This window comes from Balaenoptera ricei, chromosome 4 (assembly GCF_028023285.1).
Source record: "Balaenoptera ricei isolate mBalRic1 chromosome 4, mBalRic1.hap2, whole genome shotgun sequence".
Lineage (NCBI taxonomy): Eukaryota > Metazoa > Chordata > Mammalia > Artiodactyla > Balaenopteridae > Balaenoptera > Balaenoptera ricei.
The window spans coordinates 143,728,499-144,016,856 of NC_082642.1; the positions used below are offsets into that span (position 1 = coordinate 143,728,499).

Sequence of the window (288,358 nt, forward strand, 5' to 3'; positions counted from 1 at the left end):
CTGCCACCGCGCTTTCTTTCCCCCCGCCGTCTTCCCGGACTGCCGTCCCTTCCCGCCGCCCCTCTCTTGCGGGAGCGCAGTTCGCGCGTGGGGCTGCAGTTTCCAGAAGGGACGGTCAGGGTGGAGAGCGGAGTCCTTTCTCCAAGACTTCCCTGCCCGGGGGCTGTCCCTGCGCCGGCCCCCTCTCTCACCGCATCCCACCCCCGCCAGCCCCCGCCTCTTCAATCTGGGAGATGAGCCAGGGCCCCCCTTTCTAGAAAAATACCCCACTCCACCTCTCCATCTCCCTGGCCTGCCACAGGCCGGTTTGCTGCAACGTGCCCTCTCTTCGCCCCAGCTTTTCTCGGGAAAGCTTGATAGGGCCAGCGCGTCCCCTAGAAAGCGTGCCTGGGTGAGGAAGCCAGGAGACACTTTCCAGGCCATTGACTTTAAAATGGGTTTGCATTTTAAACCTTCGCCCTTCCCCCTTCCACCATCATCTCCCACCCCCACCCCGACCCCCTCCAGCCCCAGCCTTAGAGACTTCTCAGTGGGAACCCGGGTTCACACTTCCGGAATAGGTGATCTGGAACGCGCGGTTCAATTCCCCAGAGCCTAGGGAGGGAACTGCGCATTCTCTTCATTCGAGAAATAATCAACTCCCACCCAGTTTGCCTTCTTCCACCTACTAGCAGCTGCAGGACGTAGGCCAGGTTTGGCACAAACGTCAAGGAACCCCACTTTTCCACCCAGGGAGCGGCGGCATCGCTGGGGCTAGAAAGTGTACAGTGGAGAAATTAGGCAGTCGGTTTCCTTCCCCGACCCCTCCCTCCTCTTCCCCGAGGAAGGGAAAAGGCTGCCTCCGCGTTAGGAAAGCGAGAAAAGTTGAGCCTTTCCACCTAGATAGGTCTCTAAGCAAAAGCTGAGAAGCTCTTCCATCGAAAAAGAGGGAGGGGTTCAATGACACAGAGGAAGGAAATGTTTCATAACGTTTCCCCAGGCGGAAAACCACGGGGACAATAGTGAGAACGACCGCCCCAAACCCGGGGCGGACCCGTGTCCCTCACACTCGCGCACTCCCACTTCCTCGCCCGGCCCTGTCTCCTGCCTCGCCGCTCCCACCCCTCAGTTTTCACCAAGTTTGATCTCGTCCCTTTCGTTACTCCTCCCCAGATCTTCCCAACTTCATTCTGTTCTAGCCAAAAGCGTCCCCTGCAAGTCCTCCAACGCGTCCTTCTTACAGCTTTTGCTTTCAGGAAACCTTTCCAACTTCCTCTTTTCTCTCGGAGTTCTAGATCGCCTACTTGAAAAACAAAAACAAAATCTTTGCTTCCCACTCTTTAGGAAAGATCAAATCAGAAAGAATGGCACGGAGAAGCAAAGCGTTTTAAAACAACCGCTGGCCCCCATACACTTAGGCATGGATGCTTTCTTAAGCGTAATTGTCCTTTCCTAAGGTCATTGTCATAGATAAATGCTGAATGAGTAACCCAGAAATTACGTATATTTTAAAAGCAGGTTAAAGTAACTCAATGACCAGTTTTTTTCTTTGCTCCTCCATTCTCCCACCATCTAACTATTTGACCCTGTTTCTGCCCACCCCCTTTCACCCAGTCTCTCACCCCATTCCATTATTCCTTCAAATTTAATATTGACATACACATTAATGAGTGGCCCCATTCATTTCTATACTGTCTAGCCTAACTCATTCTGTTGTTCTTTGAACTAAGATTTATTCCTCTTTGCTTCACAGGTTTCATTTCCCAAATATCCCTACTCCTCAGTTTGATTTCCAGACCTTTTTTTCTTTTTTAAATACATTTTGCCCCTCTGTTACAGTATTTTTTTAATGTTTTTTTTTTTCATTTCATTTGTTCTTTCTCTCCAGCTAGATGAAAGATGAGATTCTTAGGGGAACATTTGAGGAAAAGTCACTTTACACTTACAAGATCTTGACTATGGAATCATGGAAACATGACGACAAAGCCATCAATAAATTTTCACATCTCTTGCTCAGAAGAGGGCTCTGGAAACAACACACGGTGACCTGCAGTTGGGGCCTCAGACTGGCTTTGAGATGGAGATTTCAAACACTTGAGGTGGCCCAGTGTCTGAGAGGCTTAACACATCCATAAGGGAAAATGTGATTCTCTTGAATTGGTACAGGATGGGAAATTCAAAAGACCAGCAGAAAATGTGTAGTTTTCTAAAAGCTCATGTAATGCATTCCAATCTGTCAACTTCCCTACATAAACTTTAGCTTTTAAAATGTTTTAATGCAAGTTTGGCCTTTAGTTCATTTCTGCCTCCAGTGCATTCTGATTGGAGTTTGTATAATTCAAGGCATACATTGCTAACCTTGAATGGCTTACTTCAAATCTATTATAATTTTTACGTATTTCTGTATGCTGTATATCCAAACAGAGCTGAAAAAAACAGAGAGCTAAAGGCAAAAGTGGCCAGGAACATGGCTTTTTTTTATTCATTGGGTTTCTCTCCAGATTTCTGTTCTTTTCTATAATGATTCCAATCTGTTGTGCACCTGTAGTTCTGGGAAATGATTCTTTTTTAATCGCTTCAACAGAGGCATGGATGTAGGAGTTGCCAATTACTAAGCTTGAAAAACTTCATCCATGCTCAGAAGAACATTTAATCTACTTACTGTTTGTTTTTTTTTTTTTTTAAAGATCGGCACTCTTTACGCATTTGTGGTAACACACAACTATATACACATAACATATACGTATATTTATAAAGAAAATAGGGAATTGAAAAAATAACTCGCTGTAGAAACAAGACCAACAGAGCAGAATTTGTGCATGGCACTAGTAAAAGTGACATGAAATACTGGGTCCTTGTAAATAAGTTTCACACTCTCACACTTATAAAATGATTTGCTCTTTGATTTAAACATGCATCCAAAAGATCTCATGCTGTTCTAAACTCTGCCGTATTTCTGATTTTCTAGACTACATGTAAGCTTATATAAATGTAAATCTTGATATGTTTTAATATACTGACCTTAACCAATTTTTATTATTTGTAGAGATGACCTAATAAAAGTTAAAATATTTGACATAAAAATATTCTTACAACAAACAGTTTGACCTTTTAAAAGCTTTCTTGTCCCCTGTTAACAGAGAAAAGGAGAAGTTTCACACATTTTAAAGACACAATACTGGACTGATAATTCTCGAGAATTCTATACCAAATTAAGTATTCAACAAGTAGCCATGAAATGAGAGAACCTGGTCATATACATGAGCTGTTAGCATTGTTTTAGTGTAAACATTGTGTACAGAAATGATTAATGTACCTATTTCATAAACAGGTAATGCTATTTATTCATATTTTCATGCCATAGGATTTACCAATTAGACATAGAAAAGCTGTTTAGCATTAGTGCTTCTTCTGGGGACATATGGCCTAAAATGATGGACAAATGGATATTTTATTTGATTATAAATGAGAAAATAGAAAACATCTCCTTTAAGCAGGTTATAAACCCAGAACTATAACAAATATTGAAAACAGAAAAATGAATGTATATTGCATTTGGACTTACAATTGCTATGATCCCAAAGTCCTGCATTTTCAAGAGTCTGTCCAATCCACTTCCTTTGCTTGGCAGATGTGGAATTGAACCTCAAAGTGGTTGTTATTGCCTAGGATTATATAGCCAAATTGGGGGCTAAGAAATGACTCTGACTCATATTTTTTAATCAAATTCCTTTTGGAATTTTAATTATCTAATTGTTTGGTCGGTTGTCAGACTTGTTATTGATGTTGTTTCCAATGATTGCACTTAATTTAAATTCCGAGTAGGAGTTTTCTAACAATAAAAAATTCCACCTTAAAAGATTCACAGCCTATAGTACTTCTTTCTCAATCCACGAGGTGGCGATGGTCTACAGCAAATGATGTAGAGCTCAGGTTTTGTTTTTCTGGTTCTTTTTTCTCCTAATACAGTATTTCTTCAGGAATTTCCAAAGGTTTTACACTTTTTCAATCATATTTCATAAATTTTTACCAAATCTTAACTTCTGTGTCATAGAAAATATCTTTTAAACATTGTAATTTAATGTATTTGCATTCTTAAAATAATAATAAAATACCTTAGCCGACTTTTTCCATTCATGTAGCTCTATTAGCTTAAACCAAAAATCAATTAAACTTTAAAAAAGAAAGAAAACTACCTCTAAGCTAATACTGTGGATCACTTTTATTCATCATATGAGAGCTTTATGTGAGTCAAATGAAAAAAATCAGACATTACAATTCACTAAAACAAATTAGAATTCATTCATTAAATATATTTATTAAGTGTTTACATGCTTAGTCTGCATCAATACTTGACTTCAATGCTAAAGTTAACTCATTTTCTTGGTTAAGAAATTTTCCTTACCACCAACAAAAGAAAACTTAAAGTGCAAAAAAAAAAAAGAGACGTGAGAAAATGTTCTACCACCAGGTGGTGACAAAAGATAAAATTTTAAATGGCTCTTAAGTGCGTGTACTTCTTGTAAATGTTTGGCTGCTCCCAATAAAAGTGACTTCCTAGAGTCATGTGAATTTAAAACCGTATTCCGGGGATAACTTAAAATGAATTAACACAATATCTTTAGTTTAATAAAGTCTAAAATTGGAAGTGGACACTTTTAGTCAGCAGGAGGCACATGAGACCACAGAAGAAGAAATTTGAGACAAAATTTCCCCCACTCAGCTCACAACATATTGATCAGCTGATTGAGAGAGGAACTGGTCCTCCCTCCGCCTCCCCTCCCTCCATAATGCAGCTGTTTGAACAGAGGTTGGAAGTCAATATTCCAGATATTTTGGAAGTGATTATTGCAAATGGTAAAGAGCAATATCTGATGATTTCTAAGCTTCCTCCCTACAAGAAGAATTTAAGACTTCATAAAGCTCCTTTGTATCTTATGGATAAGGAATGACTGAGTTACTATGTTTTGCAGTTCATTGGCAATCCACTAGGACAATTAGAATGGAGAGCTCAGAATCTCTGACATTCGCATATCTTCAGAATCCAGGGTCATGCTTCTCAATCTTTCTCACCCATAGAAAACTATACTTGCACGTCCTACCTGGGTCAACGGATAAGGATGCCTGCTGTCCAGAATACTGGCTCAGGGAAATTTCTCATCCCAGATGGCTCTCAGGCCATCCTGTGAGCTGAGGAGAGAGCTGTCTCAGCACACCTGTGACCTGTTGATGGTAGACTAGTATATTCACACAGTATCTGTTGTGAAGCTGTGACCTAGGCAGTTGCTCTAAGTAATAGGCTGTTGAGAACATGAGATTTGGAAATTGTTCTAGAGAAGCATGATGTCCAAGTGTGGGAAGCCTTCCTATCCCCTGCACTTAATACACGGATAGCTGGGAGGCAAGTCCACACTGAAAATCTGCATTCTCACGTGGCCACATACTTATCTTGTGGCTTCAGGGAATTGTTTTCCCTGAGCCTCAGCGTCCTGATGTGTATAAACAACACAGTGTTCATAGCAACACTATTGACAATAGCCAAGACATGGAAACAGCCCAGGTGCTCATCAAGAGACGATTGGCTTAAGAAGATGCAGTGTGTGTGTGTGTGTGTGTGTGTGTGTGTATACACACACTGGAATGTTACTCAGCCATAAAAAAGAATGAAATATTGCCATTTGCAGCAACATGGATGGACCTAGAGAATATTATACTTAGTGAAGTTGTCAGACAGTGAAAGCCAAATATCATATGATATCACTTATATGTGGAATCTAAAAAATAATACAAGTGAATCTGTATATGAAATAGAAACAGACTCATAAACATAGAAAACAAACTTATGGCTACCAAAAGGGAAAACGGTGGGGGGAGAGATAAATTAGTTTGGGATTAACAGATACAAATTACTATACGTAAAATAGATAAGCAACAAGGTTTTACTATATAGCACAGAGAACTATATTCAATATCTTGTAATAACCTATAATGGAAAAGAACCTGAAAAAAATATAATGGAATCACTTTGCTGTACACCTGAAACTAACACAACATTGTTAATCAACTATACTCCAATATAAAGTAAAAAGTTAAAAAATAAATAAATTTAAAAAAATTAAAAAAAATAAAAACAAAAAAAATCACAATTGAAATATAAGAATATAGCACATTCTTATATATTCATGAAACAGGCCATCTAATAAATTCTATTTCTGTTATCCTGAAAAAAATTAGATAAGCAGCAAGGTTTTACTGTATAGCAGCGGTCCCCAACATTTTTGGCACCAGGGACCGGTTTCGTGGAAGACATTTTTCCACAGATGGCGGGGGCGATGGTTTCGGGATGATTCAAGTGCATTACATTTATTGTGCACCTTATTTCTATTATTATTATGTTGTAATATATAATGAAGTAATTATACAACTCACCATACTGCTGACAGGAGGTGGAGCTCAGGCGGTAATGCGAGCGATGGGGAGTGGCTGTAAACACAGATGAAGCTTCACTCGCTCACCCAACGCTCACCTCCTGCTGTGCGGCCCAGTTCCTAACAGGCCACAGACCAGTACTCATCCGTGCCCCGGGGGTTGGGGACCCCTGCTGTAGAGCACAGGGAACTATATTCAATATCTTGTAATAACCTATAATGGAAAAGGAACTGAAAATAAAATATAATGGAATCACTTTGCTGTACACCTGAAACTGACACAATTTTGTAATACTTCAATTAAAAACAAAGAGATAACAACAATCCTTGACTTGAAACATTGTTGCAAGAATTAGAGACATGATTGGCATAGAATTATCAGTGGACAATGGGACTAATGATTATGGGAGACTTTGAAAGTGGTGGGGAAGGAATGTCAAAGAGATCAGCGAGACTGCAGGTACTGAACTCTGACCAAGAGTTTTATCTCATTGCCACGGAACACTCAATTCAGAGATGAGTAGGAGGTGGGCACACATTTTTAAATGAATGAAGCAGGTTAGTCTTCTCCATTTAGTAAGATCACCTTGATTGTTGAGTGGCACACCAACGCAGAGAAATGGCTGGTGAATGCAGTTTGAGGATGTTTGTGGTGGAATGATGTAGAACAATAAAGGGAAGTCAAAGATCATTGGGGATGTAGGAGAAAAAACAGGGTAAGAAGAACTCAGCCAAAGAGTTTCAAAAGTGCAGGCCAACAGATTAAAATAAGGATATGCAAGATGACTTTCCAGGGTTATCAGTTAATGATTTGTCTCAAAACTAAAGTTGCTGAGTTTTGTATAGATTTTGCCTTTTTTCCATTGTTTTTGCATCTGATCAGTGTATAAACCAACTTACTCCAATGGGTGGACAATTCTGAACACCTGTGTCAACACCTTGCTGCCCTTTTCACATTTACTCTGGCCATTGCTGTTCTAAACATTCTCAGGCAGGCATAACCTCATAGTAATTTCCTTCAGTCACACCCTGTATTTTGAATGCTTTCTCATCTGGGGCTCCTTGAAGCTGCAGAACACAATGCTTCAAATGTAACTGGGAAGCTCAGTAGAGCTGATTAACAGCCATGTGGCAGCCCTTGACCAGAATAGGAGTCAGTGATTAAATGGGTCCTTTTCTGTTCCTTGGGAAACAGTAGAGAGGACTGTGATATGTATCTGTTCCGAGAATGTTGATAGAATCAAGCCCCAATTTTCCCTAACAAGGACCAGCTTGAGAATGCACCCTGGCATTGGCTTCCCCTTTCTCTGTATTATTCTTGCCAGGCCCCCTCTCTTTTTTTTTAAATTTTTTTATTGGGGTATAGTTGTTTTACAATGTTGTGTTAGTTTCTACTGTACAGTGAAGTAGAGTTCCCTGTGCTATACAGCAGGTTCTTATTAGTTATCTATTTTATACATATTAGTGTACATATGTCAATCCCAATCTCCCAATTCATCCCCCCCACCCCGCTTTCCCACCTTGGTGTCCATACGTTTGTTCTCTACATCTGTGTCTCTATTTCTGCCTTGGAAACAGGTTCTTCTGTACCATTTTTCTAGATTCCACATATATGCGTTAATATACAATATTTGTTTTTCTCTTTCTGACTTACTTCACTCTGTATGACAGTCTCTAGGTCCATCCATGTCTCTACAAATGACCCAGTTTCATTCCTTTTTATGGCTGAGTAATATTCCATTGTATATATGTACCACAACTTCTTTATCCATTTGTCTGTCGATGGACATTTAGGTTGCTTCCATGACCTGGCTATTGTAAATAGTGTTGCAATGAACATTGGGGTGCATGTGTCTTTTTGAATTATGGTTTTCTCTGTGTATATGCCCAGGAGTGGGATTGCTGGGTCATATGGTAATTCTATTTTTAGTTTTTTAAGGAACCTCCATCAGACCCCCTCTCTTGTTCCTAAATTTACTTATCTACTCCTTCCACTGCCTAAAACCTCAAGGCTGTTTGCACACAAGTTTTTTTTTTTTCCTTCTTTTTTCTCAGGCTCTGCTTCTTGGGCTCAACTGAGTCTAAAACAATGAATATCAGAGCATCCTTTAGGTGGGACCACTCACTGATCACACAGCGATGAGGGTCCCTTTGCTAGTGGTCAGTAGGTGGAACAGCCCACAGCAGGCAGTGGCATTACAATTGTGAAGGCTCTTGCTATGGGATGAGGTGCAGGTTTACGTAGCAGCAGTGGCACTTAAACAGAATGAGGAAAAGAGCAATTTAAAAAGTGTGTAGTTGGATGGCTTTGATAGTTGCTTCAGAGCAGGGGTTGGTGAACTGCGGCCTGAGGGCTTGACCATCTGTTTTTGTGAATAAAGTTTTACTGGAACGTTTGTTTAAGTATTGAGTATCATTGTGCTAACAGGCAGAGTTGAGCACACAAGTCCAAATTATTTATTATCTGGCCCTTTACAAAAAAGTTTGTTGACCCTGGCTTTAGAAATCTTGAAAAAAAATTTAAAAGAGAAGCTATATATTTTTCTAACTCTTTATTTCAAGGCTTGTCATGAAAGTCACCTTTATCTTCTGCAGCCAGAGAGCAGACTGTGCTGAAAAATCTGAAAATGCATAATCTTTTTTTTTTTTTTTTTTTAACCAATCTAGACAGTTGGTGAAGATTAGTTTACCTCACTGCTACCTAGAAAAACATAAGATAGGGCTGTCTGCACTAAGACCTCTTAATGTATTTCAAATTTCTTTAGTAAATTAGCCTTCATTTTTAAAGAAAGCATTGGACTTGCATTCATTCAGTTAGAAATGTGTTACATGGGCAAACGCTGACCAGATTTTCCATTGACATCAATTATATTCAATCCAGGGTACATGTCTATTAACTAAGATCTCCCTTAAATAGTACTATAAGGATGTTACTAGAAAAATAAGTTCAGAGAGAGACCATCTTGAGGCAGATGGTTTCCTGCTTTACAGTCTTCAAAGAAAAAGAGAATTCTACCTTTAGGGCCCTCTATCCATTATAAATGTAGGGATAAAATTACTACTTTGTTTTAATTTGTGATTTTAAATATTATGTGTTTTGAGAGTGTGAAAGGTGAAGTGGGGAAATGAAAGATATCAAGCTATGAGTCCCCTTATTTCAGGGAGGATCACTACAGCTGTTACCACCCCTCCCTAGTCAGTGCCCAGCAAGGGTCCTTCTGCCCGGTGTCATTTGAGCCAATAGAACGAGACCGAGTTTGATTTAGAAGCAAAAGAAAGCTTTAGTCTTTGATCAGAGTTGAGAGGCGCAAACTGGCGCTTTAGAGTGCATGGTCCCCCAGCAGGGCTGTGGGCGGGGCTGCTTTATAAGGTTCTCAACCGCACGTGGGCGGCAGCGGCGTTCTCACAGATCTGGCGCAGCTGTGCTGCTCTCGCCTCTAGATCGCAGTCCCGGCGCGGCGTCTGCGCACAGCCCACCGCCGCCATCTTGAATAGTGGTGTTGTGCGCAGCGCTTCTGCGCACGGCTCGCCAAGCTGTGTCAGCGCCGCTTTTCCGCGCAAGGAGCTCAGGCCTGAAGGACCAGACCAAGGCCTCTGCGAAATTGTCAGAGATCTGATTGAGCTGCCTGGTGCTGTCACATTTCCCGGCTGCCCTGGCCAGGGAGGCAGATGTAGAAGGAACTGCACACACTGGGACTTTTATGTGTTGTCAAGTTGGTTGGTAAACATGCATTATCAGAGGAGATTTAGAGTGCATGATCTCCCCACAGGGCTGTGGGCGGGGCTGCATTATAAGTTTCTCATCAGCACGTGGGCGGCAGCGGCGTTCTCACTAATGTGGCGCAGCTGTGCTACTCTCGCCTCTAGCTCGCAGTCCCGGCGCGGCGTCTGCGCACAGCCCACCGCCGCCATCTTGAATAGTCTTACAGTTGCCGTATCCCAAATAAGGGTCCTCAGAGAAAGTGTGGAACCTGCGACACGAGATGGAGACATTTGGGTGGATGAGCCTGAGAATCTTGAACTCCCAGATTCTCCTGGACCCTCCAGATGTCCAAAGACAGATATCACCCCCTTGCTACAGCAAGACAGCTTCCTTTTGCCTGTAAAGTTCTCAGCGGAGTCAAGAGCTTCTCAAAAGTAATCTTGCCCTCCTCAATATCTACCCCATCTCCTTCATTCCCAGCCTCTTATGCAAAGTTCAAAATTGTTCTTGAAGAAATTTTTTGAAGAAAAACTGTCCATGCAAATTATGGTCCCCCAATATTTTCTAAATTAAAAAAAAAAACCAGCAACAATAGTATCCAAAAACATTTCACTGATAACAGTAATATTGTCAAATTATATCAATATTTGGTGAAGGCAGACTTAGGCAGTATAAAACAGTTTACTACACTGTTGTGAAAATGTTGCCATCACGAACAAAATCTCCACTGTGAAAATGCATAGTTGCATTATTTTAAGGTTAATAGTATGAAGTGTTGGAGTATCTGCAGCTAGCTAGCAGGAAATTCTGGTGGTCTGGAAGTGATAGCCAAAAGAGAACAGTTCCAGCCGCTGCCCTATATGAGGACTTGGTGGTGCTTGTGCATTACGAAGTAATATCAGTGGGGATGAGTCTTGTCAGCTTCTCAAGGAAGCAGTAATGATTCCAGGAAACTTTCTGTTTGTCCATCTGGCCTAAGGAGATTGGGCTGAGAGCATACTGAAGGTGTGTATGCGTGTGGGTGTGTGTGCGTGCACGCGTAGGCAGGTAACTCATGCTCTGTACCCCCAATTCCCTGTTTTCTGAGCAGTGGCTTCCTGCTGTCCCCTGCCAGACTGTACCTTCTCTTTCATGCTGCTTCTAAATTAAGAGCTTCGGTCCACTCCAGAGAACTAGGCAGAAGAAGACAGCCAATTGTGAATGAGGTTACATCTGAATTCATATTTTTCTAGGAAAAATTTAACATTTTTCTGTGACAATAATAATGTCCATTTATTGTGTGCTTACTATATGCCATACGCACTTTACATATATAAGCTAATTAATCCTTACATGTAGATTTATTGTGATTTATATCTCTATATCACAGATGAGGTAACTGAAGCACAGAGAAGTTAAGAGATTTGGCGAAGCCCACACAGCTTGATGGAGTCAGGTAACCTGATCTTTTAACCTTTAATGCAATATGTATATATAATTATATGTACACAAGCATATAGCAGAAAGGGGGGCTGGGTTAAGAGTCAGGGTAACTAATTTCAGATGTGCCACCGTCTGCTAGAGACCTTAATCACAGACTCTCTGGAACTGAGTTTCTAAATCTATAAAATGAGCAAGTTGGACAGCTCCAGTTCAAATTTTCTATCAGTTTTAAGGTGATTTTAGCACTTTAAATGAAAATAGATGTACAAATTGCTGTCTGTGTTAATGGTATATCTCTGCTGTGTAAACAATTTATTATATGCTGAGTAGTTGGTGAGGTAGTTATTCCTCAATGAAACTTTGCCTCAACTAGAAAATTGTTTATTAGAAAATCAGACACACTATTTTCTGTTTCTAGAAACCTACTGTGGCTAATGGTGTTATTGTCACCGGTGTCTAAAAACAATGAGGTAAAATATCAAATAAGGCTATTTTGTTTTATGTTATTCAGCCTATAAAAGAGCTGGAGAATATGACGGCGTAAAGGGGTTTCGTTTACAATAGGATTCAGTGCCACATTTTGTAGATTCTATGACTTAAAAAGTAATATATATATATATATATGAAGGAAAAATGGATTCCAAATTTCCATATTGTATCACTGAGGGAGGAAATATAAAATAAAGACTTCAGTTTTATGACTTTTTAACTCTTAAGTAAGTATACCTGACTCTGAGTAGGTATATATAATGTTTTCTGGAACTCATCAACACCATCCAAACCCTAATATTTATTGAACACTTATTATGTACAGACACTGACCTACGCATTTCCCATGTATTACAACTTTGCCAAAAAACCATTCCTAAACTTATAAGAGAAAGTTTTGGCTAACAAAGGATAAATATATGGCAAACTTTACATTAGAATAAATTGACTTTTCTACCTTAAAGAAGAATGTGATGCTTGTCAAACTTGCTGAGCAGCTGACATTCATTCGAACTCAAGGCAACTGCACAAGCTATATATATTTCTCATTAGAAATTAGAGATGAAATAAAAGGAGGCAAGAGAAACCAAAGGAACATTACAAGAGATCTGCAGAAACGCGCGTGTTAAACACAAGAGCTCTGCTCTGAACACCTGTGCAGCAACTGAAGCTTCTAGAGAACACATGGGGTATAAGGATGAGAAATACTATAGTGAGAGAGAAGCCTCAAGTAAAGCATTTAAAAAATTTTTTGTGTGCAAATTTAGGAACTAAAACAAAAGGAAATTAGTGACATTGTATGGAATAAGCTGAAAGTATAAAGCAAATCCATATAATAATCTTTCAAGAGAACAGAAAAGAATTTTAATGAATTAGCTTTCTAATTCAGATGTCATTTCTGAGTGGCTGGGATTTAGGATATGGCTTTTGAGAGAAAATTGAGACTGTGAGTCACCCATTCCCTGTCTTAAGCCCAGGTGCCATGGTGAAAAGTAACTCTTTAAGAACAGATTTGATGATTTTAAGGACAATGGAAAACTCATGTCATGAGAACCAAAAACACAGAAAAAAATTAGGGTTTTGCCCATCAGCTCTTGTTAAAACACACATCTCTGTTAACTTAATTTGAACATAGAAAATGAGTGCACATAAGAAAAACCTCCCTTAAGATGACAATATGATTCTTCAGCCATGTCTCTCTTAAAGTTTAGGATTTTCTTATGTGATTTTTTTCTTTCCTTTTTTCCATTTGACACTATTAGTTAAAACAAGTACAGCAATCTTGCTCTTTTGCAGGAATATTATTTACTGCAAATGGTTGTCGAAAGCTTCAAGTGATTCTCCCTAGGCATAAAATCTGTTTAAAGAAAATGAGAGGAGAAGAAACTTTGTTACCAATTGAAATGACTTTTAAAAAATTGTATCAAGTTTTTCCTCTGGGGCTTTTTGTACATCTTCTTCCTCCCTCCTTACTTCCTGTCTTTCATTCCTTTGTTCCTCCTTTTATATTTTTAATGTTTATTAAGTATGTATGGTGTCAGGTGCTATACTGGGCACTAATGGTATATACCGTGCACCTTGAAATTTCAGTCTTGGCAAAGATTGTTTAAATCCTGGCTCTTGAGCATCTTCTGCAGATGTATTTAAGTAGTTGCTCCTGGGTGTAGTTAGGGCTATACGTGGAATATGCCCAAGGAGGAGGGGATGGATAAAGACGGAGTGATTGACCTGTCCAACAGCAAGAGGTGTGGGGCAGTGGTGAAGGTTTCAAAAAAAGAGGAGTTATTTGATCTGATTTTCTTCTTTGCATTATTTTGAAAATTCATAGATTCACCTTGTATGTGATTAGTATTGCCATTTCTGTTCCTTTTCTAAGAAGGTAAGAATATGGAAAAATTCTCTTTTCTGAAAAGGGTCATATGCTTCAGAAAATATTGTTCAGTTTAATTTTTGTCATTTGGCTTATTCTGTACAGCTCATTTTGTACAGTCTACTAAGTTATCATTATTCTGTGTAGAAGCAACATAGGATCTATATGATAACTCACAGATATTCACAGATGAAAGGACTTAGTTACTGAGAAATACAGTTCAGATCCATTCAACAGTTTTAGGAAATGAGGAAAAAATATGCTAAACTCTAATATTACAAGTCTAATGAATAGCTTTTACTGTTTAATTCCTTCTGCATTTCTATGAAAACTTTCTTTAACATCATTTAAGAATTTTATCAATGTTTCTTTGTTTTTTGAAAAAAAGAAAAATTATGGATGCCTATAAAACTAAAGCACTAAAATGTTATTATTTAGTGTAAAGAATGACTCTGGGGCATTGTAAAACAAAACAGAACAAAAAACCTTAAGCTTGAAGTTTCAACTTAATATTAAAATACTTAATATTTTCTTTTTAATATATGATTAATTTTTTCTTTTTAAAGGAATGGCTATAAGTAATAGGAATAGGTTTTAGGGCTTCATACGTGTTTTCTTACTTTTTCTTGTTAATGGTGGTACAAAATAGTGAAGCTATAAGAAGAATCTTATCTTCCTAAGAAAAATAGATTCTTTTGCATTCTGCTCTCAAATTAGAGGAAAATGCTTATATTGAGAAGTAAAAATGACAGGTGAAAAAAATTTAATTTTTGTCCTATAATTTCTGGTAGGATATTATACACACATTAGAGAACTCAACATATGCCTTCAGTCATATTTTTAACAAATTGTGGTAATACTGCAATTTTGAGCATATTGTCTGAATTGGCACTTTGAGTAATATACTATGTTTTTAATGTGTAGTTCTTCTTTTGAAGTATTGAAAAAAGTCCCATTTAAATGAAACACTTATTCAACCTGACTTCTTTTCCCTCATTCACTCTCTGGTAGATGCTGAAGTAGACATCAATGTACAGGCCCCAAAAGGTACTGAAGTAGTCAAAAAGAATAGAAAAAATAATTATAGTCAAATGTAGGTTTTTCTGATGAATGAAAGAGTCAAAGACATAAATAACTCAAAATATTTGATAATCCAAGACAGACGTATATAAAATATTTTTTAAATACTTGAATAAAATTGATTTGGATACGTGATGATGATGATGGTGGTGGTGATGGTCATGACTCACATTTATTGACAGCATTTTGATTGCCAAGCACTACACTGAAGACTTACCATGTATTAGATTATTTATCCTCAAAGTAGCCCTGTGAAGTGTATCCTATTATTATCAGAAGCTTAGAAAAGTTAATTGACCTGTCCAAGGTCTCATAGTAAAGGGAGAGTTTATGTAGTGCTGTCAATCAAATACTGGGTTGACCAAAACATCTTACGGAAAAACCCAAATGAACTTTTTGGTCAACCCAATATTTCTGGTTCTCTTTCTAAGAACATATTAACATTGTACTTTCCTAACCGCTCAAAATTAGGTGTGTCTGTGTGACTTCCTTTAATACACTGTGTGCAGAGTGACTTGTTCTGGCCAATGACACGAGAGCAGAGTGTTACCTCCAGTTGGAAATTCTCAGAGCCTGTGTGATTTGCCATGTTCTCTTTCTTTTCCTCTGTAATGACAATGGTTATGTTGAATTAACTGGCTGCTCTATCAGCCTGGGTGGTAATGACAGTGGGGCAACCAAGTATAAGGGCATATAGTATAAGTAAGGAATAACCTTGTTTTCAGCCCCTGAAATTTGGCATTATACAGCCATATAACCTAAATCGTCTTGACAGGTAAAGTAGTAGAACCAAGGTGACCTTGGAATTAGTGACAACAATAAAACAGCAAATTATTACTCTGAGAAGCTGTATTTGAATTATTAACCACCTGTCTTTTATGATCCTTTTTTAATACAATGTACCACGCCAAGCTGATTCCTTACTTTATATCTTAAAATTTGGGAAAGATATTAAGGGAATAAGAGCTATCTTTATTCCAGGAGTGCAAGAATGGTTTATTATACAGATATCTATTAATACAATTAAACATATCAATAAATGAAAATTTAAAAAATCAAATAATCTTTATAGATGCTAAAAATGAATTTTAAAATATTTGATCATCTATTCTTGAATTTAAATAAAATTATATCTGCTTCTCATCTAGAAACAAACTAAAACTCTCTTAATATGATAAGGAATAACTAAATACACAGTATATATCAAATTCCTTTGAAAAGCACTAGAGTTATTCCCATCAAAATAAAGACAAAAATACTTATTAGCATTGTCATTCAACATTTTTCTGGAAATTCTAGCAAATGCCTTAAGAAGAGAATATTAGAAAGAAGAATGTGGAAGAGAGGAGGAGAAAAAGCTATAGTTTATTTATACATTCAGGAAAAAATTTCATATAAACTTAAGTCTGGGTTTTCCATGTACATAGTGTGTCTGGATCATTTACTCTGGAAAACAATCTTTAACTTCTCTAGCATCTCCGTAAGAATGTTCTGGGGCTTTTAACAGAAGTTGCAGGTGGTAGGCAGGCATACACATGACATAGCCAGAGTCTCTCTGACAGTTGAGAGGAGGCAGGAGGGTACATTTGGCATCCTAGCACCCATGGATTATGCTGATGAGAATGGTCAAAGGAGCTTCTCAAAGGACCTGTGCCAGACCGTGCTGGATCATCATCATCAGCTGCTGGCCACGTTATAGAGGTGTAAAGGCCAGTTAGGCTTGCCTGTCTGTGTGTAACAAATCATGAAGTTTCTTATGTTATAGTAAATTGTATCCTATGCCGGTAGTGTGCACAATTTTCTGTGAAATATATCCCTGTTCCACTGTGATAGTCACAATGTAATATGATGCCCTACTACTTGGAAAACCCAGGAGAACAAAATGAAAAATATTATGATCAGCAAGTAGTTTTATGAAGTTAGACTTAGGGTAACAAAATGATTACAAAACAGAATTTTTATATATCCCCCAAAACATAAAATATAATGGAAACATTTTATTCTCAATAGCAAAAACAATATAAACAATTTAAAATATATAAAAGCTGTGCTGGACTACATAAATAAAACCTACAAGCCTTTATTCAGGGACACAAAATAAAACTTTAATAATAGGTTAAAAAGCAATAATCTAGGATAGAATAATTTCATATTGTAATCTTAAAAATACTTTCCAAACTAGTTTACATTTTACATACAATTCCAATAAAATTCCAAAGGTGGCATATAACGTAATTCCTTCAACATATGGAAATGAAAAAGGGAAAGGGAATTTAAACCACTCTTGGGTCACAGAGAATATACAAAATAAAATTATAGGATATCTAGAAAATATTAATGAAGAAAAGACCATGTAGCAGAACTTATAAGAACAAGTAAAAGTCTGTTAGGAAGCCTACATTTGAATTAAAAAAAAAAGAACAAAATAACCCAAAACTCTGCAGAAGGAAGAATGCATTTATAACAGAGAATAATGGGAAAAAAGAAAACAATAGAACTAATAAGTAAACTCAAAATCTGGCTCATTTAAAAAAAATAATAAAATCAATATACCATTAACTAACTTAAGGAGAAAAAGCACACATGAAATAACAAATACTAAGAGTGGGAATAAAACCACAGGTACAAACAAAATTAGAAGATAATTAAGTTATATATTTTCCCAAGTTTATGCAAAAATATTTGAAAATATGAGTGAAATAGAAAATATACCATTTACCTAAAATGACCCGAGAAGAAATAGAAAAATCTAACATAAGTTACCACAAAAGAAACGAAGGAAAGAATGTGACTAAAGAGGAACCCTCCACCACAAAATACCAAACTCTTAAAAAACAGATAATCCCAACGTTAAGCTTTCCAAAGCCATTCAAACGAAAGAAAGGCACTAAATTCATTTTGCAAAAATAACATAAAGTTAATAATCTTCACAAAGTTGTTACAAAGAAAATAATATCTAGACCAGTTTTACTTAGTCTATGAACAAGATCATAACCAAGTATGTTTTAATCCAGAAAACCAAGGGCAATTCATTATTATGAGTTATTAGCATAGTTTATTATTAATAGATCTAAAGGAAAAAAAATATGTTCCAAATTGTTTAGACACAGATAAAGCATTTGATAAACCATAATGTCCATTAGTAATAAAGGTTCTTAATAAAACAGAAAAGACAGATACTTTAAAAATATTATGTAGCATTCCTACAAAATGTTATCTTTTAAAATGAGAAAATAATAGAGATAACAGTGCAGGAATTCCACTATCACTACTAATATTAATTAACACTTTTCTGTAAGTACTAACCAATGATATTAGGGATGAGTAATAAATCACAAAAAAAATTGAGAATGTAAAGTAATGCATTTCATAGTCAATAATTAATAGTTTTACTAAAACAAAGAAAATCAAGTAAAAACTATTATACACCATAAGATAATTTAGCATGGTCATAATAGTCACATATATAAAAAACAAGTTTAAAGATATAGTATAAAAAAAGCCCCTTTTATAAAAAATATTAAATCATAAAAAATATTAAAATCCTGGAAAGGCACATGAAAAAAATTCAGGCTTTGTTAAAAAATAATAAAGTTAAAACAACTTTTGAGGTGCACAAAATTATTTGATCACATGATGTCATGTCTTATCATTTGTCCATGGAAGCCTCAGAATCATAAAAATAACATTTCCCCACAACTTATACATTGAACATATCACAGTAAAAAACTGATAGATATTTTTTCCAAAGGGAACCTAGAAAAATTATTTTAAAATTTGTATAGAAAAACAGGCAAAACTAAATCAAAGGAGTGCTAAACTTTTTCTCAGGAGTTTGACTTTTGTTGAAAATGTATAAAGCTGCAAGAGAATATCACTCTCAGAAAAATCTGGCTAATCAACAAAATCATGACTTTTTTCGAACTGTTCAAAGAGCAGTAGTCACAAAAGACTAGGTAGAGAAGAGAGAAAAGACACAATTTATTTTTCACTATTGATAGAACACTGAGAAAAGAGCTACTGTAAAAGTGAATTAGGAGAAGCCAGATTAAATTTTTATAAATTCTTAAAGGAAAAGTGACGATCAGCATGTCAGGGGACCCAAGCACTAGGGGACTCTGTGCTCACTCACAGGCTAGTAGCCCCCTCCTTAGTGACTCACAGGGACAAAACCCCAGCCATCTCCTAGACTCATCTCTCATATGAAGCCAAAGGGACAGAAGAACTACTAATTCTGGGGTATGGAAATAAAGAAGGAAAGGAAATAAGACATCCCACCCCTGGTCCCAGGCAAAGGTAGATTGCCACTGAGGCTAGAGTAGAAGTAAAAAATGTGTAGGGAAAGAGTGGAAAACTGCCTCAAACCCAAGATTCTGCACTTAGACAATGAAAAAGTCTGCTACTTGTAGAAGAGGCGCAGGAAACTCTCTCCCAGCTACTACCCACACATGTGAGTCGGAATTGTGCTGCCATGGAAGGGAGGGATAAGAACCCTGAGGAAACACCATCTCCAAGACCCAGGCTAACAGGGATTGCTCAAGACCTAAAGGCTGAACCACGACAACAGAAACACACAACAGAATGCATATGGTGAATGTCAAGCAATATGGCAGAACACTGCTTGGGGAGGAATAGAGGACGGAGAGAGACACCGCTCTGTGGTGTAGGCATGCAGAGACTGCTGAACTTCAAAGATAGATCAGGGATCTGAGAAAACCCTTTGGCACTCCAGGTATCACACTGCGTACAAGGTGTGTGGTGCTCTGAAGGTAACAAAAGCTAACCCAGCTTGACTCAATCCCCCATAAAATGGAGTGGACGAGGAAGAGGTGTACCCATTTCTGAGAACAAATCCTAGTTACCACAGTTTCTACTCTTCTTCTCCACACAATTGCCATTGTTCCACAAAAAATTATAATGCCCCCCAAAGAGCCAAGGACAAAACATCCAGAAGTAAGGCAGTCTACAGAACCAAAACTTTGTTAATATCAATAAACAATGATATCCCTGTTGTACAAATCTGTTTTGTCCCTTTTCAGCTTAAACCAATGTTTCTGAGTCATCTAGAGATAGAATTCCACCTCCTTTCCTATGGCCCACGAAAATGTGTGCAGTCTCAAATCTCACAAGCCCATCTTGCCATTTAAATCCTCATGGTACCAGACTATTTGTTGTTTCCTGCACGCACAAAGCTGCTTTATATCTCTGTATCTTCACCTATTCTACTCTCCCCTTCCTGAATTCCAGAACATTCTTTACTTTCTTGTGTGCTTGAGGAACTGTTTACTTTCAGTACTCTGCTCCTATGACGACTCCATAGTGAAAAAATGCCAGACGATGCCAGCTCCTCCCCCACATACAAAGAGACAGGCTGAAGCAATAACAAGTGCCTTTCTTCTATTTTTGTTGCTGTATCCATAGTGCTTTTTATTACCTTTTGTATCTATCAAACAGCAGTAATTGTTTGGTTACTTATATAGTTTTCCCACTGGAGTGTAAACTTCTCTAGGGTAGGGATGGTCTTATCTCCACCTCCAACTTAAAAAATAAAATTCTAGAGAGCCAAATATTTACTTCAAATCAATTGAACTGAAAATTATTAAGACTAATGTGAGAATGATGCTTGCCCATGATGGGATTCAAATGAGAGTTTAATCCTTTAAATGAATTTTTTGTGATGAAGAAATTATTGGGAGGCAGATTTTTAAAAAAATGCTTTCCTTCATGGTCCAAAATTTAAAACAATTATTAAGTTATGATTTAATTTTTATAGATGAGAACTCTAATATAAGACTGATAACTGAGAGCTGGTATTTAATTTATAAAAAGGATTTAAAAATGAGTAGGCTCTTATTTCTGTTTCAGGCAGTACTATGAATAGATTGCCTTAAGACCCCTCCTGTTGAAAACAATTAAAAAAACTGGAGGAAATATTAAAAATAAAATTTTTATGAAAGCATCTATGAACAGACAAGAAAGTAAGGAATTGGAAGCCAAGGCATCAAGAGGGAAACACAACTCAAAAATCAGTTCCCCTTGAAGGAATTTCTGTGTGGAAAAGTTTGTTTTCAGAGACTGTCTGGAAGTGTGGAACCTAGAAAAACCTCAGGTCTATACAAGATGGGATGCTCGTGGAGAATCATCTCTCCACATCCCATACATTCACCTCTCAAGAAAGGACAAGAAAAATAGTTTCTCTTGAATTTGATACTGTATGGAGGGAATGAAAAGCTTTCTTTTAGACTTCATAACCACAAGCCATCTGATTTCAGTTTTACTGACTGAATTCATACTTCCTGGGTGGTCTCAATATTCAACATACAAGTATTCAGTGTAAAGTGGTCTTGGTTAGTAGTGCCCTTGGGACCTGGCAGGACCAGACAAAAGCCCTCTCTTATAAAAATCACCGCAGCTCAGGGCTCAATATCTGCAGTAATATGAGCTCACAGTAAAACAAAAACAAAGTAAAACAAAACAAAACAAAATAAGCAAGCCATGTTGAGTGAGAGCCAGCAGAAAAAAACAAACCCAGATTCAAACCTGCAAAAATATCAGATATTGGAATTAGACACAAAATCTAAAATAATGGCTTGAAAATAAATTTCAAAAGTGAGAGTCTATAAAAATAACCAAGCATAAAATCTGAATAAAATGGGTTTAATAGTAGATTAGACAAAGATGAAAAGCAAATTTGTGAACTGGAGAGAGATAGTGGAGAAATTTCCAAGAATGTAACAGAGTCCATTGGATGGAAAATAGAGAAAATAGGTTAAGAAAAATGAAAGATGGAGAAAGCTTAAAAATAAGAAATTCATACCTAAACATAATAGTAAAAATTCAGATGACCAAAGATAAATAGAAAATTTAAACCCCAGCAAGCAGTACAGATAGTTACATTTAGAGACATGACAATTATTCTGAGAGATTATTTCTCCACATTAACAATAAAAGCTTGAAGAAAGGGAAATGATATATTTAATATACATACTGAGAGAAAATACCTGTCAGTGAAGAATTGTATGCTAGAAAAATGACAGGAATGGGAGCAACAGAATGAGATTTTAAGATAAAGAAAACCTGGAATAATTCACCTACAATAGACACCAGTAAGGAAAACCTCAAATGTGTACTTTAGGAAGAAGAAACATCATCTGGGATGGAAGTTTTTTTCTGGGGAATCAGTTAATAATTTCAATATTAACATCAATGATTCCAGAGTATATAAAAAAGAAACAACATCCCAGTTGCTTATATGAGAATGGCATAAGTTTGATACCAAAATCTCCCAAAAAGAGTGAATGAGGAAGAAGATCTCAGGCCATCTTAGTCATGACACTGATGCAAAACTTTTTAGCCAAATACTAGTGAACCTAACTGAGCAATGTATAAAAAAGAAGATAAGTACCTCTTGGTCAGATGGTTTAACTCAGAAATGCAACAGAGGTTTAAATACAAAACAACCAATGAATATAATTTACTGCATTAATAATCTGAAGGAGAAAATTTGACAATTGTATCAAAGATATAGTAAAATAGTAAGTAAAATTTAACATCCATTCATTGTAAATATATTCTTAGGACACCAAGGATAGAAGAAACTTTTGTGACCTGATCAAAGGTTTTTATAAAAATTTTACAGCCAAGATTATACTTAATGGAGAAATGTTGGAAATATTACTATCTGAACTAATCAAGGTTACCTGACAGACATCACCATTTTTAATAAACATGATTTTTGGAGACTATGAAAAAATACAATTATATGCCAATTATATGATTATCATTATAGAAAATCTAAATTAATTTATAAATCTTTAGAATTAATAAGAAAGTATAAGTTTTTTGCACATAAAATTAATACACAAACTCATTTGCATTTCTATACTCTACTAATAAACATTCAGAAAATGAAATCAAATAAAATATGCCATTTAAAACTATATTGGAAGCAAAATGTTCATAGGAATAAAGCTCATAAGAGATACACATGAGTCTTCTATGGATATAAAACTTTAGTAAAACATGTTAAAGAAGATCTAAATAAATGGAGAGATATAATACATTCATAGACTTAAAGACATATTTAAAGAACGCAGTTAGTAATTGATCTATAAATGCAACTCAAATTAAAACTTCAACAGTTTATTAGTGGACTTGACAAATTGATTCTAAGATTTATATTGAAGAAGAGAGGGGTACATGATATGCTGGTAAAAGGAAAGCTTATCTGATAACAAAAATTTATATGGAGAACTTCTGATAGGATACAGAAGGTGGAAGCAGATCATTGCTTCCATCATACCAACTACAAAAACTGAATAAAAATAATATATTTTTGAAACACATTAGAGAGCTATAGTGCTAAATATAGGAACTACATTCCGGAGAGGGAAAAGTAATTCTTAGGTGGGCAGAGATTGGTAGGAATTTTCTTACATGAGGAATTTGCTAAGACTGGCCATGGGATAAGGAGCAGAGAGTTGCCGTAGGGAAAGAGATTCCCTTGGGTGAACGAGAAACAAGCAGCAGAGCTGCTGATAGCTGCTTGGGATACAGTAAATGATTGGAGTCTGGAAGAATTCTAAATATTTCCCTTCCAATTTCCTCTCATGGTACGATTCCTGAGTTCTGGAAGGCTGGAGTGGAAGTGCTTAGAAGCCAAAAACTTTCCAGAAGGAGGGCTTACAATAAACGTGTGAAAGGTCTTTCCTGAGCCAGACAGGAAAAGCCAGAGGTGAAATGAGTGTAAATAAAACTGCGACCCTGGGCTTCCCTGGTGGCGCAGTGGTTGAGAATCTGCCTGCCAATGCAGGTGACACGGGTTCGAGCCCTGGTCTGGGAAGATCCCACATGCCGCGGAGCAACTAGGCCCGTGAGCCACAATTACTGAGCCAGCGCGTCTGGAGCCTGTGCTCCGCAACAAGAGAGGCCGCGATAGTGAGAGGCCCGTGAACCGCGATGAAGAGTGGCCCCCCCTTGCCGCGACTAGAGAAAGCCCTCGCACAGAAACGAAGACCCAACACAGCCATAAATAAATAAATAAAAATTAAAAATCTTTAAAAAAGAAAAAAACAAAAACAAAAAAAACTGCAACCCTGCCCAGACTAAAATCAATTTTTGATTGGATTGACATAGTTAAGCCCTCTTTATATCTGCCTTACAGAGGAAGAGAAATAGCCTCATTGAGGGGAAGAATATTGACTTCAATATCTACCCTCTTTTATATACAATGTCTGGCTTACAAAAATATATGATACTATGTGTGAAGAAGTAAGAAATGACAAATTAACCAATAGAATCAGATCCACAGATAATCTACATGTTGGGATTACTAGGCAATGATTTAAAAATCACAATGATAATAAAAACGTTTAAGTAAACAGAATAAAATATATGAAAAAAGAATGAAAAAAATGAGAAATTTCTACAAGAGAAATAGAACCTATCAAAACAACCAAATGTTATTATAGAAGTGAAAAATAACGTATCTGAAATTAGAAACATATTAGATTAGCAGAATACTAAGCACAGAAGAGAGGGTTGGGAAATATAAACCAGGAGAGTATACATTATGCAATCTTAAACACTAAAAGAAGAAAGAATGAGAAAAAGAAAAACAAAACATAAGAACCATGTGATACACAGTAAAATAGTGTAACATATAGATAATTGAAGCCCAGAAAGAGAGAAAAAAGGGAATGAATGAAAAGTAACATTTGAAGAGATCATGGCTGAGAGTTTTCTAGTATGTAATGTAAGATAACCACCCAGATATTCATGAAAATTAGGAAACAAAACAAGATAAATACACTCCCCCTCACTTACGCACACATAAAAGAAAATAGTTAAAGAAAAAAAATCTTAAAATTCAGAGAGAAAAGATGCATTACTTTTAAGATTTGTGCATCTTTCTTTATGACTGCAATTGTATATAGGACAGATGAAAAATGAACAGCAAGATGGGACAAATAGAAATTAAAGTAAATAATTATGAGTAAGTACAAATGCAAGTGTACCAAATATTCCAGCTAAAAGACAAAGATTGTCAGATTAAAATAATAATAGAAAAGAACCACGTACATAATCTTTACATGAGACACCCCTTAATTAAGAAGCATAAAATATATATAGGTTGAAAATAAAGACTGGAAAAAGATATACAACAAAATCTTTAACCAAATAAATGTATTGTGAATCTCTCATCCCATCTGTGGCAAACTGTTTAAAATTCTAAATAGTGTCTTTAGAAAACCAGAAGTTTTTAATTTAATGAAGTATCATTTATCAATTTTTCTGTTATGTTTAGCGTTGTCTGAATCTTGTTTAAGGAATTTTGCCTAATCCTAGGTTGTAAAGATTTTCTCCAGTGTTTTTTTCTAGATGTTTTATAATTTTACCTTTTACATTTAGAGTCATAATCCATTTCTAATGAAAGTTTGGATATGTGAAGTGTATTAGGGACTACATTTTATTCTTTCCCATCATGATTATTTGGGTCAGGAATCCGGAAGGGTTTGGCAAGATGGTTCATTTCTGGTCTATGTTATCAGCGAGGGCCCCAGGGGCTGAAGGATCTACTTCCAAAATTGCTTCTTCACTCACGTGTCTGATGCTCAGATTCCTTAACCTCCCCTCTTCCCTGGTGTCTCACCTGGTATCTAACCTTCTGGGACTTCTCAATGTGGCTTAGGATTCTCATAGAATGGTGACCTCACAGTAGTTGGACATCTTACACAGCAGCTGCTCACGGTTTCAAGAGACCAAGGCGGAAGCTGCCAGAGCACTTATGGCTAGGTCTAGAAATTGTCATAATGTCACTTCCTTCATACTCTACTGGTGAAAGTGGTTACAGGAAAGCTCAGATTCAGGGGAAGGGATCACATCTTAATGGAAGGAGTGCCAATAAATTTGTGGCCATCTTTTATCCACCACAGAGTGATATTGTAAAGATCATTCTTTCCCCATTGAATTGCATTAGCACAGTTATGATAATTTAAGTGAACATTTGTGTGTGAATCTATTTCTGAAAGCACTATTCTCTTCTTATAAAGTTAAGTATATACTTACCATATGACCTAGCAATCCTATTCTTCAGTTTTTTCACAAGATAAATGGAAAACTGTACTAATATAAAAGTCTTTCCATGACTGTTTATAGCAACTTTATTCATAATTGTCCAAAACTAGAAACAACTCAGATGTCCGTTAACCAGTGAATGGATAAAGAGACTGTAGTACAGTCACACAATGAAAAATGTATTTAGCAATGTGAAGGAAAAAACTATTGATTTATACAATATAGATAAATATTAAATACGTTTTGCTAAAAAGAAGAAACCAAACTCAAAATACTACATATTGCTTGATCCCATTTATAAGGTGTTATTGAAAAACAAAATTATAGGGATGGAAAATAGATCTGTAGTCGCCAGGGTTAAGGAATGAGGGGAGATGTTGACAACAAAGGGGCAGCATGGGAGAATTTGGGGGGTGGCAAAGCTGTTTTGTATCACAGCTGTAATGGTGGCTTCATGACTGCGTTTTTCAAAAGCCTTTGAACTGTATACCACAAAGAGTGAGCAGATAATTAAAAGCCAAATACAAAAGAGCATTATACAGAATACTGCACTGTAATTAGTAAATTTGTTTCTCATAGAGGTATGGGTTAGTAATTCTGAAACTATTTTCTGTGTCTACTATGATTGAAAAATAAGTAAATATTTTGTATAAAATGAGAGCTGTTTCTTTCTCATTGAGAAAAAGGTTATGAAAAAGTGAACCCAGGCTTCCCTGGTGGTGCAGTGGTTAAGAATCCGCCAGCCAATGCAGGGGACACGGGTTCGAGCCCTGGTCCGGGAAGATCCCACACGCTGCGGAGCAACTAAGCCCATGCGCCACAACTACTGAGCCTGTGCTCTAGAGCCTGTGAGCCACAACTACTGAAGCCTGCGTGCCTAGAGTCCGTGCTCTGCAACAAGAGAAGCCACCGCAGTGAGCCGCCCACCCACCACAACAAAGAGTAGCCCCTGCTTGCCGTAACTAGAGAAAAGCCCACGTGCAGCAACGAAGACTCAACACAGCCAAAAATAAATAAAATAAATAAATTTATGAAAAAAAAAGTGAACCCTGTGGTATTGGATTGGAGTTGGAGATATCTGTATGAACTTGTGTGTATATATATATATATATATATATATATATATATATATATATATATCTCATTTTGTACAATATATTTACTTATGTTTTCTATATATATGCACACAGATAAATAGATACAGAAATAAATGTAATGTGTGTGTATGCATGGGTTAGTATACCTACACATATCTTCACAATACATACTACACTGAGAGGATCTAAAAGTAATGGCAATCCAGTAGCAATAAGTACACTTGGAGCCCAGATCTTGATTTCTAAATACCATTCTGCAATAAAAGGAACCAAGGCTCCTTGATGAAGTAGTTGATTGGGCAGGGAAAATTTGAGATGTGCTTAGAAAATTTGTGGTACCAGAAAATAAGATAGGTCTTTAAAAAAATACTAACATGGATTAATTATATAAATATAATTTTGAGCAAACAAAAGTATATTGCAGAATATATGCAATACCATTCTATTTATAAGAAGTTTAGAAACATTCAGAAGTGAACATATTGCTAAAGGATGCAAGTATATGTGGTGATTATCTAAAGAAAATCCAAGACATGATAAACATGCCATTTTGCATGCTAATTTAATTTGCTAAAAACAAAAACACCATTGAACTTTCAACTGCTTAATAGCTTCCATAATCAGGGAGACTTTCTTTATCTCATGTACATCTTTCCACTGTTACAATTAATTCCATCTGTTTGGGTTCAGTAGGTCTAGTGAGTACATCCTCTGAGTAGTAGCCAAGCTTAAAATTGAGTATTCATTTTAGCTTTCTTTCTCTAGAGTAAAAGATTAATAATTCCATGCCTTAAAGATCATGTTCTCTAATCATTTAACCATATTTGCATTATTTCTCTGGCCTTCTCTGAGTTTTCCTTATTTTTTGGCTTGAAAACCTTGTTCTGTAGAATGCTGTGAAATTGACTACTCGAGTATACGGGTATACGGAGCTGGTGAACTTTTAATGCCTGTGTGCTATACCCTCTATGATATCAGTTTGCAACCCATATATATTGGTTCCAAATTCAATATCCAAAAAAGTTTTTAATAAGGTAGCTCTCTATTCCACAACTGCTCAGATATACCCAAGCCTTGTACAGTTGAAATCTCTCACTCTCTCTCTCTCCATTTTCTCAAATATTTCAGAGTATCATCTCTATCTATGTAGACAGCCCTTTTTTTTCAATTCAGATAGTTTGTAGTCATGGAAACATCTTTCTATAAAATGTGCAATTAATACTATAATAAATATATAGAAATATAAATTCTACTTTTTCAGAGCATGTAAGAATTCATTATTTCAATATTTTCATGTAATTTTATGCTTATACAATAAACTAAATGTAAATTAATAGATACTGAGAGCAAGATGAAAATAATAATTACACTAGAGGTACTAAAGTTACTAAAATCAGAGACACATTTAAAATTTTTCTCTAAGTTTTATAAAATCTCCTGGCAAATAAGTGTATTAGATTTCTACTTATACTACATATTTTGATAATAATTCAAAGAATGTTTATTATATTGCTGATACTTATCTTCTTTATCCAAAATAAATGTAAACATGTTTTTATTCAAAATAATGTAATGAAAAAATTGGTATAGATGATCTTATTTACAAAGCAGAAATAGAGACACAGACGTAGAGAACAAACGTATGGATACCAAGGGGGAAAGGGTGGGGGTGGGATGAATTGGGAGATTGAGAATGACACATATATACTATTGATACTATGTATAAAATAGATAACTAATGAGAACCTACTGTATAACACAGGGAACTCTACTCAATGCTCTGTGGTGACCTAAATGGGAAGGAAATCTGAAAAAGAGGAGATATATGTATACATATAACTGATTCACTTTGCTGTACAGTAGAAACTAACACAACATTGTAAAGCAACTATACTCCAATAAAAATTTTTAAAAAATAATGTAATGAAAGGTAATGAGGCATCCTGAATTGGGTTCTGAGATAGAAAAAGATTATTGGAGAAACTAGTGAAATCTGAATGAAGTTTTTAGTTTAATAAATCAATGTCTCAATGTTAATTCATCAGTTTTAACAATTGAACCATGGTTGTGTAAGAGGTTAACATTAGGGAAATCTGAGTGAAGAGTATACGGGACCTCTCTGTACTTTCTTTGCAACTCTTCTGCAAATCTTCTATAAATCTGGAACTATTTCAAATGAAAAGTTTGTTTGAAAATAATGTTATGTTATTCTAGAATAAACACTTTATTCCATGTAATTGATATATATTAAATTTTAAGTTTTTTTATACTTAAAAGGAGAAATTGTGTATGTTTCTAGAAATTCAGTTTCTAGGTGAATTATTTAATATTGTAGCTTAATGGAAACCTTCATCTAGAGTTTTTTCTATTGTATAAACTTATCCTACATAGTGTAAGATAATGAGTAGGCATTTTTAGTTTTGAAATAATGTTTAAAAACTGTATTTCCTGAAAATTGGTTGACAGGTAATGTACTTTTGTAATTAGAAGTCATGTAATATAAATGTTTCTTATTTCGGCAATATAGAACATATAATTGACTATGGAAGACCTAAATCTACTTTTGATGGAAAACATTTTAGGTGAGTCGAGTTATATATTCAGGATAAAGTTCCCTAAGTATCAACTAGATCCTCTATTTGGGGCCAAATGAGTGGTACAGATAAATGTTGGTGTTCTTTAGGATTTTAACAAATAGATATGTAAAAATACAAAAACAGCATATAATTTTAGTGTGATTTCCTAAAGCTTAATAAGCAAGTCAGATTTAAATGAACTTGGGAAAAATCAAGTAATTTCTGAGCCTGCATTTCCCTATTTGTGAAAAAAGATCAACCAAATATATTGGAATTCTCTGATATGCTATGAAGACAAGTCCAAGAGGGTGTTTAATCACTGCATGAAGATTCTCTTTAAGTATAAACAATAAACTAACTGATTTGTAACATTTGCAAATAGAAAAGAGAACTAATATTTTATCACAGATGCTGTATTTTTATTCTACTATTGGTAGTAATAATAATACTAAAAAAATAAAGAGAGGGCAATTAGATTTGCATGGTTTAAATGTGTGTTTATTTTTAAAATTAATACTACACTGAATTTAAAGCAAATAGACTCTGAAACGTTGTGAAGTGAAGTTTTTCCTATGTTTATGGACATTTATGTTGATTCACAAACAGAGCTGTTTTCTACTCTAGGGCGTGAAATGTGTAGCACATCACTGATTGTCTTTAATTTTTGTCAATGTACAAATCCCAAAGTGAACAACCTACACTTCCAGAGGACAAAGCCTTTGAAATAAAATTGTGTTAATCACACCCTGTGGCACAAGTGAAATAATCCTAAAGGTGAGAGAAGCTCAGTGAACATGATGTTCTCTTGTATGGAATGTATTCCTTTATATAACTGATTAGAGATTTGTACTGTTCCTTTACTCTGGTTACTCCTTTCTCACACTGAAGCAGGGTTTCTCAGAATGGCTATCCAATCAGGAGGGAAGCACTGGGCCCTTTCTTAAATGCTACCTCCACCTCTGGTTGGCCAAGTCTGTAGTTCAGTGCAATGAACTCCTAAGTATGTGACCACTTCCAATAAGACACCCTGACTTCACCTTGGTAAACTCCTGATAACCCAGCTTTTCAGTCAGACCCAGGAAGCTTCATAAGCTTTCTCTTAAGAAACTTTAACTCTGGTCATATCTCATTGCAAGTCTGCCTGCCTATCATATCAGCATTTAAAAAATTTATTATTAATTTTTTATTGAACTATAGTTGATTTACAACATTGTGTTTGCTCCAGGTGTACAGCGAAGTGATTGTTATACATATATAATTCTTTTGCAAATTCCTTTCCATTATTGGTTATTATGAGATATTAAATATAGGTCCCTGTGCTAGACACTAAATCCTTGTTGTTTATCTGTTTTATATATAGTGGTACATATTTGCTAATTTCAAACTCTTAATTTATCATTCCCTCCCCCTCCTTTCTCCTTTGGTAACCATATGTTTGTTTTCTGTGTCTGTGAGTCTGTTTCTGTTTTGTAAATAAGTTCATTTATATCATTTCTTTTTAGGTTGCACATATAAGGGATATCATGAAATTTGTCTCTCTCTGACTCACCTCACTTAGTATGAAAATCTCTAGGTCCATCCATGTGGCTGCAAATGGCAATATTCCATTCTTTTTAGGCTGAGTAATATTCCACTGTACATGTGAACCACATCTTCTTTATCCATTCATCTGCTGATGGACACTTAGGTTGCTTCCATGTCTTAGCTATTGTGAATAGTATATAAGTATGTTTGATGCATATCTTTCCTCTACTTACTTGCATTTGCCATCCTTTGCTTTACCTCTCCTCTGGCAATGCTTATCAATAGCCTCAGCTAAGACCTGTGAAGTCTTAGAAGGCTCATGAGTAGTTGGCTCTTCCACGCTGCTCCTGTCTGGTACGAGGTCCAACAACCACAACCTCCTTGCTGGAATTCCTGAATTAACGCCTTACATTTTGGCGCTTGAACTTTATCCAATGAGATTTAAGACAATTTGTAAAAGAAAACATAACATAAGGAAGAACAAGTTGGAATAGGAACAGAACAGAGGTCAACAGCGAAGAGCAGAAAGAGTACATGTGACAAAGTCCCTGAGATGATCTGATTATTATAATTGGGCACAGAGATTAATTTGCCTGGAAGCAAAGAGATTTAAGCTAGTTTTGTTTTTATAGTTATAATAATTTAAATGATACAAATTCACTTGTGGCAGCTTTTTTCTTAGGAATCAAATGTAAAAGAGGTGCTTGTATAAGGAACATTAAATTTCAGTGGTGAACTACTATGGTTTTACAAAAATCTCTAAAACATGCTTAAAGAGTTGATGTTTTTACTGGCCTGAAGGCTGAAAATTATGTTAAAATTTTGTTAAATATTTCCTATGTCAACTAACTTAATATTTTTTAGGTCTCTTATTTTTCAATGATCTAATTAGTCAGAAATAGGACTTTGGGAATCTAGATGAATGGGTGGGTGACATGCTAAATAGACTCTTTAATGAATGACTTATATGAGTCAATGGCAGGTGCTGGGTCACAGTAAATGATGTTTTCCAGTTCTAACCTAAAGCAGAGAGATCCTTGATATCGGTCAAATTCAGAACTGTAATTTTAAAAGTAACAAGATGTGAGTGAGCAATTCTGTTATTTTGTTGTGAAATTTTGAGAGCGGATTTCTCATCTCACTGGAGTTCAATTCACTCTTGTCAAGATAGGAGTAGCAGAAGGTGTTTGTTAGAGCCAGTATTTTCTTTGAAGTGGGTAAATGTAATCCATAGAATTAGAATTATGAGACCTGGGTTTGATTTTAGTTCCACACTTGCAAACCATGAAGCATCAGAAAACCTGCTCTCTCTGGCTGTGTCAATGACTGGTACAGCTCCTATAAGCATCTTTCCTAAAAGGGAAAGAATAGACATAATTTAGATCAAACTTTATATGACTGTGAGTACTAGGATTTGTGTTGGGAGACAAGGATATAATGGATGGGATGGACAGGGGATGAATTTCATGATTCCATAAACTCTAATAAGGAAACATTACAACTCTTATTTTATTACAGAACATAAGTGAATAATGTTTCCATTCAATAAGCTGAACAGTTAGGGTGAAAAACTAAGGGCATACACTCAATATGTTAATGTGCTACAGATTAACACACACATACACACACACACAGAATTTCCAGAGTTTTTTGATTTTGATGTTATGTAATAACAAGACCACCCAAAAGGTGGCACTAAAAAGCAGATAGTCATTATGTGACCTTCAAGTAAACGTAATTTAATGAGAAAAAAGACAAAAGAGATGGTAGATAAACTTCAGTTTTGTGTTCTGTTTAAGTGCATGAGTTGTCTTCTTAGCAATTTATAGATAATAAACAGTAGAGGTGCTGAGGAATGGCTTCTATTTTCAGTCCAACATAAAATATTTAAAATTGATTTATATTGTAGCTGTATATGTTTAATTCAATATCTTTCAGCTTTTGCCTAGTTCTTTTTTTGGCATCAGAAGACATTGGCATTTGTAGGCTAATTTGATTTTCTTTGGAGTCATGCTTCTACTGTAAACTCCAAACGGACAGATGCTCTTATCTGAATCCCAATTTATACATTACTCCATGTCTATGAGTTATAGAAAATGCTAGTAGAAAATGTTATCTTCAAGCTGATTTTTATTTTTTGCTTTTTGTTGTTGTTTTTGCCTGTGTGCAAACAACCAAGTCATAGTACAAGAAGATTAAGAATATAATGCATGTATATTGACACACATTTCAAATTGCTAATAAACTTTTCTATGAAAAAATTGCAGTAGTTACCCATTCTAATAACTGACAAAAATATATTAGTATCACTGCATACGAAAGTAGTAGTTGTAGTACAATAACAGTAAAAAAAACCCTATTATAAATAATGATGACAAGTATATTTAAATAAATAACATAAAACAATATGCTACTTTTGAGGTTATTTGGGGGATGCAATAAATTGTACCGCACCTACCCACTCAGATTCTTTATCAGTTAAGAAATACAATAAAGGATTCAACATATGGAGAACAAAAAATCACTCTTATTACAACTAAAACTGAAATTAGAGAATGTGTTTTTTTTTTTTTTTTAAATTTATTTATTTATTTACTTATGGCTGTGTTGGGTCTTTGTTTCTGTGCGAGGGCTTTCTCTAGTTGTGGCAAGTGGGGGCCACTCTTCATCGCGGTGCGCGGGCCTCTCACTATAGTGGCCTCTCTTGTTGCAGAGCACAGGCTCCAGACGCGCAGGCTCAGTAATTATGGCTCACGGGCCCAGTTGCTCCGCAGCATGTGGGATCTTCCCAGACCAGGGCTCGAACCCATGTCCCCTGCATTGGCAGGCAGATTCTCAACCACTGCGCCACCAGGGAAGCCCGAGAATGTGTTTTGTGTGTGGGAGAATGTGGGCTTCCGAATACTGAGCCCCAAATGTATACAAAAGTACTTAACTTGTCTCAGGAGTGCTTGACGGGGCAGGTTCTCCATATGAGAACAGAGCTGGCTCACAGAGAAGTAAAACAGAACATGTGGGCAGATGTTTCTCAAGGGAAAAAGAGAAGGAAGATGCTGGTTCCACTTGCCAAGGTCCTCTTTCCAAACTTACCAGTTAGATGGGCTGTTCCCAGTTAGATAAGCTGTGTGGGAGTGAGTGAGAGGTGAGGGAAGCTGGGAGTATGATAAAGCTGAATCACTCTCCACCTAGAAGGAAGCACAGGGAGTTAAGAAGTATTTCCCATCCATCTACAAATGGTCTTTCTAATAAAGGGTCTTGTCCACTGTGAAATAGTCTTGGGTATTCCCTGATAATAAGGTCCTGGCGTAGAGGGGAAATTTATCTTGTGTAATGCCTGTTCTCATAGAATTCTCCCTAATTAAGGAGAACACATGGATACTTGAATCAATGAAATAGCAAAACAAGACAACTGCTAGCTCCCATTTTGTGTTCTTCTGGAGGCTCAAGGTAATTTGGCTGTAACACATCAGATACGTTCTAGGTCATCTTTATTGGTCAGCTTAGCTCTACATCAGTAAGGGGTAGCCTTTCATCCATGCTGAGTAGGGAGCTCCTAGTGGCCCTGGGCTCTTGGCCTTAAGATTTCAAGATCATGTTTCTATATTTGCTGTTTTCCATCTGGTCTCTGACAGCAGGAGATATAAGTGGGTCTACTCAGAGAGATAGTCATAGTTCTCAATTTTTTCCTATAGGTAGTAATGTTTCAATGTGAAACACTGCAATGCTTGGGTTGAGAATTTCTCTTTCTATACCAGTTAAGCTGAGATGATTATTACAAATTTATTGTGATAGAAACAGTAAAGCTCACTAAGTATTGTGCTTCTCCTCTACATTTTATGGCCCACTTGCAGTTAGGTTAAAACCATAGGAGCTGAAATGAATTGAGTCACTTATAATCAGAGGCAATGAAAATCCTCTGCACAATTTTCTAGTTTCTCTCTTTGCCTGCCATAGCAACTGAGGATAATGCAGTACCAAATATTAGGGCTCCTGTTTGCTGGGATAACTGAGAGTTTGTTCAGTAGAGCTGTCTGATGACCCACATGGGAGTGAGAAATAAACTTCTGTTAAGTCTCTGAAATTCAGGGATTGTTTATTAATACAGCTTGAATCAGCCAATTTTGATCAATAATTATCAAGAGCTTTTATATATAAAAACAATCCAAGTTAGTTTGTAAGTTTCACTGGAGGTACTATTATTTTATTTTATTTTTTAAAATTTATTTATTTATTTTTGGCTGCGTTGGGTCTTCATTGCCGTGCACGGGCTTTCTCTAGTTGTGGCGAGCGGGGGCTACTCTTCGTTGCAGTGCACGGGCTTCTCATTGCAGTGGCTTCTCTTGTTGAGGAGCATGGGCTCTAGGTGTGCAGGCTTCAGTAGCTGTGGCACGCAGGCTCAGTAGTTTTTTTTTTCTTTTTCCCAGAAAAGGATATTTTTTTATTCAAGTAACGGCAAATAGGAAACCAGAGTGGGGGCCCCAGGCTGGGACAAATAATGGCTACCTCCTCCCTGACAGAACAGGGGAAAAGGTGGCCCCTACACCGGACGGTCAACACAGGCCCCCCTCCTTACTCTGCTGCAGCGTCCTAGGGGCAGGGCTCCGCCTTCCCTGGGGCTGGGGTAGTCAGTAACCCAGCCTGCTTTGCCCCAGGCCCCTTCCCCTAAGAGCATCTTGGGGGATGCAATGAGGATGAACATTTGGCACTGGTAGCAGCAGAAATGACGGATGTCTAAGAATGAAACATTGAACAAAAAACAACACAACTGTCCAGAGGTAGTTTGTAAACAGAGGAAAGATGGAACCAGAACCTTGGGGGGTGGGGAGGAGCAGAAGGGTGGGAGTGGGCAAGGGTAGCTCCTTGTTATTAGTGCCCTGAGTGAGGGAAGGAAGGGGAAACCGAGGTCTAGAGTGGAAGCAGACAGGGCGCACGGGCTTAGTTGCTCCGCGGCATGTGGGATCTTCCCGGACCAGGGCTCGAACCCGTGTCCCCTGCATTGGCAGGCAGATTCTTAGGCACTGCGCCACCAGGGAAGCCCACTGGAGGTATTATTATTTTAACAGAAAGGATTCAATGGAATCCTTTCTTTAATGGTGAAATTGTGTAAATCTTCATAAATGTGAGATGATAGAAAGTTTTTAGAAGGCAGGTAGACTTTGGGATAAGTTGAGAAATTTGTGAAGTCATACTGAGCTGGGGACTCTGAGAAAAGGTGTGGTATGGCAAAACTGGCTTGGGTGTAACAAGAAGCTCCAGTTATATTTACACAAGATGAAGTTTTAGGTATGATGGATCTAGAGTGAGAAAACAATCTGAGAATCCACATGATGTCTTTGAGGAAGATGGGGAGTGGAAGAAGTGGAAAGTTGAAAGCAGTAGGCAATAGGTCAGGAAGATGATGTTGGCAGTGATACAACATCTCAATGAGATGATATTGCACCTAATTAGCTAGTATCAGAAAAAATTTTGTATTTTGATGGGTACTTTATAGCTACACTAATTGATTTCCTGGAACATTCAGTGATAGGAGAGAGGGAGAGAGAGAGAGAAGGACCAGATATAAAGTATTTAAAAAAGCTAATGACATGATATTGGAAGATCAGCATTCATCTCTACAGAAAGAGATGATGAAAAGAGGAACTAATATTAGGTTGAAGATGAGTGATTCAGTCTTGAATAAATTTTGTTTGAGATCATGGCAAGCACAGTGGACAGTAGTATATATTAAAAAAAAAACCTAAAATTTAATTAGAAGTGAGAACAGGAGTTACAGATTTGGGATTAATGCTGAGTGGTGGTAATTAATGCCCTAAGACTGTAATTATAGAAAGGGAGAATCATCTTACTGAGGGTCACTATGTAGAGACGAATAGGCAAAGGGTTGATGACTGAAGACTGTTCATGATAGAAGAAGGAGGACAAGTTCTTAAAGGATTGTATTGTGTCTTTTGTGACCAGCATATCTTGTGCTTTACCATATGCATGTTGCCTTTTTTCGTTACAGATACCTATGAAACCATGTGTAAGTGTTTGCAACTTTTATTCCATTTGACTCCATTCTAGGAGAATATCTGCCGTAATAGTCCTATCATCCTCCCATTTCTCGTACAACTTTCCATTATTTTTGTCTGAATTCATTTACTAAGAGAATGTTGTCAAAAATGTTTTATATTTCTTCTTTGACTCTCTTAATCTTCATCTTCTTCTTCTATAAAACCAATTCTATTGGACTGGCTTATACTCCAAGTGTGCTTGATGTATTAATATATGAAGTGTTGTCCCACAAAATCTAGAGCTATGTGGACATCTGTTGTTGTTTCATTGTTTCTATGAGACTTTACAAATCAATTGAACCAAGAGAAACTTTACATAAATCTAGAAAGTTTTATCTGTTTGTCATTGAAATACATTTGTTATAATTCAGGCCTGACATCTTTAGAGAGTCCTGAAACTCTACAACATCTTGGTAGAAAGAAGGTTCCTGTGTTTACAAATAGAATGCCTTAAAATATATTCCATCCAAATCTTCTCTGTTATTTGGGTCTGTGTAACAGATACTGTATGCATTATTTCTGAAAATATTTTATGTGTATTCAGTCAGTCAATAAAACATTTATTGAATGTTTTCATGTGCTTGGTGTTCTCCTAAGCACAGAGAAGACAAAGATGAATCAGATAGAGTTTCAATCTCAAGGAACATAACCTGCCTTCTAGAAGGGATGGCATACAGAGGAATAGAAAATGATATTATAGAGTGATTGATTTTGTGTAGGAGGGGTGCACAGAGTGACTACTGTGGTAATGTAAAATAGATCAGCTCCCCTTGGCAGGGAGGGTGGGAGTGTAGGAGTTTGTCAGGTAAAATGAGGGCAGGGAACAGGAGGGGCATTTCAGGCAGAGGAGCAGCTGATGCTGGGACCAAGAGATGAGATGATAGTGCTGGAAGGACCTGTAAGGAGCCCAATATGCTTGTAGCACAGGGTGGTGAGAGACGAATCTGGAGAGATAAGCAAAAGCCAGATCATGATAGGCCTTGCCTTTTCAATTGTTTGTTTAGTTACAGCTCACTTTTTTCCAGAAAAGTTTTCAAGTGCCTTGAAGGGCTGTGAATACCATGCTGAGACCTTTGGACCTCTCCCAAACATGATGGCAAGTTTCAGAAGGGGAGCAGTATGATCACATTTGCACTTTAGGAAATAATTGTCTTCTTAGGGGAGAATGAACCACAAAAACAAAGTCAGAGGCAGAGGGGCCGGTTAGTAAGTTGCTGCAGTGTGAGGGGCTGAATTAAGGGAGAGGCTTCGGCGATGGAAAGAAGAGATATAAAGTAAACACAATCAACATGGTGTGCTAGTAAATATTTTCTCAGTGAATGAAGTGTGACTAATTAGATGTGTGGGGGTGAGGAAGAGGGAGAAGTTGAGCATAAATTATAGGTTCAGGCTTGGGAAACTTGATGGGTGACAAGAAAAGTCATTGCTTGGATAGTGAATGCATTCCTTCTGAGTTCTTTATGTTCCTGGGAATTGTAATTGTTGCATGTGGATTAATCTTAACTATAGAATAAACAGAATAAGAGTAAGTCAGTGTCTTTCTTTTTTTTCTTATAATTTTCCAGCACCAACAACAGGATTGATCACACAATTATGATTGATCAGTTTCCTTCATTGAATTGATTACAATTTAATGAATCCAACATATGGTGCTGTTCATCAAAGAATGACTGACAGCTCTCAACTGACTATCAGTTGGGATTTTTGGTTGCATGCAATAGAAAGTGACTTTGACTAACATGAACCAAAGATGATTGTGGTGAATTACTGGAAGTTCTCAGCTTGACATAAAGTCTGGAGAAACAGGCTTGGAAATCAGCAGGTAGAAAAACAGATGCAGAGGACTGAACAAGAACCACGGGATAAACCACAAGTTTCAGTCCCTTTGTCTGCTTAATATTCCAATTCCAGAGAGCTCTGAATTATCAACAATCTTGAGTAACACCTCCACTGCTTAGCTAGGGGAAGGTTGGGCCCCTAATTACAGTCCCACAACAAGGGAAGGGGTAATTCCCCAAACATTTAGAAATCATGGTGTTCTTAGGAAGAAAAAAAGGCTGCTCACCAGACAAATAATTACAAATGTCCAAATCAAGCTGGTTCGAGCTTTTATTATTTTCTGTTTAGAAAAATTCTTAAAAACAAAAATGAAGCTTTGTGAAGTACGGGCATGAGAAATTCATTTTCTAGTTAAAAGGAACTCAGATCTTTTTCAATTTAGCTACTCTCTTTGACAAAGGATTTACTCTATTATTTAGCTTCTAGAAAGTAAAACAGATATTTTAAAAATAGTAGGACATAAGCACTAAACTAATGAGACACAATAGGAAATTCTAGAATTGGAGGGAAATTTTATATAGGTCTTGCAGGAGAAATCTGAATAGGTGGGGGTGCGGAATGGGAAAGAAAAACATGTGAGAAAAGGGAGGAACACACACAGAAAAAAAAATTCAGTCTTATTTGGATAAACTTATTTGGATAAACTTCAGAGCAACCGAATTTCTTCAAACCAAATCTCTAACTCTTTAGTGTCCGGAGGAAACACCCGCCACTAATTACAGGACTAAGGTATGGAAGAAGCCACTTCAGGCTGTGGAACCCAAATCAGTCATCCTGATGGTGGCTTTTAAGATGTGGCTGTGGTTGTTTGTTTGGTGGTAGAAGAGAGTTTAAATTTATTTCCACTGGCCTTAGTAGATGTTGATATTTCTTCCATCTCTCATCTTACTCCAGAGCTAGGGACATAACTATGCCAACTATGGCTTTGTTTGGTATGCCAGACAGTCCTGGTGCTGCAAAGTCAAATCGCCCTGAAGGATGTTTATGTAAATGTGCGAAGAAGTTTTGCTTAGAGGTCATTGTGATGATTCCCTACACTATCCTTTTTGAGAAAGTAAGTTAAAGGGGCTGGTTTTATGATTGATTCTGAAAACTCTGTAAGAATTTTAAGTTGATCTATATTTGAAATCACAATTTTGATGGTGTTTCTATTTTCTTTCATTTCGAATAATTTTTTTTTAAAGATGATAAGAATTTCTCTTTTTCTGCAAAGATAAGCTCAATTTTGAGACAGCCCATATTCCTTTGTAGGGTAAAATAAAGATGAAACATTAGACATGATGGGTAAAAAGTACTTTTTGAAAACCCGACTAGCATTTTCTGTGAGAAATGTGGTTATTATATTAGACATGTTATATCTGGCTTAATAAATCTGTACAGTTGATATTATAATTTTTCTCTAGAACTTTTCAGTTTTTGTTTTCTTTTTCCAAGCTAGCAAGATGTCCTAGAAGAAGTAATGAATTATAGTTCATTTATTTACTTTTATTATTTTACTTCTTGTGGGTGTGATTTTTTTTCAATCTCTTGGTAGAAAAGATGATTATGGAAGTGCAGATGAGAAGGAGTAATTCTTCAAAATTTGGAAATCATATAGCAGAGCTGCCTAAGGAGTAAATTAAAACTATTTTAATTTGTCACACAGAAAAAAGACCTGACATATTCCTCTGTTTCTGAAATGTTTTTCTATCCTTACTGCTAGGAGAATTAATAGACTGACAGGGGGGCTATTAAGCACATTAAACATCAATTTGTGAGTTGGACTAGACAATCTCTTAAACTCATTCCAAAAATGAATACAGTCGTTCCTAGGTGTCCGTGGGGGATTGGTTCCAGGATTCCCATGGATACAAATGTCCGAGGATGCGTGGATCCTTTTTATAAAATGGTGTACTACAGTCAGCTCACCATACCCATGGTTCTGAATCCGGGGATACTGACGGGCGACTGTATCTATGTTACTATTGTTGTCAAGGTTGTGGTCAAGGATGTGAGCCAGACTGCCTGGACTTGTTTGTTTTGGCTTGTTTGTTTGTTTTAAATTTTTTTTCTGTTTGTTTTACTTTGTTTTAAGTTTAAAAAAATTGTATTTTATATTGGCATATAGTTGATTAACAATGTTGTGTTAGCTTCAGGTGTACAACAAAGTGATTCTGTTATACATATACATGTATCTATTCTTTTTCAAATTCTTTTCCCATTTAGGTTATTACAGAGTATTGAATAGAGTGCTCTGTGCTATACAGTAGGTCCTTGTTGGTTATCTATTTTAAATATAGCCGTGTGTGCATGTCAATCCCAAACTCCCAAGACGGCCTGGATTTGAATATCAGCTCTCAACTCTAGAATCAGCTACCACCCACAAGTTGCAAACAAGTGGTTTTCTGTAGAGCTATAACCATATATACTAGTTGATGCAGAAAAATCTTGAAATTTCACTTTATCAGTTGGCTTTTCATTCGATGGTTCTGGAGAGAGTTAGAAGAGTTTGTGTATGTCTTGATACTACCAGGCTATCTAAGAGGAAAACTTCGGTTGATTTTTGTAATGCTGCTATTTCAATCCATTTCATGTGGAATACAGTTACGGCAGAAACCACTTTGTGCTAGCTTTTTTGTATAGCATAGTCCACTACTTTATAGTATGGATGAGATGAGCAGGTGGGTGGAGATCAAATGGAATCCAAGATAGACCCTCATTTGTCTTGTGAGTCCTTATTACAATCTGGGAAAGAGGGTGTGATTGAGGTGAATATTGAGATATTGCCCCATAAATGGCAATCAAGATCCCTTCTGATGTGGGACGTAGAATGTTATGCTGGTGATGAAAACTTGGTGATTCTTCTTGGTCAAATTTTCACAAGGATTTACTTTAGCATTTTCTTAGTCGTGTCTACCCTCCTTTCAGGCTGTCATTAATTGAAGGTGATGAAACACATGTGATAACTTGGACAAATTCCTTGAACTAAATTAATTCAGACTACCATTGGCAATAAAACTGTGACTCTTTGTGCATTGGGGGATTATTTCAGGAGAGGTTTGAAATGGAAGTTACTGGACCCGAAGCCATTTTGAGCTCTCTACCAAAATCAAAAGTTTTATTCCCTGAGAAAAGCCTACAAAATTTTACTCTACTCAGTTATATTTCCTGATAATTTTTCATGGATAGTAGGTGTCCTTGATCTTGTAATAGAAGAATAGATTCCCAACTACAAAAAATTTGTCAGACACAGTTTTATTCTAGTATGCAATAAGTGGACTTTGTATAATTCTCTCTCTCTTGTTCTTTTTTTTTCCCCCCAAGGGTAGTAGGAGGAGTGGAGAAGGAATTAAAATAAGTAAAATAAATCACCATAGGAAAGTTTTAAAATCTTGCCTTATTTTTAGAATTCACATTTCTTGTGTTACTGTATCTTGATTTGGGCTGGATAATACCAATGGCACTTTTTTGGAATCGGAGTAGTTTATACCGATTTTTCACTCTGAGATACATATCAAAACTACTTAGAACTCTCTAAATTTTTCTCATGGGTTCATCATCTATTCATGCAAAAGTGAAAACATAATTACTATAGGGCAACACATCTGGAAACTGAGTGGCAAGATCAGGTTGAAGTCATGGAACATACCAGAGAGGCCAAAATTCTAAATAAAAGCAGCTTAAACTCAGAATGCTCTTCAGTAAGGGATGATGGTTTTGGCTTCTGCAGTAGCCTCATTGATGATCTGCCATTAAGAAACTTTGAACAAGTAAATTTTAAAAAATTTGCCCTTTGGAAAGAGGATGAAGAATTTTATCAATGGTAAGCATTAGATATAGCTATTCATTTAATTCAGAGTGTTTTTCATATAGTCTCACATTGTCATTCTTTGCTTCTAGCACTACATTGTTCTATATAATCGTCATTAGCCACGTGTGACCATTGAACACCTGAAATGTAGCTACTGAGACAGAGAAACTGAATTTTCAATTTAATTTAATTTTAATTCCTTTAAATTTACAAATTGAACATTAAATATCTCATGAGTATTTTAATATTAATGATATGTTAAGATGGTAATATTTTGGATTTATTGGTTTAAATAAAGCGTATTATTAAAGATTTCACCTGTTGCTTTATACTTTTTTGTTGATGTGACTACCAAAATATTTAAAATTACATGTGTGGCTTGCATTATATTTCTATTGGACAGCCCAGTTCTACTTTGTACTTGTTAGTGGCTCAAAGATGTCTAAATTACCTAGATGCACAATCTCTCCTCATTTTCTCTCACATAAAATGATGATTATATATCTGTTTTTCATTAATTGGTTTATAGCTCATTCAAGAAGAAATGACTTTGATTCCTGCATGTAATTTCCCAGTTTCTTGGAGAATATCTTGTTTTTTGTTCTGAGAACAAGTTGACTATTATCAAATAGTCAGTCACCAAATGTTCCCCAGTTTCTTTCTTCCTTGGCTGTCTTTAATTCTCCAGGCTAACATATGCCAACAATTGTAAGCATGTTGTCAGAAATTTTTTTTTTTTGCTTATATTTTCAATTGAATAATGCCTCCAAGATCTCTTAATTTAATCTGCTTCCATCCAGCTAGTGTATTAGCTCCTCTAGATTTCTGAACTTGGCCTTAAACCTCTGCTCTCTCCTTGTCACATCCCAGATGGATTTGTTGATCCTGATTTAAATTACTTCCCATGGTTTCCTCAAAATACTGCTTCTTAAGCAATGTTTTCCCAATTTCACACCCGGATTCTTGGGATCCAGGATAGATCCGACTGGATGCAAAAGCACTGTTGCCATCTTACACGCTTCTAGGTACTGCACGAAGCACTGTAGAGGATGACAGGGCTTCTGATCTCATGTGACCGACAGGCTAGTGCGAGTGGCACAAAATAAACACTTGTGCTTTTTCCAGGATGCTGGAACCTTCCTTGCCTGCAAGCACAGAGAGGGGAAATGCCCGAGAATTTAGTTCTCCCTGAGAACAGCTCTTAGCCAGTGACTGATATGTGGGTGAATATAAGTACTCCATCCCTTAATCAGGACAACTCTTCCATGAGACTTCATGGAACACAAAGTGCCTTTGTGTTATTGAATTTAAGTTACACTCTGTGGAGCTTTTGTTGCTACCATGCCCTTTCTTCCCCTCCTTTTTCTGGCTCCACATCATCACTCCTTTACTTGTGTCCTAGAAATATGTCAAAAATGTTGCTTTCTGAAAATTCCTCATCTCCTTATTTGATTCTGGGGAATCCAACCCCATGTCAGTAATCTTAGGTACTAGAATTGGTTCTAGGAAGCTGACTCTCAGGATGAGATTCTGTAATTGGATCACTCAATGGCCAGATGGCAACAGACATCCTGTTGTTTGTGGTAAGTGAAGGGGTGATAACCTCTGGCCTGCTGTGGCATTACATTTGTTGATACTTTTACCTGCTGTGAATTGGGAAGGGATACAAGTGAAAGGGGATTCACTGGATTATACAATATCTAAAGAATTGGATAGCTATGATAATTATAAGAAAGATGGATGAATAAAAAATGATGTCCTACTGTATAGCACAGAGAACTATATTCAATATCCTATGATAAACCATAATGGAAAAGAATACTTTAAAAAGAATGTATATATATATATATATATATATATATATATATATGTACATGTATATGTATAACTGAATCACTTTGCTGTACAGCAGAAATTAACACAACATTGTAAATCAACTATACTTCAGTAAAAAAATATTAAAACAGAAACAAAGAAAGATGGAGCTGTTTAGTTGCTGCTAATTGATGTACTAGTGAGAGAAAATACTAAGCCTTGGTTGGCCAATTACCACTTTATGGGGGAGGAGGAGATCAAGAATTCTATTTTATAGGTGTTTAGTTTTATCCAAGGGAGATTTCAAGGAGAGGTTTATGTGACTATAGATGGGGTCAAAGCTAGAGATATATATTTTCAAATCATCGCTATACACATGGTTGATATAATTTATATTAATCAGAGTTCTTAGTAGCAAACAGCAAAAACTCGAAGAAACCATTTCAAGAAAAGAATATTGAATGGATGTTGGGTAACTCACAGAATTGCCAGAAAGACTGAGAATGAGGCTCAGGAAATTGTCATGAACAAAGGAATCCGGAAGCTAACCAGAACTGCACAGGCAACGATAAAGCCACAGATCCTGTCCAGAGAGGACACTGCTACCACCACCACTGTACAGTTTGGTTTCTCAGATTATACAGCCTCCAATTCTAGCTCTGATTCCTGGATGCCACTGTAGGCACCACTGCTACTGGCGCCCTGGAAAATGGATGTGGCTGCAGCTGGCATTGGAGCAGATTTCCTGTCGTCTCTGTTTCTGCATCTCACAAGCCCCAAAGTTGAAGAGTGGTGGATTCTTCTGATTGGACAAGCCTTGGTCATGTGCCCTTGGGTCATGCACCAGCCACCAGTACGGTATGTGCCTTCTGAATCTTAGGAGTATTTTGGACATTCAACCATGTTATTGCATGTATCATGCAGCTCCTTCCTTTCTATTGAATATTGAGTAGTATTCCATTGTGCTGGTATGAACAATTTGTTTATATTTTAAAATATTCTTGTCTTCATCAAGTTCTCAAAGATTATTTTTCCTATGTTTTCTTTTGGAAGCTTTATAGCATTAGCTTTTAGGTTTATGATCCATTTTGAGAAAATTGTCTATATGGTATGAAATAAGTGTGTTTTTTTCCTCCAATGAAAATTAATTAAAAAACCATCAAAAATATAATAAAATGTATTATTTATTTCTGATTAAATAAAACATGTTCATTGAAAAGAATTTGGAATACCGAGAAAGACAGAATCATGAAAACTAAAGTCATTCATTATCCAACTACCTAGAAATAAAACTGTTAACATTCTGGAAAAAAATAATAAAATAAGTGTTGAAGTTCATTTTTTTCCATATATATATTCAGTTTTTCCACCATCATTAGTTGAAAAGTTCCTTTCCACATTGTATTTCCTTAGCACATATTGAAAATCAAATGACTGTATACGTGTGGATATATTTTTAAGATTTCTATTATATTTCATTGAGCAACATGTTTATACACTTGAAAACACCACCCTGTCTGATTACCGAAGCTTTGTAATAAGTCTTGAACTCAGTACAATTTCTCCAGCTTTGTTCTTTTCAAATAATTTTTGTTGGCTATTATGATCCTTTGAAATTTCAACTAGATTTTGAATCAGCTTGTTAATTTTTATTTAAAAAAGATCCCTGTTGAAATTTTGATTGGAATTATCAATAGATTGATTTGGGAGAACTGATATTTTAATTCGTCTTCTAATCCATGAGCATGGTATATCTCTCCATTTATTTTTCTTAATTTCTTTCAGTAATGTTTTATAATTTTCACTATAGAAATCTTACATGCCTATATTTATACCCATACCTAAGTATTTTATGTTTTTATGCTACTGGAAATGGTACTTAAACATTTTATTATTCCATTGTTTATCACTAGTATATAGAATTATAGTTGATTTTATAATATTGGTTTTTAAATATTGATCTTTAATACTTACCCTGTCACCTTACATTATTGTAAACTTATCAGGATGTTCTGGGTAGATTTTTTTGGTAGATTGCTTTTTTTTAATGTGTGCTATCATATTGTCTTCAAGTAAAGACAGTTTCCTTTTATTCTGTTTGCTAAGAGCATTTATCATGAATAGGTGTTGAATATTGTCAAATGCTTTTTTTTGCTTGTTTATTGAGATAATATATTGTTTTCCCCCTTTTCCTGTTAGTATGGTGAATAACCTTGATCACTACTGAATTATTATTTTTTGGGGGGAAGGGGGTGCATATATCTTCTCATTTATGTTTTTTTCTTTGGATAAATACCCAGAAGTGGAATTGCTGGATCATATGGGAGTTCTATTTTAATTTTTTAAGGAATTGTTTCCGTAGTGGCTGCACCAATTTACATTCCCAGCACTAGTGCACAAGAGATCCCTTTTCTCCACATCCTTGCCAATGCTTTGTTTACCATAAAGTCTGCTTCGCCTGATATTGATATAGTTAGATCAGCATTCTTTTGGTTGATATAAAAGTTAGTGTATCTTTTTCTTTCCCTTTACTTTCTGTGCTTATATTTTAGGTATATCTCTTATATAGGTATGTATCTGGGTTTTGTTTTTTATTGAATCTGACAAACTGTCTTTCCACAGGGTAATTTAGTTCTCTTAAATTGAGGATGAAGATTGGTAATATCTCAATTATTTTTATTTTTAATTTTTTGAATTTTATTTATTTTTTTATACAGCAGGTTCTTATTAGTTATCCATTTTATACATATTAGTGTATAAATGTCAATCTCAATCTCTCAATTTATCACACCAGCACCTCCCTGAACCAGTTTCCCCCCTTGGTGTCCATACGTCTGTTCTCTACATCTGTGTCTACTGAATTATTAACCAAACTTGCATTCTTGTGATAAATCCCAATTGATCATTCTGTGTTAATTTTTAATTGTTTTATTAGATTTGCTAATCTTTGGCATGGATTTTTGTGTTTATATTTATAAAGAACATTAGTAGTTTTCTTATAATATCTCTGTTTTTGGAATCTGAGCAAAACTGGTGCCATAAATAAGTTGGGAATTCTCCTCTCCTCTTGTGATTTCTGGGTTTATGTAAGATTATTATTTTCTTCCTTCAACGTTCAGTAGAATTCACCAGTGAAGATGTTTGAGCCAAACAATTTTTTTTTTGAATGCTTCTCTTTTTCACTGGTTTTCAATAATGTGATTAAGACATGCCTTCTTTTGGTTTTCTTTGTCTTTATCCAGTGTTTTGAATTTCCTAGATCTGTGGATTTATAGAGGTAGTAGCCAAAGAGTGCAAAGTTTCAGTTACACAGTGTAAGTCCTAGAAATCTGCTGTACAGTATAGTGCCTGAAGTTAATAATACAGTATTGTATATTTAAAAATTTGTTAAGATGGTAAATCTTATTTTGTGTTCTTATCACAAAAATAATAAGAATAAATAAAAAGGAACCTTTTGGGGGTGATAGGTATGTTTACAACATAGATTGTGGTGACAATTTCATGGGTATATACTTATCTCCAAACTCATCAGGTTGTATACATTAAATATTTATTGTTTTTTGTTGGTCAATCTTACCTTTATAAAGTGGTTTTAAAGACATTTTGAAGAAATTTTGGCCATTCTTTTTTTTTCTTTTAACCTTCCTTTTCCTTCTCTTTTTCTGGAAGTCCAATTGTTCTGCAGGTACCTGAGGTTCTGTTTATTTAATTCTCAAACAATTTTTCCCCTCAGTACTTCAGTTTCCATTTCTATTGTTATGTCTTCAAGTTTATCAACCCTTTTTGCCTTGTCTCTAATCTGCTATTAAGTCCTTCCTGTTAAATTTTCCTCTCAGATATTATGTTTGTGAGCCCTATAAATTACATTTGTTTTTTTTTAAATCTGTCATTTCTCTTCTCATTAGGTTCTTGTTTTCATTTAAATCCTTAAGAATATTTATAACCTTGTTTTAATGTATTTGTCTGCTAGCTGCATCACCTCTGTCATTTCTCAGTTAATTAATAAGCAATAGTCCTCCTGACTATGAGCTACATTTCCCTGCTTCTTTTCATGTTCAGTAACTTTTTATATGATTATAGACATTGTAAATATTATGCTGACAAGTATACGGAATTTTCTGTCTTCATTTAAAGAATATTGAAGTATATTTTAGCAGGAAATTTAGTTGCTTATGGATTATTTTGAACTTACCTTTCAGCTTTTTTTAGAGTGACACAGAGTAGCCCTGCAATGAAGACTTCTTCTGGGGTCTCTATTGAATGCCTCAGGGGTTCAACAAGGTTTCTTCCATTTAGGTAGTTGATACAAAATAGTCCCTCAGCGCTGAGTAAGCTTTTGATTTATTCAGTTTACAGCTCCCTTGTAGTTTGTTATTTTTGCCCAGTTTCATAGGCATTTTACCCTATGCATTTCTTAGTTTTACCCTTCACGTATTGCTTAGTATTCAGCCAAAATCTCAAGAGGCCCATGCAGATTCCTGGAACTATTTCTTTGGGAGCTTTCTCATCTTTTGTACTTTGCCCTGCATATCCAGCTTTCTCAGCCTCTTCGAACTTTAGTCTCTGCCCCAACAATTCAGCAGGACTGCCATGCTTTGCTTGGACTCCTTTTCCCTGCTTTGAAATTTAGAAAATGCTTTCAGGAAGAAAGTTGCCGTGATCATATAGTTCACCTCAGTTTTTTCTTTTCTCTCAGGTAACACAGTCCTGGACTGCCAGTTGTCCAGTGCCTAAAAAGAGTAGTTTTGGATATTTTGTCAGTTTTTATCATTGTTTATAATGAGAAGGCAAGTCCGGTTCCTGTGACTGTGTAACAGGCAGAAGTGGCAGTCCTTTGTTCAAATTTTAATCTCTATTTTGAAATTTAAACCTGTGTTGAAACAATAATTTAGGGTAGTTTATTTCCAAAATCCACAGGCTCCTCATATATGCTGGTCTTAAGTGGAATTAGTAACGGAAGCTTTTATTTAGGGAATCATTAGATAGCTCTGACTGTCAGAATCACAGTATGGCCTCAATTTTGAGGATAAATAAAGGAGAATAAAACCTTTTAGCAAACAAATTTCCAAAAGCAGCCTCAAAACAGCTAAATGTGTTTTGTTTGTTTCAGTTTTTCATTTATAGTTTTAAAAGTAAAATTCATGTTCTCTAGAATGAGTTAGTACTGCTGGAAGTTGTTCATGCCTCTATCTTATTTTATATACTAGAATAATATTCTTGCATCGGATTCCAACACAAATAAAAAGGCAAGAAAAAATGAGAACACCAGCAAAATAATCCCGTATTGCATATACACTTCTTTCCTCTGTTCGTGAATATTTTGCCATGCAGGTAAATAACACAAAAGGAACAACTAAACATTAGTGCCTCCTGGCATATAATGTATAAAGATGAGTTTCCTGGCATATAATATGTAAAGATGAGTTTCAGTGTTACTCTTTGGAAGCTTTAAATAGTGTTCTGTCCCCAAACAAAACTTTAAAGAGTTCCCTTGTGGTTCAAAGTGATGTCTAATCAATGCTTCTAACATTTGTCACAGTCTCATTTTGATTTCTTTATCTGCTCTCACTCCTTATGTCCTATCTGTTCTTGTTCCAAATCAGACCAGCACATCACAAAGACAGCACAGGGCTTTGTGGTTGGGAAATTCCAGGTTTCTTAGTGAGGGCTCAAAGTCCTATGTACTTGGTGAGTCCCTGAAACTCAAAGCAGTGTTAATTTTGGTCAATGTCTGTGGTGGAGAGGAAGCCAATAACGAGGTTGGGCATGGCACCATGCTTGCCATGGAAGAGCATGCTGAAGTGACATGGAAATGTGAAGTGTTGTGAGGACATGAATAAGGACCTGATCCCTTTGAATCAATAGGTGAAAGGATGTTGTTAACAGCACTGGCAGGTCATTTTACTTCTAGTCATGAATTATTGATCTCTTCCTATAAAAATGCAACAGGGCAGGTGACCACAAATTTTCTAACTAGTTTTGACATCATCAGCTTCTGGTCACCTCTCTGTGTATGTGTTTTCTTCCACAGGTAAATAAGCTAACTCCAGCTGTTCTGGTGTGTCAACTCTTCCAACAAGCTTGGTCCTTAGCTCTGATTTGACTGCATGCAATCCAACCACTGTCTCCAACCTAATATTTAGTTTGACTTCTCATTTCCTAGGTCCATAGTACACATCATAGATTCTTGTGTGATTTCAATATATTTTTATTCAATTAAGCAAGCACTGAATCAACACTCATCTTGGGTCAGTAGGACAAAAGATGATGCAGTATTCGAAAGCATTTACAAAATATACACGGTACTATTTTATGTGTAAAGAATTATCATTTATCTAGTAACTTGCGGTTTTAGAAGTATCTTGAGGTACTTAGAACATGGTAGGCATTAGCATTATCTAGGATCAGGATGTAATATTCTGATCATCTTCTCAAGTCTTCTTACATCTTTGGTCAACATTCAGGGAAGTTAACAATAAATGATTATAGGTTGAGCCAAGATGTGAAATTGTGATTTAAAGGATGGAGATGTGACCATTTTCAAGACATTTTTACTTTGAAGTCATTATTTTTCTGTCTGGTTGCTTTTTTTCCTTCTAATTTTCCTATTGCTACTAAGTTACTTACCTTAATTCAGAGTAATACTGTCAACTGATAAAAAATGCACAACGTGAGAGTTGCGAGTTTAGTTTTATTTGGGGCAAAATGAGGACTCTAGCCCAGGAGACAGCATCTCAGAGAGCTCTGAGAAACTACTCCAAAGAGGTAGGGGGGAAGGTCAGTATATATGTGATTTTGGTGAAGGGGGAGTATATGTAATTGAGCACATTTTTTTGTGGAAGGTTTCTGCTAGTCTCGGGAAGGTTACTGCTAGTAACCTTCGCTACCACGAAGGATGTTAGTGCTTTTCTAAATATGAGGAGGTACAAGAATTGGGCTCATAAAATCTTCTCCTGAAAATATCTATCTGAAGACCTGTTCTGCCAGTTTTTCCCAGAGCACAGAGTACCTCCTTCCTGATCTCCACCTTGAACTCCTTTCAGGGGGTGTTGAAAGTCAGCAGCTGCAGCAGGACATGGTTTAATCCTTGTAGAAGTAGATGGCAAGTGCCAATTTGTAGGTGACAGTACTTTCATACTTTTTGAAAAGGTAATAAGAAAGATACAGAGACATTAAATTAAAAAAAAAAAAAAGAAAGGGCATGGTGTGGGAACAAAAACTAAAAAAGTGAGCATAATTGGGGCCTGGGGACTTTGTGGAAGAAAGGAAGTCTAGACCCCATTTTGTGTGATGTTTTGGGTAAAGCTTTATCATTGTGTACTTCTTAATTCGCTTGGATATGTCTAGTTAGTACTCGAATTCAGTTCATTGTAATCTCATGTTCATTTTGTGACTTTTAACACTTACATTAACAATAGATTTATCAATGTGTTGGTGTCATTTGAGGACACCAATTTTATGGAATGATTTACATGGACATAAATATGGCTTTAACTTCTAAAGTCTTTAATTCTCTCAGATACACACATATTCACATTCAATTTAGGGAAAACTATATTTTTAAAGTTTTTGTCACCGGAGGTCACAGGAATTAAGCAATCATTCTCTCTCCCAACTTTTCCTTCTCACATTCTTTCTGTTTTACTCAGTGTGTCTCTGTCTCTCTTTATTTTTACTCACGAGTTGATTTTGTTGGTATATTCAGTTTGCCATTCATGAAATGTGACTGGAAGTGAAGTTCCATTAGAAGTTTAGCACAAACATGACTGGTTTATTTCACTGTAAGCCCATCAACGAAAGGTGGAAAAAGTTCCAAAAAATTCTATTTGCTGGAAAATTTGCTAATAAGCTTTTCGTTACTCAAAGGCTTGCTCACAATGTGGGATTTGAGGGTGGGAGCCTGGGTGGAAAGAAGACAAAATATAATAAACACAACAGAAACTCACTGGCATCAAACTGATTGGAGTGCATTAGGAAAACAGCTTATGAGAGAACTATGAAAACAGGCTTTGTACTTTGTAAAGTGGAGCGTTTCAGAGATGCCGATTATAAAGATTGGAACTAATAGCAGTGCCCCAAAGCGAGGTTTCTGTTTCAGGCCTGTGTACGCACACTTTATTCTCCATTCATAAAGAAATCTTAGTTTGCAAACAGGATGTATACCAGACCCCTCAAGGATCTAAGAATTTCGTCTACATAGAGAATTAATGTAAACACATGCCTTTCTTTTAGAGTGAGAAAAAGTTAAGCTAAAATGAAACAAATGGCATTTAGCTTATCTGACATTTTACAATTAGAAGGAAAAAAATGTATGAATGGAGAATCAGATTTTTTATTAAAAACATATTTTAGAATGTTTTCTTTTGGGGGGCAGATTTATTTTCTTCCATTTGTTGACCCCACTGTGAATTTAAATAAGTTCTTGGTGTGTTCTTGGTTTATTTGACTTTTGATTTTAAAAGGCAAGGGATAAATTTCAGTCTCTAAATTTGGAAGAATGTCTTTGGAGTGAGGTCCTTCCAGTTTCCTGGAGGAAGTGGCAATTAACTTGGCCCTTAGGGAAAGGGCACAATTTCAATAACAAAAGGATGGGGTAGAGTCCTTTCAGACAGAGGGGTTGGGATCTTTGAATGCAAGGATGTGGGTAGAGGGCCAAATCATTTTAGATGAGTGAGGTGGCCTTATGGTGCAGGACAAAGGCAAAGGGGGAGAAAAAGTGTGAAAATTGGGCTTATACATGGTCTGGAATGCAAGGACAAAGTTTTATTTGGATAATTGGCACTTAGTAGACATGGACAGTTTTAAGTATATAGCTCCATGAAGAGAAAGTGAGTGGGTAAGCTAGAAAGGAGAAATGAAGAAAGACCAAAAGTTTACAAAGCTATTCCTCTGTGCTATATATTATATAGGAATGTCAAGTTTTCCATTATGCAAAAAAGGGAAACTAGGGTTCAGGGATGTTGGAAACTTGCTGAGATCTGTAGGTTGAGCGTTTGGATCCAGTTTTGTTGAAAGAACAGAGCCTAAGGTTCATCAGTGACAAGATGCAAGAGATGCTTCAGATCCTGTGATCTGGCATACGGCATAGAGAAGGGGGCAGGGATACGAGATGGGAGCCTCTAGCCTGCAACTAAGTAGATATCATAAATTAAATCTAATGGTACAGAACGGAAGGCAGACACCAGAATTCTAGTTTTATTCTATATTTTCTGATTATCAAAGTTAATAGGATTTCAGAGTTAGCCCTCTAGACATGCTTAATAATATGCCTCATCTTAACTTCCCATGAAAATGCCCATAATGATACCCAGAGTGGCAGTAGCACTATAAATTAAACACAAGAAGAGAACAGGGCAGAATTTTCTCTAATTGCATCTCTGGCGTGGTGGGTTTGAAAAGCTTGGTCTTAGGCTATGCATGCTAGGTTCCAATCTCTGAACTCGGACAAGAAAGAAGCCACCAGAGCAAGTAGGTGCATTAATTTCTGAGTTGTAAGTGTACTCAGATACAAACTAATTAAATCCAGAGCCCAGTTCTTTTCTCACTTCTTCTATACGCATCTGTTTCTCTCTTGACATTCATTCAGAGATTACTAGTCTCAGCACACAAAAGGCCAGGAAGTAGAGGAAGCTAGAGGAAGGCAGAGATGGTAAGTGGAGCACCCTGAAGATTGGAGAAGGGTTGTGAACTGCATCTGATTCTCACATTGTCATAGCAACCTACTCTTAGTGCTGAAGAAGATGCAAACTCACCAGGTGCCCACCAGATAAATCCCTGCCATGTGACACAAGATGAGCAAGGCATGTTGTTCCTTCTCTTGGCTTTTAGGTTCAGAGAGACAAACTCCTGAAATTCAAATCGTTTATGGAAAGGGCTGGTGCTGGTTGTCCTCCTCATTGCCAAAATCATGTATGGATAGACGTCAAACATGAGTATCTAAAAACAAAACTAACCAAAGCATGCAGCCTATGATAAGAAGATACAGAATTAGGACTGAGAACACTGCCACAAAGATGTGCAGAAATACTTTGTTTCCCTGAATGCATGATAAATCTCCTGAGGAGATTTCTTAAAACTACCAATACCTGGACCTCAGTCCAAGAGCTTCTGATTTAATTGGTGTGGAGCTAGGTCTGAGCATTGGTATTTTTAAAAAGTGCTTCCAGGTGGCTGTAGCAGCTGAGATTGAGAACCACCAAGTTAGAGCAAGAATGTCTCTCCACAAATAATTTCCTCTCACTTAGTCTTGGTCTCCTTATCTGGTAGAAGAGAAATCTTCAACAAGGCAATGAATCATTGTGTTTCTCCTTCCTTCTTGGAAATGCTGTTACTTTCCTGTAATGTTTATATTGTAAAATCCTCCAAGGAAATACATATCCTTGTGAGAGCCAAACAGCAAATGAGATAAACCAAAATTGCTTCTAATTGACGATTATTTCTTTGTGTCTTTTTTACTTTAGAATGTATTGCCATTCCAAGATTGGTTGAGTTCAGACTGATACAAAGCATTACTAATAAGGACAAGGACTTTGAACTGGGTCCAGTGTACAGGGAAGCCTACTGGACTTTGCTTATATCCACAGACCCCAACAGCTACCTGAGGACCTGGCATTACCACCAAAAAGAGAAGTGAGAGTGTAAGCCTGGACCATTTTCTCCTAAACTCCCTGGCCCTCAGGTGCTTTATCTATATGATGAAGAGGGTGGATGATATGATTTAAAGTTCCCTTAATTCTCTAAACTGTACATTATATTATTATTCCTATTATTTGATATCAGGATTTCATTAGCATTGAGGACAATAAATAAAACAAAAAACATATTTTACTAACTTTTCAGCAGTTATTTTAGATGTCATGGAGATTCCATCTCAGAACCAGGTCTCTGATGAGGTGAGTGAAGAATTTGCCAGCAACCCCAAACTTAAGGAGAGGGTGGGGTGTCCTAAAAGATTCGGTAATCAAGAAAAAGAATATCTAGTATTACGTTTAAAAAAATCAAAATGAATGCAAAAAACCCATGAGAACAAAGCATTGACAATCTATATAAAGATATTGCATTTAAAAATTTAGATTTAGTATTATAAATGAATGTCTATAGTGTTTTTCCAAACTAATATTCAAATATACGTTCATGCAATCATTCAGACAATAAGCTGGCAGTGACTGCATATATAAGGATTTGAAAACATGGGTTTTGCCTTCAAAATACTTATAATTCAATGTGGGGTCGTAAAATCAGTGAGGTAGGGAAAGAAGCAAAAATAGAAGAGTATAATAATATAGGGACCCATAATGTGGGCATTTAGAAGACATGGTAACTGATTTTGACTGGGAGTGTGTGTGTGTGTGTGTGTGTGTGTGTGTGTGTGTGTAGTAGATCTGTACAGTCTTCATGAAAAATACGACTTTTAACCGCAGAGGGTTTTGTTGGGAAGCATGATGGAAAAGCAACCAGGCTGAAAGAACAACGTGGAAAAAGGACAGAGACTTGGGCACACAAAGAAAATTCAAGAAAAAAGGCAGGTTTTGTGGCAGAATTATGAGTGTGTATGATCAGATATGATAGTTGGACGTGTGGCTGGAAAAGTTGGTTGGATTTGGAATGCTATGAGTAGCCATCATCTGCTGGATTCCAGAGTCAGGCCCTCTAGGGTGAAGAACTGAGCTGTAAATACTCTTCAAAGTGCGGAATCCCCACAAATGAGAACTCACTGTGTTACTAAATGCAACAGCGTTTTGGAGGTTTGTAGCTCTGACCTAGTAAATTTAGCCAAGAAGATTTAGTTAGACATCCAGGAAAACATGCTGCCTCCAGAATTTAGCTTTGAACTGACAGAAAGGAATTATTCACTCTCCGATCTCTGTCACGTGCACAGGGAGTCAGAAGCAAGGTAACACATTTTTAATTTTTTAATTTTTTAAATTTTTTTAAAATTAAATTTAATTAATTTATTTTTTATACAGCAGGTTCTTATTAATTATCTATTTTATACATATTAGTGTATATATGTCAATCCCAATCTCCCAGTTCATCCCACCCACCCCCCCCACTTCCCCCCTTGGTGTCCATACGTTTGTTCTCTACATCTGTGCCCCTTTTCTGCCTTGCAAACTGGTTCATCTGTACCATTTTTCTAGATTCCACATATATGCCTTAATATATGATATTTGTTTCTCTCTTTCTGACTTACTTCAGAGATGGTCCTCAGTTTTGATGGCTTGTGTGTGTTAACATACCAGTCATCGTGTATCAAGTTTTGCCTTGAGCCAAGACTGACTCTTATGATTGAAAAGAGAAAAACAAAGCACATCAAAGTGCAATCATTTTTCAAATTGTACACTTGCTTCTAAAGATGGAGTGTCTTTGGCCTTGACTTGAAAGCTGTGATGTTGAGTCTTTTAAGAGGTGGAAGGTAATGACTTGGAACAGCAGAAATAAACAAGAACCTCAGGAATCCTTCTGGTTTGGCAGGATGGGACCCAGTGGCAATTACACTGTATATATCTAAAAATGAATAATAACTTCATGAAAATGTAAGCAGAATTTCATAGTGTGTCCTCCCCTAATCTTACCTGCTCTTAACAACAATGCTTGTGAACCTCTCTCTCTCTCTCTCATTCTTCCTAATCTCTCAGATATTGTGCATTGTGGCTCCTTTTTGGTTTTGGCCATATTTCTAGCTATTGTGCTATTGGTGATTTCCTTTCTAAGTTAGGAAATTGTGGTTGAAAAAAAGAAATAAAATTTTTTAAAAGAACTTTTTTAAATTTAATTTTTATTTTATATTGGAGTATAGTTGATTTACAATATTGTGTTAGTTTAAGGTGTACAGCAAAGTGATTCAGTTATACATATACATATATCCATTTTTTCAGATTCTATTCCCATACAGGTTATTACAGAATATTGAGTAGAGTTCCCTGTGCTATACAGAAGGTCCTTGTTGATTATCTATTTTATATATAGTAGTGTGTATATGTTAATCCCAAACTCCTAATTGATCCCCCCCACCTCACCTATCCCCTTTGGTAACCATAAGTTTGTTTTTGAAGTCTGTGAGTCTGTTTCTGTTTTTAAATAAGTTGATCTGCATCTTTTTTTTAGATTCTACATATTAGTGGTATCATATGATATTTGTCTTTCTCTGTCCAACTTAGTTCACTTAGTATGATTTAAAAAAAAAAACTTTTTTTCCCTCTGTGTTCAATTAGAACATCATTTGGGCTATTTTGAATGGCCAAGTTTGAGAATGTGTATTTTGACATAAATCTTCATATATAAGCCTTTATCTAACTCTTATTCTTAAACAAAAAAACAATATCTATAGCTAGTGACTCATGGAAAACTGAATTCGGATTGTCTGTTGTACTACCATGTTTTTGCATTTCCTAGAGTTTTTGTATTTCTAAAATTCCCTAGAAACTAAAACATGCTCATTTACAGCAGTTACTATTTAAAATATATGTTATTTGCACCTAAAATAAAACATTGTTTAAAAATGCCCTTGAAGGAACAAAACTTTCATTCTTCTCAATTCTTTTCACTTGGCTATATGGGAAACATTCCACTTAGCTCATTCAGAAAATGTGCAAACCTGGCTTTGGGCACAATACTCATTTTCTAAAATGGATGGACCAGGGCTAGTTTCCTCACATTTCTTACAATCGGTTGCATGTGGCTGGAAGTCAGACTAAGGGTGATTTATAGTAATTGCCTGTCATCAGTCTATGCCACGCTTACCTGCATAATCCACCAATTGTCCCCCAAATGCCCAGGGCTCATAACCTACCTAAGGTTATTTGGTTCTTTTATGAAGAAACACACACAAAATGCCAATGTTCCAAAATGAAGCACTGGCCCCCAGCTCCTGCTGTTCCAACTTTCATAGCACTAGGGAGAAAAGAGTCACAGGCATGCTGACTCACATCTAGTTAGAAGGTAAGAAGTAGTTTCCTGAGAATATGTATCCCACAGGCAAAGCAGGGTGGGAGTCATCTACTACGGTGGTATCTCTCAACCTCAACACCATTGACATTTTGGATGGGATAATTCCTTGTTATGGGGGGGCTGGTCTGTGCACTGCAGCATCTCTGGATGCTACCCATTAGATGCCAGTAGCATCTTGGCCCCTGCGCTGTGACAATCAACAATATCCCCAAACATTGTCAAACATCCCCCTGGGGGAGGGGGGGATTTCCCCTGAATGAGAACTACTGTACTAGGGAAAAGTAAAACTAGGCTTTTATAATTGGCCAACATTGTGTCATGAAGTATACAGTAGTCTATAGGATGAAAGGGAATAATAAGATAATATTTATTGTACATACTTACAAGTAATATATATATATCTAATACATATACATATTCATATATCCCCAAAGCATACACTGACAGTTTTAGAAAAAGTCATTGGGGGAGGGAAATGGTAAAAATAAACCTCTACAGTTATGGCACTTCCAGAGCACCTGTGTTTGGAAGAAAAATTAGAGTGTGAGAATGGTAGAAACTTTTGCCTACATTGGTCTTTACTTTGACCAATTCATTGGTTTTAATTCTATCCTTCTTGTTATGTAAAATCATTATAATTTTTCTTCCCCATGATAGCCCATCAACTATTTGAAAACATATACTATTTTGTTCTAAAGTCCCTTTCCAACCTTTTTTTCTAACTATACAAAATAGGACATAGTTTTAAGGTCCTTCAGTTTTCCAACTTCTCTCCCCTAAAGGAGCTTCGGTCTGTTTATATTATTTTTAAATTAGGATTCCCAGGATTGAAATGGGAACTTGAGACAATGAGAAATGTTTCTGTCTCAACAAACAGAAAATTCAGTAAGGATTTAAACCTTCAAAAAAATGTTCTCACAAAACAATCATTCCAAAGATGGTTGATTGTTGGCTTTGGTTCAGCTTCTCAATGACCTAGTCTTGTCTGCCCTACAATTGTTAACATAGAGCAAGGAGGAAGGGTGGTATATGTTAACATTAACAGTGTCTGCAACATGCAGAATAGGAGGACAATCATTGTATGTAACTGTATTAACACACTTCAAGAGTCTTAATTGCTCTTCGGCAACTATATTACATGATCGACACTGTATTTGACTGTATCAGAGAAACTGTGACACTGCAATACAATTTCTTTGTCACCTATATGCACCTTGGCTTTAGGTCCTTGAGGAATTGTGAATTATTTACTATTGCACCCTGATATCATTACAAGCTATATTATTTAAGTGATCAGTAAATATTTTTTAAAATTTATCAATGTATACCAAATATGTTCTAATCTTAAGAGCAAAATTTTCACTTGCAAGAAGTTGTTTATTAGAACATTTCTATTTATGACATATTTATTTTTCTTTCTGTTACATTGGATTTCTTGTTTAGCTTCAAAGGTCCATGAATTCTCTAGAAATTTTACATAATATTTTGTGTGCACTTGCATTTATGAAGCAAACCATAATTTTAATCAGGGTCTTAAAGTGGTATTTGGCTCAAGAAATTTAAACTTCTTATACAATATAGATTAAAAAAAAAGATAAATGGAAGATCAAAAGAAAATTACTCTGAGAGAAGAATTATTTTCAGGAAAATAGAACAACCAGAAAGGGCCTATTTTGGAGAGATCTCTGTCTTCCTATGACCCCAAAGTAAAAAAAAAAAAAAAAAAAAAAAAAATGCATCTGCAATGGTAGTCATAGATTTCATGTCAAACTCTGTCTCTGGGCTCGCATACTGGAGTCTTGTCAATGTCAAAATTCAAAGAAGGTTTAGGACTCTATCTCTTCTGGATTATAAGAATAAAAATAGTGGGCTCCAGAAATATTCCACCAATATTGAAACAGTTTTGTTCTTTCATTAGGAGAAAGATGCAACATACAAGCTGTGCTTTCTATAAACTCCTGACCCATTTTCAGCAGTAGATGCCTTTTAAAGTCTGTGTTGATGGGTTCATATTGATTCATCCATAGTCTCTGACTAGCCTTCTGTAGGACCAATGGCAGAGGAACTGATAGGATTAGGAGTGAGGTCTATCACTTTAAAGGAACTAGAACTTGATGGTGGCTGCATTAAATAGAGCCAGATTAAGGTGTTATACACATTTCCTAAACAGCACATTTCCTAAGTCTTCGTCCTCCTAATTAGAAGGATTTTACTTCCTTATGAAATGACCTGCAGATGGTTGAACAATTTATTATTCTATTGTATATATCTGGCTTAATATATTTTAGAAACTAAAGATTTATTTATTACTTATTTAATTCCACATGTACAACTGATATCCAAAACTTTCTTTGCAGTATTAAATTTGAGGCCTCCTTAAGTCAGACACTAGTGGTCCACAGAATGACAACAACTTTTTAGACACATTGAAATGTTTTTTCAGGGAAAAGCAAGCAGAGTGGGAAAACAACAATAACAAAAACAAAGCAGAACAAAACAAAACAAAACAATAAAAATCAATTCATCTTCCCCAACCAACCAGAAAGATTCCCCAGTTAGGGCTGGTACACCAAGTTAATTACAAGACTGTGTGACTTATTGTCTGTAACTCGCTGATTTTGTACTCAAATGAATATAAAGGGTAAGGATTTCCACTTAATTGTTAACTAGTATGCCTTTGTAATTCTAAACATTGTTGTTTCTGAAATGAAAACTTCCATATATTTGTGTGTAGAAATGACATGGTTGCACAGAAAAATTAACGTTAAAAGATTGATAGCTACAAAGAACAGCATATCGTATAATCTTTCAACTTTGGATGAATCAAGGAAGGATCTATGAATGTCGCTGATTCACGCACTGTGAAATTTTTAATTAGTTGTGTTAAAAAAGAATGTTCTGGGGCTTCAAAGTCTTTACCTTAAGAAACCTTGTAGATTCCACTTGGTTCTCTGTAAACACCTACTCTTGGACCCCTGAGCCACCTTATAAGAAGACTGACCACAACCTGCTGAAAAGACCATGGGGAAAGACCTGAGACTACAAAGAAAGGAGGGTCCCAGCTGAGCCTGACCTTCTCATTGTCCTTGCCCAGATACCAGGCATGTGAGTGAACCTATCGTGGAACCTCCAGTCCAGTCCAGCTACCAGATGAATCTCATCACATGACCCCAGTTGATGTGTATCTCCCATCTGAGCCCTGAGTCACAAGATCATGAGGTTCAAAAAACTGTTGTCTTAAAGCACAACATTTGGGGATGGTTTGTTAATAGCAATACAAAATCAGAACATCCTTATTAAAATTTTAACTTATTTGATCAAAACCTTTATTTATTTATTGCCAACAAAAGATTTCTTAGCTGCATTTTGGAAAACATTTTTCCAGGCAGTAGATTTCTCTATTCCATGAACTCCTATCCCTTTTGCCCCTGTTTTTAACCTGTTTTTGCTTGTTCTTCTCACTGTGGCTACAGGTTCTCATTTCCCAACAAGCTTTTAGCTAATCCTGTCCTTGAGTCAGGGTGTATATATGGACCACTGTCCAGCAGCCCAAGTGACTCCATATCAAAGTTAGTGTAGATGAGGGTCTGACCTCAAGCCTTTGTGCCCGTTCTAGCAGGTTGGATTCTGTTTTTCCTGTGTTCCCCTTTCTCATAATGTAGTCCCAAGAACTGGTTCTTAACCTTGTTCATTCTGATTAAGGGTCTAAACTGGTAGACTTTCTAATACTCCACTCTAGATTGGGATCTTTCCTTGTTTTCATTTTCTATAAGTGCCATATCAAATTACCAGACATTTGGCAGCCTGAAATAACACTAATTTATAATCTCACAGTTCTCTAGATGTCTAGGCTCAGCATGGCTCTGTTGGGTCTCTGCTTTGGGTATAACCAGATTGGAATCAAGGTGTCAACAGAGCTGCATCCCTTTCTGGAGGCTCTGTGGATGACTCTGATTCCAAGCTCCTTCATATTGTAGCCAGAATCCAGTGTCTTGCCGTTGTAGAACTGAGGTCCCTGTTTCCTTGCTGGCTGTCAACCAGGGGTCATTCTCAGCTTCTAGACACTGTCTACATTCCTTGGCTTCTGGCTCCCTTTCTCCATCTTCAGAGTCAGCAATGGTGCATGGAATCCTTCTTGTGCTTGGAATTTCGCTGGCTTCCCCTTCTGCCTTTCTTTTCTCCTTTTAAGAGTGTGTGATTACTTGAAGACCCCCAGTTAACACAGGATAATCTTCCTATTTTAAGTTAGGGGGGTTAGTAACATTAGTTCCATCTGCAAAATAGTTTTAGAGCAGTACCTGGATTAGTGTTTGATAGAATAATCAAGGGATGGCAATTATGGAGGGAAATCTTTAGAATTCTGTCTTTTCAATATTCCATCCTAGGAACTAAAGATCTGCCTTGGAACCAAGGAGCTGAGTTCTTGCTACCACCCATCTACCCTGGCTCCCCTACTTCCCTGGCCTAACCCTGGCTTGCGTTTTGTCTAAAATGTCAGTGTTACCTGTTTAAAATATTTTCATTACCATGTTTTTTCCCCACTTGCTAAGAAAACTTTGACCATTTTCTGAACCCCCTTAATGATGATTATCTGCCTGGATTGCGATCCATTCCTTCCTTCCTTCCTTCATTCGACAAGTACTTATTGAATACTTATTATATGCCAGGTACCTTCTGAGAAGCTGGTGATATGGTAGTGGAAAAAACAAAGACTATGCCCTTAAAGTGTGTGCATTTGCATAGATAGATAGATAGATAATCAGACATATACGAATGAGTATATAATAAAATTTCAAGTGATGATAAGCGCCATGAGGAAAAGTGAAGGAGGGATGGTTCTCTTTGATTTAGGGTAGTCAGGGATGGCTTCTCTGAGAGACAACGTTTAAGTAGAGACTTGAGGGAAGATTAGAAGTAAGTGTATATAAGGGCAAAAATGTTCTATGCCAAGAGTTCTGGTCAGGGTTCCTGCTCAGTACTGAGCGAATCAGATGGGAGGTAAAGCAGCTGGACCAGGGTGAGGAAAATAGGAAAGGAAGTCAGAGGGGAGGCAGGAACCGGATTTTTGGGGGCTTTAAAGGCCATGGAAAGGACACTGGTTTTTACTTTGAGTAAGGTAGGAAGGTATTGGTGAATTTTCATCCAAGGAGTTAAATGATCTGACTTATGGTTTTGCATGATCAGTCTGGCTGCTGAAGGAAGCAGGAAGCGCCATCATGAAGCATTTGTTATCATTCAGGGTGGAAAATGCTGGTGGTTTGGACTTAGGTGGTCGCAGTGGCGGAGCTCAGAAGTGGCTATTAGCATCATCTCGAGGGAAGGGATATCTATTGCTTATTCCTGTGCACTAATATCCTGTCTGACATACCCACAGTGGTCACAGCTCTGGCCACTTCTTCAGGGTTCCACCTAATAGGCTCTTGTGTCTTTTGTATCTTCTGTCTGATAATATCCAGCTCTAAATGAGCTCCCATATTCAAACTGCCTAAAACAACACAACTAAGATCCAAGGAGCCCAGGACGGGCACAAAGGGTTGCGCCCCTCCCGTGCAGCTCCATTTTATGCGTGTTTCTTTCCGGGATACCCCTGACATTCCAGGCTTGCACATCTTGGTGGACCAGGAATCCCCCCTTGCTCCCCTATGGGATTACACTTCAGTGGCTCTCTTTGTTTAAAAGCTTCCGGGGGTGGTGCCGTTATTCTTTGGAATATTCTCAGTATTGTAAAAGTTCGTATCTGAGGGCACAGTTGATTTTTGGAAAGGGCCACAAGTAGGTCCAAGTCAAATCTGATGAAGAGGCTACATCAAGCTGCATGATCGTTTTTTAATCAAAGTAGAATGGATTGTGATTGGCGGGATTCCCAAACCTCATGGAAGCTGTGTGTTCTTGCAAATCCAGAGGTGCTGTACCAGCCACTGCTCCTAGATGTCCTCCCTGCCCTGCCCCTTCATGTGTCAAAGTCCTACCTACTTGCTGGCTTATAACAGTTAAATTTTTTAAAAATCTCCCCTTTCTAGGTTCTCATCAAATACACTACCAGCGTTCCCACAGGTACCCCAGTGAGTCTTTGAGACATTTTCTATCTGAATCAGGAAGAAAACCAAGGAATGGATGAAGCCCCTTGTCCCATTTCCAGTCTGTCCCCTCCCCCCAAATATAGGTGCAAAATACATGTAAGTTCCTCAGGGCCTCCCTCGTCCTTTCAGGGCTCTTGCAGGCCATTACTCTGATAAACCACTTTTGGTGAAAATGTGGGCTCCTTCATGTGTGCCCACCCCAGACTAGGCTGTGAGTTTTTTTTTTTAAACTTTGGTAAAAATAACATAAAATTACCATCTTAACCATTTTTAAGTGTGCAGTTCAGTAGCATTAAGTAGTTTCATTGTTGCGTAATCATCACCACCATTATCTTCATTGCAAAACTGAAACCGTACCCATTCAACAACTCCCCATTCCTCCCTCCCACCAGCCCCTGGTAACCACCATTAATTCAATTACTATCCCATATAAGTGGAATGATACGGTATTTGTCCTTCTGTAATGGCTTATTTTGCTTAACATAATGTCTTCAATGTTCATCTACATCTAGCATGTTTCAGAATTTCCTTTTAAAAGGCTGAATAATACTTTGTTGTATGTATGTATCATATTTTGTTTATCCATTTACCTGTCAGTGGGCTTTCGGGTTGCTTCCACCTTTTGGCTCTTATGAATAATGCTGCTATGAACATAGGTGTACCAAAAAAAAAAAAAAAAAAAAAAAAAAAAAAATCCAAGGAACAAGAAAAAACATCTTTGAATAGGAAAGAGATAGTAAAAAGGCTCAAGACTAAAGGAACACTCTGGATAAATTCTTTACCATGTCTAGTAGGTACCAGACTTATTTGGAAGATGAATAGGTTAGTGGTCCCCAACACTTTTGTAGATGAAAAATTCTTTACACCTAAAACTAGTTCAGTTACTGTTTTGGGGATGAGTCTACTACAAATGATGAAGAATATACTTTCCTGCTTTCCAAGATCTAGATGCTTTTAATAGTAAATAACAATAACAAAAGGTCTGAAACTCCAAGGCAAACTCAATGAAAGCAGAAATAAGGAGGCAAAGTGCTATGGGCATCTAGAAATAAAAACAGAAATCAATATTATGGCAAAGTTAATGAAATTCAAGTCAGAGTGAGGTTCTGGGACTGCTTACTGTCTTTCTCCATCCCTGGGAACTGCCCCAGTTGGTGAATCATTCTGGAATTCGAATCTCTTTAGCTATGAGATGGATATGGAGGAAAACTGGGAAAAACAGAGCTATGCTCCTTTGCTTGTGTCTACATTAAGACATATATATCTTTCATTCCGTGGGAAAACATAAGTTTAATTGAACAGATACAACAATAATAAATCAAGAAAAACCCCACAGAATCTAGGAATTAAAGATGGCTTGGACTTTTCAAACGTCTGTTGCTCCATTTTGAACCATCTTCTTTGTTCATTTTACTCCTAATCTAAAAACTACCCCCAGGACCATTTTTACGCCTTCGACCTTGCCTGAACCAGCTCATTATTAGCTGTGAAGGAGTTTGTAAGATTAAATACCAAAGTTTTTTTTTCCCCCTTCCAGCCATTTTACTAGTTTTCTACATAAAATTCTCTCTTCTTAAACAACAGTTCTTTGTACACTCTAAGCTCTTGTCTCTACTCTCACTGCTTGCCCGATTCTCCAGTTTCCATGCCATTTTAATTAGAATTTTAGGACCACTCTTGCTTTTACTCAAGGGCCCACACATTAGGGCATCTAAATACTTCCCCTCGTTTCCCCAGTCTCACACATTCTTCCATCCACCCTGCAATTCCTCCCTCAGACTCACGGTCCATATGGATTTAAGACTCCTAGTGCTTTGAAAAGCCAATAATTGATAATAAATATCTAAAGTGATTATAACAGTGCCTGGCAGTTGGTGACACCTAGATGACCATTGACAGTTATGATGATGTGAGAGCCATCTGCAATATTGGGATCTTAAGACCAATGCCATAGGGGTCATGGAGAGAAACACCTGGGAGAAAGTTTGTGAGGTGTTTACCCAGGGCCTGACCCAAAGAGATGTTCAACCAATCTTAACCAAATTATTATATACCATGCTTTTAAATGTTTAAGCATTCTAAATCATTTCTTTCAAAAGTATACATCCTACCAAGAATAAAATTTAATGTACAATTCTGAAATACTATTTGATAAGAGAGAGAAATTCAATGTTTGCAATATACACTAATAGTAATGATTTCAGGTTTAGAAGGAATTCATGTCCTTCGGAATCCTAATACTATAAATTTGACACCAAATATTAATAAATAGGCTTTTGCTAGTGGATATCAATTCTTTTTGAATTTCCATGCATGCATTATTATTTTGGCTCTTTAATTATATATCTAGAATATGTTCATTTTTTAAAAAGAAAGGATGAAGCAGGTAGATTATGTTGCTTGCTGCTTCTAATTTAACACCAGAAGTTTGACACAAGACAGACTTAGGGGATGGTAGTTGGTAAGAAGAACTTGAGGCAATATAGTTCATTGTACTTTAAGAGAGAGAAAGTATTAATTGTCTGTGCCAACGTGAATGAGAGATGGTAGAAATTATAGAGAACCTAGGGCTTCATTAAGACCTGGCTTGGTCCTATTGCTGTTATGAGAAAATTAAAAATAAATGGACAATAGTTTCCACCTCTAAAACATATTATATGCAGTACATACTTTAACCTAGTTTACAATTTACATTTATTATGCCCAGTGAAACCACAAAGCCAATGTTTAATTTTACAGTTTAAAGTCACACATAGGGGAAATGCTTTACAAAATAAGATATTGTTCCTTAATGAAAAATATTACAGTATAGGTCCCAAAAGTCTCAGTTCAAGTGGTTTACCTGAATAACAGAGCTGTTGTGGAATGCAGGCTACAAGACACAGTAATGCTTTCAATAGTCGTTTCAGGTTTGAAATTTGCCAAAGCTGAAGAGACATTTGAAACAAGACCCGTCTTAGTTTTCCAAGATTTTTTTTGGTTTTCCAACAGCATTATATTTACTGAAAAATGCCAACACTTCTGGAAAATTGAGTGTAAAAAGCAGCTTACATTTTACTGCTTGTATACAGCATGTAAATCTTCAATATTTTACTCTACCTTGAAAGCATCTTTCAAGATTTAAGAATCTCAGTTCTACCTATTTTTGTTTATTACCTGACTTGACTCACAGACTCAAATATAGAAATCAAATATTCGTGCCACTGCCTACATCAAATCGAACATATTCCCGCAATCTGTTTAGTTATCTGCAGTCTATTTACAAAGCACGTGCATGATTTCCTCTGATCAATGTGTCATACTAAAATGTAAGCAGTATTTGTCGACTCCTACATTTATGTCATGCCGGAGTGTGTGATGCAAAAATACCATCCAGAGACTTTCTTAATCCAAAGTCTAGTTTCACAAAGTCACACACAGTATGATATTCTATCCTAGATATACTCAGCATGGGGTGAGTGTTTTTAACGTGTTGTGAATTGTTACAGAAAAGATGGAGATATAGTAGCCAAGTGTATGTATGAACATAAAATATTGCAAAGCTTAAAGTCCAGCTAAATATACACAGAAGTTCCTTCGTGTATAAGAAACAAACAAGGGCTTCCCTGGTGGCGCAGTGGTTGAGAGTCTGCCTGCCAATGCAGGGGACACGGGTTCGAGCCCTGGTCTGGGAGGATCCCACATGCCGCGGAGCAACTAGGCCCGTGAGCCACAACTACTGAGCCTGCGCGTCTGGAGCCTGTGCCCCGCAACAAGAGAGGCCGCGATGGTGAGAGGCCCGCGCACCGCGATGAAGAGTGGCCCCTGCTCGCCGCAACTAGAGAAAGCCCTCGCACAGAAACGAAGATCCAACACAGCCAAAAATAAATAAATAAATAAAATTAAAAAAAAAAAAAAAAGAAACAAACAAGTTTGTTTGAAAGGAATGCTGATGGCTTAGTATGTGATGGAACATGATATCTAAAAGTGGGCTACACCAACCTGTTGCTCTTCCAAGTTTGGATGTCACATTAAGCATCCTCAATGTACATATAGCTTATGCCACTAAACACTGCCAATCTGAATGACCATTAAATACAATTTCCCAAACTTTGAGTATCAAGTTGTGCCCAGGCTTGACAAACTGCTTAGAGTTCTTTTTTGCAAATTGAAAAATCATGTAGAATAAAATAGTAACTCAGAAATACCACATTTGGCAGTTGGTCACTGAAAATGTTAGCACCTTGATAAAGATTACAATTGTTCATTGGATGTGCCAAAGGAAAAGTAAAAGAAAAAATGCCCTGTTTTACTTATAAATCACAGTTTTCCTCACAGTGTTAGACTTGGGTCATTCTGATGTGGCAGTGCCTTATAGGATGATGGGCCTTTATTTATTTTTTTTCATTTGACCTATGGCAGTACACATGGACCAGCCAGTGGAGCTATGAGATAAGGACCACAGACAGCAAACTTACTATTAGTGCTAGAATATTAAGAGGGTGCAACTAACAGGGTTAATGAATGTATATGTTTCAGTCCTACTCCATTTTAAAACCAACGTTTTCTAACAACACATTCCTTTATCTTTTCTACAAAATCTGCATTAAAAATTATGATATAATGGCACCAGAAAGATATTTGCCAGGTTGAATGCTTTTCTGATCTAAACACTACGTATATTCTCATTTTCTGGCTCACTAATGCATGGGTTGGTGTTTCAATATTTCTCATACATTAATTGAATAGAACACAAAATTATGTGGTACAGACTGATGTGTTTCATGGGTTATAACTTGAGCAGTCATTTCTGTAGTTCATGCTAACACAGAGCTATTAGAAAGACTGTATTTTTCAGTGGGCTATGGAGCTAAGTTGATCTACCTGTTTGACAACCTAAAGCTACATGTTGTTGACAAATGAGAAAAATAATAGAGAAAACATGTAAATTCCTTTTCTGTGTGTCTATATGATAGATCACCTTGACCCTGTACTTGGTTCTATTATAGCTTTGGATGGCCATTTCTGTCTTCAAGGTCATTCATTTACTTTGCACCTTTGAAATGTTAAAAAAAAATAAGGTGTTTTTATGGCTTCAGGTTTAACTACTAATAGATTAGTAATAGTCACCAATCATACCAATGAGATTTCATACTCAGCCATAAACTATTAGCAAAATCCAGCCGTTATTAAATTCAGTCTTATTTCACAAACAGTGAACTCTAAGTTATAGCACAAGTCCTGAACTTCTTTGACTCTGGCTGCTGTCCTCACCTAAACCATTACAATGACCTTGTCCAATGAGGAAGGAGTAAAGGGGAGAAACATCAGAACCAGAGATTGATCCAGTCAATTGTGTATCCGAAGGTGCTTTGCCTTACTGCTAGGACCAGACTGTGAAATCACAGTCAGGAACAAGCTGGTGTGTTCAGAGGTGTCCCTGCTTGTCCCAAGTCCTATTATCCCTCCAAGAGATTAATTTGTAGTAGTAAAAAGTCATATTGTATCAATGGAGATCCCACACTTGGCAAAACAGTTATGACTACAAACATTTGAATCATTTAAATCCACTTTGTTTACTCTCATCTATAGAATCTTAAAGATACTAGAGACTGAATGATATTAATTTTAAGGAGGGTTTCTAGAGCAGCAAAAGACATTATTTGGTTTTATTATCATTGCTATCACTTGGAGGCTGTGATATATCAACAGCCCCTTGTCCAAGTTCATCAGTGAAGCTCATGGACCTGATTTTGAATTGTGTCTTAGCTCCTATGGGAAGCTTCCAGGCTACCTATATATCCTAGTTTAAAACATAGACCGTAGTTGCTTGAATAAATGCTTTTCTTATCTGAAGCTTGGAAAAATTAGTATTAAATGGAATCCAAAAGACCTATTAACATAACTACAAGTGACGAACACTACTAGCCATGGAAGATTAAATTTAAAACTTACTTAGAAAGAAAAGGGATAGTATCAGAATAAGAATACATGAGGAATATATACATATACACCTGTTTCACACAGAAAGCTTTCCGTAAAAAAAAAATACAAAAGCAACCAGTGCTGTATATTATGTAAACTCACAAAGTGTACTTTATACACAAACATGAAGCATAAATTAAAAAGTAGGACAACAGCAAAACATCTTAAATATAGAAGAATTTGCACATATTTTTGTTAAATAAGAATAAATAATTTTATCACACAAATTCACATACCAGTTGCAAAAACAATAAATTACTTTTTTTTTCAGTGCTGCAACTTTTTTTGTTTGTGATTAATCCCTTCATTCTTAATGTGCTAAAACTGTTTCCACAGGAAGGCAGAGGAAGTTGAATTTGTTGAATAAATTAAAACAATATGTCCTTAAACCTCTGAACAACAAGGCAGGGCTTCGTTTGACTTTTTCTCTTCCAGAAGAAATAAATGCTATTTTCTTCTGGGCTCCCTTTGTATTTAATGAAACAACCTGGAGTATTTAGTTTTGTGAGTGAGATTAGATTCTTACCAACCTGAGCATTTTTAGACAAGCTCTTTTTTTTTTTTTTTTTCTTTTTAGGAAGTAGCCCCTAGCATCCTGAATCCTACACTCTTTATTCAAGATGTAACTATGGAAAGGTAAAAGGCATAACCCAATGTGAAACTGAACTAGATTATCTTCATTATAGAGGATTTTCCCTTTGCTCATCATTCTCTACGTCTACCAAACACTCCATTTCTCTGAATTTCAGTTTTCAGTCTATAAATTTTCTCAGGAGTTTAAACATACATTCCTTAGTCAGTCTATTGATACCCATACCAAACAAAACAAAACAAAACAAAAAACCCTAAAGGAAACTCCTTAAAAGCATGGAATAGTGGTTTATTTGTTCTAAACGCTCTAGGATTGCTCCCATGAGAAGTGTAAAACTTTAATATTTGGGGAAAAAAATGAATCATTGGTAAATCATATTTAAAAATCTATGAATACAGTATGGAGAAGCAGAGTAGGAGACAATCACATTTGCTCTTCAATTATTTTTTAATGTTGCTGTCAATATAACCACAAAAGATTAAAAAAAAATTTGTCATAGTTTAAGTACTTGATTCAAGTTATTCTGAATACTGGAAAAAGTAAAGTTGGTCCTTCTCTTAATTCTCTCTGCATAGTCAAATGGTCGGTGTGATTTTTATTTTTAATTTTTTTTTTTTCTGACTGATATGAATAGCTTTTCTCCCTGTCCCTGATATCTGGTACCTTCATCAAATGGAGGTTACCAGTCTTGTATAGGCCTCCTTTTTCTAACTGGTAATTTATTAAGAAAAAAGGACCACGTCTAAAGCAAAGTCAGTCTATGAAAATCCAAAGGATGATTAACGGTTTTGATTTCTTAATGATTTCTTAAGAAAATACTTAAAACAGTGAGACATCCATTCCCCTGGTCTATTGAAATGAATGTGCTATAGCAAGATCAATTACATAATCCTTTTATATTAAAAATATCTTATAATAAAAATAAACTCTCATGAGCTTAAGGAAACTCAAACAATAGTTCCCTAATATCCTTATATGCAAATCTTTAACAATAGGCACATTTGGTATGATTAGTATAAAATTTTATAAAAACAAGTAGCTTTGTGATATTTCACAAAGAAAAAGAAAAACCAAATGAAATGAAATATCTTAGATTTTCTGAGCTATAGGGTAGAGGGATGCAGTTTACTGTCTATGAGATTTTTATGCAGATGACTGTAAAAGTTTTCCATGTCTAACTATTCCAACTCACAACCTACCTAGACAGGCTATGGAGATAAGGGCAGACTTTGCAAAGACCATCACATTTCATCACTCAAACACTTACTGGTACAACCAAATGCTTTCTAATTGGGAAAAATCTTAAGTACAGTATAAGTATACTTGGATTAAGAAAAAAAAACAATGCAAGGAGTTATTGCCTATGGTGTGGAAACAGTATTATTAATATTAACCATTTTTTTTTTCACTAGCCACATTAATGATAACCACTTCTAGATATGGCTAACTACCAAGTCAACAAGAAGTACAAAACATTGTAGGTCCTACAGAACCCTTGAACAAAACAAACAAGTAAAAACAAAATGCATTTTAGAGGCTCGCTGGTAAGAGGTATACCAGTGTTGAAGGTGATAGAAAACCCTTTGCTGTGTGTTCTGAATGTATATTACACATTGTGAGATGTCAGATGGGAACCATAGAAAGAGAAAGCAGTTGTGAAAATATAACTTGAAAATATGGTGAAGCATGTATTTGTTTTCTTTTTAAATTCTAACAGGAGGAAACTAATTTTTGACTCAATAACATACACACACACACACAAACATTTCTTCTACCTCCTAATTATCCATTAGTTTGGCTGGCTGCCTGAAAAAATACAGGCAGTCAAAGGTTTAAATAAATGGACCCCTGTATGTATTTAAATGACTAGATACATTGAGCTCCTTTTTTCTTTTCAGAATTTCTCAGAAGATGCTTGCTGTCAAAATGGTTTTTGACGAAAATTTTATCTCTTGTAGTCTGAACGTATGCTAAATCTTTCTTAAAACAGCAGCAAGATCTTAATTTCCAGTAAAACATCCACAGCTCTTTCTAGAAACTGGAAGGAGTGGAAACAGCTGCAGACCTACTTTGGTCAAACACTTTTTTGTAGAAATATATATATATATATATATATATATATATATATGTATATATATATATTTTTTAATAGAACCAAGTGATATAAAGTGACATACCAAGGAAGAATGTATTTACAAACAGTAAAAATAAGCTACTGTGTAAATAATATGCATGAAAATGATTACGATGCCTTTGTAGACATTCTGTAAGAGGTAGGTGACAAGGGGGAGACTGCTCTGCCATCTTCAAAGGTCCCCTGATTCTACATTCATCAGTGTTTTTGTATTCTTGTAGGCCCAGGGGATGTTCAATAACTCCCAAGTTTTTCTATATTCCAAGGTCACCACTGTCACATGAAGCAGTGCACATCTTTATTTGGTCGCTGAGAGCAGATTCTGCCCATAATCGGACTCCTGTTGACAATGACACTGAAGTGTGACTTTCCGTGCTTTCGGTTGACCTCGTGTTCACCACGACTGTATCAGTGATGAATCATCCAGTTGTCTCTGCAGAAGATCATAACCACAGGCTAACATTTCTTTAGCAAACATTGCTTAAACGCAGAAGGCCTCTGAGAGAGAAGACATCCCTTCGCTAACTTCCGGTTTCCATCCTGGCACTGCACCGTCCTGGTGTGCCAGCCCGTGTCACAGGTTCTAGAACAGGCGAGCCAAGGGCCCGTCACCCACTGCAGCTGTGGAGTGGGTGATCCCACTTTATTGCTGCTGTCGCTAGTGACAGAGTTTACTTTTGGAGTGGACTTCTTGGGAACAAAAAAACTGTAACGGACATCCAAGGCTTTAGTTGGGTCTGTTGCAAGAATCTGCACGATTAGAATTTCCTTCGTGGCTGAGTAGCCCATCCCATGCAAGAAGTCATCCCTGTGGCTCCAACCACTGTAGTTCATGACTGTTCCATTGATGTCAATGATGGTTTCCGAAGTGGAGATCATGTACTTTCCATTGATAAGGTACTCACCATTTTTCTTCTTCAGGGCTAAGTAGGCAGTGAATCTAGTCTGGTCTTTGGCTTTGAACTGTCGGACTTTTATGTGAGTCGCGCCTTCGGGGATCCTTACAACATCAGTGTAACCCTTGCTGGAAGCAGGAATGTCCACAGGGGAGAGAGAGAAAAAAAAAGGGGAGGAAAGAAAAGTAAGTAAATGCTTAACAAATGGATAAGAAATGAATAGAAATGAATAGAAATTCTCTAAAAGTCTCACCTTATCTTAATATAAAGTTTTAATGTATTAAAAAGATTTGTTTAAAATTGCCTTCAAAAATTAATTTTCTTAGAACAAAATAAAGTTGCAGTCAGACTATCACATTGTATACATTTTTATTATGATGTTCAAAACTAGGATGATGTTAGCAACTTGCCTTGGTTTTAAAAATTTATACTACCTTTAGTTAAAGATTTACACAAAAATCACACATCCTTATCAAATCTTATCATCTTTACAAAGCTACTTTAGGTTTTTTCTGGCACAAAATGCACGTAAACACAAACCAACAAAAATCTACCCTCAATTAATCGCATAGAAGTCTTTCAATGAACGTTCCTCAAACTTGTTTGCATATTAAGATCATGTGAGGATCTTTTAAAAATTCCAAAGCCGACAAATTTAAATCCCCAGATGCCAGAGCAGTTAAATCCCCATCTTTCAGGATGGGTCATAGGCAGCAGTACTTTTAGAGTTCCCCACACTGTTCCAAGGTGCAGACTAGTTGGGAAACCACGGATTTAATTATTTGTTGGACTATAGACAGGTTAGAGGCTCTGACTCCATTTCTACTAAAACTCTGGATTTCCTGGGGCAGGACAGAAAATAGAACATAAAATTCTTTAACTGCGTAACCTTAGCTTACCAGAATCGTCAAAGGACAAAAAAAATCCTTAATGCCTTAGCAAATTTCCCTGAATGCTTAGGGTCTGCAAAGTGTTATGGTCAATTGAGCGAGGCTTTATGGTGAGTGACATATAAGATAGATCTCTAATGACCCATCATCTGCTCAGGAAAATGGGCAAAGGCATAAATATCTCTGACACCCATAAGGTTGCAGAAAACGCAAGGACAGAAAGGTTAATTAAGCACCAAGGGACTAACTATACCAGTGGGGAGGAGTCATCTTTTGCCCAAATCTTTGCCTCTCTAAGTAATTTCATATTAAGGTCCTCATATGCTTTACTTTCCTAGTTATTTAAATAGAAACAAATACTTTGCTTGTGCAGTTTGACTGATGTGTGTGAAATTTAATTATTTACTTCTGAATTCTTACTCAAGTTTAGAGGATACGGAATAACGGATTCATATATGTAAAATCCAAATGTGTTTCCCACTCAAGCATTTCCTCTGAATTGGAGAGGAGGCTTATCCCCAGGGAAGGCCCCTTTCTGTTGGGCATCTGACCTACCATGACGGCCAGACAGGTGTCAGAGCTTCCTACTGTGCTGAAGAGAGAAGATGCAATGCTGATGATGTTGTTTATCTATTCAATTTGATTCATTAGCTTTCTTTTTTTTTGGCCGCACCACTTAGCTTGCAGGATCTTAGTTTGCCGACCAGGGATTGAACCCGGGCCCTCAGCAGTGAAAGCCCGGAGTCCTAACCACTGGACTGCCAGGGAATTCCCTAATTTGATTCATTATCTTAATTTTTGTAATACATTTGGACTAGATTCTGTCACAGGATTTTTTTTTTTTTTTGAGGTATATAATATTAAGAGATGAGATGTTTCTACAGTGGCTTCAAACAAAGCCAGGAGAAAATGTTCCATCTTACCTAAAAAGTCTATAACGCGGAGATGCATTAAAGTATTTGCACAAGTTCGCTCCAGAGCTAAGGAGTGGCACTTCTAGGCCTCTCGACTCACGCTTTATGCTCCTTTTACCACGTCCCCATTGCATGAAACCCTTCCCTCCACCGACTGTACTTCATAACAGTTAAAATAAGCTCTGGTGATGCTGAGAGTTTAAATGATACCAAACAGAGTGTCAAGAAAGCGAAGAATATAGGGTAAGGGAATGACACAGGGGAGCCTTTTTTTTCATCCTTGTTCTTAGAGTCTGACTCATATTCACGAGAACCACTGGGAACTCTCAGCACTGCGCAGGTCTCAAGCTGAGCTTCCCGAGCCACTGGGAAGTATGAGGATTCATGCCCTGATTTCTTTTCTTTTCTTTTTTTTAAACATCTTTATTGGAGTATAATTGCTTTACAATGGTGTGTTAGTTTCTGCTGTATAACAAAGTGAATCAGCTATACGTATACATGTATCCCCATATCCCCTCCCTCTTGCATCTCCCTCCCACCCTCCCTATCCCACCCTTCTAGGTGGTCACAAACCGCAGAGCTGATCTCCCTGTGCTATGCGGCTGCTTCCCACTAGCTATCTATTTTACATTTGATAGTGTATATATATCCATGCCTCTCTCTCACTTCGTCCCAGCTTACCCTTCCCCCTCCCCGTGTCCTCAAGTCCATTCTTTATGTCTGCATCTGCGTCTTCATTACTGTCCTGACCCTAGGTTCTTCAGAACCATTTTTTTTTTAGATTCCATATATATGTGTTAGCATACGGTATTTGTTTTTCTCTTTCTGACTTACTTCACTCTGTATGACAGACTCTAGGTCCATCCACCTCACTACAAATAACTCAGTTTTGTTTCTTTTTATGGCTGAGTAATATTCCGTTGTATATATGTGCCACATCTTCTTTATCCATTCATGTGTCAATGGACACTTAGGTTGCTTCCATGTCCTGGCTATTGTAAATAGTCATGCCCTGATTTCTTGGTGTTTTAGTAAAATAGGTTTCCCTTTGTACTCCTTATTCATTTTCTTTGCCACCTTCTTGGTATCATTTACACTTTGGACATTAACCAGCTTCCTTGGCTACCATGAATGAATGCAGCTGTTTTCATATAACTATGAAGTATGAAGTGTGGCTGGCAAGGCAGGGGAATCTTCTTTTGTTCAGGGATATCTCCCCAGTACAAGAACAGCACCTGCCATGAAGGAATACATGCATTCTTACATACTAAGCATGCTGCCATGGAAGGGACATTCTAGTGGGCTGGGGCTTAGACCCCCAAACAAAATATGTGACGAAAGCTGTTGATTAAGAGCTGTGAAGAAACAGAATAAGAAGATAGAGGAACGACGAGGATGGGGGAGAGATCCTCCTGTTCACGTATGGAAGCCACCACCTTGTTGGGGGGCAGGTAGTGGTGACATTTAACAGACATCTGAAGGAATTCTAGAGGAAGCACTGCTTATTAATTGTTAAAAATTGTTCCAGGCAGAGGAAATAGTGCACATGCTGCCACTTGCCATTTTTGAGGAGTGTTGGGAAGTCCAGTATGTTAGCACAGAGCAAGGGAAGTGGCCAGTGTAGAAGGGACTCAGAGCAGGGCAGCGACCAAATGTGTTAGCATCTCACAGGTTATGAAGAGATCTCAGACACTGACTGTAAGTGAGAAGGTAGCCATTGGAGGGTTGAGCCCAGGAATGCCACCATCTGACTTAGGTGATAAAGTGATGGCTCTCTCTGCTTTGTGAAAAAGAGACTGTGAGGGGCCAGGGGCCAGGAGACCCGTGAGAAGACTGCTGGATTGGTCCAGGCAAGAGACAATGACTACCAGATAGCAGTGCTCCTGCTTGGGGCGGTAAGGGGCAACCAGATTCTGGACATATGTTGCAAGTAGGACTGAGAGGTTGTGCAGATGGATGGATGTGGGGTGTGAGAGGAAATGAGGTGTGAAAGATGACGCCAAAGTTTTGGTACTAGGCAGTAGAAGGATTGAGTTGCCCTTTACTGACACGAAGAAAATTGAGGGAGGAGTGAATTAAAATTAGGACCATATTTGTGAAGAGGTTCGAACTTAGTGCAATATTTTAATATGCATTATCTCATTTGGTCCTCACAGCGACATTCATTGGCAAGGTAATTACTATTATTTCCATTCTACTCTCAAGGATGCTAATTGTAAAGAAGTTGGGTGACTCTTCAAAGATCACATGGCTAGTGAATTACTGAGCCAGAGCGTGATTGCAAATATTCCAGCTCCAAGATCAATGTTCTCTTTTATCGATCACACTAGGCCAAAATAATTTATATAGGATACTCAAACAGGTCATTTGTACCACATACTATAATCTTGGTCACATCAATTTGCAAGCAGTTATGTTGTATCCTGCTTGCTGCTATCATGAATGTCCTCCTTCACCTTTTCAGGTGACATAAAATATGCGGATATTCGTTGTAAATACAAAAAGCTTAATGCTAAATTTAGTATTACAAAAAGAGGTTTATAAGTTGATGTAGGAAGGATACACAGCATACAGTACATAAGGTATTATTTTTTAAAAAATAATTTTATTTCTCACTTGGTTCCTGAATTTTTTCCCTTCCTTCTTTTTTTGTTTCTTTTTTACAACTGGCCTGTGCATCCTATTTTTATAACCTAAGCTATAGCCTCTACTTTGGCATTTATCAGCCAAGTAAAACTGGGTAAGTCTTAAACTTTCAGAGTCCCAATTCCCTCATTTGTAAAGCAAAACGTTAGACTGGATCATTTCTAAGGAGCCTTGCACCTTTGAAATATATTAAAATGCAGGATATAATTGGACTTGCAGGGTTTTTGACCTAGATGGCCCAACACAATTAGATAAACAATTATTATATCACTAGCAAATAGGATTAGTAGTGCATATTTTAATACAGAATAAATTCTCCAGCCATACATTTTTTTTATCATATCAAAGGTCTTTTCTAGTTTTTTACATTACCATGGCATGCGATTGTTTTAAGAAATTCTTATTGTTGACTTGGTTTGTATATTCCTCTCCAGTTAAAGACAACACAGCACATATATCAGGAATACAGGTGAACCTGACCAATACCACTCAGCATAAGAGTGGTCTGGTGAAGAGGAAAAACAATCCTGCATTCCAGCAGACTCTTTAGCTGACTCAGCCGTCCTAGCTGATAGTATAATATTTCACGCCAGAAAGTGGTACTTTCTAAACTTACATATATAAAGCAAGAGTGTAATCAAGGACCATGAGAGGAAGCAGGAAACTGACATTATTCTTTACAGAGTAGAGATAAACGAGGATAGTTGTCTCAAAAACGGGCTTGCCATCTACACTACTGCAGATAACTTACATTTTGCATTGAGAAATGTTTTCTCAAGAAAACTACAGCCTAATGAGAATGTATTTGTAAAAAAAAACAAAACAAAACAGTAGTTAAGTTGGAAACCAGTCATCCTTCCTACATGGTGTTTCAGAAATAATAGATTTGCAAGATATGGCTAAAGTGGAATGTCACAGACATTTTCTTTGACTTTTTCACACTCTGCAAAACCTGGACCCACGGCTATTGCAGTTAATCTGCTTGCAGAGGTGCCATGGGTTTCCAGTCGGCATGCAGAGCTCATTTCATGTCCTCTCCTTCCCTTCCCATATTCATAATGTGTAACTAGGTCCTGGCTAGATGTCCTCCCACAGATAGCTTATGATGTAACACGTGTCCTCCTTTATCAGTTTTGCAAGAGTCTAAAGCTTCGTTCAGATCAGATAAGGACAATCGTTCTCTCACGTTACCTTTTTTTATTGAAGGTTCCAATCACCTTTGTGCAGCTGGAGTTGTCTCCTCCACACACTCCGCACTTGTCATACTGCAGCTTCGAGCCAATGATGCCGTCACAGCCCGTCCTCACACACTTTCCCCGGACGCAGACGGAATTGCTGTATGGCCTGCATTCCGTTCCATCGGTCACCTGAATAATGAAAAACATGTTAGCAGTGGGAAATACTTGGGCCTGCGTAGGTGGGTTCTTTGATAAAATTGCAAGTTCTAATTTGGGAGTTTTAAGTTTGATTGGAATAGATAGTACTTTGGAAACTAAACAACCAATCAGAAAAAAAACAAAAAACAAAAAAAACAACCCATAGTTTCCAGGAGTATCCAACTGAAAAATTCTTGACATATTGGCAGAAAGAAGAAGACCTGGGATAGATTGGGGTTATGCCCTTTCTCTCTTCTTTACCTCTTGAGCTTAATTCCGAATGTGTTAGGAGACCCGAGGTCCTAGTCTCCGTTTCTGTGTGCGTAATATGTTCCCATGGTATAGTCTTGCCTTTTTATTGCTAGAAACAATCTTTCACTTAGTGTGTGGGACTGTCTGTCACTTGTGTGGAGAGTAGAATACGAGCAGGCTCACGAATGCAGACATCCTTTTTGTTTGCACAATTGTTTTTTGTTAATTAATTTTTATAGTTGATTTACAATGTTGTGCGAGTTTCTGCTGTGCAGTTAAGTGAATCAGTTATACATATGCATTACATCCACTCTTTTTTAGATTCTTTTCCTATATAGGTCATTACAGAATATTGAGTACAGTTCCCTGTGCTATACTGTAGGTTCTTGTTAGTTATCTGTTTTATATATAGTAGTGTGTATGTGTCAATCCCAATCCCAATTTATCCCTTCCTCCCTCCCCGCTTGGTAGTTTGTTTTCTATAACCATAAGTTTGTTTTCTATATCTGTGACTCTATTTCTGTCTTGTGCATAATTGTTATTACCGTTAACAAAATTGAAAATCTACACTGGACAGTCACAACCTTGTAACAGTTGGAAGGCATTCCCTATTGTGTTGAACTGTGAGACACTGAAGTAGAGACAAAGTTGTGTAAAAAAGAAGTCTGGGAAGGTCAGAGAAAAGTACTTACTGGAAGAGACTGAATATTTTTGAAAAAAAGAATTAGCATATATTTAATAAGCTAGTTACAAAATACTTTGTATATGGACTCAGTGGTTTGTGCATATAAGTATGTATAAGTAACAATATATAGTCATATGTATAAACATACATATTTTGTATTTGTGTATATACAAAACTCTTTCATATACGTGTGAGAGTATATGAAGGTGTATATGTATATAAAGTGAGGTAGGGTATTCTTCAACAGGTTAACAGCTCTCTAAATGATTATATTTCCAGGTAATATTTTTGCTTTTATTTCTCTATAATATTTTTAAATGAAAATGTATTATTTTGCAATAAAAAGATAAAACATTTTAAATGTTACATAACTTGGACATTAACTTATTTTTCAATAATATGTCATAAATATCTGAAGACCAGTTACAGAGGTGGTTTTAAATATAGCACCTATTTGCAAATTAGAGAAACTGTTTTAAACTGCTGCATAATGTTGCTTGTGAGAAATGAAACTTCATAAGTTAGAAAATGCTCTTCTGTGGAAAACAAGGGATAATTTCACATGCATATATTATAAATGTGTATAACTAGAAGGACACTGATTCATTTTAAAGGTGCAAGACATTTTAATGTCTAGGTCAGGGATGATGATCTTGAATCTATCTTCATGAATCGCCAAAGGAATTCTTCAGTAAAAGATGACAGAAAAATAGAAAACTTTCTTGTTTTATAGTCCCCATTACAAATGTACCTAGGGAATACTATTTTGAAGTTAAGTTTGCAATTCACCTTCTTGACAGAGAGTTACACTTCTTCAAAAATAGCTTTTAAAACATTTACTTGTTCTGTTTACAAAATCCTTTTGATTCATTGGAGCAAGTTTGAAAATATAGAAATTACAGAGGTGAAAATAAAACCTTCCAAAACCTAGCCACCCCCCCAAAATAATGACTGTTTACATTTGGTATGTGCAGCCTCCATTCTACCAAATAATTTCCACCAAGGACGCCTACTGTTTCTGGACAGTCTGCACGCAGTTACCTTTGGAGAAAACACTACGTAGTAGCCGGTGCCCTTAGCTCTGCAGGTCAGTTTGCACACATCTCCTGGCAGGACGCCTGCATATTTGGGAACCCATTCCACAAATGTTTTGACTCCTTTTGCATCAGACTGATATCCGTTTTTGGCCTCACACTGCTCATGACGAAAAGATTTACCTAAAAATCAAACATGTCACATTATTACTCTCTCTGTTCTGAAACTTAGATATATTCTTGTTCATTTAAATACCTTTAAGGAGATGATAGATGATAACTTTTTTTTTTCCAGAGTCTCTCCACACCAGTGTTGAAGGATTTTTATCTTCAACACAGAGTTGAAAACAGCAATTATTTTCTTCCTACTCCCTGAACACTCAGCTGTTTATAATAATAATTTAAAAATCACTCATGTATTTGTTATTGATTTGCATACTGGTGGAACTGTGCAGTACAAGATTAATAGGCTATTTCTCCAGCCTCCGCTATTTATTACTGCTAGGATACAAATTACACCCGACACATGATGGCTGCTGACACTTGGGAGTAGCGTACCATTGGCCGGGCAGGGTATGACACTGCAGGAGCGGTAGATGGCCCTCTTCCCTGTGCAGTAACGGCCATTGTTTCTGGGCGCGGGGTTATTGCAGTGGCGATAGGCAAACTGTACTCCTCCGCCACATGAGCGAGAACACTGGCCCCAGGACCCCCAGGATCCCCAGCTGCCATGGCTCGATGTCTAAAACAGAAAATAGAAGATATTTTAACTGAGAAGGGAGGAAAACATTCAAAATATACATTTGGAAATCACATGCATTCAATGACTCAGTGGAATGTACATTTGGAAATCACTTGCATTCAGTCACTCGGTGGAAACTTCGTCACAGTTAAATTTTCACTGAATTTAACATGGTCACAAGTATTGAACACTCTGGAATTACAATGTGATTCCAAATCTTGGCAATCCACCTTTTCTGTCCCCCACCCCCCAGCACTAGAGGGTCTGAACACTTCACCCTAAGTACTGAGCACACTGTAAGGATTGCTCGTGGCTTCTTTGGACCTTCTGATACTGTGTATTTCTGTTAATAACCACCGAACCACGGTTCACTTTGTGTCCACCCTGATCTTGCATCTTTAAAGAACTGTGTGATGCTAAAGATTTTGTATGATTCCAGGTTGATTATGCTTACATCTTTTCTCCCTCTTCAGCACTGAAGTTCTGCAGTCCCTTTGTTGACATCACACGTCCCACCTGTGACAGACCCTCTGCCACATGCATAAATGTATCTGACCTGGGCTTGGCTTCATTACACCCCGTAAAGAGGAAATGGGACAGATACTGAAGAGCACCCAATCACATGCACCCACATCACAGGGAATGAAGAGTCCTGTTATGACATCCCAGGTCTATTGCTATGGAAACACGGCAGGCAGCAGGAAGCTGAGAGACTCCAAAAGGAAGATACTAGAAACGCCTTTGCCGAGGGAATTCCTGAAGAACTTCCGCTGGTTGTATGTGTCAGGGTATCTGTGTCAGGGTATCTGAGGATGCTTGCTTGTGTGGTAGTCTTGAAAGGCACAGGCAACACGCCTATGGCAACACTCTTCTAGGGACTTTGAAAATGTTATGAGTGAGAGGGAACAAATGCTTTGCTTGGACCTTGACAGTGAAGGTGGCAGTTTCTGACCTGAAGCTGGACCGGGTGCATAGGGAGGGAGGAGGTGTCTCCCTGGAGCAGGTGTGGCTACTTTAGTTCCTGAAGTTAGATTAACTTGCCACGAGGGGGAAAGCATGACCGTTTTGGAGTTCACCAAGTATGTATGAGGACCATGTGCCAGCTTTGCTGCTATTTCCTTACCGATTTGAAATAAATGTATGCCAATAACTTTAAGAGCAGTTTGAAAGTAAACTCCCAAGCGGTAATTTGGGGCCCTACGTGGGGTCTCAATTAGACAGAATCTGGGCTCTCTACTTATTTGCTACAGGATATAACCTGAGATCTGCATTTTCTCCAGTAATTGACAGCTGGGGATGGCTCTTGCAGGTAAAGGAGGGAGCTGTAAATAGATCCCTCAAGGAAAAATATTTTAACTAGGAAATAGAGCCTTCTGTGGCCAGTTCCCGCATGTGTCACAGGAAGGTACATCAGGCCTTGGGTCTCCAGGCCCTGCGTGACAAGAAAATCACTTACTGAATAATATTTTTTCTTCGTCTTGTCCACACACTTGCCCTGCAGGCAGATCCTCCCTTTTCCACATGGTGTCCCTTCCACGGCTGGCAGCTTCTTGGTCAGACACACCATCTGGCCCTGGCGCACCACGGCGCACCAGAGGCGGGCGCACACGTCCATCCCGGGACACACCGAGTACTCGGGCCCGAAGGTCAGATTGCACTGCTGACTGGCATCGTAGGTCTGTCCCGGGAGTTCCTCGGGGCCCAGGAGCTGCTTGCGTGGCAGGTCTAGCAAACAGTTACCTAAAAGAATAAGCAAGATTGACCACTGTTCCGTGTTTCTGTTTCAAACCTTGAAAATTATGGATCTGCAAATGCAAGACTCCAGCTGGTGCTGAAACATGATGCATCTACAGATCTGCAGTGTGATGCCCTGGGGAGGGCACTCCCTGTGCACGAGGCTGCTTGCCTCTGTGAGCTCACCAGCGCCCACTAGGATTTCCCATGGATGATGTGCTCTGGGGTATACATAGTGATGGGCAGTGGTTTGATTAAATAAAATTATTTCATAATAATTAGCTGTGAAAATAGTCATTGTGCTGAGGGACTAACAGAAACTGGGATGGACCTAGAGGAAATAAGATAGTGGGTATAATAACAATAACAACAACAATAATAATAATAAATAGGTGTTTACAACTTTGAGAAACAGAGTTTGTCCTTGTACCCTTTCTATATCCCTTTCTCCACTTCCAACTACCCCATTCTTACTTCTTCTTCATGCACCCATCCCCCATCCATGTCACCTTTCCATTAATTCCATAAGTAATAAACAAGTGGATGCCTCATTCATTCCCACACTCACTCAACCAACATCTGCTTAGCACCTACAATGTTCTAGCAAACATACTAGATATTAGGGATACAGAAAAATGACCCAGATCCGCCCCTAAAGGTCTCCCAAGAAACTGAAGGAAATAAAGTCTTTCTTTTAGACTGAAAGAATTTTAATAAAGAGCTTTCAAGCATCACATATCAGGAGCAGTGGGAGAAGAAAAGAAAATATCTTTGATAACTTGGGGCTAGGCCCATTTTTTTACTCTTTGCATCCTTTTTCTCCCCTTTGTATTAGTTATTGAATGCAGTTGGTATTTGTTGGGTCTTTGGAGTGTGTCTGTCACAAACAAGTTGGTGCTCTCAGTACATAGTGATGTGGGGATTATAAAGGGACTTGGGGGGGGGGGGGTCAGTAGAAGCTGACATAGACAGTGCAAATTCAGAAGCGGAAATGTGCCTCACCTTCCCCAGAAAGCTTCCCTAAGAAATCCCTTCCCAGTGAGTTAACTCCTTCAACTTCCTCTCTTCATACAGGAGCTTACATATTGCCCATCAGTTCTGGTATTTTTCTGTTCACTTGATTTTAAGATTTACACACTGATTATTAACAATACTAAAAATAATTAATATTTGTTACACACTTAACACTTATCAGTTCTTTAAATGCATTAGCTTATTCAATCTTTACGAGAACTCTATGAAGCAGATTCTTTCACTGTTTTATTTTGCAGATAAGGAAACTGAGGAATATAAAGATGTATCAGTTACCCAAGGTCCCACAGCTGTTAGGGTTTTATGCTCAGAGGCCCATCCTTCCTCTGCTTAGCATGTGGATAGATTGCTTATTTTATTGCTAAAGGGCAGGCATGTGTAGGGATCCTTTAAATGGTAGCTAATGGTAGAAACAGTTGATCTAAAGTTTAATTCTGGCAAAACACTACATGGCTGAGTGTTCTTGGCCAAATTAGTTAACCGCTCCCTAATTTATTTTTAAGATCTGTGAAATGTTTCTCTCCTCACTGTGACACTGGAAGGGTAAAATTAGCTCACAGAGCTATAAGGGGGGACCAGAAAAATATAAAACAATCATATTGGTACTATGCCCAACATATTTAACAACATTTCAGATGTATTCAAGTCATTCTTTTTATTCAACAAAGGAAAACCATGTTTAAATCCTACTTTCCACTGAGAAATGGAATATTCAGCACATTTTAAGTATACTGCAAATGTTTTTACAACTACACTCAAGTTTCTTCAAAGCGAATACCTTGAAATTTGTCAATCTGTGATGGAGGCATTATATGAAAATGAATACAGAGCAAAGTTCCTACTTAACTTCTGAGCCAGAACGTTTGAAGAGGTAAAGCTTCTTAAGGCAAGCCAGAAAAAGCATTAAAAATCAGTATCCAGCCAAAGAGAACTTGGGGAGAAAAACATCAAGTTAAAAGAAAAACATCAACAGCAAGTCAATAGGAAGGAATGATAGTAAAACCTCACTAAGCTTTGTTTAGAAGATAAAGTGAGATGAGGCCCTTTGGAACTCCGGGAAAAGCATTATCTTCCTTGCTACATAAAAAAGAGTCTGTGTAAACCAGGGAATGCTTAGCGGATTGCTGATGGTAGAAGACTGTCAACAGATCTCTGAGGCAGCAAGAATGCTTTCCAGTTCTCCAAAAGTGCTGTTTGAAGAAACTTTTCTTTTTTTTTAAATGTTACTGAAAAGCACAGACTGTAAGACTGGGTAACTAAATATTAGCTGGGAAGTCTTTAACATGTTGTGGGTGCATGTGGCATGGGTCGATCTCGTTTCTCCCAAGCTGAAATAACTCAGCACCTCTCCATGGATATGCGGTCACTGATATCTTCTCTACCTCCCTGATGATGTATGATGTGTGAAAAGAAACGTACAATGCAATTTGGAATCGGCTTATGACAAAGGAAGCTTCAAGATGTGACCTCTCTTTATGAAGCTCAATACCAAAGTATAAGTTTTAAAAATGTATAACATAGTTACTTGGCTATTAAAAAAAAGAGATATCTTAGCTCTATGGTTTTCCCTTAGAGGTCATTTGGAGATGAACTTTTCTTGCTTAAAATAAAATGATTTATTCAGATTTGCTATTCATTTATTACTTTAATGCTCTCAACATTAGGATTTGTTGCTGCATTAGTTTCTGTTAACAGTGAAATCTACAGTCTATCCATTTCATCTATATGTTGAATTATGTCCTTTGGCAATAAAATAGGTACAGACAGTGCTACCAAAGGGCAGAGTTGTGCCAAGGGACAACTATAAAAAAATCAATATAAAGCCTGATTTCAAATCTCACGATATGAAATATTTAAGATTTAAGTAATAGTGGATTGGATATACACTTTTCATCTAAAAAATATGTACAGTTTGGGGGAGGAGTGAGAGAGAAAATTGATCAGTCTTTTAGTGTCTTTTATATTGACCTCTAAAAGTGTCCAATCTATTGTTGACTTTTCTTAATCTGTTTTACTTTTATTCTCAACCATATCTTCACATATTTTAAAATTTATCTTAGCCTGAAGTCCTATCTGGGCTTTGCTGCTGACATTTTGTCTGTTTATTCTGTTCCACAAAATTGCCAAGTTCTTTTTCCTTTTCTCTCCTTTTTCTCTCCCTCCCTCCTTTCCTTCCTTCCTTCCTTTTAACATTCTGCGTATATAGACGGATAGTTTCTAAAAGAAAGACAATGGAAATGTGTGCACATCACATATTTGTTTTCACCATCCATGTTAAGTTAAATGCTAAGTTAACTGTTAAGTTATAAGTAAAGTAGAAAATTTAAAAAGTAAGAGCCAGTGATTTGAGATGGACAAATAAAGGAAAGAAAGTGGTAGTCTCTCCATGGCCACAAAGTACACTTGGGATGATGGAAGGTATGCCATGCTTCCAGGAAATAGAGCAGAAAAATCTTTGGTTTTTTATATCTGACTTATAGCACTGTTTGTCTTTCATATTAATGATTAATGAAACTTATCAGATGAAGGTTGGTTGTTCTTTATTCTTCTCATTCCCCCACCCCACCCCGTTTCTAGCACTGTAGTTATTTCTGTCTTCTCTTCCTTTTTAATACACACACACTGATAATAAGAATTGGCCCAAACAGGGAATCCCCTGGTGGTCCAGTGGTTAAGATTCTGTGATTCCACTGCCGGGGGCTGGGTTTGATCCCTGGTCGGGGAACTAAGATCCTGCAAGCTGCATGGCGTGGCAAAAAAAAAAAAGAAAAAGAATTGGTCCAAATATCCTTGGCCTAGGAAAAATCAATTAATATTCCTAATGAAACTCATTCAAAGAAGGCTCACAACACTGCAAAGTTTCTTCTTTTATCATCATCTCCCTGATCTTGCAGCTCTTCTTTGAGGTCTTTATTTGCATGTTTAAGAGAGTCACTGATGCATTATGGGTTCAGTGACGAATAAACTAACTTGGACAATGACAAAGGCACAGACAGTGGTTGCTGACCAAAGTAATTCAAGGGATCTGTTTGTGGTACACTGTTTAGCAGATGTCATGCCAAGGAAATTTGATTAAAAATTCTCTGTGTTAAAGGATGAAGCATAGCTTTTTAAACATATGGGTCACTGTGGACTGAAAGTACATGTTTTACTTGCAGACCATGTTAAAGAACATATTTATTGTGAAAATAAACAGACTACCATCATGGGCTTTGAATTTTATGAGTAGGGCCTTAAAAACTGAATGTTAAGATCTTATTACTAGCTTCACTGTATACACTTAACAAAGGATTCAGAGAACTGGTTTTCTAATACCATTTTCTCTCCCAAGTTCTGTGTTCAGTAAGTGGCTGTAAACTTAGCTCTTTAAATATGAATTTTTCAAAGCTGTCTATAGATTTTCCTTAGCAGCCTGTGTCTTCTTGAGCTGTGTCTGCTTAGGCAGTGGTCCTACTTATCACCTGGCACTGTGAACTGAGGGATCCAGCAAACAGGGCTATTGTTTTTGGCTTCATGGTTATTAAGCATTTGAGAAAAGAAATTTAATAACCTGCTTTTGCTGAACAGTTTCTCTGCCACTGCTTACCTTTATTTTTGAGGATCATACTCCTAGCCAGCTTGCCTAGAGCTAACTTGTATAAACACTGCAGGAAGTCTACAAGTATCTTGGCCAGGCTGGGTTGGAGGAGGTGGTCTCCATAAGATATGGCTTCTTCCTTTCTGAATCACAAATCTGCAGGCCCAGTTATTTTAGAGTGTGCACACTGACTTTTCAACCATAACCTAATTGCTGCATATTTCTTGTTGGAACTAAATCGGGAAACACTCAATATTAGGAAATTTAAATTTGGCAGTGGTAGAGTGCTACACATGTCTGGCTACTTATGGCTAATAATTTTAAAAACAAATGAAATGATTCAAATTTAATTGCACTCTAAGACATCATTTCTCCAGCATTGCTGGAGGTGGGAACAAGACAGATAAGCTATTACATAAATGGATTCTCTAGGTAATGTAGTCTTCAGACACCACCTAAAAATTGTATCAATTTTGTGAGACTATCTACCTAAAAACATCAATAGCTTTGCTGCCTTTTATATGAGTGTCCTAATTTAACCTTCCTAAGTAACAGAAAATCACTTCTTTTCTGAGTATCGATTACTGTATCCTGCTGAAATCTTGAGGGATTTCAGCAGGATACAATAATGGGGTAAGAGGGTTTCTGACCTTCTGGAGCATGGTGCCAGACCACTGTGCTTTTACTGTTTCAGGGCTACATTTTACAGCTCTTCTGGTTTCTCTTTTATTGTCAAATGATTTTACTTCTTTCTCTCAGCTTACCTGTCTGGCATGCCCTATGCACCCAAATGACTATTTTTTTTTTTTTCTCTAAATAGTTAGTGGCCTAGAAAATTAGAACAGAAAAATAGTAGAACTATTTCTACTACATATGAATGAATGGGCTCTGCTTGCAAATGTGAGTAGCTCCCTACCAGTAAATTGAAAAGGTTTGATGATATGATATCAGCTTAGTCTTCTAACAAAGATGTATGTTTGTTTGCTTTTTTGTTTGTTTTTCCATCGTCTTGGGCTTTGACTGTCCCCTTGGTTCTCTCCTAAGCTCTGGAGTTGAAATGTCAGAACTGCCACCATCTGAAAATCCTGTTGATTAGTTCCTATTGTCATACTTTGGCTTTAACTGACTTAAGTCAGTTTCTGGTTGCAATCTAAATGTCATTAAATTATTTAAATTCAAGTGTAAATGACAGTGCTACAGAGAGTATTGTAGCTTCAGTTCTGTATCTGTTTTGAAATGAATATAATTGAACTTTGCCACTGTGTCACAGCTACAGTGCCTTTCTTAGATTCTCATCATTCTGAAATTACTTTACTCACTATAGGCTACTGATAAAATTGAAGTTTTTGGTGGGATGGGGCAGTTAAAACACAAGACTGCCTAACCAACACATTCAAAAGTGAGAGAGCCTAGGCGTGATGAAATGAATGAATGAATGAATATATTATGAGAATTTCCTGTCCAACGAATGCTGGTAACTGAATTTATTTATTTATTTAACATATAAATGGGGAATTCAAATGTGATTTCCTCAGTGCAAATGAATAAGATCTATTTCTAGCAAAATTATGGTTTTGGTTGTTATCTACCATGAGATCCTTTGGAGTAGACACAGAAAGATGTAAAAAATTTGTTGTAAAATTTTAAAAAATCTGAGTGTAGATTCTTTTAAATACAGAAATAATGTTTAAAAAATGAAAACAATACTGGGAGCATCTTTACTGCATGGAAAGTAAAATCGTGAATTCCACAAACATGAAATAAATGAATCATTCCAGAAATATGGCAATAGGAACAAAATTCTGCACAGCATTGTAATTAGCTGACCTAATACTTACACAGGGAAAAAAAAGTTGGTCCCATTTTAGCCATAAGTATTTGCTGCCTTAGCAACTAAATCTGTTCATTTAGTGATTCAAAGTTTAGCTCATCCTTTTGGAATGAGTAATGTGTGATTTTGAAATGAAATATTAATGTTATTCCATTTTTAGGAAACTTGAAAAAAAACAGTAAAAGTAATATTAAGAGTGGAAACTAAGATTCCACCCAAGAGGAACGTTATTAGATATGGACTTGATCAATGTAGGTAGGCAGATAATTAGGTAAGCATTCACTCCAGGACTATATCAGCATTTAATCAGCATTTTAAACTGGGCTAACTAAACAGAAAATTACCACTTTATTATTAGTCTAGGAAAAACCTAATACATCGATTCTTGATATTGTTTCTGAATCGTGAAGATATTAGGCCAGCCTTTCAACTAACAAAGAACATTTATTTGGTATTAAGGGAAATTTTAAAGCAAGATGGGTGTGGACTGTTTTCAGGAATAGGAAATGTAAGTAGTTGAGAGTAGCTAAAGCATTACCAGTTCACCATTAACATAGCAAAAATGAGTTTATGAACATTTTGGCTACAAGATAGCAAAGAACTGTGTAGTGGAATTTCTTTTTGTCTGAAAAGAACTGAATTTATTAATTGTTGTGTAATTATGTAGCCAAAGCTCAAGATGGCCAACTCACTAAGAAATTACAAAAATTTCAAGCCATAAACTTTGTGGAACAAGGAACAACAGTTATTACAGATTCTGTTTATCTAACTTTGAACCATACATCATGAGATAAAATTGTGAACAATTATCATGATCAAGAATTTCTGTCACATTCACTTCAACCACCAGTTTTAGAAAGAGACATGTTTTAAGAGAAAAAAAAAAAAAAGGAATGAGATGTCCATTTCTGTAATATGAGAAACTTGAACTCTGTGGTCTCTGAAGATCTCTTCCAACTCTACCTCATCTCTTCTCCTGTGTTTCTAATATTTTAAGGTAACGAGGAATGCTAGGAAATTAGCAACAGCTTGTTTCAAAGATTACTTAAGGGTCAGAATTTATTATTTCTAAAACTGTGACTTCCTTAGTATTTTTATATAATTTACAGCACTAATCCTAGATTTACAGAACTTAACAAAATGTGCTGTGCTCTTGAACTGTACTTAGGGGATAAAGCCAAGGATTTTCTTTTGAAGTTCTTAAACTGTTTTCTCAGCATTCAGAATGATTTTCTATTCCTGTTCTGCAGTTTTCACTCCGCTTTCAGGAAAACAGGCTGTCAGGATGAAACCAAACTTTTTAGTGAATGCAAATCTAAAGGGCTTCCATTCTTGGTTTTATGTCGCCATCAAGAGAATCTGACAGAACTGTCACCTACATTTTAACCACACCCCTATAATAAGAATGTAGCAAATAATGCTGTGAGTCATATTAATAGCAGGGAAACAAGATTATCTGCCAATGTTCTCACAGTAAGCTAGTGGTGAAAGAGGGAATAAAAGCCAGGCTTTCAGGGCACTGGCGAGGCATTCTGTGTGGTCTCCCACATCGCTTCTCTTTGAACTTTGCAATTCAAAAGCAAAAATACCATAGCTATAATGCCACCGAGGACGTTGGCATTACACACCAACGCACAGTCCCCTCGTTCCTTTTTCTGACACCGTCTAAGCAACCATTGTCTTAGAGGGTAAGGTGAACATCACAAGGATATAATGAAGTACAGCTTGCAATAATTCCAAGTTTTGTTTCTGAGCCTATGGAACTATACGTACCATGGCCATCATCCAGGAATTCTGTGATGGTGGTTGAGGTGCATTTGGACCAGGGCTTGGATGCATCGATGCTGGTTAGGATGGAAGACATTAAGCGCTTATCTTCTGTGGAACCGAAATTTTCTTCACAGAATTTGGAATCGTCATGGGAGAGGCCAAGTAGATGTCCTAAAGGACAGAACAAATGAAGTGCAAATAATGAGTGATTTTTGCATTTCTACTTTTCCGTGGCAATTATACTAGCACTTGACTTTTTTCCTCCCAGTTGTATATGAGTTTATTTTAACTGCCTTTTCACACAGAGACTGGGCCCCCAGGTAAATTAAAGCTGCATGTAGTTAAGAGTGGTCACTTCTGATGAATATTTAGAGGAAAACTGAAAAATTACACTAGAGTAGATGTTCCTATAATCCACCTGGATCACACATGCTCAAGGATATGTAGAAACAGGCCTTATTTAGAATCTAGAATTTGCAAGGCAACTGTGGGATTATGTCATAGCCGTCACTACATATTATTTTGAATGCTTGTCTAATTTTCCATCTTCTCTGATCAACGATAAGCCGCAGGAGATCAGAGAGAATCTCCCTGCCTCCCCCCGCCATCCACTGTTGAAAAAAATCTGTATTTAACTCAATGTTCTGCAAGTTACAAACACTTAATAGATGGTATTTGAATGTCAGTGACTTCTATTTTCTTGGCCAAGTAAATAGGTAGCCATAAAAGAGATGACTAGAGGAGAAAAAAAAAAAGAAGATTTCAAGTAAATTTCTGTTTCCATGCATATGTAAGCTTGCTTCACTCCCATTTCTTTTAGTTATTTAGTGAGTTGTGAATGTATACTAGTCCCACAAGTAAATGGTATATTTTGAAGATATACCCACTTACACTTAAGAAACGTCTAAAGCACCAAGATGCCCATTACAGAGTGTTAGCGCTTAGAGAGAAAACAAATACTGAGAAGGTAAGTGATTGTCCAAAACTACTCAGGTGGTGTTTGTGCTTAAGTCTACGAAACACGCTCTCTGCGCTCCCACGCTGCCGTTCCCATTCTATCAAGCTAGGTATTATTTCACAGAGTACATACCTCACTCTGACTAAATTTTTTTGGTTACATAAGATTAATTTTCACATAGTCTAAAGGTATAATGCATTCTCCAATCAATTTAAAATATTGTTGAAAAAAATCCAGGACAACAGTTTGGAGAGACTCTAAAAGGTAGACAAGTCATCCTAGTAGTGTTTTTTGCAAAGCTTTATAGAATCATACACAAACCACCAAAAAAAAAAAAAATGTGGAAAATACCACAGAAATGTGATTACTGCATTCCCCTTGGGTTCCGGAATGCCAACGGCAGGAACTTTGTCCACTCTGCCAAGAAAAAGTCCAGTGAGCGACAGTAAAACCCAACAGAGATGAAATTTTTTATGCCAAATTCCAACTACTTTTGGCCAACTTGTTAAATCACTAACACCTCATAACAGAATTGTCCACAAGCAGCTGGTTGATGTTGTGGTTGAAATTAAGTGGCCAGGGCTCAGTGACCTTCTAAGGCTACACATTTTGATGCTATTTATGCAGTTATTTACTTCAGTAGCATTTACTAGGCTAGTCAGTTTTCTGTGGGAAACCCTCTCACCACCACTCACTTTCTATTTGGTCAGCAGCATAAACGCGCATCATAATCTGTAAAGTATCTTCCAAATAACGTGCAAAAGAAGACTGGAAAGAACTCGTCCAATTTTTGGGTGGTATGTTGAGTTTTTCACTGCACTCACAGAAAAATAGAACCTTTCATTCATGTCCTATTCAAAACTGCTAGAAGTTACTTAGTATATCAAACACTGTTGAGAATGTAGAATGTTTATCAGCTAACACTGTGGGATTAGTGTGGAAGTTTCATACTTGAGTTTTTTCCCCCCTGGCATAGAAGAGAAAGGGAAAGTGGCCTAAGGGGACCTCTATAATATGAATCCAGGTTTTCTACTTTAAAAAACGTGATCTTTGCACTCTATTTCATAAGATATTTATATTTATTTAATGGAGTAATAGTCTTTTCCTCCAAATGTATCTAAATAAATAGCACTTTTTATATGCCTTTGTGTTACTGCATCAAGAGATATTCCCTTCATTTGGAGGCTAAATTTTAGATTTCTGATTTAAATACCAGCCAGGTGGTAAACACCACATTCGCTTTGAGGGACCTGGGACCTCCATTTTTTTCTTTTATACAGAATGGTGAAGCCTATAATGTTAAATATCAATTATCTAAGCAAAGCAATTTATTTTAAGATATTTTGGTCTCTTTTAATGAATCTTTTGGCATGCTCTCTGGCCCCTAAATTGCTAATTTATCAATGTAATTTACTTGTTGCTGAAGATACATATAAGAAATGCTTAGACGGCCATCAGAAAAGATTGCCATTCTGGGCATGAACACATCTCAGTTCCACTTTAGCAAGAGCTGAAACGAGATGTGAATTTTGTAAGATCTCCAAGAGTCAGTCAGAAAGGGACTGCTTGAGGGTCAGCTGAGAGAGACAGACTCCTTGGAGGGAGGATGAATGTTCTGTTCTCCATGAAGAAAGCTTGTCAGCTGGCTGGGAGAGGTATGCTCTCCCAAGGACAATGAGAGTCATGGGCAATGTGAAGAACGTTTAGGCACCCAAAGAAACAGGCAGCCAGTGCCACAGGAGCTGGAACCAGGGCACAGCAAGAGAGACCCATGTGATTTCCCTTCAGGAGCCGAAGAGGAATTGAAATGGAAGAACAATGTGAGGGATGTCTGGAAGCTCTTCTGGAGAGACGTGACAGGCATACTAAAGGCTGTGAGCAGCCAAAGAAATGGCATTTTCAAATGTGATTCCCCCAATCATTAAGCTAGGACACCTAACGTCAGTCTGAAATCTGCCAATATCTTTGAACCCTGAAATGACAAGATACATGTAAAAGCATACGTTATTTTCAAGGCACACTTACATTAGAGATCACACACTATGATATTCAAAGCTTATTAACAGAGAAAAATCTGGAATCTAGGAAATTTCAAATGTAATGTCACAGCTGACAACAACACATTTTAAGGAAATGTTGTGAAGAGCTTAATCAGAATTTATCACGATGTCACTGATCGCCTAGGAGTGACTTTTCCAGTGAGAGACTGTTCCTAAATCATCCACAGAAATGTTTAAAGATTAGAGATTAAGCATTTCTCCCACAAGCAGCCTTGGGCAGGATTAGTGCAGCTGAGATTTAAACACGTGTGCCCCAGAGAATAAAACAATGTTGGAGAAAATATTGACAACTCCTAAAATAACGTATGGTTTTTTAATCAAAATGTATTTTATGATGAGTTTTTAGAGCAATGCAGACCAGAGTTAGTTGAGGGGTGAGGTCTTGGAGGAGTCAGGGCGATGGGCTCCAGAAAGCCACAGAGAAAGGCGATTCTTCCCCTTGAAAGACAGAGGAGATACTTCTTTCTGTACTCCAGGTATAGGAAAAGAGTGAGGAGGGTTCAAGGCAATTTGGAAGGGTAAAGGAAGAGATCTGAGGAAGTTCAACCAAGCTACCTTAGTAAAATAGGATGTGAAAAATCCTAGTGAGAGGACAGGGCTGATATGCATTAAGGACCACAGTCCAAGGTCTGGGTTTAAAGCAGGGGTCCCAAAGACTCGCTGCAAGGAAGCATGAGCATTTGTATTTGGAACCATTTGTAATCAGTAGACGTGCAAAAGATTGAAGAGCGGTTTGTTGGCCTTAATGAAGTTAGGCAATCTTATTTACAGTACTATCTTTCTTAGTGAATCTTTAATTCTTGACTCCTGTTATTGGAAGCCACTTCTCACCTAAAATCCCGACAGAGTTAAGGACCAAACACAGTTATGTAGTGGGTGAGTTTGTTAATGGCATTTATATTCACACACTAAATTTTTTAAAAAAGTATTACAGAAGTCAGAGTAAAATTTACAGAGTAATGCAGGGGTCCAATTCAGTATTTTCCCAAGTGATGCAGCCTCCAGAACTGTGTCTTGCTGTTTGAAATCATTAGTAAAACTCAAGGTGTAAATTAAACGGGCTTCTGTATAAAATACTGACCTATTCTTTTTTTTTTTTTTTTAATTTTTTTTAACATCTTTATTGGAGTATAATTGCTTTACAACAGTGTGTTAGCTTCTGCTTTATAACAAAGTGAATCAGCTATACATATACACATATATTAATAGATATTAAATCATGTCATAAATACAACAGTCCTGCTGAGTGCCCATCACACAAAATAACCTCAGGAAGGAGTTTATTTGAATTATGCTAAGGAAATGAGTTTCATGGTAAATTACATTAAAGCAAAGTCTGTAGGGTAAGAGTCTGAGTTATAGTGTTAGTTCAGAAATAGCAATTAGTCACCTGATAATTTTTCTAGGACAGTAATCGTCTTTTAAAATTGGTAAATGGGTGACATTTCATTAAATAAATTTCATCTTGGACATTCACAATGTAGATTTAAAAAGCATCTTGTCTCCTTAAATTCACAAGTGAATCTGGTGTTCTAAAATCTGAGATAATGGACACCCGGGTAAAGACACATTACTTTAAAGGAAAATGTTGGTTCAGCTTCTTATTCAACTCAGTTATTACCGTACAACTAGGGATGACTTATAACATTAACCTCAGGAGGGAAACTGGGTTGTTTTTCTAAACTTTGGTCTGTAAATTAAACAGAATTTCAAGCTCTTGTCTCCTGACCCCAAACTGACCAATAGACAAGGGGACACAGCACCACATCTTTAAAAAATGTCACAAGAAGCTCTGTCATGTGTTTACTTAAGAAAGCACTGCTCGGATGAAGCATCTGTTTCTTAATGACGTGATGTTTTTATTTTTACCTAATTTTCCAGCTAAGATTATTGAGGTGCAGGAAGGTCTTGCCAGGGGTTGAAAAGAGAGTCAAAAGCTCACATGGGATCAGAATCTAGACTCCCTGGTGAAGGAAACCAGGAGCTCCAATAATTGGATCCTACGTGTCTATTCAAACGCAAATCCTTATGTAGCAGTGATAAAACTCTTAAACTTCCATTTCAAAACATTAAACATAAACGCTAAACGTTATATCAATGATGTAATTTAGAAGGAAGAAAACAAATTTTTTTCACCTTATAAATAGCTGTGTCAATAACTTTTTGAATCAAATTCAGGATTATCTCCTTCAAAAGGAACACTAGCAAACCATTACAGGATAGTGTCCAAATCTTGGGCTCTAGAGCCACATGAACCGGGTTCAAATTTTCCCCAAGCAGTATACTAGTTGTTGACCTTAGACCGGTTTAGAAACTTCTCTGTATCAGCGTCCCCTCTTGAGTGACTCATTAATAGTACGTACCTCATGGGATTTTGTGAGGCTTAAAGGATATAAAAGATGCAAAGTGCTTAGAATACGTGCTTGACAAATATAAATACCCAGTGATTGTTAGTTAACTTCATTGTTCTCACTAATATCTTGGTTTTGTTATAATTTTACTTATGGGTATTCTAGTCTTTGGTAGTTTTTGATAAATTTTGATATTACTAGACACTTGATTTGTGAGAGAAGGTGAAATTTTCTATTCATAAGAGGAAAAATCACTCATTAAGTGTGTGATATATTTATTTTATGCCACCTTCAACTTGTTGGCTTTCCACATACGTGACAGACAATCTACAGGCCTCCCCTAGAGAAATACGAATTGGGATTTGATTTAAAAACAAACCGACTGATACTAAACGCTAAATCTTTCAATGCTGCCTCCGGACATGGAGCAAAGACCTATTCCCACCTTTCATCTGGAGGCCAAGAAAGACACAGTGTGGCATTGCTCCAAACTGGACAGAAAAAAACGCTCAGTTCTTGCTGATTAAAGCTATGGGTTTGAGGGTAAATACCAAGTTTAAACCTAGCTTCCTTTTACCTCACATCTCACAGCCAGTCCTGACATCTGATTCTGTGCACTTGGCTTTGGTGTATGGTGTTTCCAGGGCCTCTGCAGCTTTTCAAAACATGGCCTCATTTAATCTAATCATCGGTGGGAGCAGAGTCACATGCAGATCAACATAACCAGAGAACCGCAGAGAATCACTCCAACTGCAGCAAAACATATGCAGCCATACTGTTGTGTCTCGACCACTTCCTAAGCCTCCAGCTGAATACTTGGCCCTGACACTTTGCCTGATTTTAGCTTAAGAAGCATTTTGGAGACTTTCATGGTGGAGAGATCCACTTAGCACATTTTATAATTAACTACTCTAAGGTTAAGCTTCGGCCTATTTGCAAATTATGGATTTCATTAGTCTAAATAAAATCAGATTGCTCCCCCTAGCACATTAGAAGCTGGCCTAACATCAGTAAAATTATTATGTTGGAGAACCATGTGTGCAGCAGGTGAAATCTTTATTATTGAAAGCTGATAATAAAAGTTTGACAAGTTAAAAATATAAACTCCAAATGTAAACTTACATTCACTTGAAACTTGCTACAGTTCACATTTGGATTGTAAAACGGCTATAACCACATTCTTACCTCCACCCAAGGTCCAGGGATGGGGACTGAGTTCTTGATAGTTTAAAACAACTTTCTTAAACGTCCTAACAATTTACTCAGTGTTGACATGCCCCTAACATAGCAAGATGGCAGGCAATTTGTTACTGTCTAGGCAGAGTCTAGACGCATCAAACTCTATTTTCCAGAAACCTGTATTGGCATCAGTTGACAACGCATCTCCAGAATCTAGCTCTTTTTTTGGAAAGAACTAGCAGGAAAAGAGAAGTGTTCCCATTTACACGTGGCACATGAAGAGTCACTTTTCAGAACTGTTCATTTAAGTCACTTCATCATGACTTTAACATCATGGATAGAAAAGTTACAAGATAAGGACTTCAGGCTTGCCTCTGTTTATTGACATTTTACATAATTCTCAATGTAGGGGCATTTTTTGATGAAGGGAGTAAAAGAACAAAAAGCTTTTTATTCAACTGTAATGACTTTGTATTTTAAACCGCTATGTACAGAAAGAGGAAGCAGTGAGTGGGACATTCCATGTGAAATGGAATTTAAATCGGTTAATAGAAGTATTAATCAAATATATCATTTCACTTCTTATAGAAGAAATAAAGTAGAAAGATCATGGGAACAGCCTGGAAATTTTCTCCACAGCTTATGTTTTGAGCACAGGAACGTATTTACACCATATTCATGAAGCAAATTGCTCATTTTGGAATGGACTGAAGCGAATTCAAAACACTCTGGCAAAACTGAGGTTTCACAACGTCATTTTATCACCATATGTAGCCTGGATATATAACCTCCAAATTTGGAAAGTAGTAAATGTCTAATAAAAGGGAAGGGAGGAAATTACATACGAAGAACAGAGTAGAATTAGAATCCAGAGCACAGTTAATTCAAGCTGATGGCTTCAAGCGACCATCTAAAAATAAAGCGCTGGGAACAGAATAGCGAGCTGCACTACCCAAAATCACACTGGCTGCAGAGGCAAAGCTCTGTAATTGTATACAGATGATTAGGAAATATTTTGTAAGGTTATCTTCTCTACAATTTTTAAGGCTTATACTTTATAACACATGTTCGCAATATTTAGGTGAAAAGTGAAATTAAAGAAAAATAGAGCAATTAGAAAACAAAGTGAATGAAAGCCAGATCCCTTTATGAAAGGGAAATTAAATCCATATCCCCCTATTCCCAGACCTTAAATTTCTCAGGATAGGGCACATGTAATGCAAAAAGGGAAATTAAGTAGGCACTGTTTGATTAGAGAATGAATTACAGAGAATTCTAAAGAAGTAAATAGAAATGATCCAAATGAGAAATTAAAGGGAACACAGAGCATAGTCAGACATCAAAGATTTAGGTATGATTTTTTTGCATAGAAACCCACATTTCTCCCACGTTGTTCTCTTATAAAACTATGTCCACTATTCTTGTATTATTAAGAAAAGTTCTTATTGTACATATACAGTTTTAATAAAATGTTCTCATTAGCAACTGGCTTCCTACCTCTCTGACTGCTGCCTGCCTGCATAACCTCTTGGTTTAGGAACTCAGGAGGGCTGGGAGAGATGATGCTGGAAGGTTCTTCATTCCAGTCCAGTTGCCTTGGGGATCAATGCAGCCTCAAAGAAGCTGCATTTACTGCCACAGTGGTTCCTTTACAAAGAAACCAGAGGCTGTCAACGTGTAAAAATGGATCAGTAGAGGATTGAAGGAAGAAACAGCCCTTCCTTCATGGAATCTGTAATCTCTATTTCACAAGGTCAGGATTTAGGGCTCATGATCTTATGGGCGGTTGATGCCACAATTCCACTCTGTTGCTTCTTTCTTTCTTCTTTTTTTTTTTTTATTGGAGTAAAATTGCTTTACAATGTTGTGTTAGTTTCTGCCATACAATGAAGTGAATCAGCTCTATGTATACCTATATCCCCTCCCTCTTGGACCTCCCTCTTCCCAAATTCCCTGCCCCCCCCCCACATCTAGGTCATCACAGAGCACCGAGCTGAGCTCCTTGTGCCATACAGCAGGTTCCCACGAGCTAGCTATTTCACACGTGGTAGTGTATTTATGTCAAACCTAATCTCCTAATTCATACAACCCTCCCCTTCCCCACCTGTGTCCACATGTCTGTTCTCTACATCTATGTCTCTATTCCTGCCCTGCAAATAGGTTCATCTGTACCATTTTTCTAGATTCCACACATACGCATTAATATACGATATTTGTTTTTCTCTTTCTGGCTTACTTCACTCTATATGACAGACTCTAGGTCCATCCACATCTCTACAAATGACCCAATTTTGTTCCTTTTCATGGCTGAGTAATATTCCATTGTATATATGTACCACGTCTTCTTTATGCATTCATATATTGTTGGACACTTAGGTTGTTTCCATGTCCTGGCTATCATAAATAATGCTGCAATGAACATTGGGGTACATGTGTCCTTTTTGACCCACCTCCTAGAGTAATGAAAATAAAAACAAAAATAAACAAATGGGACTTAATTAAACTTAAAAGCTTTTGCACAGCAAAGGAAACCATAAACAAGACGAAAAGACAACCCTCAGAATGGGAGAAAATATTTGCAAATGAATCAACGGACAAAGGATTAATCTCCAAAATATACAAACCGCTCATGGAGCTCAATATCAAAAAAACAAACAACCCAATTAAAAAATGAGCAGAAGACCTAGTAAACATTTCCCCAAAGAAGACATACAGATGGCCAAGAGGCACATGAGAAGATGCTCAACATCCCTAATCATTAGAGAAATGCAAATCAAAACTACAATGAGGTATCACCTCACACCAGTCAGAATGGCCATTACAAACAGCAAATGCTGGAGAGGGTGTGGAGAAAAGGAAACCCTTTTGTACCGTTGGTGGGAATGCAAATTGATACAGCCACTATGGAGAACAGTATGGAGGTTCCTTAAAAAACTAAAAATAGAACTACCATACGACCCAGCAACCCCACTACTGGGCATATACCCTGAGAAAACCATAATTCAAAAAGAGTCATCAGTATGCTAACACATATATATGGAATCTAAGGAAAAAAAAAAAAAAAAAAAGGCCATGAAGAACCTAGTGGCAAGATGGGAATAAAGACACAGACCTACTAGAGAATGGACTTGAGGATATGGGGAGGGGGAGGGGTGAGATATGACAGGGTGAGAGAGTGTCATGGACATATATACACTACCAAATGTAAAATAGATAGCTAGTGGGAAGCAGCCGCATAGCACAGGGAGATGAGCTCGGTGCTTTGTGACCACCTAGAGGGGTGGGATAGGGAGGGTGGGAGGGAGGGAGATGCAAAAGGGAAGAGATGTGGGAACATATGTATATGTATAACTGATTCACTTTGTTTTAAAGCAGAAACTAACACACCATTGTAAAGCAATTATACTTCAATAAAGATGTTAAAAAAAAAAAAAAAAAGAGTCATGTACCCCAATGTTCACTGCAGCACTGTTGCTTATTTCTCATCATTCCTCTACTCAGTGTGAGACGAACCAGCCTCTACCTACCCAGGGCTTAGAACTTTTCTTACGGAACTTCTCTCGCTCTGAATAATGGTGATTAATTACTGGTGTACTTTTTAAATCATCTCTGCGTCACTACAATGCTCTTGAGTATTTGAACTAATTCTTCTTAGCTTTGCTGCAAAATCAGAATATTGCCTTGGGTGGCTCTTGTGTTTCTCCCACTTACTCGTGCACATACAGAGATATGTAATAAATATCAATGAAGGATCAATGTTAGGCTGTATTTTTTATCAGTGAGTTTAATAGGCATGAATGAGACATAGGTGAAGACATAATCCCAGCCCCAAAGCTCAAATGGCATTTGTGTTTTAAAAACACTTTCAGACATACCAGGTCTTCTAGTGCAGCCATGCCTCATTCATTATTATTAGTTCACTTACTAGGGAAGAAATGGAGACTCATTGTCTGCATCTCTTTCCTGAGATAAAAGAGAACATGGAGACAGAGCTGGGATTCCATCTTGAGGCTAAAGATGCTCAATTAATAATGTATTAAATTGAATTGTTATCAGTGATGCTACTGGACAGTTATTTACATTAAGATGTTATGTTTGTGTTTTTTTGCTTAGGTGGTAAGAAGAGTGTCAGTTAAGAGAATTAAGATCATGATTAATACATACGAACTGGAATTTAAGTACTGATTTCTATTTTACTGCTCCAATATACTGACTGATACAGTTACACTTTTGATGTGAAGTTATTTTAAGTCCCAAAAGAAAACATAGCAGCCAAAAATCAACACATTGTGAAATGTTCTTTGCCTACTAAAATTATGGGAAAAAAGTTTTAATTTCTATTTTAAAATTATGGTTTTAGCTTAAGAAAACAATCTGCTTAATAAAATACAGCAAAAATGTACAATAATTATCAAGCCATACTTTGCCTCCAAAAAGATAATGCTAAAAGGTGACACATTAAAAAGTAAATGAACTAGTTAATTAAAAAGAGAAACAGAAGTGTATATGGATATAAATAACAGCTGGTATCTGTAACTTACTCAACTTGGTCCCTGAAATAATTCAATGAAATAGGCATTATTATGCCTATATTTCAGATATGAAAACTGAAGCTTAGAGAGTTTAAATAATCAGACCAGCGTGACACAGGTAGAAAGTACTTTGGCAAGAACTGAGCCCAGATGCGTATAATTATAACATTTAATCCTAAGTACTAAATTAACTTCTTATGTACCTAGTAGCTAGGTCAATTATTAGGAAACACATATTCCTAATTGCTGGGATATTTTTCATATTTAACTCAGCCCTAAATTTCTAGTTCTAGGATTTAGATGAGTTTCTTAATGTCACCAGGTAAGTGACATTTTAAAACCAACCCTGGTAACAGGTTTTGTTTCATTTGCTTTGCTGTTAAAAACAAGACAGGAATGTTGTCCATAAGCTATTGATTACCTTTTCCAGGAGCTGTTATCCCTTACAGTGGAATAAAACCTGATGAATTTCTGTGTAAACTGATTAGCCCTGGATGAATCAATAGAGTAACTTCTAAGGCAAACATCTCTGCATTCCATTGTCAACTGTGACAAATTTTGTCTGAGTCCTTTATGGATGCTTCAAAAGACAGTAGCACTAGCGAATTTCTCTTAAACTTTTAAATGGCACTGACATAAAGGAAATATCTACTGTGTATGCCTGACTTTGTTTTCCTTCCATCTTACTAGTTAACCCTAAAAGTACAAATATAAACAAATGTAATCCCCAATGCTGCATCTGAACCAAGAGAAATCTGGAATTAATTGCCAAGTATTTTGGTTCCTGTTGCAGCTGTTACAAGTGTTTGATTTGGCCAGGGAAGAGAAAAGACACTGCATACCAATTTCGTGAGCCACGGTGAAGGCTGCATGAAGACCATCATCTTCAATCACAGCACAGCTGCGTTCGGGAGAACATATGGTCCCAACGTCTGCCATTCCCAGGGTGTCACATGAATGATGACCACATAAATCCTGCCCGGGAGAAAGAAAGAAATCATTAAAATCAATTTACATCCAGAAGGAGCCACCTTGTAGAGTCACTTGCTCGCTCCAAATGTCAACACTGGGATATGTTTATGGCATCACCTGCTCAGCTCTGGAAACCTTCCAAAGACAAACTAATAGCGTTGACTCTTCTAAGCTTCTCTGGGTCCCGGAAGCACAGAAGGGACTCAATTACGTTTTAAAAGATGTCATAAGATTGTGGCTTGTCCATTACAATAGCAGTCGCAGCCTTAACAAAGCTGTACTGTGTATGTGCAGGCACATATGCCATGGATCACTTTCACATATAGTCACGCTTAGGAAAGCCTTAATATTCTGACCTAAATTCCTGCTAAATTTATCAGAAGCCAAGCCTAATAATTTGTTTTCCACCACAGGGGCAAATTGCAATCACCTATTTATGGCAGAATATAAATTTCTCAGTAATTTGGGTAAGAAACTAAATTTTAATCTATAAGGGTAATTCCTCAAAAGATCACCTCTTAATTGCCAAATCGAGTTGTAATTTCATAGGTTGTGTCTTCAGAAATGTATACACTCTTTCCCACAGTGTTTAATGTAGTGTTTTTCAACCTGATCAATTCTCTGAAAATATATGTAATATACTGTATTTATATAAATGAGCATATGTGTTTTTCTGGAGAGAAATTGCATAGCTTTTAAGAGATTCTCAAAGGGGAACATGATCACACCTCGCTAATGGTTAATATGATCAAATTAGATGAAAGAGACATCAACAAGACAATTTTAAATTATGAAGCATAAAGAGAAGTTATAAGCCAAATTTTTTGACATCATAGATTTGTAATGATAAACTTTCCATTAAATGCTATTTGAGTATTAATGGACATTAGACTTTCTTGTATTTGACTCCTGTTTTCAATGAAAATTAATTGACAGTATATATATTTCTATCCAAAGCAAAAGCCGTAAGTGAATAACTGCAGAAGAATTTTTAAAAAATATTAATTACTGTGAAAGATGACTATTTACTAGTTGAAATAAGTGTTCTCTCTGTTGCAGTTATTATCTTTGTATCTACAACTACCACATTGCCTGACTTATAATAGGAACTCAACAAACATTTGCTTAATTGAGGTGAATTCTGACATATAGTCAGATGCAATGTAGACCTCACATAATTTTATTTTTTTATTTTTTACTTATTTTTTTTGATGACATGGAGCTAATATTTTTATTCTCCCAGGGCAAAGAGAAAAGATGATTATCCTATACAGATTTTTGCCTTACTGAACATTATCACATACCTTTAATATGCTGTATGCTAGCAAGACCTCAGCAGACTCCAGGAAGCCAGCATGAGATATTACTACTACATAACTAATGCCGCCTACTCAATGTCAACATACTCTTCTAACTTTTCTCTGCATAAAAAGCTGCATAAAAGTCCAGTTAAGGTGAATAATATTTAAAAGGTATACCCTACGATCTCCCTAGTACATTTTCAGGTCCTTATTGTGTTCCGTGTATTATGAGATCCCAGCTGGGATGAATTGCACTGTGGCCGCCATATTATTATAGCTGCAGACAGTAGAAATCTCAGCCAAGTAGCCTTGGTGAATCCAGTCACCAAACCAACAATAGCCTCCCAATGTCTCCTGGGTATCCTCATACGTCATCCCATGGGATCTCAAATTACAGCTGTTGAGAACAAATTAGTAGTTTTTAAAATTGAAATTGGAACACACTTTTGCATAACAATCAGTCTTTGAGATAATTATATAGTACAATACATGTTTTAATCCATTTTTCCCCCAGTCATTTTAGTAGCTTTAAGACCAAAGGCCCAGGTCATGGTGGAAGTGAACTGCTGGACACTGTGGGTTATTTCTGCACATGCATATTTTTTTTAAACCGAGTTTTATGTTTATCTTCACAATTTGGGGTTCAAATAACAAAACCGAAGAATTGTTTCCCCTTCTTACTCCTTACTTCATTAATAAGCTCGGATGAACAGCCACAGCTAATGGAAATGGCCCTCTTGTTCTGAATAGAGTTTAATGTGGATTCTTAATCTCTCTCTGTTTACTGCTAATCAATTGCTCATTAGAGCCCATCAAACCTCCTTGTCATCCTTGAATTGCATTAAATGCATTTGGTTCTTTGCCACGGAAATTTGTACATGTGACAAAATAATGAACAGAAGCAGTTATTTTTTTAATCACTGATTAAACCCTTGACTGCATAGCCACAGACTATATTTCTGTAACTGTAATTATGTAAACTGGCAACCTTTCCACTTCACTCATGCAATTTCAAACCGTGGCAGCTCAGTTATGGTTTCTTCCTCAAGATATACAACGAATGCCTGTATTTCTTTGGGATTCAATGTTCACTCCATTGCATTAAACTCAACTTGTGGATCAAATTATTAAGAATACAGCACATCACATCCATGTCTATTTTCTGATGGTGATTTATAACAACATTTACAGGTGCAAACCTTATTTGAAGTTTATAGAATTTTTTTTTTTTTAATTCAGAGAAAGAGGAAGGACACCATTGGGGCAATAGCATCTATCTATCTGTCTGTCTGTCTGTCTCTCTGTCTGTCCACCCATCCATCTATCTTCCAAATCTGGAAGCAGGGGATACCAAAGAAATGTAAATCACATACAGTAGCCACATAAGAGGCAAACAAAATAAAAGGGCTGTCAAGAATTTTTCTGCTTAGTCAGTGTAAATCTGAAGGGAAGTTATATCTCTGTTATGTTAAAGATGGTTCTTTTTATGCAGGACTGATATCTTATCATGATGTTGATATCGTGTAGACAACAATGCAATGGAAGATTTAATAAAATGTAAGGGTTGCAAGAGCATGCAGAGATTTAACTGGTGGGTTTGTGGTGTGGTCCTGGCCAGAAGCCAGGACTGGGACTGTATCTAAAATAGAGCCGAGATAGTCAGCAAGCCCAGCGAAGACTCGACAGGGAGGTCACTGACACGGTGACTAGGGGTGGTCATTTAGAGGATCATGAATATGGCAGTATCTGTGACTTATCGTGAAGTTTAGAAGGACTCACAGTACCTCAGACCTATTCTTGTGGATGGAGTGGGGTCGGGGAGGGAGCCAGCAAAGTCGGCTACCTTGAGAAGCAGGTGCCCAGAAGCTAATACAACTTGGAAAATCCCAGTGGTCGGTACTGGGTGGGGAAAATGAACTAAGCCGATGTGGGCGTGCAAAGTGGAAGGCATAACAGGAGACACAGGATTTCTAGTCTTGATGGGAGATTGGTCTCTCAGGCAGCATAAATGCGCTGAGGGAAGGAAGGAAATGTGAAGGCTGATGAGAGCAGATATCATCACAGCTGCGGTAACGGCAGCCAAAATGAAGGCAGGGTACTTTGTATGGGGGAATCTGGAGTTAAATAGCAGCATCTTCTATTTCTACAGATATTACCCCCTGGTAAGGACAAGCCCAGAGCTCAAGGGAAGGGCAGAGAAGAGGGTTTAAGTAGCCTCAGGTATCTACCTATCTGTCTACCAGATTCCTAGTGAAGAGGGATTAGTGACAGGAGAATTGGGCGTGGTACGTATTTTAGCCATCAGTAGTACACAGACATATACTTGTTCATCATAATTCACATTTGTCCTGTGGATCTGATTCTTGAGGTGTCATTTGCCTTTCTGGCTACCTAAACAGCAGCCCCCAATAGCAGAGGTCTTGATTTGGACCTCAGCAGAAACTACATTAATAGGGTCTGTTAGGCCAACCATGACAATGACCCATGTTCTGCAGTCTCTGTCCATGCTCCTGGATACAACTAGGTAACACAAAAAACATGGAGCTCTGCTGGATTAGGGACCAAGGGATCCAGGTACACTTATTCCTAAAACAATTATTGTGCGTCCACAACCTGCCAGACACTGTGTGAAGTGCTGACAGTGTGGTGAATAAATACAATAAGATCTGATCTTGACCCTTAAGAAAGATCATGATCTAGTGGGCAAAACAAGACATGTCAAGAAGGAAGCCGATTGAACAGATTGCTGAGGGAGTTCAGAAGAGGAATTGCCAAGCTTTCCTTGGGGGAATCAATAAAGGTGTTTCAAAGGAGCTCACTGTATCTTGAGGGATGAAAAGGAGTCTGATAGTGTTAGAGGAAAGGTATTCAAAAAAAGGAAAGACTCGTGAATATGTCAGGGGTGGGAAAAGGCAGGGTCTGTTTTGGAAATGACAACATGTTTCTTGTGGCTGGAGTACAGGATAGACCCGGTGGAGGATGAACAAGGGAAGCTGGAAAGGTAGTCTGGGCCCCGAGTTCCAAGATAGGGAACTTATCCTGGTAAATATGAGATAAGAAGAAGAGAAAGGAAAGATGGAGCACATTGGAGATTGAGGGGAATAGATGCTCAGAAGAGTGGTTTTGGAGAATGGAGATGGAAGCTGATTAGAGATAGTGATGCTTTAAATTCAACTCTATTAATTAGAATCATTGCGTGAATTATTTATATGCTTTGAGACTACTTTCCTTCATCAATAGCATTAGGAATTTGGACCAGGTGGTTTATGGGTTTGTTCCAGCTACACGTATGTTGAGATTAAGGGAAAACACTTCAATTTATAGATGGAGAAATTAAAGCTCAGGGGTCATTAGTGTCCAAAATCAGAAGCTTGAGACTGGTGGAGCTGCAATTCAAACCTATATCTAAACACTCCAATTCCTGAACTTACTTCACCAAGGTGCTGTTAAATCATTACCTGTGTTTCCCCCGACATTACTCTTATATTTTACATTCATAATCTCTACTTGGGCAAGCAAATTCCTTTGTTGTAACAAATAACACAGTCTTTCTCTCTGTGATATATCTGGTGAAACTCAATAATCTAGAGGCACAGTAAAATACAAAATGCACTGAGAAAGAGATTCCAGAAAGCAAGAAACTGGAAGTGATGGATAAGAAACCTGGTGACATCATTAACTTGCCTGTCTCTCACCTGCCGCATCAGATCAGTCACTGTATGTCACTGACTCCATCTACCAAATGTCTCATGTAGGTGTCCTCTCTTTCTTGTTCCTTCCTGCCTGGACTATCACCTAAGGCTTCTAAATGGTCTTTTCGTCTCCTGTGACTTCCCTACCTATATGCTGCAGTCAATTACCTTTTAGAGCCCAGATCTTATAGGATTCCTCCATTCCTGCAAAACTTAAAAGGCACGCCAACCTCAGCCTGGCATTTAAAACCTTGCACAATGCAACCCAGGCTTCCTTGTCAGCTTTAACTGCACCTTCATGATCCATTTTGTCCACTATTTCCTGCCTATCTTCCCAACTTTTTGGGCCCAAACTTTAGCCCAAATATTCCTCCTGCTAGAAAGGATTAATTTACTCACATCCACTTCTTTCTAACACTTATTGACTCGACCCCTGCCTCTCTATTTCTAATGCCACTGCTTTAGTTTAGACCATCTTGAGTCTCTCCTTGAAGATTACCGAAATAGTCTGTAAAGGCTCCCGCAGGCTCTAGCCCAATTACTTAGGCCAGAAGGCTCATTCAAGAACACACCTCTAATCACTGCTGTTTTCCTTCTGATGCTCTTTCCATAGACTCCCACTGAATTTAATTTACAATTTAAACTCTTTATGCTACTGACTGAATCGTGTTCCCTGCCACTGTCTAAATTCATGTATTGAAGCCTTAATCCTCAGTGTGACTATATTTGGAGATTGGGTCTATCAGGAGGTAATTAAGGTTAAATTAAATCATAAGGATGGGGCCCTGATCTAATAGGATCAGTGTCCTTTTAAGAAGAAATGCCAGAAAACGCTCTCTTACCCCTGCCCCCTCAAACACACCATGTAAGCACAAAGTGAGAAGGTAACAGTCTACAAGCCAGGAAGAGAGTTCTCACCAGAAACCAAATAGGCTGAAACCTAGATCTTGAACTTCCCAGCCTCCAGAATTGAGAAAGTAAGTTTCTGTTGTCTATGGAGTTTTGTGATGGTAGCCCAAGAAGACTAATACACATGGCATAGAATTTCTTCTATAAGCTGGTTGTTGTCATCTTCTCTAGACTAATCTATCACCTTTCCACTCTTATACCGTCTGTCCTATCATACCTAAACCCCTATATTTCCCAGAATTACCATGCTGCCTCTGGGCCACTGCACTATTAGTTTGGTGTGTCTGCAATGCCTATTTCCTCCTTATAGATCTGGTTAATTCTCCTCTTTCTTCCAAATTGAACTCAGATGGGTTAGGCTACCTTCTAATGTACTTCCATGACATTTAATGACCACATTTATTACAAAAGTCATCACACTGTATAACAATTATTCATTTCCTTGTCTGTTTCCTAGAATAGGTTCTTCGGAAAGGGGCTACTTTTCAAACCTCTTCATCCCTCTTTGCCTATTAGAAATATATTGAATGTTTGAATAAATCTGCTGTAATATTTTTATTTTAGAGACCAGTAGACAGGACGAACTTCCCTCTCAGCCATCTGTCAGCTGTTACTCTGAGAAGTTTATCTCTGTTTCTCTTTGTATGAATGTCCTTATCTGTCAACTTATGATAATGTCACTATGGTTGTAGACTGTTGAAAGGATTAATTATAAAATGGTTTATGACTATGGATAGCATCTTACGAAATGCTCAATAAAAGTTGATTGAATCCAAATCAAATCTGTCCATCCTTCGAGGACCAATTCAATTCTACATTTACAATGAAGCCTGTATAAAGATACAGAGGCAGAATTGATTCTTCCTTCCTCTTTCCTTTCTAAGCCTTTGTTTATAGCTTAGTTACAGCATTTATTAGAGTTTTCCTAACATTAGAGTGATTTATGCATATATCTGCTTCCTCTCCCCTTGTGATAAGCTGGGCTGGGCAGGGACCAGGTATTTTCCATCTTGCTGCTTTCAGCTCCCTAAATGAGTGTCTCACACTTAGGAGATGCCCAGAGGCATGTGCTGAAAGTGAGGAAGACAACAGTGAAATATGTCCTGTGTGCTGTGGTTTACTGTCTCTCATCTAATAGACTTCAGATTTTATGTAATATTCTTCGCAATTAATTTAGATATAATTTACTTACAACATTATGTTAGTTTCAGGTGTACAACATAATGATTCAATATATGTATATACTGCAAACTGATCACCACAGTAAGTCTACTTAACATCCATCACACACATAGTTACAATTTTTATTTTTGGTGATGCAAACTTTTAAGACCTACTCTCAGCAATTTTCAATTCACAATTTATTATTAAAACGTCAACTTGAGCTGCTGAATCTGCTCCCAGTCTTCCCATTTCTTAGACATTTAGCTTTCTGTTGGTTAGAATTGAACTATCGGCTATGATTCCTTGATAAGGGTTTGCTTTTGAATTTAAATGGGATTTGAACACAAATATGTGATTGAATTAGTCAATCCAGCCTACAAGCAAATAAGAAAAAGCAGATCCGTTTCCTTCTTCCAAGCTTCCAGTCTTCCTCTAGGAACCCCTATTGTCATAACCTTGCAAGGAGCCAGCTGTTAATTCTGGGTGGAGTCTCCACCACAGCATTATAAGGCAGAATGCAGATTGGGAGTTTGGGATTGACATGTACACAGTGCTATATTTAAAATACATAACCAATAGGTACCTACTGTATAGCATAGGGAACTCTGTTCAGTACTCTGTAATGGCCTAAATGGGAAAAGAATTTGAAAAACAATAGATACATGTATATGTATAACTGAATCACTTTGCTATACACCTGAAACTAACACAACATTGTTAATCAACTGTACTCCAATATAAAATAAAAGTTAAAAAAAAATAAAGACAGAATATAGAAGTGAGGTGTTAGCTGACACACAATTGCCTGTTAACTGGCACACTGATGATTAATGAAAATGAATGAAACTTTTCTATTGTATAGTCTCGTAGCTGGTTCAGTTTCAATCCAATGCTTCCAAGCCATGAAAAAGTAAAGCTTTCATTAATGTTGTGCAGGGGTGAGGGAATGTTAAACAGATGAGATCAGGCATGTTCAGGGTGGTATGGTCATAGACAGGGAATGTTAAACAATTTCCCACTTTTTTTCTCAAGCAGGTAGGTGTTTTGTTTCTAAAGGAGAGTGCATCGTCTCCAAAATGGGTTTAGGAGTGTGCCTTTAAGGAAACTATCTTAAAAGAAAAGAGGAAGCCAGGAACCAGAAAAGGATTCTGGAAAGCAATCATAAATCCTGGGGAGATCAGATTTCTACTGTTTGATGGCAGAAGTGGTATGAATTCCAGCGTAAGTGCCACTCTGGAATGAAAATGGCTCCTCTTGCAAAAAAGTGACTGGTGCTAAATTTCCCTAATTAGGACAGCGCCTTGTGCTGGGGTACAGTTCTGACAGTGAAGCCTGTTAGTTTGATAAATGAATTACTAGCGCTATTCTGCTGATTCCTAGACATAACGCTCAAGGTGCCCTCGGCTAGTCAACAGGGGTGGAAAACATATCCTCACACATTTGCTTCATGCCTGAAAAACAAGCAATTTAGGAGAAGACATCTGGATACAGAATTTGAGCAGTGCTCAGAGCCCATCAAAACATGGATTTCATGGCTTGGCGTCTGGTTGCTAGGCAACGTACCTCTTACATTCAAAACAGAGATGTAAAAGTAGATCCTGGTGCCAACTCCGGGTATTTCTCATTGAAAAAAAAATAGCCATGAAAGTTTTTCTTTAGGTCCTAGATATCTGATTTCCATGAAACTGAAGATCTCAGATCATTTCTCCTCTAGCCCTCTTGGTTTCCACATTCTGAAGTATTAGGCGGAGATTAACATTATATTTTAAAGTACTCTCAAATGAATGCTACATGAGTCTTGTAATATTTTTCTCAGCCCCCTAATTAATTGTGCTTTTAAAATTAGGTGCATACATTCATAATAATATGCTCTTCAAATATTTGGTTCTCATCAAGTTAGATGTATATACCAGAGGGCCAACCACAAACTAAATGAGATTTACTTTACTAAAAGTATGCTTCTGCTTGGCAAGGAGGCCAGGGAGGGCCCATGTAAAATATTTTCCATGTGTAGACTAGTTTGAAAAATGAACGTTCTTATAATACTTATTAAAATTAAGATAGATGTTAACTTATTTCCCCCTTGCTTTATCTATTTAAAGGTACTGATATATTTCAAAGCTTGGAAAACAAGAATTGTTAACTACCCAAACAAAAAACAAATCCAGAAAAAGCAACAGACAGAACATTTTGAATCACTGACTAGTTTTCTTTTTTTCTAAGAAGCAATTAGGAAAATTATGGGGCAGGAACTAGGGAGTATTGGGGTCTTCTATTAATGTTTATGGAATGTGTATTTTTATTCAAAAATGAAAGTGAACCATGAAAATGTTCAAAATGAACACTTTGCAGTAGTATGCCTACAAAAGTATTTTTTCTTCTGTCCTTAGAGAACTTCCTTCCATAAACTCTCTGAAGCCTCCTTCTTGGCAGCCCCTAGTGATGTAGCAAAGCAAGAAATCCAGACATGGAAAGTTGTGTACCAAAAAAAAAAAAAAAAAAAAAAGACTTGGAAACCAAATAAGAAAGGGATAGTTTTACAGGAGAACTTCACTTCATATGGAAGGCTACAAAAATGAATGTTCTTCCGTTTTAAAGATTAATGCTGTGCAGAAAAATTAAGGGATGGTTTCCAGGAGATCACTTCATGAAGAGAAAGGTTTTCCATGGTGCAAAGCACTGTGCGTCACCCACTTCTCCCTAAACTGCTGCCCTCCGGCATCTTTATTTACATGTGGTTTACATCTGTGTCCACCCCGTGAACCACAAGTGTTTCTCCACTCCAAATTTATCAACACTTTTCCTTCATACCAGAGGTGCCTTAGTAAAAATAGGAGAATTAGGTGGTGGAGCTATGTGATTCTGAAACCTCCTGCAAGCCATCGTTGAATTTCCTGTCCTAGTTCTGGTCGTTCCCTTCGTACCATGATTTTGCATAATATTTCAAAGCTTCTAATCCTTCTCTCTATCCTGGATGGATCTCAAACACTTAAAGAATGAGCTTTCAAAGTCCATTCTTACCAGGCATCTGAAAGCATGACTCAAAACTGCCAATCAGAGTAGAGCTGTGAAAACTGAGGCTCAAAGCTCAAAACCAGTCCAGACTCCGTATCTGAATGTCACACTTTTGTGGCGGTCTACGTAGATATTGTGTTCCTCCCAGAACCTCTGGGCCTATAAAGATCAGTATTTTTTCCCTTCCTGTAACCCCCTTCCTTAAAAGAGGGAAATCCTGGGAAAACATTCCTTCATGTCTTGACTCTTTGCCCAGATCTTTCCGCACTGGGGCTTCAGAAACATTCATCCAAAACCCAAACATGCAAGCTGGATGTGACCCTTGACTGGCAGCTGTGGAGGACGGAGCAGTTCTTGCTGTGCATTGGAGGACTAGGCAAAGGAGTTGCTAAGGAACCTCACAAGATTGGGTTTCTATATCCTCCTGGCCATCCCCAATCCCTTCCATCCAAGGAAGCAAGATTCCACCAAGCTGGATATGTAAGAACTCCATTAGGAAGCCAGATTGGAAAACAAGTCCTTCCTTTGGAAAGTCTTCCCTTGACTTATGTCTTGAAAGGGGTTCAAGTAAGAAGGTAATGGACATTTACAAAGGAAGATGGTGGATAAAAGTGACTACAGTGAATGAATCATCAGCCCTTTCCATTAGGTTAGACAAAGTTATATCTTTGGGTTCATTAGAAAGTAGATGATCCCTGATTCCAAAGACAAACTTGCTTTCCCCCTTTTCTCATTTAACGACGCACATTTTCCCAAGCATTCTAGCTCCATTTTACCATATTTATGCATCTATGACTGCGTATCTCAGACTGGAGACATCCTGCCTGTTTGACTGATTGTGTAAGCAGGTCTTGGTCATTTAAGGCTTGAATTGCTCCAGCTCTATCCCGAATACAGGAGCAGAGTTGGAGGCTGGCTGGGTTTCCTGCAAGAAGCAGGGAAGCAAACCCATGGGGGCAGGCGGTTTGTGGGAGAAGCAAGGCTGTCAACAAGGCTGTCCCGTTGACCTACCTCCGTACTCCGGGGCTTGAACCACTCACCCAGGCGGGACCTACCTCCCGAGTAAACAGGATGGCCGCGTCGTAGTGCTCCTCGTGGTCATCCCCCAGCTGGTTGTGCTGGTGCTGCCATTTGCAAAAGTTCTTGAGCGTGGCGGCCGCGTTCTTGCTCACTTCCAGGCTCTTGTCTTTGTCGCCCAGCACCACCACCTTCACCACGACCAGGCGGATGTGGTTCTCGATGCTGGCGTGACTGTACAGCTTGCTGGCGATGGAGGCCAGGGTCAGGAGGTAATGCTGCAGGCCCTGGCCGTACATCCGCGCCATGGACGCGTCAGCCACCAGGAGCAGCTCCACCTGGCGGGCCCGGGAGACGGAGCGGCGCCGCCGCCGCCGCCACCACGTCTGTGGTCCCCGACTCCCATCGGACGAGGGAGCTGACTGGTCCGGGAGCTGCGGGGCCAGCGCCCAGCGTCGGTCCGGGCTGCTGTGCGCCGGGGGGCGCTCACGGGGCCCTGGCGGGGACGTGGGGGTCTCGCAGCTGGTGCGAGGAGGCAGGGCCTCAAAGCTGAAGCCCTCGCGGGTGTAGACGTGCAGGATCCGCGCGGACCCGTCCCCGTACACGCGCCCGGCCTCCGCCTCCGCCCAGGGCGCGCGCAGCAGCGGCTTCAGGGTGTAGCGCGCGTGCTTGACCGCGAAGAAGCCGTCGAGACCACCGCAGAGGTCAAAGACGGCCAGAGAGCGGGGGCTGCCGTCCACCGTGCCCCGGTAGAAGCAGTGGCCCCGGTGGCGCCGGGTCGCGTTCGGCCCGCCTCCTGCGGGCACAAAGCCAGCGGCGCCCACCGAACCATCCCGCTCTAGGTCCAGGAGGAACCTCCGGCCGCCCGCGTAGATCAGGTAGCCCACCTTGCCGCCGCCCGAGTAGAGCTGGTCGACGTTCTGCACAAGCCCGCGGCTCCTGCGCTGCGGCGCCAGGGGGTGAGGGTGGCCGGGAGGCTCGGCCGGCTCCTGCGCCTCCTCCCCCTGCCGCCGGCTGGCCTGGGCGGCCGCCGCAGCAGCCCGAGGCTGCCCGGCTTTATCCTGGGCAGGTGCCGCGGCGGCGCCGGCCGCGACCGGGGGCAGGCGGAGCGCGCACAGCAGCAGGGACGCCCACCCGAGCAGCATAGTGCGCTGCCCGCGGGGAGGGGCTGCGCGACGGGGACTTTATGGGTATTTGTTATTCGCTCTGGAAGTTAACCGGGGCGGGAGGTGGGGACACACATACACTTGCTTGCAAGGTTGAGTCAAGTGTCGGAGGGAGGGGGACCCGGCAGCAGCGCCAGCCGGTCCCGGCCGCGATGCCAGCGTGCGAACTTTTCTTTGTTGGTTTGGAAAATGTTTGGATTCGTGCTCCCGAAAGAGGAGAAAAAGAAAAAAGAAAAAAAAAAAAAAAAAGAAAAAGAAAAAGAAAAAAGCCGGGTTGTGGAGATTCAGCAAGTACGAGAAAAGGGGAAAAACCCCAATCCAACCCCAGCCAGGATTGGGGCACCGAGAAAAGTAAGGAAGGTGCCGCGCACCAGGCGGGCAACTGGTGCGTGCTGCCTCCAGCCCCCTTGCTGCTCGGGACCCGCCGGCAGCAGGGGTTCCAAGCTCCGGAGCCCGCTTCCTTTCTTATTTTGTGGGTTTCCTTGACTCTACTGGAACCGGGAGGAAGGGAAGGAAGAGAAGAAAAAAGGCCATAAAAATTAAAACAAAAATGCAAGGGGCGGCGTGCGGCGAGCCAGCGAAGCTGCGCGTCCGTGTCCCTTCGGATGCAGTGTCTTCCTGCCCGCCGTCATCCCCAGTCGGCCGCTGCGAGCGCGGAGAGCAGCGCGAGCGCTGTGAAGATGCGAGGAGGTGGAACAATGAATTTATAGCGGCATGCCATCCTGCAATGGCAATTTCAACAATTCGTCACTGCAAGCTGCCTCTTAAAGGGAGAGCTTCCCCCACCACTCCCACCCTTCCTGGTCCGCGCCTAATCAGATGGGGGAGGGCGGGCCTGGGGGGTGATGGAGGAAAGGGCGACCGCGGAGGAGGAAGGGACCCGGTGAGGTGGAAGGAGGGCGGGGGGTGGGGGGAGGGAGGGAGCAAGGGCGAGGGGGAGAAAAGTATTTGAGTAAGAAAAACAGATTTCTTTGGTCTCATTTAAAGCCACAGCGGCTGGGGTTTGTCTGATATTTCACAACCAATCGGGGCTGGCTAACCTCGGCTTACCTCATCTCCTGACGGGGTGTTTTGGTATGTTTTTAAAGTTACTGAGACGTTTCAAGTCTCTCTCTGCCCCCTTTTCTCCTGCTTTTCTTTCCCTCGGTAGGAAGTTCCTGACGCACGTTTTTGCCCTGTGCACGCCGGTGCGCTCTGGCCTCGTAGACCTTGCAACCGCATCCATCAGCCAAGGGCTTTCAGCTTCCCGTGCGCCCCCTCGCCCCGCTCTCCCGGTACCGGTTTCCTCCCTCCGCATCCCTCGGACTCTTCGCTCTCGCTCTTGGACGCACGCTAGGTTCGGGCTTCGGGTGACTAACTTTTCCCAGCCACCAGCAGAGTGGCCGGGCAAGCGGAGAGCCGCGAGCGCTTCCTGGCGCGTCGCTGCGCCCCGAGGGCTGAGGTGTCCCCGGGGCAGGGCCGCGGGAGGCCTGGGAACTCCGCGTCTTTGTGTGCGAGCCGCGGGCTACCCCCTTTCTCAAGCGCGCCTTTCATCCGCGCCCACGATCTGTCACTTAATCCCGGATGACTGGAACTTCCTTTGCTTTGCTTTAAGAAGGCGAGGGCGGGAGGGGGGGGAGAGTTAACTCTTGAAGGGAATTGCGCTCATTTTTTTTTTCTCCCCATAAGATTAGGAAAAAAAAAAAAAAGTGCCCACACTTTTCTCTTATTCTTTCGTCTAAAATGATATTTAAATGATAAATACCCATATATGTATTTATTTCTCCTAAAACAACCACCACCACCCTTGGCCCTGACCTACTATCATTCTCAGAAATTCCTTTTGGGTGAAAAAGAAGACTTTTGGGGGGAGGAAGGGCGCAGGTTGGTGTTTATTAGTATCTGAGTGGTATTGTTACTGCTACTTGGTTTCTGTCTCCTCTTTCTTTCCTCAAATTATCAACTCTAGTAGAAAAGAAGGAAAATCCGACTTTCTAACCACTACTGATAATGGTTAGAAGGTCTACTGTAGGGACAAGAGCACCTTCCTTCCCCGTTATTCCAAGATGAATTAATGAATACATCAGTGAAAACTGAATCTGCTGTATAGTTAGTACATTTCTATCTTTCTACCTTTGTTTAATTCACAGAGATGCATGCCAAGGATCGCAGGGGCACCTCTGCGCACTCCAGGCTGCTGGTGGTTTTTTTGTATCTTTGTTAAGAGGTCTGATGACTGTTTCAGGGAATCGGGAGGGTCCTGAACTGGCTTGAGGTCCTCTGAGTAGCGATGAACCCGGGAATCCCAGAACTGCCCAGCAGTGATGCCCATTGCCCTGTGCCTGGAACACCCTCTGGAGTCACCTGGAAGGAGGGGTGAAGCGTGTTTTGAGAGTTAGTTCTCACTTATAAATGAACTGGGGATCATTGGGGCTCCCGGACCACCCAATAACTTCTAGTGGATTCTGAAATACCTCAAGATCTGGGAGGAAGTTCTATTGCTGAAGGCCATTGCCTTTTAATTCCACGACCCCTCAGTTTCTCAGTGGTCAGCTGTCCAAGGCCAATACTACCAGTTGAATATTTTGAGGAACCAGAGACATTCAGAATCAGGAAATAAAGGAGAACCTAGTTCCTGAAGTCTTCCTGTTCCCCCAGTAGCCTTCAAGTTTGTGCCGGCCATTCTGTCTTCAGTGGCCATTGCCTGTGCCTTTAGATAGGATTTGTTATTGTTATTATTACCAATTTCAGAAAAAAGTAGCCCAATATTCGTCACTAAATACCATCTCTAAAACAACTTGGATTCATTAATTTTAACCCTTTCATCATTGTTAATCTCAAAGGATCATTTTGATAGAGAAGCAGATGGCAGTGGTGTAAATTAATTATAATTATTTGAATTCACAGATTTCATATTTAGCATCTAAAGAAATTCCAAATGAATTTTCTTCTTAGTGAATGAACATCTTTCTCCTCTCTCAGAAACACTGCATTTCTCACATGAATCATGCCTCTGAATTTTATGCCTTCAGTTTTAATTACATAATGATATTTGTACTCACATAGATTATTCAAATTTTTAGAAATATGTTGAAGGAGAAGATAGATACAGATAAAGCTCCAAACGTGACTATCAAGTACTAAATATAAATATAACCACATATTCACAAGGACAGGAACTAATACAGCTTATAAATTTAATGAGTAAATTCTTACATATTCAGAACATTTCTAGTTGGATATAACCTTTTTCTTTTCCTGTGAAAATAACTTGGGCACTTTAGGAAGTTCATTTGGTAACACTTTAAAAATATTACCCTTGTGGATTAGAATGAATATTCCACAAATGTTCCAGAAAAGTTAATGTCTGTCAGTCCAGTAATATACTTTGCACTGGCTAAAAGTAGCCCGTGTTTTTCTTTTTAAAGAAGAAAAAGAACATGTATGAGGAATCATGTTTAGGGGGACAATTTGCTACTTCGTTATTTCATTATTCCAAGTGACAGTGTTACTTGTGCATACTTAATGAGAAGTTTCCACTGCATTTCTAGAGTATATGACCACACCTGATGTGTAATTTTACATTTCCCCAAAGGAAGAGAGACTTTCTACTCCAGAATGTTACAAGTTGGAAATTATCTTAGAGATTATCTAAGAGTTGAGACCAAAGTGAGTTGCCTGGGAGTCAAAAGTCCACTAGTGGCCAGCTCTCCTGCAACCTAAATTCCTTCCCCCTGATTTGATGGGCAATCCACAACCTCTCTTAAAATCCACCCAGTGTAACAAATATCTGTCGAGGGCCCACTGCAAAGTGCTCTGGAGGTTCTCTGGAAACATATAAAAATGAATAAGGCATGATTAATGTTCAAAGATGCTGACAGTTCAGAGATGGAGCCAACTGTACCAAGAGATACTTGGAATGCAAACTGGAAAATGCAAATAGAGAGGGGAGAAAAAGCAAGAGAACAACTTCTGCAGGTGCTTTGAGCTGTGTATTTCCAGTACAGCTTCACTTCAGAGGATGTGTATATCCTTGTAAGTAGTATTTTCTCAAATTTCCATTTGCTAAAGTGTCATTTCCTCCCCTTCCCCCATCTATGATTTTAATGCTAAAAGTGAGGAAATAAGTGACAATAAAATATTCCCCTCCAGTCAAACACCTGCTCCTTACCTCCCAAGTAGGAGAATGACAGCCTGTCAACTCTGTAATAGTTTTCCTTTCCCACATCAGGATCCCTACCCTAGGTCTTGCTGTATTTTGAAGTCCCTGAGTATCATGTCCCTGAGTGGCAGGATGCTGGATGCTGGGAGGAAAGCAGCTCCACTGCTGCTTGAGGCCCTATATGAATGTTCTGAAGATTCTAGGTCAGCCTTTTTCCTCAAGTGCCACTCAACTTTGCAAATTCCAGTTCTCAGAAGACTTGCTTGAAAACCAAAGGTTATTTTAGATACCTCATAGAAGTGTAATCATGCAGGATTTGTTCTTCTGTGACTGGTCGATTTCACTTCGCATAATGTCCTTCAGGTTCATCCATGTTGTCCACATAAAACAGTCAAACTCATGAAAGCAGAGTGTAGAATGCTGGCTGCCAGGGTCTAGGGGGAGGGGGAAATGGAGCGTTGCTCTTCAAGCGTATAAAGTTTCAGTTATGCGAAATGAATGAAATCTAGAGATCTGCTGTGAAACATCGTGCCTATAGTTAACAATGCTGTACTGTATGCTTAAACATTTATTGAGGGTGGATTTCATGTTAAATGTTCTTAACACAAAAACGAAATGAAAGCCGAAGGTTACACTTGGGGAATAGGGAAAGGAGTGTATGCTACCTTCGATATGAATCCTAAATTTTTAGAGGGTAAAACTATTACCTAAACTATCCTTCTCTTTTTTCCTAACCCTTTACCTCCCTCTCCAGCTCCTCCTATAATCTACAATGGTGTACACGTCAGTGTACACGCACGATCTCGCACGTATTAGACACACAACACACAGCAGCATGTGTGCACCTGTGCACACGCTTCGCCCTAACTCGGTTTCCCATCTAGGCTGTACTGATGTGACGAGGGGATAGAACGTCCTGAGAAAATAAGAGAGGGTATTATGCCAGCTCTTCCTTTCCCCTTGCAGAGAAAACTTTCTTGAGACCTTCATTGTAGAGGGTTTTTTTCTTAGGGAAGTATACCACATTTCTGATAAAACTCAAAACCATTTTCTCTGGTCTCTGCTTAGGACATATTACAGAATGGTCTACCTCTTGTGACAGATAACATATGCTTCAGAATCAGTGTTATTTAATTTTATAAAGAATAAATTTTGGGCAAAGCTAGATTTTCATTTTTTTTTATGCAGAAATTTTATACAGTATAAAAGTCTTCAAGTGAGTAATGTACATGGTATCATTTAAGACATACAGGTGCTATCTGTAAAGTAAAACCGACAAGTGTTTTTATGCTGACCAGCTGTGAAACGTTGTTTTAGCTTTTCTCACACAAATATGCACATATTACTTTCTTTTATGAGTTACTCAAGTTCTTTTTTTTTTTTTTTTCTTTATTTTCCAAAAATCATCTCAAAATCAAACGTTACTGGAAACACATGGAAAATCAGGAATTTCCAGCCTAGAGTAATTTGAAACATTTGAGGTTTTTATTTTTTCCTTCATGATGGCAAATTTAAGCAAAGATTTCAAATTGCTTAATGAGTAGTTGTTGCCACTGTAATTGTAGCAGGTAAGAATTGTTGTTCCATAGCCCTACAACTAGTTTTTGGGGTTTTTTAAAAATTAATTTACTTATTTATTTATTTTTGGCTGTGTTGGGTCTTCGTTTCTGTGCGAGGGCTTTCTCCAGCTGCGGAGAGCGGGGGCCACTCTTCATCGCTGTGCGCGGGCCTCTCACTATCACGGCCTCTCTTATTGCGGAGCACAGGCTCCGGACGCGCAGGCTCAGTAGTTGTGGCTCACGGGCTTTGTTGCTCCGCGGCATGTGGGATCTTCCTGGACCAGGGCTCGAACCCGTGTCCCCTGCAATGGCAGGCAGACTCTCAACCACTGCGCCACCAAGGAAGCCGTTTGTTTGTTTTTTTAAGTAAAGTTTACATGGTAGCAACACTTTGTTCAACCTCTGCAATATCACAGTCTCCTTGGAAACCAGTGAATCTCTCCTTATTAAAAGTATTTGCCTTATTCTGGTCAGTAAAGTAAGAAGCGGAAGTTAGTCCAAACAAAGCTGATAAACATCAATTGGAGCCTGCCTGCCTCGCCCCTGGCTAGTAAGGAATGAAGACAGTGGCTGCCTAATCAATAAGCTTACCTTCCGGAAACCCATGTGCTGGTTGCTTAGGTGGTTTAAGAAAGAAATACAGAGTATCATTTTTCATGACTCTCCATGGACTAATACATACCCGTCCAACACACACTTAGACAGGAACTAGCAGGTGGAAGGAGCAGTTACCCTGGTTATGATCCTACATGAGGATGGGGGTGCAGGTAAAAAGCTTGCAGTGTTCCCTTATTTTACTTCACAGGTGTCCCTCTTCCTATACCCCTCTTCCCAAGCCCCGAATCATGGCGGAAACAGGAAGTAACAACGCCGCTATTACTTACTGACTTACTGAATAAAGATTTTATTCTCAGTTCCAAAAAGGAGCCCATTCATGACAATCACCATCAACTCTCCCTCTTTTCTCCTTCCCGTTAGCCCATCCTGAACCTGTTGGAAACTCCCCTTTCACCTCTACTGACGTGACCCAGGGTCCCAACGAGGTTGTTACCTCTCATCTTTAAGAATATGACTAGATGGGCTTGAGGCAGCAGGAAGAGAAGAGGAAATAGAATTTGATTGAGTTATAGTTGAGGGAACTAATCTTTGCCCACATTTTTCTGTATTTGTCCCCAAAGCCAGACTCTTATTTTGCTCCTTCATTTTTCTCATTTCGGGATCCTCTTTCAAGCCATCTACACCCTTTCCAGTCTATATACGTGATGAAGCAAGATTCCCCTTGTCCTTCAGGCATTTGGGGCGTCACATTCTATTAAGAACAGAGCTGGGTAGGAAAGAATGAGGTTGCGGTGCTGTCACTCATGAAACTCAGACCTACATTCAAAATCATCTTCTCAAAGGAGTCCTCACCAGATCTGCCCACAGTCATTATCAGACCTTGATAGTCCATGTCAGTTTGGATCCAAATGTTTTAAGTGACTGTTGAATTATACCTGAAAGAGCTCTTTTGACTCATGACTTTAGAATTAATTACCAGTAGTTGGTTGTGAATTACTAAACACATATTTACAATGAACTATATAATCTCTAGCCTGTTTTCCTGCATCTCAGATCTTCATTTATTTCTGCCAAAGCAGTAATCAAATCGGTCAGTATTTTATTCACCTACTTGCTCATGAGATTTATTTTAGAAAAGTGGGTTGAGGAAAATGATGCAGGTTGAAACTAAATAAGGCAGAGGCATTCACAGCAGGAAACTATCAAGTATGACATAAAGAAAGCCTCTCATATGTTTCACAGCTAAATTCTACAGGATTTTCAGAAAATCTAAAAATAATTTTAAAAAAATTAGTAGTCAGAGGATTAAAGGGTAAACTATCCCAACTGGACTCTCTGCTAGCTTTCAGCCACACAATTTATTCTCCAAAAAATGCAAAATAATGTTTTGCTTTGATCATTGACAAGTTTAATGGTTGGGTTCCTCCTACACAAGTAAACTTTTTGCATGCCCAAGATAACTCCATGTATCAGAATTATTCTTGGCCTCTTTCTCTTCCTTCTTTCTCTTTTTCCCTCCCTCACTCTCCCTTTCTTTATGCCTGTCTTTTCCACTAGAATGCATGCGCCATGAAAACAGGACCAATGCTTATCTTTATCACCTTGTAACTCCAGTTTCTAGCTTGGTAACTTGCAAATGGGAGGCAGGAATAGATACATGGTAACTATACAAAACATCTATGTTAACTATTTTTTAAAAGTATTTGTGCATGTGTTTTTTGATATGTGTCTGTCACCTTTCTTAACCATTCTTTCTCTAATAATAAATCCACACCTTTTCAGGGAACCCTAATCCACATGTTTGAGTAAAGCTGATCCCATTTCTGTCCCCTTCCCACAGGTCTGGGCACTTGACACCAAACCTGGCAGCTCAGAGCTCCCCATAGACCTGGCCATAGAAATTGGTCCCAGAAAGAGCTCTGCCCATTGTTTTCTCACTTGGGACATTTGCCCAGGTCATTAGGCAAATGTACTTTTCTTTCCATGATCAAAAGATGTAAGGACCATGTACTAAAAACGGAAATCTAACTGCTGTAAAACACCCACAAATTCTCAGTGGTCTCACACAATTGAAGTTTATTCTAACTGGTATAATAAACACCCTCAAATTCTCAGTGTTTTTACGTAATCGTATTTTCTCCTTCGATATCACAGTTCTTTGTAGGTTGATGGCAGGTGGGAGGCTGCTCCATGCAGTCAATCAAGAATTCAACCTTGTTTCATCCTGTGATCCTACCCCATTCCTCACCTGTTGCCTCTGAGACTGACTTAGAAAGGGAAGAAAGAGGGTAGATAAGGCATTCTCTCTTATTTGCCTCTTCCAACAGTGGCATACTTCATTTCTCTTAACAGTCCGTTGGCATAACTAGCCTTAGGGACCAACCCAGATGTAAGGCAGAGGGATGCAGGTGTGAACCCAGGAAGAAAGGGAGTGAAAACAACATTTAGTCAGTCTCTGATGATTGCCATTTATCTTAGAGATGCCACCAATGGAAAAAGATTAAGAATGAAGCCAAGCAGTGGTGAGAAAGAGAACAAGAGGGAGAAAATAAGAAAGAGGGAGAAAAAAAAAAAGAAGACAGTAACATTAGAAACCTTGAATTCACAATGTCAATAAGATCTTTACTTTTGTTTATGCTAGCTTAATTAGAAATTCTGTCACCTAAAATAGAAATAATCTGAATGAACACACTCCTGTTTTGCTTGCTACACTATAAGTAGGCCTAAACACGATGCTTTGCATATGGTAGACAGTCTAAATATTTTTTGAATCACGGATTATAGGAATGAACACTCAATATTAGTATATTTGATGTTAGCTGTCAAACTTATACTAATAAATGCATCACACAGTCTATCATTATATTTCCTGTTATTCTGTTTCTTGTCACTGATGTGTCTCATGATGATCTGTATCAAAATTTTCAACACTTTTTATCTGGGTTGATTCACTTATTGCAGAAATTTTCACATTTATGATTAGTTAAAACTGAGACTTCATTTGTACTTCTTTGATTCTAAATCTGTTTAATCCTATTAAACACTGCAAATGTCTGTGAAATTCTGGAACATAAGGACACCTAACATCCCTCTGATGTGTGCTCTGAAGAGATGTTTGGCTCCCTGCCCCCTCTCTGTGCTGACCCCGCAGTGTGGAAAGATAGTCATCATGGGGCTTTGGTAATTAGAGGAAACCACCAGAGCCAAACATCATAAGAAAATTCTTCTACTGAACCGTGAGGCAGGGAGTAGAAGAAGATTTACTTTGTGCCAACTTGCTGTATGGCTGAGCACATCCCTCCAAAACAGCAGCAAGAAGCCGAAATGCCCAAGATTCTATGTCAGCCCAGGCACTGTCTGTGATCCTTTGTAATTTAGAAGTCATTTAGACCCTTTGTTGCACCTGTTTTTCATGTGCCAAAGACTGACGATTGTAACACTTACCTTCCTGGGTTCTTATAAAGATTGAGTTTAAATATGTATGAAGTGCCTGGTGCACAGCAAATAAATAATATATTACTATTACTATTATTATTATTATTATTATTATTATTATTATTCCACTACGGCAGTTGCGGATTTAGTTTTAACTCTTTCATGTCCATTTATATTTTGACTCAGAGTGTGTCTCTGACTGTCCTGAAAGGAGGTTTTGAAAGAACATCACTAAGGCTGTGAAGAATAAAGATACTTAAAACATTCCAGATGCTAAATTTGGAGAAAAGCCTGATGCAAAGTGGAAATTCCAAAAGGGTTTAGAGAGAAGTATCTTCTAATGGTCATTATTACCTCTGATGTCTGAGTGAACGGTAAAGAGGAATTTAAAAAAAAAAACTTTATTTTTTCCATTCATGTCTTCTTGTGTTTATATTCCCTGATGGTTTTGAAGTCATTTGTGTGCTTGTTTTTTTGTCCCTCTGCCATGTGCTAGACTGCCATCGTAGAGTATAGGGACCATCACCCCCATCTACACATACCGCCAGAGCCTAGCACATCAGACCTTATAGTCTCTCCACAACATTTGCTTTAATTTATTTCAATTAAATTAATCTCCTTTAATCCCACAGGGTTTAAGTGAGGAGAAATAAAGCACAAAATATTTAGTTTCTGTTTCTTTTCTATAATCTTGATCTGAGTTCAAGGAAAAGAGAAATAGTTGTAGCTTATGAAAGCAATCATGACCATCTATAACTCAGTCTAGTAGAAACTTCTAGAACCCCATGTCCAGAAGAGGATATAAATGGTGACAATACGATACAGGTTGTTGGTACTTGAGGGAAGACTCAATGACACTTATCTTTCCCATCACATGATATAATATATGGGACCCTTAGGGTTAGTGGACATAATATTCACATTTCCAGTTTCTTGGTGGTTCCTGGAAGAACTTAGGTACATAGTACACAGCAATTCATAATTTGGAATGTGGTCAGCCTAGGTAGTTGCCTGGTATTTCGGTTCTGGGTTTTGTTTGTTTGTTTTGTTTTGAAAAGTCCTTATCACACAACAAAAAGCTAAGGTAAAGAGATTAAACAAAAAACGAAAACCACAACTTTTTGTTTCTTTAAAAGAAGCCATCCAAATCCACAGACTGTGACCTTATTTGGAATTCGGGCTGTTGCAGATTTAGTTAAGATGAGGTCATACAGGGTTAGGGTGGGTCCTAAATTCAGTGACTGGTGTCCTTATAAGACACAGATACAAAAAGAACAAACACACAGAGGGAAGATGGTCACGTGAAGATGGAGAAGATGGAGCAGAGGTTGGACTGATTCAGCAGCTATAAACCAAGGAAAGCCAAGGATTGTGGACGACTACCAGAAGCTAGGAAGAGACAAGAAAGGATTCTTCCCTGGTGCTTTTAGAGAGCATGTGACCCAGCTGACACTAATTTTGGACTTCTATCCTTCAGGATGTGAGAAAATTAATTCCTGAGCCAAATGTTTTGACCCCAAAATAAAAAAAAATTAAAAAACTGAAAACAGACATTTATTGTCTGTTATTTAAAACAGACGTTTCTTCAAAGGAGGTCACTATTGTTATTGGTGGTAGAAGTGAAGAGAACACAAAGTGTAAAGCAGTTGTGCTTTAAGACAGAAAATAAAATGGCTAGATTTGAAAAGGGAATTCAGTAAAGGCTCAGATCTACCATGTAAACAATTTCACTAATGTTGCCCAGAGGTATAAGAAAAGGAAATAGTTGGGACGGTGACTCCAAGTGGTTTATGCAATGCAGTTTACTCACCAGTGAGATAAACATTTGGAAAAAAGCTGCAAGATGGCGAAATGTATTAGGTACAAAAAGCACACAACTGTGGGTCTCCATTAAAATAAGATTGAAGAGAAAGTCAAAAACGCAAACAGAGCTACAAATGGTGAGGGCAAGACAGTGGCAATTGGACTAAGCATGACTAGAGTAAATGTTGGTTTGAAACTTCCCGAAGCATTTTATTTTTCAACACATGTGAAATCAACAAATGCATTATTTGACTCATTGCCCCAGAAGTGTTCTCTTGAAGTGGAGAAACTCATAGTGGAGAAAGAGCATGTTCAATAGAGGAAATTTCTTCCTAAATATTCATTCGTCCATGAGATGGGTAGGAAAACACAAGGATTTAAGGAGGCCAAGGATAAACTGACTCATCTACTTTTGTGGCAGAGTAGCATATTTTGGGATTAAGACTCACTTGTTTTCCTGTTCTGTCATTTCCCAACATTAAGGGACTTGAATAAGAACTGCCTTAATGTTTATTGACGTTCCATTAAAAACAGTATAAAGCATGGTCAAATTCTTTTATTTTTTTCTTTCAAAAATGTCCACAAGTACTTTGTGCTAAGATGGCATTTTAAAATGAGTGTCTTCTGAATGTTTTCTTGGCATATCTATAGAGTAGAATACTTTGTCTATACTTTCTTTTTCTTCATGTTTTTGTTGAAACAAGGGGAAAAAAATTTCCATCCTCTAGAAAGCAGTGAATCCCAAAAATTTGGGGGTCCCTCTGTCCCTTTAAAAATGATTGAGAACCCCCCAAACTTTGGTTTATGTGGGGTTCTCAGTATATGATTATATCTACTGATAGTTACCATAATAGAAAATAGAATTGAAAAAAATAAATATTTGTTGATTCATTTGTAATAATAATAAAACTATTACATGCTAACATAGGTAATATATTTTTAGAAATTAGAAATCTTGAAAATAAAAAATGTATTTTTAAAGTATAAAACTATTTAAATTACTTTCATTGTTCTGGGCCTAGGTCTTCATTTATACATGTGACTGAATGACAACACAGAAGGGCAATGCCATTGGAAAAAAAAGTTTAATTTATTCATAGTTCCTTAGAAATGACAGGCACAACTTTCATCACAGGACCACTGGAGGAACACCAGGTTTTAGTCAGGAAGCAGAAACAGGAGCTGGGGAAGGCCTAGGCTATGACCTTTCTCTGGGTTTTCACTGGAAGGAGGCAAGGCAGTGCAGGGTCAACAGTTTAGGAATATCTAGTTTGCGTAATTTCAGTGGGCTTTGAGCTATAGGTGTGGGCTTCAGTTGCCTGGCTTTAGTTCCCTGGGATGATTAAGGCAGAGGGAATTGTCAACTGTAGTACAAAGACCGGATAGAGGATCTTCTGTTGTATGAGGGCCACATGATAGAGGAGGTGTGGCTTTGCATTGGTTGGTTTGCATATCAACGGTATGTTCCCCAGCTGAATCCCTGAATCACCTTCTACCTCTAAGAATCTGCTAGCCCTGGGAGGTGTAGTCTCTCCCCAGCCAGAAAGGTTTTTTTAAGATGTCAAAACATCATAATATACAGGAAAAAAAAAAAAAAAAATATATATATATATATATACACAAAATACATCCATAAACTCTGCATACAGTTGAAGATAGTAATTTGGAAGAAGGTATTGAATTCATCAAGGTGCATCTGTCTTAGTTTGTTCAGGTGGCTTTATAGAATGCCAAAAACTGAGTGGCTTATAAACAACAAACATTGATTTCTCACAATTCTGGAGGCTGTGTGTTTAAAATCAGGGTCCAGCATGGTCAAGTGAGCCCAAGAAAGACTCAGTCACATTAAATAACATTCTGAAGGTCACACATAGCCAGTAAAGTGGCAGAGTTTTTTTGAACTGAGTTTATTTTATTCCAAATTTTGTAGTTCTAACCACTATGCTATACTCTACGATATGAAGTGGCTTACTTTAAAAAAAGGTTAAAAAAAATCCCTGTTCCTTCCTAAGCTCTAGATAGAAGCTTGTTAAATAAATATCTTTCTAAATGTTAAATTTTAATGATATATTGGAAAATATTCATTGACTTTTTTTTTTTTTTTCTTTTTGCTGCTCAGTCTGTGGTCAGATGGGCCACAGACTTATTGTATTCACACAAGGTGCAAGGGAGCTCTGTGGGGTCTTTTATAAGAGCACTAAACCAATTCATTAGGGTTTCACCTTAATGACCTAAACCACTCCCAAAGGCCCCACCTCCTAATGCCATCACATTGGGCATTAGACTTCAATACGTGAATTTGGGGAGGACACATTCATTCAGACCATAGTAACATCATATAGAGACAAAAGAGCAGGCAAAAGATGTGGGTATTAATCAGGAAGGATCCAACAGACTCAGTGAACAGAGAGGATGGTTGAGAAGAAGTATATAAAGGGAAAATATTTGATGTTTCCAGAATTCATTAGATCAAAAGTTTACTCTGAGTATCAAAATGAATTAATAAAAATAATTTCTATTTAACTTATTGCTCTGAATCTTCCTAACATAAAGGATTATATAGTAAAGGTTACCAGAGTGAGGGGAAACCCAGATAAATATTTAGCAGACTTTTGGTCAGCAAAAAATAGGTAACAGAAAACAGTGGGTTAAGATCTTAAAAAGACTGAAGGGAAAACATTGTAAGCCTAGAATTTTATACCCAGCCATATTATTTTCCAAGAATGAGGGCAAAATGGAGATCAGAAAATTTTTTCCAAGACTATGAAATTTTGCCATCATCCAATAGGCCCCTATATAGGAACGGTTAAAGTATAAAAATTAGCAAGAAGAAAGGTCAGCACAGAGGAGAAGCATAGAATACAAGATAAAATGATAAACGCAAAATTGACATAATATGTTGATTAATATACTGAATTTTGACATAATGGCAAAAACAGCACATTTTGTATGCTTTTTCTTAAAGCATTTATCTAAAATAATAAAAATGGTGGAGTTTATTACGAGCTTTAATAAAGGAGCCAAACTGAAAGAGCTCTCAAGTGACTAAAGATGGGACAATTTCAGCAACAAAATAAATGAAGTATTATTGGATTATAACCCAGAGTGTATAATGAATATCCATGAAATCATGTGGATACAAATATACTATTGAAAAAGTTAAAAAAAGAGACAAATTTCCCACACAATATGTAAATACAGTGCCCCTTACATAGATGGAGCTTAGCTCTCCAGCCCCTTGAGTATGGGTTACACTTAGTGATTTGTGTCCAATGAGTAGAATATGGAAAGGGGAGAGAATGCCTACAAACTCTACCGTGCCAGGTGATCCAAGTCAATAATCCCAGTGATAAGTAATGTTGATAGTAAGTATCCTTGATATGATGTGATGAGAATGATACTTCGTCTTTCATCTCTATAGTCTTTCTCCCAAAAACCTATAACCTCAGTGTAACCGTTAGAAAAACACATTGAGAAAGTGGAGGGACTAATGTTGCTAAGAGCATAGAAAGGAAAAGAAAGAAAGGGGAGTTGTAAAAAAGCCTAGAAAGGCTTTTTAGTGAAACATAAATGTCAATATAGAAAAAAAAAAAAAGAAGAACATGAAGGCTGATTCAGGCTCAATTGGAGGGACAGGTAGAAATAGTGAGCTTGTAAAGCTTTAACAGTGAAGTGATAGGAGACAGAAAATGGTCAAGAAATGTGTGGCAATATCCAAACAGGATTTAACTTTAATGTTAAAAAGAGAAAATTGCCCTGGCCAAGCTGAAGGGAAAGACAAACAGATTTTGTGAATGGTAATAGTGTTTTTATTGAGGAAACCGAATTAAAGTTTGAGTGCCTATCCATGGGACAGAACTCAGACTAAGTAGGTAGGACAGGGATTTCTAGTATGGTTCATACATGAAGCTAAGGGGAAATAACTCCATTTTTAATTTTTTAGAGTCATCCACAACGTTGTAAAGAAGAAGAGCCTAGGTATAGAGTCACCATAGTGAGCCCCAGGTCCCAGAATCCAGTTTCCTCTAAAGAGGAAGCTTAGAAGAGATGCTTTGACCAGACAGGGGTGTGGTGTGAGAATTCCTAGAAAGTACTACAGGGCAGAGCTGAGGGCTCTTTTGCATCAAAGAGATCACTCTTTCCCTAAGTTTTCTCTTGCTCTAATACTTTCAATGAAGCACTTGTCTTAACTACAGGTGGTTTCTCACTTACAGCAATTTGACTTATAATGAGTCACATGCTCAGCGCTCTGCCAGTTACTCAGAGCCCTGGCAGAAGGCTGCACACAGCTACATCATTGGCACTGTCTGCTTTCTGACCTGCATCAATACGTAAGACCCTATGGCCTGGGTCCTCGACCTCAGATGGCCTCCTGATAGCCTCTACAGCTCCCTCTGCCTGGGTTCTCTTTTGCTCTTGGTCTCAAACACTCTGTCAGTAATCAGTGACAATAATGTAGGATCCAGTATGTAAAACTTTTCTCTCTACCTTCGAGTACACGTTCCTTCATTTGGTATCAATTGATACCGGTACCAAATATTTACTGAGCACTTACTACAGGACAGTCACTATAGTAGTCACTTTGGCTAGATGAGTGTAATTAATCGTGAAATCTATGACAAGGACACTATAAATTGTATTTACTTTTATAGGTGTATTAAGGTTTGAAAATGATGTGTAACTTGTACAAAGCCAGAGCTGGTACATGGCAGAGCTGGAACAAATCCAAGTTTCCTGACTCTAAATCTTATTTACTTATTGTACATATATTTTCCCTCCTCAGGAGGACCTCAGTTGTTCACTTTTACCCTTAAAATATTTCTACCAGTTATATCCTCAGTAGAGACTAAGTATTTTTGTGAGTCTAGTTACTGTATTGTTCACATATACTGACTCTATACACTGTTAATACTATACTGTTCACTGCATACTTTTATGATTTAATGACAAGTAATTACTTTTAATAGAGAAATGGATAATTTTCAAAAAAATTGAGCATCAGTTTGTTAATGAAGAAATATCCCCTTATTAACATTGTATCTGAAGGAAAACCAAAGTTAAATGGAATCATTTAATTTATAGCCCAAGTGATGAGCTATAAATTAAAAGACTGTCTTATATTGGTCTAGGAAAAAAACAGAGTAGAAGACAAAGTCTTTGAAAGAGAAATTTCATCTTCATTTTTGATTCTTGGATATAGATAGTGTGAAGTTAACCTAAGATCAGAGATTCAGAAATCTAGCCGTTTCCTTGTACCTTGTGGTTGTCCTTATCAAGGATAACTCTTGGTGATTCTGATGGTTTATGATTCAGAGGTGTGAATGGACTGTCTTCTGAGATCAGCTTGCTGTCTACGAAAAGAGCCTCAGAGAAAACAAGGCTTGGTGAATTTTCATGGTCTAAAATTGGATCATTAACTTTGCAGATAAGAAACTGGGTCTTTCATGTCCCTAACTCACCCACTTTTCCATGCTGACAATCCTCCTTGAGATGTATAGTACTTTTTTTGGCATTTTAAATTTACTGATAAAACCAGCGGCTCCTCTAGTCCTGGAAAACATTTCAATCCCTCTCATCACGTGTTGAGTCTAATAACGGGCCCAGCAGAGAGTCATCTCTTGTACTGTCTACAGTAGTAAATTTTAACATGTACAAACATAGAAATGTATGTACTCCCTCTTCTCCATACTACTAAGTTATTTCTTTTAGAGAACACTTAAAAAGTTTTCTAAAATAGAATAAAATACAAACAATTATTCTTCCTGAAGGTTTATTGGTAAACTATATGAATTATGTAACATTTTAAAATGTTGAGAAATCATGATAAAATTATTACCCAGAACATCTTAATAGTAAGGCATTTATAATTTTGTGTATTTTATTCCAGCCTTTAATTTTGTAATTTTATCAATTGTATTTTTATCATATAGATTTTTTTAAATGCTAAAAAGCTTAGAGTTAAAAAATAATATTCTTATGCCTCCAGATCCAATAGTTCTACTCCCCAGAAGCAACTATTTCAAAATGTTTAGCTGTTTCTTTTGATATTTACTTCCATATTTCTAGGTGGTATGTTAATAATGTTCTGCTTAATTATTTTTAACTTGAAGTGTAGTTGATTTACAATGTTGTGTTAATTTCAGATGTATCTCAAAGTGATTCAGTTACACATATACATACATATATATGTGTGTGTGTGTGTATTCTTTTTCATATTCTTTTCCATTATGGTTTGACTCATCATCCAATAACTTCTTACAGTGGCTAGAGATTGATCTCCTACATAGCCCTCCCATCCATTTCTTCTCCCTACATGCACCCAACAGAGTTAAACAAAATCTTAGGTGAACTCAGTAGTTTGTGAAAGTCCTATTTTCTCAATACATAGGAAGCAAAGTCGTTGGCTGAGAGTGAAGAAAGAGAGGGAGATGTTGGAGATTTGAGGAGAGAAGAGAATATGAGACAGGGTGGCCTAGGAAAGTGGGAGAATAAATTGGTTAATCATTTCATTTCAGTGTGTTCTTGTGAAGGTATAGGATAGAATGTAAATACATGTGGCCTATCTTGCATGCTTAAAGAACAACAAAAATCATTTTTAAATGATTTTAAAATGTATCTAAAATGAGTTTTTGTTTAGCTTAAATTTTATGGTAAATTGTATATCTTGGCTAAAAATAAATAAATGCATTACGAATTCCAAAGTTGTGGCACTTCTAGTTGAAGTAAGCATGTTCACCTTTACTTATCATTTAAATCAACTAAAGTCAGACTAAGTATGCTAAAGTTTGATTATAATAGAATAATTGTATTGATCTTTTTCCTAAAGGACTAGATCTGGGTGAAACCCACCAAAAATATAAGTGTTTTGATTATTTAGGGATTTGAAGTAACCTGTTTATGAGGTAGCTTGCTGTGCTAGGAATAGCTTGGCCTTGGGGTTGAAGAATCACGTGTTTGGTTTGAATCTCAACCTGCCAGGTAAATTTCCCCATCTGTTAGAATGTCCAAAATAATATTTTTCTCATCTATTAAAATAAGAAAATTACCAGTTTCCATATCTATTACAATAACATTTCCCTTTTAGCAACGTTGGGTGGAGTAGAGGTCATTTTTATATAGTACCAGGTATTTTGGAGGCCTTTAATAATTAGAAATTGCTCTGCCTCAGAATTACAGAATAGACTTTCTATGGAGTATCCCCATGGAGGATATGCTGAAATTTAAACTCTGCTCAGGATCAGGATGGGACCATTTTTACATCCATGAAAATAAACCATTCACAGAGCAAGAAGGATGCCAAATACCATATACATAATTCTTGCTACAGAAAGCTTATTCATTATTTCAGTTTATCTTCTTTTGAACCAAGACATCACACATATGAGGTGTTTGCATGTGGTCATTTCTTTCATTGATCTGTGATGTACTGGACATTTATAGATAATTGATATAAAAGAATCACCATGCCCATGGACTAAAAATGATGATGGCTTTCATGCAAAAAAGAAAAATATTCATTGTTTATAGTATACTGCCTTTTTGTAATCCTGTACAATTGCATCATGGGTGGGGATAGAAAGAGAAATATTCTGCCTTATTTCCTAAACTTATATATATATATTTTAACATCTTTATTGGAGTATAATTGCTTTACATTGTTGTGTTAGTTTCTGCTGTATAACAAATTGAATCAGCTATACCTATACATATATCCCCATATCCCCTCCCTCTTGCGTCTCCCTCCTACCCTCCCTATCCCACCCCTCTAGGTGGTCACAAAGCACTGAGCTGATCTTCCTGTGCTATGCAGCTGATTTTTAAAAAAATGTGTTTGGGGGCTTCCCTGGTGATGCAGTGGTTAAGAATCCGCCTGCCCATGCAGGGGACACGGGTTTGAGCCCTGGTCCGGGAAGATCCCACATGATGCGGAGCAACTAAGCCCGTGCGCCACTACTGAGCCTGCCCTCTAGAGCCCGCGAGCCACAACTACAGAGCCTGCATGCCACAACTACTGAAGCCCACGTGCCCTAGAGCCCATGCTCTGCAACAAGAGAAGCCACCGCAATAAGAAGCCCGCGCACCGCAACGAAGAGTAGACCCCGCTCTTCACAACTAGAGAAAACCCACGCGCAGCAACGAAGATCCAACACAGCCAAAAATAAATAAAACAAAATAAATTTTTAAAAATGTGTTTGGACAGCACATAAATGTAATAAGTATCTCACTGTACATAAAGATATCAAGGTTTGTCCTGTGTAAGAATGACTAAATTAGAAATGCAGTTTCGTTAAACTTCAAGGTTAAGTTTGAGCCTGGAATTTTAATGAAGTGTGATAGATACTGAGTGTGCCTCATTATCCTGTAAACGTATTGGACTGCACATGTCAATAAACCATTGTTTATTTATTTATTTATTATTTATTGTTATTATACATTGTTATACAGTGATAAAGTCTCCAAAAAACGCGTCTAGGGGAGGAATTGCATATGGTATGTCATTTATATTTAAAGCCAAAACATTTCAACGTCAATCAATCATTAAAATGTTATCCAGTTTCATTTGTGCTCCAGGAGATAGACTTTCTTCTTGACAGCTGATTTACCCCTCGTTTTAACAACTCTTCATATACTTCCCTTCCACATTTACTACGTCCTCTGTCTAAACTACAACCTCTTCACCTACTATCTCTCCTTTCCACCCTGTCAACCCACACAAAAAAGCAAACAAAATAAAACAAACAAATATAAAACATTAAACCCTCCCGGAGTGACTTGTTCCCTTCCTCACCCTTTTTGTACTGCGTGACCTTCTTAAGGTCCTGGAATCACCCCAGACTGAACATCGTTAGCCCAGAGCTTGGACAAAGTAGGTGGACAGTAAATATTTATTAAGTGAATGAATGAACTGTGTCAACAGCCCCACAAGTTCCCCCTATTATTCTGTTTTCGGTTAATAGCATTGGCATCCATTCATCTGTTGCAGAAAACAAAAGCAACAACAACAACAAAAAACCCCACAAGGATTCATCCTCATTCTTGACATTTATTTGGTCAGCAAGTCCTGGCAATTTGATCTCAAAAATAACTCTAAATTCATCTCCTCTTTTCTGTCACTTTTGTCATATTATCTCACCTGAGATGTTGGGGTGAGACTGATCTCATCTTTGTCTGACCCCATCCTAGTTTCTTTTCTACATAGCTTCTAGGGTGAAAACATTAAAGCATATATTAAAAACCATAGTTCATGAACCCTATTGACTTATTGCATTAAATATCTTGAGAGTTTCCCATTTCTTATATGAATAAGTCCAAAATTTTCAGTACCATATAAAAGTCCATCACAACAAGGCCCCAGATTACCTCGTCATTTCACTGCTAGCTTTTCTTTCATTCATCCCATATTGCAGTCAAACAGGATTCCCCTCTTTTTTAAACACCTCTTACTCTTTCATTGCCCCTGCACCTTTTTACTTCCCATTCCTGCCAGTTTAATAAACGTCTTTCTCTTATTTATCTGGATAAGATGCATTTAACCTGCAATTACAGCTGAAAAATTTTGTGATATGCACTTGACTCAAGGAGAAACCAGTCTTTCCTTTTTTGTGCACCCACAGTTATTTCAAGGGGTTGTAGTTACTCTTGACATACCTCTGGCCCCCATGATACTGCTCATCTCTGTGGAAGAATCCACATCCTACTCTTCTTGTACCTGTGTTAGTTTCCTGTGGCTTCTTTAACAAATGATCAAAAACTTAGTGGCTTAAAGCAATAGAAAGTTGTTTTTTCACAGTTCTGAAGGCCAGAAGTCCAAAATTAGTATCACTAGGTCAAAATCAAAGTGTTGGTAGGGCTTCACTTCCTCTGGAGGCTTAAGGGGAGAATATGTATGTTTCTTGCCTCTTCCAGTCTCTGATGGTTGTCAATATTTCTTGCCTTGTAGCCACTTCACTGCAATCTCTTGGTCACCTTGCCTTCTCCTATTCTGTTTGTGCCAAATCTCTGTCTCCCTCTTATAAGGATACATGTGATGGGGCTTAGGGTCCAATCCAGGATAATCTCCTCATCTCAAAATTCTTAACTTAATCACACCTGCCAATAACTTAAAAAAAAATAGTGGTTTTTGGGAACCACTATTCAATTCACTACAGTCTACTATGACCCCCAAAGTTTCATGTCCATCCCACACACAAAACACACTCACACCATCCCAACATTTCCAAAAGTCTCAACCCATATAACATCAACTCAAATCTCATCCCCTAAATTATCTAAATCAGGAATATATAAGACTCTAGGTATGATCTATCTTGAGGCAAAATCCTTCTCCATCTCTGGACCTGGGAAACTAGAAAACAAGTTATCTGTTCCCAAAATGTAAGGGTGGGGTAGACATAATCTAATAGTTATAGAAATTTCCATCCCAAAAGGGAGAAAATGGAAGGAAGAAAAAGGTCACTGGTTTCACACAGTTTTGAAATCCGGCAGGACAAATGAGATTAGGTTGCAAGGCCTGGGAATAGTCCTTTGAGGATTAGAGGCTCTGGCTTCTGTGTCTATGGCTCCACCCTTTGGGCATGTGGTTCCAGTCTCTGTGTCCATTGCTCTAGCCTCTACACACATGGCTCTGGCCTCTAGAATCAAGGCTCTAGTTTTGGAGTTACATTTCCTTTTCTTGAGTGGTGACACATGTTTGAATTTGAGTAATTTTATCATCCTCTTTCCTGCTTCTAGAATTTGGGGAGTCTGACAACCCTCTTTCATTTTGTCCTGCCTGTTTCACTGTCAATGCACGTTGACAGTTTTTTGCTGGTATAACTTTCTTTAAAACTGTTGTGGCTCTCTGGTGTATGTCATGAGGATTTACTCCATTAGACAAAAGTGTTCTCCAAATACCTTTCCTGTGTAATCCCATTTCTATTCCCCCTTCTGCTGAGATGGCAAAGGAGATCCATGAGTCACATGCATAACCTCTTCACCACCAGCAAAAAGTTGTCCAGCCACACTTTAGTCCTTCTCTCCAGAACACACTTACCTAACAGTGAATCTCCTAATTTTAGCATCTTTTTGCAATCTGGTTGAGCTGAGAATATCCCCAGTTATCAAGTACTGGTTCCTTTTTGTTTAATAGTTATTTTCTCAATTTACCTCTTTCCACTCATATTTTACTACAAGCAAAAAGAAGAAAACAAGTTGCATCTTGTTTCAAGCAACAAGTTGCTTGAAATCTCATCAGCTAAATATCCAAGTTCATCGTTTACAAGTTCTGCTTTCCACACAACTATAGGCCATAATTCAGCTACATTTACTATTGTTATATAACAAGAATTGCCTTTCCTCCAGTTTCCAGTAACATTTTTCTCATTCCCTTCTGAGGTTTACCAGAAGTACCTTTAAACATCTATATTTCTCCCAGCCGTTTGTTTAAGTCAATCTAGGTTTTCTATCATGTCTCAAAATTTTTCGACCTCCGACCCACTACCCAACTCCAAAGCCTCTTCCACATATTTACTTTATTTGTTACTACATCACTACACTTCTTGGTACCAAAATCTGTATCAGTTAAGCTTCCACCAGAGAAACAGAATAACAGGCTATATATACAGTAAGATATTTACTGTAAGGAACTATTTTATGCAATTATGGGAGCTGGCTATGTCAATCCAAAATCCATAAGGCAGGCTTTCAGGAAGGGCAGGATGAAACTCTCAAGCACAGTCTGAAGCTGCAGTCCCCAGGCAGAATTTATTCTTCAGGAATGCCTCTTGTTTACTCTTGTTTACTTCTTCAACTGATTGAATCAGGCCCACCTAGATTATCAAGGATAATTGCCTTTGCTTAGAGTCAACTGATTATAAACTTTAATAATCAGTTACTAAAGGAGGTTACAAAAATACCTTCACAGTAACACCTAGATCATTGTTTGATTGAATAACTGGGACTATAGCCTAGTCAAGTTTGCACATAAAACTGACCATCACAGTACTCTAGAGTTAGGACAACTTCTAACATGTAGCAGGCTCTCATTTTACTTATGCTGAATAAACAAATGAATGCTGCCTCACTCTATGAGCTATACCTCTGCTCTACATGACTTTCTGTAGAGCTTGGATTCTATGGTTAGTTTCTTCATGTCATCACCAACATATTTCAGTCTCTATGACCATGCAATTTCCCAGTCTTGGATCAGCCCCACTGCACAGTTTTCTTGTTCCTAATCTTGGTTTATAGTCATGATGCCTTGCGCACTGGTATAGAAAATCTAGTTAAGATAGGAAAGTGGCAACAGTGAGTCCCAAGTATTTAATAGATAGAAAGGCATGAAAATTTCAAACAGATTCATTTTATTTTTGCTCATCAAAAATGTGTTTATTTGAATAATCCCATCTCAGTTTATTTAAAGTTAGTCTATTCCTCCTATTAATTACTATTCCACATCTTTTCCACATCTTAACTCCCTCCCAAAATCATGAATCTGAGAAGTTATCTAGTGATTGCCACTTCCTACACACAGTTTTCCAGGTTCTCCTAGAAAACTTCCAATAAATCAAACTGAAGTTAAATCCTTAAATTTCTCAAGATGTGAACTATTCTTAAGTTAGTATTCTAAAATATTGCAAGTACTCCACCTAAGTTTACCACTCCCTCAAAGTTGAAATCCCCACTCTGCACTCTTCGAAATCACTTTCAAAATAAAAATAATGTATTATTCTCTTTTAGTTCTCCTACTTCTCATAAATTACAAAAATTACCAATGGAGACTTGGTTTGTCTTCTGCAAGTTTGTTCAAGTCCCTATAAACCAATTCACCAGGCTAGACATTGTAACACATTGAAAAGCTAATGTCCTTTGCTATTTTTTCACTAATTTGAGGCTTCAGTTTTAACTAAATGAATTCACTTGAGTTTGAAAATTATCCTCTTTGATACAGAAAATGAAAATAATGTATAAGATGAGTAGTTTATTCTACACTTTGAATCCCAGCTCTTATATTATACAAATCAATTATGTATCTCATCTCTTTGGTTCTTACTCAGAGTATAAATAGTTGTTGAATGAATGAAATGTTTTTATCATTTCTCAAAATTCTCAGTTTTGTGCTTAGTTTTTTCAGTAGTTTTCTCAATTGTAATTTATCCCTAGTAACTTCTCTCTTTTATGTTTTTGCTTGGCAAATATTCAAGTACCTAAGTGTTCTTAGCCCAGATTTATAAATTGCCTTAAGCATATCAGAATTTTCTTCTCCATGGGCATAATTTTTAATTACTTACTTAGAATTTCACTTCTGATATATCACCTGCCCTCTTAATATTTCCTCCCTTGTAGAGCTCCTATTCATGTGGTCATTCTTATACTTTTTTTCTGAACTTTTAAAATTCCTGGTCACTAAATTTAGAATTTATGTTTGAAAGGGTAGGATGCCAGGCAATGTGGATACACTAAGCTGTGAAAACTTCTCATTTCAAATTGGGTCAACTACCCAGGGAATTCTTGATCTCGTTTGGTGTGAACATTTGAGTCAGGTACATTCTGTAGAATATTTTCATCTGAGTTTCTGTTAAATTGACTGGAAACATGCCAAACCATGTGTTGTTCCTGATGTGTGTTTCCACCCTGCCTCCCCCACTGTTACCCATGTTCATCTGACCATAAAAGGCCTTCTAACTAGGGCAAACCCATCCATGTTTGGGTTCCTCAAATATTTCAAGCTATTTTTCCAACTGTTGGGGTTTGGCAAAGTCTTATCAGCTTTTTATCAAGGTGGCTATCTTTTTGTCTTTTTAATTTTCAAACCCAAGAGTATTTCCAGGGAAATGCAGTCCATATGTTTCTTATTTATTTATACATAACTCATAAAATAGTTTCTAATAATTATCTTATATTCACGATATCTGTATGCTTTTCCATGCCTGTGCCTTGGTCAATCCGGAAATGTTTCCCCTTCTGTATTTTAACTTAAACACTTTGAACCAAACTTGAAACTCAGATGCACCAGAAAATTGAAAGGTTGGCAAAATGTAATTTTCATTTCTCTTATTATCTTTAATAGAAATGAACATTTCTCCTTTTGCCTAATTTAACAAAAAGTTAGGTCCTTTCAAATAACTAACAAGTAACACATGCAAGTAGCAAGTGAGTAATCAATGGAGAACAACTTCTCTGTATTGTGCCCTTAATTGTTAGCCCCATTTATTTTGGAATTCACCTTTTCCACTCTCCTAAGAGAGACCTTTTCCAGAAACAAACACAATGCTAGTCCTCAAGTAGAATTCACTGAAATTCCTTTCATTTTTTCACCTAAACTAAAAATTTTCACTTGAACTTTAACCTTACTTCTAAAGTCACCAGCACTTGTACTAAATTTTGACTTTTTTTTTCTCCTTCTCATCTTAATTTATCCTATCACCCTTCAACTTAACTTCTGTCCAAAGTGTGTGTCCTCTGAGTTTACCTCTACTCCATCACCATACTGCTGCTATGGTTCTCACCATCAGGTCTATTTGAACATGACCTCTTGTGTCCCTCTCTCTCTGTCCCTCATCCAGCCTCTATGATGCTACCTGAATGTTTGCAGAATTGTGTTGGGTGCTTTGTATGGACCTCAGTTAGTTTGTCCTAATCCCAAAGACATAGATGTAGGTTTAAATCCCCACAAATTTTATAGGAAATCAAATTTCCTATTTTAGGAAAATAACTGGCATCCAGTGATCACTGTTCAATATTAGCTTGCGTATATTTCAAATTTCTAATGAACAAAATCAAATCCATTTAACTGTGACATTATACAACTATAACCCTAGAAGCTAAGTTCAGGGATAAACTTCAGCTACCTTTCAAAATTCCATAGAAAGTGAGCACGGTATTGTTTATCCATCATCCAGCCAACAGGAAGAACACATTTGAATGATGATCATTCCGGGAAGCTTTACTAAAAGGACTGTTTGCTAATAAGTAGGCAAGGTGTGGGCAATCAAGGGATAGTGCACAGTAACTTGGGATAATAACAGTGGTAACTGTTCGGTATCCGGCATGCATGACAGAAAAAAGGTGGGATCCATTTCCAGGACCTGGGAAAGAAAGAGTCTATAGAGAGGGCCACCTGGAGGAGAAGGGCAGCGACCTTTGATTGAGTAATGAAACCAGCCTGAGGCAACCCCACAAGAAGGCTGCTTTGGAGGTAAATATATAAAATTTACCTTCCTCCCCTTTTTGACCAAATCCAGCAGAAGGCAGTGAGCAATGGTGCCCATTAATATAATCCATACAGATTAGCCTCCCCGAAGAGAAAGTAGAGTGAAAAGGATACGAAATAGATTTGGGAGAATAATCAGAAAATTATCTGGAACAAATGGAAAGGGCCATCCAAAACTCCTGTTTAGCAAAGATACAAAGGAGACATAGTGTTGACCAAACTTACTGAGCTGGATTGTTCTAGGTAACTTCAACATCTATGTAACTCATGTATTTTGCATACATTTCTCAGGTCTTGCTGGTTGACATCTCCTATTGCTTGTGGACAATGACATGTATGATGTCAGGGTAATCTCAGGTTTCTAATCAAGAAAAGGGAACATAATGCTCAGTGTGAATATAAGTCTGAGAAGGATGATCCTTCTTGAGGATACAGCCTCCAAAAAATATCAATATATTGTTTCCTACTAGGTTGTTTCAAATTTCTTTGGCCAACAATCCTCAGGTCCAATTCTTGCAGGCATCACTCACTCACTGATCATTCATGACCCTTAAGAGAACCTCTTCTGATGGAAAGAGCATGAGATTAATAGTTACAGCACTCAACTGCAAATTTGGGTTTGGTTCCCAGAAAAGCCATTTAACTTTTCTTAAGATTTATTAATGCTTTAAGAGTTACCTTGTCATTCACCTCTTTATTTTTATTTATTTATTTGTGTTACTCAAAGTCTATACATTCTTTTATTTTTAATTATTGAGGTAAAAATATGACACAGGTAAAACGCTTTGAAAACTACAAAGCCGTTTGCCAGTACTTCCCAATCCTGGCCCATTATAAACATTCATGCAGTTTATTTATTTATTTACTTATTTATTTTTATTGAAGTATAGTTGACTTACAATATTATATCAGTTTCAGGTGTACAACATAGTGATTCGATATTTTTATAGATTATACTCCACATAAAGTTATTACAAAATATTGACTATATTCCCTGTGCTGTACATTGCATGCTTGTAACTTATTTATTTTATACCTAGTAGTTTGTACCTTTTATCCCATTCACCTATTTTGTCCCTCCCTGACACCTCTCCCCTTTGGCAACCACTAGTTTCTTCTCTGTATCTATCAGTCTGTTTCCGTTTTGTTATATTCATTCATGTGCTTTATTTTTTAGATTCCACATATAAGTGAGAATGTACAGTTTTTGTCTGACTTATTTCACCAAGCATAATACCCTCCAGGTCCATCCATGTTGTTGCGAATGGCAAAACTTCATTCTGTTTTATTGCTAATATTCCATTGTGTATATATATACCACATCTTTATCCATTCATCTGTTGATGGACACTTAGGATGCTTCCATATCTTGGCTATTGGAAATAATGCGCTATGAACATTGGGTTACATGTAACTTTGAATCAGTGTTTTGATTTTCTTCAGATATATACTCAGGAGTGGAATTACTGGACCTTATGGTGGCTCTATTTTTAATCTTTTGAGGAACCTCAATATGTTTTCCATGGGGGAGGGAAAGGTCAATCTTAGAAGAAACCTTTTTCTGTAATATCTTTATACATATTTAAATGTATAATTAATGTATTATTGATTAAGAAGTTTTAGTTTTGCACTAATTTTTAATAAATCAGCCTAATGTGTATCTGCTAAAGTAAAATAATATTAGAAAAAATACTCCTTCTATATTTGTGATGAGAGGAAAGATCAAGGGCATCTACAGAGTAGATGATTAGATCACAGTCTAATTTCACTTGTGAAATAACAAGTAATCTCACAAAGTTTCGTTGTGACAATTTTAGAGTGATTCCAAGCTTTTGTTTTAACTAAAGCATGACAGTATTAGACTTTAAGTGATTCAACTTTGAAGCAGAAATTTCTCAGTATGACTTTTATCAAGGATTTAAATTGGTTTAGTGTCATGAGATTTCAAGGTGAGGCTCTAAAACCTGGTGTCATTGCAACTACTTATTTGTGTAAGTTCGTATTTTCTCAAAAACACTATAATGAGATAAAATACTTACTGAGGTTCATGTAAGATGGAAACACAATCCACACTTAAACATTTTTCAGTGACTCTACGCAGCTTCATTTTCTTATTGGTTGACTCTGCTATAAATTTTAACTTAACAAACTTATACAATAAATACTGCTTTTATCAGTTTATGAATTCTAGTAAGTGTATGAGTGAGATTTTATTTAGTAAACAGTTTCCTTTGCTAAAAAATAAAATATTTGCTAACTATATATCTTAGTCCTTGGAGAACCATGTTGTTTAACAAACCAAAAAAGGATAAACGCACATCATAAGTTGGCTGGTTGAGACTTCGTGACCATAATTGCATTCTTCTCTTCCAAAATAAATTCTCTATTTTCCCATTTCTGTCTCAGGTCTGTCTATCTTCTAATCTATTTTATTTCATATGTTTCCCCATTTGTGATGCTGCTTCTCTGCCTACTTCTTTAGGCAATCAAGTTTTTCTATAGAGAGGATGGATGTCTGGCTCAGTAATTGATTAATTTGTTCATTTAATACTTGTTTGATGTAGGCTCTTTTCTAGGCACTGGACATAAAATGATGAAAAAAAATTTAGAGGATCTTGTACTCAATTATTAAACTTCAGTGGTTAATGTCCTTCTCTTCCTTTTAGGTTTATGTTGTTGTCATTGCTACTTTATTGTTCTTTTCTTTTCTTTTTCTCTCAATATCCCTTCAAGATATCCAGTCTACATTACCTTCCTAAATCACCTAATAGTATTCCTTTAGAGAAAGAACTGAGACTTGGATTCCTGGATTCCTGTGCAAGTAATTTATTAATGAAGTGATCTTAGGAAAAACTTTTAAGGGAATGAGGAAAATAGGATGGACCGAGGGGAAGCTAGGCAAGCATGTTGTTTGGGAGAGGTCTAGACTGACCCATAGGAAACTCTGGAACAAGTATCACATCACAGAGGTTGTCCTACCCAGAGGCAAGGGGGATGGACTGTTAGACCCCAGTCTATTTGTCATTGGCTATGAAGCAAAACCACAGGTGTGTGTGGGGGGTGTTTAACCTCCCAAGCATCTCCAGGTGAGTCAGGTCCCATTCTCTAATGGTGATCTTCTGGAGAAGGGAGCTGGTGTGAGCTATTAGCAGCCAACCACTACAGCTTCTGAGGGGTGAATACAGTGGCTCAGTAAAAGGAATCTGGGTAGGGCATCAAGAACTTATAAACAGTTTGGAAAGTGGATAAATTTCACTCAGTAATAAAAATATATTTGAGAAGGGCAGGTAACTAGTAGAGGCCAAAATATACATGTCATTTAACAGAGATCTTGGAATTTGAGCTCCCAGATAAATCTTTTCATTGGAAAAACATCACTTCCCATGATCAGTTTCCTCCTAAAAACTTCACCATCTATATAAAATAAAGCCAATGCTATGTCTTCACCGTGAAATTGTACAATTACTGCACCAAGATGATTCCCATGTCTAGAGCTATGAATATGTTAGACCATCCAACCTACAATCTCTATCATTACTCCATCCCACACAGTAACATGGTGCATAACCACTGGTATGCCATGACCAGGCCCCAAATGCAGCATCCACATTACTGTACCATCAGCCACCACTAATGATCAGAGAACAATGGAGTCACCATGGTAAATCATATGTTGTCACAGTCTCTGAAGGAACACAAGCCCTAAAATTGGTGATGGTCTTTGGCATGTCTTCCCACATTCCAGACACAAGTCCACATGTGCAGGCAGTAGTAGACATTGAGAAGTCTCTAGGAATTGGTGCCTTTCTTATGACTCCATGGGCTTCATCAATATACTTGAAGACCTTCTAAATTCACCATTCCGCTATCTTATTACCAAGCTGAGGTTTCATAAAGTATGGGTCGTAGAATTGAGGCTTCACTAGACTTGGCCACTGGGTCTAGGATCCCACTAGGCATTTCCTATGGGGAAGAAGAGCTCATCAATTGAGTATTGGACACAAACTGTAGTAAAAACTGACCAGAATACTAATGTTCCCCCTGCCCCTCCCATACAAAGAAATCATATTATAGAGTTTTTTTTCTAAATCCTACTTATTGGCCCAAGTCAATAGGCTAAATGTATCATATCTGGAATACTAGAACAAGTTTCACTTAGACCCACACAAGCTTCCACCATGCTCTGACTAGCTAGCTAAAACTTCATCAAGACTAAATTACAAAGGAAAGATGTTTCTAGGTTGCAAACACTGCTAAGATACCACCAACTCTTGCCTCTGGAACAGCATACTAAAGGGACTAACCAAATTGTCCAAGATGAATCATACTGGGCTAAGATACACTTTTGGACCAAGACGCCACTGGACTGAGCCGCGACTTGTAGCATCCACCATGCCATTCTTAGGCCAACCAGGCCACAAGCAGAAGCCAGAGGCCTGACTAGTCACTAAACAGCAGCACTAGACTCCATGAATATTCAATAAATGCACAAAGGAATAAGTAAGTTCTGACCACCAAGACTAACCCACAAGACTTTATTATTGGCAACATCCAAAAGAGACCTGTTTCATCTTTGCCCAGCAACAGACCTTTAGAGTAAATGGATGCACTTAGCCTTGCAGTGATCTGTGTACTGCCTTCCCCTCAACGCAGGTTCAGGTTTGGCAGGTAACCCAAGGCCTTTGGCCAATTTCTTCCTGCCAAATTCCTGTCCAAGGAAACTCTGCTTACTCTTCCCCTAAAGAGAGTCAAGACACTAGAATTGTAGTCTTCCTAATAATATCTTTCCAAGGACTTAATTTTGGATTTACTGTTTCTGCAAATTATGCTATTGCAAGTCTCAGATCAGAGGAAAAATGTATCTAGTATGTGTAATTTTCACTCTGTTTTTTTTTTGGTCAGAGGTGGGATCTGGAATAATACCTGCTTGGCAGGCTTCTCAAATTATCTGTTTAGGGTTGTTAATAGCAGTTCTGCAAGAAGTTACTCTCTAGTAAAAGAAAACCTCACTGATTCAAATCCCCAGAAAACAATAGCATAGTAGTGTCAGTTATGTGCTGCATGCAATGCGGGGATGGGATAAAACACTGAATCCATAATGGATCTTGTCCATAATGAGCCCACAGTCAGAGAGAGCAAAGGCATGTAAGTAAACATGCCTCACAGGGTAATCACAGTGTCAATTGGAGGTGAACATCCAGTGCAATGGGAAATGAGAGAAAAATGATTGCTTTCAGCTGGCAGAATCAGGAAAAGGCTTACAGAGAAAATGTTAAATGTTTTTTAAAAGACTTTTGGTTTAATTCTCCTCCAAGTGTTTCTTATGAACACCAAAATTATTCCCCTAGGACAGTTTTCATTAAAGCGGCAGCAATTCCTAAGACAGAAGAGTGGAGAAGACCACAAACCTGAAATTGGCCCCAGGTACAACCATCACCTGATAGTGCCCCAACAGGTGGGGTGGTCTGTCTAGGGTAGTTGGCTATGTGATCAATTAGTCCTTTTCTCTCTGTGGACAGAGCTTCCCTATGATGCCCTTGGGAACTTGTATCTGAGGCCCCTTCCTTTGCTCACTGTCTTGTACCGGATAGTTATTTCCTTAGCAGATGGCTTGATTTAAGCCATTATAAACAGTTTGTTAAATCCTGTAAGTAACATTTCCGTAAGGGAGACCAACACTCCAGGAAACTCCAGGCCACAATGATTTCTCAAGCCTGTCCTTAATCAGTTTAACACTTGTGGGCCAAGAAACTCATTGGGCTGGTGTTTCTCAAAGACAGACTCTGGGTCATTTGCCATGAAGGCAGTTGAGGTATTGTTAAAAACGCAGATCCCAGAACCTTACCCCAGGAATCGGAATCTCTACTGTTGCACCTAGAAATCTGAATTTTGAGAGATTCCCCTGTTATTTTATTCACACTAAAAGTTTGAGAACCTCTACCCTATTTTATTAAAATTATCAATTGGCATTGTATCTTGGGTAAGTCAATTGATTCATTCATGTCTGATATTTGTCATGTCACATAGGGGGCATTCTGTTTCTATCTGCATTCCAGGATGGCTATGAGGTAATACATGGAGAGATTAATTCTATGCAAATAAAGTATATGTAATTATTGACAAAATCAACATCCATCCATTATGTTCACCATATTTCTCCTAAGTACTGACACTCACACCAAAGTCTCTCTTAAAGAATAAATGTACATAATTGTTCACACAAACTGTCAGCTCACCCGGACTTCACATGTGAGTAGAGATGATCCTAATGAAAACATAAAGAGATCAGCTTTTGCTTGTATCATCTTTTGTTTCTGGTGCCACAGCACCTAACCTCCTACTCTACTTTCTTAGGTCTGCCCCTTCAGGTGCAGAATGAAAAGTCTTATTAGTGCTACCTTTTCCCTGGCTGGAAATATTTTGCCAACAAAAAAAGTCCCTCCTCATGATGCCAACTAGTTAATCTGATTAAGGAATGTGCACCAAAAATGTTTAAAATGTGGCTTTATTTTTCCATTCAGATAATGCCCTTACCTTGTTTCCTAACTTTCTGGTGGTTTTCACATGTGAAGCCATGGCAGGCTGTTATGAGAGTTGTTTGATGGTCAAGTAACTTTTGACACTTTGACCATGATTGAGGCTAGCGACTCTACCATTAGCTTCCAGAGAGGGTGAGAGCATTGCTAAAAGCATATCTGAAAATGAATGGCGTCTACAGGGCAAACACTCATGACTGTCAAAGAAATTGAGAATGGAAGCTTTGGAATCAGATTAATTGGGTCCTGGATCTACCCTTGTGATGTTGAAATAATGAAGTTCTTTCATCTCTAAAAATAATCAATTTTCTCTTCTTAAAAAATTAGGATAGTAATACTTATTATACAGTTGTTCTAAGGATTAAATGAAGTGCTTAGAACAGTATCTGGCACAAAAAAAAACTTGAAATGGTAACTAATTTTATTCTTGCTGAATACTCACAAAAAATCTATTCATAGAAATTATATAAACCTGACTTCCACAAGTTTAGAATCTTCAAAATAGGACTTAATAGGAAAACCAAACCAAACAAATTTTAATATCAATAAATACTAGTTTCTTCATAGTTTGGAAATGTAACTTAATAACTATCTAAATTTGGTTCATATTCTAATATCATAGTCAGATATCCATAGTTTATGGATAAGTGGTTTATGAAAAATTTCTGTGAACTTATCCCCTCACAAAATACTAAACCATTTATTTTTGTGTGTGACAATGGTACTTTCAAAGAATTTTAAAACCAAAAAAAAATTGTTTGTCCCATCCATCCTTTCCCTGTTTTTGACTTTCTAGTTATACAAATAAAGTGTTGTTAAGGTATTGGACATGGATATTTTATGGACTAGAGGCATAATTTTATGATGTTGAACTTACAACATAAAATCTTATATGTGTTCATTCCCTCTCTCACTTTCTTCTCAGATTATACATAAAAAATTGGAATTTGGAACCATGTAGAATTCTCATATAATCTCTACTCAAATACAAGTAGCAGATGAAACTTTCTATTTCTATCCAAAATGCCACCACCGAGTAGAAATTGAAAGCACTTATCAATGAACATGTTTTTACTACTGAGAAAAATTTCCACATTAATGAAGCAACAATAGCAACAAGTTTCTAGTTAAGTTCACTTCAAATTTATGTATACCTCATTTTTTAAAGAGTGGACTCTTAAACTGTAGTTTTAACAGACAAGAACAAACTTGACTCCATATTGGATTTATTCCTTTAGCTCTAACCTTTGTGCTCTGTGGCCTATGCTTAGTCATGCTTGGTCTGCACCCTTTGTAAAAGAATGTTACCTATAGCCTGAAATATACAAGATAGCCCCTTCTCAAGGCTCTGCTTCCCAGGCTTGACCTTTAAAGGTATAACACTTATTGTTCATATAGAGATAAAAATTTGCAGAACAGAGGATAACATTTGTCTTGTTGGAGGTTTACAAGAACATCATGACCAGACCTAGGTGGGCAGCTGCAAGAACAAAGGATTTTGACATCCCCTCCGAGATCTGGCCGGCACCAAGAAGTTTGCAACAAACTCTCCCCTTTTAGTATAGCAGAAGCCTGAATTTTAACTTCGGTAAAATGATTCATTGGGACACCAGTCCACTATCTTCTCAGTCCACTGGCTTTCCAAATAACGTTTCTATTCCTTGCCCTAACATCTCATCTCTTGGTTTATTGGTCTGTCGCTTGGTGAACAGTATGAGCTTGGAGTAGGTAACATACTCATAAAGTTATTAAGAGAATCCAAATTATGACAATTCAGATCACATTTTGTCTTTTTACTATGAAGATGCAAATAGGAAAACTCTATGTTTAACAATTGTCAATTATAACAATGTCCCTAAAAAATAAATATTCTTATCTTCATTATGCATTTAACTAAACTGATGATCAGAAAGGTTTCATCATTTGTCCTTGGTCATACTTGTAGTCAATACCCCAATTCCTTCTGATGCTAAAACAAGGCTTTTCCTCCGATGACCCTTCTGCCCCCAGATCAATGAGATGGAATCAAGCAGGGGAATGTTTTCAATGTGGTTTCTGGGAAGGTTCCTGCTCCAAATATTCTTTCACCAAATAATTAGGATGCCTGAAATTTCTCCAAAGTATATTTATTTCTGTGAGTCTTAGGGGATTTTAATTCATTTAGAATCTCACACTAAAATCCAAATATACTTAAGGTTAAAGTGAACTTTATTAGCGAACATCCTAACAATTATTGATGAATGGCTGGCTAGAGCTACTGTGAAGTAGGAGAAAAAAAAATATGCTGAATAGGCAAACTTGAGCAATAATGAAAACTTGTTACTTTTGCTACTTAGAAATTACACATTTTTGGTTGTTGTTTCTGCCTTTGCTATACAGCTTTTAAAACATGGAATTTGAAGAACAAAATATCTTGCTAAAGTGGAATGATTTGTAACATTCACATTTTAGAAGGGCAGTTGGATATTCCCTTTGATGGAGTGTCTTAAAGTGGTGGGAAGTAGGCATTAGGAAACGTTCAGTGGTAAACAGATGGCACTGGCCTGTAAAAACCACAGGGATCTGGAAATCTGTTCTATCCCTAACTCATGCGCAAGCACATTAGTGGTCTGGTGAGTTACAGTAAAGGCTGCGATTATTTTGAAAGGAATAGTCTTGTTACAACTGTAGGGGTAATGTATGTATATGAATATGTGTATTTGTGTGTGTACATCAGTGTGTGTTTGAAATGTGAAAAGAAATGGTTTTATTTACAGATTTTCTGGATACACTGATGAAATACAAGGGGAGTGGAAACAATTATTTGGATGATTTTAGCTAAAGTGATACTTTTACTTCAAACATACAGTTATTTCAAAGTAAAGAGGCAATTGCCTTAATCCCAAATTCTTTCATATGTAGACCTTCACAGTACATGGACTCAATTAATTGCTTTTCAAGTGAATTATTAACCCCATGATGGATGGTGATGGAAACTTTCTCCAGTAGCAAAACATTTTGAAAGAGAATCAGATTTTAAAACTGAACTCTTTTAATAATAATGATCTTGGGTTTTGGACTGAAAGAATTCCCAATTGATAGAACTTACTGAAAACATTCACAGATATGGCTGTTTTGAAAATGTCTTGATTTGGTTAAAAATCATAACAATCATTTTTATTTTGAAATACTTTCAAACTCTCAGAAATGTTGCAAGAATAAAACAAAGAATTTTTTTTTACCCTTAACCATTTTCCATAAATCACTGTTTGATACCCCATCACCTATGAATACTTTAGCATATAATTTCAGCAAAGAAACTGTCCTACATAACCACAACCTAGTCATCAAAATCAGGAAATTAACACTGATATATGACTACTGTCAAATCCTCAGATCTCATTCAGGTTTCTTCACTTGCCCAATGTCCTGTATAGCAGAAGGAACCATTCAAGGATCATGAATTCCATTTACTTGTCGTGTCTTTTTAATCCCCTTCAATCTGGAAGAGTAGCCTAGTCTCTCCTTGACTTTCATGACCTTGGCACATTTAAAGATTACAGAACATATTTTTGGGTTTTGCCCCTACTTCCCCAATTTTTTTTCATTATTAGCCTCAGATTTTCCATTTTTGGCAAGAATTTCACAGAAAGTGTAATTTGTTCTCTCATTGCCCTATCAGAAGGTACTGATCTCAATTTGTCCCATTACAGGTGATGTTAACTTTGATTACTCTAAAGTTACTTTATTATAAAGTTATTCTTTTTTTCTTTGTAATTAAAAGTTTTGTGTGTGTTGGGGGGGAGAGGGAAGTACTTTGAGACTGTAAATATTCCATTCTTCATTAAGTTTTAACCCACAATTTTAGCATCTATTGATGTTTCTTGGATTAATCATTTGTTATTCCTGTGATTGCCAAATAGTAACTTTCAAATTCCGCCATACCTTCTAAATTTATTAGCTGTTATTCTACTGTAAGAAAAAGTGTTCTCTTTTTTCCTTTTCTAAATTTTCCCTTTGAGTTGAAAAAGGTAGTGTTTTTTTTGTTTGTTTCATATTTTTTCCTAAACCGTGTGGTAGGTTGCTGTTATGAAGGTAAGAAACTTGTTCTTAGTTGTAGCAGAATTCTCTGAGTCTCTGATGTATCTGCTGTTGCTCATTAACACATATGGGAATGACAAATCTTCTCAGAATATGGGGATAAGAATAATTCTATAAGGACACTGTGGTTTTTATTGTTAGTTCCATTGCTACATTTATCTACATTTTCCATGTAAAAACACAAATCATACATATGTAGAGTAAAAAAGTAAAATATATTAGTTTTCTATACTGTATAACAAATTACCACACACTTAAAACAACTCATGTTTATTTCTCACAGTTTTGTGGGTCTGGAGTCCCACACAGCCTTGCTGGGCTCTGTGATTCAGAGATTCACCAGGCTGCAATCCAGGTGTTGGCTGGGGCTGTGGTCTCATCAGAGGCTGGACTGCTGGGAAAGAATGTACATCTCAGCTCCCTCAGTTTTCTGGCAGAATTAGATTAATGGCAGCTAGCTTCTTCAAAGCCAGCATGAAGGAGGAGAGGGAGAGGGAAGGAGGAGAGGAAGAGGGAAGGAGGAGGGAGAAGTGGAGAGAGGGAGAGTCTCTAGAGTAAGTCAGCTAGCAAAGAGTTGTGTGTACTGTAAAATAATCACAGTAGTAACATCTCATCACCTTTGCTTTATTTTATTCATTAAAAGCAAGTCAGGGCTTCCCTGGTGGCGCAGTGTTAAGAATCTGCCTGGCAATGCAGGGGACATGGGTTAGAGCCCTGATCCGGGAAGATCCCACATGCCGTGGAACAACTAAACCCATGCCCCACAACTATGGACCCTGCGCTCTAGATCCCGCGAGCCACAACTACTGAACCTGCGTGCCACAACTACTGAAGCCCACGTGCCTAGAGCCTGTGCTGCAACAAGAGAAGCCACCGCAGTGAGAAGCCCGCGCACTGCAATGAAGAGTAGCCCCTGCTCGCTGCAACTAGAGAAAGCCCATGTGCAGCAACGAAGACTCAATGCAGCCAAAAATAAATAAAATTTTAAAAAACCCTAAAATTTCTGCTCTGTGAAAGACACTGTCAAGACAATGAAAAGACAAGCCACGGACTGGGAGAAAATGTTTCCAAAAGGCATAGTTGATAAAGAACCATGTCCAAAATATACAAAGAATTGTTAAAACTCAATAATAAGAAGACAACCCAATTAAAAAAAAAAATGGACACCAAACCTTATCAGACACTTCACCAAAGAAGATATACAGAAGGCAAATACGCACATGAAAATGTGCATATATCATCATACACCATCATGTATATGCAAATTAAAAGAACTATTAGAATGGCTAAAATCCAGAATACTAAAAATATCAAATGCTGGTGAGGATGTGGAGCAACAGGAGTTCTCATTCATTGCGGATGGGAAAGCAAAATGGTACAGCCACTCTGGAAGATTGTTTGGTGGTTTCTCATAATGTATTTTTACTATACAGCTGGATTAAATCTGCTAATTTTGTCACAGGATTTTCATAATTTATTTATAGGTGAGAGAGTCCTACATTTGATTGTGTGTGTATATGGGTGTGTCTATGTGAGGGACTGTGAACTCTGTTCTTATTTATTGATGGGAACACTTATTGTGAAGCTAATGAAGCTTGACTTTCAGAACTTCCCTTACGTTAACATCTTCCAAATCCCTCTACCTAATTTTGTATTCAAAATTGCGTATTCTTTATTGTTTTGAAAGAAGACCCCCATAATTATATAAACAACAGACCCCACGCAAAACTTGTATCACCCCTTGAGTTGAGCATATTAATATTTCTCAACTCAAGGAAACTCTCACCATGGAAACTGTGATATTGATTGCAACTCTAAGGACATGGAAGATGCCGTCATGATGCTGCAGTGGTACCTCTTAACTCTAACACCCAGTACCTACTCATTCAACAGGGAGGACACAAAGCAAGAGTTAGCCATGAGATAGCAGTTTATGAGGTAGAAAGTGGTTGTGCCCTGGATAAAGTCTTGATCACTGGAAGATTCTTGTGTCTTGTCTTGATAGATCCTTCTCATTATCATAATGAATTATATCACAGTGAATTAAATTATAGAAGTTAATTATACTGCATGAACTCAATTTTTATTGATCATAGAAAATGAATTATATATTTGACCAGTTTCCTGCCCTGTGCTGTAAATTCCACAATGGATGGGACTTTACCTTTTTGTCCATGGTTCCTATTAGAATGTGAAACACATATTTAGTAATCAATGATTATTTGTGAAATACATGAGTGCTCTTTGAATTAGGTTTTCCTAGAACAAATAATATTACTTGTTCAGGATACATTTTCTATACACAGCAAAGTGTCAGACTCAGGAAAATTTCATTTCTTCCAAAGCTGATGAATGATTAGTTTTGCTGGTTAAAATCTGGATTAATTTGTTTAGATAAATAATGGCTATTTCAACTTATTTAAAAATTATAGGCCCTATCTTACTAATGATCAAGTTATCACATATTACCAACTTTGATTCAGAGATAGCAAGCAACCAAGCAAAGAAGTACTATTTTTTATTTTATTTTTATTATTATGTAATTTTCAGGTGAACAACATTATAATTTGACATCTGTATACACTACAAGATGATCACTGCCACAAGTCTAGTTGCCATCTATCACCATACAGTTGACCCCCTTCATCCATTTCACCCATCTTCCAACCCTCTGGCAACCACTAATCTATTCTCTGTTTCTATGAGTTTGTTTTTGTTTTATTTTGTTCATTTGATTTGTTTCTTTCTTTTTTTTTTTGGATTCCACTTATATTTGAAATCATATGGCATTTATTTTTCTCTGTCTGACTTATTTCACTTAGCATAATACCTTCAAGGTCCATCCATGCTGTCACAAATGGCAGGATTTCATTCTTTCTTTATGGCTGAGTTGTATTCCATTTTGTGTATACGTATTTATACACCACATCTTCTTTATCCATTCATCCATTGATGGACACTGAGGTTGCTCCTATATCTTGACTATTGTAAATAATGCTGCAACAAACATAGGATATACCTATGCATATACCTTTTGAATTAGCATTTTCATGTTCTTCAGATAAATACCTAGATGTGGATTAGCTGGGGCATATGGTACTTCTATTCTTACTTTCTGAGGACTCTTCATACTTTTTATTATGGCTGCACCAATTTACAGTTCCACCAACAGTGTACAAGGGATTCCTTTTTTTCACATCCTCTCCAGCATTTGTTATGCCATTCTAACAGGCATGAAGTGATATCTCATTGTGGTTTTAATTTGCATTTCCCTAATAATTAGTGATGCTGAACATCTTTTCATTTGTCTGTCAGCTATCTGTTTGTCTTCTTTGGAAAAATGTCTATTTAGGTCCTCTGTCCATTTTTTAATTGGATGGTTTGTTTTTTTGATATCAAGTTGTATGAGTTCTTTATATATTTTGGATTTTAACCCCTTGTGGGATACTGACTTGCCAGCACCTTCTCACATTCAGTAGGTTGCCTTTTTATTTTGATCGTGGTTTTCTTCACTGCACAGAAGCTTTTTAGTTTGATGTAGTCCCATTTGTTTACTTTTTGCCTTTGTTTCCCTTGTCTTTGGAGTCAGATCCTCAAAAACATTGCTAGGACTGATGTCAGTGAAGTTATTGCCTGTGTTTTCTTCAAGGAATTTTATGGTTTCAGGTCTTATATGTAAGTATTTAATCCATTTTGAGTTAATTTTTGTGTATGGTGTAAGAAAGTGGTCTAGTTCCATTCTTTTACATGTGGCTGTCCAGTTTTCCCAACACTATTTATTGAAGAGACTGTTCTTTCATCATTGTATGTTCTTTGCTCCTTTGTCATAAATTAATTGTTCATATATGACTGGATTTATTTCTGGGTTTTCGGTTCTGTTCCATTGATATCTGTGTCTGCTTTTGTGCCAGTATCATACTGTTTGAAATCAGGGAGAGTGATACCTCCAGTTTTGTTCTTCTTGCTGAAGACTGTCCTAGATATTCAAGATCTTTTGTAGTTCCATATACATTTTATAATTATTTATTCTAGTTCTGTGAAATATGCCATTGGTATTTTGATAGGGTTTGCATTGAATCTGTAGACTGCTTATCTCCATTTCCTTTAGTTCTTTTTCTGAGGTTTTGTCTTGCTCTTTCAATTGCAATATATTCCCCTGTCTCATTTTGCTTAAATCACCATGCTTGTTTCTATGTATTTGGTATATCACCTATCTCTCCCAATCTTGAAAGAGTGGCCTTGTTTAGGGGCTCAAAGGCGCAACCTGCCTGACCACCAGAGCAAGGTGCTCAAGGGGTATCCCCTATGTGGGCTGCATGTGCTTTCCTGAAGCTGTGACTTCCACGGGGTGGTGATGGGTGGGGCTGACCAAAGACTTGCTGTGAGGCCCAGCTGCTGCCACAGGGCACTGGTGGGCAGGGTTATTGCTTGGTCAGCTATGAGGCCCGGCCAAGGTGCAGAGGTAGCCAACATTCTTGGTTGGGCACACTCACTGGTGCTAATAGGTTATATGGATAATTCCAAAATGATGCCTGCCAGGTCCAATATGAGCAAGGTCTCATCGGACCACATAAATGGCTCCTACCAGTGACTCGGTCCCCAGGAAGCATCCCAACTGGTTCCTACATCTCTGGCAGATGCTTCAAGATTAGGAAGTGGGTCCCCTTCACCTGTGGTCCATGTGCTTTTCACTCTGGTGTTTTTGCACTGGTTTTCGTGTTATCTGAGTCTATGCACAAGCCCTTTAAGAATGAGTTTTTTGTTTGTTGAAGTTCTATAGTTTTCCTGGATGTATTCCCTGTTGGTTTTCCAAGGCAGATGTTTGAGGGGTCCAGCTCTCTGGCTCTCCTCCCTGTCTAGATGGTGTTCTTTTACCCTTTGTTGTGGAGGTTCTGTTTATCCAGTTTTCACATATCTTTCTGAAAGAATTATGCCATATGTAGTTGTAGATTTGTGGTGTCCATGAGAGGAGGTGAATTCCTACAGGATCTTCCTACACTACCATCTTGAGCCCTCTTTCCAAGCAAAACAGTTTTGGCATAAGAAAAAGAAATTTACAAAATCACTTGAATATAGAGTAAAGTAACCCCGAAACATAAAAGATAATATATAATGCATGGCTCCAGAAAAATGCCCACTTGGGTTTCAATAAATTCTACTCTTGTCCAGTTTATATATCTAAAACAAAAATACAAATGATATTGTTTAACTTGAGTAAAGTATTTTATTTTTATTAGAACACATTTTTTTCAGTTGAAAAAGGAAAAAAAACGAATAAAAACTAGAGGAGTTTTAATTGCTAATAAAGAAATACCATCTGAAAATTACAGATAAGCTTTAGATGGGTTAGATGATTTGGTTCCTACCCCATAAAATGATGATTTTTTCCTTTTAACACAAGTCTTTGGCCTAACTACAGGCTTCTGCAATATAATCAAATGATGCTAGGGCTTTTCTTTAATGGTCCTGTCAGCATTCTGTTCATGAATTTCAGGGAGTATTTATTTTATTTTATTTTTTTTTAATTTTTAAAAATTTATTTTTGCTGTGTTTGTTTTTTGTTGCTGCACGCGAGCTTTCTCTAGTTGCAGCAGGCGGGGGCTACTCTTGGTTGTGATGTGTGGGCTTCCCATTGTGGTGACTTCTCTTGTTGCAGAGCGCAGGCTCTAGGTGTGCGGGCTTCAGTAGCTGCAACACGCAGGCTCAGTAGTTGTGGCTCACAGGCTGTAGAGCACAGACTCAGTAGTTGTGGCGCACAGGCTTTCTTGCTCTGCGACATGTGGGATCTTCCCAGACCAGGGATCAAACCTGTGTTCCCTGCATTGGCAGGCACATTCTTAACCACTGCACCACCAGGGAAGTCCTACTGCACATTAAAATAATATTGGAATATACATTTATATATCTAAAACTGGGAAAAATGACAAATCCAGCTAATATCAAATGTTGGGATAGTTATGGAATCTATCTGTCTGGATAAACTAGTAAAAAACTATGAAGATGAATAACACCAAAATCTTGGTGGCTAAAAACACAAAGGTTTATTTATATCTCATGATGCATGTGTATTATAGTGTCAACAGCAGTCTTCTGTTCACTACACTCAGAAACCTAGGCTGATAAGGCACAACCAATTAAACACTGTTGATCACCATGCTAGTGGGAAAACGAGAGCTCTCTGGGCAGAGAGTGGGGATGGTATGGATTTAGGATGGAGGAATGGGCTTTGCAATGTCAAATAAATGACTTGGCACTTCTACCCATGTTTAATTGGCCAGAGGTATCCATCTGTCCCCAGCCACATGGAATTAAAGGAAGCTTCATGTATTTCTGGTGAAAGTGAACACTGCTGTACCCATTTTGCAGGGAAACATTTTCAATTCTCTTCCCAATGTTAGTGACTTTTTTCTCCCTTTCAGACTGAGGACAAACATCTCTTAATTGCTCTCAGCTTAGGTTGCTATAGACTCTCAGCTCTGTGTCCTGGACTACCATTCATTGCATTAGACCGTCTTAAAAATAAGAAAGGTATCCTTGCATTGGAACTACCAATAACACTGATGCAAGATATTTGGACCCTCCTAGATCTTAAAGAATGAAACTTGTTTCTTTTGCAGTTAACTTTCTTAAAGATGTCAGATTTTTTATTGCAAACAACAAAAAATTCAAAAGAAGCACATCTTACACATAGATGTTTCCTAATAATACACAACAAGCAGTGATATTAAGCTACCTACTCTTGCTTTAAGATTGGATCTTCGTGTTCATCTGGGGCCACAGTCACCATGAAGCCAGAGAATTCAGTCTTGCCTAGCTTCTCTGTGTCCTTGTTGCTGTTTTTGGTACTTACTGGGTTCCTCCCCTTTCTCCTAATTTGCATGATTCTTATCCACTCTGTGGTTCATTTGCATTTCATCCCAGTGTGACTTTTAAAGAATGGTTTGCTTAAATTGCTTGTGGTGAAGAACAAAGCATAAAAGGAAAATTATTTCTAGCGTGAATCTTCTCCATTCATATTACTGAGCAGTATTTGCTCTAAGTCTTAAGGATATAGTCAAAGGAAAAATTTCTGTCTGTGGCTGGTGGCCCTCAGATGCTCAGTGAGCCCTTGAAATACACTATTGTGGAGTCCGTTTCCTCTTGCTAGGAACTAACTCCTTTGGAATGTCAGATTGTCCCCTAGGCTGATAATTACATGTAAAAATTCGGCTTCAGGGAAGTCATGAAAATAAGAGTAAACAAGTTCTTGACTTTTTCCTTAGTGTTCTGTACCTAGAAAAAGCATAGTTTATTTCCTTTAATATCTAAAATTTCTAGATTCTAAACTTTTCTATTTTCTTTTGACTGTTTCTTCTGTTTCTTTCTAATTTGACTATAAGTCCATCAGAGCTGGAGACATTTAGTATTTGTTTTATACTACGTATCTTGTACCTAGAAGATATAAATATATGTTCATTGACTGAATAAATAAATTACTGTTCTGGTTTCAAAAAGAAAATGAAAATGCATTGGAGCTCTGTGTATTCAAGAACGTAAATAAGTAATAGACGGAGAAACTGGAATTTGGGAGACTAGAAACAATATCAAATAATGAATCAAGGAGTTGTTACTTTCAAGGACATATTGGCTAGTTTTTTGGGTTGAATTTTGTACCACCCCCCCAAATTTATATGCTGAAGTCCTAGCCTCCCGTATTTCAGAATGTCACCTTATTTGGAAATAAGACTGTTGCAGATGTAATTATTTTAAATGAGGTTTTATTGGAGTAGGGTGAATCCCAAATCCAATATGACTGATGACCTTATAAAAAGGAGAAATTTGAACAGTCAGGCACACAGGGAGCACTCCATGAGAGGACTGGAGATGTACTAGCACAAGTCAAGGAAGGCTAAAGATTAAAAACCACCAGAAACTAAGAGTCATGGAATACATTCTTCCTCACAGCTTTCAGAAGGAACCAATCCTGCTGACATCTTGATTTTTGGCTTCTCGACTCTGGAACTGTGAGGCAATGAATTTCTGGTGTTTAAGCTGTCTAGTTTGTGGTATTTGTTACAGCAGCCCTGGTAAACCAATATAGTCAGTCGCAGTCACCTTATTTTTTTTAAAGTTGATAGAAATGCTTAAGCCAAACTCAGTAGCTCAGACAACATTTCCCCTTTATACTCTGATTCAACTAATTCAAGAAAGAGACTCTCTTTTGACATATGATATTAGAAAAATTTAAGTAATGGCTGGCACATTTACTACTGAAATACAATGGGTGTGTGTGTGTGTGGGGGGGTGTGTGTTTGTGTAGGGAAGGGTTATGGAAGGGAAAGTGTTCCTAACTAAGAAAGCTGGGTGAGTTCATGAAATATTTCCATTTCAGAGGTACCAGTTGCCAGAACCTAACAGGTGCTACTCAAAGGTTTCACATGATGAGGTTATGGGTAACAAAACATGTTTTACCAGTGCCTTATCCACTTCACTAATTTTAAACTAAGAATCTTTAAATTCAGTGGGGATCCAGGGACATTCATACTTAATGTAAGACTAGGGGTCTGATAACCTTAAAAAATGGGAAAGAGTTCAGCTGCTGAATCTTGCCTGAAAGACAAAGGCTATGCCAACTGTTGGGAATACGTATTACCTTCATGCTTTCCAACATGGAGGGAATCATAAGATAGGACGGGGAACTAATCTCTCAGGAGGCTTAGTCCAGCAGAAACACCATCCCCATAAACAACTGAAGGATAAAGGGTGAACTAATTTTAATATGGTTTCTATAATGAATTTCTACAACAAAATTTACTCCCTCTGATACAGATGCGTCTTTGATGCCATAAAGCAATAAAGCACATGTCAAAGCTGAAGTGGTAGAGAAGGGAAGTATTTTATAATTCGTTGAAAGAACTCCATTGATGGTCAGTTTTTATTCTCTTCGCTGAAGATTGGGAAAGCAGCAGTGAGACAAAGCTCAGCATTTGAAATGAGGCAGAGAGTGGAAGCTGTTTACATGACTTTTTTTTTTTTTTTTTTTGGTACTGTTGCCTTCCCACATCCTACTCTGACTCTTTTTAAACTTCATGTTGGCCATTCAGGGCAAGGGAACATTTTTAGGGACACGTTAACCTGTTATGGAGACGGCTGCCCTTTGGGGCTTGTGTGGGAAGGAATGCCTCAGCCACAAGCAATTCCTTTTGGCATTCGTACTAAGACAGCATCTAAGATCCTTCTACTCTTCAAAGTGTAGTAGAACATGTATTTTAAAAAGAGCGTACTCATTCATGAATACTTTGGAATAACCCTCCACTTAACCATTTAGGGCAGGGAGTTTGTACTTCACAATGCAGCAGGAAGATAAGTATATTTGTGACCAATCTACATTTGTATTCATTTTTGTTGAAACGGATATGACACGACCACTCTAATTTTGTAACTATGTGCTGGCAGAACAATTCTTAAGTTTTTAGCAAGATCTATGAAAAGAGTAAAGGTAGAAAAAAATGATATATGTAGAATCAAGAGTAAATAACATCAAAGGGAAAAACCACAGTAACATAGAATCACTGGCTTCAGTCATTGACCTGGAGAATAGACTGCCCACCCAAATGTACGGATTCATTTATTCTCCTTTTATGAAAATGTGTGAACTTTATTTTGCTTTGTTAATTTAAACATTTGGAATTCTTTTTTGTTTTTTCCCTCCAGAGATAAAAAAAAAATCAGTTATTCTGAAGAGTAACTAGAAATGAGTTAATAACCATACATTTACACAGACTGAAATTTATTTCTGTCATTCTGTTTGTCTAAATAAATTTAAAAAAGAGGTATCCAAACCGAATGTTTCCTCTGCTGTTATTAGTCATCCAAATATTTGCGTTCTTGTTGAGTTAGGGCTTTCGTCTAAATAGCTTTCAATATGCTAAAATAAGTAACAAACTATTAAGTCCTGGTAGAGTTTTTTAATTAAGAATGTTAATTTATCATGCAGTGGTATATGTTAATTAATAATTATTCAAATACATATTAATTGAAATGTTTTTCCAATAGTATCACATTTACTAAAGTATTTAGATAATAGTGCTGCCGAAAGTAAAAGAATTTCTCATTATTTTCTTACATTAAAAAATAAAAGCTTTAAAGATTCTTTAAAATACAATACAAAATAAAACAAAATAAACTCTTCCAGTTACTGCGAAGCATATAATTCTACATATATAGTAACATATAATGATTTTCTGCATAATTTTTACCAAGAGCCACTATTATAAATTCAGAGATGTGTTCTTCCAGAAAATGTTTGGCCTTAAACTTTGTATTGAATAAAATTGAATTTTAAATAAAAATGTCACCTGAAAAGATGCCAGTCCTCAATCTATTGATATTACTACATTTTTACCCTAGTATATTAATTGGTAAAAATTACAAAAATCTATACAAGGTTGAAGTTGCTTTTTGAAAACATGGACCAATGAAAATACTCAGGTGGTGGTGGGACCATACATTTATAGGGAGGGAACGTCTTCAGGCCTTCTGAAGAGGACTGCCCAGCTGCCATTCTCACATCTCTATCAAGGTGCTTCATTTTCCTGAACCGGCCCCCCCTACAGCCGTAGAGGAATGACCATCATTATCTGCCTTGGGACTAAAAGGCCAATTTCATCATGACCTTTATCTCTGAGATGTCAGCCATTTCTAATCTCCCTAAGGAGTGTGCACTACTATTCTATCACTATTCTGATTCCATCTCCTACTCCCTACTTCTACCTGTCTCACTCAGCATTATGTTTATCCTTCCATGGTTTTGTTGACACAGCCAAATTTCATATGTCCTCAACCTTTTTATAAGCGTTTTCTTCATCTTCTTGCTCTGAAACCTGGCTCATTGCTGATTCCATAACTTCTCCTCTTGTGGCATCAAGTGGCAGCTGTATGGCTCCAACAAACTTGGTTTCATGGCCCTAGAGATGGAGTAGGTGTGCTCTTCGCTACTTTTGCTTCTTTGAGACAATTCTTACTTCCTCCTTCTTAAATTCCCCCAGTTTAAATTTCAAGTCTTCAAACTAGAACACTATTTGCTTTTCCTTGGGCAAATGTTTACTGATCCCAGGGTAAACCCCTTCATTCCTTGAAGTATTAACCCCTAGGTAAATGTCACTCTCTCCAAAATACTCCTCTCATAATATTTGTGAAAAACAATATCTGTGTAGACCTTTCCATAGATGGGCCTCTCTGTTTTTGACTTCCTTTCCAGTTATCTTGTCCTCCACTTACCTCAGCCACTCACTCTCATAACCATGATTTTATTGTTAGCAGCAACTGCAAATTTTCAATACTATCAGTTTCAAGTGTATCACATTTTGGCCCTCACTTCCTACCTTTCTAGCTCCTTCCTTCCAGTATCCTGAATCCAACAATCCTTTGACCCTGTGTAGACTTACAAGCCATTCATTCTACTGCCTTTTCCTTGCCCCGTGTCCCCTAATGTCAGAATGGCTACATGTTCTGATTTGCGTAGAAGACTTTTGTTCAGATCTGTTATCTCAGCATAATAACTAAATGTGCTGTAGTTCAGACAATACAATATATGGTTCCTCTACTTAGTGGTCTCACTTCCCTTCTTACTCAGCCTAAATTCTATAGTCAACTAAAAATGTGACTTTGCGTATACTTTTCAACTACCTTGTCCCTCTTTCTCATAATCAGTACTTTGGCAAAATCCCAACCCTGGTTAGATCCAACTCTCCAAATACTTTATATCTGTACCTGCATCTCAATGTGGCTGGAATGAAACAGAGAACTGTGCTGTCTGATCTCATATTAAATTCATGATTCTTAATTTCAAGATGCCCCTTATTTCTGTCAAGTAATCATACTATATTACCCTGGCCCATTTATTCTTCCACTGTCCCAGATGATAATTGCATATCTTTTCTCTCCTTAAACTTCTAAATCTTCTTAACCCATCTTCACACTGAGCTGGTGATCTTCTATTTCACAGAGAAAAATGAACCAATCAGAAAAGAACTTCCACAAACATTTATACCCTAAGGGAGCACCGAACCCTTCACCTGTGCACTAGACTCCACCCCTTCTCACCTACGGGATTCTTCTTTTTCTGTCACATCTCAGGCACAATCTACTTACAAGCAGCATCAGCTTATCTTCAGAATAATCTTTCCATCTTTACTGCTTCTACTCTGATCCAAGACATTGACGTCTCTCAACTGGACAATGTGGAATCACTGCTCTTTTTTGCTCCAACACACATCTTCTAGACTGTTTGCAGCACAACTGTTAAGTGATATTGTTAAGATATGTTACATCATACAATTCCTCTTTTTGAATCTTCCAAGTGGCTTCACATTTCATTCCAAATGGAAGCCAAAATTAAATAATAACTTACAAGGACTTATAAATGTCTGTCTCCCCTCTTCCCTTCCTGATTTTAATCTTTCACTATCCAGTTCTTGTTTACTACTCCTCATTCACGTTGGCTTTCTTGCTGCTCCAAAAACTCTCCAGGAATTTGCTTACTTAGGGATTTTACATTGGAAGTTCCTGTCTCTCAAGTAACTTCCCCTTCCTCCCAAATGCCATGGGACTTAACTCACAAGGACACCTTCCTTGTGAGGCTGCTCTAGTCTACGCTTCTTAAAATTGAAGTCCCCATCCCAAGCGATCTCCTTAACCCAATTCCTTGCCTTATTTTTATCCATAGGACCTATTCTCTCTCTCCTTTCATAATCATTTCTTTTACTTAGATGATTGATAGTTACATAATTTGTGTGCATATATATTCTTTGTTTCTGGAATTCACTGATGACTTTCTATTAATTGAGGGAATAAAGAACATTATTTTTATGAACACAAAATCTGACAGTATCGTGGTGAGGAATATGGCCAGAAAACTCACCTCCTACTTACTAACCTTAAAACCTTAGAAAAATGTATGACTTCTCTGATGCTCAGTTTCTCCATCAGTCCAAAGGAGAAAAGACAAATATGCAGTTTATTTTTCCTTTGTTATTTGTAGATTAAATACAAATGTATGTATAATGTTTATCATAAAACTTGGTAGAAATTAGATTAATAGTAAACATATTTTCATTAATTGTTAAACATTATTACTGAAATTATTTTGACTATTAGTAAGATGATTAATATATTCAGCCTATAGTTCAACCTTCATAACATCTCTGAATCATTTCTGTGGCATTATTAGATTATGATTATAATGGATAAATCTAAAATTGGTAGAAAATCAAAGCTTAGCAAATTTAAAATTTTACTTTTATTATAAGCTATGTTGAAGTGTAAAATTTCAGTTGGTTTGATATCTGCAGAACACAGTGGGAGAAAAAAATACATTCCTTGTATAACTAATTCAAACACCTTTATTTTAAGTATAAATAAATTGGCAACAATAATAAGTTCAGATGGACAGATTAAAGCTCCAATATTTCTGGTAGTTTACTTTACCTGAATTCTCTGTGAAGTGGAGGCCAAGATTAAAGTGACTAAATCTTCAACACAGAGAGGGTAGTTAAACCCATCTTAGAGTTTTTATAAACCCAGATTCCAAAAGAATGGTAAAAGTCTGATTCTTTTTGGTTGATCTACATAAGTAGTTTAATTTAAGAAAATGATACTATCACAACATCAAGCCTTAAAAAAAGTCTAATTAATAGTTTTATTTCTTAGAACTACCATACGACCCAGCAATCCTTCTACTGGGCATATACGTGAGAAAAGCATAATTCAAAAAGAGTCATGTACCACAATGTTCATTGCTGGTCTATTTACAATAGTCAGGACATGGAAGCAACCTAAGTGTCCATCGACAGATGAATGGATAAAGAAGAAGTGGCACATATATACAATGGAATATTACTCGGCCATAAAAATAAACAAAATTGAGTTATTTGTAGTGAGGTGGATGGACCTAGAGACTGTCATACAGAGTGAAGTAAGTCAGAAAGAGAAAAATAAATACCGTATGCTAACACATATATATGGAATCTAAAAAAAATGGTTCTCAAGAACCTAGGGGCAGGACAGGAGTAAAGATGCAGACGTAGAGAATGGACTTGAGGACATGGGGAGGGGGAAGGGTAAGCTGGGACGAAGTGAGAGAGTGACATGGACTTATATATACTACCAAATGTAAAATAGATAGCTAGTGGGAAGCAGCCGCCTAGCACAGGGAGATCAGCTCAGTGCTTTGTGACCACCTAGAGGGATGGGATAGGGAGGGTGGGAGGGAGACACAAGAGGGAGGATATATGGGGATATATGTATAACTGATTCACTTTGTTATAAAGCAGAAACTAACACAAGATTGTAAAGCAATTATACTCCAATAAAGATGTTAAAAAAAAAAGTTTTTTTTCTAGTAACTGTGAATTGGATCTGAAATTCAAAGATCTGAAATTCTTGGAAATAAGACTCCTATAAGGGTGCAAGAATGTTAGTAGGTCACTAAATTTCTCTTGCAGAGAAACGTGAATAATAAAGAGTTTAAAATAGTTTACATTGTATAAATATAGAGTCAAAAATAAGATTTTCTCCCAAATTGTAGGGTAAAATCTTTCTGTTCATTGGTATGTAAAATTACAGACATAACTATGTACTTTTACACATGTAAAGAAATCTCTGTTGTAAATATAACCTTCAAAATCTCCTTTGTTAGGATTTGAGACATGAAAAAAAAAAAAAACAAAACGCACACACACACACACACACACACACACACAAAAGAGAATGGTGATGGACTACATTTAAAAGAAAACATTCTTGCTGATGAAAAGCATTTTAAAGAGGAAGTCATCTTATCTTGAAAAGATCTATTCCACTGCACCTAATTACTCCTCAGTATAGCTTGGAATTTGAAACAGTCTTCCACTCCCACCTTCTAAATACCAATGCACTGTAAATCCACCCTTCTGCCAGAACTTATTGTTGCAAGGAATAATTTGAACCAGAAATACTTAAGTAGGGAGAATACATATCAATCTGGCCTTCTTTGTGAATTGCTTAGACCAACAGATTCTTGGCAGAATAACCCGCAAAAGTTGTCTTTACAGAAAGGATCAGTATCAGCCAATAATTCTTCCAAACTTCTCCAGGGTACCCAAAGGGTGGAAACATTGTGAAGACAGGTCAACACCCTTCTTGTAGACTTCAAATTACTGGCTGTTAATACTTTGTGAACTGCCTGCTTTTAATTATACACATCTATTGGCTAGTTAGCAGGTGAAATAACTTAACTCCTCAAGGAATACGTGTGGACTCAAATCGGCAATTTTAATTAATAACCTCTCCTTAGAGAAAACTTATATCAAGTGAACCTCCTGGCTGCCCCCATCTTACCAACAGAATGAATTGTTTTCATTCCTTGTAAGCAGTTGAAAGGCTACAATAGTGAAACCATGCATGACACCATGATAACTCTTGTCTGACAAGTTGAAGACAATACCAGACTACTACACGAAAATAGCCTGCTCAGAATTCTCTTCCCCGAAAGACACGGGGTTTTTCATCCCCTGGGCCATGAGCAGCACCAAGTTGAAAGAGATTGGGAAACATAATCTCACAAAAAATATCTACAGGGTAATGAAGCAGGCAACCAGGATTCACAAGCATTGAAATGTGCAGGAGCAAATCACACAGGGAAACATGGAGATCTCTGAAAAAATTCGGAAACTGAGGCAGTCCTGCTCTTTCCCTTGCCCTTTACCCTCCTGCAGCCTCAAAAGCTACAGGAGATGACAACGCAAAACAGCTGAGCAGTGAGCCCAAGAGGACAGTCTGGTATAATTCCCAGCACCCCCTCTCCACCCACTACTGTGTTTAAAGTTTCAGATTCTCTGCTAACCGCAAATTCATTCAAGCGAGGGATAAGCCCTCCTTTCAAATTACACCTAATCCTGGGAAGGTTTAACCAGTCTATATATAGCTTTATACACTTATTTAGCTATATATATATATATATATATAGCTAAGTATATATATATATAGCTAAGTGTATATATATATATATATATGTTGTATTTAAATTTATTTTATCAGATTGCTTTCCTCCTAATATCTACTTGAAATTCGCAGAAATTAGGAAGTTTTAATGAAGGGAAGAGAAAGAAAATGTGTTTCTAACCATGCAAACTCGGAGAAGGACAACTTTGATGCCTATTTGCAGTCTATGGGCCTTGTAAATCTAAAAAGAAAAAGTAGAATGATGGATTTTAGACCTGAAAGGGTTGGTACAGAAGTACAGAGCAGTAAGGTTGGGCATTAAGGATTTCACTTGGTGCTAGAGGGCTAACTATTGCTACACTCTCATTTTCCCCTAACTTACACCTTGGTGCTTATATTATGAGAAAAAAGTGTCAAATAACTCAATTTATTAATGAAATAGTAGAATTTAATAGAAATTCATGGCATTTTAGATTTGTCTAGATTCACCAATGTCTATTTTGAGATCTGGCATCATTTATACTGTTTCCTAGACTTCTTTATTTTTGTTTTTGTTTCTTGAATTTTATTTTATTTTATTTTTTTATACAGCATGTTCTTATTAGTTATCTATTTTATGCATATTAGTGTATATATGTCAATCCTAACCTCCCAATTCATCCCACCACCAGCAGCCACTCCGCTTTCCCACCTTGGTGTCCATACGTTTGTTCTCTACATCTGTGTCTTTATTTCTGCCTTGTAAACCAGTTCATCTGTACAATTTTTCTAGATTCCACATATATGCGTTAACATACGGTATTTGTTTTTCTCTTTCTGACATACTTCACTCTGTATGACAGTCTCTAGGTCCATTCACATCTCTACAAATGACCCAATTTCATTCCTTTTTATGGCTGAGTAATATTCCATTGTATATATGTACCACTTCTTCTTTATCCATTTGTCTGTCGATGGGCATTTAAGTTGCTTCCATGACCTGGCTATTGTAAATAGTGCTTCAGTGAACATTGGGGTGCATGTGCCTTTTTGAATTATGGTTTTCTCTGGGTATATACTCAGTAGTGGGATTGCTGGGTCATACGGTGATTCTATGTTTAGTTTTTTAGTCTGTCATAAGGAGTGAAGTAAGTCAGAAAGAGAAAAACAAATACAGTAACTAACACATATATATGGAATATATTTAAAAAAAATGGTTCTGAAAAACCTAGGGGCAAGACAGGAGTAAAGATGCAGACATAGAGAATGGACTTGAGGACACAGGGAGGGGGAATGGTAAGCTGGGACAAAGTGAGAGAGTGGCATGGACATATATACACTACCAAATGTAAAATAGCTAGTGGGAAGCAGCCACATAGAAAGGGAGACCAGCTCGGTGCTTTGTGACCACCTAGAGGGGTGGGAAAGAGAGGGTGGGAAGGAGACACAAGAGGAAGGGGATATGGGGATATATGTATACCTATAACTAACTCACTTTGTTATACAGCAGAAACTAACACAACAATGTAAAGCAATTATACTCCAATAAAGATGTTAAAAAAAGAAACCCAAAATACTGTTCTCCACAGTGGCTGTATCAATTTACATTCCAACCAACAGTGCAAGAGGGTTCCCTTTTCTCCACACCCTTTCCAGCATTTGCTGTTGCAGATTTTCTGATGATGCCCATTCTAACTGGTGTGAGGAGATAACTCATTGTAGTTTTGATTTAGATTTCTCTAATAATTAGTGATGTTCAGCAGCTTTTCATGTGCCTCTTGGCCATCTCTATGTCTTATTTGGAGAAATGTCTATTTAGGTCTTCTGAACATTTTTGGTTTGGGTTGTTTGTTTCTTTAATATTGAGCTTCATGAGCTGTTTATATATTTTGGAGATTAATCCTTTGCCTGTTGCTTCATTTGCAAATATTTTCTCCCATTTTGAGGGTTGTCTTTTCCTCTTGTTTATAGTTTCCTTTGCTGTGCAAAAGCTTTTAAGTTTAATTAGGACACATTTTTTATTATTTCCCTTACTCTAGGAGGTGGGTCAAAAAACATCTTGCTGTGATTTATGTCAAAGAGTGTTCTTCCTATGTTTTTCTCTAAGAGTTTTATAGTGTCCAGTCTTACATTTAGGTCTTTAAACCATTTTGAGTTTATTTTTGTTTATGGTGTTAGGGAGTGTTCTAATTTCATTCTTTTACATGTAGCTTCCAGTTTTCCCAGCACCAATTATTGCAGAGACTGTCTTTTCTCCATTGTATATCCTTGACTCCTTTGTCATAGATTAGTTGACCATAGGTGTGTGGGTTTATCTCTGGGCTTTCTATCCTGTTGCATTGATCTATATTTCTGTTTTTGTGTCAGTACCATAATGTCTTGATTACTGTAGCTTTGTAGTATAGTCTGAGGTCAGGGAGTCTGATTCCTCCAGCTCGATTTTTTTTCCCCTCAAGATTGTTTTGGCTATTTGGGGTCTTTTGTGTCTCCATACAAGTTTTCAGATTTTTTGTTCTAGTTTTGTAAAAAAATGCCATTGGTAATTTGATAGAGATTGCATTGAAACTGTAGATTGTTTTGGGTAGTATAGTCATTTTCACAATATTGATTCTTCCCATCCTAGAACATGGTATATCTCTCCATCTGTTTGTATCATCTTTGATTTCTTTTATTAGTGTCTTATAGTTTTCTGAGTACAGGTCTTTTACCTCCTTATGTAGGTTTATTCCTAGGTAGATTATTCTTTTGGTTGCAATGGGTGAATGGGATTGTTTCCTTAGTTTCTCTTTCAGATCTTTCGTTGTTAGTGGATAGGAATGCAAGAGATTTCTGGGCATTCATTTCATATCCTGCTACTTTACCAAATTCATTGATTAGCTCTAGTAGTTTTCTGGTGACTTCTTTAGGATTCTCTATGTATAGTATCATGTCATCTGCAAACAGTGACAGTTTTACTTCTTCTTTTCCAGTTTGTATTCCTTTTATTTCTTTTTCTTCTCTGATTGCTGTGGCCAGGACTTTCAAAACTATGTTAAATAATTGTGGCAAGAGTGGACATCCTTGTCTTGTTCCTGATTTTAGAGGAAATGCTTTCAGTTTTTCACCACTGAGAATGATGTTTGCTGTGAGTTTGTCAAATATGGACACTGTTATGATCAGGTAGGTTCCCTCTATGCCCACTTTCTGAAGAGTTTTTTTTTTTTTTTAAAGATTTATTTATTGATTGATTGATTGCTATGTTGGGTCTTCGTTTCTGTGCTAGGGATTTCTCTAGCTGCGGCAAGTGGGGGCCACTCTTCATCGCGGTGCACGGGCCTCTCACTATCGTGGCCTCTCTTGTTGCGGAGCACAGGCTCCAGACGCGCAGGCTCAGTAGTTGTGGCTCAAGGGCCCAGTTGCTCCGCGGCATGTGGGATCCTCCCAGACCAGGGCTCGAACCCGTGCCCCCTGCACTAGCAGGTAGACTCCCAACCACTGCACCACCAGGGAAGGCCCTGGAGAGTTTTTATCATAAATTTGTGTTGAATTTTGTCAAAAGCTTTTTCTGCATCTATTGAGGTGATCATATGGTTTTTATTCTTCAGTTTGTTAATATGATGTGTCACATTGATTTGCATATATTGAAGAATCCCTGCATCCCTGGGATAAATCCCACTTGATCATGGTGTATGATCCTTTTAATGTTTTGCTGGATTCTGTATGCTAGTATTTTGTTGAGGATTTTTTGCATCTACATTCATCAGTGATATAGGTCTGTAATTTTCTTTTTTGTAGTATCTTTATCTGGTTTTGGTATCAGAGTGATTGTGGCCTTGTAGAATGAGTTGGGGAGTGTTCCTTCCTCTGCAATTTTTTGGAAGAGTTTGAGAAGGATAGGTGTTAGCTCTTCTCTAAATGTTTGCTAGAATTTGCCTGTGAAGTCACCTGGTCCTAGACTTTTGTTTGTTGGAAGATATTTAATCACAGGTTCAATTTCATTACTTGTGATTGGGCTGTTCATATTTTCTATTTCTTTCTAGTTCAGTCTTAGAAGGTTAAACCTTTCTAAGAACTTGTCCATTTCTTCCAGTTTGTCCATTTTATTGGCATAGAGTTGCTTGTAGTAGTCTCTTATGATGTTTTGTATTTCTGTGGTGTCTGTTGTAACTTCTCCTTTTTCATTTCTAATTTTATTGAGTCCTCTCCATCTTTTTCTTGATGAGTCTGGCCAAAGGTTTATCAATTTTGTTTATCTTCTCAAAGAACCAGCTTTTAATTTTATTGATCTTTGTTATTGTTTTCTTTGTTTCTATTTCATTTTTCTGCTCTGATTTTTATGATTTCTTTCCTTCTACTAACTTTGGGTTTCTTTGTTCTTCTTTCTCTAGTTCCTTTAGGTGTAAGGTGAGATTGTTTATCTGATATTTTTCTTGTTTCTTGAGGTAGGATTGTATTGCTATAAACTTCCCTCTTAGAACTGCTTTTGCTGCATCCCATAGGTTTTGGATCATCGTGTTTCATTGTCATTTATCTCTAGGTATTTTTTGATTTCCTCTTTGATTTCTTCAGTGAGCTAGTCAGTGATTTATTTAGTAACATACTGTTTAGCCTCCATGTGTTTGTGTTTTTTACGTTTTTCCCTTTAGTTGTTTTCTAATCTCATAATGTTGTGGTTGCAATAGATGCTTGATATGATTTCAATTTTCTTAAATTTACTGAGGCTTGATTTGTGACCCAAGATGTGATCTATCCTGAAGAATGTTCCATGTGCACGTGAGAGGAAAGTGTAATCTGCTGTTTCTGGATGCAATGTCTTATAAATATCAATTAACTCTATCTGGTCTACTGTGTCATTTAAAGCTTGTGTTTCCTCATTAATTTTCTGCCTGGATGATCTCCTCTTTTATAGCTGTTAGCATTTGCCTTATGTATTGAGGTGCTCCTATGCTGAGTGCATATATATTTATAATCGTTATATCTTTTTCTTGGATTGACCCCTTGATCATTATGTAGTGTCCTTCCTTGTCTCTTGTACCATTCTTTATTTTAAAGTTTATTTTATGTGATATGAGTATTGCTATTCCAGCTTTCTTTTGATTTCCATTTGCATGGAATGTCTTCTTCCATCCCCTCACTTTCAGTCTGTATGTGTCCTTAGGTCTGAAGTGGGTTTCTGGTAGGCAGCATATATATCAGTCTTTTTTTTTTTTGTATCCATTCAGCAAGCCTGTTTCTTTTGGTTAGAGCATTTAATCCATTCACATTTAGGGTAATTATTGATATGTATGTTCCTATTACCATTTTCTTAATTGTTTTGGGTTTGTTTTTGTAGGTCCTTTTCTTCTCCTGTGTTTCCCACTTAGAGAAGTTCCTTTAGCATTTGTTGTCAAGCTGATTTGGTGGTGCTGAATTCTCTTAGCTTTTGCTTGTCTGTAAACCTTTTGATTTCTCATTCGTTTCTGAATGAGATCCTTGCCAGGTAGAGTTATCTTGGTTGTAGTTTCTTCCCTTTCATCACTTTAAGTATATCATCCCACTTCCTTCTGGCTTTTAGAGTTTCTGCTGAGAAATCAGCTTTTAACCTTATGGGAGTTCCATTGTATGTTGTTTGTTGTTTTTCCCTTGTTGTTTTTAATAATTTTTCTTTGTCTTTAATTTCTGTCAATTTGATTACTATGTGTCTCAGCATGTTTTCCTTGGGTCTACCCTGCATGGGACTCTCTGCGCTTCCTGGACTTGGGTGTCTATTTCCTTTCCCATGTTAGGGAAAATTTCAACTATAATCTCTTCAAATATTTTCTCAGGTCGTTTTTCTCTCCCTTCTCCTTCTGGGAACCCTATAATGCTAATGTTGGTATGTTTAATGTTGTCTCTTAGTCTGTCTTCATTTCCTTTTGTTCTTTTTTCTTTATTCTGTTCTGCAGCAGTGAATCCCACCATTCTGTCTCCCAGGTCACTTATCTGTTCTTCTGACTCAGTTATTTTGCTATTGATTCCTTCTAGTGTATTTTTCATTTCAGTTTTTGTATTGTTCATCTCTGTTTGTTTGTTCTTTAATCCTTCTAGGTGTTTGTTCTTTAATTCTTCTAGGTCTTTGTTAAACATTTCTTTCATCTTCTCGATATTTGCCTCTATTTTTCTGAGGTCCTGGATCATCTTCACTATCATTATTCTGAAATCTTTTTTGTGAAAGGTTGCCTATCTCCACTTCATTTGGTTGTTTTTCTGGGGTATTATCTTGTTCCTTCATCTGGTACATAGTCCTCTGCCTTTTTATTTTGTCTATCTTTCTGTGAATGTGGTTTTCATTCCACAGGCTGAAGGATTGTAATTCTTCTTGTTTCTGCTCTCTGCCCTCTGGTTGATAAAGCTATCTAAGAGGCTTGTGCAAGCTTTCTGATGGGAGGGAATGGTGGTGGGTAGAGCTGGGAGTTGCTCTGGTGGGCAGAGCTCAGTAAAACTTTAATCCACTTGTCTGCTGATGGGAGGGGCTGAGTTCCCTCCCTGTTGGTTGTTTGGCCTGAGGTGACCCAGCACTGGAGGCTACAGGCTCTTTGGTGGGGCTAATGGTGGACTCCAGGAGGGCTCATACCAAGGAGTACTTCCCAGACCTTCTGCTGCCTGTGTTCTTGTCCCCACAGTGAGCCACAGCCACACCCCAGTTCTGCAGGAGACCCTCCAACACTAGCAGGAATTTCTGGTTCGGTCTCCTATGGGGTCACTGCTCCTTCCCCCTGGGTCCTGATGCACACACTACTTTGTGTGTGCTCTTGAATTGTGGAGTCTCGTTTCTCCCAGTCCTGTCGAAGTCCTGCAGTCAAATCCTGCTAGACTTCAAAGTCTGATTCTCTGGGATTCCTCCTTCTGTTGCTGGACTCCCCAGTTGGGAAGCCTGATGTTGGACTCAGAACCTTCACTCCAGTGTGTGGACTTCTGTGGTATAACTGTTCTCCAGTTTGTGAGTCACCCACCTAGCAGTTATGGGATTTGATTTTATTGTTATTGCTCCCCTCCTACCATCTCATTGAAGCTTCTCCTTTGTCTTTGGATATGGGGTATGTTTTTTGGTGAGTTCCAGTGTCTCCCTGTTGATGATTGTTCAGCAGTCAGTTGTGATTCTGGTGTTCTCACAAGAGGGAGTGAGCGCACGTCCTTCTACTCCTCCATCTTGAACCAATCTCTCCTAGACTTCTTAAAATTATCCCCATTCCACAGACACACTCCCACTTGATCAAATTAATGATATAGGAAACAGACTGTCATTCTTTGCTTCTAAAACCCAGATACATGTATGCTCTGGAGGGTATGTCAGTCTGCCAAGGATAAAAAAAAATCTGGACTCTGTGTCTACCATATTGTATTAGCTCTCTTTAATTCTGCCTGGATTTTTTTCTTTTTTATTGGTATGTAATACAAAACATTATTTTTACATTAAAAAGGATATGGGTACATTTTACATTGGCTGAAAAATTCATACAGCTCTAGAAACTGCCAAGAAATTTTCTGCTTCTTGTGAATCACTACCGTTTACATGTCTAGATCTTCAGGGTGTAAATTTCTTCTGTTTTATTTTATTTGTTTGTATTGAAATATAGTTGATTTACAATATTATATTATTTTCATAGTGACAGCTAAGTGATTCAACATTCTTTATATATTATACTCCATTTAAAGTTTTTACAAAATAACGGCTATAGTTTCCTGTGCTGTACAATATATTCTTGTAACTTATTTGTTTTATATATAGCAGTTCGTATCACTTAATCCCACACCCATATTGTGCCCCTTCCCCCTTCCCTTTTCCCACTGGTAACCACTAGTTCTCTATATCGGTGAGTCTGTTTCTGTTTTGTTTTATACATGCATTCGTGCTATTTTTCAGACTCCACATGTAAATGACAACATAGAGTGTTTTTCTCTGTCTGACTTATTTCACTAAGCATAATAGTCTCTAGGTCCATTCACACTGTTGCAAATGGCAGAATTTCATTTTTTTATGGCTGAGTAATATTCCACTGTATATGTATACCACATCTTCTTTATCCATTCATCTGTTGATGGACACTTGGGTTGTTTCCATATCTTGGCTATTGGAAATAATGCTATTGTGATCATTGGGGTGCATGTATCTTTTCAAGTTAGTGCTTTAAATTTTTTTGGATATATACCAAGGAGTGGAATTGCTGGATCATATGGTAGTTCCATTTTTATTTTTTTGAGGAACCTCCATACTGTTTTCCATAGTGGCTGTACCAATTTACATTCCCACCAACAGAGTACATGGGTTCCCTTTTTTCCACATTTTTGTCAAAATTTGTTATTTGCAGTCTTTTTGATGATAAGCCATTCTGATTGGTGTGAGGTGATATCTCATTGTGGTTTTAATTTGCATATCTTTAATTTTAATGGTGTTGAGCATCTTTTTATGTGCCTGTTGGTCATCTGTTTGTCTTCTTTGGAAAAATGCCTATTCAGGTCTTCTACCCATTTTTATTGGGTTTTTAAGTTTTTGATATTGACTTGTAGAGCTGTTTATTTATTGTGGATAATAATCTCTTATCTATCATGTCATTTGTAAATATTTTCTCCATTCCATAGGTTGTCTTTTTGTTTTGTGGATGGTTTCCATTTCTGTGCAAAAGTTTTTAAGTTTAATTAGGTTACATTTGTTAATTTTTGCTTTTGTTTCTTTTTTGCCTTAGGAGACAGATCCAAGAAAGTATTGCAACAATATATGTCAAAGAATGTTCTGCCTATGTTCTTTTCTAGGTGTTTTATGGTTTCATGTCTTACATTTAGGTCTTTAACCCATTTTTTGTTTATTTTTGTATATAGTGTGAGGAAATGTTCTAATCTCATTCATTTACATGTAGCTATCCAGTTCCCAGCACCGCTTGGACTGGATTCTTCCAATCCAAGAACACTTGATGTTTTCCCATTATTTGTATCATATTCAGTTTCCTTCATTAATGTCTTATAGTTTTCAGAAAACAGGTTTTTCATTCCCTTTGTTAAGTTTATTTCTAGGTATTTTATTCTTTGAGATGTGATTTCAAATAGGGTTTTATTTTGGGGGTTTTTTCTTTCTTATAGTTAATTATTAGTGTATAGAAAAGCAATAGATGTTTGTATATTAATCTTGTATCCTACAACTTTACTGAATTCATTCATGAGTTTTATTAGGTTTTTTGGTAGAGACTTTAGGGTTTTCTATAGATAATATCATGTCATCTGCAAATAGTGGCAGTTTTAATTCTTCCTTTCCCGTTTTAATCCCTTTTATTTCTTTTTCTTGTTTAAAAAATATATGTTTATTTTATTTTTTTAAATAACTCATCTTTTAAAATAATTAATTAATTAATTTTTGGCTGCGTTGGGTCTTTGTTGCTGTGAGCGGGCTTTCTCTAGTTGCAGCAAGCAGTGGTGCATGGGGTTCTCATTGCAGTGGCTTCTCTTGTGGTGGAGCATGGGCTGTAGGCACACGGGCTTCAGTAGTTGTGGCACATGGGCTCAGTAGTTGTGGCTTGTGGGCTCTAGAGTGCAGGCTCAGTATTTGTGGCTCATGGGCTTAGTTGCTCCACAGCATGTGGGATCTTCCCAGATCAGGGCTTGAACCAGTGTCCCCTGCATTGGCAAGCGGATTCTTAACCACTGTGTCACCAGGGAAGTCCCTTATTTCTTTTTCTTATCTGATTGTTGTGGCTAGGACTTCCAATAGTATGTTAAATAGAAGTGGCAAGAGTGGGCATCCTTTTTTGTTCCTCATTTTAGAGGAAAGTCTTTCAGCTTTTCAACATTGAGTATGATGTTAGCTATGGGTTTGCCATAAATGGCCTTTATTATAATGAGATATGTTTCCTCTATATCAACTTTATGAGAGATTTTATCATTAATCAATGTTTTATGAGAGTTTTTAATCATGAATCAATGTTGAATTTTGTCAAATGCCTTTTCTGCTTCTATTGAGATGATCATGTGATTTTTATCCCTCCTTTTGTTATTGTAGTGTATCACATTGATTGATTTGCCAATAATGAACCATTTTTGTATCCTTGGAGTAAACCCCAGTTAATCATGGTGCATGATCCTTTTTATATATTGTTGGATTCAGTTTGCTAATATTTTATTGAGGATTTTTGCATCCATATGCATATCAAAGATATTAGAGTATACTTTTTTGGTAGTCTCTTTGTCTGGTTTTAGTATCAGGGTAATTTTGGCCTCATAGAATGAATTTGGGAGTGTTTCCTCCTCTTCAGTTTTTTGGAATAGTTTGAGAAGGATAGGCATTAACTGTTCTTTGTATGTTTAGTGGAATTCCCATGTGAAGCCATCTGGTCCTGTAGTTTTGTACGCTGGGAGTTTTTTTATTACAAATTCAATTTCACTATTAGTGATCGGTCTGTTCAGATTGTGTTTCTTTATGATTCAGTCTTGGCAGTTTGTATGTTTCCAGAAATTTGTCTATTTCTTATAGGTTGTCTAATTTGTTGGCATATAACTGTTCATAGTATTCTCTTATGATTTTTTTGTATCCCTGTGATATTCGTTGTTTTTTATCCTCTTTCATTTCTTTTTTTTTTACATTTTAAATTTTTGTCGGGCCACAGTGCACTGCTTGTGGGACCTCAGTTCCCCAACCAGGGATCAAACCTGGACCTTGGCAGTGAAAGTGCCAAGTCCTAAGCACTGGACTGCCAGGAAATTCCCTCCCCTCTTTCATTTCTTGCTTTGTTTATTTGGGTCCTCTCTCTTTTCTTCTTGTTAAGCCTGGCTAAATGTTTATCAATTTTCTTTATCTTTTCAAGAAACCAGCTCTTGGTTTCACCAATCATTTCTATTGTTTTTTTTTTAATCTCTATTTTATTTATTTCCAATTTCCTTCTTTCTGTTGACTTTGAGCTTTGTTTTCTTTTTCTAATTCCTTTAGATTGTAGGTTAGGTTGTTTATTTGAGATTTTTCTTATTTCTTGAGGAAAGCATGTGTGCTATAAACTTCCCTCTTAAGAACTGCTTTTGCTGCATCCCATAGATTTTGGAAAGTTGTGTTTTCATTTTCATGTGTCTTGAGTTATTTTCTGTTTTCCTCTTTGATTTCTTCATTGACACATTGCTTTTTTCAGTACCGTGTTTTGTAGTCTCCACATATTTGTGCTTTTCCCATATTTCTTTCTGAAATTAATTTCTAGTTTCATACTGCCATTGTCAGAAAATAAATGCTTGATATATATTCTATTCTCTTAAATGTGTTGATACTTGTTTTGTGGCCTAGCATGTGATTTATCCTGGAGAACATTCTATGCACACTTGAAAAGAGTGTGTATTCTGTTTTTGGATGTAATGTCCTGTAGATATCTATTAATTCCAACTAGTTTATTGTGTCATTTAAGACTACTGATGCTTTATTAATTTTCTGTATGGATGATTCTCCATTGATGTAAGTAGTGTGCTTAAAGTTCCCTATTACTATTGCATCATTGTCAATTTCTCTTCTTGTGTCTGTTAATATTTGCTTTATGAATTTAGATGTTCCTGTATTGGATGCATATAGGTTAACAATTACAAATCCTCTTCTTTTATTGATCCCCTTATCATTATATAATGTCCTTCTTTATCTTTTGTTATAGACTTTGTTTAAAAGTCTATTTTGTATGATACAGGTATTGTTACCCACTCTTTCTTGTCATTTCCATTTCCATGAGATATCTTTTCTCATCCCCTCACTCTAAGTCTGTGTGTGCCTTTAGCTCTGAAGTGAGTCTCTTGTAAGCAGCATTTATATGGGTCTTGTTTTTTCATCCAATCAGCCACCCTATGTCTTTTGATTGGAGCATTTAGTCCATTGACATTTAAAGTAACTATTGATAAGTGTATGTACTTATTGCCATTTTATTATTTGTTTTCTGGTGGTTTTTGTAACTCTTTTCTGTTCATTTCTTCTTCTCTTTGTTTATTACTTTGTGGTTTGATGATTTTCTTTAGTAATATGCTTGTGTTTCTTTCTTTCTAGTTTTTGTGTATCTATTGTAAATTTTTGATTTGTGGTTACTATGGAGCTCATATATGCTGGCATATAACTATATCTACTTGTTATAAATAGGTAGTCATTTAAGTTCAAAAACATTCTAAAAGTTCTATTTTTTTCACTCCCCTCCCCTACATTTTGTGTTTTTGATGTTACATTTTACATCTTCGTGTTTATCCCTTCACTGTTTATTTTAGTTATAGTTGCTTTTACAATTTTTTGTCTTTTAATCTTTATAATGGTTTATTTAAGGGATTGATCCTCAGCCCTTACTATATATTTGCCTTTCCTAGTGGTATTTTTCTTTTCCTATAGATCCTTACTTCTTGTGATAGACTTTTCTTATCCACTTAGAGAAGACCCTTTAATAGTCCTTTTAGGCAGGGTTTAATATTGATGAACTTTCAGGTTTTGCTTATATGAGAAGTTCATTATCTCTCCTTTGATTCTAAATGATAATATTGTTGAGTAGAGTACCCTTGGTTGCAAGTTTTTCCCTTTTAGTGCTTTGAATGTATCATGCTACTCCCTTCTAGCCTGCAAAGTTTCTGAAGAAAAATCAGCTGATAGCCTTATGGAGGTTCTTTTGTATATGACTCTTTGTTTTTATCTTGTTGCCTTTAGAATTCTCTCTTTATCTTTATCTTTTGCCATTTTAATTATGATGTCTTGGTGTGGGTCTGTTTAGGTTTATGTTATTTGATACTCTGTGCTTCCTGTACCTGGGTATCTATTTCCTTCTTCAGGTCTGAGACTTTTTCAGTTATAACTTCATCAAATACCTTTTTCATCCCCTTCTTTCTCTCTTATCCTTCTGGGACCCCTATAATATGAATGTTGGTACTCTTGATGTTATCTCAGAAAATTTGTTTTTAGCTTTGCTATTCTGATTGGATCTATCTTCCAGATCACTTATACATTCTTCTGTATTGCTTAGTCTGCTATTCCTTCATTCTGGTGTGTTTTTCATTTCAGTTATTGTATTTTTCAGTTCTGACTGGTTCTTTTTTATATTTTCTAGTTCCTTGTTAAAATTCTCACTGTTTATCTATTCTTTTCCTGAATTCAGTTAGCATTCTTATTAGTAATGTTTTGAATTCTTTATCTGATAAATTGTTTACTTCTCTTTCATTATTCATTTTTTCAGGGGTTTTCTCTTGCTCTTTCAATTGAGACTAGTTCCCCTCTCTTTTCATTTTGTGTAACTTTCTCCACCTCTATGAATTTAGGTGAAACCATTGCCTATTGCAGTCTTGAAGGGATATCCTTATGTAGGAGTGTCCATGGTCTGCATGTGCCCAGTGCATTTGGTGGGAGAGCTGGATTTGACATGAAAAGAAGACATCTTTCCTCAGGGTATGTTGTCAGCTATCACCTTGGTAGGAGGTGGAGCTAGAGATAGAGGAGCTAGAGCCAGAACCAGATGTGAGATGGGGCTTCCTCTGTGCTCAGAGGCTGTTACCACCCTACTGGATGTGGGGTCAGATCCCAAGTTGATGGAGCAGAAGCTCTGAGGGTCAGGTCTGAGCTGACTCTCTTTCCTTTAAGTGTGTGCTCTCTCATCTCCCAGCACCAGCACCCTTGTCCCAGAGGGAAGCAGTGCTGGAGCAAGAGGGGCCCATGCAGGCTCTCAGCTCATGATGAGGCATAGGCTGTGGTGGTTCAACCACAGACAGAGGTCCAGGCTGTGTTTGATGCAGTGTCTGTGCAATTGCCAGTAATGGCAGCCCCACTGCACCTGAGTCTCCTTTGTCCCTCACAGCCAATGAATCTCCCCAGTCTTCTCAGCCTCTGCCCTGTTGTGGAGCTGCTCTTCTCGGCAGGTGGGGCTCACTTGGGCTCTCAGTATATCAGGGCTTCGGCTGTGGTGGTCCAGCTGCTGTCAGAGATCAGGGCTGCTTCTGGTGATCTGCCTGAGTAAGCATCAGCAATGGCTATCCCCATTGCATCAGATGCCACCCCAGGTCCAAGTAGTCTCTCTGTTCCATGGCCAAGCTCTCTCCCTGGTCCTGGTAGCCCTTGCCCTCGTGCTGAGCTGTGAGGTGAAGTAAGTGGGGCTGAAGCATTTGCTCAACTCAGGTTTGGGCATGTGCCAGGGCAGTCACAGGAAACCAGGTAGCCACTGGAGTAGTCCTCAATCCACCTTATCTGCTCTGCCTTGGGAGCAAGCCAGCACTCTCATGCTCCTCACAAATGGAGTCCAGGCTTCCCATAGCCCTCCTGTTAGTTCTAGTGGCCCTCCAGCCAGCCAAGGGGGCTTTTCTGCCCTGTGTTGGATCCCAGGACTGGGACACCCAATATGTGGCTCAAACTGCTCAGTAATTAGGGCAGATCTCCACTGGTGTATTCTCCCTTTTCCTCTGAGTCCCCTCCTAGAGGTATGGTCCCAACCTGATTGCTCTGTTCCCTTCCTTCCTGATTCTGTGTGGATCTTTGTTACAGCCTTGGTTGTACTGTTTCTGACAGTTTCCAGTTAGTTTTCAGTGAGAATTTTTCCACATTCAGATGTATTTTTGATGTGTTCATTGGGGAAGGTGAGTTCCACATCCTCCTACTCTGCCATCTTGATCCAAAGTTCCATTCTTCTCTTTTAAATGTGTGTCTGTGGGAAAGATTTTAAAACTAATGAGTAGCATTTTTTTGGGACTAGTTCTGCCATTATTTGTATAAACCTAACACACATCTTCACTTCTCTAAATTTATTTCTTCGTCTGGAATTTTAAAGGGATTGAAATAATACTCTCTCAGTTTCCTGGTGGGGACATAATTGTAATATTGTATGACAACTTTACATCATTAGTTTTGATTGAAGGAGCTGGAGCTTTCAGAGACACATTTCATGACCCATGTTTGACACAAACTTTGTTAACAGATGTGAAGAGGAACAGTTTATGGAATTCCTTGAGGTAATGTTATTTTATACCAAAAATATCTACTATGGTTTTACAGAAATGTCAGACATTTTAGTAGAGTATTTGAAATTCTTGAAGAAATGCTTTACATAAGAGCTGTCATTTTTAATGTGCAAATTTTGTTGTGATTTCATCATGGAACATTTTATCCTTTCAAATATTTTTTTACAATACAACTTTGAGAAATATATTTTTCCATAAGATAATGAACCCTCATTATCAAGTATAGAAATTTCCTTAATTTCAATTGAAGAATAATATTCTAAAGTTTAAATATATAGTATATATTGATAATTTTAAAAGTTTTATGATTTTATTATAAAATTTCTTTAATTTTAATAGAAGAATAATATTCTAAAGTTAATTATATATATTGCATGAAAATTTTATAGTAAAATTTGTGATTTTATTGTATTATAAAATATACTATGCTATAAAGTTATTTTATAATAATTTTATAATAAAATTTTATATAAAATATATAATACTTTAAATTTTGAAAACAGGTAATTTATAAAACTTAATTCATTTAACTATTTCACCTAATTTAAAATAAATTCAGTTAATTTATTTAACTCTTTCACTAAGGCAACATAATCTTAGCATGATGCATTATTACTATAATGTTGCTTTTTTGTTGTTATTTTTTGGGGTATTTGGGTAAATATTTTGATTAATTAGATCTTTGAAAACAGATCGTTAGAGTTTGCTTTGCAGAGAAACCCAAATACTTCCCTGAGGTGACTTGAAGGCTTGTGGTGAAACAGAAATAGTAGCAATCAATATAATGTTTAATCTGGACACCCCATCACTCTTAAACTAATAAACTAGAGTGTCAGTGATGTCATAGCCAAAGATTCTCTTCTATTATAAATGGGTCAATTAGCAACCCATAGAAACACCCTGCTCTAGGGCCAGATGCAAGCTTGTAAATGACATGTCAAAGCAGAGCTGATACTTTGCTTTCCCTTCACAATGGGTCATGAATCAGTGCTCATCACATTCTAGGCAGCCTAAACAAACAAACAAACAAGTAAGTTTATACCCAGTGTTGTACTTTCCAGATCCACTTCCTCTCAAATAAACAAAACCCTGATAATTATACCTCAGTTTTTAAAAAAGTTTAAAAAAATTTTAAAAAGAACCCCAACTTTTGGTGTGATGGTTAATTTTATGTATCAACTTGATTGGGTCACGGGACCCCAGATATTTGGTTAAACATTATTTCTGGGTATGTCTGTGGGGGGTGTTCATTTGTTGAAGGCCTGATTAGAAGAAAAGACTGAGTAAGGAATAGTTCTTTCTCTCTGCCGGACTGTCTTTGAGCTGAGACCTTGGTCTTCTCCTGCCTTTGGAATGAACTCAGACTAGAGCATACAGCACTGGCTCTTCTGGTTCTCAGGTCTTCAGACTTGGACTAGAACTATACTGTTGACTTTCTTGGGTCTCCAGCTTATTGACTGTGGATCTTGGACTTCTCAGCCTCCGTAATCAAGTGAGTCAATTCCTAATACTAAATTTCTTTAGATAGATAGATAGACTGATCTTCTGAAAATATTACTTATTTCTCACTAGGATAAGATTAATTGCAAACTTAGTGACTTTGTCAATCTTATATTGTAGTTTCCTTAGCTCCAGTTCCTTTAAATACCTGTTGTGGAATTTTGTTTGTTTGCTTTTTTAACTGTGAGCCAGTCTTTTGGAAATCCATGCTCTCTTTCAAAAATTATTTAGAACTATATATCAGATATCATACTTTCCCAGATATATAGCTGATTTTTAAGGGGAAGGAGATAAAACAAATGTGGGAATCAAAGCAGACAATAAACACAGATCATATAACTACAACTATAGAATTATCAGACCGGGAATTAAAAAGGTATGCTACTGTGTCTGACTTACTTCACTCAGTATGACAATCTCTAGGTCCACCCATGTTGCTGCAAATGGCATTATTTTGTTCCTTTTTATGGCTGAGTAATATTCCATTGTATGTATATGTATATATATACCACATCTTCTACCTTCTTTATCCATTCCTCTCTTGATGGACATTTAGGTTGCTTCCATGTCCTGGCTATTGTAAATAGTACTTCAGTGAACATTGGTGTGCATATATCTTTTTGAATTATGGTTTCTTTGGATATATGCCCAGGAGTGGGACTGTTGGGTCATATGGTAGTTTTACTTTTAGTTTTTTAAGGAACCCTTGTCCTGTTCTCCATACAAACACTATGAATTTACATTCCCACTAACAGTGTAGGAGGATTCCTTTTTTTTCACATCCTCTCCAGCATTTATTGCTTTTAGATCTTTTTAATGATGGTCATTCTGATTGGTATAAGGTGATACCTCATTGTAGTTTTGATTTGCATTTCTCTAATAATTAGTGGTGGATCTAGAGATTGTCACACTGGGTGAAGTAAGTCAGACACAGAAAGACACATCATATATATTGCTTATATGTGGAATCTAAAAAAAAAGGGTACAAATGAACTCATTTACAAAGCAGAAGTAGTCACAGATATAGAAAACAAACTTACGGTTACCAGGGGATAAGAAGGAAGGGATAAATTGGGAGATTGGGATTAACATATATACACTATTATATATAAAATAGATAACTAGTAAGAACCTGCTGTATAGCACAGGGAACTCTACTCAATACTCTGTAATGGCCTATATGGGAAAAGAATCTAAAAAAAAAAGAGTGTATATATGTATATGTATAAATGATTCACTTTGTTGTACACCTGAAACTAACACAACATTGTAAATCAACTATACTCCAATAAAAATTAAAAAAGAAAAAGAAAAAGAAAAATGAAAAACAACAACAACAACAACAACAACAAAAGGTGTGTTACCAATACATTCAAAAACTAGAGTAAAAGCTGAAGAATATCATCAGAGAATTGAATCTATTAAGAAGTATAAAATGGAAATTCTATAATTGAAAACAAATAAAATAAATGCTATGAAAAGAACAAAACAAAAATGTGGATTAAAATGAAAAGTTTTAGCATACATACAATTGGAGTCACCAAAAGAAAAGAAAACATATATATATATAAATATGTATATAATATATATATTTATATACATAATATATATAATATGTATATAAATATATATAAAATAAAATATATATAAATGTATATATATATTTTAAGAAATAATGGTATAGAATTTTCCAACATTCATTATAGACCTTGAGCTACGGGTTCAGAAACTTTTATGAACCCCAAACCAATTAAAAAAAAAACAAACTGATACTTATTCACATAATAGTAAGATTACTGAAAACCATAAAAAAGAGAAAATTTAAAAACAACCAAAGGGAAAGAATACAATACTTTCAAAGGACCATAAATATGATTGATATCTAGCTCTGCAACAGAAACAATGAAAGACAGAAAACACTGATGCCATTTTTAAAGAGCTGAAAGAATATAACTATCAAACCAGAGTATTATTCCACAAAAGAAATATTCTTTGAGAACATAGGAAAGTAGAGACATTTTCAGACAAACAATGAAAATCTTTCATCTCTACACCCATACTGAAGAAATACTACATGGAATTTTTGGGCAGAATTAAAATTAGTTTAGGGCTTCCCTGGTGGTGCGGTGGTTGAGAGTCTGCCTGCCAGTGCAGGGGACACGGGTTTGAGCCCTGGTCTGGCAGGATCCCACGTGCCGCGGAGTGGCTGGGCCCGTGAGCCACAGCTACTGAGCCTGCGCGTCTGGAGCCTGTGCTCCGCAACAGGAGAGGTCGCGATGGTGAGAGGCCCGCGCACCGCGATGAAGAGTGGCCCCCGCTTGCCGCAACTAGAGAAAGCCTGCGCACAGAAACGAAGACCCAACACAGCCAAAAATAAATAAATAAATAAATAAAATTAGTTTAGATGGAAACACAGTAAATCAGTCAGAAATGAAGAGCATGAGATTGAATAGAGCATGAATTGATAGATACATAGGGAGATCTAAATTAAAACTGACTGCTTAATGTAATAATAAATTAGTAATAATAATATTTGTATTTTTTTAAACCACACAAATGCAGAATTAAAAGTCATAATAAAATAGTATAAAAATTAAGGAGAGTAAATGCCATAAGGCCATTACATTGACTAGAAAGTGGTAAAGTATGAATTTAATATGAAATCCAGTAAGGCATGGATACATATCATAGCTTCTAATACAACAATGAAAAGAATAATGATACAATTCAACAATAAAAAAGATAACCCATTAGAAAATGAGCAATGTACTTGAGTGGACATTTCTCCAAAGAAGACATACAAATAACTAGTGATCACATGAAAAGATGCTGAACATCACTAATCATTGTGGAAATGTAAATCAAAACCATAATTATATACCACTTCATACCCATTAGAATGGCTATTATCAAAAAAGCAGAACTAACAAGTGTTGATGAGGATGTGAAGAAATTGAAATCTTGTATATTGCTGGTAGGAATGTAAGATGGTGCAGATGCTGTGAAAAATGGTATGGTCGTTCCTCTAGAAATTAAACATAATTGTGTCATGTAACATATCTGTTCCATTTCTGGGTATATATCCAAAAGAATTGAAAGCAGAGACTTACAGATATTTGTACACTCATGTTCATAATAACATTATTAAGAATAGTCAAAAGGTGGCTGCAACTCGTGTCCATTGATGGATGAATGGATAAACAAAATGTGATGTATAAATACAATGAAATATTATTCAGCCTTAAAAAGGAAGGGAATTCTCACATGTACTACAACATGGATGAACCTTGATGACATTATATTGATACTAAGTGAGATAAGCCAGTCACTTATGTGAAGTACCTAAGGTAGTCAAATTTATACAGATAAAAAGTTGAATGGTGGTTGTCAGGAACCGGGTGGAAGAGGGAATGAGGAATTATTGTTTAATGAGTATGAAATTTCATTTTGGGAAGATAAAAAAGTTCTGGAAATGGATACTTGTAATGGTTGTACAACATTGTGAATATAATTAATGCCACTGAAATGTATGCTTAAAAATGGTAAGTTTTATGTCATGTATATTTTACCACAATAAAAAAAAGAACCTTAACAACAATAAAAATAATAATAGAATGTATTACTAGCAAGCTAATAGAGGATGAGAAGTGGAAAAATAAAAATACTTTATCCAGAAAGGGCAAGAAATAAAAAAAGAAGAAACAATGAACTGATGGGACAAATTAGAAAACAAATAGTAAGCTGGTAGAGATACATCTAAGTTTAATAGATAATATTAATCATAAAAATTGGATTAAAAAATGAAACAACTATACATTTTGTTGGTTTGCAGCATTGGGAGTTCCTGGGTAAAATCTGAAACTGGTCCTCTTGCAGGGAGGCAAGGAGAAACTGAAGAAAGAGGCAGGCTTCTCCAGATTGGTAGGTGGCAGCTTTAATAAGCAAAGGAACTGTGAGTCTTGCCCTGGGTGGCCACAAGATGAGTAGATCTCTGCACCGGCCCACCAGAATCTTAAAAGATTAAATAGGGGCCTTGACTGGGTTCAGTAGTGTACACAGTCCAGATGGTCTCAACAACACCTTGCTCTCTCAAGGTTGCATCCTTGGAACACTCCTAGTGTGGGAACTGTGGGTGGAATGTACATTCAAAGGACAGGGGAGAGGGTGAGGAGCCTCGAATTGCCAGGGTCCAGCTCACAGATCAACCAGAGGCCATGACCTCTCAAATACCTCCTCCAACAATGTTGCTTGCATAAGCTGCATCTTTAATGTAAGGATATAGAATAGTTGAAAGAAAGAGGGAGGAAGAGGTGAATACTACAAATAGTAACCAATGCAAAGCTGTAAAACTATATTAATATCAAATATTTAAGGAAATGATTATTAATAGAGATATTCAACAGAAAGGATACAAGGCCTAAATTTGTACACCATTAATTCTATATTCTCAAAACTGATAAAAAGGGACAGAGAGACAAATTCACAGTCATAATTTGATATTTATATATAACTTATTCAGTGAATAATAGGTGAAGGAGACAAAAATTCAGTGTGGGTATTAAAATTTTAACTACATAAACAACATTAAACAACTTGATGTTGTATATATACATTATATGTAATATATATAATATGTAATATATGTAATTCTCTCTACACACACACACGCACATGTGTGCACACGCACACACAAACGCTGCACTCAAACAACTGCAAAATTCATTCTTTTCAAGTGTACATAGAACATTTAGCAAAATAGGTCATCACATGCTGGACCACAAAGCAAGTCCTAACAAATTTCAAAGAATTTGAAAATGAAATCATAACAAGTATGTTCTGACAAAAATGCAATTAACCTGGAAATTAAAAACAAGTAATAAATATAGAAAGATAACTAGTAAAATCCCCAAACTTTGACTATTAAACAATGCATTTGTAAATCATCCATGTGCCAGAGAAGAAATTACATGGAAATCAGAACATATTTTGAGCTAAAATATAATAATAATATTACATAAAAATCTTTTTGAATGCTACTACAGCTGTGCTTAGAGAATAAATTAGTAGATATGCAATAATAAGAGAAGAAAATCTGAAAAATTAACACTATAAACTTCCATGTGAAGAAGCTGAAAAAATGAGTCAAATAAAATAGAAGCAAGGAAATAATGAAAAGTAAAAGCAGAAATCAATAAAACAGAAAACAAATTGTTAGGGAAAATAAACAAAGACAAAAATTTGATTGTTTGAAAATACTATTAAAATTGATAACCTAATAAAACTGTTCTTGATTTAAAAATAAAAGAGATAGTGCAACTTATTAAAGAAATAAAGGTTATATCTATATTTGATAGATATGGAAAATTTATTAAGCTTATAATTATATTAAATGAACCAATATCTTGAAAACCACAACTTACTTAAAGTGACACAAGAAAGAAAATTAAAGACAAGTTGTTCTATATCTTTTATTAAATTGAATTCACAGTTTAAACTTCCACTAAGAAAACTCAAAGTCCAAAGGACTTTGAATTCTCCCAAAAATTTAGGGAAGCAATATCATCATTATTACAAAAACCTTTGGGAATAGAAATAGAGAGGATATTTCCCAAAACTTCTTAAGAGCAAGCATAATTTGATACCAAAACAAGGCATGAACATTTCAAGTAAGGAAATTTGTAAGCAAATTTATTTAAAGAATATAGACAGAAAAATCTGAAATGAAATATCAGCAAAATTAATGCAGTAATGCATAAAGTAGTGTTTATTCTAGTAAGGCAAGTGGTGTAACGTCTGTAAATCAATCAATATAACTTACTGCATTAATAAGATAAAGGAGGAAATCACGGGGTCATCTGATTAGATGTAAAAAAATATTGATTAAATCATTGTCTACTTTTTAAAAAATCTATTGGCAAACTGGGGAAATAATGAGAAATTTAATTAAACTGATAAGGGGAGTTGTATCAGTTTGTTATTGCAGACTAAAAATCATCTCAAAACTCCATGACTAAAATTCATATATATTTTTTGCTCTTGATTCTGTTGGTTGGCCAATTTAGGATGGGTTTGAAATTAACAAATAGAAAATGAAATACTCAAACAATATCTTTTAAAATAGCATCAAACATAGCAAATACATAGGAATAAATCATAAGAAAGATGTGGAAAACCTCTACACTGAAATTACAAAACAAACATTACTGAAAGAAAGGAAAAAGAACAAGTAAAGGCAATAATGTACTATGTTTATGGATTGGAAGACTCATTGTTTAAAGACATTGACTATCAACTACATGCTCCTCAAATGGTACATACAACATAATACCAATCAAAATCTCTGCAAGGGTGTGTGTGTGTGTTTATTAAAAATGAATGTAGAAATTCAAAGAGTAAAGAGTAGCAAAGACAAGCCTGAAGAAGAACAAACACGAGTACTTAAACTACCAGATATTATGCTTTATTATAAAACTACAGTAAAACTGTGTGGCATTGACACAATCGGATAAATAGTCCAGAGAGACCCCAAAAAGAGTCCAGAATGATACATGCATGTAAAAAAAATCACACCATTTATAACAAAAGTGCCACTGAAATGCAATGAAGAAAGGTTCATATTTTCAGTATATGATACTGGGTAAACTGGGTATCTCTATGGAAAACAAAATGAACCTTCACATTTTCAGTAGATGATGCTGGGTCAGTTGAATATCCAAATAGAAGAAAAATTGAATTAAACTTTTTCTCACATCTCACACCATATATAAAAATTAATTCCAGATGGACTGAAGATTCCAGATGGATTGAAGATCTAAATGAGAAAGGTAAATTATTCAAACCTCCCTCCAAAATTGGAGAGTATTTTCATGGCTACAACATAAGCGAGTTGCTTTATAAATTTGATTGTGAGAAGTAAGCATGTATACCGGACTTTCTGATCCCATTTATATAGGGTTTCAAAAAAATAAAAATAAAACCAATCAATGATGCTGGAAGTCACAGTTGTGGTTACCTTGGTGGTTTAATTACTATGAATTTGTACCAGGAGTCTTCTGGAGTGCTGGTTATGTTTATAATACCATTTACAATAGTATCAAAAAGAATCAGGTACCTATGAATAAATCAAAGATGTGAAAAACTTCTATACAGACACTTAAAATACAAAAAATTATTGAGAGAAATGAAAAAATGCATAACAAGACATTTTCATGAGCTGGAAGACCCATTGTAAATATGCCTACTATATTCTCAAAATAATAAAGGCAAAGCTATCACAATCAAGGCCTATTTTGTTACATTTCAATATCAAAGTATGTACGATATGTTTCAATAAAAAAATTAGCACAATAAAGGAAATAGGACATAAAATGAATTGTAATTACCTACAAGAAAGGAAAAAGAAGAAGGAAAAAGAAATATGTTGTAGCTGCTGCGTACTCTTGTTTTTTCACGTTTAGAAGATGAGGATGTATGACTATCTAGATATGGTGCTAATACATTCCATTCCTCGTGTCAAATTTCTCACCTTCTCAAATTGCAACAGTGTATACATTTTGGACCTTTATACCTGTGATATTCTGGGAAATGGCCTTACTATTCCTCAGTAATATTTTACAAGTGAACTTGATGTGGAAAGGATCACTGTCCTGAAATACATTTGTTCCATAGTAGAACCTTTGGCAGTCTTCTCAGTGACTATGGAACACAGTGAGATGCGTGTGTATAAATATTCTGAGGCCCATTATAATGCACTTCACTATCACGTGAGATGCAACATAAAGGAAAGTCAGACTGAAAGTGCTGTGTTATTCAACTGTTTCCTTTACAATCAAAATCTGTGTCTCAGCATAGCCTACATCAGGTCCATATGTAAAGAATTCATGAATGTGATATTATTTAAACAAAATAAAAGACATCCTATTTATACAACAATTTAATAATTTTATTGTAATTCTGCACAATATTTTATGGAACTATTGAACAGAAGATTTGTGAATCTTTAGAAATAAATTAATTCACCTTCTATTGGACAAAATTGCCTATGGTTTTCTAAGTATTCTTTTAACACCTCTAGAGATGTGAAGTTCGTTATCTTATGGGGCAGTTTATTAAATTTTTATAGACTTATATTAAGTTATTAGAAGACTCATACTAATCTAAAACCTGTTTTCCTGTAACTTGTATTTATCGTTTTTAAATCTTCCCTGGGGTGCCACATAGAATAAAAGTTTAATTTCAGGCAAAGCCGTGTATATTTTTAGATTGTTTACAATGTTTTTTTTCTTCTAGATAAATTCAGATGCAAAACAATCGAGTATATTATGAACTAGGCAACATATTGTATTCAATGAACATTTCTGAAACATATATTTTGATTTTTCATAGATTGCTAATTAATTTATACTTTAGATATTCTTGTTTTTAAAGAAGAGCCAGTTGCCCTTTTTTTTTTTTTTTTTTTTTTTTATGGCTGTGTTGGGTCTTCGTTTCTGTGCGAGGGCTTTCTCTAGTTACGGCAAGTGGGGGCCACTCTTCATCGCGGTGCGCGGGCCTCTCACTATCGCGGCCTCTCTTGTTGCAGAGCACAAGCTCTAGACACACAGGCTCAGTAATTGTGGCTCACGGGCCTAATCGCTCCGTGGCATGTAGGATCTTCCCAGACCAGGGCTCGAACCCATGTCCCCTGCATTGGCAGGCAGACTCTCAACCACTGTGCCACCTGGGAAGCCCGCTCTTTAGATATTCTTTAAGCTTGTCTTCTCCATCCAAAAGTATGACATCATCATTAAGTCATTTACTAAAGTGAGAAATTCTTGAATCCTCTCTCCCTCTAACCCTGTACATCTAAGCCATCTCCAAATACTATAGGCTGTACTTAAATGGTCTGCCTGAGTCTACTTTTAACCCCTATAGTCCATTCTTCACACAGAACTAGTAATCTTTTCTAAATTATAAAATCATGATATTTCATAGTGGGCAGCCTGCTAAGATAGCCCACAATGATCTCCATCTCCTGATATTCATGCCATTGTACCATTCCCTCTCCTGAGGGTTGGTTGGACATATTGACATCTAATGAATAGAATATGGCAAAAGAAATGGGATGTCACTTCTGAGCTTAGGTTACAGAAGACTGTGACTTCTATCTTGTTTGCTCTCTCTCTCTCTCTCTGGCTCTTCTCAATTACACCTCCTAATGAAGCAATCTGCCCTGCTGTGAATTGCCTTATGGAGAGGCCCATGGGGAAGGGAAGCAAGGGTGGCCTCCAGTTAACAGCCAGTAAGGAGCTGAGGCTCTCAGTTCAATAGTCTACATGAAACCGAATTCTGCCAACAATCACATAAGTGAACTTGGAAGTTGATCTTTCCCCAGTCGATCCTTGAGATGCCTGTATTCCCAGCCAACACTTTGATTGTAGCCTCATGAGAGACCCTGAGCCAGAGGTCCCAGGTAAACTGTGCCTGGACTCCTGAAACTATAGAAATTGTGAGATGATAAATGTTGTTTGAGCCTCTAAATTTTGGGGTATTTGTTAGACAGAAATAGATAACTAACACATACTCCTTTGTTAAAACCCTTCAATCATTTTCAATACAAAAATCCCTCTGGCTAACAATGCAATCAACAGCCTACTGCCTACTTCTTTACTCTCCCCTTGTGCTTCTCTGCTGTTGACAGAGCTCCAGCTTCTGGAGCAAGTGAAGCTCTTGTCGACTTGAAGCTTTTGTTCATGCTGATCTCTCTGCTGTCATGTTCTCATGTCCTCTCTTCTCATGGCTGGCTTCTTGTCATCCTTTTGACTTTCTTGAGCCTGTATCTAATAAAGCTCTTCCCTAACTCCTAGTTAGATACCTTAACCCTAGATTATGTTCAGAGCACTTTTCTTAACTCATATAATTTCAATTATTGAGCTGCTACTTAAAAAAATCTGCCTCTCTTACTGGTCTGGTTATGCCAGGGTTCCAACCTGGACCCCAGGGATTCCCACTGTATCACACTGCCAACCACGTTGAACTGTCCTGGTTTGTAACATTCTATAAGTTAATTCATTTGTTATCAAAATTTCTTTGTAGCTTTAGAGGATGCAATCTAAATTTTTAAAAAGTTCAAATAGTATTTATAAGAAAGAGTAATAAGGAATTACAACAAAGAGCAAGACAAAATCGATGTCAGGAGCTAGCCATTTAATTTTCATTATAGAGCCTTAGTTCTGCTTATATGCTATTCTTAGTGTAGTTTTATTTTTATTCCTTCAATTTTACTTTGTGAAGAAACAATTTAGGATTTAATTTTTTTGTAACATGAAATGTGCATTACAATTACAATTTAAATGTGCCTCAAAAGATTGAATTGGATTCTTGGCTGATAAAAGAACACAGCATATTTTTCTCCTTTCACCAGCCATTGTGTCCAGCCTGAAGGACACTTGAAATTATTTCAAATACATTGGCATGAATGGTTTTATTTCAAAATCTTCATAGTCATGTATTAAAAAGAGAATTGTCTGGGATGAATGACTATTGAGAAAAACAGATCAGGCAGTAGTCATATTTCAGGATTATATTACTGCCTTTTCTTTAACAGTTGTGAAGACTCCACAGACTGAGTAAACGTCAATCCCAAAACAGTAAAAACTGAGAATCTGGAAGGCTTTAATGTAGCACTCACAGAAATCCCTACAAGTAGAGCCATGCATTAGTCCTCATTTCAATGAAACTATTTCATAGCATTCAAGATGAGAGTCTATTACTTAGTTTTTACCATATTGGGTACCCAACAGCCCAGTATCACTCTCAGTGTGACTTATTAACATGAATCAGGCTAGAAAATGAATTCATTCTCAGTTGGTCAACTTTATTTGCTCGATTTATTGAATGGTTCCCCAATCTACAAAGAAGGACAGTCAGCCCTTTCTTCCCTTTGAAAATATCCCAGCTTCCCTTTCTTTTTCCTCTCCTGCTTGCCTCAGGGACATTTCATGCTTAACAGCCTTGGATTGATTTCTGTGCCCATTGGTGCTTCCATTTGCCATCTGTTAGTTGAAGTATTTATATATTTAGAAACACAGGAAAGAGAGAACGTGAGAAACTGAAGACGTTTGAATAGGCAGGACAGGGCAGCTATCAAACTCTTTGTATGAACCGTTACTGATCCGTAATATGTGGATAGTTGGAATAAGATATGAGATTTCAAGAGTATTGAATTCCTAGATATTAAAGCACTGAAGCAAAGGAAAAAATAGGGTTTTGATAGCATTGGTTATAAGAATGTGTAAAGAGTGTTAATATATACTGGTATTTTTAAAAGTAGAGAATTAGAAAAAACAACTTTACTCATAATCTTCAAAGACTTTTTAACTTGTCAAGGATGTTATTATTGGAGGAGGGAAAATGTAGACATTAAACTTGACTGAAAAAAATTATAACCCTTTTTGGCATCTTGATCAGTTTATTGCTGCCTTGAGATCAAAGGGAGCTCTTTAATGGGGTACAAAAACTCTCATATACTGAGGAAAGGCAATGAGGTTAACTTGGCAAAAATGTTGTGATTTAATTGTGTAAATGCTTTTGTAATTTGTAAATTGTGTTAATTAACCCTTTTTAAAAGGGGATTGAAAAACAAGCATCTTAAAATAGTGTGAAAATTTTTCTCTCAAAGAGAATAACTTATAGAATATTTTGTTCCATAAATTGCTCTCTGAGCTTTTAACACACACACACACACACACACACACACACACACACGCACATTTGAACAACCAATGAAAAGCATTACTCATTTGTTTATGTGTCTGGACTTCTTGGCGTTCTCTCTCCCTTCTCCTCCTCTCACTGCTTCATATGTTTTTCCTTATTTTCTGCACTTCCCCTTTGGTTCTTCTGTGACTCTGTGTACCGCCTTATGGTGGAGCCTGGCCAATGTCAACCATCGTTCCCATGATGTTTACTACCTCAATTAAATCAGGCTGCAAATGGAATGTGCTTCCAAGATTTCTCTTCCCACAGCAGTCGCTGCTCCCACAAAGGATGCATTTGCCTAACATGTCAACATCTGTAAAATCTGTAGCAGTTGCAGCTTATGATCCACAGTCAAAGCCCTGACATCAGCAATGCATGAGGCAACAAAGAGGAAGGAACTCAGGACACCAGAAACAATACCCAACTCACCCCTGTGACCCCTATAGGAATTTAGGAAAGATTTTCCTTTTCTTAATGATTGATCTTCATAAGAGAAGGATCATAACAGAATTATGGGAATTTAGAGCCATAGGGACCTTTGAGATCAAATGATTAATGTGCCCAATACCTTACTTTAGAGATGAGAACCTAGATAACCAGGACAAAAAAGACCTCTAAACTTGATGACTTTTAATTACCTGGAATTTTTATATAGATAGAGTTTGAAATTTGAATTAGACTTTTTTTTAACTAAACCATTATACTTACAACCTGGAAATATTACATGTGGGGTGTGTGTGTGTGTATGTGTGTGTGTGTGTACATTCATGAATATTTTTGATAATATCAATTTTAAAAACCCTTTTTTATCTACTATAAAACAGGATCAGAATTGTTCTATGATTTTTGTAGGCCTGATGCTATATAATAATGAATAGGTAATTCATTTAATAAAATTCACATCTAACTATACAAAATTGTAAAAGTCATGCTGTAGCTGTTAGTTGACATAAATTAATGTTGTAGAGTTATTTAATGGTATGTTTATGGATTTTGGTTTTGCACTTTTCTTAAATATTTTTAAGTCAATGAATATCCCCGACTCCAGTCTCAAACATTCTTACATGTCTTTGGAAAACTAGGGGGTCTCAGACAATGTGACTATATTGCCTAGTAAATAAAATAGTCCTGAGTTGATGTGTAGGTAAGAGATTTGAACCAAGAAAAAGAATTGTGTTCATGTTTGCCACTGACTAGATATACAGCCTTTGGCAAGTCCCTTTTCCTATCTGGCATCATTTGAAAAATTATGTGATTAGGCCAGTTATGTTTACGTTAGTTCCAGCTCTAGGAACTATTATGAACTCAAAATTTAAATCAAGGAAAGGAGGTGAAACATCAGTCAAGCAATAAATGTTGTTGAACTGGAGTGGAGTTAAAGTGGTCATCAAAATTTACAGGTAATATTCACTCCCTGAAATAAAAGTATTTCTTACTTCTCTCAAAAATAATCTCCATGGGGGTCAAACGTGGAAAGAAATCTACTTTATTAAAGTCTCATTTTTTCATGAACATGCAATTTGCTCAATTTACATGAGACAAAATATTGAATGTGAAGAGAAATTAGGATCCTACAATTTCAACTCTCCATCTTTTTTTGGTTTGTGAGTTTTAAGGACCCGATAAAAACCTTAGAAACTCTCTAAAGAACAGATAGCTTTCATTTTTTTTTTTTGAGATTTTTCTAAGATGATTGATAAATATCTTTACTGGTTAAAATAATTTAAAAGATATACCTTTTTTTGAGCACTTAGGTGGTCATATCATTATTGTTAAGGTAAACTCCTCAATTTTTATCATGTCCTTTAAGTCACTGCATGCCCTGGTCCAGTTATGCCTCTCCAGGTCTCTCCCCTGATTGTTCTCCCTGCTGACTACCTTTCCTAGTGCTGGGAATACTCGATGTTACACTCTGTCTCAGGTACATATATATATATTAGGTTGGCCAAAAAATTCATCCAGGTTTTTCCATAAAATGGTGTGGAAAAACCTGAACAAACTTTAAAAACTATATTTAAACCCAAACTTAAAAAAACTAGATTTAAGGTATATATGTGTATGTATATATATATATATATATATATATATATATATATATATATACACATATATACCTTAAATCTAGTGTTTTTTAAAAAATCAAAATAAAAATGTGCATAGTGTCTAAAGTCAAATTGTTCTCTAGGGTTTATAACTTAAGTTCTGAATGTTATGAGAAAAAATAAGAATGTCTCTGCTGCAAACTTGATTCCCATTCCCCAAATGTGGTCACTTTCCAATCCTTTAGCTACTTCTTCTAATACTGTCCTACTGTCCATGTTTTATCTAACATGCTTATATGCTATTCCTTGAGTTTTCATAAGAGAGTATTACTGACTTCCCACTTTGAGAAATGGTTCTCATAAACCCACTCTGTCCTCCAAACACACACATCTATCCCCACCCCTCATCTTATCACAATGATATCATAATTTGAAAAGTCCAAAATTAGTGATTATAATGTATGCTTATACAAATGTGATTTTCAGGTGAGTCATGGTTATATTTTCTTTCTTTATTATATTTTCTTTAATTTTCTTGATTTTTAAACTTTGTCTGGTTTTGCATGTGACTGCCAGTAATTTAGTCCCAAATTACTGTACTAGAAGTTCAAATCTCCAAATAATGTGTTCAAAAATATCCAAGTCTTCTGAGGACTTCCCTGGTGGTCCAGTGGTGAAGACTTCACCTTCCAATGCAGGGGTGCAGGTCTGATCCCTGGTCAGGGGGCTAAAATCCCACATACCTCTTTGCCAAAAAACCAAAACATAAAACAGAAACAATATTGTAACAAATTCAATAGAGACTTTAAAACAAAGCAAAACAAAACAAAAATATCTGAGTCTTTAAAAAAAAATACTTTTAATTTAAAGATTGGTCTTCTGGAGGCTACTGTCTTCCTGCACCAACCTATATGGTGTGCACTTGGGCCCATTGGACAATTGTCACATGGAGTTTGCCTTTACGTAGTCCTAGAGCTACCCTATTCCTTTCTTTTCTTTGTTGGATCCTCTGCTTCTTGGATTCTAAGTCTTCCTCTTCTAAGTTTCCTTCCTTGACTACTGGAATATATACTCTTAGACTCATGAAAAGTGTGAATAGGGAAGGGAGTTAATTCTCTTTTTTGAGATCTTGTTTTTCCATAATTGTCTTTGTTGTACCTCCATTCTTTATTGAGAGTTAAACTGGCTAGATCATTCTAGATTAGAAGTAATTTTCTCTTAAATCTTCATCTTTAAATCTTCCTTTCAGATGTTTATTTCTACTATCATATTTTTAATTTTCAGAATTATTTCTTGTTGTTGCTACATGTTTCCATGATTTTCATGGCCTCCTCTTCTTATTCTAAGGATCTTTCTGTGGAACTCAATAACAATTTTTTTTCTTGAAAGTTCTTTTCCGCTCTATGCATTGTTTCTGTTTCTTAAAAAAACTTAAACTCATATTTAAGGGTGAGGGTGCCACAATATGACTGGAAACTGTGCCCACTGATGGATTTCCCTGTCGGAAAGTCTGGATTGGCTGTTTTGCTAGGTGATGTATTTCTCCAGGAAGGAATCATCTCATTTCCTTGCTAAAAGTTATAACCCTGGTTGCTCATTTGGGGAGCTGTTTGTAAAGAGATCTAGTGTGGTCTTGCCTTTCAAGGTGCAGAGTTTCATTTTATTTAATGGTTCTCAGTATGTTACCCTACTTTCAACTATGACTAGTGTCCATGAGTCCAAAATTTCTCTGGTCTCTATAATGTAAATATCTAATTTTTGACAGGGCTGGGCAATGTCAAATTACTAGAACCAGAGTGTAGAACAATGGTTTCAGGGGCTAGTGGGTGGTGGAAATGGGGAAACTTTGGTCAAAGGGGGCAAACTTTCAGTTATAAGATATATTCTGGGCCTCTAATGTATAGCATGGTGAATATGGTTAATAATACTGTATTGCATATTTGAAATTTGCTAAAAGAGTAGATATTAAGCGTTCTTACCCCTCACACACACATGCAAAGAAGTGACTATGTGAAATGATGAATGTGTTAATTAACTTGATTATGGTAATAATTTCACCATGTATACTAGTACGAAATTATCATGTTGTATACCCTAAAGATATACCACTTTTATTTGTAAATTATACCTCAATAAAACTGGAAAAAACTTAAAAATAAAACAGAAGGTTTATTGCACACTCATACTAAATCATCAATGAGAATGAAACCATTCTCACTCAGAGTCCCTGACTCTGCCATCTACAGCATTGCTGGTTGTGGTAGGAAAAAAGCAAACATCTACTGGATCTTATTTATAAGTCACTTCCACCCATTTACACTGGCCACAGCTTGTCATGTATGACCACTCCCATCTTTAAGGTGGCAGGCAATTGATCCCCTTCCTCAGACCACCTAGAAATAGATGTAAACCTGACATTAGTGGCCACTCGTCATGCCTAGGGTCTGATGGATTCCTCTTAACCAGAGTTGAGAACAGACTGCCATATAGAAGGCAGGTAACTCTTGTGTATACTGGCCTCAAAATCCAATCCAACACTCCCCAAACACTACCCTCAAACACTACACTATGTGTGCCTGTCGTTGTCAGAGAGAAACCAGAAACCACACTGAGAAGGGGATTCTGGGAAAAGCAGTCCCAGTCTTTTTCTCTGTGATGCATAGGAAACAGAGCAGCTGGAGGTTGAAGCCTTGTTGTCCATAGACAATCTGAGCACATTCAGAAAGTTAGGTAACTCCCTTAAGGTTCAAACAACAAATGCAAACCAACTCTTTATGGGACCAATGTCCCGTGACTCCAAGTTCAATATAATTTTCATCATCATGGTGTGTCCCAGACTTTATACAATTATAATTTGTATCCTACCTTTGAGAGAACTTGTCCTGGTATTTATACCATTCTTTAAACAACGTATTTTCAGCTTGGAGGCATTTATTTTAAAAGAAAATCTATGCATAAGAAAAGTGGAAATTTATGAAGAACCATGGTCCTAGACAGGAAAAGCTGTTCCCAGAATTAGAAAGCAGAATCTAGGTATACCAAAGCAGGACAGAGCTATGTCCCTGGTCCCAAGGGACGGAGAGGATATGCAAGTAGAACTTGAGAATAAACAGGTAAAGAGCAGACAGACATGGGGTTCCCGCAATCCTGCAAGAAAGGAAAGAGCTTGAAGAATGAGAAAGAAAGTTCTGCCAGGGATGAGAATGGAAATGAATGACTGAAATTTGGAATTGAGGGTCTGAGGCAGTTATGGGCCTGTGAGAAAGAGAGTCAGAGTCTGAGGAAGGAGCATTGTTGGTGAAAAGATATATCCTGAGGAGGGGGAATAGAGGTGGGATTAAGGGAGAGGATTGCCTAGAGGCATGGGGCTGGAAGTTCAAATTACCATGGACAATGGTTTAGAGAAAGGTGGTTAAGGAGGAGTGAAGAGTGTATATTGTATGAGTCTTAGGTTGAGTTTAGGGGAGGGAGGCAGAAGTGCTGCTCAGGAGAAGGGTAAGGAATGCCTTTGTGACTGGGGTGGGGCAGTGGGAGCTGCGGGAACCAAGGATGCTGACATGGGCTGGAAAGAAAGTCATGCATCATATCAAAGGAGTCATGGGTTGTGAGACCCTGCTGAAGTAGGCCCCTCTGCTTTTCTGAGATAGGCCTTTGAATGAACCATCTTCTGTTAGAATTGGGCAAAGGAAACTGGCATGAATACCATGTTTCCTCTTTTATTTTGTCTTAATGATCCATGGTTCTCTTCCAAATCAACCTCCAGGCAAGGCAATAAACAGTGTAGAGAAAATGTCTTTTGATATATATTAATTTAATAACATGTGCTTCCTGATACAAAGGGAAATATCCTTTAGCATTTTTGTGGTTGCAGTAAATACATGGGGAAAATATTGAGGAGGTTCTAAATTGCCCACATTTTTTCATTTTTGTTTTTAGATTTTGCTTCATAATTTAAACAGATGAAAACAATCAAGAGCTTACATAGTGGGATGTAAATATGTCATAAATTAGTCAATTTATTTGATGCAAAATATTTTCAGAGTTTTTCCAATAAGTAAATGGTAAAGAACTCTTTTGCATTTTTTTAAATAATTATTTATTTATTTATTTATTTATTTTTGGCTGTGTTGGGTCTTCGTTTCTGTGCGAGGGCTTTGTCCAGTTGCGGCAAGCAGGGGCCACTCTTCATCGCGGTGCGCAGGCCTCTCACTATCGCGGCCTCTCTTGTTGCGGAGCACAGGCTCCAGACGCGCAGGCTCAGTAGCTGTGGCTCACGGGCCCAGCTGCTCTGCGGCATGTGGGATCTTCCCAGACCAGGGCTCGAACCCGTGTCCCCTGCATTGGCAGGCAGACTCTCAACCACTGCGCCACCAGGGAAGCCCTCTTTTGCATTTTAAACTAGAGAATCTTGCTCTTGATATCATTGCTTTTTCTTGGGTAGGGGCAGGGGGGATCAGAGGGTCTTTTCTTCCTTTTTCTTTTTTTTTCCAAGAAGAAAGATTGAAATTAGTCCTAAAATCTGTAGTAAAACAGTTTACAAATTTGCTTAGCTTTATAAAGTTTCCAAATACCTAGGCCTTGGGACCCAATGCCTTAAGACATCTTGTTTTATTCTGAAAGGCACCTCCTTTGTTAGAAAGCTTGTCCTTTCAACAAAAGAAAATCACTGGCTGGTAATCTAATCTTTGAAAAAGAATTTGGATTTTCTGGCAACAAAAAAGAGAAAAGCAGTACTGGAAAATAAACTACACTGGAAACTAAAAGCTTGAGAGGAAGGGGAAAAGAACTCCTTAAAAATAGTTACTCCATTGGCTGTTTCATCTGTTAAAATCCTTGGTACTGGGTGAAAGAGCTTGGGTATTGTGGTGTCCTGTCACCAGCTCCAACTAGGGACCAGTCCAGAGTTCCCTAGTGGGAGGAGGCAACCCACAAAAGACAATTTTTTCTTTTAAGGATATTCTTGCTCTTTTACTGACAAAAGAATGAGCTTCTTCCCCCTCTTCCCTCAGACTGCTATACTTTTAGAAGAAATAATGACAGCACAACAACCACATTTTTGATTACTCTGGAATAAAGCACGCTGCATTCTTCCGTTGAATGTAATCATGACGCTAAGAATCTGATTAGACTGTTGTTTTTGCTATTGTCACCGAGTGTCATATTGGTAAACTCTAAAAGCCAGATGTGTCAGGAAGTGACACAGAAAGGACCGGTCCTGCTGACCTTTTAGATATTTCCAAATTCTTTTCAGCATAAAGTTTGGATTTTTCAATCTAATATTTCTTAAATTACATTTTTTCTGTAGTTTCCTTTGAAGTATTGTGTAAGTCTTCTTGGGCTGCTATAACAAAATTCCCACAGAGTAGGTGACAAACAATAGAAATTTATTTTCTCACAGTTCTAGAGGGTAGCAGTGAAAGATTAAGGTTCAGCTGATTCAGTTTCTGGTGAGAGCTCTCTTCCTGGCTTGCAGATGGCTGACATCTTGTTCTGTCCTCATGTACCCTTTTCCTTGTGAGTGAGCGTGAAGAAAGAAAGAGAGAGAGAGAGAAATAGGGAGGGAGAGACTGTTCCTCTTCTCATGAGGCCACCAGTCCTATTGAATTTGGGCCCTCCTACACATATGACTTTAACCTTAATTACTTCATAAAGACCCAATCTCCAAATACGATCACGTTAGGGGTTCCCTCATATGTATGGAATATATATATAACAGATTCTTGTCAATGATGGAAACATGAAAGATGATCTCTTTTTTTTTTAATATTTGATAAGAGTTTATTGCGCATATAAAAACAGTTTGCAAACTAAGAATTTTCAAAAACAAAACTGATATGGAGCTCAGAGGATAAGGATGGCTTATAAAGTGAAAATGAGGAAATACCTTAACCTTTACAATGATTGGTTGCTACAATCTGGGAGTTTCCAGATGGTAGGGGATTGGTTACAAATAATTATTTTATACCATTTTTAGGAAGATGATTTAAGTTTCTATTATTATTATCAAAGACATTTACAAGAAATAACCTATTTTTCACTTATGTTCATGAAGTAAGCTAGATTTAGTTTTGCTTACATCGCTCAGGGAATTGTCAAGTTTGGTCTCCATTTTGTATTGTACTTTAACAGAACAAAAGGAGTAGTATGTTCTCTTAGAAGTATTTCTCTTAAACTTAATAAACAGATAAATTGTCCTTCTTGACTCAAAAAACATTTTTTTAGTGAAATATTTAGGACCAGCCATCTTAAGTCAGTATATTCTTTCCTCTGAGAACTACTGAGGAAACACTGGCAAATCATTTACGTCTAGATCTTTTCCTCACTATTTGTGCAGACCAAAGTCTATCTTTACCAAATCTCATCCTTAGTATTAATTCATGTTACAATTAATTAAAAAATACTCACCTTAATTATTTTCATTTTAGATCTAGATTGTGATTTCCCTAGGGAATTTGTAAACATTTTGATTTCTCAAAAACGTTTACAGTTAAATTTGCTTAGAGGAAGATTGCTTTTGGGAAGTATTTCCACAAGTAGCTAATCCCAGACATTTTATATTGACTCTTTTAACTTTAGATTTCTAGATACAAATTTTCCTGCTTACTGTTGAATTTTAAGGGTACATTTTTTGGGGTCTTTTTGCCTCCTGTAAACCATCTTTACCTACAATTATAGTGGGTTTTTTTGAATTTTATTTTATTTTATTTTTTTTTATACAGCAGGTTCTTATTAGTTATCCATTTTATACATATTAGTGAATATATGTCAATCCCAATCTCCCAATTCATCAGATCTCTTTCTTGATAGCAATGTATTATTATAAAAATATGAAAGTAACTCTAAAGTGAACACTTGAACTTGCATTTTGTAGCCATTGCCAAGTTTAAAATATGCAACAGCTTCCATTTGGGTTACACTTAATATTTTTTCAATAAATTCCAGGTCAAATATTTTGTGTGATACTTACAATGCATTTTTGATAGAAAACCTGTCATTAAGCCTTGGCTGAGGAAACTGGGTCATAGCATAGTGGAAAGACCAGTAAACACACTGTGAAATTAGAAGATCAGGAGAGAAGTTCCAGTGCTTCTCCTGTGGGAGGCTGAATTAGTAGTTTAGGATAAGGGACCTTCTCTCTAAAATGAGAGCATTGTTTTGGATGAAACCTTAAAGTTCCTCCTGGCATTCAAGGTCTGTGTTTCTATGAAACACAAGGAAAATGAAGAGATTTGCTGTCAGCCACACAGAAAATTAATAAAAATTGTGGGTTTAAGACCCTGTTTTCCTGACTTGCAGTTAATGGAAATTTCCAGAAATATTAAAGGTCTAGTGTCAAGTGCCTTACCCTAATTCTCTTGACAACATTGGAGGCTTATGTTTTACTTACTTCAGTGGCTGAAAACACAGAAAGAACATCTCCCTTTCAGGTTTAATAGGAAAACATACCTGCTTTATGTCCTACAGAGAGAGTTGCTCTTTTCCTTAGAAAAAAGAGAAAAAAATGATGACTGCAGATGTTTAAGAGGATGGCTATAAATTCAGTGAGCTATAAACAAGAATTGTGATGGGAATAAAACCCAATGCCCTTATAGGGAAACCCAGACATGCAAAGATTTGTACATGCGCCTTGCATTAGGGTTTGGTTTTTTAAAGAAGCTTGTGGTGGTACTAAGGGCTTGCCTGTAAAATGAGACATGAATGATGTCTGGCAGATCTGAGGCACAAAGAAGGATCTGAGAGCTCTTGTGTTTACACTTGCACAGTGAAGGTTGTAAGCAGATCTTTCTAAACAAGACAGGGCAATTTAGAAGGATTAAGAGATCTGAACTTAGCAGAGTATGTACTACAATTTTCCTCCTTTCTAAAACTTCATGAAATTAAGTTCCCGGTGCTGATAAACCTAGAACAAAGGGATTTTGAAAGTTCCTTTTAAGGAATTTGCTCTCTATGGCATCTCGTTGCTTGTCACTTGAGTTTATAATGTGGCTTCTTTTGTTCCATGAGGCTAATCCGTTTTGGTTATTTTCTGTGTAGTAGCAAATCATTTCAATGAAGTAACTCCCTAAGGCTAGGTAAGAAGGCACACAGATTTTCAGTTTCATTCTGAAGAGAATTGTTTACATATATTCAGAATATAATGGAAAATGCTCTTCAGTTCTTAAGTCATCCTTGTTTTGTCTCCATTCCAAGATAAATTTAGTTTGGGAGAAACTGCAATACAATGCCCAGTCACTTTTGATTTATGTTGGAATAAGAAAAAAACTCAAACACTGGAGTCTTTCTCTTCTGCTGTCCCAGGAGTTCATGTCTGAGGGCTGCTTTTCAGGTGAAATCACATCATGATTTAGTCCTTTGGCTACTGCATTAAACTAACACTCTCAAATTCTCACATTCACCCCATTTTGGGGAGAAATTTCAGCTGTATGGGAAGAGCATATATGTTTTGATACATTAAATTAGCAGTAACCCAGAGAATAGTCATAAGTTCATGACTAAGTTATATATCCAGATGGTTACATCACTGAGTACCTCACATTTATTAAGAATGCTGCTCAAAACATTACTCTGTACAAAGACGTGGGACTGATTAGCAGATTTTTGCTGATAGGAAATTTTACATATAATTATATACATAAATATGTGTTATACATTAACATCATTATATTCATAAAATATACCTGATATGTGAATATAATATTAATTCTATAAAATATTAACCATAAAATTATATTAACCATATGACTTTTATATGCATCTTATTCAATGAAATGTTTTTTGAGCAATTTTATGAATTCAGTACTCTTGTTGGTACTGCTGAAGGTACAAAAGAAGAATAAGATAGCTTCCTAAGTGTTCAGAGACCTTTCCGAAAGTTCTTTATTATTGCGTTTCCTAAAATGGATGCTCAGCTATGTGGATCCAGATAGTACATTTACCTTCTTCCATCAAATCTTTTTGGACCAGATTTCCAGTCTTTTGAGGAAAACCAATTTTCCTTGTTTCAGTGAAAACATCAGCCACATTCCCTGTGGATAGAGAGACTGTTAGGAGATTTATGACTTGTTTTGGTTTGAGGAGAAAGGAAAACCTAATCTTAATAAAATAAATTTTATGGACTATGACGTATCATCAGTATTTTGTACCAATTCTAAGGTAAAGAAAAAGCATTCTGAGATGGTGCTCTGATGACTGATGGCCAACCACGTCATTGACTCTACCTTTTTTGGGCTGTGAAACAACTGGAAGTTATCCCTGCCAGGCAGGCTCTATGAAGTGAGCTGGTGGACCTCCCATCCCACTCCCCGCTGGGAGGGTAGTGACCCCACAAATACTATTCCCAATAGTTTGAGATTGTTCACACACTCCAATTTTCTTCCATATTTAAGGTAAGACACATCACATGATTTTGTCCAAGAAGTATATTCTTACTATGTGGCTCACAATCATCATTTCTATCTTCTTTCTCAAGAAAACAGTTCAATGAAAAAGTGGGTTGGGTGGAGTGTTGGTTAGAAAGAGCAGGAACGGAAACAATAGAATTTTTTTCCTACAAAGCACAGTTTGACACTTTTAAAAAAGAGATCTCCAGTTGGTATATCAGGATCGATCAGTAAATCTTGGAGCTGCATTTGTTAGTTCTTTAGGACAGATACTGCCCTGTGTTTCCACTTTGCCCTGTTCCTCTTGCCAGTCCCAATTCCCCCACCTCCCTCAGGCCCATCATCCTGCAGTTTGCCAGGATTTCTAGAAAATGAGGAATGCAGAGTTGTGTCACCAGTGACTTTAGATCAGCACATTCCATACCACCATGTGTTCCCAATTATCTCCAGGATTTGATTAAACGATTCCAATAGGCCGTAGACTCAATTTTAAGTTAAATCCTAAGATATGATATTATTAGAGTAATGCATTTGATGAACCTGTGGAATTCTCACATATGAATGAATAATATTGTTTTACCAAGTCTACTATGAGATTGTTAGTTTTTACTTAATATGTTTGAATTAATTTTTACATTAATGAAATAACCATTATAACTCTCATTGGGTAAGTTGTTCTATTTTTCTTTTTTTGACTTACAGTGGTTTAACTCTAAACTGATGAGATTTTGCTCATTTGTATAGATTACTTTATGCATTCACAATCACATAGGAAAATAATTTCCATTCATTCATTCAGCAAGCATTTATATCTGTTTTCTAAAGGTTATGCTTTATCAAATTAATACATATGCATGTCAGTCAATAACATGGAGGAGTATGAATCAGAGTATCAGCCTCCTTTCTTCCTGCACCAATTAGAAATTTATTTTCCAATGTGATCTTGATCTCTATACATCTTTTGCTTGGTTTCACCACTTTATCCAAACAAAATCTACCAGTTTCCCGGTATGAATGATACTCACCTTGCATCTCTTCCTCCAGATATTGATAGCTGTATTATTATTTTGTGTTTCTCCAGTGGTTAGCTTTGTAACTACTATAAGCCTCCAGTTCTTTTTTCTGTTAGCTTTCTACATCTCATTTTAAGGTAAGAATATCATTTCCCCTATTCTTTCCTGCATACTGTCTCTCTTCTTCCTCATACCATTATTCTATCACTAAACCTTTATTTTCACACCCTCAAGATTTTTAACATTAATAATCTGTCTAGTAACCAAAATCAATGAATCACCCCAAATTCTTGGTGTGAAAAGATCCAGATTTTTTGACTTGAAGGATAGATTTTATAAGGAGAGTTTGTTGAAAAAGCTATGGGAGAGCTGTGAGTCCCACCTGATTCACAAAACTGAAAGTCTGGGCCTCTACTGCCTAAATGAAGTGTAGTGAGAAAGGTTAGAATAGTCTTGCTCAGAGGGCCTGATGGGTATAAAGCTGGATGACATGGGGCATCAGTGCCTGGTGTTTTCCTGAGAAAGTCAAGGATCCTGTAATAGACTTAGTGGGAAATTGCGCTGTCTTCTGGGAGCAAGGCTAAGGGTAAGTGAGTGTTTTTCATTAATTAAATGTGGTCCACGTGGGAGAACAAGCCAACCCAAAGCAGCTGTCTCTCCTTCTAAAGAGGATCTCCTCCAATAGAGAGTTCTGTGTAGAGTAGACTGCTGTAAAACTAGAGCTGAGATGCAATCAGCACTGCTTATGCCAGAGAATTTATAACTGGATGGGCTCAGCAAAGGAGTTCCAAAGCATTCTCAAAAGTGTCCATGAGATAAAGAGTAAGCTTTAAACTTCTGCCAAGCCTGGAGAGCATGAAGCTTACTTACAACCATACCAGCCAAACAAAGAATTTTCTGACTCCCCCTTTATCCTTGGACCTTCTGATGCTCCAGACCCAAGGATTTCAGGAACAAGACACAGGGAATGAGAAAGAGGTGAGTGAGAAAGAAGACAGAATCCTATCTGCTCACCTTCCTGGATGCAGGTTCACATCTAAAGGTAGCTGCAACTGCTAGGTGGCATTGTTGGGGAGTAAGTCTTATACTGGAAAGAAAATTAACATGGTGATTATTGATACTATGAGCATTCTAATGTCTGGATTAAGATTATACATTGTGACTTAACAATTTAGAGGGGACTTCTGACTTTTATGCCTTGGGAGTATCCAAAGAAGTAATGATATTGTTACTTTGCATCCAATTACAAAAAAATTTTTTCCTCAATTTTTCAAAAGAACAGCAAAAGGAAAAAAAGTAAAATTGCATTTTGAATATATCCCTGAGTTCCCATTTTTAATGTACGAGTTGTAATAAATGCTGTTTAATTCTAGTCCAAGTATTTTCTAGCATTATGTATGGTTCTTTATGGGTATACTATCACAAATCCAGAGTCACTTAAAAAAGAATTTTTTTCAGGTCCAAATCAAATGTCTTCTCCTTTCTTATAGTTCATTAATTGCTCTAAATGATTCAGTATTTTAATTTGCTTCACCTTGAGATTCTACATTTGTGTGCACATTTTTAAACACGTTTTTCAAGGAATTTCTGATTACTTTTCTTTTTTATTATATTATTTGCTTACATCGTATTTTTCTCATACATTCCGTTACAAAGAATCCTGTTTCCCAGATAACGTCATCTCAGAATTTTCTTTTTTCTCCCTGCTCCGATCTGCACTGGTTACTCTTCAGTACAGCTATACTGCTGATGTTTTACGATATCGTTTCATTGCTCTTCTGGTTCAGAGTCACTGGTTTTTCATTCCATGTCTTTCCCTTTTTTGGTTTACTGCCTTATTTGTTGGGATACATTTTCAAGTAACTTATTTGTTGGGAGTAAGCTTTCTGATGATTTGCATGTCTAAAAACGTTTTATTCTACATCACTTTTCATCAGTAGTTTGAGTGGGAAGAACTTATCTACTTGATCAGCCATGATAAATTAGATTATGTTGCTTTAACAAACAGCCCACAAACCTCAGTGATTTAACATAACAAATATATTTTTTACTCAAGCTATGTGTCTAGTGCAGATTGATGTTCCTTATAGTCAGGGTCTGATCCAGTGGAGGCTCCATCTCAACAAACGCTTCCGCAGTTATGAAGGCAGGGATAAGGGAATAGTGGGCATTGGCTCTGAAAAAGGCCATCTGGAAGAAATATGCTGACCTCCATTTGTATTTTACCGGCCCAGAAAGTCACATGACCATACTTAAAGCAGGTAAAAGGGAGCATGACACATCATGCACCTTCCATCTAGAAGTCATATAGTATATGACTTTCACTCATATTTAATTGGTCCAAGTAAATGCCAACAGCACATTGATGTTAAAGAGGGAAGTGAAATCTGACAACATGCCTGGAAGGAGGGGAGAACTGGATTATTTGTGAATAGTCACAGTACTATACATTGCTTAACAATAGATTTCTCTTTGATTTTCAGGGCATTGTTCCATTGCCTTTTAGCATCCAGTGAACTTTTGACTGCCATTTCTTTGCATGTGACTTGTGTACCCTGCCAGGGTAAGACATTAGAATTTTCTTTTTATCTCTGGTGTTATAAAACTTTATGATGGGGAGATTCAGTGTGGATACCTAAAAATTTATTTTACTGGGCATTGAGTAGGACATTTTAAGACTGAAGTTTAGAATCCTTCAATTCTGAATGAATTCTCAGATTATTTCTTCAATAATTTTCTCCCTTCATTTCTTTATTCTCTCATTCTGGAATTTTTACTAATTTACTTTACAGAGAAATAGAGCTTTGAAAATCTTATATGAGGATCAGAAAAATGAAATATAGTAGAAATTCCTATGAGCTTAGGTGAACAGTGAAAAAGAAAACCTCATAGGTAAGAAAGTACCATAAAGGAGTAAATGAGTTATTCAGCACTACCCCTCTTGCTTTTTCAGCAGGTTCTATGATTCCATTGGACATCATCCAAAATCTTTCTCACCAAAATATTTTAACTCTAATTTTTATATAATGGGTATGAAGACTAAATCATTGAAAAACAATGAAAAGATACATTACTCACTATAGTGGAAATTATTGCTTAAGTATATCTATGCTATAAAATAAGAATAATCCATGTCAAATTTTAAACACAAAATATTTATAAGTGTAATATCCAAGAATTATATTAGATTTATTTATTACCTATACCCTGTGTCAATTAAGGATATTTTCAGATTCAAGTAAAGTAAAACCAAGTAAAAATGGCAACAGATGAAAGTAAAAGGATAATTATTATCTGCTTAATAAAAAGTGCAGCGGCAGAAGGTCTAGGATTGTTTTGAAAGTTCAGTCATATCATCTAGGAGCACAGCTCCTTATAGCCTTCCATTTCACCATTTTAGAAGGTTTATTTTTCTAGTGGATGTGGATCACTTATTATAATAGTATTACTTACATAGGTGGTAGCAATTAGGTAACTTAAGAAAAAACGGCTAATGCATTTTCCAGAAGTCAAAATTATAAACTTATGCTAAGGATTTTCATCTTAAACGGAAAAATGGGCTCATTTTGCTGGGCCATGTTTTGTTCAAGACCAACTGAATCTCAACTAAGTACAATGCTCTATAAGTGTCAGGTCTGAGGTGTATGAGGGAAACAGCAATCTTCTTTCCCTCCACCCTCCTAGTCCAGTGACCGTTGTTAGGTCTTCTTTAGGAGTAGTATCATTTATCCCCTTGGGACCCAGCAGTTTGGATAAATGCTAACCCAAAGTTGTCAGATTCTATTCTCAATGTCAGATGACTTGAGAAAGGTTTAGTTTCACTCTGTTCCAGGACTCAATGCCAGGAAGAGGAGCCAAGTACAGTTGGATTGACATGAAGGAAATTATATTCTTGGGGCAATTTAGCAGAAATCAAGGTCCATGGAGCCTGGGATTGAATAAAATGCTAGAGATATGGTGGCAGAAGTTACAGAATGAATTTGCCAAGAAGAAAATAGACCGTCTCTTGTAAAGAATCATGTCTCCCCTTTTGCTTCTGTTTATTTGAAAACCAAATGAACACAATGGTTCTTTTGCCCTTAATTTTAGAAGTAACAGGGATAGACAAAACCAGATCAATAAGCACCACAGCAAGAAGGGATTATTACCAGGTTGAACAAGTGTGTTCTTTATATTTAAAGTGCTGCTTTGTTCTGTTATTGCATTTATAGCCACCCTATCCCAGAAGACATCGTATTTTCACCAGGTACATGCATGGACTTTTTGAGTGGTATTTTGAGAGATTAGTTTATAAATAAAGTCATTTGAGATGCTGGAAGTGTTTTTGTTTTTTTTACATACCTGGAATCTACTTCGGGAAAGAGAGTAGTCAAAGGAGAACTAAGATTAAGGATACTGGGTCTTTTGGCTGCCTCTGTCATAAACCGACTATGTAAATTTTGGCAAGAACACAAGCTCTCTAGACCTCAGTTGTAATGTGATGGCTTTGAACCAGACAGCTCTAAAGTCTTTCCAGCTTCAATAGCCTGTGATGTCAAGACGATGGATGCTCTCAGGCTTCCCTTTGGTACACATCCCATGAGGTAATACAGAAGCACAGGACACTGAACTCTCCTCCTCAGCCTGGCATAAAGCATAGCTTTGGGGGAAGAAAAGAGGTAGTTAGCTTTTACTCTGCCCTGCCCCTCTTACTTCACATGTTATCATTTCATGCTTTAATAACTTCTGCATGAAAGTTCTTAGAATTCCCCTCAGGACTTTGGCTTGACTGTCAAGTGTGGGAATCTAAAATCCAGCTTTCTTTGCTCCTTTTGCTTTTCTTCTTCTTTCCCATAATGGTTTAGATTATCCTATGCTGTCATATTCTGTTTTCTAATTCCTCTTCAGTGTGACAATCCTATTGCATACATTAAACTGCACACAAGAGATATGTAAATACAGATTCCTCAGCTACAGACTTATTCCATCATACCCCAAATGACCTTTTTCCTCAAAACATGAACAAACTGGACTGTGCTTGGAAGAGCTCAACCAAACTGTTTTCCAATATCTCAGCTCAGAGGCCAAGAAATGGGAAGGCCCAACATCTAAGCGTATGCATTGAGATAAATCTCAGAAGACATATAATTAAAATTCTCCAGACCGGGGGTGACTCAGGTCACATGGAAACTCCTGTCATAACACCTTGATATCTGCAGCTCAGTATCACTTAATGGGCTCTTTTTCTTATTCCTCTCTCATTTTGTAGGCTTATCCTAAAGTTCCTGCTGACACACTGTGGCAATAGCTCAAGGTAATCAACGGTTTGTATTCTACATACATTTATTTAGTTTTTAATTTGTAAATTTTAATTAATTTATTTATTTTTATTGAAGTATAGTTGATTTACAATGTTGTGTTAATTTCAGGAGAACAGCAAAGTGAATTAGTTTTATATATTTATATATATGTATATACACACACACATATGTATTTTTCTTTTTCAGATTCCCTTCCATTATAGCTTATTATGAGATATTGAATATAGCTCCCTGTGCTATACAGTAGGTCCTTGCTGTTTATTTTATATATAGTAGTGTGTATCTGCTAATCCTGAACTCTTAATTTATCCCTCCCCCACCTTTTCCCTTTGGCCACCATAAGTTTGTTTTCTATGTCTGTGAGTCTATTTGTTTTGAAAATAAGTTCATTTGCATCATTTTTTAGATTCCATATATTAGTGATATCGTGATATTTGTCTTTCTCTGTCTGACTTCACTTAGTATGATAATCTCTAGGTCCATCCATGTTGCTGCAAATGGCATTATTATTTCATTCTTTTTTTTTTTATTGGAGTATAATTGCTTTACAATGTTGTGTTAGTTTCTGCTGTACAAGGAAGTGAATCAGCTATATGTATACAAATATCTCCTCCCTCCCGGACCTCCCTCCCCACCTCCCCATCCCAGCTATCTAGGTCACCACAGAACACTGAACTGAGCTCTTGGTTCTATACCGCAGGTTCCCACTAGCTATCTATTTTACACATGGTAGTGTATTTATGTCAAACCTATGACTGAGTAATAGTCCATTATATATATGGAATATATATATATATATATATATATATATATATATACCACATCTTCTTTATCCATTCATCTGTCAATGGACATTTAGGTTGTTTCAATGTCTTGGCTATGGTAAATAGTGCTGCTATGATCACTGGGGTACATGTACCTTTTCGAATTAGAATTTTCATCTTTTCTGGATATATACCCAGGCGTGGGATTGCTGGGTCATATGGTAACTCTATTTTCAGTTTTTTAAGTAACCTTCATACTGTTCTCTGTAGTGGCTGCACCAAATTACATTTCCACCAACAGCTCTATATACATTTATGTTTGATCTGTGAAGAACAAATAAAAGTGGATCTTACTCCAAGAGTTCTATGTATTTTGTTGGAATTTCTTATCACACAAGATAGAACAAGTTCTTGGTAGATCAGCATCAATAAATCACTTTTACTGATTGCCTATTTTGTGCAAGGCACCACAGAGAAAGCAGAGAGTAATAAGATGTGCTGGTGAAGAGCTCATAATCTAATAGGGAAATAATCAGCTCATCATAAAAAAAATACAAGGTACCTGTGGTTGGCAGAATAATGCCTCCTCCCTCAGAAAGTCCATGTCAAAATCCCTAGAACCAGTGAGTATGTTGTATCACCTGCCAAGGAGAAATAATTGTTGCTAATCAGGTGACCTTAAAATAGGAAGATTATCCTGGATTTTCCTGGCAGATCCAATACAATCATGAGTCCTTAAAAATGAAAGAAGGAGGCAGAAGGGGAGTCAAACTGATGTACAGTGAGAGGGATTTGACTTGCTGTTACTGGCTTTGAAGATGGAGGGAGAGGGCCACGAGCCAAGGAGTGTGGCTTACTTTAGATGCTAGAAAAGATAAGGAAACAGATTCTCTACAAGGGCCTCCAGGAGGAATGCAGTCCTGCCAATAACTTGATTTTAGCCCAAGGAGATGTGTCAGACTTCTGATCTACAGAACTGGAAGATGATAAATGCGTGTTGTTTCGAGCCACTAAATTTGTGATCATTTGTTACAACAGCAATGGAAAACTAATACAGCACCGTATTATTAATGCCCAATGAAAGGGTAAAACAATCAAAAGAGGGAGAGACAATGTGCGTGAAAGTATTTTTTTGAACTCGAAATCCTTATTTAAATGTGATTTCCATTCTTAGCTATTGTAAAAAAATAAATTTTAGAGTATTTCAGTTTTCTTCAGTATATGGCTAGGAGTGTAAATCTTGACCTATTTATGTGAGATAAAACTCTGGTTCAATCACTTTAGAGCTGTGGGATCTTATTAATTTTAAGCTCTCAAATTCTCTAAGCATCATTCTTTCTTCTCTTGAACATAAAACAAGTGTATAAGTCATATATATGCATGTATAGTGATATATAAATTCATATACATGCACAGTTGACTGTTGAACAACAAGGGTTTAAACTGGGCAGGTTTACTTACATGTAGATTTTTTTCAATAAATGTATTTAAAAAATTTTTGGAGGTTGGTGACAATTTGAAAAAACTCACAGATGAACCATATAGCCTAGAGATACTGAAAAAATTAAGAAAAAGGTATGTCATAATTGAATGAAATATATGTAGATACTAGTCTATTTTAACAGTTACTACCATAAAATATACATGAATCGATTATGCAAAGTTAAAATTTATCAAAACTTACACACATAAACACTGACAGACCATACATGATGTCATCAATTACACTAGGCAAACATAAAACAATTATATTGCTGCTTCTTCACTATCAGTGCCTGAATCATTATACCTGTAAATAAATATGAATATCTTTTTCACATTATTTTTTCATTTTTGATGTCTAGTGTTAGTAACATGTAAAACATCTACAGCATTTTGTATCATATAAGACAATATTGATGTAGATACTGATAGATGATTCATCTTGTAAACAGACGATGTAAACTTATGGTACGCGGTTGACTGTTTATGTTATCAATAAGGCTTCTGGTCAACAGAAGGCTATTAGTAGTTAAGTTTTGGGAGAGTCAAAAGATATACAGGGATTTTTGGCTGTGCAGGGGTTGGTGCCCCTAACCCTGGTGTTGTTTAAGGGTCAACTGTAAATACATATGTGTATATATGTGTGTGTGTATACATATATACACATATATACATATGTCTATAACACATATATACATATAATATATACTTGTATAATATTTATATGTATTGTATATATGGAAGTATATGTCAGTGTCCAGTTAGGAAAGCAGAAACATTCTATATAGATATAATACTGCCTTTACACAAGTACTAGAAAGGCTTAGAAGACAAACAGGAGCTGGTGAGGCGCCCTGGAGATTAGCCACAGCAGGAAGCCACCAACTGCCCCAGGGATAGAATGGCAACAGGAGGAGGTGGCGTTCCCAAACTCCAGATCCTGGGCCCATGGTGAGTTATTCTATGGAGGGTGCTGCTGGGTGGCACAAATGCGGTACCCAGCGAGAGCTGCAGTTTGAAAGGAGATTACTGCTGCCTGAGGCAAATGGAGGGAGAATTGCCTTGGCTGCACTTTCCTTCCACCCTCCAATCTCACACCAGTGCCTCCCACAGGCTGAACCCAGCCGGAAACCACGAAAAACAGTGCCTGGGAAATGCAGCCTTCCGGATAGGGCAGAGCAGGATGTAGGGGAGAGATGGATCTGTAAGCCAATGGCAATAGAGCTGCACATGGACACAAAGATAGTCCCTATGTTATTGGCTTGTTTGTGAGGATTAAACAATCTGAGCTGTGTGAGGCATTTCATGGCACTACTTGGCTGGCACACGGTATGTGTTCAATCGATGTTTGTTATTGTTATTATTGCTTTAAGTTTGATTGCATAATTAAAGTAATGAAGGTGATGCTGAAACGTCTCGCATAATCTAAGATTGTAAACTATTCTAAACACTTTCAAATCTATTAATGTTTCCTCTGGGGAGAGATTATCAATGTGCTGACTTTGTAAGCTGACAAAATGTTGTTGAAGGATGCTCCAGAGAAAACTGGATGAGCGGACTGTGGGGAGAAATATATATCTGCTCTTCGTCTTTGATTCCCGACACGGAGCTTCTAAAACCCTTGGAATTTCCTGATTGATGAGGTGAGAGGAGTGTCTTTTGTTATTCATAATAAGCGCCTTTCAAACATACCTAAATTTATACTACTGAGGCAACTTTTGGTGGACCCCAAAATAGCTTCTGGATGGGGGCTGGTTGCTAGAGGAACCAACCACGTAATTAATTAAAGGCAGGGAGAGGAGTTGGATATTGCGTTCAATCACCAATGGCCAATGACTTAATCAGTCGTGCTCAGGAAATGAAAGCCCCGTAAAAACCCCTGAACAATGGGGTTTGGGAAGCTTCTGAGCTGGTGAACATATCGAGGTGCTTGGGAGGGTGGTGGGCCTGGAGAGGGCATGGAAGCACCAAGCCCCTTCCCCCATACCATACCTGATGCATATTTTCCATTTGGCTGCCCCTGAGTTGTATCCTTTATAATAAACCAGTAATAGTAAATAAAGTGCTTTCCTGTATTCTGTGAGTTGTTCTAGCAAATTACCAAACCTGAGGAGAGCATCATGGGAACTCCTGGTGTATGGGAGCCCTGGGCCTTGCAGTTGGCAGTTGAAGGTGGGGCAGCCTTGTAGAATTGAACCCTTAAATCCGTGGAATCTGATGTTAACTATAGGTAGTTAGTGTCAGAGACTTGGAGAAGTGGTGTCGGAAAAGACACAATGTATTCGGTGTTTGAAGAAAAGAACCCTCTTATTTGGTGTTGAATTGTCAAGTGTAAACACAGGACAGAGGGACACAAAGCTAGCATGAGGTGACTGGTGCAAACAAATCTTCCCCTTGCTCAGCTATACAATTTTTGCTTTGAACACATGTTGGTGAACTATAAAAATAGCTTTTAAATCATCTTTTGAAGAATATTTAATAATAGGACTATGGCTGTCTCTTAGGTTTATTTAACAAACTTATCTACTATATCGTTAACATGGAAAATTTAATGTCTTGCCAAGTAATATATACATGCAAGTCATTGGGAAAGTGTTTCATTTCTATCTTTTTGCACACTGCATCTAGTGTTTGCATTAAAAAAGACCCTTAGTGTCCTTTAATTTCAATCCATTTTTCATCTTTTTGAAAACATCGCATTGTGTCTGAGATCCTAGTTTATTTTAGGCCACTGAAAATTTGTGTATGTGTATACTGGCTACTGTCATGTCTATCTTTCTGTGTTTCTGCTGAACTCCAGACCCACTTTTAGTTAGTTAATGGGCATTTCTACTGGATTTTCCAACAGGAAATCATCCCCCAAAGGCAACACAACAACAAAGGCAACAAATCATTTTTTCTGCTCTTGCAATTCATATCTTGGTGTATAAAACCATCTTCCTCCCTCCCAAAGGCAGACATGAAGCATCAAAATAATGTCTCTCACTCCCTCTTGCTTCCCTCCTCTGACCTTATCCAAACAGTCACTAAATTATGAGTCGACCTTGTTCAAATGTCTCCAATCTGCTTCACCTTCCGCTCTTGCAACCATCACCGTAATTCTGTCTCATGCCATCTCTTACCTGCCTGCCTGACTGTTCAAGATTCTTATCTGCTCTCCTTCCTTCCAATCTGTCCCTTTTCCCACCTAGAACTATGCTGTCCAATATAATAGCCACTAGTCAAGTGTTTATTGAGAACTGAAATGTAGCTGGTCCAAGTCGAAAGGTACTATTCATGTAAAATACACATTAGATTTTGAAGACTTAATCCAAAAAAAAAAATGTGAAATATCTCATTAATCATTTTTATATTGATTACATGTTAAAATAAAATTTGGAATATATTGGATTAGGTAAATTTTATTGCTAAAATTAATTTCACATGTCCTTTTAATTTTCTTTAATGTGGCTTCTAAAAATTTTAAATTACATATGTGGCTCATGTTTGTGGCTCACGTTAAGTTTCTACTAGACAGCACTGACATAGACGATAACAGGTACTCAAGGAACATTTTCAAGTGGAAACCTGCCTCTGAAAGAACACTCTGAAAAAAGACTAGCTATATGAATGTGATCAGGGGTGCAAAGTGAAGGAGAAGAGAGAAAGAAAAATAGATCACACACTCAGCTATATACTGGGGATTGAGTAACCCAAGAAGGAGGAACAGGAGCTCCCAATAATTTGCTTTAACCTAATCATGCTGGGGGATGAATCTGAATTTGAATTCTGAACCATGAGAGTTGGAGAAGGATTTTTGAGACAAATGTATATGTTAGTTAAACATGAACTAACTAAATGAATGCATAAATTGAATGAATGCATAAATTGGCCTGGAGTACCCTACAAACCCTTAAAAAATGTCAATCAAATAATTTTTTGAAAAACAATGATCAGACAAAGACAAATAGAAAGGGATATCAGATAAGAGCAATGTGATTTTGGAAAAGGGAATGAAAGAGACCAGCAATTAATGAGCAATATAATAGAAGAAAATCTCAATCTCAGAAATATGATTAGCATTCCAAGAGAGGTCAAGAAATGCATACTATGAAGCATTTCAGAAAATATAAAGGAGCCCTTGGAAGTTAAAAATATGTTGGTAGCAATGAAAAACTCAGATGAGTCAGAAGATAATATTGAGGAAATCTAGAAACTAGAGCAAAAAGACAGACATAAAGTGGGATTAAAAAAGGATAAGAAAATTATATGATCAGTTTAGGACTTCCAACATCCCAGTAATAGAGGTTTCAGAATGAGAAAATGGAGAAAATTATCAAAGAAATATATTTTTAAAATAATTTCAGCACAAAAGAACAGAGGTTTCCTAATTACAAGGGCTCACCAAATGTCCCACACCATAAATAAAAATAGACCCAGACCAAGAAAAAGAACTGTGAAATTTAAGAGCAATTTAGGCAAAGAAAATCCTCTAGAAGCTTCCAGAAAGAATGTTTTATGCAACAGATGAAGTATTAGAAGGTCATCAAAGTTCTTAATAAAAGGTTGGAAATCAGAAGACATTGGAGAAATACTTTCAAAACTCTTTGCAAAAATGATGTACAAAAGAACGTTTATACCAGCTAAACCAAATATCCAGTGTGTGAGTTCAGGGATAAGATAATTTAAGATATGCAAAACTCAAAAAAATTGTCTTCCATAACCATGAAACTTTTTTAAGACATTGTGTTCTGCTAAAGTCAGGGAGAAAACCTAGAAACAGGAAACCACTGGGTCCAGCACAAGAGGGAAGCAGTGAGAATTTCCAGGAAGGTGGGAAAGAAGTCCCAAGACTATAGCTTTGCACAGTCCTACATCAACCACTTTCTATTTGCAGCACATCAGAATGAGCTGAGAAAGATGTTTTTAAGATTACAGTTTTAAGATGATTAATGTGTTTAACTGTACCATACTGAGAGGAGATTCATATGTTTCGGAGAGCATCTGAAAATAAATCAAAGATAAGAAGGGAGTAAATGAAACAACAACAACAACAAATCAAGGCAAATATGAACTTCAGGGAAAGAAAAATGTTTTTCAGAAAGAAAAAATAGTTACTGTCTACATTACTCACCTTATGATAGATAATACCATATTGATCTAAACAAAATTACAATGCAATTCTCATGGATTGTTGGGGGCAGAGTGAAGTTTGTGTGTGTGGTGGGCTTATGGGGTGAATGAATATGAACAAAGTAAATCTTTGTTTTTCACAGAAAGGCGATTAGTTGAAAACATCTAAAGCTTAACATTTAAACATACTATTTAGAGACATAGATGCAGTATTACGGTTCCCTAGAGAAGCAGAACCATTAGAAATATATATATGTATATATTCCTATATATATATATATATATATATATATATATATATATATATGATTTATTATAAGGAATTGGTTTACATAATTATGGAGGCTGAGAAGTCCCACGATCTGACATCCCCAAGCTTGAGACTAAAGAATGCTGGTGGTGTTCCAGTCCCAATCCGCGGGCCTGAGAACGAGGCCTGCTGATGGTGTAAGTCCCAGTTTGAGGGCAGGAGAAGACGGCTCATCAGTCAGGCAGAGAATGAATTCTCCCTTCCTCCATCTTTTTGTTCTATTCAGGCTACACCCACATTAGGAGGGAAAGCTACTCGACTTTACTCGGCCTTCCAATTTAAATGCTAATCTCTTCCAGAAACAGCCTTACAGATGCACCCAGAAATCATGTTTAACCAAACATCTGAGCAACCCCATGACCTAGTCAAGTTGACACATAAAATTAACCATCACAGATGTAAATATAAAATTTATCCATTAAAGGATATTTTCCATATCCTCTGGAAAGTATTAAGCATCTACTCTTTCTCATAACCAGTCTTGTAGAACTGTTAGAGCTTTAAAAAATGACTTAAACAATGTGCATGAATAAATACAATTAATTAACAAAGTGTTTGAACTTGCATGCAGAGAACCACTGCACAGTTAGAGCATACAGACACAGTTAAATAGGGACAAAATCTATAGACAAAGCTCAGTTCACAGCCCCTGCCAGTGCCTGCCAGAACAAACAGTCCCAACATGGTGACACAAAGCCCCAGCCTCAGATTTTAGGGAGAGCCATGGTTCAACTCTCAAACTTCCAGTGATGGGGTCCAAGACATCTTGCTCAATTTTTAAAATACGCTTTAATAACCGAATGTACCTATATGAGCTTTTACAGAGTTTCTAATTTGTACAAATTTGATACAGTGTCTATGTGAAGTATGACTATAAAGTAACAGGGTAGACCTGAGAGTAAGCCTGCTGCAAGGCACCTATTATCAAATAATAATAGGGAGCATTACTGAATACTTTGTAAGTGTGAGACACTGTCGTAAACCGCTAATATATATTTCCTCACTCAGTACTCACGTGAGAAAAAATGAGAGGTGTATGCAATTATTTCCACTTTATTGATGAAGAAATTAAGGCTCAAGATATAAAATAATTTGCCCAAAGTTCTACATGTGCTTTTAATCCTTGAACTATAATAAGTGGTGATTTTTTTCAGAGTACTAATTTTGAGAGGTGTTACATTTACTTCATTGATACTTCTGCCATTTGCTAAAAGAATTAAAAAGTAGATGAATTCCCACTTCAGATTTGCCTTTCATATCACTCTTGAATATTCTCAACAAGCAGATATTTTGTTTTTCAAGAATGGATTGATTTTCCTTTATATACAAAGTCAATTGGAGCCAAGCTTGATAAAGTAAATTGATAGTTCATTTGGATAATGCTATTTTTTTTTGGTCAAAAACTACATTTGTGAATAGAAAGCATGTTTTGTGACTAATAAATCTACTTGCGAGGAAGTTCTCAAAGAAAAGTTCCAAATGTGTGGTTAGCAGACACTATCATAAAAATATATACAACCTCAAGTGACAATGTTTTAAATGACAATATACATTTGAATGCATATCTATCTATCATCTATCTATCTATCTATCTATCTATCTATCTATCTATCTATCTATCTATCTATCATCTATCATCTATCTATTTATCTATCCATCCATATTTGTTCAAAATTCCGAAAGGGAAACTAAGGAGCAGGTACACCGTCACACTTTTCAAAGTCTTGACTTACGATCTGTTTCTGGAGGAGCCATCTTTTCTGCCCAGTCTCCTGGAGAGCAGGACATGGTCACCCTCACTTTGCCTTGCATTCCCTAGTACCTAGCTTTAATGTAGTACCAAGTGCTTGATCAATAAATACTTGCTATGACAGGCATAAAACATATTCTATGCTTTTACACTAAAAATATTGTAAAACATTAGGAAATGCATTGCTGTTGCCCTTCAGTAGTTAACATACCTAAAAAGGAGTGAAGTTATATAGTCCAGAGGGCATTTCCCAGCATCTGGCCCTCTCTGCTTACAGCTTCCAAGTTCTCCTTAAAGAGAAATATTATGACTGCTGCATTGCCACATTCTAAAGTAGAATCTTAGTTTTGAAATTTCTTAGTCATCTTGTTTTCAGAGTTTAGTCTACTGACCCGTAGAGTTCCTACAGATCATGTCTTTTGATTTGTGCTTGTCAATAAATATTAATGAACTTGTTTCCTGGGATGATTATTTTAAAGAGCAAAACTGAATGAATCCATTAAACCCTAAAATCATTATTCTCTGAACACAATAATATTTTACATGGTTGATTGAATGAGATACAACTAAAGCTTTAAGTACAAGTATTGAGGGAAAAAGTGAGGTACCACCATGAAGCTAGACTTACTTCCTAGAAGTTGTTTGCTTGCTGATTTTGCTGTTTCATCTGCAGTTTGGTGACAGGTTACTGGGTCTATTGCTGTGTCACCATGACTGGAAGGTGGCACGTGAATTTTGTTCACTGTGGTAGTCATCTTATACTGGTTAATGAAGCAAATAACCTCACTCTGATGAAATGCTAAGATTTAACTAATTATTTCAATGGTGATACAGAACCTGTCTACTCGTCTCCTGGGTGGCCCATCCCATCCTGGTTTTCTTTGTCAGATGTATTATTGGCTCTTTCAGTTTTCTGTAAATGAGAAAGAATCTTAGGTTAGTATCACTCCAGTTTTCAATTCTCAGCACAAATTTCCAAATTATGGCTAAAAGTTGGTGAGGATGGCTAAGTGCTTGCTGTGTGTTTTTAGTATTCTCTTCTGGACCTATATGCTTGTTTCATTTTGCTATCTCTAGTCTTAATCAGATGCTGAGTGGTTGAGAAGCAACCTTAACTATAGAGCTCATTAATAGTAAGAAAGAAGGTCTTGCTAGAAAGACTAATCATTTAATAAAGGTAGTTGTCTCTGGTTCTTTATTAGCTTTAGTAGTCTGAATTCTTGTTTACACCTCATTGATTAAACCTCACACAATCCCTCCTCCAAATCAACAAAGACATGAATGATGTTGGAGAGAACATTGAATGGCTAGAAGAATGAATCCTTGCACCCTCATGTATCAGGGATAAGACAGTACAAAGAAAGAGACAAGAATGTCTTGGGTAGAGATGAATTATCTTATGTAAGAGAAGTCAAAACATTCTACTCCAACTCTCATTTCCAAATCATATAGAAGCCTGGGCAGAGACAGAAATATTTGACTTGGCTGAAAGGCAGACTGACCTAGGGAATATGATTAAGCTGTGCTTTACACGATGTGGTTTAAAGCCATTATTAAAAGCTGGTACAAATAAATCTCATAATATGTAAGAGACTGGAAAATACAAGCAAGGCCAGCCTTGGGCAAAATGCTCAGGCAGAGACCTTTTTGATCTTGTAGTTCTCCTCTTCAACTGCTTCTGATAATGGTCTTGCCTGGTGCCTGCCGTCTATCACCAATGGGTCATGATCTGTAATTGACACACTAAAATTTGGATGGCCCCAAAGACTTAATATAGTATTCCTCCTGCACAATTTTTGGAGATCAAGAATAGGGTTCTTCAGCATCTTAAGCTAAAAGATGCCTCCGTGGACATATCAACAAAGATGAGGAGATTCTTGGTCAGGATTCTATTTTATTTTTTTACATATTAAGTCAAAACCACATAGACATTTATTACATGTCTTCTAATTGCCTTCAGAGAAAAGAAATTCCCTCTGTTTCTCCTTGTTTTCTGAAGTTCCTTCCACAAAGGGGTTAACATGCCCGAAATAGCTTGCACTTTATTGTTACTTGTTTGGGAATAAAGAAAACACGAAAAGAATAAAACTCACAGTCTCTTTACTTTTAGAAAGTTATTTGTGGAAGTTTATTTGCTTCTATTTTGCTCTTCAGGAGCGTTTATAGTCGCTGGAGATTTGCTGTCTGGTTTCATGGACAGTTACTTGGTTTAATAATCAGGGAGACGAGGGACTGAATTGCAGCTCAGTTGCTAACTGGCTTTGCACTGGCTCTCGGCTTGAATGTTCTCATCTGTGATGAGGGGGCCATAGAGCCCTCCTAACAGGGTCCGTCTGAGCATCTGCCAGTAGACAGCCTTCAGACTTGAACTGCAGCCTGGGTTCTTCCCTGGGTCTCAAACCTGCCAGCTTACCATGCAGATTTTGGACTTGCCAGCCTCCATAACTGCATGAGCCAATTCCTTGAAACAAATCATCAAATCATTCTCTCTCTCTTCATGTATATATAAATATGTATGTTCATAGATATATCTCCTATTGGTTCTGTTTCTTTGGAGAATCTTGACTAATACAGATTTTGGAAGTAAGAAGCCTGACATTTGGTGAGTCTTCTTTAAACCCTCATCCTGTCACCTTATTTCTATATGAGAAAAGGATGATAGTTACCCTTTTTCCATTGCTCATTTTCATCTTCTTGGTTTAAGTCAGAGAGGCAGGAGAACTAGATAAACACTAAAATTTTAAATGTCTTAGCAGTCAATAGCAAAGTATATGAAAGATTTATTGGGCACCAACCAAATATTTGATTTCTGCTTGTTGACTCAAAATTTTGGTTGATTTGTTTATCAATTATCTCTCTCATATACTCAACAAACGTATAATGAATCAGCATTATGTGCCAGACAGTGTGAAACTTGCAGAGAATGCACAAATAATCCTCTAGTGGAAAGATGCATATGCAAACCTTTATGATATTCATCATAATTAATATTTAATGAGTTATTTTACGTGCTACACACTGTGTTAATCCTTTTACATGAATTACACCTCAGAATGACTTTATGAGGTAGGTGGTATTATTATATTAATTCTACAAATGAGGAATAAGATGCAGAGATTAACTAACTTGCTTAAGGTCAAATAACTGTTAAGGTCAAACAGCCAAGATTCTGAAGGCCCTTAGCCACGTCAATCTCAGCTGGGGGATATGGGACATATGAGCAGTTCTAAGCCTATGAAGATGAATCAAGTGTCACAGATGAGATCATCTTTGAGCTGAGATGGTTAGAGGAAATAAGGATGGACATGTTAATAAAGCCCTGGCCAGAAATGGCTTTGTGTGCTGCTGTACCATCTTGTGAGATGAGAAGACATCTAAACCTTAAAAAAGGTTTTTAATGATAGAAATGAACTTATTTACAAAACAGAAACAGACTCACAGACTTAGAGAATGAATTTAGGGTTACCAGGGGGAAGGGTAGGGGAGAAAGGGGTAGATTGGGAGTCTGGGATTGACATGTACACACTGCTGTATTTAAAATAATATGTCTTTCCATGAAAAAAAAAAAAAAAGACTAAGTTTCAGAACTTTTACAGAAACTATTGGGGGGAAAAAAGCTCTTTTTTTCTGCCAGACTCCATGCTGAAGTGATGTGTGGAAATACTGGGACCCACCAAGGAGAAAAAGTCCCAATGACATTACTGAACTTCTAGATCCAGGCTTGCCTGAAGTCCTTGAAGTTTTAGTTTTATGAGCCAAGAAGTTTCCTTTTCTTTTTCCTTTATTTTTTTTAAAGTCATTTTAAATTTGGGTTCTATTACTTGCAAATGCGAATCCTGACAATACTTCAACAGTACATACTGGTTTTGTTTATTTGCTTGTTTTTAACCTTGGTCTGTAAACTAGATGTGCTTTAGGGAGTAAACATTTATATAGCAAAACAATAAATACAAAATAAAAAGTTTTTACATTAAATTCTCTGATCTGATTTGGGTTTTAGGAAAGTAACTCTGGCAGCAATAGAGAAGGAGAATCAGACAGGAATTAGACCAGAGACAGGGAGACAGGTGAGGGAACTCCCAATTGTCTGGGTAAAGTTGATGAAAGGCTGAACTCAGGCTTCAGAACGGGGAGGAGGAATGAGATGTCAAAGGGATGATGAGTGGCTGGGATAATTTACTGGTTTGGGGGCTTGCAGGTGAGAGAGGAATCCTGGATGACTGCTACTCCTCCAGACCATCTTTCTACTTGGGGTGCCTAGAGGAATGATGATGCCTTTCTCTGTAATAGTGACTGGGGACAATGAATAATCTTTTATTGGGCAGATGGTTAACAGGATTTGATAAGGAACTCATAGACACCGAGGCGGAGATTCCATTGGTCTGTTGACTATGTAGATCCAGACCTCAGAAGAAAAATTAGGGCAGGGATATTAATGTGAGAATCATCAGCATTTAGGAGGTGGTTGAAGTATATGGAAATAAATGGGGCCAGGGAGTGTATGGATGGAGGGGAAAGAAAATACACAAGGTCAGAGCCCTGGCAATCCTAATATTTTAAGCGTGAGGAGAAGGAGGAGGCAACAAAGGAGACAATGAAGCGGGAAATAAAACAGGAAGGTTACTGTCCTAGAACTTGAGGAGTGAGGATGTTTCAATAGTAAAAATTATTAGTAATCTATTAATTACATTAATAATATTTACAAAACCATCAGTAATTATTGCAATTTTGTGCCATGGACTGTGACGGTGGCTTTACTCACGCTGCCTCATTGAATCTTCATAACCATCCTACTTGCTTGTAATTATTACCTCTAAGTTGAGGCTCCAAGAATTTAAATAATTTGTCTAAGATCACACAGAAAGCAAGTATCAGAGCCGGGATTTGAAATCTAGGGAACTACTGCTAAGACTTTTGCGATTGGCCACGGATCAGAAACTCTAATACAAAAAAGTTAAGAACTAAAAATAATTTGATACATAAGAAATGATGGAGACAAAAACCAGATTTCAATTGGTTGAGGAGAAAATGGGAGTTTTAAAAAAGTGATAATCCAAGTACTCTTTGTAGAAATTTGATTGTGAAAGTGTGAAGGGAAGGGAAGAGAGTTTTTTTTTTTTTTTTTTTACCTTTTTAGAGTAGTAGAGCTACTGCAAACTAAAATGCAGTTAATAAACTGAGGAAATGGGAAGTTGTTTCAGAGGGAGACATTAACAGTTTCTGAAAAATGGAAGTTGATAAAATTCATAGAAATAGTGAATGGCATAAAACATCTACCATGAAAATAATACTGAATTTTTCCTTCTGTATTTCAACTCTATTTGAATATTTAAAAGGACAGTAAGTGGCTTTTGATCACTTTTATGTTTTTGCTTTTTTCTGTTTCATGATTCTTGATCCTGTGAATGATGATATATATGACTGCATTTTCATTATTTATAAAAAGTTATCCAAAAACCTTCTTACAGTGCTTGATCAGCTGTCTCCCAAGTTTCATTTCTGTATATACAACTTTGCATTTTGCCACAGTGGAGAGATTTATGAGTGCACATCTTTCCATCCAGTGCTTAGAGACGCTTCTCACATTTTAGCAGTTTCAATTGACAAAAGAATTTCTTTTCCTCTTAGATTTTCCCCAACTGCTCAAGACTTTGGAATGGCTATATGGATGAAACAAATGACTCTTCTGGCGTTGGATGTTGAATGGCTTTACTTTCTCACACATTCTTGGACCTTGGAGTGTTTTTCCCGTGCAGGGCCTGTGACCTACAGATGGCTGTGGTATATTCAATACATTGAAAAAAATACAAAGATGTTCATTATTATATTATTCTACATTTTTCCTTCTTTTCTCGTGGGATTGTTTCACAATGGCTAAATTTAGTGGTCAGCATTTACTGCAAAAAACTGGTGACACAGGGACTCAGGGTCTAGAAATTTATCTCAGCAGAATGGACTTCTAAAATGCCAATCCATATAAACAAGGGAATCATAAATTTTAGCAGAAAGTTGATACATATATATCTCAGAAGGAAAAATGTTTCATTAGACAGTGTAAAAACTTTTCAAGTAAAAGTTATTAAGAAATGTTCTAGATTTGAGAGTGAACATATACAGTAAAATAATATTTTACATCAAATAAGTAGGAAATTATATCAGAAATTGTGATTACTCTAGTAACAAAAAAATGAAAACAAATACATTTCACTTTTAAAATTATTTTTATATTTCTGGGTGAGCCGATTGTAACATATACTTGGAAACCAAATATTAATGTTGATCAATTGTGGAATAGAAGCAAATAAAGTTTTGTGTTGAAGAATGCTGATATCTTCAAAAAAGCCAGTTTTGACATTACTTAGTTTTCTATTTTGAGAAGTGATAAAATATTAGAGCATCAATATCAGACTTGCCTGATACAATATTTTCTTCCTGTTGAATAATCACTTACTAACACCAAGCCAAAATTTTTCTAATTTTGGTTTGGTTTTGAAACACATCTTCACAGCTAATGGGTGTTATAGAAGGACTCAAAATAAAACATACTCCAGAATGAGGAGAAAGGTTAAGGGGAGGTAAGATAGTGGTTAAGTTCAAGGGTTTGGAGTTAAATAAACATGGCTTCAAATCCTAAGTTTTACTGTGTGACTTTAGGCAGGCTTTAGTTTTTCTATTAAACTTTGCAAAGACTTGGTTTCTTCACCTGCAAAATGCTGATGTAATACTGCTCCAAGAACTAAAGTCTACCACCTTAGAAAGAACTCAGTAAGTGGTGTGGTTGCTTTTGGTGAAAACAAAATGGTCCGAGTTGTGGAATTGTGTTCATCAAGCTGATTGCGGTCAGTTATTTTGGAGTCCTCGGGGGCAGGGCTGAGGTAGGGATGTAGGGAGGCACACAGCCTTTTGTGGGAGGTGGGTGGATACAGAGTGGGGATAAGAACCTTCCCAAGAAAGCCTGACTCTTTGGTATTGGGTGGAGAGTTGGCAGTGGAGTGCTGGTTGAAGGAGAACTAGTCATTAAATTGAACGCTCTTGCCCTGTTCCAATGACCACATAAATGAAGAAATGGGAGGAAAAGTAAAGAGATTAGTACCTGGGAAGATGGTAAACAGGATGAATATGGACAAGGGGCTTGGAATTAAGGTGGTGGTGAAAGCAACTACCTAATACGCACATGGGGAAAGCATGTGGGGAGTCGACAAATGTGAACTAGGCCGCTATAAGTTATAAAGTTTACAAATGTGTGTTATTGGCATTATGATGTTGAGGAATGGGGTGGAATAATGTAGCATCAGAGCCAATGTTGTGAATTTATGACCTGTGCAGTCACATAAGACCTTGTGCTTACAAAGACCCGATGCTTAGTTTAACGCTTTGCTGCAGCCATCTTAGAATTCTTAATATTTTTGAAAAAGGGGCCCACATGTTTATTTTACATTGGGCCCCAGAAATTATGTAGGCATTCCTGTGTAGCAGGCCTATTTTAGATAAATGGGTTTTTAAAATTTTGGGTTTTTTTTTTTTTAATTGAAATATAGTTGATTTACAATATCGTGTGAGTTTCAGGTATACAGCACAGTGATCCAGTTATATATATATATATATGTAATGAATATATATATATTATATAAAATGAATATATATATTATATATAATGAATATATATATATATATATTAGGTTATTACAAAGTATTGAGTAGAGTTCCCTGTGCTATACAGTAGGTCCTTGTTGGTTATTTGTTTTATACATAGTAGTAGTGTGTATATGTTAATCCCAACCTCATAATTAGAATAACGGTTTTTAATCAGAGTGATGTTCCCTCTCACCCTGCCCAGGGACACTTGGCAATATCTGGAGTCATTGTTGATCGTCATAACTGGGGGAACAAGACTGACATCTATTGGATAGCGCCCAGGGAAGCTGCTAAATATCTTTTAATGAGCAGTGGAGTACCTCACAATAAAGAATTATCTGGACCATAAGTGTCAGTAGTGCTGAGGTCGAGTAACCGTCATTCAGTCTGATGGCAGTTTTATTAAGGGCAGATTTATGTATGGATCTCTGGGCAATGTTATTGTTACCTAATTGGGAAGGTGCAAAGTTAGCTGGTAAACATTAGGTTTACTAACTAAACTCCATACAGTACTGAGTTGCGCCTTTGGTATAACATTCCTGCTAATGGAAGGATGTATTTTTATAACTGAGTCAAGACATCATAAAACTGAACTGACTTAATGCCAAAGAAGACTCATTTGACTTGGCACCTATAATTAGCCCACCAGCAGCACCTGTGTAACTCTTATGATCCTTATTTTTTAAATCGGCAATGAAAAGATGGATTCTGGCTGACTGGTGAGAAAGTTTCTTTTCTAAGTGCCAAATCAAGCTTCTTGCTATAGTTCACTACTGGGTCAGTTTCCTCTTAGCTCAGAGAAAACATCTCACTCCCTTATGTTCATTGGTTAAAGCAATGCTCTGCAGAAAGTAGGGTTTTCTTAAAGACTTTTGGAATAAACATTGCAGCATGTAAAGAGGGCTTTGTCAACTACTGCTCTGATGTTTTTGTTCATTTGTTCTCGTGGATTACAGAGATTGAGCCAAATAGCCTTGCACATTTGAGATTATTTTACATGAATCATAACTGTGGGTTTCCTCCCTACATAGGCAGGATTGCTTCAGCCACAGGGAAATTATTTTATGGTCACAGATCTGACACCTACATCTAAGGGTCAGGCCAGAAATGTGGATATGTATGGCCAGGGACATAAAAAAACGGAAACAGGTGATGGGAAGTGGATTGATTTATTAACAAGACTGGGAAAGAAAAGTAAGATGCGTGCCATAATTACTGTGAGACAATCACGGTGGATTTATGTAAGAGAGTCAGCAAGGTTGTTTTTAAATTTTAATTTTAGACCGTGGAGTTTTTCTTAACATTTCTTTCTCAGATGTTTCTTCCCACTTGGCATGAGAGTTCTTTATCACTCTTCTGGAAAGACTTAAGGATTAATTGCAATTAAATTACATAATATCTGAGGGAAATTTAAATGTAGTCGTGGATTCTAAGTCTGATTTCTCTGCTTTCCAATCGTTTACACATTGGTTGTAGGGACGTTGCAATCCCATTTGAATTTTAAAAAGTGATTTTCATGTTATTATTATAATGACTGTATTTAATAGCTACCCTAGAACTCCAGACCACAGAGAAAGTTCACACAATCTGGAGTCTCTCAGGCCCTTCAATATCTGAAATGTTTAACATGAAGAGATATTTTACGTATTAGAAGCACTTATCATCCCTGATAAAGTCTTAGGACGTCTACTCTTTACATATAGTACAAACTAAAAGGAATAAAACCAGTCCTCTTAAACTGAGTAATTTTAGTGTATTATTTATTGTCTTTTTCCTATGTGGACAAGCCAAACTTTGTTCTTTGACATGTTTACGCTGTTTTAATAGTGTTTTTTATCCCTAAAGGTATAGAGGAAATAACTTACATTATTGTTGATTATTTTTTTCTAAGTTAATTATTGTTTAATTATTCTTATCTAGGGGGATTATTCCTAAGAAATTTTTTCTCTCTGATTAAAAAAATAACTTCAGAAGTGTATTAGTCAGAGCTCTCTGGAGAAACAGAACCAATAGGATTATAGAGAGATATATAAGAGAGGAGATTTATTGTAGGAATTGACTCACATGGTTATGGAAGCTGGTAAGTCCCATGATCTGCCATCTGCAAGCTGGAGAACCAGGAGTCCCAGTGGTGTAATTCAGTCTGAGTCCTAAGGCCTGAGAACCAGGGTAGGGGGAGGAGGTGGTAATGGTATAAGTTGCAGGCCCAGTCAGATTCTGAAGGTCCAAGGACCTGGAGCATCTGTATCTGAAAGACAGGAGAAGACGGATGTCTCAGCTCAAGCAGAGACACCTCTTCCAGAGATACCCTCACAGATACACACAGAAATTATATTTTACCAGCTATCTGAGCATGCCTTAGCCCAGTCAAGTTAGCACATGAAATTAGCCATCACAAGATGTTAAACTTGGAGGGATAATTCTTATAAACCATTCCATGTAGGAAAAGGAATAAGAAAAAACTAAAACATATTTTCTAAGACATGTGTTCCCCCCAAATTATGTTGAATTCCTAACCCCCAGTACCTCAGAAAGTGACTGTATTTGGAGATAGGGTCTTTGAAAAGATAACTGAGTTAAAATGAGGTCTGGAGAGTAGACTGTAAGCCAATATGACTGATGTTCTTACAAGAAGAGGAGATTAGGACATGTACACAGAGGGAAGACCATGTGAAGACACGTGGAGAAGATGGACAATTGCAAGCCAAAGAGAGAGGCCTGGAAAAGCTCCTTCCCCCATGGACCTCAGAAGAAACTAACCCTATGGACACCTTGATCTTGGACGTCTAGCTTCCAGAACTATAAGAAAATAAATTTCTGTTGATTAAGCCACCCAGTCTGTGGTATTTTTATGGCAGCCCCAGCAAACTAACACAGCATATAACTAGTGTTCAGCATGGACCATGGATTTTGTTTTTATTTGGTATTTTTAGCATCCATTGCAGTACTTTGCAAATAACAGAACTTCAATAAGTGTTTTTGTTGTTGTATGATGGCTTGGGATGAGATAGGAAGAGGTATTTGTCACATAAATGACCAGATATTTATCAAAACTTCATGTCCTCACCCACAGTTGCCTAATCAGGGTCTACGTGCCTCAGTTCCCTTGCATCTAAGTGGGACATTTGATTATTTCTCCTTGTCAGAGTATGCTAGGGTGCGTTTTCCTGATCAAAGATGGAAAAAGCACATGTGCCTTCTCCATTGTTTTTTCCTTTCTGCATTTTGGATGTCAAAGCCCAAGGCAACATCTTACTGAAGATGATGGATCTTTTATCCATCTGAATCCCTAGGTGACTGAATGTAGCAGAAGCACTTTCCTCACTCAATTAGCCCTCATGATAAAGCATCTTCAGGGGACTGTTACTTAACTGAGAAATAGCTTCTCCTGTGTCAAACCACTGAGATTATGCAGTTCATTTGTAAAGCAGCTAGCATTACTCTTAAGCTGTATACAAATTGTTGTATTTGGTGGGTGCTGCTGTAATAAAAACCTAAAATATATGGTACTGATTTAGCAAATCAGGCAGCAATCAAAGAGAAAACTTATGCTGCAGAAAGAGCCATGTACTGTAATGGCAAAACATTAAAAATGTTGCGTAAAATTTTGCCTGTAATACATTGGAATGCCAACTAGTTGTTTACTAAGCTTGTAGGGGAAAAAGGTTGGAAAGTCAGCTATTAATAGCTTATGTTGGTTGTCAGTTGCTGAGTTTAGCAAATTATCACAAAGAAAGAGATGAGTTCAAGCAATAATTGGTTTGATTGAGAGCATACTTAGATTAAAATTGTGCAGGAATTTGGGGCCTCTCATACCGGAAAGGCCTCTATTGTCCAAATGGGAAGAGAGAGACCTAAAAACCTTTTGGTTTCAAGGACCCATTAAGACTCAGCACTACATCAAATATCATATGAATTGTGGATCTTCCTTTCCATCCTATTGGTATAGTGGCAACGTAGCCCCCACGGACTTGAAAGGGAGAACTCTTAGGCCTAAGAAACCAATGCACGAATCAGGTTGAGGACAGTATCTAGAAAGAACTTTGGGTTTTATTATTGAAACATGAACACAAAGAATTCAGGGTAAGGTTGCCAGATTTAACAAATGAAAATGCAAAACACCCAGTTAAATTAAAATTTCAGGTAAATAATAAATACTATTTTAGTGTAAGTATGTCCCAAATATCATATACTATATTTATTATAGAAACTATTACAGGGAGCATGCTTATATTAAAACATCATTTGTTGTTTATCTGAAACTCAAATTTCACTGGGCATCCTGTATTTTATCTGGCAACCTTAATTCAGAGGCCTTCAGTCTTTTGAAGGGAACTCTATTATGAAGAAGCCATGAGCCCAAATGAAAGAAATCTTTGAGTACTGGAGCCTTTAAACCAAGACTTGGGCTCCAAAAATTGTATGAGAACGAAGGGAGCTGGGAAATCTGAGAAGCCCACTAGGAAGGCATTACTTCCTAATGCTTACTTTAGATGTGACCACAGAGAATAATGCTTAGGAAGAACCTTCCAGAAGTCAGAGCCAAGGGCTGCAGAGAACAATGGACAAGGGCATTCCTTGGGGTCTACTTAAGGAAATGCTTCCAGTGCTAAGGCATTAATACCTACAGGAGGTTTTCCATTATTTCTCTGTATGTTGCTGTTGAGTCTCCTGTTTTTCCTTGTCATGGGTGATAATGATCGTGTGCAAACCTTGCTTCATCATTTTATTCTGATTGTGAAGAAATGAGTGGATGTGAGATTATAACTTGCACTTTATGATTTTCTAGAGCAAGAGGAGCCCTATCTGGACCGGAAAGTAGAAATCCTAGACTTTGAGTTGGATGCCATATCTGGGTAGCACTTAAGGTGGTTCCCCTAGAGAGAGTGTAGAGCTTCTCTGTGTGGGAAAGGTCTACACATAGGAATTTGGAGTCCAGAAGGGCTGAAAAACCTAAGTCAGGGATTTTTTTTTTTTCACATAGTGTATGCCAGACTCAGCAGATTTTTCTCTCCAGATCCAAATGGTAAATATTTGATACTTTACAGGTCCACAGGCAAAATAGAGGGCATAATGTAGGTACTTATATAACAACCATTTAAAAGTATAAAACATATTGTTAGCCTGTGGGTCCCACAAAAATAGGCAGTAGGCTGGATTTGGCTCAAGATATGTTTCTGACCCTCTATATAGAGCTGATGTTAGAGAACAACTTCCTGCCCAAGGATTTTATTCCTCAGGTTCCTTTGCATTATGGTAGGGTCATGTGACTACTTATGACCAACAGAATGTGAGCAGAAATAAGTGTGGGTTATTTCTGGTGTAACGGTCCACATTTTCTTTCTTACTCCATCACCTGATTGTCACACACAGGATAACCTGAGACGTCAACAATTAAAAATGCAGAACGAAAATCAACTGGCCCCCTAATAAAAAGACAAAGCAGATGTCTACAACCCAGGAACAAATGCCTTGGTATATTATGTGAAAAAGTAATACTTTTCTATTATTTAAGCCATTGAAATGCTGGGTGTTTTATTTATTACTGCATCTGGTGTTGTGCTACTTACAACACTGCTCATTTCATAGATATGTTCCAAGATTGAGACTTTATTTAAATACTGTATCCCCCCCAGAAGCCTAGAATTGCTATCCATTAAAAGCAATTTTCTTCCCCATATTAATTTTGACAGATCCTAAATAGTGTTCACTTTTTTTCACTAGTACATTTTATCCATTCTCAGTCAGATTAGTTCATATCACATTTTAACAGGCTTTTGACTTACTTAATCAGAGATATTTTTTTCCAAATCAACACACAAATTATAAAGTTATGTCTTAAAAAATATGTTTAAATGACATAATAATTAGCTGTTAAGAGAGGAGTTGATGAGCAGTGGAAACTTTGAAGCTGTATCTGGTATCTTGTTTTGTATATGCGTCCCTTATCACTATATCGATGAGAAATAGGTCACCATATAATATCCCCCATGATCTGAATAGAAAACACAAACTGAAATGAACAGGAAGATAATTTTTCTGTACCTTTCTAATTTATACACTTGTATTCTCATTAACTCGAAAGAGGAGAAGAAGACCCTTAGTGAGGCATCTTCTCCTTCTAGCATCTCCACTGCTCTACCAACTTGACAAATATGAAGTAAAATTTGATGTCATTTGTGTAAAACTGAAATGATCAAATATTCATTAAAAGTATCAGAAATCATTGAACCTTAGAAGGGGTGCAGACCCAGTACAGAAGAAAGTAGAATGATGAAGTTAAGGAAACTGAGATGTTCCTAAAGTAACTAAACATATTTGTTGTATCATCAAACAAAACAGATCAGAGAATTAAGGATGTCTTAAGGCTCATTCAATGCATATGGGAAAATAAGAGCCACAGTGAAACACAGGGCCTGTATTTTCAGCATCTAGCTCTAAGCAAGAAGTAGTTTCCTGGTACTCTTCCACAGCTAAATATCACTTTCCCTTTGCAATATCAGACAATTTGATACACATGATATTTTATTTTATATTGTTTTTTTATTGAAGTATAGTTAATTTATAATATTATATTAAATTTGGGTGTACAACACAGTGATTCAATATTTTTGTAGATTATACTCTATTTAAAGTTATGACAAAATAATGGCTGTATTTCCCTGTGCTGTACAATATATCTTTGTTGTTTTATACACAGTAGTTTGTACTTTTATTTATTTTATACATGGTAGTTTGTACTTCTTAATCCTCTACTCCTGTCTTGCCCCTGCCTCCTACCCTTTCCCCACTGGTAACCACTAGTTTGTTCCCTATATCTGTGGGCCTGTTTCTTTCTTTTTTATGGCTGAGAAATATTCTATTTCATACACACACACACACACACACACACAACAACTTCTTTACCCATTCATCTGTTGATGGACACTAACTTAGGTTGCTTCCATGACCTGGTTATTGGAAATAATCCTGCTACAAGCACTGGGGTACATGTACCTTTTCCAATTACTGTTTTCTTTTTCTTCTGATATATACCCAGGAGTGGAATTGCTGGATCACATGGTAGTCCTATTTTTAGTTTTTTGAGGAACCTTCACACTGTTTTCCACAGTAGCTGAACCAATTTACATTCCCACCAACAGTGTACTAGGATTCCCTTTTCTTCACCTCTTTGCTAATATTTGTTATTTGTAGACTTTTTGATGATAGCCATTCTGACTGGTGTGAAGTCATATCTTTCTGGATCTGTCTCCTATGGCAACAGAAACAAAAACAAAAATAAACAAATGGGACCTACTTAAACTTAAAAGCTTTTGCACAACAATGGAGACCATCAGCAAAACCAAAAACAACCTACTGAATGGGAGAAAATATTTGCAAATGATACAACCAATAAGGAGTTAATATCCAAAATATATTACAGACAACTCAATATCAAAAAAACAAACAACCAGATTAAAAATGGGCAGAAGACTTGAGGAGACATTTTTCCAAAGAACATATACAGATGGCCAACAAGCACATAAAAAATGCTCAACATCGCTAGTCATCAGAAAAATGCAAACCAAAGATACACAGGCTATTTTAAAATAAAATTTAAAGTTATGGGTTTTTAAAAATGTATAATATATTTGAATGATCACTCTGTGTAGTCCCAGAGTTTCAAGGGGTGTTATTTTTCTGATGAAATATTTACTTCATCATCTGTAAAAGTTATAAAGGGATAGACCTAGAAATAAGCCTCAGAAATATGGGTAGATATGTCTTGCATAATCATGTGAATATTTGTTGATGTAATTAGTGAAGCTCAGACCAATATAAATCATATATTTCAAAAAGAAATGATAAATACTATGTTCCCAAAATGGTAGGAAATTTCAAACAAAATTCCAGCTGGTAGCTACACTCCTGAGCTTTTCCACCTGTCTGGTGTCTTCAGCTTCTGAGGCTTTCTGGAGCCGGGCCTCTTAAGGGATTTCACATCACCACCTTGGTGTCCACTTTCTGTGGCCTGCTAATTCAGTTACCATTTGTCCATGAGTTTTCCAACTTCTTGAATTTTATTGCTATTTTATCCTTCTCGTTACTTTTATTTTTGTGGGTGCATGACCTTTTTTGGGAAAAAAACCCAACAACTTTTGTTGACATATTTGTAAGGTCTCAGGAGAGTGTGGAATCAAGTATCTATCAAATCCACCATGCCCATTTATAACTTCAGAGTATTCTATAATAGAGGATAAACACAGTTTGATTATGCTGGAACCTGAGTTTTGAATAGGCAGAGTAGTTTTTCCAGAGGGAAGTGTCTACATTTTATCAAAATAACAACAGTCCTCTTAGGAATGATCAGTATCTAACCACCAAGCATTGGTCCCTAAATTACTCATGTCATTAAAGTAGAACAGAGCACGGTGAATAGAATCCATCCAGGCTTGTTATAAACAGCCAGGATCTTACATGGGGAATTTAATCTCATTCTCCTGGAATCCAAATCTTGTACCAATTTACTCTAGGCTAGGAATGTCCTTTTGTTTTTCTCTTAAGAAGAAAAACTATGAAAATGTAATTAGACAGTTTGTTCTTGGATATTTTAGATTTGGTGGAGACAGCAAACTTTTTCTCTAGAGAGCCAGATAATAAATATATTTGACTTTGTAGGCCCAAATGGTCTCTGTCTGTCATTCAAAAGCAGCCAAAGTCAAGAGACAAACAACTGACACTTCTGGGGTGCATTGTTATAGGCTGATGGCTACACAAGACCATGGATGCAATTTTTTTTTTAATTATTTATTTATTTATGGCTGTGTTGGGTCTTCATTTCTGTGCGAGGGCTTTCTCTAGTTGCGGCAGGTGGGGGGTCACTCTTCATCGTGGTGCACGGGCCTCTCACTGTCGCGGCCTCTCTTGTTGCAGAGCACAAGCTCCAGACGCGCAGTCTCAGTAGTTGTGGCTCACGGGCCTAGTTGCTCCGCGGCATGTGGGATCTTCCCAGACCAGGGCCCGAACCCGTGTCCCCTGCATTGGCAGGCAGATTCTCAACCACTGCGCCACCAGGGAAGGCCCATGGATGCATTTTAAATGAAGCATTTCAGAAGCCACATAACAATGTAAGAAGACAAATTTTTATCTTGATTATCACTGCCATCTAACAAACATTAATTCCTGAAAAATAATTTTCAGCTAATTGGGAATTTCCTGTTACCCAAGAGATTCCCCCACAGCTGCTAAAACACAGGTACTTTTGTAAACCATCTGTCATAAGAGGGAGCTTAAAAGCATGTTTAGCTAAAGATAAAAATAATAGAAGATGCTTTGTATCGGTATTTCCTTTGTTTTCATTATTTCATCTTTCTGAGTTCATGTAGCTCTATGAGATAGCATAAGGTAGTGATCATCAAATGTTAGCATGTATAAGAATCACAGGGAGGGTTTGTTAATATACAAATTTCTGGATCCCACTACTAGAGACTCTGACTTGTTAGGCCTGGCGTGGTGCCTGGGAATTTGCATTTACAATGTTCCAAGTGATTTTATTTCAATTGAATCACACAGGGAAATCTTCACTCAGCACCTACTCAAGTAAATTCTCTAGGATTGGGATCTGGGCCTATGAATTCTTAAGAATTCACCTTATGAGATTTCAGTATTCAATTGGGTCTGAAATGAGTGGCTAGAATATACAAATGTGTTTTCTCCTTGGTGCTTTTGTAGAATAATTCTATTTTTGAAATCTTGCTTGTATCTGGCTATCAGTAAGTCTGATTATTAATCATTAGAAATGGATCTCAGAAAGGAAACTATCTCCATCTGAGAAGATCACAAACATGGGCAACTGCTTTTGATCTCAGAAGACTTTAAACCTCCACCATTCTTCTGTCTTTCATGGGTAAGGAAAGTTGATGAAGAAGTCAGTTTTCCAAGTTCCTTATTGAATGATGATGATAATAATAATGATGATAATTTAACAAACAAATAAATTGATGTAAAATAGTAATTTCTATTTACTAACACTCTCTCAGCCTGGATAAGTAACTTTATCTACTGAAGCATTGAGTTCATTTTATAATATGTCCCATATTGGATTTAATACTGATGCTTTATATTAGATTTTTAGTTATGACATATTTTTTCTTCTGCTGCTAATGTAACTGGGAAGATCAACTGTGATTTCAAAACAGAGTCACATTAAAAAAACATGTGCCTTGTAATACCTGTGGATTTATGGGAAATGGTAAAACAGAAGATAAAAAATTGCCTAAGACTGGACTGTGCAATTGCATAATTTTCCTTAGCAAACAGCTGTAATTCTTATTTTTTGATTACAAATATCATGTGATTTTGGGGGGAGGAATTCAGAAGCTGTAAATTATTTTCAGTGTTACTTTATAAATTACATTTAAAAAAAAATTATTGTCTTTTATGAGCATATTCCCTTGTTCTTTTTTTTTTCTTTTTAATCGTTCTCTTGAATAAGTTAGGCTTTTAAATCTGTTTTCTTTGGAGTTCAGAGTTTATTCTTCAAATGTTTAAGACTTTCCTCTTTATCTTCTTTTTGTCTGCTTACCTCTACTAGGATTCAAAGTTGAGTGGAAAAATACTGGACTTCCTTTGTAGGAGGTTTCTGTTTACAGGGTCCATTGCCCCCTTATCTATTTGACTTTGCTCTGACATTCCATTTGGGAGCAGAGTTATAAAAAAGCATGAGAACCTTCTGGACTTTCTTTCTGATGCTTTTTGATAATTCTGACTCATATTTTGACTGATAATAGAAAAGGACAATAAGAAAATACTGCAAGCAAGTTATTTATTATTTTCAATGATCACAATGATCTGGTATCCTTTAAACATCATCTGAGGGAAAACAGGAAGCCCGTTCTTGCCCAGTTTGCTACTTTTCTTACTGAAATCATGGAATCATGTAGGTGGAAGTTTGGGGAAGTCTTTCAGCATTACAGTAAGTTGAGCATTAGACACTGATTACTTTTGGATAAATATAATTTTCAAAGGCATATTTTTAATTTTAATTCCTTGTCCTGACCTCCCCCAAATCATTTGGTCTGCAGACAATAGAACTGTTAATAAACGAAAATATGAAAGCCATATAAAAAAAGGGAAAATATAATGCTTTTGCAGAAAATGCAAGGCAATTTAGTCCTTTGTTATAGAAAAACAATTGATAATGAGTATGCTACAGCATTATGGTTGTGGATTATACCGCCAATTGTTATCCCAAGGGACAGAATCCAATTAGGAGAGAAAACCCAGCATGACTAATATCTTATGTCTCACTTTTTCTGTCTTGATCAAATGTCCCTTGTTTAATGACTGCTCAGTTGCTATGAGTTTTACTGACCTTTCCCATGTGCTTTGGAAACCCATACAAATTCCCTTTGTCACTTGCAGTTTCTTTACATAGCATTTATTTCACTCTACCTAAATATCTGCTATTTTCTTTTCCTGTTCTCACTTCTTTTTCTCACTGTCTTTCCATACAGGTGAGATTACTTCTTCACTGCTCAGGCCGTATATTTTCTACTCTGCTCCCATTTTTGGCCGGTGTGTGCTCCCAAAGATATGTTCTAGGTCACCAGGTTTACAAAAGGATTCCATTCTGGGTATCTGGTCCCTCTGATGACTGACTTCAAAGATCTACTGTCTAGTAGGGTTGAGAGTCCTTCATTGGACAGATAACAAACCTGGAAAAACTATTGTTTAAAGAGGAAAGAATTGGTCTCAGAACCAGATAATCTGGCAGAACCCCAACCGATCACTGAAAGGTTGTTTCACCAGTTCCTTACCTTTAAATGATTATAAAGTCTTGTTTGTATGGTTGTGAGGACTAAATGAAATAATGCTTGTAAAGTGCTTAGCACAGGTTTTGAATCACTATAGGAGATAAATATCTATTGACTCTCAAAAAGGGAAGATTGCATTTTACTAAAGGCCACAGGCTGAAGACAATCTAGGATCTAAGGAGATTTTATCTAAGGTGTGTTTACCCAAGAGGAATAGGTTTTTTCAATCACTCCTTTATAGAATTGCATAGAACATAGGAGTTAAGGAAAATAAAGCGTAATATGTGCAGACAAAAAGGAGAAAGCAAAATGATATAAGACTTCACTTTGGGTTTCCAGCCAACTAAAAGAAATGAATGATGGGACTTCCCTGGCAGTCTACTGGTTAAGACTCTGCACTTCCAATGCAGGGGGCAAGGGTTCGATCCCTGGTCGGAGAACTAAGATCCCACATGCCGTGGGCCGTGGCCAAAAAATAAATAAACAAACAAATAAATAAATAAATGATGCCTTCCTGATACAGATAATAACCTGGTGCAGAAATGAATTAGAATTCTGTAAAAGGAGTCTCAACTAAGCTTATTTACACAAAATCTCTTTCAACTAAATACAGAGGGATTGAAAACTTCTTGAGTTTTTCCAATCCTATTTGAGAGAAAACAGAAGAAAGAATTAGAATGATTACATCAATTTATATGATTCTCATCAATAGCAAGTAACTGGTTGGTTCCTGGTTAGAAAAGTATGATAGAAACTTAGGGAGAAGAAGCCATGCCATTTCATTTTATTGTTTATAATAGCAAAGGGCTGGAAGGAAGAGTCCAATGTGAGCTGCCATCTTTAGGAAGACAGGCTTTAAAATGTTCAGAATAAAGAAATTCCATAGCTTGAAATTCTGAAAGGTAGAATGTTTTGAGAGAAGGGAGAAACTTAAAAATGCTATAATTCTAACTATACTCACAGATGTTACCAATCCTAAAATAAAGGGAGATGAATATTTTAAAAATGGTGTCTCTATAATGAAGTTATAGAAATAAAACAACATAGCAGTTAGGAGTTTAGGCTTTGGAGCCAGATTGCCTAAGTTTAAATGTCAACTGTTGCATTCACACATGGAGTGATACTGTCAAGTTACTCCACCTCTCAGAGCCTCAGTTTCCCTTCTAAGAAGTAGAAGATATACTTTTACCCACATTTTAGGATTTTGTGAGAATAAAATGAGTAAAGAACTTACCAAACTTACCAGAGTTTCATATGTAGAAAAAAAAAAAATTATAGGTATCATTATTAGTTTTTTTTTTCCTCAACTCCATGTCCCCCTATTCATAATACAGACTAGGCAAAGGACGTGGGCTGAGGTGTACATAGAATAGATTTATTCTGCCTCCTCATTCTGTACGGTTATTGTAAGCAAACAGCCTGTGGTAAGCACTGAGAAGCCTCAAGGTATTATTTAAAAGGAAAAGTTATAGAATACAGATAGCAAAGAATGTTATAAAATTACTATGTACATACTAAGATAGTCAAAAGGGAGGCATAACCCAATTGAGCAGAGTCATACGAACAATATGTTTTTCCCATTACAGCAATATGATGAACTAGAAAAAGATAAACTTAACTATGTTCAGTAATGTAACACTGAGGGATAAAAAGAAAAGCAAATGGACTCTCATTTTTCTTGTGAATTATATGATAAGAATAAGCTGCAGAAGGAAAGGGGTAGGAATGAACATAAATAAAACCGAAGATAAATGAACATTGGATGAGCAAACATCTAAGATGCTTTAAACAACTAAAAGTCTTGTCTTTAGAATAAATTGTATATGATTGGATAAAGATTTTTATGAAAATGTAGAGATTGAAAACGTTCTGGAAAACTGGAGAGAAACAAATGTCTTCCAGCATTCCAAAAACGAAAAGAGTGAATTCCACACTTAGCAGTATTATTAGTGGTAATAATAGTAATTGTGGTAGTAGCAGCAACAGCAGCAGTAATAATAGTAGCTAATATTAATTGCATACTTACTATGGACTAACCATAGTACATGAAATACTTAAATCGATTTTAACTTCAAAAAATTGTATAAAATATGTATTATTATTATTATTCATATTTTACATATAAGAAAAATAAGGCTCAAAGAAGTTGAGTAACTTGACCAAGGTCATGAAACTATGCAAATGTGGAGCAGAAATGGAACCCAAGCAGCCTGACTCAGGCGTCCTTGTTTTAAACCTGTTCAGTACTGAATATACTACATTTTTGAAGTGTATTTAACTTTAGTTTGCTGAGGCATTATGTTATAGATATCTAGAGTAAATAATATGTAGGCTTTATTTGACAAACAATTTTGAGAGAAATAGAATGCATCGTAACTTTTCAATCTGTCTGTTCTATTTCTTGCTAAGAAATAATAATAATATGACATTTGGTCAAGGTGATTTGACTTGCTGACCAAACATTTGCCTGGTGTCTTTACTGAATTTTGTGTTGTTTTATTTTCCAGCTAGTTGCTTCATGACTCCTTGGCATCTCTAACAAAAACTAATAGCATGAAAAACAGTGATAAATTGGGATCGTCCAGCACAGTACCAAAGTTGATGCTTCAGCATATTTGTTGATGGTGTAAAGACTACAGTTATAATAAAAGAGCTCCACCCATTTCTTATGTAAATTATTTGATGACACAAAGACTAGGGAACTACTACTATATTGTTTGGAAGTTAGTGGCCTATTTTTTAAAAAATTTTTTCTCTGCTTTCCTTCTCTACTTACGTTGAAGTCAAAGGATCCCTTCCAGGTGTTAGAAGGCCTGACTTCTATGAGTATGGAAGATTGGATATAGAATTCTAAATTAACAGTCTTTTACTCTCTGGATGTTAAAAATGCAGTTCATTAGTATCTGTTGAGAAGTATACAATTATTTTCATGCTTATTCATTTGGAGGTAATGTGTCTTTTATCTCTGGATTCTTTTAAGATTTACTCTTTATAATAGTTTTTAGTAATTTGATAACAAGGCTCAATGGTTTCCCCTTCCTTTCTTCCTCTCTCTCTCTTCCTTCCTTCCTTCTTTCTATTTATTTATTTATTTATTTAATTTTTCACCTTATCTTTATTATTGACTAAGGTATAGGGTTGTAATATGGAACATATTTTCAAACTCATTTCATCATATATACTTTCATTTTTGTTCTATTAATAGAGCCAACTTTGTCAATTTCACATAGTAGGTTTCCAAGGGATTAAACTGAATCAGCCTGCGAAATATATTTCCTTACTCAGAGATACTCCTATAAACCAATTCAAAATTCCAAAGAAATATATAGAAGATTATAGGAGATTATACTACAAAAGCAAATAATAGAAGTTAAAAAGCATGTAATTACATATTTTTTTAAAAATTAATTAATTAATTAATTAATTTATTTTATTTTTAGCTGTGTTGGGTCTTCATTTCTGTGCGAGGGCTTTCTCTAGTTGTGGCAAGCGGGGGCCACTCTTCATTGCGGTGTGCGGGCCCCTCACTATTGCGGCCTCTCTTGTTGCGGAGCACAGGCTCCAGACGTGCAGGCTCAGTAGTTGTGGCTCACGGGCCCAGTTGCTCTGCGGTATGTGGGATCTTCTCAGACCAGGACTCGAACCCGTGTCTCCTGCATTGGCAGACAGATTCTCAACCACTGCGCCACCAGGGAAGCCCTGTAATTACATATTTTACCTGAGCCAATTTTCTGCTGGATTTTTGAGAAAATTCAATACCTTATCTCTTGCAGAAACTCTGAATTTGATCTCTGCCGTGCATTTGATTGTTCCTTCAATAAGTTGCAAACATCACTTTTTATCTTATGAAATTTGTACTAATGTACTAACACTTTCTTTCCCACATTTCTTTTGTTCAAAGTATAGCAATACTTCACATTAAAATCAATTTGATTAACAGAAAGAAAAAATTCTACTCACTCCACTGAGATTTAACCTGTATCACTATCATTACCAGTAACATCACCAAAGTGTCAATGAACTAGAATATAATATTAAAGTGCAACTTAGCATTATATGGAAAAATAATTATTATACTCAAATAAGGAATGTTTTAGATAGAGAAAATAGCTTTATTCAATAAGGAAAATTCTGTAGTAGAATGTACTTTAGACTTTGAAGTAAGTCAATGAAGTAATTTCTTACACTATAATTCAACTCATGGGCATAGGTAGACAATATCTCTTTCAGAAATTCAAAAATTTAGGAGTTTAATTAAAAACATTTTCATTTGGGGTCATGCAGAATCTGATTACTATTTTTCTTATTCATCACATAAAGAAGGATCAAAATTTATTATCTTACGGAGTGAAAAATTATTTTGTAAAATAATTATAAATTATATCTTACTTTATAATTTGTACAATCTGCTCACACATTAAAAAATATGACACTTATGAAACACAATATTCTCAAGAGCTATATCTATAATGCTATATCTATTATAACTGAACTATTTTCTTGACTAAGTAATTGATTTTGTGGTTTCTTTCTTTCTTTAGTCATTTTTTTTCTAAAAATGTAGTTCCAGCTACAAACATTCTATTCATATGCCAAGTTCTGGAAAGATATCTAACACATAAGCTCATACACAGCCTTATGAAAACATATGTTTCATACAATACGATCTGTGAAAAATATCACATTTAAAATTCTGCATTCCTGAAATCGTTAAAGGAACAGGTTTGTAGAATAGAATTTCTAGCAAGAAATAATAGCATGGAAGGAGGCCCAAATTGGCTGAAATTGCTAATATAATCTAAAAATATGTACAAAGTAAGATGAACTAAAGCAAGATTAAAAGGGCAATATTTTTATTCATTTTTTTCCTTCATACTTTTTAGAATTTTCTCATTTGTTTGAAGCAAAAGAAACTTTTTGGACCATGTCCTTTAAGGCCTGTTTCACTTGCTGGTTCCTTAGGCTAAAAAGGAAGGGATTCAATAAAGGGGTAACTGAGGTATTGAGCACAGCTACTCCTTTGCTTAAAGTCACTCTATCATTTGCTGATGGTTTTATGTACATGAAGATGCAGCTGCCATAAGAAATGGAAACTACAATCATGTAGGAAGAACAGGTAGAAAAGTCTTCAGTCCTTAGCTGAGCAGGAGGGAATTTGAGAACTGTATTGATGATATAACCATAGGAGAGAATCACTAACATCAGTGTGACCATCAGTGCCTTTCTTTTTTTCTTTCTTCCTTCCTTCCTTCCTCCCTTCCTCCCTCCCTCTTTCTCTCTTTCCCTCTCTCTTTCTTTCTCTCTTCCTTCCTTCCTGCCTCCCTCCCTCCCTCTCTCCCTCTTTCTTTTTCTTTCTTTCTTTATTCCTTCCTTCCTTCCTTTCTTCCTTCCTTTCTTCCTTCCTTCCTTCCTTCCTTCCTTTCTTCTTTCTTTCTTTCTTTCTTTCTTTCTTTCTTTCTTTCTTTCTTTCTTTCTCTGTGCAAGATATGTATGTACATGCACACAGACAAAAAGTCTTCAGGCTTGCATAGCCGTATCTTCTTTCTTTTTTCTCTGTGCATGTAGGTTTATCCTGCTTGGAGTTTGTTGAGATTCTTGGAAATGTAGGTTGATAGTTTTCATCAAATTTAGAAAAAAATTAGCCATTATTTCTTTAAATATTTTTCTGGCTCCCTCCTCTTTCAGGCACTTCCATTACACAGATGTTAAACCACTTATTATTGTTCCAGAAGTCACTAAGTCATTTAGTTTTATTAAACTTTTCTCTCTGTATTTCATTTTGGGTGGATTCTGTTACTATTTCCACTTTTAAGTCTCTGCTTTTCTCCTCTTCTCTCCTCTTTTCTTCTCATTATGCTTATGCTTTCCTTTAAATAATGGAGTACTTGAATATAATTATAAAGGCTGTTTTGACATGTTTGACTGCTAATTACATCATCTCTGACATTGTTTTAAAATGTAAGTTCTTTTATTATTCAGTTATGACAAGGCCAACGGATCAAGAGACAATTGCCATTGAAAAGATAACTTGCTCAAGAGGAGGAGGCATACCACTCCATGAGGGGTCACACAGGGTCAGTCAGGAGGCAGTGAGAGTGAGGGGAAAAACGTGGGCACCTTTGTTGTGGTTTTTGTAGGAAATATAGGAGAGTTGGTGTAAGAAGGTTTGGAGTTGGCTATTTTGAATAATTTGAGTTTGGATGCATAAGGCTTGTCTCTAGTTGTCTGGTACCTGGCCCTGGGTTGATTAGGGCAGAGGAATAGTGGCCCTGAGTGACAGAGCCTGAGAAAAAAGTTGGTTGGGGTGTGCACTCAGGATTTGTTAGTTTGCATGTGAAAGGTGTGTTTCCAGATGAGTCTTTACTGTCTCTATGAATTGGCTGACCTTGGGAGGGCCAGTCCCTCCAGGGTCAGCAAGGCCCCAAGACATCAAAGCATCAAATACAGAAACTAGAAAATGTTGTTGTTACATATATCTCTGTATCCACATTTATACTGATTGATTTTTCTCCTAGTTATGGTAGTATCTCGCTGCTTCTTGGAAAGTTTAGTACTTTTTGATTAGATGTTGAATATTGTGAAATCAGACTGTTGAGGGTCTGGAACCTTTTGTGTTTCTTTAAGAGTCTGAGTTTTGTTTTGGTAGGCAGTTAAATTACTTGCAGATTAGTTTTATCCCTTTGATTTGTGTTTTAAGTTTTACTAGAATGGGTCTGAATAGATGTCACTCCAAGAAGGTGCTTTCAGCCTTAATACCAAGGCAGAAATTTACTTTTCTTTATGGGATCATTTTTTTTTCTTTATTAATGAAAATCATGAATGCTTATAATACACTAAGAACTGTACTAGAACTGTGCAACAAAACATGGAAAAGGTGAGACACTATTTTCTCATAAAACTCTTAAGTAGAGTTAAGCATGTGAACTAAATGTTTGACTGACAATGGCATATGAAAAGTGTGATACTGTACAGATTTTTGACCAATAATAAAGTACATAAATATGATAATACTTAAATTACAATGGATTCAGAGTAGTAAAGCCTGGAATAGTCTGGTAGGGCTTTACAAAGAGGTACGTGCTTTAGAATTTGAGTGTCTCATGTGCTGCTGGCCTAGTATTATTCTAGGTTGTAGAAATAGCATGACAGAACACATCCCTGGCTAGAAGGAGCTTATCATCTTTTGAGGGAGAAAAACAAGTAAATAGTACTACTAGAAGGATAATTTTTTGTGCTATGACAACAGTAGATATGTAAACTAGTTATTAGGCATCAGGGAAACCTTCCAAGAGAAAATTGTATAAGCTGAGACCAAATGATTACTAAAATTCAGTAATATAAAGGAGCAAGAGAATAAGGAGAAGAGTTAGAAGTGATTCATAGCAGAGGAGATGGCATGAGTAAAAACTTAGTGGCACAAGAATAGTGAACATTTGTGGAATGAAAAGTGTAGTAGTTTGGTACTGCTGGAACATGGTAGTTAGAAAGAATGAAATGTGGTCCATAGCAAGACTAGATAGGTAGACAGGGGCCAGATGATGGAGTGTTTGCAATACAATATGAAAGGGTTTGTATCTTGACCTGAGAGCAATGGGGTCACTCAAATTGTTTTCAGTAGTGAGTGTTATACATATGGAAAGATGCATAGTTAATAAATCTATGAACATGAAGCTTAGGAGAAAGAGCTGAGATGATATTTAATGCTGAACCTTGAAGGATAAAGAGAAGATGCATCATGTGTATTACGTTGCTAGGGCTGCCATAGCAAATACCACAAACTGGGTGGCTTAAACAATAAGAACAGTTACAAAAGCTAGTGGTTTGAGAACAAGGAATTGGTGGGGTTGGTTCCTTTTGAGGGCTCTGAAAAGAAATCTGTCCCATTCCTCTCTCCTTGGCTTGTAGATGACTGTCTTCTCTCTGTGTCTTTACATTGTCTTCTCTCTCTACATTTCTATGTCCAACTTTCCCCTTCTTATAAGGACATCAATCATATTGGATGAAGGCCCAACTTAATGAACTCATTTTATATTGATTACTTCTGTAAAGACCTTATACCCAAATAAAGTCACATTCTGGGGTGAGAAAAGCTAGGGCTTCAATGTATGAATATTTAAAGGACACTATTCAACCCATAAGACCATGCATATAAGAGTTGGAAAGGGAGAGTGACTAAGCTGTCCAAACACACATAATGGTTGGAGATAACTAACTCACGTTCCTGTAGATGCAACACGTATGAAGGAAAATAAAACAGATAAACATAGGAAGTAAATAATGCTGACAGTCGTTATAACATAATGGATTAGCTCTGAGAAAGTTACGAAGTGGAAAAATTTTGCATTGAGACATCTTTCTCTGCTGTGTTGAGAAATGATGATTTTTAGAATTCCACTGCCCATTTTGGTTTATAAATTCTCCATTTAAAAATGAATTACAGTTTCATCCCTCTAGGGGTTGGTTACTAGGCTATAGGACCACTGATATTATTTTTGCCTTGTTACCAAATAAGGATAATGGTCATTTTTATCCACTTCTTTTAGCCTTTAAGTCAGGGTGTGATTAAATAAAATTCCATGAATAACTTGATCACTATGAAATGAGATCTGCCTCACTATGTTTGCATTCAGTTGGTTACATCAGCTGCTGTTTCAAAGTTCTTTTCTCAGCAACAATAAAATACTCAGCCTTGATATTCCCATAGAGAATAGAATGAATTCTTTTGACCTGGAGCTATAACTAATGGCAAAGTTGTAGAAAAATCACACCCATGTTAAAATAGATGCATTGCTCTTACCTCTAAAGAGACAAATACTGGAAGCATTATTAAAAATGAAGTCATGTTTTAATATTTTTTCAGCTCAAGAATTAAGTGCTAATTTATTTCTTCCCTGAATTTGTTGAAAACTATTTTTATTGCTTGAGGCACTACTCAGGAAATCAGGATTCTGGATTTTGACTTGAGTCCACCATTTTGTATTATGTTTTTTAGGTTTTGGCTTCATTGTGTTTTCCCACAGCTTCCTAGCTTTCTGCATAAAATAGGCCAGTTAACAGGAGCCTTAACTATCTAAACTTTAATTACATAAGGAGAGACAGCTCGACTTGCTACCGTTCCTAAAAATTCTAGGTTAGGACTGATGTCCATTCCCCATCAATTAACTGTGTCCAGGTGTGGAATCTTGGAGAAAGAGACTGCCCATCTTGGGTCAGATAATGATTGCTAGACAAAGCTATTATGGACAAGAGCTAGGGAAATAATTGCACATGTGAGCGCTTGTAGGAAACATATGTATGGATTCAAAGAGAGGTGAAATATGAAGGAGCAAAGCAATTTTCAGAAAAATGAATGTGCTGAGTAGATATCTCCTTAAATAGGTATCCTACAATTTTGTTTCTTTAAACCTTGATTAAATTATATATTCATTCCTAATTAATTTTCAATAAAACCTTTTTGAGTATCCCTGTGCCTGGCACTGCTCTAGGGTTTGATATAAAACAATAAATAAAACAAAATCCATGACATCATGATGCTTACTTTCTGGTGTGGGGTTAGGAGATGGGCAGTAAACAAATAAAGACATGAATAAATACCTGCCCAATGGTGTAAGAACCATAGAGAAAAGTTAAAATAGTAAATGGGGAGAGGAAAAACTAAATTGACAGTCCAGATGCTGTGTTATATTTGTGATTAGCAAGACCTCTCTCTCTGATAAGATGATATTTAAATAAAGACCAGAAAGAAGTGAAGGAGTGACCCATGGGGCTCTCTGAAGAAGGAACATTCTTGGTTCAGGAAATGGCATATTAAAATCACCTAAAAAGAACAGAATTTTATTTTGTTCTTCATTTTTACTTCCTTTCCCTGTTTTATTTTTTTTGATGTCTTATTATATCATTTTTACTTTGTGTACCCCTTTTTTTTTTCAGCTGAAAGAAATCCCTTTAAAATTTATTGTAAGGCTGGTTGGGTGTTGATAAACTCCTTAAACTTTTGCTTTATGGGAAACTCTTTATCTCTCCTTCAATTCTGAATGATAATCTTGCCAAGCAGAGTATTCTTGATTGGAAGTTTTCTCCTTTCAACACTTTAAATATATCATGTCACTGTCTTCTGGCCTGCAAAGTTGCAGCTGAAGAATCAGCTGATGGTCTTATAGGGGTTCCTTTGTACACAACTAGTTTTTTTCTCTTGTTTTTTTTTAAGATTCCTTATATTTAAAATTTGACATTTTAGTGACAATGCGTTTTGATGTGGATCTCTTTGGGTTTATCTTGTTTGGGACACACTGTGCTTTCTGGACCTAGATGTCTGTTTCTTTCCCCAGGATATGGAAGTCTTCAGCCATTATTTCTTCAAACATGCCTTCTTCCCCTTTGTCTCTCTCTTCTCTTTCTGGAACCTGTAAAATGAGAATGTTAGTATGCTTGATGTTGTCCCACAGGTCTCTTAAATTTCCCTCTTTTTTCCCTCTTTTTAAAAATTCTTTTTTCTTTTTGCTGTTCTATTTGGGTGATTTCCACTACCTTGTCTTCCAGGTCACTGATCCATTTTTCTGTATCATCTAGTCTGCTGCAGATTCCCTCTACTGTATTGTTCAGTTCAGTTACTGTATTCTTTAGCTGTGTGAGTTCTGTTTGGAACTTGCTTATATTTTCTATGTCTCACTGTCTTCATCTTTTATTCTTCTGGGATCCATGAGCATTTTTTCATTTATTTTAAAAATCTTTATTGGAGTATAATTGTTTTACAATGGTGTGTTAGTTTCTGCTTTATAGCAAAGTGAATCAGCTATACATATACATATATCCACATATCTCCTCCTTCTTGCATCTCCCTCCGACTCTCCCTATCCCACTGCTCTAGGTGGTCACAAAGCACTGAGCTGATCTCCCTGTGCTATGTGGCTGCTTCCCATTAGCTATCGATTTTATATTTGGTAGTGTATATATGTCCATGCCACCCCTTCATTTCATCCCAGCTTACCCTTCTCCCTCCCCGTGTTCTCAAGTCCATTCTCTACGTCTGCATCTTTATTACTGTCCTGCCCCGAGGTTCTTCAGAACTATTATTTTTCTTCGCATACAGTATTTGTTTTTCTCTTTCTAACTTACTTCACTCTGTATGACAAACTCTAGGTCCATCCACTTCACTACAAATAACTCAATTTCATTTCTTTTTAAAGCTGAGTAATATTCCATTGTATATACGTGCAACATCTTCTTTATCCATTCATCTGTTGATGGACATGTAGGTTACTTTCATGTGCTGGCTATTGTAAATAGAGCTGCAATGAACATCGTGGTACATGATTCTTTTTGAATTATGGTTTTCTCAGGGTATATGCCCAGTAGTAGAATTGCTGTGTCGTATGGTAGTTCTCTTTTTAGTTTTTTAAAGAACCTCCATACTGTTCTCCATAATGGCTGTATTAATTTACATTCCAACCAAAAGTACAAGAGGGTCCCCTTTTCTCCACACCCTCTCCAGCATTTATTGTTTGTAGATTTTTTGATGATGGTCATTCTGACTGGTGTGAGGTGATACCTCATTGTAGTTTTAATTTGCATTTCTCTAATGATTAGTGATCTTGAGCTACCTTTCATGTGTTTGTTAGCAATCTGTACATCTTTGGAGAAATGTCTATTTAGGTCTTCTTCCCATTTTTGGATTGGGTTGTTTATTTTTTTGATATTGAGCTGCATGAGCTGCTTGTATATTTTGGAGATAAATCCTTTGTCAGTTGCTCCATTTGAAAATATTTTCTCCCATTATGGGGGTTCTCTTTTTGTCTTGTTTTATGGTTTCCTTTGCTGTGCAAAAGCTTTTAAGTTTCATTAAGTCCCATTTGTTTATTTTTGTTTTTATTTCCATTTCTCTAGGAGGTGGGTCAAAAAGGATCTTGCTGTGATTTATGTCACAGAGTGTTTTTCCTATGTTTTCCTCTAAGAGTTTTACAGTGTCCAGTCTTACATTTAGGTCTTTAACCATTTTGAGTTTATTTTTGTGTATGGTGTTAGGGAGTGTTCTAATTACATTCTTTTACATGTAGCTGTCCAGTTTTCCCAGCACCACATATTGAAGAGGCTGTCTTTTCTCCATTGTATAGTCTTGCCTCCTTTATCAAAAATAAGGTGGCTATATGTGCATGGGTTTATCTCTGGGCTTTCCATCCTGTTCCATTGATCTATATTTCTGTTTTTGTGCCAGTACCATACTGTCTTGATTACTGTAACTTTGTAGTATAGTGTGAAGTCAGGGATCCTGATTCCTCTAGCTCCCTTTTTCTTTCTCAAGATTTCTTTGGCTATTCGGAGTCTTTTGTGTTTCCATACAAATTGTGCAATTTTTTGTTCTAGTTCTGTGCAAAATGCCATTGGTAGTTTGATAGGGATTGCATTGAATCTGTAGATTGCTTTGGGTAGTACAGTCATTTTCACAATGTTGATTCTTCCAATCCAAGAACGTGGTATATCTCTCCAGCTGATTGTATCATCTTTAATTTCTTTCATCAGTGTCTTATAATTTTCTGCATATAGGTCTTTTGTCTCCTTAGGTAGGTTTATTCCTAGGTATTTTATTCTTTTGGTTGCAATGGTAAATGGGACTGTTTCCTTAAATTCTCTTTCAGATTTCTCATCATTAGTGTATAGGAATGCAAGAGATGTCTGTGCATTAATTACCAAATTCATTGATTAGCTCTAGTAGTTTTCTGGTAGCATCTTTAGGATTCTCTATGTATAGTATCATGTCATCTGCAAACAGTGACAGCTTTACTTCTTCTTTTCTGATTTGGATTCCTTTTATTTCTTTTTCTTCTCTAGTTGCTGTGGCTAAAATTTCCAAAACTATGTTGAATAATAGTGGTGAAAGTGGACAACCTTGTCTTGTTCCTGATTTAGAGGAAATGGTTTCAGGTTTTCTACCATTGAGAACAATGTTGGCTGTGGGTTTGTCATATATGGCCTTTATTATGTTGAGGTAAGCTCCCTCTATGCTTACTTTCTCTAGGGTTTTTATCATAAATGGGTGTCAAATTTTGTCAAAAGCTTTTTCTGCAACTATTGAGATGATCATATGGTTTTTATCCTTCAATTTGTTAATATGGTTTATCACATTGATTGATTTGTGTATATTGAAGAATCCTTGCATTCCTGTGATAAACTCCACTTGATCATGGTGAACGATCCTTTTAATGTGCTGTTGGATTCTGTTTGCTAGTATTTTGCTGAGGATTTTTGCATCTATGTTTATCAGTTATATTGGCCTGTAGCTTTCTTTCTTTGTGACATCTTGGTCTGGTTTTGGTATCAGGGTGACGATGACCTCGTAGAATGAGTTTGGGAGTGTCCCTCCTTCTGCTGTATTTTGGAAGAGTTTGAGAAGGATGGGTGTTAGCTCTTCTCTAAATGTTTGATAGAATTTGCCTGTGAAGCCATCTGGTCCTGGGCTTTTGTTTGTTGGAAGACTTTTAATCACTGTCTCAATTTCAGTGCTTGTGATTGGTCTGTTCATATTTTCTATTCCTTCCTGGTTCAGTCTTGGAAGGTTGTGCTTTTTTAAGAAGTTGTCCATTTATTCCAGGTTGTCCAATTTATTGGCATATAGTTTGTTGTAGTAATCTCTCTTCAGTGTCAGCTGTTACTTCTCTTTTTTCATTTCTAATTCTATTGATTTGAGTCTTCTTTTTTTTCTTGATGAGTCTGGCTAATGGTTTGTCAATTTTGTTTATCTTCTCAAAGAAACAGCTTTTGGTTTTATTGATATTAGCTATTGTTCCCTTCATTTATTTTTCATTTATTTCTGATCTGATTTTTATGATTTCTTTCCTTCTGCTAACTTTGGGTTTTTTTTTTTTTTTTCTTCTTCTTTCTCTAATTGCTTTAGGTGTAAGGTTAGGTTGTTTATTTGAGATGTTTCTTGTTTCTTGGGGTAGGCTTGTATTGCTATAAACTTCCCTCTTAGCACTGCTTTTGCTGCATCCCATAGGTTTTGGGTTGTTGTGTTTTCATTGTCATTTGTTTCTAGGTATTTTTTTATTTCCTCTTTGATTTCTTCAGTGATCTCTTTGTTATTTATTAGTGTATTGTTTAGCCTCCATGTGTTTGTATTTTTTACAAGTTTTTTCCTGTCATTGATATCTAGTCTCATAGTGTTGTGGTTGGAAAAGATACTTGATACGATTTTAATTTTCTTAAATTTACCAAGGCTTGATTTGTATCCCATGATATGATCTATCCAGGAGAATGTTCCATGAGCATTTGAGAAGAAAGTGTATTCTGTTGTTTTTGGGTGGAATGTTCTATATATATCAATTAAGTCCATCTTGTTTAATGTATCATTTAAAGCTTGTGTTTCCTTATTTATTTTTATTTTGGATGATTTGTCCAGTGGTGAAAGTGGGGTGTTAATGTCCCCTACTATGATTGTGTTACTGTCAATTTCCCCTTTTACGGCTGTTAGCATTTGCCTTATATACTGAGGTGCTCCTATGTTGGGTGCATAAATATTTACAATTCTTATATCTTCTTCTTGGATTGATTCCTTGATCATTATGTAGTGTCCTTCTTTGTGTCTTGTAATTGTCTTTATTTTAAAGTCTATTTTGTCTGATATGAGAATTGCTACTCCAGCTTCCTTTGATTTCCATTTGCATGGAATATGTTTTTCCATCCCCTCATTTTCAGTCTGTATATGTCCCTAGGTCTGAAGTGGGTCTCTTGTAGGCAGCATATATACAGGTCTTGTTTTTGTATCCATTCAGGCAGTCTATGTCTTTTGGTTAGAGCATTTAGTCCATTTACATTTAATGTAGTTATTGATATGTATGTTCCTATTACCATTTTCTTAATTGTTTTGGGCTTGTTATTGTCGGTCTTTTCCTTCTCTTGTGTTTCCTGCCTAAAGAAGTTCCTTTAGCATTTGTTATAAAGCTGGTTTGGTGGTGCTGAATTCTCTTTGACTTGCTTCTCTGCAAAGGTTTTAATTTCTCTGTTGAATCTGAATGAGATCCTTTCTGGGTAGAGTGATCTTGGTTGTAGGTTTTTCCCTTTTATCACTTTAAATATGTCCTGCCACTGCCTTCTGGCTTGCAGAGTTTCTGCTGAAAGATCAGCCGTTAACCTTAAGGGGATTCCCTAGTATGTTATTTGTTGTTTTTCCCTTGCTGCTTTTAATATTTTTTCTTTGTATTTAATTTTTGATATTTTGACTAATATGTGTCTTGGCATGTTTCTCCTTGGATTTATCCTGTATGGGACTCTCGGCACTTCCTGGACTTGGTTGACTATTTCCTTTCCCATATTAGGGAAGGTTTCAACTATAATCTCTTCAAATATTTTCTCAGTCCCTTTCTTTTTCTCTTCTTCTTCTGGGACCCCCATAATTCGAATGTTGGTGAGTTAAATGTTGTCCCAGAGGTCTCTGAAAGTGTCCTCAGTTCTTTTCATTCTTTTTTCTTTATTCTGCTTTGTGGTAGTTATTTCCACTATTTTATCTTGCAGGCCACTTATCCGTTCTTCTGCCTCAGTTATTCTGCTATTGATTCCTTCTAGAGAATTTTTAATTTCATTTATTGTGTTTTCATCATTGTTTGTTTGCTCTTTAGTTCTTCTAGATCCTTGTTAAACACTTCTTATATTTTCTCCATTCTATTTCCAAGATTTTGGATCATTTTTACTCTCATTATTCTGAATTATTTTTCAGGTAGTGTGCCTATTTCCTCTTCATGTGTTTGGTTTTGTTGGCTTTTATCTTGATCCTTCATCTGTTGTGTGTTTCTCTGTCTTCTCATTTTGCCTAATTAACTGTGTTTGGGGTCTGCTTTTCGCAGGCTGTAGGTTCATAGTTCCCATTTTTTTTTTGGTGTCTGCCCACAGTGGCTAAAGTTGGTTCAGTGGGTTGTGTAGGCTTCTTGGTGGAGGGCACTGGTCCCTGTGTTCTCGTGGATGAGTCTGGATATTGTCTTTGTTTGGGTGCTGCGTTTTGGGGTGTCTGTAGACTTATTATGATTTTAGACAGCCTCTGCTAATGGGTGGGGTTGGGTTCCTGTCTTGTTAGTTTTTTGGCATAGGGTTTCCAGCACTGTAGCTTGCTGGTCATTGAGTGGAGCTGGGTCTTAGTGTTGAGTTGGAGATCTCTGGGAGAGCCTTTGCCGTTTGATATTATGTGGAGCCGGGAGGTCTCTGGTGGACCAATGTCTTGAACTTAGCTCTGCCAACTCAGAGGCACAGGCCTGACACCAGCCAGAGCGCCAAGACCCTGTCAGCCACACGGATCAGAAGAAAAGGGAGAAAAAATGAAGGAAAGAAAGAAAAAAATAAAATAAAGTTATTAAAATAAAAATATTAATAAAAATAAAATAGTTAAAAAGTAATAAAAGAAAGAAAGAAAGAAAGAAAGAAAGAAGAGATCAGCCAAACCAAAAAACAAATTCACTAATGATAACAAGCACTAAAACAATAGTTAAAAAAAAAAAAAGACAGAACCCTAAGACAAATGGTCAAAGCAAAGCTATACAGACAAAATCACACAAAGAAGCATACCCATACACACTCACAAAAAGAAAAAGGAAAAAAAATCTATATATTAAAAAAATGGAAGAAAGCAACCAAGTCAATAAACAAATCTACCAATGATAATAAACTCTAAATACTAAACTAAGATAAACATAAAACCAGAAACAAATTAGATGCGGAAAGCACACCCCAAGTCTACAGTTGCCCCCAAAATCCACCACCTCAATTTTGGGATGATTCATTGTCTATTCAGGTATTCCACAGATGTAAGGTACATCAAGTTGATTGTGGAGATTTAATCCGCTGCTCTTGAGGCTGCTGGGAGAAATTTCCCTTTCCCTTCTTTGTTCACACAGCTCCTGGGGTTCAGTTTGGATTTGGCCCTGCCACTGTGTGTAGGTCACATGAGGGCATCTGTTTTTGCTCAGACAGGACGGGGTTAAAGTAGCAGCTGATTAGGTGGCTCTAGCTCACTCAGGCCATTGTGAGGGAGGGTACAGAATGCTGGGTGATCCTTCAGTGGCAGAGGCCAGCATGACGTTGCAACAGTCTGAGGTGTGCCGTGTGTTCTCCTGGGGAAGTTGTCCCTGGATCACGGGACCCTGGCAGTGGTGACCTCCGCAGGCTCTGGGGAGGGGAGGTGTGGATAGTGATCTGTGCTTGCACACAGGCTTCTTGGTGGTTGCAGCAGCAGTCTTAGCGTTTCTTGTCCATCTCTGGTGTCCGTGCTGATAGCTGCAGCTCACGCCTGTCTCTGGAGCTCGTTTAGGCGGTTCTCTGAATCCCCTCACCTCACTTACCCTGAAACAATGGTCTCTTGCCTCTTAGATAGTTCCAGAGTTTTTCCTGGACTCCCTCCCGGCTAGCTGTGGTGCACTAGCCCCCTTCAGGCTGTGTTTACGCAGCCAACCCCAGTCCTCTCCCTGAGATCTGAACTCCGAAGCCCAAGCCTCAGTTCCCAGCCCCCACTCGCCCCAGCGGGTGAGCAGAGAGGCCTCTCAGGCTGGTGAGTGCTGGTTGTCACTGATCCTCTGTGCGGGAATCTGTCTCTGCACTCCTGTTGTTGCACTCTCCTCTGTGACTCCGAAGCTTCCCCCCTGCCACCCCCCTGTCTCCACCAGTGAAGGGTCTTCTTAGTGTGTGGAAACTTTTCCTCCTTCACAGCTCCCTCCCAGAGGTGCAGGTCCTGTCCCTATTCTTTTGTCTCTGTTTTTTCTTTTTTCTTTTACCCTACCCAGGTTCATGAGGAGTTTCTTGCCTTTTGTGAAGTCTGAGGTCTTCTGCCAGCGTTCAGTAGGTGTTCTGTAGTAGTTGTTCTACATGTAGATGTGTTTCTGATGTATTTGTGGGGAGGATGGTAATCTCCACTTCTTACTCCTCTGCCTTCTGCCATCTTGATTGTTTCTTCCCCGTGAGCATTGTTATGACCGTTATCTTGAATTCTTTATCAGGTAAATTACTTATCTCCATTTTATTAAGGGTTTTTTTTTTTTTCCCCCCTGTGGTTTATCTTGTTTCTTCATTTGGAACACTTTCTTCTGTTTCTCAATTTTGCTTGATTCTCTGTGTTTGTTTTTGTGCATTATACAAAACAGCCATCTCTCCCTGTGTTGGAGCGGTAGCCCTGTGTAGGAGATGAACCTTATTGTTTAACGTTGATGTAGTTTTTGGTTGTCTCTCAAATTATCTCTCTCCACTTATTTCAGCCTCATGGGGTACAGAAACATGCTCCAGCTAAGCCTGGTGATCAATGGGGTGTCCCCTGTTTGGGCTGTGTGTGCCTGTTGGCTCTGACAGGTTGTGTGTATGACATTGGTAGGGGCAAGTCTCCTTGCCCATTGGTTATGGTGGTGTCACACAAGTGGCATGATGGGGGCGGGCTGTTTGCCTTTTGCAGCTATCACTGTCAGGTGCAATGGGTGCAGGTGGGGGGCAGGGGCTGCTCACCTACCACCTTTATCAGGTTAGAGTGAGATGGCAAAAATGGCGCCCACCAGTGTCAATGCCAGCAACACTGAGGGAGTCCGTACTAATGGCATCAGTCAGTTTTCTGTTCCTGGAGAGTGAACCAGGGGATTTCTACCCCTCTGGCAGATGCTTTATTAGTAAGTGAATCTCTCCTTCACATAAGGTCTTGGTTCTTTTCAAGTTGCTGCTTTTTGTGCTGGGTCCTGGGGCAAATGGGTCTCTGTGTGAGCCCTTTAAAAGCAGAATCTTTGTTCTCTATAACCTTATGTTTCTCCTGAACATAAGACACATTGGTTTTCAAAGCCAGACATTTTGGAGCTCATCTTTCAGGTACAGGGCCCAAGGGTTCAGTTGACTGATGTGGGGGAGAAACTCCATTTTATATATGTGTGTATTTATTTATGTTTGACATCTCTCCAGATTGTGAGTTGCTACAGCTGGGGTGGGTTTTGATAAGCGTGTGTCTCTGCCTCTCCTACACATCTCCCTGTGGCCCTTTTATACTTACTTTTAGAGCAAGTGTTCATCTAGTTCTCAGGATTTTTCAGAGGGATTTGTTTCATACATAACTGTATATTTGTTGTGTCTGTGGGAGAAGGTGAGTTCAGGATCTTCCTATACAGTTATCTTGAACTGCCTCATGATCTTATTTTTGATGATTGGCAAATGAAAAAAATCACTTAGTGAAGAAATTGGAGACTGCAGGTATGGAGAGTTGTGGTCATTACTTGGGTTTTGTGACTCTTGGCTGAATGGCTTACCAGGCAGCATAGAAACAATATTTGAATTTCCCTCAAGTTTCCCCCCAGACTACCATGAACACAGAGTCTGAGTCATGCTAAATAAATATGGTTTAAAAAAGACTGACAATAAAAAGAACCAATCATTAAAGAGAGTGTGATTTAAATATCTTAGGAAATAAAAATTTTGCCAGCTATTGGCAGTAATGCCTTTATTACTATTTTCTCATCTCTTCTTAAGAATGAGATGTCAATGTAAATACCTGACAGGTTCCTCTAGTAACTAACTGCCCAGGGAACTATGTAGACTGGGGGAGACAGACTGTCAAAGACCTCCCCTCCTTTCATTCCATTCATTCCTCCCTCATGCCTCCCTTGCTGGAATTCTACCAACATGCCCTTTTGACATTGTTAACTTGAAATGTCTGTCATCCATCACTGTTAGTTCTAGAGAACTTTGATTTTAGATTCAGGGCACAATATAATATTTACTAAGGCTAAATAAGTGTTTGGTTATAATACTATATATATGTGTGTGTGTGTATATATATATATTTTTTGTTTTACCAAATAAATATTTGTTTTACCATGTGCAGTGCTAGTGTATCATTTGTTCTATGGGCAAATATAATTTGAAAAAAAATATTTTAAATAACTTTTAGTTTAAAATGATACCTTCAATGTACGTTTTAATTATTTATCACTGTTATTAAAATTGCTTAAGGTCAAATAACTAGAATGTATAAAGAAAATAATGCAACGTGAAGTTTATACAGTGTTCTACTAAATGATAATATATTCTTTAAATTCCCATTTGTTCCTACATCAGATATAATCTTATATGTTATAAGACAACATCTAGGTTGATTAATTTTCTAATAGTAATTTTCTATTTACAATTAAGTTTTGTTTGCTGCATACACAGTGGATTTGCACCATACCTGAAGAACTCCAAGTTTGGGACACCCACATCTTTTATAATGGGCTGCAAGCAAACCTGTCTGGCCCTTGCCCCAATGGGAGACAATATCTTTATTTTACTGGAAAGCAAACAAACCTGTCTTATGATCCATAGGGAGAGACTATATCCCCCAAAGCTGTTTGCAAAACTTAACTCTTGGAGAGAATGATCTAGAACAAAAGCAGTCAGTGCCCACAAGACATGCAGAAGTGTAAGAGATTCATGGAGGTTTGTCTCCCAACATGCTACTTCCTTGCTCAGTCTTTCAAAATACACCTCACATTCTACTCCTTCATGAATTCTTTCTTGATTCCACCAATTAAGCCTATTTTTCTCCTTTTAACTCTGCTGCATTTTGTGTTTCTCTTTTAAGACACGTATTGATTTGCACTTCTTCATTGCATCTGTATTTCTTTATCACCCTATACTCTATGGATTGAACTTCTCTTGATAGCAGGGAGTATATTTTATTCATCCTTACATCTCTTATAGGAGATGAGGCATGTTTTACCTATTTCTTATCCCTTCTTTTGGAAACTGTTTTGCTAACAGGATATGACAAAGAATCCTTCCTTATGAATCAGAAAAACAATAAGCTTATAGTGAAATATGGTCAATAGACCATGATACAAAAAATACCTAAAATGCCTTTTAAATATATAATTTACTTCAGTCAAATGATATCCCTGAAATATTCAAAATAAGAGATATCTTTATATAGTGTAACTTTGAAGAAAATCTAGATTATTCTGTAACTACATTATATATTATAATTAATGATATGAAGTGTTTTTCTCTTACTACCATTGTTGCTTCTACTACCAGCAATACTACCTCAGTCACTTTTTACTGGTCTCACCATTAGTGTATGAGTATTCTGTCATGTGCTAGAACCTATGTTAAGCACTTTATAACATTGGCTATTTTATTATTTTTTCAGATTTTTAGGACTTAGGGATTTTTATCAACCCGATTTTCAGATGAAGAAATCTAGGCTTCTAGAGTAATCTTCCCAAATTCACATAGCATATAAGTGGTACAGTTGAGACTCAAATCCCCTTTATTTAATGCTGAGGTCTGAGTTCTGAATAATTTTACTATCATAATGGCCTGGGATCAACTTATAGAGACTCACAGTAAGTTTACAATCAACCAGGAAAGGAATATTCTCTCATATTGATTAAGTTTCTTAAAAAGTATTCCATTTAGTTCAACAAATTGTAGTACCCTATTCTATTCTCAGTTACTGAGGAGGGAACTCTCATGATATGTGACTCTAAGTTACCTTCACTCTTTTGCTATTTCCAGTTGTGTACATAGAGTATTAATTTATAAACTGACTATCAAAACAAAGAGAAATTTTAAAAAACAATCACTGATTCCTGGAAGAAGTCCCAACCCTGAGATAATAAATTACATGTATTTTGAGTAGGTTTTTCCAAATGCCAAGCAATGTAGTGTTAATTTTAGGATTCTGATAGTTGAAGTCAGACTTTTGGATTCAAAATAACTACAAAATGATTTCTGAATTATCACCTGTTGCTCATGGGAAAGGGATGGAGAAGGTACTTGGAGACTGCTTTCTGGTGAGTGCTATCAGACACCTTAACTAGTGTTCTGATTTATACAGCCATCTTTATGGCATCCTAAACCATATCTTCTAGTTACATTACCATTCACTGAACCATTATAAATGGAGATAACATTTTTTAATGGAGGAAATTGTGGCCCCTCTCAATGCAAGACATTCTATTTAAATCTGGGTGACTTTAAAATATGAGACAGTTTTTCATTGGATTTGACTTTGCTTGCTTTTTTTGTTAATCAGACTCTTCCACAATGCCAAGTTTTGAAGTTTGCATGTTCAGGTTATTGAGAGTGTTGTTTTTCTGAGTGCAAATAGAGTTCAGGTTTCTTAAAATAGGGAAAATTATTGCTCCCTTCCCCCTCCAGCTTAAAGAGGAAAATGCTATGGTTCAACATTATTTGATTTAGGTCAAAACTAAAAATAAAATTCTTCCAAGTTGTGACTAAACAAGGAAAACTTCTCCTCAAAGTACTTTAAAAAAAAGTCATAACTGAGCATAAAGAAGGTAGATGAAGAATGACTTCTACTTTTAAAATTTAACCCTGACCAAGTATTTTCTTCTGGAAAATAACTTCAGGCCCAAACTGCTAAGGATTTCTAGATCTGTGAGCCTCAGCAAAAACCTGACTTTGTTGTTGATTTGCAAACCTCAGTCAGCACATTAGATTTTTAGTTTTCCAGTCTTCAAAATAGGGTGTTGCTTGCTTTGCACAATTCTTAAGAAAGTAAATTACCAGAACTCTTAGAATAAGACTGTATTTTGGGAATGCTTTCTCATAAATATTGTCAGATTTTTTTTGTGTGTGGGGGGGTGCTGTGCCATGAGGCTTGAGGATCTTAATTCACAGACCATGGATTGAACCCATGCCCCCTGTAGTGGAAGTCCTAACCACTGGACTGCCAGGGAATTAACAATATTGTCAGATTTTAATAAAACTGTACCCATGAAAGTATTGTGAGGGGGATCAAGCATTTTAGTTCCCTCTCAATTTCCGTTTCTGCAGCTCCTTCTTTCCTGAGGTCCTAGCATCTGCCTGTTCCCTGCTTCTGCATCAAGACCTCCTTATGGAGGGTCCTCAACTAGATTATGCATAGCCTCAGGAAGTCTCCTTCTCTCCAGCTTTTCTTTCCATGATTTCCAGTCCCCTGTCTCTTTCACTAACTCAAATATATTTTTGAGTTAGTGAAAGGAGATAGAACCAAAGAACCACTCAAATATATTTTTCTATATTTCATTCAGCACTTGTCACTATATGTTCATTGTCTACTGTGGGCCAGACACTATCATAGACATTAAGGATATGGAGATATATACAAGACAGTAGGTCCCTGCCTTAAAGGAGTTTATATTCTAAAAAGGATAAATAAATAACCTAAATAAATAACTAATTAAAAATGAGAGAGGATTGCTGATTACAATGACTGCCAAGAAGAAGGTAACCATGGAACTAATGGAAAGTGATTAGGGTTGGTCCATACGGTGGGATATTAGTTAAATATTAATATTAGCATATTAGATAGGAAAGTCAGGGAAGGCCTCTCTCAGATATTTTTCTGCTTAGGTTTGAAGGTCAAATAAAAGTCAATTAGGTGAAGAGTCATGGGAGAACACAGCTCCACCTGTTGCAGGACAGTGTGTCCAGAGAATGATCCACAAGTGGTAGAATGATGTGAAATAGGATGGAAAGGTAGGAGAAGCATACTTTTAAAAATGTCCTTAAACCTTCAAAACATGTTTGGATTTTGTTCTAAGAGCAAGTGATGTTATTGTGAAATCTGCAGTTTGCTCAGTTCTGAAGTAATGTTTTGCTCTGACACAGTATGAAGTCAAGAGCATGTGTTTGTTGACAATGTAATACCTTGATCAAGTTAGTGGTTCCACAAGAAAAGAAATTTCAGGCAACATGCAAAGCCCTGTCTCACACTGAGGTAAAAGGAAGACTTTGGAACGTGTTCCTCTAAACCCCGTTAAGTAGCCAAGTACCTACTCTGCCTAAATCTGAGGTGGTCTCTTGACATTGTTTTTTTTCCCCAGAAGTCATATTTTGGGGATAATTTAGGAAATACGGAACATGCATTAACTCCATCAGTGATGTTTGCAGTACCCACGTGATGTGAAAAAGTTTGTATAAGCTTCCAAAATTTCTAAATTATTCATTTGGAAGATTTGGTTATCAAATGCCTTTCTCAGTATAATACATTCTAGGTTGATATCAATCACGCCACAGAAAGAATTAAGAATAAGAGAGTTCTGAGATAGCCTCATCCACCAGAGGGCAGACAGCAGAAGCAAGAAGAACAGTTCGCAGCCTGTGGAATGAAAACCACATTCACAGAAAGATAGACAAAATGAAAAGGCAGAGGACTATGTAACAGATGAAGGAACAAGAAAAAAACCCAGAAAAACAACTAAATGAAGTGGAGATAGTCAATCTTACAGAAAAAGAATTCAGAATAATGATAATGAAGATGATCCAGGACCTCGGAATAAGAATGGAGGCAAAGATCGAGAAGATGCAAGAAATGTTTAACAAAGACCTAGAAGAATTAAAGAACAAATACCTGGAAGAATTAAAGAACAAAGAGGGATGAACAATACAATAACTAAAATGAAAAATACACTAGAGGGAATCAATAGCAGACTGAGGCAGAAGAACGGATAAGTGACCTGGAAGACAGAACCGTGGAATTCACTGCTGTGGAACAGAATAAAGAAAAAAGAACGAAAGGAAATGAAGATAGCCTAAGGGACCTTTGAGACATTAAACACACCAACGTTTGCATTATAGGGGTCCCAGAAGGAGAAGAGAGAGAGAAAGGACCTGAGAAAATATTTGAAGAGATTATAGTTGAAAACTTCCCTAACATGGGAAAGAAAATAGCCACCCAAATCCAGGAAACACAGAGGGTCTGAGGCAGGATAAACCCAAGGAGAAACATGCCGAGACACATAGTAATCAAATTAACAAAAATTAAAGGCAAAGAAAACTTATTGAAAGCAACAAGGGAAAAATGACAAATAACATACAAGGGAACTCCCATAAGGTTAACAGCTGATTTCTCAGCAGAAACTCTACAAGCCAGAAGGGAGTGGCACAATATATTTAAAGTGATGAAAGGGAAGAACCTACAACCAAGATTATTCTACCTGGCAAGGATCTCATTCAGATTTCATGGAGAAATCAAAAGCTTTACAGGCAAGCAGAAGCTAAGAGAATTCAGCACCACAAAACCAACTCGACAACAAATGCTAAAGGAACTTCTCTAAGTGGGAAACACAAGAGAAGAAAAGGACCTACAAAAAAAAACCCAAAACAATTAAGAAAATGGTAATAGGAACATACATATCAATAATTACCTTAAATGTAAATGGATTAAATGCGCCAACCAAAAGACACAGGCTCGCTGAATGGATACAAAAACAAGACCCATATATATGCTGTCTACAAGAGACCCACTTCAGACCTAAGGGCACATACAGACTGAAAGTGAGGGGATTGAGAAAGGTATTCCATGCAAATGGAAATCAAAAGAAAGCTGGAGTAGCAATACTCATATCAGATAAAATAGTCTTTAAAATAAAGAATGTTACAAGAGACAAGGAAGGACACTACATAATGATCAAGGGATCAATCCAAGAAAAAGATATAACGATGATAAATATATATGCACTCAGCATAGGAGCACCTCAATACATCAGGCAAATGCTAACAGCTGTAAAAGAGGAAATCATCCAGGCAGAAAATTAATAAGGAAACACAAACTTTAAATGACACAATAGACCAGATAGAGTTAATTGATATTTATAGGACATTCCATCTGAAAACAGAAGATTACACGTTCTTCTCAAGCGCACACAGAACATTCTCCAGGGTAGATCACATCTTGGGTCACAAATCAAGCCTTGGTAAATGTAAGAAAACTGAAATCATATCAAGTATCTTTTCTGACCACAATGCTATGAGATTAGAAATCATTTACAGGGGAAAAAATGTAAAAATCACAAACACATGGAGGCTAAACAGTATGGTACTAAATAACCAAGAGATCACTGAAGAAATCAAAGAGGAAATCAGAAAATACCTAGAGACAAATGACAATGCAAACACAATGATCCAAAACCTATGGGATGCAGCAAAAGCAGTTCTAAGAGGGAAGTTTATAACAATACAATCCTACCTCAAGAAATAAGAAAAAACTCAAATAAACAATCTAAATTTACACCTAAAGGAACTAGAAAAAGAAAAACAAACAAAACCCAAAATTAGTAGAAGGAAAGAAATCATAAAAATCAGAGAAGAAATAAATGAAATAGAAACAAAAAAAATAGCAAAGATCAATAAAACCAAAAGCTGGTTCTTTGAGAAGTTAAACAAAATTGATAAACCTTTAGCCAGACTCATCAAGAAAAAGAGGGAGAGGACTCAAATCAATAAAATTAGAAATGAAAAAGGAGAAGCTACAATGGACATCGCAGAAATACAAAGCATCATAAGAGACCACTACAAGCAACTCTATGCCAGTAAAATGGACAACCTAAAAGAAATGGACAAATTCTTAGAAAGGTTTAACCTTACAAGACTGAACCAGGAAGAAATAGAAAATATGAACAGACCAATCACAAGTAATGAAATTGAAACTGTGATTAAATATCTTCCAACAAACAAAAGTCAAGGACTAGATGGCTTCACATGCGAATTATGTCAAACATTTAGAGAAGAGCTAACACCTATCCTTCTCAAACTCTTCCAAAAAATTGCAGAGAAATGAACACTCCCAAACTCATTCTATGAGGCCACAATCACTCTGATACCAAAACCAGAGAAAGATACCACGAAAAAGAAAATTACAGACCAATATCACCAATGAATATAGATGCAAAAATCCTCAGCGAAATACTAGCAAACAGAATCCAGCAACACATTAAAAGGATCATACAGGGGCTTCCCTGGTGGCGGTGGTTAAGAATCCACCTGCCAATGCAGGGAACACGGATTCGAGCCCTGGTCTGGGAAGATCCCACATGCTGCGGAGCAACTAAGCCCGTGAGCCACAACTACTGAGCCTGCGCGTCTGGAGGCTGTGCTCTGCAACGGGAGAGGCCGCGACAGAGAAGCCCACGCACCGTGATGAAGAGTGGCCCCCGCTCGCCGCAACTGGAGAAAGCCCTCGCACAGAAACGAAGACCCAACACAGCCAAAAATAAATATAAAATAAATAAATTAATTAAAAGAAACGTTTAAAAAAAATTAAAAAAAAAACAGGATCATACACCATGATCAAGAGGGATTTATCCTAGGGATGCAAGGATTCTTCAATATACACAAATCAATAAATGTGATACACCATATTAACAAATTGAAGAATAAAAACCATATGATCATCTCAGTAGATTCAGAAAAAGCTTTTGACAAAATTCAACACCCATTTATGATAAAAACTCTCCAGAAAGTAGGCATAGAGGGAACCTATCTCAACATAATAAAGGCCGTTTATGACAAGCCCACAGCAAACACCATTCTCAATGGTGAAAAACTGAAAGCATTTCCTCTAAAATCAGGAACAAGACAAGTATGTCCACTCTTGCCACTATTATTCAACATAGTTTTGGAAGTCCTAGCCACGGCAATCAGAGAAGAAAAAGAAATAAAAGGAATACAAATTGGAAAAGAAGAAATAAAGCTGTCACTGTTTGCAGGTGACATGATACTATACAGAGAGAATCCTAAAGATGTCACCAGAAAAATACTAGAGCTAATCAATGAATTTGGTAAAGTAGCAGGATACAAAGTGAATGCACAGAAATCTCTTGCATTCCTATACACTAACAACAAAAGATCAGAAAGAGAAATTAAGGAAACAATCCCATTCAGCAAGAAAAAGAATAAAATACCTAGGAATAAACCTACATAAGGAGGAAAAAGACCTGTACTCAGAAAACTATAAGACACTGATGAAAGAAATCAAAGATGATACAAACAGATGGAGAGATATACCATGTTCTTGGATTGGAAGAATCAACATTGTGAAAATGACTATACTCCCCAAAGCAATCTACAGATTCAGTGCAGTCCCTATCTAACTACCAATGGCACTTTTTACAGAACTAGAACAAAAAATCTGAAAATTCGTATGGAGACACAAAAGACCCTGAGTAGCCAAAGCAATCTTGAGGGAAAAAAATGGAGCTGGAGGAATAAGGTTCCCTGACCTTAGGCTACACTACAAAGCTACAGTATTCAAGACAATATGGTACTGGCAAAAAAACAGAAATATAGATCAATGGAACAGGATAGAAAGCCCAGAGATAAACCCACACACCTATGGTCAACTAATCTATGACAAAGGAGGCAAGGATATACAATGGAGAAAAGACAGTCTCTTCAATAATTGGTGCTGGGAAAACTGGACAGCTACATGCAAAAGAATGAAATTAGAACACTCCCTAACACCATACACAAAAATAAACTCAAAATGGATTAAAGACCTAAATGTAAGGCCAGACACTATAAAACTCTTAGAGGAAAACTCTCTTTGACATAAATCACAGCAAGATCTTTTTTGACTCACCTCCTAGAGTAATGGAAATAAAAACAAAAATAAACAAATGGGTCCTAATGAAACTTAAAAGCTTTTGCCCAGCAAAGGAAACTATAAATAATATGAAAAGACAACCCTCAGAATGGGGAAAATATTTGCACATGAAGCAACAGACAAAGGATTAATCTCCAAAATATATAAACAGCCCATGAAGCTCAATATTAAAAAAACAAACAACCCAAACCAATAATGGGCAGAAGACCTAAACAGACATTTCTCCAAAGAAGACATACAGATGGCCAAAAAGCACATGAAAAGCTGCTCAATATCACTAATTATTAGAGAAATGCAAATCAAAACTACAATGAGATATCACCTCACACTGGTTAGAATGGGCATCATCAGAAAATCTACAAACAGCAAATGCTGGAGAGGGTGTGTAGAAAAGCGAACCCTCCTGCACTGCTGGTAGGAATGTAAATTGATACAGCCACTATGGAGAACTGTATGGAGCTTCCTTAAAAAAATAAAAATTGAACTACTATATGACCCAGCAATCCCACTACTGTGCATATACCCAGAGAAAACCATAATTCAAAAAGACACATGCACCCCAATGGTCATTGCAGCACTATTTACAATTGTCTGGTCATGGAAGCAACCTAAATGTCCATTGACAGACAAAAGGATAAAGAAATTGTGGCACATATATACAATGGAATATTACTCAGCCATAAAAAGGAACGAAATTGGGTCATTTGCAGAGATGTGGATGGACCTGAAGACTGTCATACAGAGTGAAGTAAGTCAGAAAGAGAAAAATATCGCATATTAACACATATATGTGGAATGTAGAAAAATGGTACAGATTAACTGGTTTTCAAGGCAGAAATAGAGCCACAGATGTAGAGAACAAACGTATGGACACCAAGGGAGGAAAGTGGGGGTGGTGGTGGTGGTGGTGGTATTAATTAGGAGATTGGGATTGACATATGTACACCAATATGTATAAAATAGATAACTAATAAAACCTGCTGTATAAAAAATAAATAAATTAAATTAACTTAGAGAAAAAGAAGAGACACACATTTTAATATGTTAAAAATTCAAAAAATACAAAAAAAAACGTATAACAGAGTTCCTGTCCCTATGAAATTTTCAACTTAAGGTCGTCTACATATAAATATAACTAAGAGCAAAGTCTTATTGGAAATGAATGTTAAGATTAATTACAATACCTGTCTAATATTCGATTCTATTTTTGGAATCTTTTTCAAGCTTCATCCAAGTGCATCATATATCCCCTAGTATAAAATTGATCTGTTTTAGTTCTTCCTGTAAGCGTTCCCTAGATTTTGCCTCTCCATTTTTAGGTAATATAGGCAAATAGTATCCGAGGAGTTAAAAGAGAGATCATTGGATCCAAGACCGACTCCATAGGTGCACTATCTGTGCTGTCACACATGAACCCCGCCTCAGCAAAGCTCTACTCTGCTGTCGCTATCTTGAATTCTTAATGTTTTTCTTGAGCTTGTGTTTTATAAGTGAACTTTTGGCAATGGAGCACACATGTTTCTTCTTCTTTATTAAATTTTCCACTGACCTTTAAAAATTATATAACCCGTCCTGATTGGACCAACTGCACGCATGCCTATGGTCATTGATCTCTAGGAGCCATAATTGCCTCCATTTCTTTATCATCATCAGACCAGGCAACCAGTTGAAGTAGCAGCTGGCCATCAACAACTTCAAAAGTTTTGAGGTATGAGATAAGCTTCCAAGGTGGGTGCCAGGATAGTAAGCTACAAGGAAAATATTTTCTTTTTTGTAAACTGTGGTAAACCTGTCTTAAAATTGTAAAACTTTTTCTAAAACTGTGTTGCTAAACACTTATGTTTTTAAAACCAAAGTTGCCAACTAAGGGTCAGTGGGTCAAATTCAGCCTACAATTATGTTTGACCAGCAAACATAATTTGTTTGACCAGCATAGAGATTTACTAAATGTGACTGTGAGTGCTTTTATTATAACTGGGACCCGAATTCCAGGCATCCAATGGCTTAACCATTTAATTGTCTTTGCAAGCCAGTTACACAGATTGATCTACTCTTTTTGGTCTTTGAGAGCGTTAACGGTGGTTCTCAAACTTTAGCATACATCTAAATCACTTATAGGGCTTGTTAAAGCATATTGCTAACCCCACCCTCAGGGTTTCTGAAACCGTAGGTCTAGGGTAGGACCTGGTAATTTCTAACATATTCCCAGGCGATGCTGGGGCTTCTAATCCGGAAAGCACAGTTTGAGAACCACTGGTGTAAAATAGTAACTGCCGTTCCTGCTACTTGCTCTTAACTATAATAAACTTCACTTACTCAGTTATGACTGAGATTATGTAAATAAAGCACATATACTTTAATTATTCAAGCTAACTGAATAAAAAGCATAGCTGTGACAGCATACATTAGCTGAAGCAATTAGCGAGTTTGCCAATTTTTTATCTCCTAAAGGGAAAACTATCTTGCTGTTCACTAGTCATATCACAATCCCATTTCAGCGTTCTCCATATTTTTACCAACGTGCTTTGCTTTTTCCCCAAATAGTTAAACAGCTTTAAAGTAATCCAATTTAAAATGTTGTAGAATTTTGTCACCCTCTGTAAATATCAAAAGCAATGAGGTAATGGAATAAGATGGTTGGGACTGCTGATGATCGATTCACAGTGGACAGGCTCTTATTCGACTGTCTAGGAGCTGTAAGTGCCCTGAGACAACAATGCCAAGATTGTCCTAGATATTTAAGAAACTGGTAATATCCTTCAGATAGATGCAGCTCTAAGCTGGAAGCCCTGTGGCTCAAAACATTCTAATGGAATAGAGAGTTCATACTGGAGTCATTTTCCTCCTCAGTCTCCTCTTTGAGACTTAGAGGGTCAAGTCACTCAAACAAGGTTGCTCCGTGACCATAATCAGCCATCAGCTTCAACCCATACCTTTTAGAGGATATGTGATATGGCAGTGTGGTGACTAAACTGGTTTTTCCAAAGCTAGTACGTTCCAAAATCCCTCTTTATGTCTGCTTTCCATTTGTTTAATAACTTTGCTTGGGTAATGGAATGGGAGATGACTGAAAAAATATTAGCATCTAAATTTTACCTTTTTGTTTCCATTGTTTTTCTTTGTGTGTGTGTGGAGTAAAGGGGAATTATTAGCATGCTTTTATTTGAAGCACCAGTGGAATTTTCTCTAAGACTTGTTTTTAATGGGTTTATTAATTTGACTTATTCTTTTAACCATCATCAGGCATAACTACAGTTCATTTAGTTTTATATTCAGATCATCCATCTTCCATAATAAAGGGAGATTTTGAGAATGTGAATAAATTACATCCACAGTCCTGTAATTATGTGCATGTCCCTTTAACCCTCTAGACTACAAATCACTTGAGCTGGGGACTGTGTCTCATTCATCTTTGTCCCATGCAGCAATAAACAAAAAGTTGCTATGTATTATGGGTAGATATTCAATACAAGTGGATTAAATAGAAATGACTTTCCCAATCCCTCACTCCACCCACCCCCACACATACACACGACTTTTTGCTTTAGTTTCTCATTTATGAAGAAGGGATAATAGTTTCTATCTGACAGGTTTCTCAAAAGGACTGAATAAAATACTGCATGTAAGCACTTAGCTCCATGCCATATAATAAATGAGCATTTGATTCATGTTTGTTTAAAATTATTAATAGCTACTTTTACAGCCTTCCTGATTATTATCAGTATTAATGGTTTCAAGCTCTCCTATGGTAAATGCTTTAATGAAAGGGTCATTTTACCGATCAAATTGGACTGAATTATCTTCCATCTTTCTTCTGCTCAACGTTTTGTTAATTCTTTCATATTCATGTAACTCAGATTGACTTTAAATTCTGACATCAACAAAACAGTGTAATCTACAGTACAGCCTCAAGGCTGGGGGATATAAAATTACAATAGAGCAAAAGGATAGTTGAAAAATAGAACATTCCCTCTTCTTGAAAGAAAATTTCCTCTCTGAGGTAAAGGGGGATGCATGTCCCCGGCGGTGTCTGGACTAAGCCTGTACTGTAGCCTGAAAGAGGATCATCTGTTGTCCGAAGTCATATTTCAGTCACTTAGTAATTTGTGCTCATCCTTACTGCATATCATATTAATATGTGATACTTCATTAAGTTTCCTTTTTCTCCGAGGGTTTAGTCAAAAGATAATGCTGGAACAGGAATCAGAAGACCTAGACTATTTTCTGCTCTCTCCCTTTTTAATGAACAAATCATTTAGCTTTTTCTGGATACGAATCACCTCACCTGCAAAGTAATTTCTATCACAGACATAATGTTGGCCACAGGGACTGGTACACTTTCTTCCTAAGAGTGCCCAAAAGGCTGCCCAGGTTGTGCACTGTACAAGTCAGGGGTGCAATTCATGGAGATCTACAACACGGCTATTTCTTCCACCCCTTTTCATCCAGGAAGGACTGAGTTAAGCAAACAGATGTGGGAGCCTTTGGTAGTCATGCTGTCCTTTCCCTGACATGAAGAAGGATGGCTTATTACATCAATTATTTGTGCACAGTACCAAAAACAACCAAGAGAACAAGGAAGACATTAGCCATATTTAATCAATTTACTTCTGTTCTCACCACTTAATCTTTAAATGGGCTGGCGTTGGGGGATTCCTTAGAATCGAGGACTTACACGTAGCCATAAAGACTGTTTACTACAAGATTCTAAAACTAAAAATATTATCAAAAAGCTCATTCATTTAAACACAGTAAAATGAATGAGCTTTTTTTTTTTAATTTTTTTTTTAAATGAATGAGCTTTTTTTTTTTTTTGCAGAAGGAGTGTAATCAGTCACCTTTACATGCAAATACATCAGGCAGATCCAAGAAAGCCATCTCTGTGTGTTAGCTACTTCACATATAGAGAATGTGGGGCTGTCCAAACCTGCACAGCTGTTAGCAATAAGGGGCTGTCTATGGAATTCAGGACTGAGGCCAGATTTGCCTTTGTAGCACATCTTTTTTTTAAGCACACAATTCCATATTTCACTTCTCGACTTGATTTCATGGAACTCAGACATTGCTACAGAAAAAAAGCATCATAAACTCTTGCTATTCATTGGAATGGTGCCAATGGAAAATTAATGGACTTTTTTGTAATTATGGAATTGTCTCAATTGATTAATTATTGGGTGCTCTGGGATTTCATACAAAAAGACCCATATGGCTATAGAATCCTAAAATTGGTAAAAGCCTTAGACATCATTTCATCTGTATTTGACCCAGTGTAAGCCTACTCCCAGCTTCTCTTGCCCTGCTTCTGGCCCCTGCCATGGCCAAGACATTCATTATCACCATCCATCTTCTAATTCTGTACCGGACTCTGCCTCCCCAGGAGTGAGGCTGCTCTTCAATATGGTCCACGCTGTTCCTGATGATGTGGGAGCTGCATTGATGCTGGGACCCCAGTCTGACCCCACTGCACCACATTGGCTGTGCTTCTTCTATTCATTTCTAGGGTCAGAAGAATCCCTGGGCTGTGAGATCTGACTTCCCTAGTGGCAGCTCTGAGGGACTGGGGTTGAGAAACTAAAAGTATGAGTGATATTAGTGCCCCTTGGTGTAAATTTTCACTAGTCAGAGACAAAAAACTGGAAGGATCCAGCCAATGTGTTCTCCTCCCTTTTTTTTTTTTTTTTTTTTTTACCAAATAGAGTATTCTGAAAACTAAAGATATGATCTCTCTAGAGATGCTCCTCATGTCTAAGCCACAGACTGTGTTTCTCTTTTAAAGGTGTGGCCAGTTGAGCAACTTATCACCTTTCATATATTTCCTTCCTTTTCTGCCTTGTCCTTCTTCATCCCTTACTCTTGTGGCTCTGACATGGCACCTCCCACCCCTCATCCCCAACCCCAAAGCATTAGTGTGTAATCTTCACATTAGGCTCTGTTTTTGGAAGCTGGGTTCAGCCATGTTTTAAACTCCTTGTCCATGGGTGACGAAATGGAAACTCAGAGCAATTAAATTAATTTCCCATGGTCAAAGAGTGCAAAGCACATTTTTTAGAAGTTCATTTCCTTTGCTCTCCTTATCAAATATCGATGATGGTAAAACTAACCTGATATCTACATCCAACTTAAGCAATCCTCCAGCCCCGCTGCCTTCCGAACCCTTACGACTCAGGCAGATCATTCTCCCTGTTACATAAAACACATACTTTTTGATTTTGCTGCTATTTGCATATTTTCATCTCATAATTTCAAATGGAACATGCTTTATTTCCTTGTGAGCTAGTCAGTTCCCTGAGAGCAAGAGGCTCATTTGAATTTTATTTTTCCCTAGAATTCTGCATACAGCAAGGACTTTCTGTGAGGTTTACGAAGAGCTCTATTACAGCTAAAGAAGAATGCTTCTTCTTCCTCTCAGGGACTTTTACAATCGCAGCCAGACTCCTGAGAAACCCTCCACCACAACCTGTTAAAAACACCACTGGCAAATTTTTCTTGTAATCCTGGATGCCCTGCTTGCCCTCCTTAGGGACTACATTAACTCCCTACCCCATTATTCCCCCTACTCCATGCTCATCACAACCAGAACAATAGCTACTACCACAATTTAATTAATTAGTATCCCAAATCAAAGCTTCTGTCAGATGTGGTATCCTTATTAAAGCAGATTAACACAGCTTCTGGTGTGGCTATTGATATGGTGAATGCATTCTTTTTCAAAGTCATTGGAAAGTGAGATTAGAAACAATTCACAAGTAATAATTAATGGTGTTTATCCATTGTCTTGCTCCAGTGCTATGTTAAGGCTCCTACTCTTGGTCACAATATAGAGTCCGAAGGGCCTTGGTCCATCTGGATATTCTGCAGAACCCTCATTAGTCCACAGTGTTGATGATGTCATGTTGATTGGAACTGAGAGCAAGTAATACCAATTCTGGAGGCTTCGGTAGGAAATACACACTCCAGAGGATGGAAAATGAACTCTAAAACATTCAGGAGCCTACTACATCGGTGTTATTTTAAAGACTCCAGTTGTCTGGGGCAACATGTGATACCTCTTCCAAAGTCAAGGACAAGTTATTGAACTTTGCATCTCCTTCAACTAAAACTGAAGCACTTGCCAAGCGGCTTTGTGACCAGAAGTACCCAAGAGGAGCTAGATACTTTCAGAGTCCTCACGTCATGAGTTTGGGTGACATAGAGAGCTGATGATTATTGGTGATTATTTGTTGGTAATTTTTAAAAAGAAAAAAACACACAGAGAACTAGAAATGAGAATTTTTGTATCTTTTCCTCTTCATATTTTGGAAAAAAATAAGACTTCTTATACATATTTGATATTTGAAGCTCTAGTGAGAGATATGAAGCAACTAGATCTTTTATTTTTTAAAGTATAGTGTTCTAAAATAACTGGACATCCCTTCTACGCTGTTGGTGGGAATGTACATTGGTGTAGTCACTATGGAGAACAGTATGGAAGTTCCTTAAAAACCTAAAAATAGAGCTACCATATGATCCAGAAATCACACTCCTGAGTATATATTTGGAAAAGATGAAAACTCTAATTCAAAAAGATACATGCATCCCAATGTTCATAGCAGCTCTATTTACAATAGCCAAGTCATGAAAACAATCTAAATGTCCACTGACAGATGAGTGGATAAAGAAGATGTGGTTTATATACAAAATGGAATATTACTCAGCCATAAAAAATGAAATAATGCCATTTGCAACAACAGAGATGGACCTAGCAATTATCATATTAAGTAATGTAAGCCAGACAGAGAAAGAAAAATATCATATGATATCACTTATCTATGGAATCTAAAAAATGATACTTATTTACAAAACAGAAATAGACTCAGAGACAGAGAAAACAAATTTATAGTTACAAAGGGAAAGCTGGGGGATGGGAGGATTAGGAGTTTGGGATTAACAGACACACACTACTATACATAAAATAGAATAGAATAGAATAGAATAAAATAAAATAAAATGACATTATTGGAAACCACTCATTATCCACACTATTACACTCCATTCTTACTCTGTAAAACTTGTCTCCAAGGCAAAAAGGATAACTTCAAAGTGGTCTTCAACTTATTTTCAGTTATTTCGCCCAAGGAAATCTAGACTAAGTGATGTAAGCATTTGTCAATCCAAGGAAGATGACAAATAATATGAACCCCCTCTGAAAACAGTTTGGATCCAGATAGGATATTTAAAATGAGTTTGTTCTCCCTTCCCGATAGGGAAGATCCAGTAAGTAAGAATAACGGTTCATATGAAAAAAAGTGATTCATTATGATAGTTTTCCCCAAGGCACAATATCGAAAACTATCTTTGGTCCCTAAATATGGGTTTTGAAGGTATTGGAGGGGGCTGGAGTTCTCTAGGAGGAGCGTTGACTTGCATGAACAAGTGCATGAACAACAATATCAGACATCACATCTGTCTGATATTCAGCAAAACTAATGTTTTCATGATCTATGAGCTGTATGCCTGTACATTCTTAACAAGTAGTCAATGTCTTTCATTTAATAATTCGGGAGTGAATAGTGGAGGTTTTTGCATATATAACCTTACTTCAGGTTGTTTGAGAGGCACCTCGGGGCTCCTAAGGAGGACAAACAATTGAATGAATGTGCCATGAAAACTGAGGACTATTGAGTAACAAATGTGAAACTGCAAGTTGTGTTGGTAATTAAATTGTATTGTGTGACGATCACAAATGCATTTCTTGTTAATATTCAGTCCACTGAGCTCTGTTTAATTAATTTATTCTGTTTAAAATGGAGAAAAGCAAATGAAAGTAGTAAATAGACCATCAAAAACTAAAAATGCCTCTAATTGTTAGCTATTTAATTTGCTAATCAGATCACATAGTTAATTTATTTTTTTAAAAAAGAAACAATTGAAATTGTGCACTGTTCTTCAATAAAATAGCCCATTTATTTATTTACTTACTCACTTTTAAAGAAACTGCTTTGGATTTAATTGACTCTACCACTGAGATAGAAAACAACCAAAACTCTAAGAGTACATAACACTAATCAGTCAGAACACTTTCTGGAACAGGATAATTCCCATTCCTTCACAGCTAATTATACATGATTCAATATATCTATTTTAAATGATGTTTCCTGATAAAAATATTTATTATATCATGTGTAAATTATGTATTTCACAATATAGTCAAATTATTTTATAGTCTGTATCAGGAATTAGCAAACTATGTCTCATGAACTGGTCAATTCTCTTTTGTAAATAAAGTTTTATTGGAACATTGCCACTTTCATTTGTTTACCTACTGCTGATGGCTACTTTCCTTTCATGCTACAACAGCATAGTTGATTAATTGCAACCAATACCTTATGACCCACAAAGCCTAAAATATTTACCATCTGTCCCTTTACAGAAAAATCTTGCAGACCCCTATACTAGCACATAAAATAAAGTAATATATGGCATGTTTTATTACTTACATTGTATACATAACTGCATCGTATTTTAAATTAGCAAGTAGCACCTGCTTTAGAAATCTCACTCTATCCTCATAATAGATACAGAAACGTTTCCTGTTTTCACTTAAAGCATCTGTAGAAAGTAGGAAACAAAGAGTATGTTTGTTTTTTTCTTTCTTTCCTTCTTTCTTTTCTTCTTTCTTTCTTTCTTTTCTTTTTCTTTTCTTTCTTTCTTTCTTTTCTTTCTCTTTCTTTCTTTCTCTTTCTTTCTTTCTTTCTTTCTCTCTTTCTTTCTTTCTCTCTCTCCCCCTCCCTCCCTCCCTCTCTCCCTCCCTCCCTCTCTCTCTCTCTCCCTTTCTTTCTTTCTTTTTTTCTTTCTCTCTTTCTCTCTCTCTTTGGTCAGTGTCTCTTTAGCAACTCTGGAGAAGATTCTAATAATAGTCAAGATCACCCAGTTCCTGCTGCTGAGTTGAGATCTGCTCCACCAGTTCCTGAGAAGTGTCCAGAAGGATTTCAAAGGAGGCTCTATCTGGTGATGCAGAATCTTCATGCTGTGACCTTGAAACTGCTCTCAGGATAAACTTCAAAGGAGATTAACACAAATAGTTTCCATACTTTAAAATGAAGTGAAAACTTGACCCATTAAAATAATTTACCTAAATTATTTGAAATAAATATATCTGTATTTATTAATGCTATAATATAAATATATACGATAAATTATATAATATTTAATTTATATAATTATGAATTATAAAAATAGTTATTTTTATTTTAATGAACAAAGAAGGCATTTCTCCTAGAAAATGATCATTTAGCACTTTTAGGCTATGACAACATGTTAGAAACGCAACCCGAAGAAACTGTGTCTATGAGTGTGTATGTGTGTTTTTCTTTTTTTTCCTTCCTTCTCTTTGGCTCTAAGCATAAACTAGAGCCTTTGCATGGGGGTAAAACTTTTAAAAAGTCAATTGGCTAGTATAAGTTGTGGGTGTTGGAAAACTTGATCTTGACATAGAGGGTTGCTTGGGAAGGAAGAGGATCACGTGGGGGGCCATTTTAAGAGGTGGTAAAATGGTTTCAGAGTTAATTCCAGGAACAGTCAGAACTGGGTAGGTCAACCAGTTTTGCGGGTGGGTCATTATACACAGGAATTCAGTCAGTATGCATGAGGTCAGGATTCTGGGAGGTCTGTCCATGCAGGAAAAAGAAGCCAGCAAGTAGGTTTGAATAGGCAGGATCTAGGTCCCTGGGTGGTAGATGGAAAGAAGAGCAAAATTATATACTTAGGCATTGGTTTTCCCATCACATGAATCGGGCCTCAGTGCAGGAATCCAGTCTACAGAGGAAACGGGGTACTACTGAGTGGAGTGACAACCTTTTGGATTCCAGAAGGAACATCAAGACATTTGCTCTGAACCATCAGGAAGTTAACAAATGATGGTAAATTGAGGACTGACCCCAGGAAGAGATACCTCGAGCCTGAAGGACAGATATATTTGAGGGAAACTGTGCCTGTTTCTAGGTCCTATAACTATTTGAACTTCTATGCCTCTTGGAGGATATGATGAGATGCTTCTCCCAGGATAGAGCTTACAGTTGTGGCTGGTCTAAGCTTTGGAGTTGGCCAGAAGACAGAAAACAAGGCAGGGTCTGATATATTCACTGGAGCTTCCTTTGGAGCCATCAAACCCATCCAAATTATACAACCTAAGCCATTCAACCTGGGAATGGAAGAAGAGTAGGGAGAGTTTGCTGACAAATTTTAAAATATACTTATTGAACCAAGATGTAGTAGCCAAAAGATCCTATCATGAGATTTTCTTTTGGGGGGCGGGGAAGGGGGTCATTCTCAGATCAGAGTCAGGTATCGTGCAACTCACATAATGACTTTGATTTGGCTATCTGATTCATATCTCCTGTGTTTTAGCTGTCAATTCCTGATTACTGCATCTATTTCATACAAGATGCTGATTTCAGAGTTTTTCATACTAGCATAATGACCCTTGTTTTTGCCCAGGAATTGACAGTTCTTGACCTGTGGTGTACTCTGCCTCCAATGAATCTGATTTAGTGACTCAGCAGGAAAAGCTCAAATCCCTTCCACATGCCAAATTGATGATCTTGCTATTTTCCACACTAGTTCTTTCTAGTGAGTGAACTTTTCCAAAATCTATCTAGCTGCATTGTTGCCTGATAGCACAACTGGATTGTTGCCTGATAGCTTGTCAATGCCACTTTACACAGGGGACTCTCTCAGAGTAAGTTTTTCAAGAATATTTGTCTATTGAATTATGACAATCAAAGGTTTTTAGTAATTATTAGATTAACTTGTATCATTATGGGAAATCTCCAGAGAATTTCATGAACCCTAGCTTTCAAATCTCAAGTTTAAATGAGTGTGTGTACATTTATATACACAAGCTTCAGAGAATTTACATGTCTACCACTGGTTCTCTAACATTTAAAATGGATATCTAGAGGATGGAAACTCAATTATGAATAATTAAAATGAGAAATTAGTAAGGGTGATATTAGTATTGAACCCATGCTTCAAATTCAAAGGAAAGCTGTTTAACATCTTAGTTTTATATCACTTTTCATAGTCTTAATTGAGAGAGACATACATTTTTTTTTTAATGCTAGGGAAACATAAGGTTGATTTATTTTAGGTTTATGTCTAGTTTGTCAAAACATAAGCTAAATAATTCTACCTATTTCAATTATGCACAAAATCATATTGTTTTTGAGAATAAAGATTGACATGTGAAGAACCACAGGGAAATTAGAGATAATGTGGAATATAATTTAGTAGCAAATCAATTGGCCATTACTAGAGAAAATTTTAAAAGCTGATAGGTTGCAAAGATACATAAGAAAGGAAGTCAGGGATTTCCCTGGTGGCCCAGCAATTAAGAATCCGTGCTAAAGAAAAAAAAAAAAAAAAAAAAAGAATCCGTGCTCCCAATGCAGCGGGCCCAGGGTTAGATCCCTGGTCAGGGAGCTAGATCCTGAATGCCACAAATAAGAGCCTGCATGCCACAACAAAAATAAAAAAGATCCCGCAGGAGGCAACGAAGATCCCGCTTGCAACAACTAAGACCCCGCGCAGCCAAATTAATTAATTAATTAATTAATATTTAAAAAGAAAAGAAGGAAAGTCAGATTACGTGGTTCTTCCCAGCATTATAGACATTGAAAGATATTTTTCAAAGCCCAAATTAAAAAAACAAGTCATTGAAATTGAGAAAAGAGAGATAAAAATAAAGTGGAGGGAAAAAACTTCGGGTTTGACCATAGTAAGAGTCTGCATCTAAACTTTGCAGCAGCATAAACTAAATTTGACCTAAAAATCCAGATTTTTTAGGTTTTTGGTAATTCTAATTGACCAATTATTGTGTAAGGACACATTCAATACACAATGGATTAATGACTAATTTATAGACCTTAGCTGTGTTTTGCAATGTGTGCTTTGCAGCCAACTGGTAGTTCCTGGGATGATTTCAGATGGTAAATTAATGAACATTAAAAATAATTTCTATTTAGATATTAAATATGAATTTGGAAATGTAACAGGCGCATAATAACCATGATTTAGGTAGTTGCCCAAAGTTTTTGTTGTTGTTGTTTCCGATAAATTATATCAGCTAAAAATGTGAGAATTTTAAAATGAAATATTAAATATATAATAAAATGTGACATACAGATTTGGCAAAATGTGTGAATGTAATGTGAAATTAACTGATGTTTTGGAAACCCTGAAATAGAATCCCAATGAGACTAGACCTTTTCAGGAACTGAAGTGCTCCCATTCACCACTGGGCTACTTTGCTCCTAGTTAAGGTTTTTATGAAGTCAAACGAGATCAGAAAGTTGATTGGTAAGCACAGACTCAACAGCAAAGGTATTTGTCTAGTTTTGATAACTCTATCGGCAAAGTCAAGAAAAATCTGGAATCCACTTTAGAACAATGTAGTCTTGTCATAGCCTATGATATTAGAGATACTGTAGTTATTATTTTTTACAATGTGCAAGAGTTCGCTCTATTATCAAGGGATAGTCTTTATGAATCATTTTGTAAGAGAGCCCAGAGAGGCTCCTAAAATATTAAAATTAACAACCCTGAAGAAAAGAGTGTGTGTCAACTTATAAGGCGGACAAAAGCCCTGGGAAGGCAGGCCTTCCCCTTGAGGGAGGCGGCAGCTGAAAAATGTCACCCCAGCAGGAAATACCAGATTCTAGTCAATGGAGAGGTGCTTTTGTTGAGTTTGAAATAAAGTTCCACTCAATTTCTGCCCTTATCTCTTAACCCTCTGTTTCTAATCTGTAAAGTAACTTACAGAATTGCTGAGAAGAGTAAGCAAAATGATGCCACATGGCGAGCATGCAATAATAATATTATGATTTTTTTTGCCCTGAGAAGCTGGTCGTGGTTTTTTCTTTCTTTCTTTCTTTTTTTTTTTTTTTTTGTGAGAATGGTGATTGTGAAATTGAAGAAACCATATTATTTGGAGGGACATGAGGGGAGTATGGGCAGTCTTAAGTATAGACCTGAAATCACTCAGAGGGAAAACTTTCTTTCCAACCCGAAGCTCTGTCAGTACTGGCTACTGGGGTGGCAGCAGCAGCGGTGGTAATAAAACAAGCCATGGAAGCAACAAGGTTGACCTGGCAGCATCAGTGGGGAGTTGACAGCAGCGTGAGTGAAAGAACACTTTGAACTTCCGGGGAGTATCTGGGGAAAGAAACGATAAGCAATGTTAAGTTCCAACACAAGGAGGGTCTTGGGAACAGAGGGACATGGTGGTAAAATGATGGATTCTGAACTTAAATAAGTTCAGTACCAGTGATGTGCCTTTAGAAAAATTATTGATCCTCCTAAGGTCTGTTCTTTCATCTGTAGTAAGGATGATTACTGAGCTAGGCATTGATACCTAGCTCAGAGCACTGCTGGGAGAATTTAAGGAGAAATCTAGGTAAAGTGCCGAACACAGCAAAAGCACTCTGTAAAAACTGGCTCCCAAGGAAAAACAAAACAACAACAACAGAAAAGACAAAACAAAGGACTAATATCTCCCATGTTGTAGTGTTGAGAAACAAAAGAATGGATTTTTATAACTGAAGACACTTATCCTGAGCCTTGACACCATGCACACAGTGAATCTATGATCACGTATGATATGTGTGTGTGTGTTTCTTTTTTTTATACTGCAGTGATACGTTTCATACTAAACCTTTTGATTTGGGCACTTACTAAGAAAGCTAAAACACCAGGTACTTCTTGTACACATTTAAGATAATTACATTTTCATTTTCAGAGTATCCTTTGTCAGAATGCCAGTGAGTCCCATCTCTGGACATACTTTTGGAATAAAGATGAGCAGTGTTTCTTGTCA

The 288,358-nt window shown here is 37.1% G+C and overlaps 1 protein-coding gene, 1 long non-coding RNA gene and 1 other non-coding gene across 3 annotated transcripts; 1 reads left to right on the forward strand and 2 right to left on the reverse strand.

Annotated features, from left to right (window-relative positions):
* Window positions 1–73,501: 73,501 nt before the first annotated feature.
* ADAMTS5 (ADAM metallopeptidase with thrombospondin type 1 motif 5) lies at window positions 73,502–118,333 on the reverse strand. The gene is made up of 9 exons (XM_059921411.1): window positions 118,207–118,333; window positions 116,029–117,878; window positions 104,763–104,895; window positions 92,844–93,011; window positions 84,353–84,636; window positions 82,713–82,896; window positions 82,162–82,337; window positions 79,999–80,174; window positions 73,502–74,485 (listed from the first exon to the last, which is right to left on the reverse strand). Exons 2-9 carry the CDS (start codon window positions 117,133–117,135, stop codon window positions 73,918–73,920), a joined length of 2,796 nt encoding a protein of 931 aa, XP_059777394.1. The 5' UTR covers window positions 117,136–117,878; window positions 118,207–118,333; the 3' UTR covers window positions 73,502–73,917.
* Window positions 116,440–231,749, forward strand: LOC132364926 (uncharacterized). The gene is made up of 5 exons (XR_009502960.1): window positions 116,440–116,868; window positions 213,474–213,553; window positions 216,239–216,283; window positions 220,066–220,179; window positions 231,337–231,749. It is a non-coding gene; the product is annotated as an uncharacterized LOC132364926 (long non-coding RNA).
* Window positions 231,750–246,447: 14,698 nt separating this feature from the next.
* On the reverse strand, window positions 246,448–246,579 carry LOC132365626 (small nucleolar RNA SNORA51). Its single transcript, XR_009503153.1, has one exon. It is a non-coding gene; the product is annotated as a small nucleolar RNA SNORA51 (small nucleolar RNA).
* Window positions 246,580–288,358: the final 41,779 nt, after the last annotated feature.

What these genes read in the sequence shown, in the direction of transcription:
- ADAMTS5 (XM_059921411.1), bottom strand. Translation starts at nt 117,135, where the DNA reads ATGCTGCTCGGGTGGGCGTCCCTGCTGCTGTGCGCGCTCCGCCTGCCC. An exon ending in CACCGTGGCTCACGAAATTG is followed by an intron (nt 93,012 to 104,762) that starts GTATGCAGTGTC and finishes TCTGTCCTTTAG; the next exon opens with GACATCTACTTGGCCTCTCC. An exon ending in CGAAGAAAAAATATTATTCA is followed by an intron (nt 82,897 to 84,352) that starts GTAAGTGATTTT and finishes TTTCTGTTTTAG; the next exon opens with ACATCGAGCCATGGCAGCTG.